General features: G+C 42.3%; 5 protein-coding genes across 9 annotated transcripts; 1 reads left to right on the top strand and 4 right to left on the bottom strand.

Annotated features, from left to right (window-relative positions):
- Positions 1–37,262: 37,262 nt before the first annotated feature.
- Positions 37,263–55,844, bottom strand: GATA3 (GATA binding protein 3). 3 transcript variants are annotated; one of them, XM_054399691.1, is made up of 5 exons: positions 55,598–55,844; positions 52,439–52,978; positions 49,411–49,556; positions 43,720–43,845; positions 37,263–37,547 (listed from the first exon to the last, which is right to left on the bottom strand). In XM_054399691.1, the coding sequence occupies exons 1-5, from the start codon at positions 55,842–55,844 to the stop codon at positions 37,263–37,265; spliced, it is 1,344 nt and encodes a 447-aa protein (XP_054255666.1). The 3 variants fall into 3 exon arrangements, with proteins under 3 accessions (XP_054255666.1, XP_054255667.1, XP_054255665.1); XM_054399692.1 differs by having other exon boundaries at positions 52,439–52,975; positions 55,604–55,844; XM_054399690.1 differs by having other exon boundaries at positions 49,411–49,553; positions 52,439–52,975; positions 55,604–55,844.
- Positions 55,845–91,875: 36,031 nt separating this feature from the next.
- Positions 91,876–216,343, bottom strand: TAF3 (TATA-box binding protein associated factor 3). The gene is made up of 7 exons (XM_054399669.1): positions 216,178–216,343; positions 204,147–204,389; positions 121,154–122,973; positions 115,682–115,764; positions 96,717–96,972; positions 92,734–92,840; positions 91,876–91,990 (listed from the first exon to the last, which is right to left on the bottom strand). The coding sequence occupies exons 1-7, from the start codon at positions 216,341–216,343 to the stop codon at positions 91,876–91,878; spliced, it is 2,790 nt and encodes a 929-aa protein (XP_054255644.1).
- Positions 216,344–220,151: 3,808 nt separating this feature from the next.
- ATP5F1C (ATP synthase F1 subunit gamma) lies at positions 220,152–228,702 on the bottom strand. 3 transcript variants are annotated; one of them, XM_054399486.1, is made up of 9 exons: positions 228,628–228,702; positions 227,788–227,822; positions 226,736–226,867; positions 225,140–225,344; positions 224,541–224,684; positions 223,611–223,675; positions 222,924–223,079; positions 221,654–221,750; positions 220,152–220,294 (listed from the first exon to the last, which is right to left on the bottom strand). In XM_054399486.1, the coding sequence occupies exons 1-9, from the start codon at positions 228,669–228,671 to the stop codon at positions 220,291–220,293; spliced, it is 882 nt and encodes a 293-aa protein (XP_054255461.1). In that variant the 5' UTR covers positions 228,672–228,702; the 3' UTR covers positions 220,152–220,290. The 3 variants fall into 3 exon arrangements, with proteins under 3 accessions (XP_054255461.1, XP_054255460.1, XP_054255462.1); XM_054399485.1 differs by lacking the exon at positions 220,152–220,294 and adding an exon at positions 220,377–220,840; XM_054399487.1 differs by lacking the exon at positions 220,152–220,294 and having other exon boundaries at positions 221,650–221,750.
- A 141-nt stretch (positions 228,703–228,843) lies between these two features.
- KIN (Kin17 DNA and RNA binding protein) lies at positions 228,844–246,226 on the top strand. Its single transcript, XM_054399667.1, has 13 exons — positions 228,844–228,957; positions 231,276–231,370; positions 232,238–232,281; positions 233,059–233,181; positions 234,138–234,319; positions 235,683–235,731; positions 236,052–236,109; positions 239,548–239,671; positions 240,131–240,181; positions 240,862–240,930; positions 243,168–243,267; positions 244,634–244,734; positions 246,164–246,226. The coding sequence occupies exons 1-13, from the start codon at positions 228,844–228,846 to the stop codon at positions 246,224–246,226; spliced, it is 1,173 nt and encodes a 390-aa protein (XP_054255642.1).
- Positions 246,227–250,119: 3,893 nt separating this feature from the next.
- On the bottom strand, positions 250,120–282,551 carry ITIH2 (inter-alpha-trypsin inhibitor heavy chain 2). Its single transcript, XM_054399661.1, has 21 exons — positions 282,468–282,551; positions 280,783–280,857; positions 275,204–275,239; positions 274,317–274,489; positions 273,510–273,614; positions 273,055–273,217; positions 271,687–271,794; positions 269,783–269,911; positions 269,025–269,141; positions 266,964–267,132; positions 265,277–265,402; positions 264,245–264,426; positions 262,553–262,738; positions 260,838–260,977; positions 260,145–260,317; positions 257,024–257,158; positions 254,307–254,420; positions 252,979–253,177; positions 252,161–252,333; positions 251,377–251,488; positions 250,120–250,378 (listed from the first exon to the last, which is right to left on the bottom strand). Exons 1-21 carry the CDS (start codon positions 282,549–282,551, stop codon positions 250,231–250,233), a joined length of 2,847 nt encoding a protein of 948 aa, XP_054255636.1. The 3' UTR covers positions 250,120–250,230.
- Positions 282,552–288,358: the final 5,807 nt, after the last annotated feature.

The following is a 288,358-nucleotide window of genomic DNA, read 5'->3' as shown; positions in this document are numbered from 1 at the left end:
AGTTCCAACCTGATATTTAATCATTATAGTGTTCAGGGCTCCTTTGGATAATTACTGGAGGTATTAATCGAGCCCAAACTGAAACATTAGTTGTTTTGAATCTCTGAAAGTGGCCTGCGAGGGCTTACATAAGAAGCATTTGCACTGGCCATAGATCATTTGTAGCACTGCTCTGTCATGCTGACATGTGAAACACCATTGTGCCATCCACCTGGCTTTGGGACTTGCTCATGCAAGGCTGTTGGAAGTAAGATGCTTAATACACAGGAGATCTGAACAGAATATTTCTGCAGACATTTTCCTCCAGGATTCCAAGAAGCAGTAAAGCTGGAAACATGAGGGAGAAAAAACAGCATATGAGAAGTTGGAAGACCCAAGTTGTTACATGACCTTGTATTCAACAAGGTAAAATACCATTGTGCCAAGTATTAATCTAAACCTTATAATTAGGCATCACTGAGCCTTGTGTTCTCCTCCATCACAAGTAAAAGCTCTGCTCCACTCTGCAATGGAGGATGGCACCTGTACTGACCCTACTGATTCTCACCTGAGCAGGAGCTTGTGATGGGCCCAGAGGGATGGTTCAGATTCCTTTTCAGGGGAAAGAGAGTCCTACATTGAGGTCCATGGTCAAAACACTACCCAGAAACACTGCCAAACTGTCAGATAACTGCATCAAGAAACCTGTGACTTCCCTTGACCAGGACTGGTAAGTGGACACTTCACTACCCAGCTTCCTGTTAGCCAGGAACTGGGTATTTTGGGTGGATACCTACAGAAAACTAAATGGTAACTTTGGGCATCCTCCTCCCACTATGCTGGAGCAGCTCAGCCAAATAAGCCCCTTTTATCAAAGAAACATAAAATAGTTTGGGTTGAAAGGGACCTTCAAAGGTCATCTAGTCAACGCTCCCTGCAGTGAGCAGGAACATCTTCAACTAGATCAGGTTGCTGTGAGTCTTGAACATCCTGATCTTGAACGTTTCCAAGAATAGAGCTTCTACCACCTCTCTGGACAACCTGTGGCAGTGTTTCACTACTTTCATCGCAAAAAATGTCTTCCTTAGATCAAGCCTAAATCTCTCATTTAGTTTAAAAACATCACCCTTGTCCTATAGCAACAGGGCCTCATAAAAAACCTGTCCCCACTTTTCTTATAGGCCCCTTTAAGTACTGAAAGGCCACAAGGAGATCTCCAAGTTTTTAGCAGAGTTTATGCTGTAAGTCACCCAGGTGAGCCACTTGTTCAAGCATCCCCAGCAGACTTCCAAAAGCCAAGCCAAATCCCAGCACACCCAAACCTGTAATGGGTCTGCTTCCATCTGACTGCCCAGTTAACATCCTCCTGCTGCCTCCTTAATTATAATATTTTTATTTTATCTAACCCCAATTGTAACAGTTGGTGAGTCACTGAGCTCCATAACAAGACGATCAGGACACATTTCATATTACACTGCAGTTTTCATTCCAGGGCGTGGGCTGAAGGCGTTGTTTATTTATTTTAATTTGGTTCGGTTTGGGGTTTTCTCACATGTGATGGAGTACAGAGATTTAAGCAGGGGGTAGAAGGGTGGAAGGGGTAAAAAACAAAAACAACCTCAATCCATCTGGATCAATTAAATCGTGTTGAAAAGTTTTCAACCCCAGGGTTGCCTGAGGTAGGTCTAATAGTCACACTCTTTGGCATTTAATGAAAATGCTAATGATTTCTCCTTTGGAATATATTTCCACTTCTAGTTTGGACAAGATGCATCTCTCCTCCAATCAATTCCACAAGTGCTTTTTTTTTTTCCTTCCCCATTTTTGCGCGTGCCCCTTCAGGGCAAATTAAGAAATTATTGCCTCTACCCAGAGAGCAGCCTTATGTTTCACGTCACAGGGGTGGGGAGGAAAAATCTTTGCATGGGAGCAACAATCCTATTTATGCCTGACTTGTGTAGGAAAAAATGGCGTCAAGCTGTTCTCACCCTGGTTCTCTAGGGAAAGTTGCAGGCACAAGCCTTAGCTGGTGAAAATCATCATTGAGCCAACAGATATGGCTTTATATCTTTTTCAGATGCTGAAGACCTCACTTACAAGGCTCAATTTTTTGGTTAGTAGTTCATTGTGGCAAGAATAAGAGTGAGAAAGAGAAAGAGGGATGATCAAATATAGGATAAGATTTATCTCCTCCAATTTGTAAGGGATTGGAACAGATATTAGTTCTTCAGGTTCATCCCTGCACTGTGGAGAGAGATAGATTCATCCCATTGCAAATTAGGCATGGAATTTTTGATGGCTGAAATACAATGGCTGAAATGAAGGTACTGCAAAGGAATCTGCAAAGGAAATTTAAAGAAATCACAAAAGTTTCCAGTAAAGGATGTGAATATTGCACATAGGCTTAGAGGCAAGAAGGCTAATGGGAAATAGAGGCCAGGAGCAGGAAATGCCTCTTGAAATTGTTTAGTTCCCCTTGAGTGGGCATCAAACTCTCTACAGAAATCTGATGGAAAAGGCACCAATAATCATTAGCTTTGCCTATACTGGTGTACTAATTGAGGCCAGGGCATGTGATTGTCCTACTGTTAACTGAGTCCCCATCAAATTTGTTCCTGTGCCAGGCATCATCAGGCATCCCATGGGACCACTCTTTTTTGATGACAAAGTTGATTTTGTGTTTAGATGTTCCATGCCCTGCTTTGCCTTTAGGATCAGAGGATGAGCCACAGAGACACAAAGTCTGATTGTGAATATTTTTAAGGGATCTATCAAGTCCTGGGTTGAAGGAGACGATCCAAGAAATGAAGGCTGGCATCAGCAATAAGTCAGACTTTGGAACACCTTTAGCAGCAACTAATAATTAAAGACATGGATGTAAATGAAAATTGCAATAACAGCCAGCATGTTTTCTGACAAAGATAGATCATTCTTAACTGACCTGATAGTTTGCTTTGATAAGATCACTGATTTTCTAATGAAAGGAAATGCAGTAGATCTAATCTCTCTGGACTTCAGAAAAGCATTTGTTATGGTACCTCATGGGATATTATTAAGCAGTAGAGAATGGAAATTAGGAGAAGAATTTTAGGATGGAAGAGAGAGTAACTACAGAGGAAAAGACAATAGATGCTGTTGCTAGAGGAATTACCAAGATGGAAGGAAGTTATGACTGTAGTTCTTCAGAAATCAGTTTGAGGAGTGATTTTATTTAATATTTTGTCAAATGTCCTTGTCACAAGAAGTGAAGCAGTGTTATTAAAATTTGCTGCTAAGAGAAACTCAGAAGTCACTGCTGTCAATGCCTAGGGACATAGAATTATCATATAAGATGAACTGTATATCCTTGAACTGCAGGTTCGGTGCTGAAGGAGTCATATACCTCACCTAACTCCAGCTACATTGAACATGTAGTCCCAAGTAGCTGGCTAAATTCCTGTTATACACAAGTAAAGGCATAAATGGATAAATCGGCCTCTGAGAGTGTCTTTTTTAGACACTTACAGCAGGAGATGATACCTATTTTCTCTTCTCTGTCCGTAGAGGAACTATATACAATTATCCTATGCTACAAAACAACCCTGCAGCCATTCAAGGTGGATGCTGGATGGTTGCATTAATAGATTAGGTACTAATGAGTGTTTTTGAAGCTGTTTCATTTTTAAAAGTCTGAAAAGTGGGATACACGGATCAGAAGAGAACCTGTGGCACAACTGTCAAAAACATATATTACAAAGTATTTCTAATAAGAAACATCTCTTTTGATCTGCACAAAACACACTGAGGATAACCTCCAAAGCACGAGAACAATTCCAGGGTAGAGAACTAGCTGTGCATATTTAGGAGACATGAACTCAAACCACAAAGCTGAAGTACTGGGATGTATCAACAAATGGTGAACCCATGTCATGGGAAGAGAATATGTGTCTTGGTTTGTTCAACTGAACATAATGAAGACTGAGATGACAGCACTGATTTCTATAAACACATTGCAGGAGTAAATAGGGAGAAGATAGATCTATTTAGATTAAAGACATAATGGGCATTAAAAAAAGGCATAAAATCAAATTAAATAAGCACAAGCTGGTGGAAAAAAGACTGAGGTGAAGGATCTGAACAGCTTCAAGTTAGTGTAATGGGAACAAAAAGACACAGACAAGGAATTTCCTTCTCCATGAACCCTTTTCAGTTCGTGGAAGAGATTAGAAGTAAAAAGAGATACAATTTAGAGACTCAGGAGGTGAGACTATATGAGTGAAGGATTTACAAGTCTATATGAGAGAAGGATTTACAAGTCTATATGAGAGAAAGAACAAGTAAACTTTCTTTCTGAAGAGAGAAAACCTGTCTGGTAGGCTGTACCAAAAACTGTATGGTTGTCCTTTTAGCACCTGGTACTTCCTTTTTCTCACTAGGCTGCTGGTGCTTCACTTGTAACAATACCCTAATTGAATAGCACATTGACAGATTTGCATGCCGCAGTCCTCCTGTTTCTGACTTCTTTGTTGCATTTGTGCACACCTAAGCCTGGAGAAAAAGAGAAAGAAAAAAGAAAAGAAAAGAAAGGGAAAAAAAAACCAAGTAACTAGCAGAAGAAACAAAACAAACATAGGTACACGCAGCACTTCCAAATTGGTCTTGAAAGCAAACAATAGTAGGAAGGGATAACTGCCACTCTCAGGGCTCTCAGATGATCGGGTCAGTGAAGCAGACACAGGAAAAGGGATTTCGAGAAACAAATAATACCTGTGCCTGAAATGGGAGCTTTGCTGTAAAGAGAAAAGAAACATACGCTCTTCAGCTGGAGTAGATTTCTTATGTTGCTCAGAAGTAACTGCCTAATCTTCAGTGTAAAGGATCAGTGTTGTATTAACCGTTCTGTATCAGTTTCCCTTCCAAGTCCCCTGCCTGAGCCATTGGGTTATTTCATTTCTGACAGGCAGCACAAACAGGAGACTAGGGTAACTCAAGTCCTTGACATCCATCTGTGCTTCCTAGGGACACACATATATATATATATATATATACACTGTCAGGGCTGGATGTGGCTGAACAGCATTGGTCAGGATCTGGGACAGGTGGTGACAGTGGACTGACAAATGCAAGTCCCTAGTTTTCACAGGGTTCCATATTAGTTCGGTGTTCTTGCTACGATCTTTCACATCCTGCTCCTTCTCTGTCAGTTGATCTTGGCCAGAAGGGAATCATGCAGTCCTAGCATCCTTCTCACTTTTCTTACTGAGAGTAGAAAGTCCTGTGGGAACACAGGACCCAAAGAAACTCTGTGAGAGCCCAGATTATTAAAGCACAGGCAAAAGGTGTGCTCTGCAAGTAGTTTTAACAAATTTTGGGTCCATCATTGTTCTCTCTGTTCTCATGTGGTCTTGTTTATGCTTAAGCCAGCATTCCAAAACAGGCACTGCCAGGTTCTTCATCATGACAGCTACAGAGTTGGCTCTTATGTATCCATTCCTAACTGAAAAAAAAAAAAAAAAAGGCATTTGCCCACAGGGGAAGAAAGAGGTGAGCTACTGTCTGAGTTCTTCTCTGTACCACCCTCTACCTCACATCGCTTCAGAGCCAACATATACAAAGTTTCCTTTACCTTCAACCTACGTACCTGAATGCAGTCCCACTCCCAGCTATTCCCTTCCTGCAGTTGTTTGCCCACTTCTCAATTCTATTTCAGCTGTATATGGCCTGGATCCAGTAAAGAGGAAAGATCTCCCAGCACCAATGCTGTTGTTTGCAGTAGACCTGGATCCTCTCAATAGAGGAGTGTTCTCAGTCGACAGACTGAGGCTCAGAGTTGAATGTCAAGAGACTTACCTGGAACTAGAGTTGGGAATTATCCCCAAACCCTACATTTAAACAGAATAACGTCAGGAGAATCTGGGCCTCCTTTGATCTTTATAGCATCAGCCCCTCTCTCTCCAAACTCAAAGCAGAGCAGATTGTGACTTGCCATCCTGGCCCAAATGAACATCAAGATAGATGCTAAAGACTTCTTTGTTCCTTGAATGTCAACTCTAAGTGTGAGTCATTGTGGCTTCAGGAAGGAGGGAACCTCTCAGACAAGGTCTTTCTGAGGGAGAGATGAAAATTGATAGCTGTTGCAGAAGATCCAGTTTTAAAGATATGAAGCTAGACTCTCAAGGGCATTTGTCTCCGATTGATTCCTAAGTTATAATGACTGAATCTGCAAAGAATTAATTTCAAGGGAACCTGAACACTTTGTTTCATCTTGTTGCAGTGTTTAGTAAAACGAAATATCCATAAGTTGCCTAGATAACAGCTTAAAGCTCACTTGTACTCTTCATCTCCTGGTGAGTGGCCCTTTTCTCCACAACCAGATCCACTCTTATGGGTTGCAAGGTGTGATTGTTTGCCTCTGAGTACAGTTTCACGTCTTTTTCTCATTAAGTGAATTCAATGGGATTTCTTACATGAGGGTGGAGTAACTTAACAATGAACAACTTGGCAAAACTGGGCTTTATATAATTACTTGAGGATTTGGCCCAACGTACAGGTACAACATGAGATGTATCTCATGATCTTTCACTTGCGTAACCTTCTTCCTCTTCTTGTTTATTGTCATCCCTTGCTGGGTTAGTTCCTTGGGGCAGAGACCTTTTATTTAATTAGTCTGGAAAGGGCCTGGCACACTTACAGAGCCATATTAATAATGAGAAACAGTTCTAACCTACCCACAAGAAGATCTGAGCTTCCTCACAAGATATGTGACAGGGTACAATCACAGTGATCAGTCACACTGTGATCCAATAGGGCTCACCTTGGATTGTCTCGGGTGGGAAACTTGTCACCAATATGTCCCCAGGCTTTTTCTCCTCTTATGTTAGGAGGAATGTCATTATGATAGATCACCTGCTGATTAGATTTACCTCAAATAAGAAACTAATAAGTGTTTCTTCCAGCCTCTGGAACTCCCTTTCTAAGACATTAGAAGAGGGAAAAAATAGCAAGTGGACAGCAAGTATCATGGAGCTTGTCTCCAAGTGTTTTTTATCCGGTGGTTGACTTACTTCTAATACAGTAGCACTAAGATTACAACACAATCTCCCTCATTAATCATAGAAATGAAATAACAGAGATGAAAGAAAGAAAAAGAAAGAGAAAAAGAGAAAGAAAAAAAGGGAAGGGAAAGGGAAAGGGGAAGGGGAAGGGGAAGGGGAAAGGGAAGGGAGAAGGGGAAGGGGAAAGGGAAAGGGGAAGGGGAAGTGAAAGGGAAAGGGAAAGGGAAAGGAAAGGGAAAGGGGAAAGGGAAAGGGTCCCGGGTCCAGGGCCCGGGCAACGAGGTCCCGGTGCCCTGTGCACGTGGTCCCGTGCCCTTTGCCCGTTGGCCCCCTGGCCCTGTCCCGGTCCCTGTCCCCGTGTCCCCCTGGCCCTGGGCCCTTTCCCTGTGCCCGTTTCCCTGGCCCGTGTCCCTGTCCCGGTTCCCTTGTCCCTGTCCCGTGCCCGTTCCCCTGGTCCCGTTCCCTTTGCCCTTTCCCCTGTGCCCTGTCCCTCCTCGCCTCTCCTCTCCTCGCCTCTCCTCTCCCTCTCCTCCCCTCCTCGCCCTCCTCTCCTCTCCTCTCCTCTCCTCCCTCTCCTCTCCTCTCCTCTCCTCGCCTCTCCCTCCCTCCCCTCGCCCTCCCTCTCCTCGCCCTCTCCTCTCCTCCCTCCCTCCCCCCTCCCTCCCTCCCCCTCGCCCTCCATCCCCGTCTCCCCACAACCTCCATTACAGTACCCCAAACAAATCATGCCCCCGCGCCCGCCGCCCACGGTAGCAAATCAGCACGTGTCCTGCCAGGCCAACAACTGATTAACCTGTCCGTACCACCCGATAAGTTCACCACCCAAACATTTCCTGCACGGATTCTCCCATGTGTAACGAGGGCAGACCTCACATTGCTGCCTTTCTTTCAACAGAGTCTCCAGCTCCAGTCAGTTGCCTGTTTTCTGGCAGCTTCCAGGAGCTGCATATCTTTAAATCTCTAGCCGTGCTTCAAATGTGAGTGAATTTGGCTAATGGCTTCCAAAGTTACCAGGCGGACAGACACGCAGACATGCACACACATCCCAGAACAGAGAGTGATTTTATGAACCAAATCTCCATTGGAAAAGATGGCTACCAGGACCAGCACAGCCAGCTCCCCTCCTTGCTCACACCCCAGGTGTGAAGCACTGGTCTTCACCCACGTTGAAGATCAGACTTTGCAAAGAACCCAGGAACAGGCAGCCCAACAGCTTTCATTTAGCCCGCGTGTCATGTCTTGCCAAAAGCAGCATGCTTTCCTTTGTCACCACTTCAGGAAGTGTCTAGCTTAAATCAAGAGGTGTCAGTAACTTTCCCTTTTTGTCCCATCCAACAAAGCCAGCATGGTAAAACAGAACTGGAAGAGCACGCTACGTGTGTGGCTTTTTGCTGTTTATACAGCACAGCCTGAATTCCAGAAGCCATGTTTTGGAGACTTTCTGTTCTCAACCCTGAGAAATGTAGGCACCTCCAGAAAGCAATTCAGATGTTACTTGGAATAAATACAGGCTCCTCAGTTAGAGGCCAGAAGGAAAGATGATCCATCTCAGAATGTGGGGCTTCTTTTCTTTTTTATTAAGCTGAAAAGGGCCCCAAAGTCATTAAACCTTGCCATCTTCTTCAGTTCACCTGGTTCTTTTGATAGGTCCCAAAGTGTGGATGTCAGCTTTTATCATAGACTGAAGACAATCTGAATAGCCACAAAACTGCTCTGGGAATGAAAAAGAAAGGGTAAAAGAAGAAAAACAAAGAAAGGGGAGAAAAAAGAAAGGAAAAAGAAAGAAAGAGAGAAAAACAATGTACACTAAAATATTCCATATGCTCTTATGGTGGGTTGCCCTCGGCACAGAAAGAAAGATTGTAACCAGGCAGAATCTGATAAGACAGAATGCAACTGCTAGCTACTAGGCAACCACCAAAAAAAGAGAAGAAAAAGGACAGAATCAGCATACACACAAGAAATAAAAAGGTAGAAGAGGGAGGTGAAGCTGAGCTTCTGTGCATAAAATATCGCTATTCATGGAGGAGCAGATGTTAATAAAACTTTGCAAGGGTTTCCAAGTGAGGCTGTGAATGACGCTGCAGTTTGGAGGCCGCACCAGGATGCTTGCTGCAGTCTGGCTGGTTGGTTTTCTTTCCCTTTTTGTTGCATGGTGGAGAAACACACACTAACCGCATAATCACAGGACACCCTCCTTCTCTCTCTCTTTGTAGGTCTCATCTCATTGTCAAGCCTTGTCATTATTAGAGGCCTTGATCCTGCAATATGAAGCACACACGAGGTGGCTGGTTCTCACACGGTGAGCTGCTCTTCACAAGGAAAGCAATTTATGTCAGGATGCCAAAGAAGGGTGTTGTGTTGCAAAGATTTGGACCAAGGTCTGCAAAGCTAGTTTTGTTCCCCAATTTATGGGTTCCCAATAATATCTGTGGATGCTAGCACATAATTAGAAGTTAAACTCTGGTGGATCTAGACCTGAAATCAGCAAGTACAGTTGCTGTTTCCTAGCACAAAAGATCTGATTGCTGATTCGACACGATACTGCAATGAATATTAATGTTAATAATAATAATGATGCAGTTGATCTAAGCTTGCAGCTCTGGTTCAAGCAGACTTCCTGCTGAAATTAGCCAGGCTTCCATGCATCCTGAGAAAGTGCGTCTCCTCACAAAATGGAAATGTGATCCTGCAGTCCTACCCCATGGTAGCAGTCAGACCCAGGAACAGAGCCAAACAGCTCAGCAAGATGAGCCTGTGCAAGGGCCATTTTACATAAAGGAGGAGTAATCATGGAAACACGGCTCTCTGGATTTGAACCAAGCCCCTGAGTCACAGAGCAGGACCCCCCTGTTGTAGTTTCGGTAGAAACACAGAGCAACATGGGAACATGGCCTCCTGAAATAGTCAAAGGGCAAAATCCCTTATTCTGGGGTTTTTAAGGCAAGTTCTTTCACACCAACGTGCTGTTTGGCTTTGAGCAAATCACTTTACTTGCTTGAGTTTGGTTTGTTTGTTTTTTTTTTTTAAATTAGTACTGAAATTGGGTTTCGACACATTTTTCCTCACAGGGGTGTTGGGAGGCTGAGTTAATAAATGCTTGCCAAGCAGCAGGAGATTCTCAGATGAATCTCACTTCCCCTGGATGTGTACCATGCTCATTGTGGCCGTGTCTGAACGCTTACACATGTGTAATTAAGAAGGACCATGATAACAGAAAGTGCAAAGCGTTGCTCCTTTCTCACTGCATAATCATGTCTTGGAGGTGGGTGGCCCAAGAGGGAAGCATTGCATCAGGTGCAACAGGGCTTACTGCTGAGGTATGTTCTGAGAACAGTTGGATTTTTGCCTTTCAAGAAATTGGGGATAGGTATAACCTTCAGATTTTTCACTATATGCTAATTAAGCCTTCCCTGGGCATTCAGCTATTCCCTCCAGCTCCTGCTTGCTTTCTGTGCAGAAACCTCTACAAGCCTACACAAGCACCCATCATCTTTCATTATAATTTACCTGCAAAATCCACACGCTCCTCCTTTTATGTAAAAAAAAAACAACCAAAAAAAAAAAAAAACCAGCAACCACACACAAAAATACCAAACCTAAGATATAAAAAACATAGTGAAAGCGAGTGAAATAATCTGCTGCCTACAAATCAGGTTTGGGATGGTAGGAATTAGACCTCCCACATCACATTAGCTAGGCGGGCTGTCCCTTCCCCTTAGCCTGCAGTGGAATTCCCATTCCTACCACCGTGGTGGAAGCCAGCCCTGGCCCGGTGTCTGCATACCACCCCTCCTGTAGCTGCAGCATGTTAACTTCAGGATTAAAAAATCAAGGGAGGGGAAATGATTGTGAACTAATAGCCATCTCTTGTTGTGTGTGGTATAGGCAGGTCACATGGAAGAATCCCACCTTGATCAGAGGAGAGGTAATATGCCTTCCCAATCTATTGTCACCAAGAGATCTCAATTGAAGTAACGTGTTAGAAAGAGGGAAAAGGCAGACTGGATCAGGCAGGCTGACAAGTCAGGGTTGGTATGTTCCCAGCCTTAAACATACTGCATAGTCCTCACTTTTCCGTGATAACTGCTCCACTGCCCATAAACTCAGAGTAAAGGCCCTTTCTGACATGTAGATTCAGCCTGAGCTCAACTTTGTCTCATCACTAGTCGTTACAATACATAGCAATGGTATTCTGTTATCTCATTGCTGGTGGTTCCATATTTCATATTTCCAAAGATAACTCTGCAGTCATGTAGACAGCTCTGTTATCACATCACACTTGCAAAGAGGAGATACCTCCTAGTCAACTGGTGCAATTCAAGTCCATGATGACCTCTCAGATGTGAAGGCCTCACATGGCCCAGTGGCTATCCCAATGTTGGGAGGAACACTATAATGTTCTTGCTATCTGGGTGTTACTCCCCTTTCCCCTCGCCTCACTCTGCTAACCAAGATGGTCTCCATCACAATGGCTCCCATCAGCACTCCACGAACTCATACTCCAGCCTCCCCAAGGAAGAGAGGAAGGAGGAGGAGAAGGAGGAGGACCACAAGCAGAGCCAGCACTCCAGGTTCCACCATCTGCAGAATTGAGGGCTTGAAAATACTGACTCAAGTCAGTGGGTGCCAACTCACCAAAGCCTGTACCGCACCCTCTCTTTTTGGCATATCTGAAGCAACACTGAGGAGGTTCAAAATGAGCACTGTACAATCATTGAGATCTACAAAAGGCTTTGCAAGACTCTGTTAAACTGGGTGCTGCAGCAAGAGTTTGGGGAAGACAGGAGTTGGCAGGGTGTTTTTGGAGAGAATGCAGTAGGATCTCAGATATTTGGGCATTTTGCTCACTGAGGCTAGAAGGACAGACAGACAGCAGTCATGGCCACAAGCACTCATTGCCTCCTACATATTCATCCACCACAGATACAGCTTAGCAACAAAGCTCTGAAGTGAGTATTTGATGGTAAAGCCCGTTAACTCCCCAATATTCCCACTTCAAATACTCCCCAAAATATACAAATACATGTATTACACAATAAGGGTCAGCAGTAGGTTTCTTGCTGGGATCTGGCCTTGCGGGAAGGAAGACTTCACAAAGGGGAGCAGAAGCACCTAAAGTAGGACAAACAATTCAGTTTTAGAGATGGAGTGGGATACAGGAGACAGGCATTGAAGAAATAATCTAAACAAATTTAGACTCCGTGAGCAAATCAAGGCCTCACCTCAATAAGAAACAGGCCAGGCAGAACATAGATTCCCTTCCAGAACCATGAAGGTTTTTCCTATGGACTTGAGGGGGATAATGTGCTACAAAAGGTGCTTCAACTCTACTGAGCCCTGTTGTGTTCATTACTGCAGTAGTGAATCAGAAACAATGACAACACGGATATCGATATAACATATTAATGTCTTCCCGTTTGGTTTTTCCCACTGCACATGTTCTCATCACAGTGAGAAGGACACTAGTCCACCACCACATCCAGCAGTAAAACAAGCAAGTGGACAGGCCACCTCTTCTTGGGAGCTCCAGGGCAGAGAGAATATACAGAACCTGAATGTGTAGCAAGTCACAGAAATGGAAGACACTTGTGTCTCTTGGATATGCTGGGTCTGCAAGAGCAAAGATACCTGTTAGATTCTTTTGCATAGCTAATAAATTTGGTAAATATGATTATGAGGAGTCAACTCACATCCACATTTATAGCTCATATGTCATTGGTCCTCATTGGATATTCCATACAGTAGAAGGCCAGAGGGCTGCTAATGCCCAGTGGAAAAGCAACAACTCCAGCCGTCTAGGTTCATGAACCCCTTTGGTAGCTGCATATTTTTCCCTTGTGGTTTGCCAGCAAAGGAGATACATTCTCAGCTATTCCCAGCTATAAAACAATTGGCAGTTCTCTGATATATTGAATGCCTCACACGTGATGCTTTCAGTTATCCAAAAAATCAGATTGCTATTTTCTATAATGGGTAATGGCTGTTTGCCCAAGGGGCAACTTGTGATCTCATGAGCTTGCCATTTAACTGAGAAGTAATTGGTGGTTTAGGGATACTCTGAAGTCTTGTGTTTTTCCTTGGAGACATCAGACAAGACAAGAGAAATTATTTCTAATGGTGAGCATATTAATCACAGGAAGAGGAGGTTTTAAGAACTGCTGACAAATATCAGCCCATAAGGGGTTTAGATAAACCTGTCTTCAGACATATCAAGGTCAGAGTGCGGGACTGACTTCCTTCACCCCTGAAGATTCTTCCCAAGCTATTTACTACATTTGCTACTTTTTCTTGCTTCCATTCTGCTCTTTACAAGCCCAAGTACCACTTCTTTCTGGAGGTATTCTGATACCTTTCACTAGCACAGGAATGATCATGACCAACAATCCCCCACTCAGTGGCGTCAGCCAAAAGCAAGCTAAAATCAGGTAGCAGAGGCGATACCCTTCATAGACACTCAGCTCAGTGACTGGAGCAGCTCACACAACCTCTGTCTGGAAACGTTTCTGAACCACCCAAGACCTCATCCACAGGGACCAGTTTGCTGCAGTCTCATGCCACCAAGCTATACTCTTTAAAGACATAATCAGACTCCTGAGAAGAAGCCTTGACTGTACAGTTTTGCTACAACCCCTAACACACCTGCTAAGGCAGCTATCACCCGGCTGTGTGCTATCAAAAGTGCAATAACACGGCTGTATCCTGCTAAAGCTCCAGGGGAAAGCTTGAACAGAAAAGCCTTCATAGTCTTAAGGCAAGGAAAATATTATTGCACTTTCACAAAGCAGCTTCCCTTCCTCCAGAACAACCACCTCAGGTCTTTCATCTCAGAGGGCTCTTGGCATTTATTATTTTAGAGCTTTTTCGCGTTGAGGAACTATTATTTTTGTTCTTGCTTTGAGATCAGTCTTTATTGTTAGCTAAATATATCAAATTGGTGGAGAAAGCAGCAAATGCCTAGCAAGAGTGTATTTCATCCAACCATCTGATCTTGAGGATCCCAGGTATTTATTCAACATGGAAAACCTACTCAGATGGATTTATATATATATATACACACACACACATGCACATATATATGCATATATCATAGCTATGTGTACATTCACATGACAGCTAATATCAAGTGTCTCTATCTGCTGATGGAGATGATCACGTTTCTTGAATACAGACTTAAAGGCTGTCTCTTTCTCAGGTACAAAGAGGTAGAGTCTCAGTGTCTTCCACTGATTTAATTTCCCTCAGGAAATTTAAGTTTTGTCAGCAAGAGTGACAAGCACTTCACTGGGAAAGGAAAGGAAATGAGATTGTGTTCCCATCTGCCTCACTCTGCTTCTTCAGCAAAACTTCTCTGCCAAACTTTGGCAAGGCTGACATGGATGGTGAATCCTTAGCAATTAATAATCCCAGGTATCTGGGAGACCTGAGAAGTTCTGCACACATTGCTGGATATATCATCACTTCTGGAGCATTCCTTAGTGCCAGATAGCTCCCTGCTGCCTTTTAAATGCAAGGGCTGTGGTTTCATGGTAGCAGATGAATATTTGTTTTTTATTCACCCTTTGATCAAGACCAACTCCACTAGCAGCCAGTGGGCTATTCCCTTTTGGATCTGACCTATTTTGAGTTCTGGTTTCTGCAGTAACTATCCATGCATGCTTTAAGGCATGTTTTTGTTTCACATCTATCTATTCACATAACAAATTAGCACAGTCTAGTCTTATGCAAATTGGAGATTCGATTTCCTTGTGTACATTGAAACTCTTCCTCTGCCTTTACCAGCCAATGCACAGCTACTGTTCTTTCCCTGTTAGAAAGGGTTTTCATTATTAGCTGCAGGCTGTAGAAGTTAATACGTGTGAGTACAATCCAAGTAATCTAAGCATGTGTTGTACTATATACGGAGAGTAAAACATGGGGACAACAGAGAGAGAAGGGGTATGGGGGGGGAAGATTTGGGATCAGATTCATCCTCTTTTGCATGACAGAAAGCAAAAATAAACAGGAAATAAAAAACTTAAAATGTGATAGTTTGAGAGGAGAGTGTAAAACTAATTACCTGCACTAAGCTCAGACACAAAATGGCAACTCACCTCAGAGACTCCTTTAAGGAGACGTGGAGAGTACCTCTCACATGTGAGAGCAGAGTATGGGGAAAACAAGATGTCATTTCCTTTCATAAGCGCCTAGAGATCATAGAATCAGGGACTCATTTAGGTTGGAAAAGACCTTTAAAGTCATAGAATCCTATCATAAACTGTCAAATAATCCAGCCATAAACACTACCAAGTCCCACTAAATCATGGCCCTTAGTGCCACATTTACTTGTGCCACAAAGCTCATGGCTCAGATTTCTAGGCAAAAAAACAAAAAAAACCAAAAATATTTATGATGTCCACAGAAGGCCGGGAGAGGGTAGAAATGGGAAAAATCAAGAAAACTTGAAGGAGTCAGGAGAGAGAGATTGCAAGAAGAGAATCCCACAGCAGACAATGAAGTAGATCCTACAGACCCTAAACCTCAGCTTCAAACTCTGACCTGATGTCTCACCTGAAGTCTGACCTGAAACTGTCAGAGCTATTTTCTGATGTTTTCACTTGATTTCAGTCAAGCTAAACTGGGTCCAGATTTCCGTGCAACATTAATTTTGTCAGAGGAATTGTAATGTGTCCTTTGCCAGCATAGTTAAAATGCCATAATAGATGCTATTCTGATGTCAGCCATCAAAACAGGTAGATAGATTAACTGACAGATAGACAGAAAGAGTTTAAAATAAGACAGACATATACAGAGAGAAAATGAGAGAGATGGATAGATAGATGAGCAGGAAGAACTGGGAATATAAAAGATTATATAGATAAATAGGCAGGTCTTGGCATAAAGCACTTGCATCAAGGTGCAGTTGGCAGGCCTGATTTAATGCATCATTTGTTCAAAGTGCTCATCTCCCTCCCTCTAAGTAAAATGAAGTTGTTTGCTATGTGTTACAGAACAAATCTGTGTGTGGGCTCCCTCAGGGTCATAGGATTGCATGAGGTGACAGGCCTGATCCTGCCAAGTTCCCAGTACCCCCACCCCCCTCTGAAATGCAGGGTGAAGAGATGATGCCCAGATCAGCACCTGAAATGCTGAACGTCCCAGTAGCCCTGGCCAGTGCTGGAAGGAGTGCCAGGGCACGAGGAAGAAGGAAGGAGGGTGGATTATGACTTACCCACATCATCTCATAACCTGCCTCAAGATGTATTTAAATTATAAATAAGTAGTAAGATTCTTTCTGTCAACACATTTCAATTTAGGACTCTGGGTTTGGCAAACAGTTTCACAAGAAAGCTCCTTACAATACTCTGGGTGGTGTGAACACAGAGGACTCATGGCCACTCTTCTGCATCACAGAGCACCTTTTCCAATTTCACCTGAGAAATACTTCTTGTAATTTGTTTAAACTTTGAGGCTCTCAGGAGGCTGCCTACCCTTGATTTTCATTAAAAGCAACTATACATTGTTTCTGTGCTGCATTAAACTCCCGCATAAATGCGTTTTGTCAATCTAATACCACAGCCCGATGCAATGTTTTAACAAAGCTTTATGCAAAGCTTGGAGCTGGGTGAAAGAAACAATGCAAATAAAAGACTATAATTCTCCTATTAAATAATCTTATTTTATTTTCCTTGAGTCCTCCATCGTCAGTCACTACCTGCTGGCCCACCTCTGCTCTGTTTCAAGGTAGGGGTAAAATTCACCTTGATTTCAATGACAGCAAACATTTTTGCAGCCTCAGTAGGGACTTGACTAGTGACAGGGCTCAACTGTAAGATTAATTTAGGAGGGAAGATTTTATTTATCCCTATTTACATCCGTGAGCCAGGATCATTCTCGACTGCCCATAACAAAGATTCAATTTTTACACTTAGGATGGTGAAGCTGAGTGAAAGTTTCAGCTCATGGGAGAAGCCTCAACTCCAAACCTGTTCATGAAGAATCAGAGCCATCCCCATCTGCAGAGCCATCTGCAGAAATGTGCTGGAAACCTAACCAGAGCAATCGGCCCTTTGTGGTATTTCAGCACATCCTGCTTCTTGTCCTACCTTGGAGGAGTGAAAATGAAAATATGAATATACTTTTCAAAACCTCAACATAGTTTTGGTGCAAGGGTGGGGAAGGCAGACTTGTGGTTTTGTTTGCATTGCACATCCACAGAAAGTTCAGGGTTTTGTTTTTTATTTTATTTTTTCACTTTTGCATCCATGTGTGATTAGTGTTTGTGAACTGTCCCATACAAGGCAACACTAGGGCTTGGAACATGTCATTTATCCACAAAAGACAATCATTTCATAGCCAAATTTGCTTAGTTGTTGCAGCAGTTGTGAGCTTGTCTACTTCACAGGGACAGATAATCCCAGCAACAACACAGAATCGCCTACCACAGTTTGAGGAAGAAACACTCCAAGAACATTAGGTTTTCTCCATGCTTGGAAAGCTGATGGTCCCGATATCTCCAACCAGGTCACATAAAATCCTGTATTCATTTTATGGTAAGAGCTTTTTTTCCCTCGGCCCTTTGTGACAATGTTTAATTAACAAATGCTCAGACCTGAGGAAAGATGTGAGAGACTGGAGATGTTTGAGGTGTATCACCAAAAGTATTTTCAAAGAGGTCTCCAGTGGTGATTCACTTCAGTGAGTTACTGCATTTTCCAGCAGCGTGGCCAAGCATAATAACTGCGGAGGAAAAAAGAATGTTACAGAGTCAAAGCAAGGCAAAGTGGGAAGTTTGAAGCTTTTCATTCGGTTTTAATGAAACAAACAAACAAAAAAGATTGAGTCAGCCAAAACATTTTTTTCATCTGAAAATAAAATGCTGAGTATCATTTGGAAGTCATTTAAAACTTTTATTTTTCTTATCTTTTTTTTTTTTTTTATTTAGGTCAGTCCTTCAAGGAATATACCTTTTGGAAATGAAAACTGCAAAAAAGCTTCAGTTAAAAAATAAAATAAAATAAAGTTGTTATTTCTATAAAGGAAACGTTTTACCCTAAAAATATCTACATGTCATGATTTTTAAACACCTCCCTTATTTATTTTGGTCATAAATTTCTTCAGGAAATTCAAGCAGTGTTTTGGTCCCTGGTAAAAATGTACTATTTATTAAAAATACATACATCCCACATCATACAGTATAAAATGCTAATTACTCATTACTAGAAGCTGAATTTAATAATTAAGTATGAGACAAGTGTTCCAAAACATCACCGGTACTCTGAAAAAAATAACCAGCAAGTAACAAACTCTGTATCAAACCAGTCCACAACTAGAGTGGATTTCATGACCATTATCCTGAGGAAAGGGCTCACAGATAGCGTGATGTTCACAGGCAGAAATTCAGGATCACCACTAAGCTGGTAAAAGTCTACAGTAGTATTCACACACCAAAAATAATGGTTCCATGTCAAGAAAAAGGTGACAACTGATGACCTTCACATTGTCCTTTATTGTCCTCATAGCAGAAAGTTTGGAAATGTAAGCCAAAAAAAAAATCACACCTCCCATGGCCATTTGGACATTTCTCCTAAACGAAGCAGCTCTCACCTTAGTATCTGGGTATTTGTCTACTTAAAAGCATGATGACAGGTAAGGGAAATATTGGAGTGTTGCAGGGGTTTTAACTTCTTGAAATACCTGGGGGCAAATTTTACTTGTCCAGCTTATGAATAATACTATTAAAAATATTTTTTTTAAACAGAAAATGCTGTTACTATAAACATGCTGCACAAGGTTTACTCCTACAACAGGCTTTGGAGTACTTTTGGCTAGAATGGCCACGTGTGTGTGTGTCATGTTGGATGTTGGATATTTTGCCCCTAGGCTAAGGGGCACAACCCACGTATTTCTGCATGTGCTGAAGCGCAGTTACCCTGACCACCCTATCAGCCTATCTCATTATCACCACCTCCATCTGCCTATATATTTTATCTCATCCTTCTCTATTTATTTATATTGCCATGATATCTGAGATCCTGCCTACACTCAGATGCCAACATCTAGAGCTGCTGTGCTGCACGGGAGGGGAAGGCGTGAGGAGCGGGTGCAAGGCTCAGCCTCGCCAGACATAGTTGTATAACAAGGGCAGATTTAAAGCACCATCTTGCTTCTACAAAGTGTAAAATCTGTGTGGGTTTGCCTTTGGTTTGTTTTTTGGGGTTTTTTTTTTTTGTTTGTTTGTTTGTTTGTTTTTTGGGTTTTGGGGGGGTTTTGTTTGGTTTTTTACTTTGGCTCAGGGGTTGCCTTTGGTTTGTTTTTTGGTTTTGTTTTGTTTTTTGGGTTTTGGGGGGGGTTTGTTTGGTTTTTTACTTTGGCTCAGGGGTTGTTTTTCTGCAAGGTGATTGTGTGGGGAGGTGCAAAAAAGTATGCAACTCCCTTCCAAACAAGCTCAGAAATATTAATTTTTTTTAATAATAATAATTTTTTTCTCTCTGATGTTTCTTTTTCAAACATTCATTCCCCAGACGTGTGCTTTGCTCATCTCTGCGTGCTAAACACAGAAAAGCAACGACTAATTGTGGTTTTCCTGAGGATGCTGAAACATCTAAAATGAATACAAGCTGGAGGTCAGTGTCCTGGAAGTGTCAGCTTTCTTGCTCGGAGGAAGCTGGTGTGAGTGGTAGCTCGTGAATCACGCTCCCAAGGCCATATACCTGAGATTCTCAAATTCTGCCTGAAGGAGGGGAGAAACGTGGCTCAAACACTATTTATCACCCCTGTCTTTCAACAGCACTAGCAGAGTCATCCAACATCTGCAGCACTCAGAGACTCTCGTCCCTGTTTGCAAAGAAGGTCATGCAGAGGTAACTGAGCATTGCTGCACTTAACCATTTCTTTTGACCCGATGGATTGTTTCCCCTTAAATCAAACTGTGAGCACAGCCTGGATGGGTTTCCATGACAAATATTTTGTGCCAGTCTCTCTAGAAATGGGAGATAAAAGGCAACATGAGAAAATTATTTTGGTGGGCTCTCTGCTGGGGTTTTCATGGCAGGAACACCCAGCTCCATGCTGGCAAAGTCTTTGCTACTAGCAAAAATTAAAATGAAATTACAATGTCAGCATTATTCTTAGTACAGCATGTTTGATTCATGCCGTATCTTACTTGTAAGACCCAGATGACCTTACAAATATCAGAGAGTTATACCCCACATCAAGTAGGTGGAGGTATTAATAGTAGTAGATCAAACATAACTAAGATATTAGAGTGGGATTTACACCCCTGTGTTCCTGGATTATAGAAGAGCAGCTGAAGGACTTGTGAAAATACACATCTTGACACACTCTCTTTCCCCACCAGTACCCAATGCCTTGGAAGAATCCAATGCATCACCATGCCTCAGCAGCCTTTCAAAAATCTGTCCTAACAATTAAGACAATGTTCAGTCTATGAACTCACCAAGACGTCTACCTGTCAGGATGAGCCTTCTGTAACCATTTTAGATTAGTTCCCTGTACTGCACACAACTGTTCCTGAGTCTCTCTGTTAGATAAGCAACTAGGAAAAACAATGAGATTCTGAGGGAGAGGGAGAGGGAGGGAGAGGGAGAGGGAGAGGGAGAGGGAGAGGAGAGGGAGAGGGAGAGGGAGAGGGAGAGGGAGAGGGAGAGGGAGAGGGAGAGGGAGAGGGAGAGGGAGAGGGAGAGGGAGAGGGAGAGGGAGAGGGAGAGGGAGAGGGATCTTCTACAACTATTTGACAGTTAAACTGATAACTATGTAGTTGAAAGTCTTTAGATTTGTATGTCAAAAAAAGAAGTCCATCTCTTCACTCTGTGTGTGTGTGTACACATACTGTTTTTACATGGCGTCATTATTATTGTTCATCATCCTGCTTGGACAGAAATGTGCAATCCCTTCCATGAATACTGGTCAATGTGTCACTCACAGATAAAATAAAGCTTTTTTTACATTGGATATCTCTATAATGTGTCTAAAGAAAGCATTAAAATGTCACAATCCCTGTTAATGATGGGATTTATGAAGTCAGGCCATGTTGGCCTAGCTTGGTTATTGATCAAGAACAGAGCAGATTAAGCCCATGAATGATTTGGGGAAAGAAATTTACCCTTTATTAGAAGATGAAGAAGGGTTCTATTCAGAAATTGAACAAAAAAAAAATTAAGGCAAGATACCATTCATTTTTATTTTTGTGGTGAATTTGTTTTTTAATTATTTGCAGGCCAAGCCAAAATATTTTGATCAGCTTGACCCTCTAAATTTTATGATAAATAACATCAGTGACTTTTTTCTTGGGTTTGTTTTTTTTTTTTTCAAGGTAAGTTAGATTTTTATGACGAGTAGCTTTTAAAAAAGTAAAAATCAGAACATCTTGTTTTGGAAACTTTGAATGCAAGTACATTTCTAAAAGAGAAACATTTTGAAAATGTTGACATTATTAATTTGAGAGTGAATTTCCCCACAGCTTTTTTCAGTCACCTTCAAGCCCAGTCTTTAAAATGAGTCTCCACCCCTTTCACATGCTACTTTTTAGTAAATCTGAGAGAAATACCCAGATGCAGGGAGACTACAAAATTGTTTGCAACCTGGCTTCTGTGAGAAGAAATCGGTACGGTGCGGTAATCTAACACATATTTAGTAGCCAAAATTATTCTTTTCATTACTGATCTCTAACTTTTTAAGGCTGGCTACTGAAATAACCCACTGCTTTCTGCACAGTCCTGATTTGTAGGTTAGCATGCCTGTAATTTAGAAGATCTATCAGGACTTTATCCTCAGAAAACAGTATTTCTCAGACAGTGCATCACCTCACTCCTGCCATGGCAAAGTACTGTAATGACAAGGAGGTGGATTGTAAAAGGGGTTTTGGCACTTCTGGGGTCACTAATTGGAGTTGGATGGGGTTTATACTGATATGGCAACCACTTCATTCTTTTCTTTCAGCTGCAAAGCTTTTAACATCACACTCAGAAATGTATTGTTATTCTTGCATAATGATGGAGATACAACATTTTGCATCTCAAATGCTTTCACAATGTTTGATGACATGAGGCTAATTATCCTCATTTTTCAGATGTACAAAAAGATGAGAACCTAACAATTTATGGTAATAGGCATCGGAGCCCAAACCTCTCTTCCACCATCCCAGATAAAGTCTTGAAAGCTAATGTGGGCAAGGAAAAAAAAAATGTATGTAATTAATTAAGGGTCACTTCATAGATTTGTGTCTGCCATAATTTTGTAACTGGTTAAATGCACAAGTTAATTTAGGACTCAGGAGTTCTGTCTTGATTTTAGTGTTTTAATGGTGCTTTAACAGTGAAATTACACTCCCTTAAGATGTATGAAGTATTAATGCTATGTAGCTGAGAATCAAAGTATTTATGTTTGTTTATTTACTTATACAATGGTATTTCCAGCTCCTTTAACATCATTGCTGTGTCTGGGTGCCCTCCAAATGCATGCTCAGATGTTAGATAAGATAAATGTTAAAATCATTTGTGTCTATAATTATCACTGCTGCTGCCAGAAGCCCTTTTCATACCATGTCTAAGACCAGAAAGAAAAATGTGATTCGTGTATATTAGCTGGCCATAATAAAGTTAAGGAAGAGCCATTGCAGTATCAAGTGCAACACTGACATACAAACATAGTTGCCTGGATCTGGAATTGCTTGTATCTTGGGGACTTTGCTACGATGTCATTTTAGGAGAAGGTTTTTAGGTAAGAAGTGATACAGACTTCCTTCCTACCCTGCATACTATATTCCTTGCAAAATTTGTTGCTATCAAGTAGTGCCTGACCACTTTTAAACCACCCAGAAAATCTTTTGTGCAAAGGCTGAAGACCAGCAAAATCACCCCTACCCTTGCACCAGGACAAGTTTTGCAAATTTTGCACTGATGCCTGGGATGGGATTTAACTCTTCTACATCCAGGTACTGCCAAAGCCTGTGTCTTCAGTAGAGCTACTCAGTGAAAAGAAATGGACACTTCCAGGATGTGTCTGACATCCTGATTGTCTGAAATATGCATGAGATTAAAACCTTAGAAGTGCCTTTTCTAACTACTTATGGTTGAGAAGCTCCAAACAACTGCATCTATGTAAATGTGTTCTCTGTAGGATCAAAAATTTTCTGGGAAGAAGCTCAAGCCTGAAAGAGCAGTCAGACATTGGAACACGTTGCCCAGAGAGAAGGTTGAGTCAGCATCCCCAGATGTGTGCAAGAGATGTGTGGACATGGCACTTCAGGGCGTGATATGATGACCATGGTGGTCTTAGGTTGACAGTTACACTTGATGATCTTCGAGATCTTTTCCAACTGAGAGAGTTCTATGATAGTTGGCTAGATATACCAGAAAAGGGCATTTCTCATGCTGGATATTTATCCTAGGCTAAGGATCTAACTCCAAGCATGGGGAGGTGGAAGATCATGCAAAGTTCACCAGGTAACACAACAAACAGTAAGAAACTTGTCATAGAAGACCTCAGAGAAAATTCATTTATTTTCTGTATCTACAGTGAGTCACTGACCAGCTCCTACAGATACTGATGTAGATTTTGAAGATCAGAGGACACAAAACACATGTTATTTCACAGCAACAGCAGTATTGGTCTTGGATATTGTTTACAAAGAGAGCTCCTATTTCACACGCTTGACTGGTGAGTATAATTCCTGATGTAACTTCATCCTTTGGATTAATTCCAGCCTTCATTTCCCTTGGGGGCAAAGATGGACTTTTATTGACCACCTAAAAAAGTAAAAGGCTCAGCCCAAAAACTGACCCCATTATAAATAAGGTGTAACTCCACCTTCTTTGGTTAAAATTCCTTGGTTATAAGAGATACATAAACAAACAAAAAAAAAAAAAAAGAAAGTAGTGTGAGATTAAATTGGGCAACCTCTTTTCCATCTCTTTTTTTAATTGCTTGAAGACAATGTGCTGCGAACATTGTGAAGGAACCCAACAGCCCTCACTGAATAACAACTGAGTGTGGTCAAGATTACATACCAGGTTTGAATCTCCTCCAGGGGGTTTCTTTTTGAAAAGCCTCACACTGCAGGGCAGGCACTGGCATTTATTGATCATCTCTGACAGGTTGTCTGTTCCTTTGAGGACCAAGAATGGCTGACAGCCCAGGAAATCTAACACCCAACCCCCACTCAGGGCTTATCCAAAGATGACAAATAAGGCAGGAGGGTTTCAATCAGCACCAATGACTCCGGAGATGGAACTCAAGGAAAAGAACAAGGCATTCTCAGAAGCAACATCTTCCAGAAGACCAGGATCTGAATTGATTCACATTTCTGAATCAGCTGCTGAATCAGTCCTGCTGCATTTATCTGCTACAAGCTGCCTCTGTTTTGTTAGACACAAGAAGCAAGGCTAACAAATCTTTACTCAGGGCAAAGGCTAGAGACCATGGGAAAACCTTGAGGTTGGAATATCTAAGACAAGGGAGCAGACTCAGAAATGAATGAGCAGGCACTTGAGTGCAAGGTCTTTTAAAAAGAGTTCATGCATCTTTAAACATGAAAAGTATGTCTTTTATTTCATAGAAGGGACACAAACTATTTTTCAGGTCAGCCTCATAAATTATATCTGTGGATGCTCATCCACCTGACATTCTGATATGCTGAAATATTTTCCTGGTTTGAGTTAGAACAGAACTAATTCTGTTTGGTGATTTTGCTTTTCAACTCAGTCTATTCTCAGTAACTGCACCTTCTGAAATTAACAGAAGTGATAACGCTCAACGCTTCCATTTAACATCAAGGATTGGTGAGCAGACCAAGGCCACTGTTAAATCTTGTCTACTAAGTTGAGGGTGCAGAGTAAAGGCTGCACCTGCAGGGAGGAATGGACAGAACAAGTGACCCTAAGCTGACCAACAAGGTGTTCCATTCCACATGCATCATACTCAGTCACAAGGGGATCACAAGGGTCAAGTTCTTCTTTCTCTTCAGTGGTGGGCATCCAAGGAGGACTCTGCTCTGCTTCCGATCCAAATCCAGGAGTTATTGAATCCATGAGTTCCAGAACCCAGTTCCTGAGTCTGGTTCCCATCTGTCCCTAAGTTCAGTCTAGGATTTTATCAGTGATGTCAGTGACTAACTCCCATCAGAAGAGGCTGGGTTCAGTTTCAGTTTTTTATATATTTGTGTATATTTCATTAAAGTAATTTTAATCTTTTAGTTCATGTGTGTCTCCCTCATTCTTTTTCTGTTCCCCTTTAGGAACGAAGAGGGGTTAACAGAGAACATCTTTCACTCTTTTTGGCTGACTCAGCCCCAACTCTTGACATGTGCTAGAGCAGGCCTGTGAGTCTGCCACACATCTCCCTGCTCCTGATCCATTCCTGCAGCTAGGGTGGGCAAAAATATCTCTACATCCAGAAGCTATGAAAAGGACACATAGGTAATTCACCATCTAGGCGATGCAATCCATCCATGTTCTTAAGCCCTAGATCCACCGATCTGAAAAATAGTCAAAGATTACATTTAAAATTTATTACAGAACTATCGAAAAACACCTAAAAATCTTTGATTGCTCTACAACAGCAGGAATATGTTTATCTTGATTGATCTCAGCACTTACCAAAATCAATATAATTCTGCAGGCATGATGGATGTTTTCCCTTCCCTGACACTGGATTCTCATTGGCTACAGACTTCTCACTGCCTTAAAGGAAAAACAGTTTATGTTCCTAACCCAGCAGGAGATTTATGGTGGAGGAAAGAAAAAAATTTGGCTATCTAATGGCCTGAAGGAACAACTTAGTCAAAGGAAGCCAGTAATTCCTGGGAGTGAGCAGAGAATGAAACTTGACAATTGATTTTAGCAATACTGGAATGAAGACCTGAGCCTCAAGATTTTAAGGCAGGTTTAGAGTTATTCACTCTACACACACAAAGATGAATGACACCAGGTCAGAGATGTGGACCAAGTAGACTAGAGGGAATGAGAAGAAAATTTGGTGAAAACACAGGATTTCCTCATCTCTCCAAACATCATAAATCACATCTGAGCTGCTAACACACTCTATCATAATCCATCATACTCAAGTAAATCAAACCAGCCTGAGGTCTTCAAGAAGCCAGGAGGCATGAAGACATACCATGACATATCTAAGACACTGCTGAAGTCAGAACATGGGTGTTGTCCACTCTAAGGGCAAGAGCTAAGAGAAGGGACATTTTGAAACACGATTCAGAGCAGAGATACTCAATTTGATGCTCAGGGTTTGTGCAATAAAGCCTCAAATTAATATTCCTATGAGCTGATAAGGAGAGATGTTCTTACCAGACCCTGCAGCCAGCTTTTACATCCACTGATGCATAAGGACAACTCTGTAGAGCAAACATAACAGCCATTGCTGTGAGACATCCTTCATGGATGAGGTTGTTGAGTCTGGAGAAAAGGAGGCAGAGCAGACACCTTGTTGCTCTCTACAACTACTTGAAAGGAGGCTGGAGTGAGAAGGGGTTCAGCCTCTTCTTGGTGGCAAGCAACAGGACCAGAGGAAATGTATACAAGCTGTGCCAGAGGAGGTTTAGGCTGGATATTAGGAAATATTTATTCACTGAAAGAGTTACCAAACGTTGGAATGATCTGCCCAGGGCAGTGGTGAAGTCACCATTCCTGGAGGTGTTTAAAATACATACAGCCTGGTGCTTAGGGACATGATTTACTGTTGACTCTTCAGCGCTGGGTTGAAGATTGGACTGGATGATCTTAAAGGTCTCTTCCAACCAAGTATACTCTGTGTGATACACAACAGGGACAGATAAACATGACCAAATCCATAGGCTTTTACCTTCCTCTCCCATGACCCTTTTGGAAAAGGTCTACTAAATACAAAGGTTGACAGGCACACATGCAAGCATAATTCTTTTTTGATGTGCAGGACTTCTTAAGAAAGCCACCCTACGGAAGTGAATAGACAACAATGTACAAATTATAGAACATGCAGTATAAAATTTCTTATAGAAAGGTTATCAGTGTCTGACAAACTTAATCAGGTTTTCATAAAGGAAAACATCCTGCCTGCTATTAATGGAAAGACCCTGGGTGACTGTTCAGAAATCCATCATAGGTTCAGTCCCTCCTTCCCCATTTTTGGTGTTCCCATGGGTCCTTTCCAATTCCTACTTGAGGATTCTCCTCTTTCCAGGCTCAGCACAATTTTATATTCCCCTCAACTTCCTGACCCATATTGGCACTCTAAAAAAGTCTATTATGAAGCAGCTGCAATCAAGAATCATAGTTCAGGACCTGTGTCTATTCATTACTGTTTCCTCAGAGTCCCTAAATATAGTTTAAAATTTATCACAGAATCTATAAATCTGCTCCAGTGTGACTCTGCAGGAAACAAATTCATCAACGATCATTTCTGCATGCATGCAGAAAAGGGATGACCTTTTGCAGCTAGCTTGAGTGGGAGAACTTGACCTCTTGCAGAGAAGATGACTCTGGTCTCCTGGCCATGGGCAGTCTTAGCATGTGGGAGAAGAAACCAAGAGTCTCAAGAATCCTTGGCCAAGATCCTTCAACCCCTTCCTGCATTCACAGCAGTTCATACTGCTTTCTTCTGACTTCTTAATTCTTCAGCATGATCACAGCTGAAAGAGGAAGCTCTTCTATGACAGGTGACTATTACTAAGGAGTGCACTTAAGAGCAGGTCTGGAGGTGAAGGATTGGATCCTAACCTGGAATAAAGCAACACAGGTCTGTGGACAGCAGTACTCCTTGCAGCCAATGGGACCACCTTGATTTATGCACTGGGTGATTTTTGTGGCTTAGTAAGGAAAGAGTTTGCCAGTCAAGTGGCGTAAGAAGATTAATGTGGTTTTAATACAGAAATAGTTAAGTAAATGATTGCACTATAATATTGCAATACAGTACTAATTGGGAACTAAAGCAGTTTGTGGGCTAAGCCTAAATACACATGGAGAGGGTCAGCTAATTATCTATCTTAGCACAAACACCACCAGCCTGTGAGGTTCACAAAGGAGCTTTCCCTGGGCATTTCAGTCACTTCTGTCTTCCCAGAGGATGGGTTTTCATTAATTATTTCAGTGCCTCTGGAGACAACAGTAACCCAGAGTGGAAATGTAAAAGGACAGGTTAAATAACCAGGTGTTTTGTACCTTAAGGAAAAAAAATGAGTTGAGCTTCAGGTCAAAGCCTTAATTTAAACTTATAACAAGGAAAATATACTTCTAAGACAGAATAATCCAACATCCACCCAGGAGTCTGCATAGCCTCAGGGAACTATGTGAAACATATATATTTGCTATACATGTGTGTTGTGCCTTCATTTCTGTAGAGCTGCAGCTTAGATATCCACACAGGCACACACAGAACATCACATAACCAATGAAGACAGACATGGACATCAGGTGCCTCTGTTCAGAGAAACTGGAAGAAGTACTTATGCATATGAATGACACACATGCACTTCCTTTGCTGACAGGGTAAAAAGTCCACACCACCAAGAAATCCATACCTGGACACAGATTCTTACAGAACAATGAAGCCCAAAAAATGCTGCATTTTTTAAACAGTGTGAAGATAAAAAAAAAAATACACTGAAATGTGGAGGAACACCAGATTGAATTATTCACCCACCCTCCCACCACTGTTTATTCTACATATGGCAGTCACACCAACTTCCTTGGCCTCATTCACAACACAGAAAGGACAATTACCCTTCAAGAGTAGTAGATCCATATTTTGCTTACTCCTCATGCCTGCCTTCCTGCAGATCTGCAGAAGGTGGTAGTTTTTCTGTGGTGATCATCAACCTGCATCCAAAGACTTCACAGGTGATGGATTTATCTTCACAACATATCTTTGATGAGAGAAAGAGTTATCTGTTCTTCAGGTTTGGTGATGGAAGGAGGTGAAAGAACTTAAGCACTGAATTTGCAGTTCAGGTTGAGAAACTCCTTATTTCTTTTAACTAGTTTGCTAGTCTGCAAGATTAAGGCCTCTGCCTTAAGATACCACTGCAAGCACTGAACTTTTTCAAAGCAGACTTCAGAGTATGACCTAAAGCAATGATCACACCATTAGTGGCTGCCCCCATCTGACAAGACTGGATTGAGCTTCCTGATGCCATATAGAACCACTATGAAAGAGGTAGAGATAAACATGATGTAGTTAAAACTTAGTTAAGAGGAGCTTTTACATAAGAATTTCTGGTCTGTTATCCCAAACATCCCCCAAGCTCTGAAGAAAAAGACAGGTTTCTTCTAGTCTTCTCATCATTCATCCAGATTTGTCTCCAGACTACAACTAGTCCTGAGTAAATCAGGAGTCTCTATGTCCAAAACAGAGTATGACAACATGTGGTTTATGGCAAGGTGTGCATTAGAATCATAGAATGGTTTGGGTAGGAAGGGACCTTTTAAGGCCATCTAGTTCAACCTCCCCTGTAGTCAGCAGGGACAACTTCAACTAGATCCATTCTAATCAAGGAATCACAGAATGCATTGGGTTGGAAAGGACCCTGAAAGATCATCTTGACCAAGCCCCCTGCAATGAGCAGGGACATCTCCAACTAGATCAGGAAACCATCCTGCATGACCCCAGGTAAAAAAATCTCATCACCTTAAGGTGGAACTACTGGAAATCACTTCAAAAGCACACAGAATCACAGAATGTTTGGGGTTGGAAAGACCTCCAGAGATCATCTAGTCCAACCTCCTGCCAAAGGCCCCAGAGAAGGAGCCTGTTCAGTGCTCTGTCACAGTGACCATAAAGAAGTCTCCTCATGCTGAGGTAAGACCTCCTATGTTCCATCTTATACCTTTTGTTCCTTGTCCTGTCACTGGGCACCACCAAAAAGAGACTGGCACTTTCATCTTGACACCCACCCCTCAGATATGATAAGCTGCTAATCTGAACCTAGATGTAGGTCTAGATGTATCTTAAGACAACTCACAATTTGAATGCAGAGGAGAAAAATAAGAGTTCTGCAGAAAGTAATTACAGCATTTCTCATTTTTTTTTTAAACTATGAAGCATTGAGCTTGGTCTTAAAAATCCTAATCTTAAAAATATTCCTTCAGTATCACATGTGTCTGTGTGTGCACATCTGTACTGACACAGGACCAGTGCAGCTAAGTTAACTAATGCAGATAAATCAAGGTGATAACACTGAAATTAACACTTCAAATCATAGAATGTTTGAGGTTGAAAGAGACCATTAAAAGTCATCCAATCCAACTCCTCTGCAATAATCAAGGACACCATAATATATCACCAGAGTTGAAAGTGGCCTCTAAAGGTCATGTAGTTTAACCCCCCTGCTGCCTCCCCCCACCACCCCCTTCATTTTCCCAAAGCAGCTCCTGCTCCCTCTGTACCATCCTCCACCCTGCCTAAATAGCTCCTGCTCCACCACCACCATTATTGCACCCACCCCAAAGCCGAGGGAAAGACCCTCAACCAGCCAAGATACCACACATAGCAGCTCAGCCCCAAAAAGGAGGCCCAGCCAGCACACATGGATAACATTAGAGAGGAAAACAACCTTCTTCCTAACTGACCAGGGGGCCACCAGGCCCCCCAGCCTTTTGTCCCCCATCACCAATCACCCAGTGCACACCATGAGGACTCACCAGTGATGAGAGAAGGATCCTCAGCCCAGATGGGCTCAGCTGGGGACTTCTGCCTTTCCTGGGGACAATTAAAAAGGGGAGTGGGTGGGGAGGGCAAAGTGGCCACACCTGGGGTGGGAGGAGACTCCAAGAGAGCCCAGGTGCTCTGGGATTTGGGAGGAAAAAGGGGGAAAATGAGGAGTTGGGTGTAAAATGGACAGACTGTGAAACCAGTGTTATTGAGAAAGAATCAAGAATCAAGAATCAAGAAGGTTGGAAGAGACCTCAAGGATCATCGAGTCCAACCTGTCACCCTACACCTCATGACTATCTAAACCATGGCACCAAGTGCCACGTCCAATCCCCTCTTGAACACCTCCAGGGATGGTGACTCCACCACCTCCCTGGGCAGCACATTCCAATGGCCAACCACTCTCTCTGTGAAGAACTTTCTCCTCACCTCCAGCCTAAACCTCCCCTGGTGCAGCTTGAGACTGTGTCCTCTTGTTCTGGTGCTGGTTGCCTGGGAGAAGAGACCAAACCCCTCCTGGCTACAACCTCCCTTCAGGTAGTTGTAGACAGCAATGAGGTCTCCCCTGAGCCTTCTCTTCTCCAGGCTAAACAGTCCCAGCTCCCTCAGCCTCTCCTCATAGGGCTTGTGCTCAAGGCCTCTCCCCAGCCTCGTTGCCCTTCTCTGGACATGCTCCAGCAATTCAACATCTTTCCTAACCTGAGGGGCCCAGAACTGGACACAGTACTCAAGGTGTGGCCTAACCAGTGCTGTGTACAGGGGTACAATGACCTCCCTGCTCCTGCTGGCCAAACTATGCCTGATGCAGGCCAGGATGCCATTGGCTCTCTTGGCCACCTGGGCACGGATATTAAAATAATATTCAAATATAAATTAGAGACTTTTAGTGATTGCTAGATCCTTAATATGGTTAGTTTCAGGATGTTCCACTACTCTTGGGTATTAGATAACTTATTGACAAACCCAAACATGGTTTTAAGAGGCCAATATTAAGTTTAATAAACAAAAAATACCCACATACCTTCTGCTAAGGTAATTGTATAGCTTATTATCTCAGTAAAATCTCTATCTCTACCCAGAGATCTCCTAGCATTCTTTCCTGCTTTCCTCTGTGTGGGTATACTTTGCTCCTGGGCACAGAGAAGGTGATCCTTGAACACTGAGAAGGTGATCCTTGAGTCGTCACAAAGCAGGGCAACAGACTACTGACCTTATGCCTGCTCCTTCCCTGCATGCATCTCCAGGGTTTTGGATTGAAGGGCTGCTTGGGCACAAAGTTCAGAGATTGCTGGATTTGATCATGACAGTGGATAGCTGCATGGATACACTCCAAAGGATTTCAGAGGATCTCCCTCTGCTCATCTGGACCAGAAAGTGGTTCTTGCCCTCTGCTCTGATGAGATCTGATCTGTAGTGTTGCATCCAGCTCAGGAGTCCTCAGCACAGGAAAGACATGCAGCTGTTGGAGAAGATCTAGAGGAGGCCACAAAAACAATCAGAGGACTGGAACACCTCTGCAATGAGGACAGAGAGCGACAGTTGGGGTTGTTCATCCTGGAGAAAAGAAGGCTCCACAGACACCTCACTCTGCCCTTTCAGTACTTAAAAGGGGCCTATAAGAAAGATGGGTTCAGACTTTTTAGCAGGACATGTTGTGAGAGGACAAAGGGTGATGGTTTTAAACCAAAAGATGGGAGATTCACATTAGATAGAAGGAAGAAATTTCTCATAATGAAGTTGCTGACACAGTGTCACAGGTTGCCCAGAGATGGGGATCATTCCCCATGGAATAGAATCATTCCATGTCAGGTTGGACAGGACTCTGAGAAACCTGCTGTAGCTGAAGATGTCCCTGCTCACTGCAGGGGGGGATTGGACTAGATGACTTTAAAGGTCTCTTCCAATCCATACCATTCTATGATTCTCTGATCTTTAACTAGAACAGGTTGTTCTGTCCAATTAGACCTTAAATATTTCCAGGGAGGGGGCATCTACCACTTCCTTGGGCAACCTGGGCCAGTGTTTCATACCCTCATTGTAAAAAAATTCTCCTTAAATCTGGCATAAATCTTCCTTCCTTTAGTTTAAAACCATCACCCCTTGTCCTGCTAAAAAGAGTGTCCCCATCTTTTCTGTAGGCCCCTGTAAGTACTGAAATGCCACAGTAAGTTCTCTCCAGAGCCTTGTCTTCTCCGGGCTGAACAACCCTAACTCTCTCAGCTATTCTTCACAGCAAAAGGGTTCCAGCCCTTGGATCATTTTTGTGATCCCTCTCTGGAACCACTTCAACAGGTTCATATCTTTTTTGTGCTGAAGACTCCAGAGCTTGATCCAACACTCCAAGTGAGGTCCCACCAGAGTAGACTAGACCAGCAGAAGCACGTCCCCTGACCTTCTGGCCGTGCTGCTTTTGATGCAGACCAGGACACAGTTGGTCTTCTGGACTGCAAGTAGATGTTGCCAGCTCATGTCCAGCTTTTCATTCACCAATACCTCCAAGTTATTTTCTGCTGGGCTGTTCTCAATCCCTTCTCCCCCATCCTGTACTGATAGTAGGAGTTGCCCCAACCCAATTGCTGGATCTTGTACTTGGCCTTGTTGAACCTCATGAGATTCACACAGGCCCACTTCTCAAGCTTGTCCAGATCCCTCTGGATGGATTTAACTCTTACTCCTTAGGAGTCATTCCGCTGATATGAATGGACTTTTGCTTGGATCATAAGTAAAATGTAAGTTATCAGACCATAGATAATCAAAGTGGAGACATGACTCAGAGAACTTTCCTGCTCCAACCTGCCCAGCCTCAGCTCTTCCCTGTAATTTCAGAAGTGAAGAAAGGCAGAGTTGTCATTCCCAAGATGTTTGCTAAATACTACAGGTTCTCAGACTTTCCTGCAAAGCAGATTTTTCTCATGTGCTAAAGGGTTGGAAAGGACCCTGAAAAGGAAAGAAACAAACAAATAAAAACTAACAAACAAAAAAAACACAAAACAAACAAAAAAAGAAACCATCAAGCAAACAAACGAAACAATGCAAACAAAAAAAGATAATATAACAAAGACCACCAAATAAACAAAATCCTTGAATACTTCAAAATTCTGGAATATTTGTTCTGGGAGAATTTAAAAAAAATTAAAAATAACTGAGAAAGTGGTATACCACTTATGTTAATTTGTTATTTTAGCATCTCGAGCAGTCGGCAGGGGGTACATAATGTGAGAGATCCTATTCATCATGCTCCTGACATCAGAATATAAGAGATGTAAGAACAGTCTGGACAAACTGTGTATGTTTCCTTCAGTATTGCAGACAGAGTGTCTCCATTTGTGTCCTTTTTTGGATGCTCATTCTCTCAGTTGGCCCCAATCCTGCTTCATTTCAATCAATGCTTTTAAGACCTATGAAACAACGTAAGAAGGAAATTGCAAGAAGAAGGTGTTTCCAATTTAAGGGGAAAAAAATTTGTTAGAGCAAGAAATTCAGGGACCAGCTCCCTCTCTAAAGCAATTGGAATTGTGTACAATTGGAATTGTGTGAATCCTCCTCTGGTTTTCACCATTGCTGAGGTTCTGGAATCAATGTCTTAGTTCAACTGCAATGTGTTGATGAGTGCAAGGAGGGAAAGGTTGCAGCATCACAAATTAAAAAATAATAATCTTTCAAGCTTAATATCAGCAGAGATGATTATTTCCTTTGATTAGTCAGGTTAATTGAAAATAGCTTTATAGTTCTCAGATGATTAATTAGGGGCCAATAAGATCTCTGTTTGCATCTCAGTAATTCTTCACCCTGTTTTATTTCAACATTGAGTCTTTATGCTTAAAATATTCATTGAGAAAGCAGAAGGGTGATTAACGTAAGAATTTAAATGTGTGCCATTTGTTCTGACTTCTTTTTTTACACACTTTTGTCAACAGAATAAAAAGGAAAGAAAATACAACATCACAAAACGATTATTGCCTGTTCCACTTACATCTGCTAAATCCTCCTTTACTGTAGATATGGTTTATCCAGGTTAATTTCAAAACAAGGGAGAAAAAGCCCAAATAAAGGTCAATCCTCTTTCTCTCCTACCCCATTCCCAAATCAAATGGCTGTTTGACCTCTGTATAATCATCTTGAAAGTTTCAAAGTGGTCTTTATTACATGAAAGTTCTTTACTCATGTAAGCCATCCCGCAGAAGAAGATTAGACCACACCACAGTTACCCTCTTCAGTTATCACTCAAGAGAAAGTGGGTTCAAAATAGCATCTGACAGATATGGTGATATTTTTCCACCCACTTGGCACTGAAAGGCAGGAGTACACCTATTTCTAGGTGAAAGTTATTTCATTCTGCACCAAAATAATTATAATGATAACAATAGTTCATTTTCAGGTCACATTTGCTGAGATTTTACATTTAGGGGTTGGACTTTTTGTTTGGGGTTTTTAAAGCATTTTCTCACAGCCTTGGCAACCTCTGTCTTATCACACCGTACTTAAATCTTCAACAAATGGAGTGGGATGATAAGAAGTTTAACTCTTTCTTTGGAAAGCAATGCCCAACCCTTATGATGGTCTAAAGAAGCTGGAAGAGTAAATACTGAAGACAAAAAGGAGGACCAATTCCTAAGGATTAAACCATCAGAAATAAAATTATAAAAGACAAATTTTGCTATTAACAGTCATAACATTGATGAAAATGGCATTATTCAAAGAAAACTCCTGCAGCAAGGGGTTCACTGATGGCTTTTATATTTCTGGGAACTGTCCTCTGCCTACCATCAAATCCAGCCTTTTATAAAAGGTTCTGCCCATTCCTCCACGCACAGGCACAGTGTCTGGTCTGTTTTAATTTTACATCAAGATCTCAACTGTAGATCACCAGATTATACCACTGAGATCCCAACAGGGCACAGCAGAAAATGCTTTTCCAGCTCCAATCCGAAGTCTCAGCCTTTGTCCTATTACTGATCAAAAACTAGCCAGGATCATAAGCACCCTTTGCAATTATCCCAGTCCCAAACCATCCTCAACATAACTTTGCCACCATGGTGACCTTGATGGACTGACCCCTAAAGGGACCCATTCCACACGAGAAACCAGCGTCAGGTGGGAGCAGCAGCTGGGCTGTAGTTCAAGGGAGCACACACAGGACAGTGGGGTTACACTAACATGCAGTCCATTTATTTCTGAGAGGTTTTTTTACTTTGTTCTGTGTTTGTGGTTTGCTTTTTTTCTTTAATCAAGCCACTGCAAACACTGCTTTGGCTGTCAGCATGAGCTCAGAGACACGTATTCCCATACCGGTGGTATCTATGTAATAAATACCATCAAAACTAATTTAAACAAAAGAAAAAAAGAAAGACTCCTTTTCCCACCCCCAAGCACAAAACACTTTTAAGTCAACAGAATTTAATCTAGTTTATTCTCAAAAAAAAAAAAAAAAAGAAAGGAGGAAAAAAATACGAAAACAAAACAACAACAACAAAAAAAAGCAGGTCTTATCACTAGCAGTAAATAAATTTGTACAACCATTCAGTCCGTATAATAGGATGAAATAAATCTACATCTTTCTTATTTTGGTGCATTGAATTATACATACAAACAACAATTACAGGAACTTGTTCACAATGCATATAGACCTGGAGAATGGCTATCTGACAACCCCTCGTTGGCAATGTCCGCATGTTAACACTGATTGCCCGACACCATTGGTACTTCCTATGTAAAAAGGCCCGTTGGCCAGAAATGAATGATCTTCCTACAGGTTTTCTTTATTTACTTATTTATTCAGTTAGTTAGTTAGTTAATGCATCATCAAAACTGTTCTAGCCAGCCCCCTCCCCGGAAACAAAGGAAAAAAAAAAAAAACAAAAAAAAACCAAAATAAAAACCAAAAACCAACAACAAGAGAAAAAAGGAGAAAAAAACAACTAAAAAAAAAGGAGAAGACATGACTGGCAGTTGGTCCATTTGTTTGTAAGACCGCGTTTCCTCTTGGTCTGCATTGTTTGATCTTCTGGTTTTTAAATTGTCCTCCTGTCCTCTTTTTTTTTTTTTTTCCTTTTCCTTTGAAAAAAAAACAAAACCAAAACAACTCTCGGAGTCCTTCATGCCTTTTTTTCTTTACAGCTCTCCAGATGCAATAAAGTCTTCCTCAAATGTACAGTATTTCTTACAATATAAGTTATATGCAATGTTCAGCGGTTCTTTTTTTTTTTTAATCATTTTTTCACAGCACTAGAGATCCTGTCCAATAGGGAATGCAAGTTCTGAATGGCTTATTCACAAATGGTATCCAGATTCAGTGGGTAAGAATACATAGACGCCATAGTGAGTTCCTTTAAAAAGTGGCAAACATCACTTTTTTAAAACTTTTTTTTTACCTTTTTGTCCTTTTTTGTCTTTTTTTTTCTTTTTTGTGATTTTTGTAGTTTTTTTCTGAGTTTTTTTTTTCTCTCTTACGCCTTCAAATAATTTTTTGTTTTTGTTTTTTTTATTCTTTTTTCTTTACCCCCTCCCATTTGATTTGGGACATCAGGCCCATAACCACACGCCTGCAAAAATGCAAGTATATAAAGTAAATCTCATTTTGAGACTGTAAGCATTCAGCAGGGGAGTCTCTCACTAACCCATGGCAGTGACCATACTGGAAGGATGGTGAGGTCCAAAGGAGAGGCTGGATGGAGGATGCATCGGAGTCGGTGTAGTCAACATGTGGCTGGAGTGACTGAAAGGTGAAATGTGGCTGATGGAGGACATGTGTCTGGAGAGGGCAGCAGGGTTAAAAGAGCTGCTCTTGGGAAAGTCTTCAAGGTTGTCATGGACCTTTTTGCACTTTTTGGATTTGCTAGACATTTTTCGGTTTCTGGTCTGAATTCCTTCTTTCTTCATAGTCAGGGGTCTGTTAATCTAAACAAAAATCAATTATTTTTTTTTTGTGCTTCCATCCCTTCTCCCCAGATCACCATAGGATTCATGTACCCCATGCCCAGACAGCCCTGGGGATGCATCCAGGACCAGCATCTCCCCTTCCTCCCCTCACACAGCTACACAACCTCTCCCTCTCCATCCCTAAATTCAGATCCCGGCAGAAAATCCCAAATGCATTTGAATTTTATGAAGATGACAGAAAATTGCTGGCAGAGCCTCACAGGAGCAAATCGTGCCCAAATATCTCACAGATATGAAAACTTCTAGCTATCTGCATATTAGGTAATTACATCATGTTCAGGAAAGAAACCAATCATTATCACCTTGAAATACTTCCTGCAGACATCGTCTCACCCCAGGGCTTCCTGACTGCTCTGAAACCATTAATGGCAAAAGCTGCTGGGATTTCAGTGCTACAAGGGTTCCCAAACTTTCACAGTGGCATTAGGAAGCTGGGCAAACTCTTTCACAAAAGCAACAAACATTTGTCTTGCTTTTCTTCTTTGGAAAGATTTTGCTCTGACCCTCTTCAAATTTAGTTTAGCAGATACAGTTTTATTTCTAAAGCCTTCCAGGCTTTTTTGGAGGTTCTGAAACAGGTGTCTGTGCTGCCCAGCAGACCATTTTTTCCTTTCACACAGACTTCTCTATGTGAAATCTAAGCATTATATTTTTCTGCATGTATATAAGCAGCTGCAACAACGAACCATACACTCATCAGAGCTGGGAAAGAGTAGGAAAAGGTCTGCCAACATTCCTGCAAGAAATTCCTATTGCTGCACAGAGTCAGCATCACAACATTAGCACAGGTGCCATGAAAATCTCAAAGACTACACTTGGGAGGGGATTTATGCATTTAATATCCCTAAACGTCCTTTAAAATGGACCTGGGAACCTACAGGGAGAATTAAGCACGTCTTGCACTGGCTCCTCTGTAGAATTTCACCCACAGGAGAGCCCAGCAAACCCCCCAGGTCTGAAGACCATTTTTCATAATAAAAGAGAGCACACAGCATTGCTGATGGGCACTCTGCAAAACGGGGAGGAAAGGAAGTAAAAAAAGAAACTGCTTTCCCTCAGTAAGTACTATCTCAGCCCTGGTGAAGGACAACAAAAAGAGGTTTTTGCAAGGGTCCTGAACATATCTTCGTCCATAAGATCTTAAATCAGTGCAAGGGACAAAGCACTCTCTTCTTCCAGATCACAATAGGGTTTCACCCCCTGCTCATCAGCTCGTGTGTCCCCACAGCACGGATATCATTCCCAGATTTCTCTCCCCAGAGAGGAAGGAATAAAATGTTTCCCTGATATATGTGCAGATGGAGGCTTGAGGATAGGAAGGACCAGGCTCATCAGCTCTGTTTAGGCATCCTAAAGTTTGTCATCCCAGTCTGAATTAGTGACTTTATGCTCTCCATACCAGCACTCATGGGAAACTTCACCTTGTCCTAAAAAATGTGTGAATAAAAGGCCAATTCCTCTACCTCTGGACAAAGGGAACTGGAGGGAGCAGGCCTGCTTGATAACAGTAAAAAGGAGGAATCTGCCTATGTGCAGCCCAACAACAGCCCCGGGGCAGCAACAAGCAAAAACCTCAAATGTCATAGGCTTTCAGTACAACATCAGCCATCTCCCTGGTTTCCTATCCTCTGAGGGAACAGTGATACATACAAAAGGAAGGAAGACCCTTTGCTCCAGCTGAATATCTGGGGTGAGAAATCCTTGTCTGGCCTGTTTTAAGTTAGACAGCAAGGGCATGCCAGGAGGCAGCCCCAAGTGAGCTCCACCAGTAGTCAGTGATGCTGAAGAACACCTAGAAATCCCAAACCCAGATGAGTCCAGCTCAGATTCAGGAAGGCACACACCAGCCCTGGCCTCTCTAGCTCCCAGTGATGATTTGTATCATGACACTGAGTCTGAGGGACAGCCAGAACTGATTTCCATGTGAAGCAGCAAAGGTGCAGGCACAGGATCTGGTGGTGGCAACAGCCTAATGTTGGAACTGGGACTGTACTGACTCTTAGACCAGGCACAGGGGTCCTGACCTGTGCAGCATGTTGTCATGTCCTGCAGGACAATAAGCGCTTCCTCAAGCAATGTCTCTCATGTTTCACTCCATCACTAGGAACAGATTAGCCCAGACCATGATTTGATGTGAAAGATGGGAATATCACTTTTGCTCAGGATGGTGACAAAGTCATGGCCAGACCCACAACTGTAGCCAGAGATAGCATCCAAGCTGTTAGCTGGACACGGCATCCTATTGTACATTAACTCATCCTCCTGGTAGGTATCTGATCAAAGTGCCAAACATATAGGACTAGGATAAATATCAGGAGGAGTGAGACCTGCACAGTCACAAGAGCAAGCTGGAAATTTTTTCCAGTGACTTGAAAGGCCAGTCACAGCAAAGTTGAAATGGTCCCCAAACATCAAAGCCATGGACCCATCTCTGTTTCTGGGGTAGAGAAATAAAAGACCCAGAGGGAAGACCCTCTCCATGAAAATTCATTGTGATAAAAATAACAAACACATGCTAAATTAAAACTGAACCAGCCCCATGCATGTATATGCATGTATATGTAATTGCAGATGGAGCAAATTAATTATGGGCAGGAATTATGCTCTTTGTTTTATCACATGCAAAATATCAGCTGCTCTGCTCTGGGAATGCAGAGCCCTGCTTTAGGATATTGGGAAGCAGGCCTTTTCTGAGGACTTTTACCAAAACAATGGCACCTCACTCATTTGTATGGGAAAAGGCCAGTCTGTTGTGCACCTCCAGCAAGGTACACTCCCATCAGTCACTGAGGCAAGTGAAGCCTCATCCCACTGATAAAAAGGACTGAAATAACAAGGACGAGAACCTTACATTCAACAGATCAAATCCAGGGGATAGTCTTAAACATTGTAGGTCTGATCTTGCTCTGACTGAAGACAATGGGATTTTGCCGTTGACCTCAATAAGGTCCTGTCACTGAAGCGGATTTATCCTTCAGGCATAGTCATTACAATGTTGGGTTAATCTTCCAGGCTAGCTGTATCTTAGAAAGCACTCTGGGATGCCACAGGATGAAAGGTACCGTATCAGTGTGAAATATTAGCCATTGTTAATACTGGTGTTAATGGAGCCAGCTCTTGTTGAAGTCAGTAGGAGCAGTGCCAGCAGCTTCACTAAACGCACCCCAAGACTATTATGATTATTGCTCGTATGCTCCTGACAAATGGGTTTGCTTAAGCTGTGGGAATCAGCGGTAAAACAAACTGATATAGCCCCATGAGAAAAATAGCCCCATGAAAAAGCAGCCTGCGGTTGTTTACTGCCATCATTCCTCATGTGGACTGAAAAAATGGGTAAGTTTCATCGTCAAATCAGTCTATTAAAAATACTTTAATGATCTAAAGGTCCAAGGAATAAAAAGTGATCAAACCCGAAGAAAAGACAAAACAGAGGGAGAGAGTCAAAAAGAAGCCAAGAATTTGGTACAACCTAGCCTGAAACAAGGTGAAAGCATCTTCCAAGAAGCCCAAGAGCTTCTGCCAGTACATTGGCACATCTGTGCAGAACCACTCAGCTGTTTGGGAAGGACATGCTACTGTGAGCCTCTCTATTTCTGAAACCTCCCCTGACAGAGAACTGATGTAGGTAAGATACACAAAGGGAGCAGGACCACAGCCTACACACACAACTCTCACACTTCAACAGGCCAGACCGATTTTCACCAGACAAGAAACTTCTGTCCACATGCAATCACTAGATTTCCTCCCTGCCTTGAGTCATTTAAAGGATGATGCTTGTGCCATTCACCAGGCAGTCAGCACAGCTCCAGAGTCCTGCCTCCCAGCAGCCAAAAAGACAAGGCATCTCCATGAAGCTACCACCACCTTACCACTGATCACAAAACCCCCACACCTCTTTAGTTTCTGAAGTACAATGTGGCCTTTACAGTCACAGCTTCTGAAGCACAACATGGCCTTTACAGTTACAGGCTGCAGAATATTCCAGTGCTCTACATCTTTAAAGCTGAGGGTGATACGTTTAAAAACTCTCAGCTGTGATGTTGCCCATTCCTCACCACAGTAATAAGCATCATCTTAAAAAACTAAAAACAAAATAATCTACCCACTCATAGCCAGATTTTGGTATCCTTGCCCAGTTATATTGCTACACACAGCATCCCAGTCCTCTAGGGGCTTTTTTTTAAGCAGGTCCCATTAATGGAGTTGCTCATAGGGCAAGATACTACTTGACTTTGGTAAGTAGCTGTGCTGAGCTTTTAAGCAACTGTCAGTGTCTTTGATGAATAGGAAAATGGTTCCAATGTGCTAAAGGCCTGCCCCATGTCACAAATTTCACTGCTGGATTGGAGTTTCCCTAAATGGTGAATCTAGAGGTCAACCCAGGCCAACTAGGTTCACAATTTAAGTGTGAAAAAGAAAAGAATGTGCTTTTGCATGTTCATTTCTGGAGAGCCCCAGCACCCAGGCACCTTAGAAGAAATTCCTCCAGGAAGATGTCTACAATGCAGGTAGACAGACCTGAACTCATCATCCTGCCAGCTTTTGCAGTCACTGGGAGAAAATGCACCATCTTCAAGAGTACAAGTCATCTTATCCAAACACAAGCATCTCCATCAGGTCCAACAAATGGCACCTGAGAAGAGCCTGTTTTCTTCAAAGGGCTCTGCTGGGGTACAGGGCAAACAGCTCAGGCATAGATCTCTTTAGAAGTCTTCCAAGCTACATGATTTAAGTCCTAACACTGGTGGCTACCAGGCCAAAATGAAAACATTGCACAAGCAAAGACTCCTCCAGTGAAGCTTGCTGACCTTGCTCCTGTCTTGCCATGGCAATAGCAAACAGAGTATTTTCTTGTGATATCCTAGGAGATTTCACTCCATGTTCAATTCCTTTGTTTGCAGTGATCACACTGAAAGTTTGATGACAAGCTTGCTTGCTACATAGGACTAAAAACATGCAGAGATGCCTGCCCACTAAAGGGTAAACACACTTTCTTTTTTCCCAGGAGAGATGCCTCTCACAAAACAGGTGAAAAATTAGCCTGGTTGTTGCTTTTTTTTTTTTTCCCCTGCTTAATCCAAACTTGTTTACTCATCCCAAGAAACCAAAGAGCCTGAAATAACAAATGGGAAGAACTCAAGCACCACAAGGGTTGGGTGCCCCATGAAACCAGATCTGTCTTTGATGTGTTTGCATGGTCGGACATGAGGGCAAAACATAGTCCAAGACGTCTAAAGGCAAACGTAAAGCAAATGACCAGTAGGAAAAAAAAGTTATATCAAAGCAGAGAAATTGAAAATCTTTTCCCCCTTCTGACATAACAATTATTCTAATGCCACATGTGGAATGGGAGTAACAGGAGTAGCCTTAAGACTCCTTTATTAGCAGTATTAGTCAGCAAAAGACTTTTCAGATCCCTTTAGCTCTTTGCCCGGGGCACATATCACTGATTCCTGCAAGCAAACTATGCATGGAGATGTCAGATAAAATCTGCCAGCCATTTTGTTTCATTTTTCCTTCCCTTCATTTTATTTTTCCTTCCCTTCCATGACAGATGCCTTAAAATTCACATCACAGGTTGAGCAGATTCTGCAACTCACTAACTAAATCAAGTCCTTTTTGGTTTAGGAACCATTTGCGTCAACCAGGGCAAACACAAGACCTAAATAAATCATCCTTGGGGACTGGTGGAGCAACAGGATGAAGGCAGCCACAAACCCAAGAAATATCTAAATAGTTGCTGGCACATTTTGCCTTTTTTCCAGAGTCTGCATTTGCTGGAGGAACCAAGCTACACATACAAGGGGTATCAGCTTGCAGGACAGCATGCTGTCTTTTCCAACACACTGAGCCAAATCAGCAGTAGATAATGTCTCTCTGTGTTGATCCACTCCTCCTTTCTTGGCTCAGGCATGGGAGAGTTCTAACATTACCTGTGGACAACCCTGGCTTATAACTCCCCAAGTTGGACTGGCAACATTTGAGGGGATACCAACACATCTCTCCAATCCCCAAGGTCCCCTGAGTTCTCAGCATGACCCAAGACTGGAAACCCTTAGGCTGAGGAAGCATTTGTGCCATGGAGCACCAAAACTGAGGCCCCGTTCTGGAATGTAGCAGTCACACTTACATTGTGCAGCTTGTAGTAGAGCCCGCAGGCGTTACAGACCGGATCGCCGTTGGCATTTCTCCTCCACAGGGTGGTAGTGGTGGTCTGACAGTTTGCGCAGGACGTGCCCGCCCTCCTGGCTGCAGACTGTGAGAAGGAGGGGGAGAGACAGGGGAAGAGAAGAAGATGGTGGGGGAGGGGGCAGGGGAGAAATTAAAAAAAAAAAATTAAGTCAGCAAAATTTTTGAGGAAGAAAACATCAACCCTGCAGGACTGATGCCCATCGTCAGAGGCCTCCAGATACTGGCTTGTGAGAACAAATAATAATTCTGAAAAAAATCCCCAAGGTACTTTAATCCCAAATTATATACAAACTGAATCAAGTGCCAAAGGGCATCCTAAAAGTGAGTGCTAAACCTCTGATAGAACTCATCAAAATTAGCAGCGTTGGCACAGCCCATTCCAGAGGGGAAAGTATTATTTAAATGCCAACAAGTCTTTCCATCTTAATTCTCTCAGACCCCCCAGGGGTCTAATTCTGCAGGCAAGGCCTGAACCAACAATTGCTGGAGTCAATGGCATGAGTCACACTGGCTCCAGCAAGCTCAGGGTGAGACTGAGGCTGAGCATGGTGGGCAGCTGCTCGCCGGGTCCAACCGCAAGCACAGCCTGGTCCCGTCAATTCAGCTCAGCTTCAAAGGATACAGGCTCCAGATCGGAAATAACACTGTGGCAAGGAGTGAGAATCCCAACTTTTTAATTACACCCTTCTGCAGCCTAAACCTTCATGTTTATTTAAGGATTGGTAATGAGCCCGAAAGAAGAATTTACCATTTCATAAACAGGGAGGAACAAGAAAAAGAAGTCTACATGTCAAGGTGTATAAAGAAGATTTTTTGTTAGCTGCAATAATGAGTTAACAAAGCCAAATTTAGCAAAGTCGCTCCCCTTTCAGATTCATGAATCCATGCTCATCATATAAAAACTGTAACTTGAGCAAACAAATTGCCCTTCTGCCACTGAAGGAGGAAAAGGGGGTTTGCAAACTTGTATGCTTGTTTGCATGTGTGTAATTGCCTACAGCTCCCAAAAAAAAAAAAAAAAAAAAGACCTTTGGGTGCCAGTCCTATCTCTTCTCCATCAATATGACACAGTCCCTGAGCTCTGATTTCATCGCAATGCTTTTGCTTTCAGTGGGACTGCTCATGTGCTTAAAGTTAAAACATGTGCTTAAGCGATTTGCCAGATCATAGCAATGCTTGGCACCTTGCAGAACTGAGCCTTTAATGCTCTCTTTTGTGCTCTTACTGTTTCAAATTTACCCCTCACCCCACACAGCCGCACACTGTAGCACATCCAACATTTTAGAAAGAAAAAAAAAAAAGAAAAAGAAAAAGAAAAAGAAATACCACATCTTTGGACACCATACAACAAACCCCAAATGCAAACATGGACACTGGCACAGCGCTACTGCTAATACCAGCTCCTGTTAGGTCATGTTGCATTTTTAATCATAATTGAATGTGGCGTAGGTGGAGAGAGGATGGGTTGGTTTTGTTTTAGATAGAGTAGGATTTTTTTTTCCCTTTTAATTAGACAAAAAGGACTGTCTGAAAAAATAAATAATATGATGCTCAGGAGCACTAGGAAGCATCACAGAAAGCCTGATCTGACAGCAAGGGGCTCTCACTGGCTGCCCATGGGGACAGTTCCATTTTGCCTGGCCATAAACCACATCCATGCCAATGGCAAGAAGGGTCTAGAAATGGCGTATGGGTCTTTGGTTGCAAAAATCCCAGTGCAGTCAGGAGAACCTGAAGCAACCCACCATGGAAAACCTTCACAAATGTGCACGCATGCCTTGCTCCTGTCCTTCTCCAGATCATGCCACAGCTTCAAATTTGGTTCTCATCAAATTCACCAGGGTAATATGAGAGCTTCAAACACAGCACAGACACAACTTCTTGGAGAGCCATGCTCTCGTCAAGACTTGGGGGACAAGTCTGCAGGTCCTTCCTTTCTGGCTCCCACTAGACAGTACACATGGCTCAAAGCCTGGATTGAGTTTTTCAGTGGCAACGTTGCCCTTATCAGACCCAAAAATCAAGCCTAAGGAAATTTCTAAAAACCAGTGATTTTTGACTCAGCCCACACAGGGGAAACATCCCCTTTGAAGATATTTGGGGTTTCTACACAGCCCTCGCTATAATTTCTCTCACGGTAAGCGTGTTTAAAAGTTACTACCTTGCTACCTTCTAACAAACTCTGCCACTAAATAAACTAATAAATCACAACATCTACTGTGTTCTATACAACCTTTTCCATCTGCCGTGTTTTCCCTACAAAAACTGAGCACCGTTAGCTGAATATTTTAAACTCTGTGTTCTTTGGGTCCCAGACTGTGCCTTTTATGCCGTAGCAGCTTATTCTGGAGACACCAGCAGTGGGCAGGAAACAATGAATAATAATGCTATCATAACAGCTCCTAGCAATGGCATCCACTGATGCTACTCACCGACCTGAACTCATCCATGTAAGTCATGGGATGACTAAGAGGGTGCTCCATATCATCTGTAGAACCAGACCTTGTGGCCCAGTTGCATGTGAGCAAGGGCATAAACTTCAAAATCACTAGCAGTGATGAGAAGGTGAAATTGAGGACGGTGCAGAAGGAACCAAGCACTGATAAAGATGTTTAATTGCAGGGCATTTTCAGTGTCTGGATTTACACAGGGTATCCACAAAGCTGCAAGCATCATCTTCCTACAATAAGGCACGTGCATGGGCTTTCTGAGAAACTGGATATAATCCTGGCACGGCTGGGCACAGAAACGGAGAGCTCTGCAACCACATGGGAAGAGAAGAAAATCCAAAGGATTCTTTTCTCTCAGAATATCAGTGACAGGGCTGCCACTGGCTTCAAAAAAGGGCAAGAATAGTCTCCAGGAGGGCTCCAGACCTTATAAGAAGAGCAGTGACACGGTACTACCTGCCTGTTCCTAATGCCCTGCCAATATCTCACAATCTTCCATCTTCTCCCCAAAGCAAACCTGAGTCCCCTTAACCAGCAAGGCTCCATCCATCTCCACTAAAGGAAGCCCTTACAAAGACACATATTGAATTTAATGAGGCTAGGGCTAGATTCTCAGTATGTAAGGATTTGCCCTCTCTCTCCAACCCATCAGAGCCCTGTCATTAGTTTCAGTGTGCCTGGGATCTGAGCCTACAAAACCAGCCCAAGGTGATACAGGGAACCTTTGGCAGAGGGAGAGGAGTGTGCACTGGATCCCCACCCTCAGTCCCCATCCACATGCTGCCTTCCCCAGCTCACTCACCTTCACAAGTCACGAAAGCTACAGACATGCTCACACATCTGCTCACATGAAATGCAAACACTGGCCAAGTTATAGTGCCTTCTAATTGGTTGGTTGAATGGTCGGCTGGATCTTGGGGGTTTTGTTTGGTTTGGGTTGGGTTTTTTGTGGAGTTCAGCAAGGGAAACAAACATGGATGCAAAAAGCACTAGAAATCTTTCTCTTGTTTTTTACCCCAGACAGTGCTGGGGGGAAAAAATATTAAATATATATATACATATATATATATTTATATATATATATATATACACACACATACACACACACACATATGAAATCCCCATTTAGCAAAAGCCACATTCAAAGAAACTTTTTGTAACTGAAAACTTTAACTAAAATGCCCAAGACTGGAGTGATTATGCAAGACAAGGTCTCTCTTTACTTTTTTTCCTTTCCTTCTCTTTCTTTTTTTTTTTTTTTTCACCCAAGAATGACCTTTTACAATGTATTTATTTATGCAGTTCATTTTACATGTGCTGGGCTGAGGGTGACTCGGGACATTCTTTCGTGGTTCCATCAGACACCTTTTGAAAGCTCTCCCCCCCTTTCCTAGCCGCTTTCCTATTCTGCCTCCCCCTCCACTTGTTTGGATACGCTCAAGCTCCTGTGTGTTTGGGCTGGGGAAGCAGAGCTGTTGTTTAGGAGTTATCTCCAGGGCTCAGATATCCGGCAGCTTTTTCCTAGGAAGTTAACTTTACATATAAAGAGAGAACAAGGAGAAAGGAAAAAAAAAAAAACAACAACAACAACAAAAACCAAACCATGGGTATGTGTTTAACACAGAAGGGCCAGGGGAAGGAGAAGAGAATAAGAGAGCTGCCCCTGCTGCACAAAAAAAAAAAAAAACCTAACTTAAATCCCAGCCTGTACTTCCCTCCCTAGAAAGCTTTTCCTTTTTTCTAACAAGGCTATGAAAGATGAGGGAGACCAATGTTTTCCTATGTGGGGAAAAGCCCATATAGGAAGGCATGGAGAGGTTTTGCTCACGGGAAGTTTGGGGTAGAGGAGCAAACCCACATCTTCCCCAAAATGAGCACAGTCAGAGAGAACTGAAGCTCCTGTCTCTTGCAGTGAACCCCTCCTGGGGCTGTATCCTGTAAATATTTCCCAGCGCCAATGAGAATAACATCAGTTCAATCTTGTGGACATCCCACAGGTGAGGAAGATGAATCCACATCTAAGAATTATCAGACCAAGACCACGAGCACCTTCATGGGTAACACAAGGCCAGTGAATAACCCTCCTCCCATCTGCAGGATCCAGCCATACCAGACACAAGCCTCGTGCAACCAACTGGATCCATCCATCAGCTCAGAAATTCCGTGAAGAACAACTTTCCCTCCACTTTTTGAGCAACTCCCAGGAGCCCATCCATGTCTTTAATCCTAACAAAACCAATTGTGCCTCGATTCAAAACAGTCAATAATTTCCCAAGCAGGGAACATAACTTTTTCCCCCACTTGATATCATTTTTCCCCTTGTGGTTTGCCTGACTATTTGCCAAATCTGCTTCAACACATTTATTTGCCAGGCCTTTTTGTGGCTTGCAGGGAAATTCAGAAATGGATGGCTGGGGATTTTGTAATGTGTTGCTTATACATAGTAAAGTCGTGAGAATTCCAACTATTATTTCAAATATTTACCTGCACATTTCATCTTCCTTCAACTTCTGTGGCCCTGGGCATGCACTCAGCTTTGCCCACTCACTGGGTTTTGTCATTCCCTTGTGTCCTCACTCGCACTGACTCAAAGGGGAATGACACAATTTGATATCCATACGGCTCACCTATGAATGACCATACCACATTCAAGCGGCACCAGGACCACCAGCCAAGCACTTTGCAGGTCTAAGGTCTGTCTGATGTCCCAGTGACACCCAGTAATTGGCTTGGGTTCACCTTCCACAACAGTGCCAGCTAAGGGGGATGGAGGTACACTTGGGAAAGGGAAGACAGCAGTATGGAGAGCCCTGAAAAAAATCCTTGGTCACTATGAAATTATCAATCTGTCCTGTGCCCCTGTAAAGATCCACTGTCCTTTGGTCACCATCCAGAAACACTGTGAAGAGCTATCTGTCCCATGGAGACCTGGGAGAAAACATAGCTCTGCTTTGCAGGAAGACCTGGATTTTTTTTTTTTTTAACCAGCTTTGCAGTTTGCCAAAGGGCCAGAAAACTGAGGCACACAGCAGCTGGGAGCATCTCTCCAAGCATGCCTCTTCTCAGCCCTTTGATGCAGCGGGAGCAGAATTTGGAGCTGGCTGAGCTTTCTTGTCCATCCCAAACTACAGTCAAGAAGCAGAAGAAGGAAAAGAAAGAACCAAAAGAAGGAGACTCACCAGTCTTCTCTTGGGCTTGATCAGAGGTCGGTTCTGCCCGTTCATTTTGTGATAGAGTCCACAGGCGTTACACAAATAGTGCCCGGTACCATCTCTTCTCCACAGAGGGGTTGAGGTAGCCCCACAATTTACACACTCCCTGCCTTCTGGAAACAAGACAGCACATAGTTCACTTAGGGAAAGCAGAGGTAACAGGGGCTGGGAAAAGCCCACACACACCAAAAATCTCCAATCCCCTGGGAGACCCAGCAATACCAGACCCTGCCAGCCCTCTCCAAGCAAGGGTCCAAGGCCATGGCTGAGCAACATGGCTGGCACAGGCTGGGGAGATTCTGGTGGGACCAGATCCTTTCCCTCTCTCTAACACCATTCTGCAGGCAGCATCAGGCCTGTGTCCCACCAGTAAGAAAGAGGGATGGTGTCAATGGCAACCCAGGCACCGTGGTGGCTTGAGAGGCACCTTGGGGAAGCTCTCACTTCTCCCACAGGTTCCCCCTTTGATAGGGGTGCTGACAATTCCCTCTCACCTCTGGATTAAGGGAATATACAGCCCTCCATACCCCACACTGCCATATAGACCAGACAAACTTTGGCAGGCTTTGCAGGGAGCCTCCAACCCTCTCCATCCCAAGATGGAGGGGTACCGAATTTAAGTCAATACCACCCTTTCTGATGTGTATGAGGACACCAGGGTCACTCCTTGAGCACTGTCCCAGCTCTCAGGGTGGTGCCATGAGCTAGGGGCTGCCATGCCTTTGGCATTGGGTCAAACCACAGCAAGGACCCCCAAAATAATCAAACAACCAAAACACCTTCCCAGCCTCAGTCAATACACAACCACATTGACACTATCTACTATTGATTAATTTGCCATTAAGCTGCCACCACCCAACTTGTGCAAACTTCTCTGGCTTCTACATCTCATCCACAGCTTGATGGTCCATTCCTGATATTTGAAACCCCAGAGAGCCCTGAAACTGCTTGAGCCCTGATCAAGCAATCCTTTTCCTCCTTTTCAGTACATCTCTATCCTCTCCCAAGCTATTAGGGGGGTCATCTCACTCAGCCCACCATCTCTGAGCCTGGAGGAGGGAATTGTGGGAGGGAATGTGAACATGCCTCTCAGATACTTTCAGGAGGTTGAGTGTTTTTTTGTTGGGTGTTTGCTTCATCATTTTGTTGGGTATTTTTCTTGCGCCTAATGACACTCCTAGCCCATTTGAGAGCAGCAAAAGGCCTCAGTCGACCAGAGCAGAGCTAACTCAGCCCAGATCTGGTTCCCTGCTGCCCCAGCACTCGAGTAAGAGGCATCCGCACCCTAACCACAAACGGCAACCGTTCTTCCAGAACCTTTTCACTAAACCCTCTCACACCCTTCAACACCAAAAAAAAAAAAAAAAGAAAGAAAAATAGACATTTGCAGCCCTTTCTCCCTCTTTCATCCTGCAAAAACACCCCCTTCCTCCTTTTCCTCCACCACTACCCCTCTTTGTCTTGCAAGCTTCCCAGCTTGTAAAAATCAACTTTAAAAAAAAAAAAAAGTGCTGCTGTTGGGGCTGGTTTTTCACGAACCACAGATGTGTCTCTCGAAAGTAAAGTAACAGAAAGTGGCAAAAGGAAAACAAGAGGCAGGGTGAGGGGGGGTGGGCAAGCCGGTTTGAAAATACCGCGCAGTCGGTGCCCGGGCGGGAGCTGCGGCAGCCGGGGGGGAGCACAGTCACAGCCCGGCTTGTACCGGGACCGAGAATAAACCGATCCCTACCACGACACGGCACCCGGTCAGTCCCGGAGCAAGGCGGGGAGCGGCTCCTGTTAATACCTCGGTCGTTTTGTTCCCCTCCGGTTAAACAGGGGCAAGCCGCTCCGGGGCTAGTTGAGTCTCTGTCCCTCTCTTTTGTTTTACTCCATCTCTCTCCCTCCTGCTTTCATGTACAAAACATACAGGTCTGGGGTTTTTTGTCACTCTAACCGCATCCGGACTCTATTAAAGTTCCTGGCGCTGGATAAACAATGCAACTGTCGCGTGCAGCAGTCTGAAAATAATTGGATTAGCTCAAACATATCAGCTAAATAGAGACAGTCCCTGCTCAGACAGACAGAGTAAATGTCACCCTGGAAAAACCCTGAAAACTGATCTCATTCATGCCAGGCAACCCTGCAGCAGCCTCCTCGGAAAGAGGAGGGGGAAAGAGCAGAAAAAAGAAAAAAAAAATAGAAGTCTTTTGACTAATCGCCCTTTGCACATACATACACAAAACACACATCCCTCGCCTCACACTCTACCCTTCGCTGCACACAAACATCCAGACCCGCAGCCTTCAGCCTCCGGGAGCCGGAGCCGCGCAACTCCCACCCCTTGCTCCGCGAGGTGCGCACGGCTCCGGGCCCCCCTCCCGGAGCGGTGTGACCAAGAGAATGCGTTTAGGGTCTTGCATTAGAGGTGAACAAAGACCCTGCACGATGCTGGATGGGGCTGGGGGCTATGTAGGCGAGCTCCCCGGCCGGGGCACACACACCAGAGCCTCAGGGAAAACCCTCCGCGCACCTCTGGGTGTCGCATGGGAAGAGCGAGGCGGAGGGCAGGCGAGGGAAGTTGGCCGGGATTTGGTACCACTATTAAAATACAGAAGAGATACACTAATGCTGCGGTTCCCTCGGTTTCACTTCCTCCTTAGGTACCGCAGCTGAGCGCACCTTAGGTGCTTGGCATAACCGCTCCCGGGGGGATTTGGGCTCCTTGGATGGTGTGCTTGGGGTTGGACCCTCAACCGGGGTTGCACCCTCACGGTGGGTTGGACAAGGTGGGAGGTTTGGATAAAAGGTCATCAGGACAACCTGTAGAGAAGGTAAAGTCGCGTCTGTGTGTCCCTGGGGGTTTCAGACCCTGCTGCTTTCATCACACGGATGTTTGTGCGCATCCCTTTGTGCGCAGAGAGGAGAAGAGGGCACGGCCCGATCCCTTTGCTCCCCGTTTTCTCCCATAGCTTACTCTCTCGAGCAGTGGAGATGAAGAAGCCAAAAGCCCTACCTGTGCTTGACCGTGCTTTCGGTCGCGATTTACACCCAAACCCAGTCGGCGATCCTCCTAAGAGGCTACTGGGGGGGAAAAGTCCAGAGCCATATTCTGGGACATACGGTGGGTAGGTAGTGATGGGGTGATGAGCAGAGGAGGTGGCTCCTCCTAAAGAGGCCATGCTGCTCCGAGAGTGAGAGGACTCCAACTTCATGGTATCAGCCAAGGACACCTGGTATTTGATGCATTCCTTCTCGTCCTGCCGGGTGGAGCCGGTGGAGCCGGGGGTGGAAATGGACGGATCCGGGGACACATCTTTAGGAGGGGTCGGTGGGAAGGTGAAAAGGTGCGGGCTCGAGTGACCGGCAGATAAAGTGGAAGTGGAGGCGGGTGGGTAGACGGAAAGTGGTCCCGGTGAGCTGTGATGGATGGAAGTCTTGGAGAAAGGGCTGAGGTTCCAAGGGGAAGCGCTGTGGTGGCTGCTCAGCGCCTTGCTCCCGTCCAGCCAGGGCAGCGAGCCGTGCAGCAGCGGTGGCCGGCACACCTGGCTCCCTGCTCGGAGAAAGCACAGCGAAACCCCTGTTACACTCCGTTCGCCACTCTGGCAAGCCCCCAGAGGGGAGTACCAGGCTGTACTCCCTCTTCTCTTCTTCCCAAAGGGCTCGGCGTGCCGTGGGAGCAAGACAAAATACATCCAATGCAAGCCCCCACTCCCCTTTACGAATTAAAATTTGAAGGATGTAATGCTCCGAGGTAGCAGCCCGGATACATCTCAGAAGTTGGTCTCCGGGTCGGCCCCGCCATGAGCAAGGATGTCAGCCCTGGGACACGGGATCTGGCGAGTCCAGCTGCACTCTTTCCTTTTTTTCAGACAATTTCATGCAGACTTTGACGCTAAAATCCTATGTGAAATTGCCAAGCCCCGACTGCAGAATTTATTTATTTATTTATTTATTAGCTAGAAAATAATTTCTGGAAGGCAACCGTAAGCTACAAACCCTAGGAATAATCTGGCCAAACGAAGAAGACCAGAAGATGCCCACAGATTTGACAATAACTTCTCCATCAAAGCTGTTATAGTTTGCAAACTGCCCAATTAATCTTTTTTTGTGGTTGTTCTCCCACGAGGCTGAACGTAAATGTTAGATGGCTTTTTGGTGATGATGCGGCACATGCAGAGAGCACCAACTGCCTCAAAAGTAACTCTCCATCCCCTTCTTATGACAAAAGACCCTTCACTTGTGTTTGAAAATACAGACCTGGACTTTGCCACAAAACCCAATTGATTTACCCAGTCTTTTTTTTCCCCCCTGTGGTTATAAATGTACTTAAGGGATGGTACCTAATATTTTAAATTAACTTCTTGCTAAAAAAAAAAAAAAAAAAAAATCCAAAGCTGAAAAACAGCTATTCAACTGGAAGAGAGGAAGTTTGTGCCTGCTAATAAAGCCCTGGAAAGGCAGTGACATCTAGAGAGCTTTAACCTCTGTAGGTATTGTGATCTGTGTGTATAGCTGGCTAAACAGACAGAAGGAGAGATGCAAACACAGATCTATGGAGGCACAGGTAGTTGAAGAGCTGGTGCAGGGTGGACTTGTATCTTTGCATAGGAGCTTGTGTGTCTAGAAAACCTCTACGCCTGTTTTCAGTGTGCATTTATGAACAATACTGAAAGTAACTGCTCTAAAGGAAGGGAAGGTGGGTTATACGAATAGAAAGGGTCAACATTCATTATCTTCTCCAGGAAGTAGCATAGTAAATAATATTCAAGCTAGATCAGAGAGACCGCATTTCCACTTTCTGCTGATATATTGGGGCAAAAAATGAAAAGAAAAGAAAAGAAAGGAAGGACAAAGGCTGCTGATCCCTAGAAATAATTGTTTTAAAGGGACTAATGGCAGAACAATGCAGTTACTGAGCGGAGCCTAATGCAGACTTGCACTCAACAAGTAGCTGAAGGCTGGGAGCAGCCCCCTAAACCCAGCTCGGCTCCAGCTCCACTCGCTTATCCCACACTCTTCTCCTTGATGTTGGGGTCATTTCTACAGCAAACCTCGGATATTTAGATTTCAGCACAGAGGTCACTGTCTGGCTTGAAAAATCAGCACCAGCTTTTTTCCCTCCTTTTTTAAAAATTGTTCTCTTTTCACTAGTTTTAATCATACAGGAAAGCTCCATCTATAAAAACTGGATCTATCCAATTCTTCAGCAAATATGACCCATTCCTCCATGGACTTGGGCCCCATCGACCCCAGGTATTCCACCTCCTTCCTAAAGACTGTGACTCAGGAACAAAATTCATACTGTGGATCATTAACTTCCTTCAAGACCCTCAGGAAAACACACTACGTCTGATATCTAATTACACCTATTTTCCTTTATTCCTTATTTTTAACACACGCCGTGGTGCTGTTCTGCGTGTGGATGTGCAAAACTTTTCAACCCCAGCATAACAAGCTCACCAAGTGAGAATGAAAATAGCCCAAGCGTGAGGACAGCAGAGTCATTTTCACACCCCTGCTCTCCAGTTTGCTTTTCTTCTGCAGAGCAGTTTAATCGTACAAAAATTGAACACCGTATTGAAAATCCTGTTAACCTAATTAAAGGGATGGAGAGGGAAACTAAAGGGAAAGAGAGGGAACGAGGAAGAAAGCAAGATAAAGATGAAAGGGAAAGAAAAATAAAGAAGAGCAAGAGAAAAGGGGGAAGAGCAGCGATAAGAGAGAGGGGAGAGATAAGAGAGGTGAGAGAGATGGAGAGAAATAAGTAGAAAGAAAGAAAAATAGAAAGAGTAAGGGAAAAAAGGGAAAGAAGGAAAAATAAAGAAAGCGAAAAAGAAAGAAAAATATATTAAAAACAAGAAAGCAAGAAAGCAAACAAGAAAGAAAAAGAAATGAAGGCAGCCTTGATTTTGATGTATTTCCAGTAATGAAGGGAGCCTGGATTTTGATGTATTTTCAGTAAACCAACCCCAAAATCCACCCGTGACGTAGTTTCCCCGCCGGCAGGAGAGGGTCTGCCCGATGGCAGTCTGGCCGGCGGGACTCGGGGCAGCTTGAAGCCTCCCGGACCCGGGCCAGGCCCGGGGCCGGAGACGAGGCCGGCGCCGGAGCCGGAGCCGGGGCCGGGGCTGCCCCAGGGTCACGCTGGAGGAGCAGGGCTCTCAGCGGGGGCACTCACCGTGGTGGGCCGTGGGGTATCTCTGCACGGTGGCTCTCACGGAGTTGCCGTAATAGGGTGGGACGGGGTTGCCTTGTCCGTCGATATTAAAAAGTACATCCACTTCCTCGGCGAGAGGATACTGCGTTGGGTCCATGTAGGTATGGCCAAGCGTGGGGTGATGCGAGTCCGGGTGCTGCCCATTGAGCACAGCGGGGTGGTGGTGGCTCACCCACCGCGGCTGGTCCGTAGAGACCTCCATTTTCCGCGCTCGCTGCTCCGCAGCTGCTCTTCCTCCTCCTCCTCCTCAGTAAAGCGCGGAGGGCTTGAGATTAGAGGGGGAGACGGTGCTGAAGTTCTGTCTGCAAGGGTGAGGGAGTGCTCGGAGAGTTTGAGGATGGGTTTGTTTGGTTTAAAGTGGAGGGAGGGGGGTATGATGATAAACGATCGATTTAAAAAAGAATAAAAAAGAAGGAAAAATCTAATAATAAAAAGGCGGTGGGGGGGAAAGGGGAAACAAACAAATTCAGAGGAAAAAATTCTACAAAGCGAGATTCCGTCGGTATCTTCCGCTGTTTTGCAGATGTTTCTCTTCTTTGATCACCTGTAACGAGAAAGAGGAAAGAGAAGAAGCAGAGAGAGAGAGAGAGAGAGAGAGAGAGGCAGAGAGAGAAATGTGCTTGAGAAGTTCTGAACTTTAGCACCTGACTTTTTAGGCAGGAGAAAACCCATCCCATTCCTCGGCAGCCATCCCTAGGAAGCGCCTGCTCTGCCCTGGACCCACCTCTCTTCCCCAGCGCCTCTTTCTCTTTCGCTCTCTCCCCGGCTCGGAGCGGAGCCGAGCTGCTCTACCCGCGTTCCTGCCGCCTCTGCTATCGCTCTTGATTTTTTAACTCTTTAGCTTTTTTTTTTCCTTGTCGTCGCGATTGTTTGTTTAGTATTTGCTCCAATTGCACCTGAGAAGCTCCAGTGGCTTAAGCCGGCGAGAACTTGTGCCATTTACTGCTCTGCAGCCTACTTTGATTGCTCATTAATTATTATACAACCAAGAAAGGGGGGAAGAAGGGGGACAACAGAACAGGGGAGGAAAAAATCTGGGAAAGGGGGTAAAGCGATGGGGAAGAAGGTGGGAATGAAGGGAAGGAGCGAGGGGGAAAAGGAGAGGGGTCAGGGGAAGAAGAAGAAAAAAGGGGGGGGGGAGGGGGAAGGAAAAAAAAAAAACAAAAGAGCGACAAGTTGCTAAAGAAATTCTGCACAAACCTTGGTGAAGAAGCAGTATGAGACCCAGGAGGGATGAAGCTGAAAGTGCTTGATCAGATCAGATTGTGCTCGCTTGCTCACCCTATTTTTCTCCCTACTTTTTTTCTCCCTCTCTCTGTTGGTTTTCGGTGGGTTTTTTCTCTTTTTTCTTTTTTTTTTTCTTTTTTTTTTTTACAGGGAAGGCATTCTTTCTGAAAGGAGCAGGATGGCGCCAGCCGGCTCAGTGCTTACAGACAGCTGTGGCGAGACGCAACTTAAGGAGGTTCCAGTGTCATAAGCCTGGGGGAGGCGGAGCCTGTCCCCGCCTGAGGAGGGGACCGCCGGGGCACACCGGCCGCCTCCGCGCTGCCCCCGCCACGCACCCGCGGGAACCCCCTTCTTCCAACTTTCAATCTTCCTTTCCCTTCCCTTCCCCCCTCTTCCCTCCCCTCCCCCCCCCCCCGCCCTTTTTTTTTTTTTTTTTAATTTTCCCTTTTTAAGGGGGAAAATAAGTTTTCCCTCTGACCGGAAAACTCTTCAGGAGACGGTCAGTGGAGGAGACGGGTTCGGTTCATCCTTCCCACAGCCCGGGACGATGCCAAGAGGAACCAGAGACCCCCAGGAGCAAGACTGGGCCGAGCCGGGGATATGCCGGCAGGTGCAAGACCCAGTCTGGGGGGCTGGCTACCTGAAATAATGCTGCCTCTTCTCCTACACTGCCTACTTTAGAGCTCCTACGTCTCACAAAGGATGGAATTGTTGATAGTTTTAAGGATATAAGCGCACAGAAACGGCAGCCTTTGGAAATAATACGATTTGGGGGTGATTTAGGGTGTTTTCTTTTCCCCCTCCCATTTCCACTTGGAGGTCCCAGTGGTGGGCGAGTTGAGACGGGGAGGCCGCGAGGTGCTGAGGGTAGGGGCAGAGGGAAGCTCTCCGGCCGCCGTGGGGCTGTTGCGGGGAGGGAAGTGACACCCTCGGGCGCCCCGGCCTCGCCGACCCCCTGCGGGCTCCGCTCCCGCAGCACCGCCCGCCGCCCAGCGGGGGCCGCCGCCGCCGCGCTGCAGCCAATGGGGGGCGAGAAGGAACCGGGTCGCCGGCCTCTGGAGGCGCTGATTGGCTGTCCGCCCGCGCCCCGACGGCCGGGCCGGCCGCTGCCTTGAGCCAGGGCATCCCCTAGCGGCCCCGCCGGCAGCGCGGCACCGCCCGGGCACGGCACGACTCGGAACAACTTGGAATGGCTTGGCCCTGGTCTCCCCACAGCGGGGTACTGGCCAGAGAATAGCCTGGGACTGGGGAACGGGGGTGAATGGCTGCAGGAGAGCGGGGAAAAAGGGAGAAGAACGCGCAAAAGACGGAATAGGCAAAACAGGGGGAAAAAAAAGGAGTAAAGAGAAAAAAAGAAGAGGAAAAAAAGAAGAAAAGAGGGGAAAAAAGACGAAAACGATGAGAAGAGAAGAGAAGAGAAGAGAAGAGAAGAGAAGAGAAGAGAAGAGAAGAGAAGAGAAGAGAAGAGAAGAGAAGAGAAGAGAAGAGAAGAGAAGAGAAGAGAAGAGAAGAGAAGAGAAGAGAAGAGAAGAGAAGAGAAGAGAAGAGAAAAAAGGGGAAAAAAAAAAACAGAAGGAAAAAAATTAAAACCCCCAACCAGAACAAGTCACTCACTTTGCTGTCAGCCTTTGCTGTCTCCTCTCACTCCGAGGAAAGAGCGAATACCCGGGTGCGAGAGGAAGAACTCTCAGGAGGTTGTTTGTTTTTTGTTTTTTTTTTGTTTTTTTTTTGTTTTTGTTTTTGTTTTTGTTTTTTTTTTTTTTGGGGGGCGGGCCCAGTTAATTAAAACCCGGGGCTTCACAGCGGCTGCTGCTCCGTTGCCCGCTCCGGGGCGGGCTCCGAGGCCAGCGCCGTTCCCCGGGGCGGCAGGGCCGGGCTTGGGTTCAATCTGCCGCCAGGAAATGCCTCCTGACCGCTGCGATTCGAGCCGCTCAGATCAGCTCCTCGACGGGGTGCGGAGAAGCTGAGCCTCGAGACAGATGCTCCCGGTCCTTGCACCCATTTTAAGCCTCCAGTGCGGCCCATCAGCCCCTGGGCGTGGGGACGGAGCAGCACCGCAAAGGTTTCACGCTTCTCGATGGGGGTGTACGTAAATATATTTATTTTATTTTAAAAAAGAAGCCCTCCAGCGCAAGTATAAAATGCAAGCAGCCAGCCGTGCATTGGGATCTGTGCAGCCCAACCGTGGGGAAGAACCGGGGAACCGGGCCCGACTGGGAGCACCGGAACGGGCGGACAAGCTGGGATGTGGGTGGCAGGTCCGATCATCCCCTCCCAGGACTGTCTCAGGGACAGGGCTCGGCGCTGCCCCTCGCTCTCCAGCCCCGCCGACGCCAATGGGGCCGAGAGCCGAGCTCCACTGCCCCTGGTGGGGAACCGGGCACCGCTCCCGGCAGCGCATTAGGAGGACGGGAAAAGGAGGGAGATACCAGGGGAGAGCATGCTCCTGGCCCTCCACGAGCCCAGGGCTTTAACTCGCTCCGGGAAAGCTCGTGTTTTCTCTCCACCACAGTTAAAAGCCCGCAGCTTGGATTTGTTTTCAGTGTGCTGTCACGTTCCCCCATACCAGTTACTGGGGTGCACTACGGGGGGAACCAGCGTGACCGCCTCTCCTGATGCGCTTGCCGGGATGTTCCGCCGGGTTCCTCTGCACCGAGCGGCCCCGCGGCTGCTCTCCTGGACGCCCCGAAGGTAAGGGGCTTGTCTCAGCACCGCACAGGTTCCTTGCCCACCACTCTTCCTTTTTGGGGAGAGATTTATTTGAGAGGAGGAGGACAACAGAGGACCATAGTTTGCAAGTCATTTATATGCAGGCGAGAGAACAAACTTTCCGCCGTCCTTCCCCTCCCCAAATTTAAGCATTGTAGAGACGTGAGAGTGAAGTATCTTCCCGGGACTTGTCCTTGTATTCCTGCTCCCAAAATTTCCCCAGACACCAAGTACACCCTACATCTGGATAGAGAGGACTTAGTGCTACCTGGGATCTTTGGGCAGGTGAGTTGATGTTCCCAACTGCCCTCCCGCGGTTACAGCCCTGGGACCTACAGCCGTGGGATTACAGGAGGGAAATTTCCATCCAGAGGTCGCAAAATTGCCAAACCATCGAGAAAACGTGACTTTCCTCCTGTTCTGGGAGTAGGGGGAAACCACTTCCCTTCAGCTGTTTGGAGGGCACGGAATGTTTAATGTAATTAAAAGAAAAAATATATTATATTAAAATATTTTAAATTAAATTAAAATAAAGTAAAACAAATAGCTACACTAAGTCTGATCAGTGACAAGAGGAGGAAGAAATGGGAACAACCCGGAGGGCCCCGTCCTGCCCCGACGGGAGGCGATAAGGGGTGGCACGGCAAGACCGTGTATATTGCCAGCCCCTCGCAATCACAGCCCAAAATGCAGGAGGAAGACACTCCTCTTCAGAAAAAGGAAAAAAAAAAGGAAAAAAAAAGAGAGAGAAAGAGAAAAGGGCGGGGGGGGGGGGGGGAGGAACCCCAAACCCATCTCTTTTCCCCTCTCCTCGGATTCATCTCAGATCTCCGGAGGGTTTGTGAGAAGCGCTGGCCTTGACCGTCGTTTTCCCAGGCTGTGGCTGCAGATCCATCACCTCGCCCCCTCCCCGCTCCGGCAGCCCCCAGCAGGGTTTCCAGTGACAGCTCGGCGTTAATAGGAGCCCATTGTTGGAGCAATTAGCCGCAAGCCCGCCACCAGCCGTCAGATAAGGCTCGGGGGCTCGGGGGTTAATTCTGCCGGGGGATGGATGGGGGAGTCCAGGATTCCTCCTAGCTAGGGGAGGGATTGGGGTGGGGGGTGGGGGAAATGGGGTTAGTTCTGGTGCTAAAAGGTCAGGAAACGCTTTTGACAAAAGTCATTGAAAGTCCCCAAAAGGGGAAAATTCAAAAAACAAGAAATACCAACAACAAAAAAAATCCAAACTCAGCGAGATGGGGCCGTTACCCAGCCTAGCCCTCCCCTAAAAATGAGGAGTCAAAGGACATTTAAATTGCACACCCCATCCTTCCCTTCTCTTTCTCCTACTAAAATAGATACAGAGGAGATTTTGTGGGGGGCCGGGACCCAGGGCCACCCGCTGCCGTCATCCCCATCAGTGCCCACCGCTGGGCACCTCGGGGCGGAGATACCCCCAACATCTCCTCCCCCCTCTTCCTTTAGCCCCCTTTTAGACGACAATCGACTGAAAGCGGATTAAATTACGTTTGCCGGGCTGTTGGATGGGTTTTTTTAACAGGGTACCAGAATAGTACAGGTAAAGCTGTACAAACAGCCGGGAGCGACGAATAGGAGGGTTATGGAGAGGACACGGCCCAGGGCAGAGCTCCCAAGATTTTAATTTTTTTTTTTTTTCCCCTCTATACAGCAACTTTTGGAGAGAGAAGAAGCCGCCTTCAGCCGGGCCGGGACAGCCCCTTCTCGGGGCACAGAGTTTGCCAGGCCCCGGGGACAGCCCCCGGCGTAAGGGTGACTGGGCCCAGGTAATGCTGCTGAGATAATCTCGGGTTAAACAAAGGCGGAGAGTAAAAGGAATACTGTGTTTTCTCTTTTTTTCCTGTTGTTTTTGTTGTTTCCCCTTGATGGACCAGGCAGAAATTCTGATCTGTTCCCCCAAGACCACTACCTTCTAACCCCCCTTCTCTCTTTATCAGTAAAATGACAATCAGCATCCTTCCACCCAGGAAATAATAATAATAATAATAATAATAATAATAATAATAATAATAATAATAATAATAATAATAATAATAATAATAATAATAATAATAATAATAATAATAATAGACCCTAGGCTGGTATTTTCCTGTCTCCCCTTTCTCATTCATACGAGCCTTCTTCTCCACTTCGAAACCAGCCACATGGGTGTTCTTTTATTTTTTCCTTTACTTTTTTTTTTTAATATATGCACATCTATTTCCATTATCTTCTAATAATTTATTTATTTCTCCTTCGTGAAGATCGCGAGGAAACATCAATACCCCCACAGAAAGAAGCGCCGGGCCATGCAAATTCAGAGAGAACAAATCAACGTGTTATTACACCGGGTCCAATTTATTTCTCCCTTTGTGCACCATCCCCCAATCCCCCCAGATATGCACACTTTTTCTTTCTCAGCGCAAATGATGATATTTGATGAAAGGAGGCTGGGGGGGGGGGGGGGGGGGGGCGGGAAAGGGAGGGGAGGGGAGGGAGGAAAGGGAAAACCCCTGTCCTGCCGAAGAGAAGAAATTCGAAAAATTAAAATGGAGAGGAGAGAAACCGGGACTTTTCTTTCCCCACCTCCCCCCCAAACCCCCCTTCTTTGAAGCTGTGAGGAGGGCGACTGCCCCGGGACACTGCAAGAGTCAAAAAAAAAAAAAAAAAAAAAAAAAAAGAATACAAAAAGAAGTCTGAGAAAGATCAAAAACCGGCTCCACGAGTCCCAGAGGCGACCTCTCCCCGCTCCACATCCCCCAAACTCCGTGGAGAGGAGCCTGGTGGAGGCGGGGGGAGGGGTGGGGGGGCAAGGGGTGAATAGTGTCACCCCTCTGTCGGTACCCCGTCCTGTTCCAGGATGGAAGGCAGAGCCCAGCTCCTTGCCCTCCTTTCTTCCTTTCTTCCCTCCGCAGTACGGCCCTGTTTCAACCTCAACCCGGTAAGTCCTTTTTCTCCCTTCCCTTCCCCTTTCTCAGACATCAAATTGGCTCAAAAAGGGGTTTTTCTTCTCTCTTTTTCTCCCCTTTCTCCTCCCTCTCCAAGCTACCCGCACCCCCTGTTTCCGCCGGGGAATTGGGCATCGCTCTGCCTGTAGGAACGAGCGGGCAAGGAAAGGTTTTTTACCAGATAAATTAATAAATTAAGAGAAGGAAAAAAAAATCCTCCTGAACAGTCACTCTGAATTAAGGCAAGGTTAATGAAATGCACATTAGCAAAAAGAAAAGGCGGGGGGTGGGGGGTGGGGGGGGGGGGAGGGGGAAGAAGGGGGTGACTCGTTTATTTCGTGTTTCTCGGCTTCACTTTCTCGCCCAGGACCCTTTCGGAGCGTTGAATTTGAAGCCAAGGAGAAGTGGGATTTAAACCCGAACCCCCCCGTTTTCCTTTCACCCCAAGCAGAAGATGAAGCTGCCGTCAGATTTAATGACTTTTTGTTGGCTTGGGTTCTTGGTGGGTTTTATTGTTTTTTGTGGTGGTTTTTTTTGTGTTTTGTTGGGGTTTTTTTTTGGGGGGAGGGTTTGGTTTTGTTTTTTGGGGGAGGGGAGAAGGGGGGTGTTGTGTTTTTTGTTGGTGTTTGTTGGTGGGTTTTGTTGTTTGTTTTGTTTGTTTGTTTTCAAATGCAGAAATTGCCCTGGGACTTAGATAAAGCAGAGAACACAAATCGCCGGGCGGCTGGCGTGGGAAGAGGCGGCGGAATTAACACCAGTTTCCTTGGCGAGGGGCAGGGGCATATCCCTACCTCCCGGGATTAAAATCGGAGCAGTTTATTCCTGGAAGCGTCTGACTGTCGCGAGTTTAGAGCTGTCCTTGCATCCCCAGCATCCCCGAAAATAAACCTGCTATGCCCACTACTCTCTCACCCCCCGGGTGTGACACGGCTGCTTCACACAGTGGCACAAACGTGGGGCTTACACTTACTGTCCCAGGCTCCCGGATAGTAGCTGGGGTGATGGGCAAAATTTGTGCTAATTCGTTCTAAAGAGGGAACTATCTCATTCCAAATTTCCCTGACGTGCCCATATGGGCAACTCTGAGAAGCTGTTCCCCCTCCAGTCACCGTCGGCTCTACAGAAAACAAAAATCGCCAAAACATCCCCGGGAGAAGGAAGCGCTTTGTCCCAGCCGGGAGCAAAAGGCCGGGAGGGAAGAAACTTCCCTCTCCCTCTGTTCCTTCCCGAAAGGCCATTTCTCATTTCCCGTGCCCCCAGGGCTGCCGGAACCCTCTTTGTCCCCTCTGCTCAGGTGGTCGGAGATGCCAGCCTTGGTGTGCCCGGGGAAGGGGGCACCAGTGTCCGCCCAACAGAGGCAGCCGCTGCTCCAGCTCCGCAGAGCCCCGTCCCTCTGCGGGGTGGCCCATAAATAACGGAAGAAATGAGCTGGGCCGGTATTATTAATCGCATTAAAACCTGTCATCCAGAGCCCTCTGCCACTGTATGGACACCTGAAGGTAGGAGTTGCTGAGATGGATGGATGGATGGATGGATGGATGGATGGATGGATGGATGGATGGATGGATGGATGGATGGACGGATAGATAGATAGATAGATAGATAGATAGATAGATAGATAGATAGATAGATAGATAGATAGATAGATAGATAGATAGATAAATGTAATCCCCTTTCTGTTTTGAAGACACTCAGTGATAGCTAACGTGCGTTTCTGGACAGCCCGAGCCGTTTTACTTCCTGAAATATTCCCCTCCCAGTCCGAGGGGTGGAAAAAATTCCTACATGGAGTGAAGGATGTGAGAGAGCTAAATCCAGGGATTTAGCAAGGAGAGAGAAGAAACTCTTCTTTCGTCTTACAGCACCGAAGCCCAGGACGGTCCTGCCAGACCTCCGGAACTCCCGGGGTGCAGCGGGAAGAGACCGGGAGCCGCTGGGAAGGTGCTGGGTCGGGACCCAAGTGGAGCCAAGCCCCTCCTCGTCTTAACCTGCTTTAGTGGCCCACCGCCCTTCTGCGGCTAGGGTAGCTGTGGTTTGGGTTTACAAGGTATAACAATAGGAATATCTGCGGAGCCGAATATCGCCTTCATTAGCTTCTAATGTAAGCGTAATATGCTTGTTGCGTGTTAAATACTATATATATTTTAACATATATATACATAGTGCTAAATATATAGTGTATAGACCGACCTGCCTTAATCAAATCAACATCGGTGAGTATCATCCGTAGGAACAGCACAGAAACAGATGCTCCCCGCAGACACGGGCCCCCGCCCGCCAGCACGGACATAGCTGTGCGCAGACATAGAAGGAATACGCGTACGAGGTACTGTGTATACCAATCTATATGTACGTAGGTACGCGGCCAGGCACGGAAAGGCCCCGATCCCCTGCATAAATATACATCGTCTCCCGTTCTAAGATTAATATTTCTTATCTCAGATATGACAGTGCCGTGTCCTATCTCCCATCCCTGACCATTCCTGCCTCACTCCTTCGACCCTGACTCCTTTAACCAGGGGTAAAACAAATTATTTCTCATTCGCTTCCAAAATTCCTGTTCCCTCCTGAGCCGGGGGGTGCCTTTCCCCAAGGTCACCGGGAAAACCCAATTCCCACCCACCCCAAACAATAAGAGGGGGAGATCGGGTTGAGTTTCAAGAAAGTGGGTGCTGCCCTTTGAGCCGAGCTACCCATCCATCCTAATTCCCTCCACGTGGAGGAGTAAAAGGAAGGAGGTGAAGGAAATTAAAAAAAAAATAATTAAAAAAAAGGAAAGAAGAAGAAGAAGACTGGTGGAAGAGGGGAACACATACAGACTCCCAAACCGGCGTGTTCACTGACCTGGGCAGATGCTTTTTATTCGGTCCCGTTCCGCTGGAGCTCTCAGGGCAGGAGTGCGGGAGAAGCGGAGCGGCTGCTGGCATGTCGCAAGCTCCCACCGAGGGGGAAAACCTGGGGGAGCTGCATCCTCTAACCGCCCACCCTTGCCCTCCTCCTCCTCGGGGCTGGGCTGAAGATCAGAGCTCTTCCGGGTTGGGAAAGGGCAGAGAAAAGAGTGAGAGAAATATGATGGGCTATTTCTTTACACACCCATCCCGGGAATCACATGGGGCGGGAAGGTGGAGGAGGTGGAGGGGCGGGGGGACAGGGGCAGGGCCGGGGGAGGGGAGCGGGGACGCGCCAGGTACTGGGGCTTGCAGAGGTGTGAGCGCGATGTAACCCGTCCCGGGAGCAACTGTAACTGCCGTAAGCTGCAACGCCTGGGAAGAGAGAGAGAGAATAATTAATCTTATGATCATCCAAATAACGCCGGGGCTCGCTCCGCTTGCATCGAAAGCTTTCGAGGAAACGCGGTGACAAGAGCTACCAGGGGCTGCTGCTTTTCCTCTCTCTTTCCTCCTCCTCCTCGGGAGGGACTTTTATTCACCCTATTTTCCTTTATTTTTTTATATTTCGTTATCTTTAATGTTTATGTATGCCTGTGTAAGGCTCCAGGTTTTGGGCAGAAATAAAAAATATAATTCCACACACATCCCCTGGCACACCGAGAGCACGGAGGGACACACACTTGTCTCTGTCTCTCCTGTGTCGTCCGCAGCCCCCTTCATCGGGATGAGGAAGGCTCCTGACTGCGAGCAGGAGTGAGGAATCTCTGCGGGTAGACACCGACCATGGGGGTCGGTCCCAGCATAGGGGGCTGTCCGTCATCCCAGGGTTTGTCCGTCGTGCCCCCACCCCGCCACTATCTATGCTCCCAAAGCTGGACGGGCTTGTACCCAGGGCCAATCTCAATGAGGAGTGAACGAGGAGAGCTGCAGCCCCCTGCCCTCTTCCCAATCCCTCCTCCCTAAGGTGACATGGGGGCTTTTCGAGGTCTGAGAAGTGAACGGAAGATAAAAGACACCCCCGCCCCAAACTGCTGTAGGGCCGGAGGAGAAGCGGGCTGTGGTCGTGCCGCAGGCTGCGAGGGATGCCCCAGATCTTGCACGGATGAGGAGATGCAGGGTCACACTGTGTGTGATTCTCCACGTTCACCTCTTCCACTCGTGTCAGTCCCCAAAACCTCAGTGTGCCCCCTCTACCTTTATCTACCCCGTGGTTTGGTGTTTTTTTTTTTTAATTGTTATTATTATTCAGATGATTGCTCATTTCTGCAAAGCCCCCGCACCCGCGGAACGGAGGATTCCTGTCAGCAAAGCCGGACAAGACCTCCCCCCAAGGAGGACCAACCGGGGGCGGAGGGGGTCTTCGCCACATAAACCCGTCCCAGGGCTTCCATCGGAGTGGGTAGCTACTTTCATGGGTAGGAGAAGTGGGGAGGAGGGAGAAATGGGGAAAAGGGAGAGAAACGACACCCCTCTCCCCCCCCCCCCATTTAACATCAAATCCTATATCCACGTCCGGATATGCTCCCACGGGATTAAACCAGAACGCTTTTATTCCCGTAGCTAAATAAATTGCCTTCAGCAGTCTTCAGACCCCACCAGTGGGAGACTCACGAGTGCTGGAGGGGATGCAGAGCCACCCTCCCCGGCTCGTCTCTGCGGTACCCGGCAGAGATCCCTGCGCATCGCGGCGGCACTGAGTCCCGGTGTTTCAGAAACGAAGGTGAAAATTGATCACTTAGGGGGGGAAAAAAAAAAAAAAAAATATATATATATATATATATATTAATGTTCCTGGAGGGATATTGTGGGTTTTTTTTCTGCTGACGCTGGGGCTTCGCTATCTCCTCTTCTAGAGTGACTCTGTGAGGTGAAAGGTAACGCGATCGCCTCCCAATTCTATCTTTAGAAAACACATTCAATTAAGATAATAACTTAAAGCTCATTAGAGCTGCGAAGGAGCCTTCCCGCCGCCAAATCCCGATGGAAACCGCTCAGGAACCCCAACAGCGAGGGAAGGCGGGTTCAGCCAATCACCCCTAGCCAAGAAAATAGGGCTTTTGCTGAGGAAAGGCTTCAGAAAATGAATATTTTGAAGCCAGAGGCTTGCGCGTTTTCACTGAGCAGAGTGAAGAGGACGAGGCTAAATCCCTGAAGGATATGGGGTTAAAAAAAAAAAAAAAAAAAAAAAAAAAAAAGGGCAAACAGCTAAAGTCACTCAGGGTGTGTGTTCCGCATCACCAGGCAGGGAAAATTCCTGGGAAATTTGCTCGCCACGAATTCTGCTCCCTAAAATCGAGCTGCAAAGAAGGAGGCGAAATCAATGTGAAAGAAGATGTTGTCGGATCCCTCCCAAATTGCTCAGAAAATAAATAAATCACTATTCTTTTTTTTTTTTTAAAGGGGGAGGGAATTGGATCTGGGATGTCTGAGTACATCGTGAAAGTGATGAGATGAAAAATTAAGAATCCTCCTGGAAAAAAACCGCTTGGGAAACCCATGGAGATGGAATCCCTGCACTATTGTCTCTGTTCCCCCGGATGGGACTTGATGGGGTGGAGGGAGAGAATTTGGGCATAGGCGCAGGCGCATCCACACTCATAACAGCCCCCCACCCCCTTTCATTCACCCTGCACCGTGAAGTTCGTTTCCATCTATGATGGCTGGCTACCCAGAGGTTAAACATAACTAATGAGGCTTTAAATGGCACCCGGGGTTTATCATAAATATCACAGACCTTCGCAGATGCCTGCAGTTTAGGTCCGAATATACATTAAAAGCGAGAGTCAAGTAGCCAGAGGTAATTTATTTAAATACATAAATACATGTAGGTATGCATATACACACACACACACACATATACACACATACACACTTTTCCTCCCTACATGTGGAATATGTGTATAAACTGTGTACATCTATCCATATACACATAGAGTGTATCTATCTATATATATATGTATACATACATACTCACACACGTGGAATATATATATGGTGTCTGTGTGTGCAGAGATTCCATATATATGGCATATTATATATACATATGGAATATATGGGAATTTTCCTTGTGTTTTCCACCCTGCTGGGGAAGTCTATGATTCTCCCAGCACGCGTGCCTAATCCTACTTCTTGCTCTCCTTCTGGCACACATCTGGACGCTCACACATCGAAATAAATACCTCTGCACACATATACATCGATTTCAGCTCCACTTGAGCCCAGATTTGCAGCTGGACCCTCTCTATATGTAATCTATAGGTTACGGTTAGTGATAACCGTTCCAGCGGCTGTGGAGAGGAGGTAAAGATGTTTTATTCGCTGGAATTAAACTGCATTGTCTGTTGGGGAAAGAAAATGCACTCTTCTGTGCCCCCACTCTGCAGAAAAGTTGTCAATAATCAATAATTCCTCACTCCCCGTCTGTCAAAACACCGTCTCAGACATAGCTGATTTTTAATACCACGGCCACAATCTTAATTTCCAAGGCCGGGGAGGAAGCCCCCTTCGCCTTGATACCCCCCTCCTGCCCTTTCCCCCCCTCCCCCCCCCCCCAAATCAGCCGATTTGGCATTGATCCTGCGCTTTGTGTGCGCGGAGTCTATTCGCTTTAAAACGATTTCCATTAAATACAGCCTCCTACATTGGTAGAATCGACCTAACGACTTTGTGTGAACGGTGGGGAGGGAGAAGAGGGCTTGGGGTGGGGGAGGAACATGGGAAATTAAAATAACCCCCTCCATGCACATGCACACTCCATCCACATCTTCCATTCCCCCACATCAGGGGACTTGGAAATCAAGTCGAAGCCAAACAAACAGCCTCAGTTGCAAATTTCTCCCCATTACAGCCAAGGTGCAAAAATATATTTATACAAATATATGAAGCACGTGGAAGAGGGGAATTTTAATTAAATCTCACTGCAGCTCTAACAACATCCAAGTGATATTTCATTCGGAGCCCGCCTCTCGCTTGTGTTTTGTAGCGTTTTCTTGCCTCTGACTTTTTTTCTTTCTTTTTTTTTTTTTTTTTAAATATTAGACGAGGTGCAGAATTATAAATGACTCTTCCCTTATCTGTGCTGCTCACATATCCAGGATCAGAGGAGCTGATTAAGAAAGAAGTCAGAGGCAACGTTGGATTCATAATGATTTGGAATAATGAATCCTTATCTCTGCTTTCCAGATTATCACCCTTTCAGCTCCCAATGTTTTGTTACATGGGATAATTTATTGCATCTAATACATCACAATGAATCTGATGGCGGAAAGCGATGGGCAACGCTGGGAAAGAAAAAAAAAAAAGAAAAAAATAGACACCACAAACCAAGTCAAAACCGGGGGTACTTATTTTAGGTTAGTTTTATGCTGGGGGCAGTGAAACTAAATTTTTCCCCCTTATTTTTTTTTTTAAACGGGGAAAATATAAGGTAAATCTGATAATAATAATAATAATAAATAATAATAATAATAAAAAGAAATTAGGGGGGAAGGAGGCGCTTTAATTAGTGTGTCACTTTCACACCGAAATTAAGAATATTGATCGGAGCTTCTCCTCTCGCTGGCTGCGAGATCCTAATTTTACATGATTTATTTTTTATTTAAGGGGGAGACAATGCATCATAAACATCGAATAAAGCATGGAGCAGGCTTACGATAAAACACAATTTGCATCTCTTTCTCCTTCCCTCCCGAGCCCCCCCTATTTTTTAAAGGTAGGGCTGCCAATAATGTTCAATTTTTCTCCCCGCCCCGTTGCTGAATAAATACATGGAGAGCAAAAATCGATAAGATTTCTGCTAACAGTCTCTCTCCCTCTGTCTCTGACTCCTTTTCTTCTCTTTTCTTTTCTTTCCTTTTTTTTTTTTTTTTTTCCTTTTTTAAGGCATTTCTCATAAACTGGAGAAACTCCGAGGGTTGCTTTGCATGCAAATGAACGTTGCGCTGTATTTCTGGCTGCAGAAATGAAAAAGGAGGGGGGGCGTGCGGGGCGTTCACCTGAAATTATTGATATTCCCGTGCCTGAGGAGAGGAAGATGTGTTGATATTTTGCTGGATTTGAATGGATTCGTTTGAATCCTGGAAGGGAAGCAGCAGCCGAGCTCTCCCTCCTCACCTGCACAGGCAAAAAGATGCATTTCAAACAGTTCCTGTGGCAAATAACCCTCTTTAGGGATGGGGGGGAAGGGATGGGTAAGGGAGGGAGAGATTCCCATGGCAATAACAACCGAGCTCCGAAGTTCATCTCGATTGAAACACAGAGTGGGTTAGATTCTGTAATGGCTTAACCCATCCCGCAAAAACCTGAACAAGGGGCTGGGAGATGGTCCTGCCCGGTGTTAGACCATCCCGCCACTTCATGTCTTGGACAGCACCGGAGCCTAAAATCCTCGTCATGGTCAATTTGCAGCGTCTCGTTTGCTGGTTGTTTTGGGGGTCTTTTTTTCTTTTTTTCTTTTTCCTTTTTTCTTTTTAATTTATTTTCGCATGGGCATTCCTGCCGTTAAAATTTCTGGGTACGGGTACTGGCAGCCGTGTTCTCTCTTGGTTTAAGTTTCCCTGGCTCCCTCACATCCCTTCTTGGTTCTCACAGCACAGAGATGGTGTTTAATCATTAACCAGGTCTAGCACGGTCTTTTTTTTCCAGGAAGCGGGAGACGCTTCTGAAAGGAGGTTGAAAAATAACTTGCTTTTTCCCCTTTGCCTAAAGGGAAAGGCTTCTATATGGGGTCTTGAGGGGGGGAGGGTATCTTCCCTCACCACAACCCACCCGTGTCCGTGTTGCAAATGTCCGTCTTCTTGCTTATAGGTTCATCATTTTATGTGCGGTGGTTCACAAATCCCATCCAAACGGTAATCTCGGCTTCCTTATTCTTCCTCCGCCCTATGTTCCGTGCAATATTTGTCAAGGAATTTCAAGTATCAATTATAACCGCGATTTCTGATCCCCTCAATTTGAAGTGTAGATGATTTGATAGGAATATACATATATATATATATATATATAATACTGCATCTCCCTCAGATGAATTTATTGGACCACGTCCCACCCTCAGCTGAACATTCAATATGCCAGCATTATCTCCGCACTTAAACTCGCTTTCTCCATTTTTGTGCCAAGATAAATTTGCATAATATTTGCAGTTGTAATTAGCTGATGAACATCTCCCAGCCTTCCCCTTTGTTTTCCGCGCGTTTGGTCTTCAATTGATGCCACTTTTGATCTTTATTATTACAGTATCCCGATGAAGTATTTTATATCTTATCTGCAGCGCATGAAAGTCACACAGAAAGGGAGCGAGGCGGGGGAAAACAACAAAAAATGGGGAGAAAGGAGAGGGAGGAAAAGGCTCCGAACGGAGCTGAACTAATCAGAGTTTCCAAAGGTTGCTTCAGATGCCTGAATGCGCACTTGCGGGGCAAACGAATAGGAATTAAAGCCATTTAAAAGAATAAGGGGCTTGCTCAGGTGAGGTACCGCCAGCATCTCTGCAACATCCGACAAGGGTACTGGGGACTCTGGGGCTGGGGACAAGGGATACCGGGAGTGTGTCCTCCAGCTCCGAGCTTGGGGACCTCGCGGGGAGGCACCACACGGACTTTTAGGGATTATAGCACCGAAGTTGGTTGGGTTTTGTTTGTTTGTTTGTGGTTTCTTTTGGTGGTGATTTTTTGTTTGTTTGTTTGGGGGTTTTGTTTGTTTGTTTTTTTAGATGCTTTTCTTGAATCAGGAGCAGCCCGTGCTGGACGCCAGGTACCCCCGAGCCCCCCCTCCCGGAGCATCTCGAATGAGCAGCCCCTACCGCCTCCCGCCCACCCCCCCACTTCCCCCTACCCCCCCCCCACCCCGGGTCACCTCCGCTTGCAGAGCCAGGAGTAAAGGATGTTATCACGTCGGGAGGGTTATTAAACCGCTAATGAATGAGTGTCTGTGAGACTCTGGACAGGCTGGAGAGACTGTGGGAGGGGGGCCTGGGGGGAGAGGAGGCAGAAAGGCTCGATCTTCATGCCAATCTCTGGAACAAATAGCTAACATTTAACGTTTACACCCTGCTTGGCGACGAACTGGCGCTCCACGGACCCCTGATCCAGGCTAAAATGTCCAGAAAGCCTTTGGAGAGAACAAGTTCCTAGCTATCAGGTTCTTCTGATCTCTCTCCTCCTTTCATAGGGCTTTGGTTTCAGGCTGGACTTGTCCAATGTCTGCTTTACCGCTGCGCGCTCCTAAATGAGTGTCAAGGAGGCGAATATCAAATAGCAGAGAGGTCAAGGCGATTTGGTTAACCGTTGGCTGGGCTGATGGCTTTAAACTTGTGTGGGAGGCTGGGGACATGGCAGGGGGGAGGGAAGGAAAGGGGGGAAGGAGTGGGAGTGGAGGGGAAATAAACCCGAGAGAAAGGAAATCAAGAAGGGGGAGGAAGGAAGAGGATAGGGGTGTGGAGATGGTGAGCCCCAAAAAGCAAGGTAAAGGGTTTCATGATGATGGAGGGCTATGGAAACCCTTGATGAAGGGTTTACTCCTGGATAGGCTGGGGGGTGTCCCTGTCCATCGTGGGTGGGGAGAATTTGGGCAATGTGTGTATTTTGGTGGCATCTATGTTTGGGCTTGCACATAATTGCTCCTGTGTGTTTTAGATGGGAAGCTTCAGGGTGAGGGTGGGTGCACTCCAGATGAATGGGTGCAGCCACAGGGTTTTGAAGACACAAGGGGGGGATTTTGTAGCATGTGGGTGGAGGGGCCACATGGTGCTTGTGTGCAGGGGAAAACCCCAAAATGCATCTGAGAGGGTGTGTTTGTGCAAAGGGTGCATGAGGGCAGGGCTGGCCTGGGGAGAGGAGCTAATGGGTGTCTGTGGTCCTGGGGGTGATGCAGGTGATGTGTGTTGTCACAAGGGCTGTAAGGCTGGTTAGGGAGAGGCCATATGTATGGGTCTGTGCATTAGGATGAGAGAAGGATGTATGGGAGTGTTTCCCTGTGGTGATGGAGATATGGCAGGATGAGGGCAGGAGCATGTATGGAACGTATGAGGGGGGTTGTAAAGCAACCGTAGCTGTAGGTTTAGTGTGAGGTGTGAATCTAGTGTGGGTGTAGGATGAGCTATGCAGAGCTATCCTACTGTGGGTGCAATGGGCTCGTGCTGTGGAAAGGAGCAGGTGGGAGTGGGATGTGCTGGGTGCTGAGCACAGGGAGAATCTTGGACTGTGGAGAGATGGTTGATCCAGCAATGCTTTGGGGGGAAAATCCCATCTTCAAGTGCTCTTGCACTTCCTGGAATGGTGGGTGGGCTGGGTGGCTCAGCAAGCAGCAAAGAAACCAGAGAGAAATTTTACTTCCCCTGTAGTAATCACCTGCTTTAAAGAAAAAAAAAAATGAGAGAGAGAGAATTTCCTGGAAGAGAAAGTTTTCTATTACTGAAGTGGCCAATGAACAGAACAAATACTCAAGGCCTTTGCCAGCCACACTCCTCAACTCCAAAACCGCACAAGCCCTCCCTTCCCAGCAATCACCTTTTGCTCCTGACATTAGCAGAAAACTCACTCTGGTCCCAGGTAATGTAAAGCTCCTCAGCTGAATCAAGGCAAACAATCGCCATAGGAAATGTGTGCACAGCTACACACGGCTGAACAGCACCGGGGGCTGTAACTACCAGAGAGTTTGCAATAGCTAAAACCAAGAGGGAGTTAATCGTGACTTCAGTTTCCATGCCCTTGACCTACAAGTTGCAGAGCTGAGAAGTGCAACGCTGACAGGAGATATTCAGGTGAAGCCACTGAAGCCCTCAGTCTAAAGCTATAGTATCCATATTGCCCTGGCTTTTGCAGGAACCATTTCCTTCTGCTCTCCATTTTGGAGGTGCATGAAGGACTTCAGGGGGTTCACCCACTGGGCTGTCTTGAAGGAAGAAGAGATGCCATTGGGGACAGTTAAATGAAATCTGGTGAGGACAGGAGAGAGGATGATCAAATTTCAGGATTATTATTTTGAGATTTTTCTTTTTATTCATATGGTTTGCATTTGCTTGGATGCTTGGGGCAGCATGGAGCCCAGTGAGCATGTGGCCATGCATCCTATGGGCATCACAAAGGTGTGTCCCCATGGAAAGGTGCCTCTTGTGTGTGTCTGGACATGAACATATAGGTTGTGTGTGTGCAGGGGGTGCTTGTGTGTGTGCACACTAGTTTTCACAGATACCTTGCGCTATATATATAAAAATATATATGCTATTCCATATGCTATTTATACATATATAAATATATATTCCACATGAGGCCAGGAGCTATACATCTCTCCATCATGCCTGCATACATCCACATACATACACCCACTAAGGTTGCGTTTCCGGAGACATTCTCAAATAGAGCAGTGTAATTTCTCCGCTGATTTTGATTGACATGCTGTCCCTGGGATCATGTGTTAATCCCTTCTTCACTCAAGCCTTTTCATAACTCATTTCTCTCTGCTAGATGGAGACTCTGATGGTTACCGAGGCAACGATGATAGCACTAAGCCATTTCCCTCTCTGCACGGAGACCATTATTCCGCATGCATAGGCCATTTGCAACAAAGGTCGCCACAAAGTCATCCACAACACAGCACACGTTTATTAAACTTTTATTCTTTTTTCCCCTCCCCCTAACAGAGAAACTAGCCAGCACGTGTGCAATCTCTCTTCCCTCCCCCCCCCCCCTTTTTTTTTTTTTTGAGGTCTTTGCAATATAGGTAACAATAACTGTAGCAGACATTATTGTATCCAAACTGTATATCATACAGATCTGGGGCTTAGAGTTCCTAGTCCAGAAAGATCATGCTTAGATGGTCAGGTTTTGCACCAATGATTTCTATTTGTATTGTGTTCTACTATCAAATAGTAACTTTAATAGCAGTTGCAGGAATAAAACAGCCAACAGCAACCATATGAGAGCAATGTGAGGTGAATAGCCCACATGGAGGTTTGCCCTGCAAGACCAAGCACCTCCCCAAACCGAGTAAGTAAATAACCACCAGCAGCAACCACCCCCTCACCAGAGTGGTTTTGAGTTAAGTTCAGTTTCTACCTCGTTCCTTAGCAAGGCTTCCTGGCTCTGGGTGTAAGCTGTAGGGGGTCCTTCTTGTGGTGTCAGGAGCTGGTTCAAGGGTGTTAAAAGCTCCAGTTGTAAGAGGACAAAGGGTTAATGCAATGCTGGCAAGGGTCTCACAAACCTGAGGTGCTCATTCCCCACCAGCCAGGCTTTGCCCATATGGGGCCACGCTGCTGGATTTGATTTCAGCCCCATCCTTTGCCTCTAGAGACCGAATGTGATGCGTCGCTGTGGGATGGCTTTTAGCAAGCAGCCCTTTCCCACTGGATGTCTTTTTGCGGATTTGTGAATTTAGCACTGAAGCCAACCTCAACAAATGTCCGCATTTGGTATCTGCTGGCCACCAGCCCCACCACCTCTCACCTCCCCACCTGGAATCATGAGTTCGCGGCCTAAAGATTTTTATCACCTCTTTCTGGCTCTGTTTTAATACAGCTAAATATCTCTGGAGGTCTACATTTCCAAACGTGCCAGGACAGAGACCACCACCCTGCTGCAATGGATCTTGCAGCTGTGATGTCAGATGGCAGCAGAGTTGGGTGAGGGCTGGGTGGCTGCTCGAACAGTCCTGCGGCACCAGGGTTGCTGCAGATGTGAAAGAGGAGGAGAAGATGGCCCACAGTGATAAGCTCCCAGGAAATTTCTATGGTGCCTCCTACTCTTCTCTGTCCAGACAGCTCCAGCACTGCTCTGGGATCTTATCTCTCTCTGTATTGCCTCCCTCCTACATTGTCCTGCTCAGCTTGGTGCAAAACACGCTCCTAATTGTACTGGCCTGGCCCAAAGCTCTGATCCCATCTGCACTCTCCGACTCCCGTCACTGACTTCACTGGTTTTATCATCTATATTGTTTAAATGTTTGATGCTGTCTCTTCAAAACCAGGCAGAGGTCAGCCCAGCCCCACCTCCTTTATTGTTTCTCCCTTTATTGTATTTTGGGAATTAAAAAAATAAATTATTTGACAGCCCTTAAACATTCAGCTTCTTCTCTTGGGTACACAAAGCCACTGAAATGACTGGGAAGTCCATGTGAGTCCAGCCCCTGAAAGTGCATGATGGAAGTCTTGAGCTTGGAGATCCACCTACAGGAAAACATCTCCCAAGAGCAAACCATCACTTGGAGACAGCCGCAATGGTTTCCAAACCAGGCTGCTTGCTTGTTTACAAAGTTTCTGTTTTGCAAGATATTAAAATAATTGGAGACAAACAGGAATTGGGGTTAAACCTCCCAATCTGCCACTTATCAGAAGAATCACTTTCCCACTGCAATGCAACCCCTGTGGAGGAGGTTGAAACACCATTGGTCAACCTGGCACACAGGAGCCTAGTTTATGGTGCTGATTTAGCAGAAGTGTTTGAAGAAAGCACCTGCCCTGGATCTTTGGTGCTTGTTGTCCAAGTCCTGTCACATCCACCCCTTTGAGCTGGTGGATAGCAAGAGTGAGGCTTGCTCTGCTAGTGTGAGGAATACAGTGGGGGAACCCAAGAGGAGCTGAATCTGCAGGCAAGGTCTTGCTGTCAGGAGGACGCATCGTCTCATGGCACTTTCCATTCTATTCTCAAACCACGTCCAGTCTTTCCAAATAAAATCCTATTCCCTTTTCCCCCATTGCCTGTACCATCTACCCCCCTGGCTGCTGTTCCACTGCTCCTTCTGTGGAAAGTCTCCAGCCTGACTGGCTTGATATTAAAAAAAAAAGAGTGGAAAAATGTATCTATCATTAGTTCTGCTCATAACGAGCTCCCTCAGCTCCTGCAGGGATGCTTGAGGCTGGGAAACCTACAGGGATATTTACTTGTGATGCAGCCCTGGGATGGTGCTGGGAATTTTGAGCGAAGCGTGGCAGGTATTTCCAAGCCCCCTGCACTAATTGATGGGCTCTCTATATATCATGCCAGATAAAGGGCTCTTGTGCAGTAAATGCTGATGTTTAGAACATCCTGATAGTGTTTTGTTAACAAGAAGATAACGGGAGAGCAAGATACGTTTGTTTAGCTGCCTATAGATAAACCCAACACAGTCTTTGTTAAGTTTTCATGACTGATGGCAGGTTCTAAATGCGATAAATAATACCCCAGGTCCTGATTGGAGCTACTGTAGCACAAATTAAAACCCACAGCACTGACCTGTGAGGGTGATGGAGGGGTCAAAGGTTACAGGAGTGAAGACCTGGGATTATTTTTGGGCAGCGATTCCTTGTTTCTCAACTAAAAGCAGTCTGCTAAGGCTTTCCCAACATTGCTGCAAAGTGGTACCCACCAGAAAAGCAAGGGATGGAAAGGATGTTGTCAATAAGGATTTTGTGGCAGCAGAAAGACAGAGGGGCTGAAAAATTCATGAGGAGAGGTTGGCAGCAGGTAACCTCAGTCTAAAACCAGCAGTGACCTTCTCTCTAGGGCTCTTCACTAGAATGCAATGCCTCATACAACGCTACAGGCTTGGGGAGGAGTGGCTGGAAAGCACCCTGATGGAAAAGAACCTAGGGATATTGGCTGATAGTCAACTGAATATGAGCCAGGTAGCCAAGAAAACCAACAGCATCCTGGCCTGTATCAGCAATATGTGGCCAGCAGGACTAGAAAAGTGCTTGTCCCCCTGTACTTGACACTGGTGAGGCTATGCTTTGAGTACCATGTTCACTCTGGGGCCCTCACCACAAGGACATTGAGGTGCGGGAGTACTTCCAAAGAAGAGCAACGAAGTTGGTGAAGGATCTAGAGAACAAGGGTTATGAGGCCCATGTGAGGAAACTGGGATTGTTTAACCCGGAGAAAAGGAGGCTCAGGGAAGATCTTCTTGCTCTCTGCAACTGCCTGAAAGGAGGTTGTAGTGAGGTGGAAGGTGGTCTCTTCTCCTTGCTAACAAGTGATAGAACAAGAGAAAACAGCCTCCACTTGCACCAGGAGAGATTTAGGCTGGACATTAGGAAATATGTCTTCCACAAAAGGGCTGTCAAGCCCTGGAACAGGCTTCCCAGGGAAGTGGTGGAGTCGCTGTTCCTGAAGGGATTTAAAAGACCTGCAGATGTAGTAATGAAGAACACGATTTGTTAGTGCACCTGGCAGTGCTGGGCTAATGCTTGGATTTGATGACCTCAAGGATCTCTTCAAAACTACAAAGATTCTATGATTCTAAGAGTCTTTGGAAATGGAGAGTGAGCAAGGCTTCATCGCACAATCAGTGTCTTGCAAATCCCGAGCATCCTTCTTTCCTCCACCCCAGGAAGACACTGAGTCAAGGCAGCATCCTGCTCCCTCCCAGGTTTGCCTTCTTCAGGGTGCTTATTAACATTTCTTTCCAAACAACCTGCTAATTGCAAGGTGAGTTGCTGTCAGCCCTCTTACAAAAGCACAGAATTGTTATTCAGAGGTGAGGTGGTGGCCCTGGCCCTGAGTCATGGGAGGAGAAGAGGGTCCTTGAGGTCTGGCCACGACGCTTCCTGGTGATGTCCCAAGGGTGTCCCCACAGATGTGCCAGCCTGTGAGGCCAGGGTTTATGTTAAGATGGTGACAAATTAGCAGCAGGAGTAGAGTTGCTCAACAGAGGCTCTCCAAAGCCTACAGCTGCTATACCTGTCATGGTTTAGAAGTTAGGCCATCAAACGATCCAACTCCTCTCAGCTTCTGAAAAGAATTATAATTACACTACCTTCAGCACCATCTTCCCTGAGAAAGCACTAATTTTCTCCCACTTTTTTTTGTTCTCAAGTCACTTTCTGTTTGAGTCTTTTAGGAGAGGAGGTTGCAGGAGTTGGATCAGGGTGATGCTAAAAGCATACATGACCCTTCAGTGCCTTCTTGGTGCATCTCACCAATCAAGGGGATGAAGAGCTCCCTTGGATCTCTGGTGTAGAGCCTCTGGGATGCTGGGAGTCTCATATCTTTTTCTGATGGAGGTGAAACCATAAAGTGGCCACAGCACCCCCAAACTGGTGCTGTCTTTGTGCATGAGAGCCTGATGCCTGGCCCAACATCAGGTTTTGGCTCCCTAGGAACTAGAAATGAGGAGCTCCTGAATTCAAGTCCTAATTTCCACTTAAGAAAGTTGTCACTGAGAGATGAAATAGGCCATTGGGGAGGTTGTGCAGTTTGAGTTTTGTTTTTCTATCCCAACTGCTCATACCTATATATGATGGGGATTTTTAATACTTTCAAGGAGATACAAAAGGCTGGAAAAGAAAGCACTGATCTGGTGTCAAAAATTATTTACCTTAACACCTGCAATGGTTCCACTTCTGCCCAAGGTGATATCAAGAACTCCTTATTTCTGCTCCCACTTCATTCACATCCCCCATCCAGTGCTGGGGCCATGCCAACCCCCCCAGACAAGAATGATCTGATATTCACCCAGCATTTTGCATCCCAGGGGTTCCTCATAAGCACTGCACATGGGGACTCCCACACAAAGGACAAATAGTGTTGATGCAATGCTGCTCTGGTTGAGCAATTCAGCCTGCAGGAGATGACCAGGAGCTTCTGACCAATGTCAGAAGAAAGAAATGAGTGATTAAGCAAATTCTGGAGTTTTTTTCCCCTCTTCTTAATTTTTTTCTGGTCATCAATATCAATAGCTAGACCATATCCATTCCCATCCTCTGACCAGATCCATTTCAGCAAGGGCAGATGCAGGATTTTGCTGGAGGTCATACAATCATGGAATGGTTTGGATTGGAAGGGTCTTTTAAAGATCATCTAGTCCAACCCCACTGCAATGAGCAGGGACATTGTCAACTACATCAGGTTGCTCAGAGCCTCATCCAAACTGACCTCAAATGTTTCCATGTATGGGGCATCCTGTGCTTGTGTCTCACCAGTCTCATTGCAAAAAATTTCTCATCTAAATCTCCCCTCTTTTAGTTTAAAACCATCACCCTTTGTTCTGTTGCAAGAGGCCCTGCTAAAAAGATTGTCCCTATCTTCCTGGTAGGCCCCTTTAAGTAATTGTTGGTGGCAAAAGGTCTACTCAGAGCCTCTTCTCCAGGCTGAACAACCACAACTCCCTCAGTCCTTCCTCCCATGAGAGGCTCCCCAGGTCCCTGAAACTCCTGGAATATATGCTCTAAGAACAGATTAATTTCCAGCTATGGGTCCTCCCCAAGCAGAAATACTGAAAGAGAAGGGAGACTTTGTACTCAAGGCTGGACTCTACACACTTAAACACTCAAAGCTTGAAAATTTATGGGTGGGGTAGCAACTTTTTTCCATAACTGGCTGGGAAGATCCCAAAACTCCATTCCACAACCATCTGCATTGCAGGATTTACACTGGGCTCCTGAGTGAGTGCATGGTCCCAGCATCAGAGCTGGCTAAGAGTGGTGAATGAAAAACTGGTGGGTCTTCCTGAGAAAACTTTGAACAGGCATCCAAAAATCAAATGTGTTTTCTTCTAATTAGGAGGGTTTGTTATATATCATGCTGATCTACAGAACAAACCACATGCCAGTTATTGTTGGTACGAGCACAACAATTCTGACTGTGGAAAAAAAATATTTCCTGGCCTGTAGGACACAAAAAGTACTAAAGGCATTTTAATGACACTTTAGTTAATCTCTAGGCACAGGTTAAACAGAGAATATCTAAAAAGGTGTGTATGTGTGTAGGGGGGGGGCGGTAATAACAAAAGTTAGGACTCAAATCAAAAGGTGTTCCAGTACCTTGCAAAAGTTATTAAATATAATTATATTAAAATATCCCCATGCACAAGAAATGGCAAAACTGGGACAAAGATTGTGAGCAAATCTCAGTAAATCAAGGCTTACAAAAAGTGTACCAAAAGAATGTGATTATCATACGAATAAAACCAAACCCAAATAAATTCAGAGTTAAGGTAAGACTTAAAAAAAAAAGAAATCCAAAGAAGCTGGGTGTGGAAAATTGCAGTGGAGGCAGCTGAACCACCTCAACTTGAAGGTGTCATGCAATAACCTAAAGAAAAAAACAAGCGAGGATTTAGAAACACATTATCCTGACCTGGGACCACAGAAATGGAAATGTCTTTCTCAGATGTCTGTTGGCTTACAGAGCTTATCACAACCAATTGGGAGAGTCTCATTTCCAGTTTGCTTACCAGACTACAGTCCTGCCTATGTGTACATCTGTGACAGAGCAACTGGGCTCTCTCCAGAGATGTGTGTTTTGGTTCAAGAAGAAATGAACCTGATTTTATGCACTTTCTGGCCAATTCTTACAAGTGTTTTGTTGAGCTCACCTTGGTTTGAATACCAGTTGTGGCTGGGAGGTGCATCAAGCAGTCTCGAGGGAACCCCACATCCAGACATCTCATGCCTTTGGTTTGGAAGGACCTTGCAGAGGGATGCATTCTTCTGCATGTCTATTACAGGGAGATCTTGGCAGCTGAGATTCACTTTCAGAATAAAACCTCACCATAAGCTGGTATCCCCAGTGACAGGTTCATATAAAGGTGCCTGGAAAAGTACCTGGAGAGATCCCAAAGATAAAGGAGACTCAAAAGTGTATTTTGCAACGATGTCACTATTAAAACAAAGATTAGCTGCTAGAGGAGACCTCTAGCCTGGAAAGCGGAAGAAAGTTTCCCTTCTTGTATCATCAGGACATTCTTTTCTGCAGATACTGACTCTCTTGGTCTCAGATGGCTCCACACCAGACTCTTCATCTTGAAGGCAAGGGGAGCTGGGAGCTCAGCAGTGCCCTTTCCCATCTTGGCTTTGCCCCTGACGTGCTCTGTGACCTGGCACAAATCACTTCACCGCCCTGCTTTGGTTTCGCTGTTTGTGATGCCAACAGAAAACAGAGCAGTCCTTGTTCACAGAAAGTGAGTGACGTTAGCCTGGCCCCATGATTTCTCCAAGCACATCTGATGGGAACTACCATGAGTCCTTAAGCCAATAAACTAATGCCCACATTGAAGAGAGATCTGGTTTTGCTACCCTCTCCCAAGAGATTGTTGGGGACATCCACTCACCTTGCCCAAACACATGCAAGTGTAGGAATAGCATGGTGGGATGTGTTACATCATGATGGCAAAATCTGACTAGATGTCTGAGGAGGTCCCCTTAAATTCACATAAAGAGTGATCAATAGTGTTCCCTGGATGTGGAATCTGTTGCCAACAGGAAAGAAGCAGGGTGGTGTCTGCAAAGGTCTGATCTCCAGAAGCTTCTATGGTCCTGGACACCAGAAGCATGGAAGGTGTTTCTTCAGGAGATGACAAGAGGTGTTTGTCTTGCACAAAGAGGAAACATGCAGTATCAGACAAGTAAAAGTCAGGGACCATTGCAAGCAGCTGGACACTTCTGCTTGAGATAAGGGTAACTCAGAAAGGTGATAAACAACTAAATTCCTAAGTCATTGCAGAAAACTGGAGTAACTTGGAGAAGACAATGCCAAGAGCACACTCAGCTCTGAAACTATTTTGCAATGTCTGCATCCAAGGCTGGATTCATACCAAAATTCCCAGTGATATTATTTGGTAAGTGTTAACTCCATGACCAATGAACATGGTCTAGAGGAGAGAAGAAAAACAAAGACATGATGCAGTTCTGCAGCTGTTTAAGCTTGGCTTTGGTAAACAGAGCTGGTATAATACTCATTGGAGCCTCAGGCACAGGCTAAGGCACTGCTTCCTCCCTCCAACCACCTGTACACTGGATGACTGGTACAGCTTGGCCTAGTGGGAGCCTGGCAATTAGTCTGGTCCCCCTGTGTCTCCCCACCACTGTCCTTCCCTGAGACCAAACCGGCATGTTTGGTTCTGCTCATAAACACAACTGGACCATCAACCCAGGCCAACTGAGGAGTTGGGTGGGAACATTTTCCAGCGAGCTGGTGGAGGGTAGCTTTGCCAACATGGGCACCTGGGTGTGGGAAGAATGTTGGCAGGGCGATGAACTCATTAAGGTGGAGCTCTGTCACCACCTCTCGAAGGAATCTGAGATGAGTCCATCATACCACTGTACCCTTGTGCAAGCGAGTGTAGGAAGGATCAGTCACTGGAGCTCCACACTCCCCTGCTCTACACACTGAAGTCAATGCCACCTGGAGAAATAGGAGCCCTTTCCATGTAAGCAAACTGATCCTGCTGCTATCAAGTGACTCATTAGCACCTTACAAAACTTAAGTAGACCATAGTGTCGCTCTCTAGTAGTGGGAGATTCTTGGCTTGAAAGGAGGATTTGATACCTGCCAAAAGCTCACCTTGAACCTCACCATCATTAGGAATAACAGATCTGTCTTTGGGCATCCAAGAAGTTGCAAAGTTATATCCTTGAAGAATTATGTTTTCCAAAGGTCCTGGGCACACAGATGAGCTGGACTTGCACTGGGTAAACAATAAACTCCGAAGCCTGCAAGGCAGATGATGAGGAGCAAAGGTAGAATCAAGCTGTTCCTATGCTGGGCAGATGCAGCTGCTAAAACTGTATGTGTTCTCTTGTAGTTTGCAACTTTTCACCTTCATCCCTTTTCCCATCAAAGGCCATCAAAGAAATAAAAATATTCCATGATGACTAAATTCATTAGAGAAAAATGAATCTCATTTTCTATATTCACAGAAGCCATACTAAGGAAAATGAGTCCTTGCCCTTAGTGCCCCAAAAGAGTCTGTGTTTGGCTGGACATGGAGAAGAGACTCAAACCACTGGAGAGGTTACTGCCATGTATACAGAGGACAGCTGAAACGTTGCCAACAGCAATAAGGATCATGTAGGAATTACCTGTTTCTCCTGCAATTTTATTACCACAATAATGAAGAGGAAAAGGCACCGTGAGGTCCTGAGCACTGGTTTTATCCTGTAGCCGTGCTGCCTTGTGTGCTGTGGGTGGAAAAACGAATGCACCTCACATTTACTTCTTTCAAGGTATATATGTTTTAGCAGCTGCTAATCTGGAGGCTACACAGAAAGGACAAATTTGCCATCAGTTGCCTTCAATGTGCTGTTTCTGACTACATTTTTGTTGTCTGTGGCCCAGGTGCATTCTTGCTTGAAGGAGAAGGTGCATATGTTGTCTTCAAAATGGCTAAATAGACATCTTAAACACATCTGAATTGGAATCACTGTGACTTGGGAGCACAGGGCAAAAAATAGTCCATCCTTCTGGCCTTCATAGGCCACATAGACAGACACAGAGAGCCAAATGGAGCAGGATCAGCTTCCAAAGGAGTTGGTAGGCAGGATATACTTTTCCCAACTCTAAGGGACACAAGGGTTTTGCAAAGTAAATCCCTTGTGATCTGAGTAAAATCAGAAAATAGATTCTGAATAAAGGTCAAGCAGAGGTACTGCAGTGGTTGCTTGTGCTCATGGCTTTGCCATGTTTGCTATGAAAGCCCCAGGAAGACTTAAAACCCCATCCTGGACAGGACATATGTACGACACCTGAAGTTCAGGTTCACTCAGTTTGAAAGACATTTCTCCATTGTAAGCTATCCACCAAGCCAGAGCATCTTCAAGGGACTGCTGCAGATTCAGCTCAAGACTTTGTCATGGTTATCTTTCCTAAGCGTCACCTCGTGTTTGATAGCTATGACACCTTCAGTAGGATTCTCAGCACAAAGCTGGTGAACATCCTTGTTTTGGGATTTTTTTTTTTTTTTTTTACCAGGACAAAGCAATCCTGAAACCAAAGAAATTAAGCATTTTACCAGTGGCAACTGGAGAGGGCTGAAAGGAAGTGCTTCCTCCTGAGCCATGGTACTGCAAATCCAGCTTTTTAGAAAGCAGGTGGCACAAAAAGCCAATGGTTAGGCTGGGTTATTAGATACTGAGGCCAAGGCCTGGATTTTGGGCTTCACTGTGCATCTGTTTTAGCTGAAAGTACAGAGAGCAACTGCATCACTTCATCCTCAGCACCTCAACACATGCCAGCTCCAAGCACTAACTTAGACATTTCATAGCCCAGAGAAGGCAGCTATTGTATGAATTACAAGAGCCATATTTTGATGTCCCTGAAGTAATTTTAAGCAAGAAGCTGTTTCTCAGACAGACGCCACCAGCTATCACTGGAAGCATAAAAGATCTAGTAGCAAAACAAGGTCTCAGCGTCAGCCCAGATAGACTCCTTCCACAGAAAAGCTCAAAATCAGCCAGTGAAATTCATGAAATCCAACATGGATTTGTGTTGGAAAAATTGTTGGAAGGCAGTCAACTAAAATCTGCAAAGCTAAAGGGTCTGCCTGATTCAAAATTGCAGTAGATGGTTCCCAGCTCCTAACACGAGAACACAAGTGCAGAAGTGTAGAGAAAGGTTCATTTGAGGATCAGGCTCAAGGACAGCCCCAATGCTGGGGAAGCTTCTCATGGCTCTGCAGTTTCATCCACCCCATGTGAAGGGTATTGTTCAAGTTATTGAACTTGTGGGAAGGGCTGGGCTTTACAAGCTTCACATCACCTGAGTCGAAGGCTGAAGCAGAGCTGCCAGGGCAGGAAATGTTATCCTCCTCCTGCGAATGGAAACTGGGACACGCACCAATCCTGCCCCCAAATGCACCAGTAAAGCCACCACAGAGCTGAGAGCTATGCCCAGCTTTCCTGACAACAAGATGGTGTTTCTCCCTTTGAATGCATGCAAGGGTTAGTATGTGGACCGCAGGATGAAACAATTGCACACTATTCTTTGACCCTAATTCCTAATTTGTTTCTGTATAAGAGAAAAAAACCAAACAACAAAAAACAACCAACCACCAAAAAAGAGTCATTATTAAAATCTGAATGCCAAATTAAAAAAAAAAAAAACAAAAACACCCACCCAGCAAATAGTGCCCAGTCCCACCCTTGGGGAGGAATCAGTTTGAAGGAAGATGACTGAAGGTCTCCTGCACATAGCTGAGCAGCAGCAGCACTGGAGGCCCCAGGTGACACCAGCGTGTTGGGCTGGTGACACTCCATCACACTTGTCATTAGTCCCACAGTAAGCAAATGACAGGCACAGTAAGTTGTCAAACTCACACTGGCTTAGGGAGGAACTGACAGGCAAGAATTTCTAATTTATAAACCAAATTCCTACTCCTGACAGGTGATGAAACCTACAGTTTGGAAATGTGTTTTAAGTCTTATTCTCCCTCACTCTCTTCTTTTAATCATCTGATTATTTTCTGTTTAGTTTTATAAATCTGTTTCAAAGCCCTTATGGAAATGCTCACATTCTGAGGACTTTTTCCTTGTGTTGTAAAAAATGCATGGAAGATCCACCACCTATCTTGGGTTTACTGCAGTTTGCTTTTGAAAAATATTGGCCTCTGTGGTCATAGCTCAAGGCAGCAATATTCCACCAAATCTCAGCGATCTGCACCTGCTTCGTGCTGCCATGTTTGAAAGCCAGTCTCCACCTGTGCAAGGCAGCCAATAGCTGCTGTGATGCTGTGGTTTCAGAACTGGTTGCTACTAATCAGAATTAATGGTCAGGGTCTGTGGAACAAACAAGGACTAGAAGGAAACTTGTGGGGAGAATGTCAAGGGGGGGAGCAGGCAAAGTGGGCATGGTAGACTCTAGGTCTCTATTCTCTCCCTCTGGAGAACATCAAAGGATTTAATGCAAAAGGACGCTCCATAAGAATGAAGGGCTGTTGGAAGGGACATTTAAAGGTCATCTAGCCCAACCCCCCTGCAGTCAGCAGGGACATCTTCAACTAGATCAGGTTGCTCAGAGCCCTGTCCAGCCTGACCTGAAATGTTTCCAGGGATGGGGCTTCTATCACCACTCTCGGCAACCTGTGCAGTGTTTCTCCACCCTCAGTGTAAAAACATTTCTTCCTTAGATTGAATCTAAATCTCCCCTCTTTTAGTTTAAAACCATCAACCCTTGTTCTGTGGCAATGGGGCCTGCTTTATAGGACAAGAGGAAATGGCTTTGAGTTGCACTAGAGGAGGTTTAGGTTGGACACTGGGAAAAATTTCTTCTCTGAAAGTGTTGTGAAGCCCTGGAACAGGTGGCCCAGGGAAGTGGTGGAGTCCCCATCCCTGGAGGGATTTCAAAGACATGTAGAAGTAATGAGACATTTTAGTGGTAGACTTGGCAGTGCCAGATAAATGGTTGGACTCAATTATCGTAATTTTTTTTTCCAACCTAAACAATTGAGATTCTATACAAAATCTGTCCTCCCTTCACCCAACACAAACCTTACTGAGGTTGAAACTCCACCTTTGAGGGAAGGCACAGTGCTATCAGCTGCCATAGCTCACGTTTAAAGGCTTCTGCCCACATCAGCCAGGTAAGAGCTGTTTGCTGGCCGTAAATCTCTCCTTACAGCCTCCTCTGCCATACAGCACACATAGATTAATAGTAGCTTTCTACTTTTTAGGTTACAGCTGATCCAAAAGTCCCCAGAAAAAAGGGAGACTTTCCTAAGTAGCATGACTGACAAGTCTGCGAAGAGGGAGTTTATTCAGAGCATTATCTAATTCATTCCCCGGTGGAGGAAACTCATCTACTTTTGAGACTTAAAACTTCTAAAGAAAACTGCTATGATCTAAAGAGATTGGCCATAAAACTATTTGTATTGAAAACTTAGCCAGCATGCCTTTAGTGAACTTCATTCATTAACATTCTTCCTGGCAAGGTTTCCATATCTCAGCATTCATTTTATACTTTAATTTGGTTAGTAGGTCTTTGTTTAATCGTCCTATTGAAAGCAGAACAAAGAAGGTTTAGGTGATACAGTGAAGTAATACACTATATTTTATCTCTGGAAAGCCCAGACAAAGTCAGCAGGCTCTGATACCCTCCGATTCAGTTTTTTTTTTTTTTTTTTTTTTTATTCCCTTTCTCTTCCAGGACATTTGGAATCACAAATCAGTTGCAGAGCATAAAGATCCTCACTGTATTTAGCTGCGGACACCTTCAGAAGAGAAACACCTTGTCAAGCAGAGAAATGATGCTTTGAGCATGACATACAGCCCTGAAGGAAGATTATCTCAGGAAAAGTGCATCCTCATTACTCCAGGGATGGATGCTCTGCATTTATATCTCTGCCCTCCAATAAAAACCAGTAGTCAAGATATTTTTTCTAGTTCTGAGCTTTCTGCTTACCACCTCACTATTAACATTATAGATTTTTCTGGGTGCAAAACTCATTAACAAGTTGTAATTTTGCCTAATAACTAGCATGAGTGCAGTGAGCACCCAGCACTGTCATTTTCTCCAGCAACCTGCAGGCACAGGCTGCCCTGGAGGAGGATTTGCAGGATGAAATGGATAAAAAAACCCTCCTGTTTCACAATAAACGAGCTGCTCCCCAGCCCTGATGTTGGCCATGCAAGCGGGCAGCTCCTGGGCTGATGTAAACTGACACAGCTCCAACTGACTCCCAACTGACTCCAGATAATCATCTGGTCTCAGAGTAAAGTCAGGATTCAACAAGCTTTTCTCACGGAATAGCTCTTAAGCTCTTTTCTTGAATATTTGCTACCAACACTGGCTGTACTGCTTAGATCCACTGCATGCGGTGCATCAGTGAAGGGGGGGAAATTGTATCTGTCTTCTCTTTTATACCATGGGCAGATGGCAAGTTGACTTCTCCTCAGCAAAAACTCTTTGATTCTTTACTTTCTAAACTTTTAACCAGTTCTACTCCAACAGCCCATGGAAATAGATGTTTTCCAGAGGTAGTACTCTGAGGTAGGAAAACCGTTCAGAGACATCGATGTCCAACACTCCAACCAACCCACAACCCACAACCCACCCTCCATGCCCTCTTCCTCTGGACAGCGGTGTCCAAAACCCAAATCATAAATGGATCCCGAGGAGCACAAATGCCCAACCATAAAATTGAGCAGTGAATCAAGGGAACAGCCCTAACTCTGTCAGAGTTTATGGAGAAGAAACACAACCCATGAAGTTGGGTTGCAAAAACAAACCATCTGGGGAAGCAGCTGGGTTTGCTCAGCATTGGGTGGTACAAGGAAGGTCCATGCTACATGGCTGTTGGCAGGGTAACTATTTTTGGAAGCCAATTATTCTTTCATACCACCGATTCCTGATACACAGCAGTGTAAGTGAAAGGGGAGGCAGGCTCTGCATGGCTACAGACCAAGGCTGGTTTCAAACCAATGACCCGGAGGTGAAGGGCCCCTTCTCCTGTTACTAATCCCGTCAGCCACACAAGCCTGCTGAAAATGATGCTTTGGTTTTACTGCCACAGGGGTCATTTATAAAATCATAAAACCCAGGCTAGGAAACCAACCCGGCAGCAGCCAGGCACAAGCATGCATAGAAATAGCTGAGCAGCCATCGAAATGGCAAAGTTCAGCCCTCCCCATGGCATCTTGAATAATTTAGTTGATTAAATGTGAGAAGTTCTGATTAAGGGAGGGGAGGAGGAAATGGATAAACAACTTACCAAAAGCTAGTTCTTTATTATTGCAACCAGAAATGACCAAAGACTCTGTATTTTGCATGTCTGCACATTACATGTGGAGGAAAACACAAGAATCAGATTTGCAACATCCAACAATTTCAAATAAAACAAAAGAAAAAAAAGACCAGACCCAAGAACTTTCCCAACTGGCAATTAACAGGGACGGAATATAAATGAGGTGGCATTGAACAAAGAAGGTAACAGTGCAGTTTTAATAAACCAATTTCATCCATATCTCCACTGATTTGCAATTTAACAGTTCTGTCAGCAAAGCTTCACTTCCCTAACAAGACTGGTGCTTTTAAAAACATGACTAATTCATTCTCATTAATATCAGTTTGGATGCATCTGAAAAATAACTCTTAATATCTGTGCAACAGGTGAAAGGACCATATTCTCCAACACCAGATGTTTCCTACTATATGGTTTAAAACAGAAATATCCCCAAATTAACCATCAAGGTCTAAATTTGTTTTGGAAACAAAAGGTGTCAATTATTTTCCAGATTTATCCTTATATTTTCTTTAGTTCTGAGACCCATTGCACTACAATACCTAACACTGACTTGCTTGGGTTTATTTATTCTACAATTTCCCTCCTCATTTTCAACAGGGAACACAACTTGCATGCACTTTATTGGTCTTTCCAAGAGGGATACACAAAGCTGAGTAATGCATCTCCTGGCCTCGATGGCATTCTGCATCTCCTCCATCTAAATGTGAGCCCTATGGATTCGGCAAACTCACCCCCACTTCGTTTAAAAAAAAAAAAAAAAAAGAGGAGGAGAAAAGAGAAAAGAAAAAAAAAAGGCTCATTTCCAGCTACAGATGAACACGCTGTAGCTGCCATTAAAAGTGCAGAGCCCCCCTGGCCTAAGCTCTCAATTCATAAGGCATTTAAGCACATGTATAACGAAGTGTGGGAACAGGCTCCTTGAAGGCAATAGGATTACTCACTTCTTAAGAAGTTACCACATGTTCAAGTATCTGAATCGAGGCCTAATTATGGTGCTGGCCAACTTCTCGTGCATGCACCAGTGGGGCAGATCTCACCAATCCCTTAATGCCATAGGGGACAGGCGTATGTTGTGTGTGGGCTTTTTAGTAGCTGCTAGGTTTATATTGTCAGGATAACAGAAATAGAAATCCTAAAAAGCCCTAAAAATAATAATAATAAAAAAAAGGTACTTTATAAATATCAGGTATTTACATGTGTGAAATTTGTTTAATGGGAAGTGTTTTTACACACTAATGAAATGTACAAGCAATGAAAAGGTACACTGACAAAGACTAAAAAACCAAAAAACCCAAAAAAAACAAAGTATAAAATATATTACAGGTCCACCCAAATAAATTCACATGGAAGAAAAAAATCGACACATTAGAAACTTTTTTGTTTTGTTTTGTTTTGTTTAAAAATAGAAGATATATCACAAAAGCTTGAATGTGTTTATTTTATGTTAGTACTAAAAATCAAGGAAAAAAGCTTCATATATTCTCGTCACAAAAATATTTACCAGCCACTTTTTATTTCCACGTTATGATTATCTGGCTCAGCAGGAGTAGAGGCTGAACTGCATCCAGACTAGAGAAATCGTTCCAGAAGGTCTCCTCAGTTTACAACTTACTGCAATTTACATTTTCTCCTCCTCTCTGCACCTTACTGCAAAGGTTCAAGAGGGATTAATAATAAATTGAGAAGGAATAGGACAGATATCTGTATTTACAACATTCATCTTTGCTGCTGCCAAGCCAGAGGAGCGGGAGCGGTACCACAAACTACTGAAGTCTTCATACCGCTCTGTGCAAATTCTCCTCAGTAGGTAAAAGACAGCATTCAGCATGTACCAAAATGCACCCCCTGTGCTCAGATGGTCTGTAAAACGCAACAGCCCCTGACAGAGAGCATCTCCTTGCCCCTGTTTCACTCCAGAGCCGAAACCCCAACAGCCGGTGACAGAGGGTGAGATGCGAGCAGGCTGGATCTCCCCTGCAACAGAATCAGGGCAGAAAGTGCCACGGCAACTGCACGACTTCAGTCTGCTGCAAAGCCCTCAGTGTGCCCTGTGCTTCCTCTTCTTGTGTTTTTTATCTTTCTTTTTGTTGGCACACTTGGAGCAGAACCACTGCATTTCTTCAGGGGGTGCAGTCGTAATCCCAACACAAGGCCTGTGAAGGACAGGAAAATATCATCGTCATCTCAGTGGAGTCACTTTTGTTTCTTACCGAAAGAAATGAAACTTCTCAGTGGGAGAAAGGATCTGGCCTTCGTATTAATACAGCAATTATCTTAATGAATATGGTAATCAAATAGAAATCTATAAACAATTTCAAGACAAAAAACCCCCATATCAGACACTCGGATAAGAACTGTAATTTGAATAGAAAATATCAGTGCATTTTCAGGTATAAAGAGCTAGATTTAAAATGGTTTCAAATGCTTCTTCAACACATCTAAAAAAAAAAAAAAAAGACCTTCTGATTTTATGTAGCTGTTTAAGAAAACAACTAAAAAGTGATTAATTCCCTCCAGCCCTTTTATAAGAGCTGACATTTATATTACAGTTCACACAATGCTTCATAATTTGAACTGTCTGTCTGTGTACACTATGCTCATAATCCTGTAGTTCTCACAAAGTTACCGGCGTCAGCAATATTTCCCAGCAGTTTCAAAAACAAACTCTTATCACCAGTGCCCATTAATTAAAAAGTAACTCTCCCTCACAGCTTAAAATCTGCTTTTTCAAATTCCAGAGAAACAGATAAAAATATCTTCCAGATTATTAAATTTGGCATAGAAAGCTATTCCAATATTCCCAGCATCGTGAACCATAAACAAATAAGAAAGGTTTTAAGTATAGAGCCCAAGTCATCCAGGGAAGGACAGAATGGGATGGATGAGAGCAACTTACCAGTGATACCAATCATCGCAGTCATCACAACCTATCATTGGACTGCCATCATCTGGCTTGTTACAGCCAGGACAGATCCAGATCTTGTTACCCCACTCGTCTCGGATCTGGTGCAAAGAAAAGAGGGAAGTCAGCTGGTTGTCAGTGCTGAGCAGGCAGCAAAACTGACAGTTAAAAAGTTTCTTCCTTATCCAACAAAGCTATTCAGTGGTCATGGTGGTTATTTAGGGAGTCTCTGATGAGAAGACCTCAGTGTTATGTCTTCATTGACTGCCCTATACTGTACACGATGGCAAAAGCATGCATTTTTCTGTATTGTCCTGTAAACCAGTACAGCCAGTTACACCACCCGACCCAAGTGCAGGCATTCACATATAGGAGCCAGGGCTTAAGGACACAATTCCTTCTCTGTCTGCACTATCACAGCTTTTTAAATCCTACCCTGTTAATGGCAAGAAGGAGCAGCAGCAGGCTCCTGTGTATGATAACAGTCTTATATGTATGTAAAACATACAGGGCAGTGTGTGTATACGTTGCTGTATTACTTATTAGCCAAAGTCTTCAACTTCAACAAGCTGATAAGATCAGGATATAAAAAAAGTTGTTACTCAGTAACTTTCCATTCCCCTTATGACATTTCTGTCACAGCACCATTTACTAAAGGGTAAAGGAAAACAAGAAAGGCAGTTCATTTAGCGTGTTAGGCAGCTGCTTACTGGATTTATCATATTCAGAGCTTTATGATTTTTTTTTTCTGTTTATATCATGCTGGACCCATTATTTATATTTTAAAATTTCAAGTGGTTTCTTTAGCAGTTCTGTGGTAAAAACATACATGCAAAATGTCACCAAATCCGCCCGAAGAAGTGCAGTTAACAATAGAGAGTACAAATTGTCCAGGGCATTAACCTGGTTTCATCATCCCTTCATGAAAATTTGCACATTATCACAGAATCTCAAAAACATCAACTGGTTTGTTCTCAGCTTTTGTGCATTTCCACATATCTAAGGCAATAACTTTTTGCTATCTGTACGGCTTTCAAAAATTATATTAAAAAAGTAGTAGATGGAAAAGCCCCAGATGCTCTTAGGTGAAAAAAAACCCCAACAAACAAAAAAACCACTACATGGTGGTCTGTACATCTCTCACCACTTTCTGAAAAATCAATAAGAATGTACCAGAGCTGCAACCAACACATCACTCTTGACTGACTCCTCTTAAAGCCCTGATTTTTTTTTTTTTTGGTGGCTTAAATCTAGAAAATGGAAAGACCAGGAATATTAAACTGGGAACAATCCCCCTCCCAACAGCAATATGGAGTAGTCAGCATCATAGAAGCAACTTGATTTTAAAGCTGATTGATTGCAGTAATAATTCCTATCTATGCATCTATTCTTGCATCTGCAGAGTCATTTTAAGTTGCTAGAGAAGCATCTGGTCCACAGGTAAACTGTGTGTGCCTGATGGGAAAAAGGCTGCTGTCATTTCTGTGGGGTAATGGAGGTGCTGTGCCATGGTGCTGCAGAGAACCAATGCTGCAGGCTATCTTGCTGACAGCTACAGCCCTTTGCAACTTGTTGGAGCAACCTGGCTGCACTCAGACCATCCTCCAGCACAGCCCTGGCACTTGGCAGGCACATCAGGCACCCTAACCAGGTGCTGCCTGCTTTAGGCAGTGCCAGGTGTAGGTGGCACTGCCTCATGTTGTCCCATTAGAAGATGAAGACCCTAACTTTTCCAAACCCTAAGTTTTCAGGGGGATGTCTATCCACAGAATACCTGTCTTAGGCTTTCAGGGGCTTTGGAGAGGGTGGTCTGTATGAGGTAAAACCTCTGCCTGCTTGTTAAACAAGAGCTTGGGCTGCTGAATGAGAATGTTAAAAATATTGCATAACTTCTCATTCCTTAATGAGCCAAGGGTCGTGGAAGGAGGGACAGCATGTGATTGCTGGATGCTATTTTTGTACAGACCTCTGGGAGTTAATGATCAGAGCACACACAGTGGTCTGAGATGCTATCCTACAGGGAGAGCCCACACCATCTTTTATTCTTAAACTAGAATGTCCTTCTGTCCTCCCCTGCAGATGGGAGTTGACCACCTCTGTCACACTGGCTCCAATCTTATCTCCAGAAGAGCTTTCCCGTGCAACTCGGGGAAAGCCATTTCAACATTCTGTGTCCTGCATTCCCTTCATGCAAGAGGATAATAGTTATTAATTATTCCCTCCCTCCCTAACCTTTCTCTCAGATTTTTTGATTTATAAATGTCATCAGGAGTCTCTCTCCCTGTTGGATCCTAATGCAGTAAAGTTCTGGTTTCAACCACAATGCTGTAAAGAAAGAAATAACCTGAAGCCTACAGGTCCTCTGAATTAGGTGCTAAGAGTCTTACCACTAGAAGTATCTGGGCAAAGTTCTAGGTTTTCCATCTTTAAACTAACAGAATCTCTAAATTATTTGCTTTTAATGCTTACTGAAGAAAATGGGATGCAGTACAGTATTTTGGAAATGTTTCTCTCTTAGACTGAATTTCCAGGCTTCTGGATACTACTTTTATATGCAGGAGTGACCCTGCATTTACACCTGCAATACAGAAGGTGAGGAAGTGCATCCTGCACCCCAAAGATATGCACAGCTCTATGAGGTTGTCTGGTGCTGTAACTAACTCAGGAGTGAAATGTAGCAGCTGTTTAAAGAGAGACCAGTAACATGATCCAATAGTGTAGGTCCAGCAGGGAAGAGCATCTTTTCCATTAGAAACAGCAGGGTAGATTTACATGAGGAATCATGATAAAAACAGGAATTAAAAAAAAAAAGACAAAAATCATGGAAATGTTGCAATTAAAGGAGGAAACTCTGTAATAAAAGCAAGCTTTAGGTGTTTTAAATGGATTTTTAAACTGCTATCCACTACAGATAAGCAAGGTGTCACCAACCAAGCTGGAATTTAGCCAGGACAGGGAGGGAAACAACATTGCTGCCATTGTTAATGGTATCTGCTGCTCTTCAATGAGAAACTGAAATTGACCAGAAATGGTCAGGACTTCTATTTTACATTGCATCTAAAGCAGAAATTTTCAGTAGCACAGCAATCCTACCCTCAGGTATGTCACAGTTTTCCAGATGGGAGACTTTTCTAAGAGAAGGAAGATAGGACAAGAGGTAATGGATTTAAACTCAAAAGGGGTAGGTTTAGATTACATAGAGGGAAGAAGTTCTTTGCTGTGAGGGTGGTGAGACACTGGAACAGGTTACCCAGAGATGTTGTGGATGCCCCATCCCTGAAGTGTTCTGGGCCAGTCTGGACGGGTCTTTGAGCAACCTGGTCTGGTGGAAGGTGCCACAACTAGAGGATCTTTAAGATCCCTTCCAACCCAACTTATTGTTAATGTTACCAGACAGAGGCCAAGTTCAGGGTACGTGTCAAACAGACGAACTGAAGACTTAGTGAACTATTTATGCACTTTCTGAGATGCACAAACATTTGCCATTTCTGTATGCTGAGGAACTCAGAAAAGAGATTAGTGGCCTCTACACATTTCAAATGAGGGCTAAGTCAAATTCTTGATGTTGTATGAGGGTTTTGTACTTTACCTGACTGACAGCAAAATCTATGGTGAGTTTGACATTTGAGGTTTCAATTCAGGTGCTTAAGAAAGCATCTATAAAAGCATTTCTACCTCCAAAAATAAATGCTCATGTTCAGTTAGCAGAAAACACCAACTGGGATATAACTGGACTTGTTAGAAGAAACTTAAACACTGAACTGGGATCAAAGAAAATATTCAAAGTAGTAATGATTTGATTAAGTTATTAACCCCCTCAAAACATGTGCATGGAAGCAAGGGCTGGTTAAAGTCAATAGAGAGCAACATCACAAGAGCAGGTACCATCAGTTTGAGATGATGAGCCACCCAGGGGCTTGATGATCTAACAGATGAATGTCACTGGCACTGGGACAAAACAGCAGTGTGTGACTTACCACGTAAGTACTGACGGTCTCAGTCACCACGCTCCTAACCGGAGCTTTGGAGCCTCCTGCCGCAGAGACAGCTGGAGAGAGTGGTGGGATTAGGACTGGTGAGACGGTAGCCTGTGGAGGAGGAGGAGCTGGAGCTGGAGGAGGGGTGACATGAACAGGAGCTGGTACTGGTGATGGTACTGGTGGAGGTGTTTTGGGCCGGCTCACAGGAGTAGCAGGTTTGGCCTCTGGAGCTGGCACCACTTTGCTGATGACTCTGTAGGACCAAAAATGAGAATCATCAGAGCTGATGGGAAAGTAAGCAACAATCAGTCATTGACTAGACACAAAGAAAACACAGTGCAGGTAATTCACCTCACCTTTGAGTCAGAAAAGGGGCTGTTTCAACCCCACACAAGGACTGTTGTCATTGCTACAGCCATATCCACTGGGCAGAATAAAGCAGAGAGCCGTTACAAAGAGAACATTGGGACAGCCTGAACTGCTCTATAGCTTGCTGTCATGTAAATATTCTCTGTGGCTTTACTAAACCTTGTTTCATTAAGTTTTATTACATTAACTCAATTTGTGGGAAATATTAGAAAGGAAAGTTAATCAGCTGTGAACAGCACTGATTTTAATCTTCAAACTGAGAGACGATATCATCCTCTTAAGATCTTGCATTAGGGGGTTCTCCAAATATTTGCTAGTTTGGTATTTCTTTCCCCAAATGTTTATGAAATCAGCAGTGGATCTAGTCAGGACAAATAAATGACTCAGACTATATACTCAGCAGTTAAAACATTGCTACTTACTCGAGTAGCTGAAGTAGACAGGATGTAGCTCTAGTAAATACACAGTATAGAATAATCTTGCCCAGGAAGGGGGATACATAGAGGAACCAACATTTACTAAGGAACGTTGATACACAGTGTTATTGAAGTGCATGCAATTTAACAGACAAGGCAGAAAAAGCCCTTACTGTAAGGCTCTGGATTAGAAACACAAAGAGAAGGAAAAGGATGTTTTAGAAAACAAAATGAAAACCCCTCAAACAAAACACAGGCTAGGTCTATTTGTTTTACCACATTTTGGTAAATCATTTAACTAACTTTTTTATACTTGAATGGCAACTGTGGGAGTGCAACTGGTTTGTGATGGGGCTGTAGGAAGAAAGCGATTTAAAGAAAGGTTAGACATTCCAGAGAGAAGGATATATTAAGAAAAGTGAAAAATGGAGACGTAAGTAGGAAAACCAGGAAGAAAACCAAATTCCAACAATTCCTGAGAACCAGGTAAGTCCAGCTCTACCACCAATGGGAATTTTACACTCAACTTTAGAGTTTACAGTAATTCTGCTATGGTATTCAAAAGGCAGCATCACTATGATGGAAGACACTGTCTGCATTTCAAGTCAACAACCTAAGCCATTATTTGAGAAAGATTTGGAATTATGAAGTATTTAAAGCTTGGCTGAGATAACAATGTTTTTCTCCACAAGGTGTGCCACTTGCACTACTAAACTAGAACCATGGCAGGTTATAGTAAAGTCAGGATTAGTAAAAGGCAACGGAGCCATAGCTTTGCTATTCCTGCCTAACCTGCCAACTGCAGTGCCACAGTGACCTTCTGAGATCTACTGTGAGGGACTAGGGGAAGTTTAGAAACTTAGAGTGGAGCAGGATCTAAAAGGTGCTAGATGACTTTCCACAAGACATTTCACATCAGTTGATGTCCTAGTGATTGCTCGGGCTCTGTATGTGTGTCAGTAAGGTGCTAGACTGCAAGTCGAAGTACAGGACTCCTAATTTGTGTTGTCTGTGACTTGCTGAAGGAAGGAAGTCCTGTTATCAAGCCATCAAAACGCACATCATCAAATCCCCCTTCTTTCTCCTATTACTGGGCTACATCCAAAAACCTCACCAAGAAAGTTTTCTCTTTGGGTCTGGAATGTCTATGATGTGTTGTTTCTGGTTCAACAAAAGTCTTAGCGTGTGGCTCCCTGGGGCTCTTCCCAGGCTGGCCACCCCAACTCAGGTGCTTCTTTTCTGCATTCCTCCTTTCACTTCTTCCACAGAGAGCCCTGGCTCCCAATGCTCAGTGCCTAAGACCTTGGCTCATGGCAATAGTTCCATGGTTTGCAAAGTCACCCTCATGACTTGAGAGCCATTTCTCAACAAAAAAAAACCTTTGCAAGAATAAAATTTTAGCTGTAATAAATGTGAGGAGAGTAACAAACAGCAAAATATTTGACACAGCAAAAGTGATTTGGATGGTTTCAAACATCATTACCCCTTCCTTTCCCATCTCCCTCTCCTGCCCTTTGCAAGTAAACGAAGCCTTGCTATGAGTTCTTTGGTGAGTCAGCCCTCCCCTAGTGCAGACTAGGAAATGTAACAGCAAATAGGATTTTAAACACAACTTTGCAGAACATATAAACAGTTTTGAAGAAGTATTAGCTAGTACAATACGAATAAGAGTGACCATGCTCAGCTAACATATGAAATTAAAACACAGTTTCTTGGTCTAGATAAAGTCAGCTTCTCCTCCTGAATAGGGTCTTCAAAGCCACTCTTGCTAACACCTGTAGAAGCTATGTGGAACAACACATACAAAATCTTCCAAAACTACAAATATTCATTAGCAGGTGACACACACTCATTGATTGTCTGGTTTGCTCCAAGTGTGCAATTAGGACATGTTCAGTATATAGGGCAGGTTGTTTATCTTGATTTTAGAGTTATCAAAGCAGGAGATCGGCATTTCAGAGCACGATTGGGCCTACCACTCCCTTGGGCTAATAAAGTTCAGAGACTTTAGACTCCAGAGTGGAGAAACGTATGGTTTTGTGCTACACCATCAGAGGTGATGGAGTAATCTCAGCAAGAGTGTAATCTCAGCACGTGGTTTAGCCTGTCCTCTGTCCTGAAGAAGGGGCTGCATACATGGCAATATGGAGGTGGGGAGGTATCAAAGAGAACCAGCAGTCCCATGACTAATAATTAATGTTACTTCAGACTTGGAGAGAAACCTCATATCAAAACACTATGTAAATGATGGCGAGATTTATGAGCTCTGTTTTATAGACAGTGAAGCACAGAGCACACTGCAAGTAGGCTGTACTCAACACAGAAAAGCTTCCACCCTCCTGGTACCTAGGTCCCTGCTAGGACGTAAACGCTATATTTGAAATGTCACTTCCTTCTCCACCCCAATCCAAAAACTCTAAAGTTGAGGATGAATAGACTCAGAGTCCTGAGACAAGAATGACATTTTTCTGCAGGCTACTTGCCTGGCAACATATCACAAAACACATTCTACACTAAAAGGTAAAAAAGTCAGTTAAAAGTTGGTTTTGAATCAAAATCATTCCTCCAGAATGAAGTGGTGTGAGAAAACCCCAGGAATAGATGTGGTATTAAGAGCCTTCATAAATCACAAGTAAAGGTTACAACTTCCTTTAAAACAAAACAAAACAGAATTAATGTAAACACTTTGGATGTGATTGTGTCCAACCTAAATTCACTTTGGATTTCTTTTTAAATGCTAGCAGGAATTGTATTTATCACAGAACCTTGGTGCATTTATAATTGAATGCATGTATTGATGCAACACTTCATAGGTGGAATGAATGAAATCCCATTTTCATTATTACACCAGGGCAATCACCTTGTTCACAGCTACAGATCCAAACCCAAAGAGGATGAAAATGAAGTGCCATCTTGCAGGCAAAGTGCAAATTCTACCAAGATTTTAAGTGTCATGGCAGGTCACTTGCTTTATAATCGTCTCTACTCAGTGTGAGCTATATGCTACCTCTGGAGCAAAATGAGGCTCCAAGGTGTGAAATGGCTTCCTATCTTTGGAACTAATTCATTTGATTTCATTCTGAATCTCATGGCTGAAAGCCCCATTGACTGCTTCATATAAACACAGGGAAAAGACATGTGCATCGATAGGAAATGGCTTTTCAAAAATAGGATATGAGCTACAGGGCTGAATGATTGCTACGGCTGATGAGATCCAAAAAAATGCTGTATCGGTACTTTGAAAGGTCTCATAAAAAATCACAGCAATCTTTGTTTCGCAGAGGCAGAGCTCCCATGAAGCCGTTTCTCTGCCCAAAGGAAAAACATTTGTAAAGTTCTACTTCTTTTCTGAACCCATGACCCATTTTTTAAAGCAAGGAACAGGAGCTAAAGGGCTCTTTGTAGGTAGGAAAATGACACCATCAGCTTCACTGACAAAATTAAAACTAGTGCAACTCACTTGGATTATTAAGAGTGATATTTTTTATCTATTAGTATTGATATTCTGTACTTATATAAGCTCCTCAATGCTAGAAAGTTAAGTGGTGTAACCATTTTATTACTGAAAAATCTCACACCTGGAACTGAGAATCATGCATCAAAAAAAAAAAAAAAAAAAAAAAGCCCAACCAAACCAGTATAGTCTAAGATCTATGGGTATGAACATCAAAAACACCTAAGGGAATTAGGAAGATTTCCACATGGTTTAGATTCTTCACAGATTAGAGGTGGTTCTGAACATTTTATTCCATCCCTAGAGGACAATCAGTGAAGTTTAAGCTCCATAATGTAGGTTAATTCCCATACCGCTTTTAGAAAGGGAAATTCAGTTTTTATCTTTTGTGCCCTGATGAATATTTTATTCTGTGCAAACAAGTCACATTGGCAATACAAGCTCCACAAATACCTGCTACAACCAATTTGTGTGTTTGCAGAGTGCCAAAATATATCAAACCTCCAATGGGGATTCTAGTAGTTTTGCAAGACTTCAGAACTTAAACTTGAAATTAAAATATAGAAATATTTTCATATGATAAATTGTCTGCAATGTAGTAAGTCTTCTCTATCAAAGGAAATTATCTTTGAACACCTATTCTGAGATATCATCCATTTTTGTGGACATACAAATGGCACAATTACCATGGAAGTCTGTTGATTTTCAGTGGGACACATAAAATCATAGAATCATAGAATTGTTTTGGTTGGAAAAGACCTCCAAGATCATCGAGTCCTACCATCAGTGTAAGACCACCATGGCCATTAGACCATGTTCTGAACTGCCATGTCCACATGTTTCTTGAACACCTCCAGGGATGGTGCCTCCACCATTTCCCTGTGCAGTCTATTCCAATGCCTGACCAATCTTACAGAAATTTTCCTAGTATCAAATCTGAACCTCCCCTGGCACAACTTCAGGCTGTTTCCTCCTGTTCTATCACCTGATCCTAGGGAGAAGAGATGACATAACCTGAGAGCTCAAAAGTCCATTCTCCATTTCATTACTGTGACGAAAAGTCCTTTCTGGGCAAATGAGTCTAGAGATTTCACAAGTATTGTGTCACCTAACCCCATTCACAAGTTTATTGACCTTCATCTTAAAAATGATTAATCCTTTTATTCCCACCATTACCCTGTTCCAGGACCTCACTGCTCTGGTGGCACAGCAACCTCTCGTAATTTCCAGCCTACATTTACAGGCAATTAAGTCCCATTTGTTTTGTGCCAACGTTGTTCTTTAGCTTAAATTGCTTTCTCCCTCCAAAATGTTTACTTGCCGAGGTATTTGTAGCCAGCAATCATATCCCCTCTTCACATGCCAGACTAAACACACAAAGTTGCTCTCCCCTCCTCTCAAAACAGGGACTTCCCTGTGCTCCCCCTAACAGAGTTCCAAGCCCTACTCAGCACCTGCTTTTCACAATTCATCCTTCTTGGACATAAGCTGCCTTCAAGAATTTAATATAACATTTCAGATGAAATACCAACAAATTCTCATGTGATGACCTGGACACTTCCACTATCTTTCCTAAAATTACCTCTTTTACCTCTTGTAATGCATCTTACAGTCACACTTGTATCATGCTGGCAGCTCTGTAATTCTGTGATCAACTACTGATTCCTCATCCACTCAATGAACCTACCATACCTACCCTATTGATAACACCTAAGATCAGCTCTATACTTCTGGCTGAAGTTTCTACTGATACACTTCAAACGCAAAGCTTTAACTGCAGTTTTTTCATTTACTGCATTAAATATTGTTTCCCCCTTCTATGCAAGGGTATCCGGCTCTTTCCAGACAATCATAAGATCCTCGTTTGTACTGACATGGTCCTTCAACTTTACTACCAACAAAAGACATCCATGTTCTATCCACTTCTGTGACAAAATTTTATATAAAATTATTCAATCAAACCAGTCCTGAAATAGATCCTTGAGTATGTTCACTAGTAACCTCTTTGCTGGTTAGATCAGCTATCACACAACTCTCAGCTGCTATCTTTCTCTGAGCTAGATCCTTAATGCTGAGCAGCTCCTCTGCTAACTTCACCTTTGTCTGCTTCCCTTTTTCTATTTGCTCAGTATCCTTCACAACATTTAATTCAGTTCAACTTCTGCTGAGCCTGACTTCCCTTGAAGACATAACTTCTTGTCTAACAGCTCTTTTCTGCTTATTCTCAAGGTCCTTCTGGAAGAACTTATTCATACAAGGCACTGTGTAGCCATTTTGCTACCAATGCCCCTTTTCCACAGGCAGAAGTCATCATTTTTGAATCCACCATTGTTGGTCTTCAGTCCAGCTGACATTTCTAGATAACTCCTTTCTAGACATTTGCACTCTTGAATTTGAATTAGAGGTTTTCTACTGTTTATTTCTTCATTACTTGAAATGAAACAGTTCTGTCCTTGGCCTTCTCCCTTTTTATCTGCTACACTTGGGGATTTCTCCCAACAGCCACAAACACCTTTCTGTTGACGACTCCTGAATCTCCCTCTTACTATTCAGACTTACATCTCTGCACGGTTCATCACCAGTCTGACAAAACAGAACTGAGCTGGAAGTGTGGCGTCTTGGTATCTTTCATCTTCTTTTCTCTCTCACCATCAATAACAAGCTGTTTAGAGGTTCAATGTAAAAACCACCTGGCATTATCCCCTTTCTGCTGAGCTCTAAACAGCAAACCCAGAAGCTGGTAAAACATGTTTATGCCAACAAACTCTTTGCAAACTTTCTCTTATGTGTTCCTTGTTTTGGGAAACGTTATGGGATGCATGATCTAGAATCTTGTCCGTAAACCAGTCCTACATCTATCCTCCTTTATGGGAACTAGTGTAGAATATGAATTTTGTTAACTACCAGAAAATTATGCCAGCATGGGTTTGGAAACCTCTAAAGCTGTATTTTCCAGCTTGTTATTGAGACATGTTTTTGAAAGAACCAAGTGAGCTTGTCAGTCCTGAACTTGGAGGCTCTGTATAGATAATGATCACTTACTCACAGGACAACTTCGCTTTAGGACCATCTTATTCTTCCGTGTCTATGGATAGCTACTTCTCTACAGCCCTCCTGTCTACATCCAGCTCCTTGGGTCTATAGATTTAGATTGGATGTTAGGAAAAAGTTCTTTACCCTGAGGGTGGTGGAACACTGGAACAGGTTGCCCACAGAGGTAGTTGAGGCCCTATCCCTGGAGATATTTAAGGCCAGACTCAGCAAGGCTCTGAATAACTTGATCTAGTGAGGGATGTCCCTGCTGACTGCAGGAGGGGTTGGACTAGATGACTTTTGGAGGTCCCTTCTAACCCAAACTCTTCTATGATTCTATATAGTCTCCTCACTTTTGTTTAGAACCTTCAATAAGAGACCAAGTAAAAAAGAAGTACCTCTGTCAAAGACCAGAACAAATCAGTACCTTTCTCTTGAAGTCATCTTCTGTGGAGACAAAGGCTATTTTTCAAACAAATATCCATCTGCTGTTCCAATCTTTCACACGTTTGATCAGTTTCTGTTGTGCTTCATAAGGGCAGCTGCTCATGTTCATTTACACAAGCAAATCACTTATGTGTCTAAACCTGTCTGAAGTATTTTAATTCTTTTTTTTTTTAATTGTGGTATACAGTATACTTTTTTTTTTGGTTTTTACTCTTGAGCAATAAGCAGCAAAATCAAAGAATCTTGCAGTAAGCTGTTTTTGTTTTCTAATGACTCAAGCCTTTTTATGGATTCACTTTGGGAGTCATCACCCAATGTGGCCAGCAGCAAAATGAAAATAGTTTGCCACAGCCTACCACCTACCATAAACAGGATGAATAATTAATCAGAGTGGCTTCAGTAATTAAAAAAAAAAAATAAAGAAGAAGAAAAAAAGCTAAGGACTATATCTGAAGTGGGAAATACAACTCATGCTCAAGGAACTAAAAACTCTTCTAAATTACCTCTAGAAATATAAACAAAAATGATGATTTATTTGTTTTGGTAAAAGGAATATGGTATTCACTTTTTTCCCTTTTTTTTTCATGTAAAACCCACTATCCTGCAGCAAGGGAGAGGCTGGGGAACCTCCACTGAAGTGAACAAGACTTTTGGATGGATGCAAGACCACACATGGGGATTTTACTGCAGGATCTCAGCCAATATGTTCCATTAAAAAGGAACAATCGGGAAAAGGATATGAATCATACCTGAGACAATATCTTCATTAAAATACATTCAACATTTAAAAAGACATTGAAAATCAGTCCTCCAGCTCTTATAATTAAAAAAGCCCTACAGAACAAAAAAATGCAGGTATGTGTACACACACACACACATACACAAAGATTTATGAAAGCTGTAAAGATCACTGGAATTTCTTCAGCACACCTCTACAGCCTTGGAGAGGAATAAGATCATTTTTCATTACTCTGCCTGCTCACTTAGGTGGTCCTATTGATCATATCAAAAATGATTTCACCATTACATGCTCTTTTCCACCTTACAGCAAAAGCTGGATCGACACCTAGAGCATTCATTCTGTTCACGCACAGTTAACACTGTATTGCTCTGCTAAGTGCTACACTGGAAAATAATTGGGATACACATTAGTCCTGCAATAAACACAGACTTTCACTGCCTGGACTCTATTGTTTAATGCTCCTGAACAGCAGTTTGCCCATCTACATTTTTCTCCCTGAAGTATCACTTTTTCCCTCCTCTTCAATTCCACCAGAAGTTCTCCTCCAGAGCTTTCTGTTGAATAAGCAACGTCTCGCAGGGTAACCAACACCGCCCACAGCTGTGTCCCACAATAGCCTCATGCTACTTGCATTACGTCTTTTGGAGGATTTGGTCACGCTGCCTTAACTGCTCCAAACACTGCTCTTATTCATAAAAACAGAAGGAGGGGCTTCCAGAAGGATTCCTTTACCTGTTTCCCCACCACAAAACAGTGAAATAAATGGAATGGGTCATGAGCTACTTGGCTGGTAATGCAAACCTACGGCTTGACAAGTCAATAAAAAGCCAATCCTTTCCTCCTCAGCCACACGGAGGGAGCCAAGGCTAGAGGCAAACCATTAAGGGCAATGAGGCTCATGAAGGGCCTGGAGCACATGACCTCCAAGGAGCATCTGAGGGAGCTGAGGTTGTTCAGTCTGGAGAAGAGAAGACTGAGGGGAGACCTCATTGCTCTCTACAACTACCTGAAGGGAGGTTGGAGCGAGGAGGGGGCCAGGCTCTTCTCCTTGATGACAAGCAACAGGACTAGAGGATATTGTTGCAAGCTATGACAGGGAACGTTTAGGAAATATTTCTTCACAGAAAGGGTTATCAAACATTGGAATGGTCTGTTCAGGGTCAGTGGTGGAGTCACCGTCCCTGGAGGTGTTTAAGCAGCATGTGGACCTGATGCTTAGGGACATGGTTTAGTGTTGACCCCTCAGTGCTGGAGTGAGGGTTGGGCTGGATGATCTTTGAGGTCTTTTCCAACCAACTATATTCTGTGATTCTGTGATTTGGATATGCCTACACAGGAGGTTAATGAACCCTATTATTCAGCTACTGTGGGCAAACACTACGTAATCTAAATTATCAAAGTCTGAGCAGCTCTCCACTAAATAGCACCCAAAGTTCAAAAGCTTCATCACACTGTCTTGATTTACCCACACAAGAACAATTCTATTAAATATTAAAGCTATTATAGTCATAGAATGTTTTGGTTTGGAAGAGATCTTCAAAGGTCATTTAGTCCAACTCTTCTGCAGTTAGCAGGGACATCTTCAATTAGAACAGATTCCTCAGAGTCCAGTCCAACCTGACCTTGAATGCTTCCAGGGATGAGTGATCTATCAGGGATGAAGCATCTATCAGGGATGAGGCATTTATCACCTCTCTGGAAAACTTGTGCCACCATTTCACCACCCTCATAATAAAACATTTCTTCCATAGATCTAGTCTCAATCTCTCTCCTTCAGTTTAAAATCATCACCCCTTGTCTTGTCACAACAGGCCCTGCTAGAAAGTCTGTCCTCATCTTTTTTACAGGCCCCTTTAAAGGACTAAAGGCTACAATACGCTCTCCCTGGAGCCTTCTCTCCTCCAGGCTGAACAGCTCTGAATAAGCCTTTTTTTGTAGGGGTGGTGTTCCATCCCTCACATCAGTTTTGTGGCCTTCACTGGACATGCTCCAAAAGGCCTCTGTCTTTCCTGTACTGAGGACTCCAGAGCCGGACATAGTAGTCCAGGTGAAGTCTCACTAGAGCAGAGTAGAGCAGCAGAATCCTCTCCCTTCATCTGCTGTCCATGCTGCTATGGATGCAGCCAGGATGTGGTTGGTCTTCCAGGCTGTGAGCACACATTGCCAGGTCACATCCAGCTTTTCATCCAGCAGTACCCTCAAGTCCTCCTCAAGTGATGCTTTCACTCCCATCACCTCTCAGCTCTCCTTGATACAAAGCAGTCTTAGGGGAAGGTCCTTGCCTAATTTCTTATCTTCAGTTAGGTCAATAAAAGCTGTTGATGGATTGGATAACTTCTCTTCTCCTTCCTTGGTGCCATTACCTATTCAAAGTCTGATCAGGTAGGTGTTTGTGCAGTTTTCCCAAGGAAAATCCATCCTTGGAAAATGTGCACCTCAACTCTTATGTAAATTAAGCTTGTTGCAGATAGAATATGCCATTTAGGTATCTGGATTTGAAGAACATTACCCTATAATAAATTTATCAGTACTCTATATGCAGCAGGTTAGATAATAGTTGTACAGAATTTCAAGAATATGAATCACAGATTCACATAATATTAGGGGTTGAAAGGGATCTCTAGAGATCATCTAGTCCAATTCCCCTGCCAAAGAAGGATCACACAGGGCAAGCCACATGGGAATGCATTCAGGTGGGTTTTGACTGTCTGCAGAGAAGACGACTCCACAACCTCTGTGAGCAGCCTGTTCCAGTGCTCCATCACCCTCATAGTAAAGAAATTTCTTTTCATGTTGAGGTGGAACTTCCTGTGTTCCAGCTTACACCTATTATTTCTTATCCTATTACTGGGCACCTCCAAAAAGAGACTGTCACCTTCATCTTGACACCCACACCTCAGATATTTATAGACATTGATAAGTTTCCCTCTCAGCCTTCTCTTCTCAAGACTGAACAGTCCCAGTTCTCTCAAGTCTTTCTATTCATAAGACAGATATTTGAGTCCCTTAATCATCCCTGTAGCTCTCTGTTGGACTCTCTCCAGTAGATCCCTGTCACTCTTGAATTGGGGAGCCCAAAACTGGACACAGTATTACAGGTGTGGTCTCACAAGGGCAGAACAGAGGGAGAGGGGAACCTCCCTAGACCTGCTAGACACACTTTTCTTGATGCATCCTGGGATATCATTGTCCCTCTTGCCACAAGGGCACATTGCTGTCCAGTGAATAACCTACTGTCCACCAGGACTTCCATGCAGCTGCTTTCCAGCAGGACAGCCCAGTCTGTACAGATGCCTGGTGTTATTCCTCCCCAGATGCAGGACTCTACACTTGTCCTTCATGAGATTTGCCTTTGCCCAGCTCTCCAGCCTGTCCAGATCTCACTGGATGGCAACACAGCCTTCTGGTGTATCAGCCACCCCTCCCAGATGAGTAACAAACTGCTTTACTGCAATTCTGTTGCCCAACTGTGGTTGCACTGAAAATGATGAATTCTTGAGCAAGCAGCAGTGATGAGCTAAACCATGTAAATTTATGGAAAATAAAGTCCTCATAGAGTCCAGCTGTGGTAGGATCATAGCTTCAAAAAGGAGCTGCATTTCTTATGTGCTATGAACACTTTATTGTGATAGAAGTTCTTAGATGGAGGATGACAGTCAGTGTAATCATAGAATCATAGAATTGTTTAGGTTGTAGAAGACCTTTAAGGTCACAGAGTCCTCATAATTAAACCAGAAAGTGACAGGACAGATTCCCCTGTGCTTTTGGTCTGAGAAGTATGCTTCTGGGTCACAAATATTACACAGAGAGGTCACATCTTCTGGTCACAAATTAATTTGGTCTACATTACCATTTGGTTTTGGATACCCTACAAAGGATGTCAGTTTGCTATGCTGGTGGCTTGTGTCGTCACAGAACATTAGGGGTTGGAAAGGACCTTGAATGGTCATCTAGTCCAACCCTCCTCCCAGAGCAGGATCACCTAGCATAGGTGACACAGGAACATGTCAATGCAGGTTTTGAATGTCTCCAAAGGAGACTACACACCCTCTCTGGGCAGCCCATTCCAGTGTTTTGTCACCCTCACAGTGGAAAAGTCTTTCCTTATGTTCACATGAAACCTCCCCTGCTCCAGCTTGCCCCATTGCCTCTTGTCTTATCATTGGACATCATGGAGAAGAGCCTGGCTCCATCTCCCTCGCTCTTCACATATTTATAAACGTGAATGAGGTCTCCTCATTCTCCTCAGGCTCTTCCAAGCTAAAGAGACCCAGCTCCCTCAGCCTTTCCCCATAAGGGAGATGTTCCAGTCCCTTCATCATCTTTGTGGCTCTGAGGATAACATGCAATTCAGTGAGCTTCCAAATGAACATAAGTTGGGTCTTGGACTAGTAACAACCTACCAAATGACAGAAAGCTCAGTCAAATGTCTGGGTAACACACATTTTTCTATCCCCTAATCTTTTGGGATTTTAATTTACAATTCACAGGGCCTTTCATATACACTGATTACAAACACACAGACATACATGTCTGAGCGTGCATGCAATTTGTTTTTGGATAAAGTCACCTATCTGCTCACTTTAAAAATATGCAAGAGAAGCGGCAACATCATTAGAGTGGCAGCTCTACAAGTTAAACACTGTTAAAATACTTTTCTTTCCCTTTCTCATGTTTGGTTTTCCAGGACCCCTGTTGATGGAGAGCTATGATATGATGCAGTAGGAGTCTGGAGCAAAAGCCTGAAATGTTAAGGTAAATTTAGAGACTTGATTTCACAAAAACTATATATCCCGCTTCTAAGTCACAGAAGCATTGAAACAACAACCAGCAACTGGTTCTTTGCTTTGTGGTCTGGCACTAGCGTTAGAAGCCATGTGTCTTTTCCTAAAAACTATGCTTAAATGTGGAATAAATTTCTCTGAAATATCAAAAATTACAGCACATACCTTTGCTGAAGTTTATGTCAACTGTGGTAGTAGCTGTAATGTCAACACCCCATCAAGAAATTTGCTTTTTAAAAACTTATGTGTATGAAAAATAATTGTGCTTAAGAAAATTAATTAGACAAAAAGAAACCATGATGAAAAGAAGTATTAAATTCTACTTATCATTTGCAGTTGACTTTAAATTTAGAAGTGTATACTGACTGCGAGTTTTGTTTTGGTTTGTATTTTTTTACAAGAAGATAGCATCTCTAGTTCCTTCCTATACTAACTTAGTTAGCAATCTACCTTGATAACACTGGAGTGGAAAAGAACTCAGTGAAAAATCCTCCCAACATATCATTCAAATCATATCTAAAAAGGTGGTCATAAATATTTTAGAACCCAAGCAAAACAATAAGAGCTAGGTCCATTAAGGATAAGATCTTTTACAACAAATTAAATAAAACAATTTATTGAAGCCTGGATTTGAGATAAACTAGATTTACTAGCTGACCTTTTATTCATTTAAAGAACAAAATTAGCTCTAATTGCATTAGAATGGAATCCAGTAAATTTCTTCTAATGTGGCATCCATGAAAGTATTGCTGTAATTGTTTACAACTAAGATGGAAATGCTTTGATTAGAATCTACTTTCTTCTTGTTTTACTGTGCAGTTACAACACTTGCAAAAAACCCAAAAAACTGAAGTAAAACAGTTTTGCCAATATGGGTTTATCCATCCTTCAGCAACAGTACATTTCCATGTCCATTCACCTAACATTATTAATAGCTGTCTCTTTTGAACTGATGTGCGTTGTAAGAATATTGCACACCAGACAAGCTCAGATGCAGGTATCACCACTTTGAATTTAAAAGTAATACATACTTGTGTTCACAGAAACAAGAAAGAAGGAGACTTCTCTGCCACTACCATCACTGCTCTGTATGTTGGTCCAAGCAGGAGGAGCCAAGAAGTGAAATGAGAGAATAAACTGTTTGCTACACTGCAAAGGCATTTTCCTCACCACTGCCGCATTACCAGACTAAACTTGTATTGCTGCGGTGCTGTGTTTATGATGGGATGTGAATCTCTACTTCAAGCACCATCAGCCTGACACTTTTTCTTCAGACACCTGAAAGACTTCCCACTGAGATCTGTAAGTACTTCCATTAAAGACAACGTTTTATACGAATTTTCCCCAAGTAAACCACCCTCCAGCTGAATAGGTACTTCTGTACTTCCAAAAGCCTCCAAGAAGCTCTTCTCTCTAATGGAGGGCACTGAAATCATAGAATCACAGAATGATAGAATTATTTTGGTTGGAAAAGACTTCTAAGATCATCTAGTCCAACCATTGACCTAATGCTATTATGGCCACTAAACCATTTTCTGAAGCATCATGTCTACACATTTCTTGAACACCTCCAGGGACAGTGACTCCACCACTTCCTTGGGCAACCTATTCCAATACCTTTTTTTAGTAATTTTTTTTTTCCTAATACCCAATCTAAACCTGGTGCAATGTGAGGCCATTTCCACTCATCCTATCACTTGAAACTAGGGAGAAGAGACTGACTCCCACCTCACTACAATCTCCTTTCAGGTAATTGTAGAGAGCAATGAGGTCTCCCCTCAGCCTCCTTTTCTTCAGGCTAAACAATCCCAGTTCCCTCAGATGCTCATCACAGGTCTTGTTCTCTAGATCCTCTAGATTCTCTAGAACAGCTTTATTGCCCTTCTCTGGACATGCCCTAGCAATTCAATGTCCTACTTGTAGTGAGGGACCCTAAACTGAACATAGTATTCGAGGCGCAGCCTCACCAGTGCTGAGTACAGGGGCACAATCACTGCCCTACTCTTGCTGGCAACATTGTTCCTGATACAGCAAAGACACTGCTGACCTTCTTAGCCACTTGAGCATACTGCTTACTCATGTTCCATGTTCTCATTGCCCCATCTAATTTTGACTCATCAAATTCTATGTATCTCCAAAAACTTTGCTCATACCTTTCCATGTCTGTATTAGCTTGTGTGGCAAGGTTTTGGTAGTGGAGGGGTTACAAGGTTGGCTTCAGTAAGAAGCTGCTAAAAACCTCCCATATGGCTCCAAGATGGGCCCACCAATGGCAAAGGCTGAGCCCATCAGTGACAGAGGTACCACCTCTGAGATAATGTATTTAAGAAGGGGAAAGTTGCTGTGTAACAACAATTGCAGCTGGAGAGCAGAGTGAGAATATATGAGAGAAACAACTCTGCAGGCATCAAAGGTCAGTGAAGGAGGAGAGGGAAAAGGTGCTTCAGGCACTGGAGCACAGATTTGCCTGTAGCCTGTGGAGGTTTGTGGTGAAGGAGATATCCACCTACAGGCCATAGAGAACCCCATGCTGGAGCAGGTGGATGCCCAAATGAGGTTGCGACCCTGTGAGAAGTCTGTGCTGAATCAGGCTCCTGGCAAGACCTGTGGACCCATGAAAAGAAGAGCCTACAGTGGAGCAGGTGTGCTGGCAGAACTTGTGACCCCAGGGGGAAACCATGTTGGAGCAGTTCAAGAAGAATGGCAGCCTGTGGGAAAGGACTTATGCTAGGTAAGTTTGTGGAGAACTGTGTCTTGTGAGACTCCATGCTTCAGCAGGGGAACACTGTGAAGAGTCCTCCCCGTGAAGAACAAGACACAGCACAAACACCATGTGATGAACTGACCACAACCCCCATTCTCTGTCCCCTTGTGCTACTCATTGGGCAGGAGGTAGAGAATTTGGGAGTGAAGTTCAGACTGGGAAGAAGAGAAGAGCAAAGGGAAGGTGTTCTAAGATTTGATGTTATTTCTCATTATGCTACTCTGATTTGATTTGCAATAAATTAAACTAATTTCTCCAAGATGAGTCTGTTTTACCCATGACAGTAATTGATGAGTGATCTCTCCCTGTCCTTATCTTGACTCCTAAGCCTTTCATTATATTTTCTCTCCCCGGTCCAGGTGAGAAGCAGAGCGACAGAGCAGCTTTGGTGGACACCTGGCATATAGCCAGGGTCAACCCACCACAACTGGTGAAGCATGGCATTCTCAAACAATCCCATGTAAATAAACTCCAGAGACATGGTAACTGAGATGTATTATGTCTATATGATAATTAGCAGATATCCAGAACTTCATTACCAACAAAATGAAATATAAATTTAACTTTCTCTTACCATAACACATCACAAAATCTTTTCTTCCTACTTGTTACGAGCTACTTAAAAGGTTGATGACATTACAATTGTCTTTTCAACTAATAACTTTAAATAAAGATATCAGAGGTCCAGGTCACATATACAACTATGCAGTGCTTTGCCTCAGAGCCACACCAGTCCTTTTCATAGTGACCACAGCATGTGAAAATGTAAATATGTTCTGAATTCAGGCTGAATATTAATTGTTGAGGATGAAAGCCAAAGGATTATTAGAGTAGGACAGCTCCACTGCAAGTCCTGCTGCATTAGACTATGGATTGACACACAACACAGAACTGTTCCCAGAGTCATGTGGCACAAATTTCCTCCTGGCCAATCCAAGGCAAAGTTCTTCCTGGATTTTGCCTTGGAAAGCTATGAGAAATACTAAAAGCTATTACAAAGCTCCCTAAAGTCTTGTTTGCCATCAGCTAGAAGGTGCAGATGGATGATGCAGCCATTATACTGGGGCAACTTTAGGGTTCCAGTATGGTGGGCAATGAGGAGATGTTTAAGGTAGAAAAGAGAAACCAGCAAGCAAATAGAGATGGAATGTTAATGATTCAGATCTTGTCTGGTTATGCATGATAAAGCAATCTCAAGGATGAATTTCACTCGGACATGAAGTTCACTTCCTAGGCCCAGTACAGATGCTGCAGAGAGGCACAGCACAACCACTTTTTAGTATTTCCTAACAGCTGCCTCCAGAACATTCCAACCCATGAAGATCTCAATCTTGGTGTTTAATTCTCCCACAAGGTGTTTAGAAACTTTGAACTAAGTCAGCTTTGAGTATCTCCCATCCTGGAGTTGGTGTTTAAACTCTTTCTCAGTTGTAGGTCAAGGTGCCACTAAAGATGCAGAAAGGAAACTGAGATAGAACTGCATTTCCCAAAAGCCTACACACCAAGACGACAGTATCTCTAACCCTCTATAGGCTGGCAGTGATGTATCCACATGATTTGCAGCAAGAAGATGGAGTCTGAAGTTCCTTCTAAAAATGTATATGGGTATGAGAATGACTGGGGTGAGATAAGTTTGAAAGCAAGGCCAACTCTTTGGCAACAAAATATGGCTTCAGAACTTTAATTTAGAAGTTCTACCTTGAAAATATGACTTATTTTTCTCATACTGTCCTTAAAAAAGAGGAATTTAAAAGTATCCTTAGCTCCTCTAGGAGAAAAATAGATGTGTGGGCTTTAAAAGGAGACAATCTGTCCACCTGTGCCCATTTAAATCTGCACACTGAGACAGAAAACTGTTGCGAGAAAGGTAGAGCACAGAAATTTTAGATCACCCTCAAATACTGTGAAAGGAAGAAAACAGAACTGGCTGAAGAGTGGGAAAGAGTCCTAATACTTCAGCAACTTCAAACCAGTAAATGCCACAGATACCTACTGAGAAGGAGTAGGACAGCACAGAAAAAAAACATCAAAATGTCATTTAACTTAGAAAGAAGAAAACTTGGTAACTAGGAGGTTTAGTTCAGAATGGGTATAGAAGAGAAACAACAACATTGTTCTGTAGATGTACTGCAATATTTAACATGATGGATGGAAAGAAAAAAATCTGTTTTGGTGCTCACATTTACCATCAGACATGAAAGTATGTTCTGTGTCACCAATAACATGATCAAAAGCTGATTAAAAGAAATCCTTCAGGTACAACACAGGACCAGCCTAAAAAGCCCAATGACGCATGGTTTCCCCAGCCTCTCCAGCCACCTGTTCACGCTGTGCGATCTCAGGATAGGGATCATCCTATTTATGTTCACACAGTACAAAGTAACTATTATTTGTACAGCAGCACCCAATAATTAGGGAGCTAATGAACCAACACTTAAAATGTGTTAGCTACACTCATGAATAACCATCAACAGTTATAATAAAACAAATGTGCATAAAGGAATTTCAACTGTTATGCTTTAAAACACAAAACAACTGCTAGCTAGAGAGTGTTATGAAACTTAGCTGTAGGTTACACAGGGATAACCATCCATTATGGAAACCTCACTAAATGTCACTGCAGGCATCATAGGAGTCTAGATGGAGTCTGTGCTCCACACCTTTGAAAGGCATGGAATGAGAAACACAGTGGAATGAATAGAAGATGATAGGTCCCACTTGGAAAGGGGAAAGAAGAAAAAGGGCAGATGTCCAAAACATTTCTGCTACTAAGTGTTCTGCTTGATTTTTCATTACAGTGGCCAAAAGGTGTCATAACTGCAAGGATGCCATTTGCCAGTAATCTTTAAGCATTTCCCACAAAAAAAAAAAAAAAGAAAAAAAAGCAATCACAAGCAACAGAGGATAAACTGCAGTCAGCATACACCTCGCAGATGGATTTATTTGTACTTACATTTTGTCTTGGCCTGCACCCACTCTTAATGTCAGACGAGGAATAACCGGTGATGGAGCTGGAACAACTGGTTCTACCTTTATCTGTACAAGGGAACACAATCATCAGTCAAACAGACTCCCAAAATATATTAATTACATGAAAGCATTAATGGAGTTACCCAAACAAAGTATATTGGCTTCATGACATAGACCTACAACAGAGTGATCTCTTCTCTCTCACGCTTTGTGTTGTGGCATGGACAGACAGAGTTTGTTGGGAGCTCCCAGATACAGCAAATCACAAAAACGCATTCTAGACTAAGAAATCACCTTGAAATTTCATTGTATTTGTACTTGCTCATACACTTTGTTAACAAGTCTTCCAGACTTAGTGCTTTTCTTAGAGATACAAAACTCCTCAGTATGTTTCTGAACAATGACATGAAATGCTCTGACCACAGCACTCAAACTTGATAGGTAACCATTGGTGTTTGTACTTTTTGTATTTTTGAGATTTAAATTCAATTATTTCCCAGGTTCATCACAAAAATGTACTGTAATTGTCTTGAATACAAATTAGACACGGAGAAAGCAAATAAACCCCAAGCACCACCACTGAATACTTCATGAAAGTGCTTATCCACACAGGTGTAACAACTACTTTTTTCTAATGTAATTAGGCTGAGGTTTCTAATGGCTATTTTTCAAATGGCCTAGTTTCCATCCTTAGTATCTGGTGGCATTTAGACCACTTGAATATGTCCTTAAGCTCTTTTAACTGGTATCTGGCAGAACTACCAATACCCATTGAGCTAATGCTTTGCACAACCTGCACAGGATCATCTCAGATTTTACGTAAGACATTGTAACGATTCTCCATACATGAAGTTACTCAACTTACATCCCTACATACCAGAAGTTTATATACATTATATATGTATATATGTAAAGAAAGAGATGGAGACTGACCTCATTTTAAGCAAGTACATCATCATATTTAATAGAACAACCACTTAGCTGAATCTGGTCCATGAACTTCAAGAGACAAAAATGTGTACACTAAATGGAAACCCAAGCAACTCTCAGTGGGAGAAATCCATTTTAAAAGGCTTCCATGAATAAAGGGAGGGCAAGCAATCAATTCAAAGCACATAAAGCACTGAAGGAGACAGCAGGCCAAAGTGGGAGGACTCCATTAGGACTTACATTGAGGAATGGTAATGACAAAGTCCCATGCCATGCACCTTGCCCAAAGAATGGAAGCTGCTCATTAGGAGATGTCTGCTCCAGAGAGAGAAGGGCTGCAGCCTGAGGAGTATTTCTGTTTTGACACAGTTAACTATGCTTTTCACTAAAGCTCTCTGTGGATATGTCTTAGCCTACTTCACAGGCCTCCCTCTCAGCTTTTGTTTATATAGCACAATTTTTTGTTGTGTCATTTCCCTGGAGCACTGCAAGAGCGTTTTTCTTCTGGAGCTCCTAATGACTGCAATGATTTCACTGTCACTTTCCACAGGTAAGTCTCTTAACTGCTTTCCTGGCTTCTTAACCTGTAGCATTGTCCACTGGATAGACATGGAATTGAACCCCGGGTGCAGGAAACTCATGAACATGGCTTTGCACAGACTATTTTGCCTCTTTTCTTGATGGTTTCTCCTCCTTCCTACTGCCTCTTTTGAATTCGAAACCTCCTAGGACAAGCACTGCTACTTAGCTTCCAGCACACAGCACAGGAATACACCCATGTCATCTGTCCTTTGTATAAAGGTTCTTTGTGTTATTATTTAAATAATACAAGGATGTTCTAAACAGTGGTGGTGTAGGCTCACCTGGTGGAACAAAAGCACATAAACCATTTCCTTATGGTCAGATATCAACATTGCAGTCTGCTGTGAGAGGAGAACTGGGCTCTGCAACAATCCTAAATCTTATCCCTTGGAACAAGAGGAGAAGTATCTTTCTACATTATGGGTTTGTGTGTAGGGTTTGAATGACTGGAGCAGAAAGAAAATTAAGGAACATTCACAGTTCTATCCTAGTCTTCCTCTGCATTGATGACAGGATTTTAATTCATGAGTAAGGGCAGTTTACTTTGGAGCAGGTCTGGCAAGTCCTGCCCTGATGCAAGGATGGCTCCATTTCTCATGAAGCAGTTCCTCAACTACTTTACTTTACAGCTCAGTGTATTAAGGTTAGCTGAAACTGGGTCAGCAGCTGCTCAGTGAGCTGTTCAGTCACTCCTCCAGCACGCCCAGTAATCTCCATAGTAGAGGTGGGGTGTAACTGCTTTAACGGTCTGCTTTTAATTGGGTACTGCATGCAAGGCAGCACCCCAGCTCAGTGTCTCCTTTTCTGGCTCTGAAGGCAGCACCTCAGCACTTACTGCAAAACACAGAGATGCAGGCAGCGAGTGAAAAAGCTTCTCTTAGTGCCACCACTGAACACTTGCAGCACGCAGCCTTTAGCTCCTGCTTTCTGCCACTGATGCGGAGTGCTGGTTGCTGTTCTGTGTTTTCCAGCAGCTCAGAGTAAAACTTACAGAATCCTAGAATGTTTTGGGTTGGAAGGGACCCTTAAAGGTCATCTAGTCCACCCCTGCCCCTGCAGTGAACAGGGACATCTTTAACTACATCAGATTGTTCAGATTATAGGGAAAACTTGATAAAAAGCCTCAATTCCCCAACAAGATGGGATTCATGATTAGGCAATAACCATAACAATACTAAAACAATGGAAATATAAACAAAAGAGTGACTCAATGGTAAAATACAGCAATACTAGAAATAGAAATCTGATATTTTCTATGGGCATGAGGAGCTGAAACTGCATTCAGCCCACCAAGGCATCTTTCAGGTTGTGCTCATGCTTCTGAAGTGGCTGTGCTGCGGAAGGTTAAAGCATCCAAGCAGTAACTTGATCATTTGCTCTCAGCACACAACTGCTGGCTAAATAAGTAATTGTGTGATCTAAAAGCTAAATTAAGGAAACATGTACTTTTAGGGGTTAAAATGAAAGAGCAGCATTCTGGAGTAATACTGGGAATTGGGGCCAGCAGAAGAGCATTTACAGTGGATTACTAAGCTTCCCAAATCACCAAAGAGGTAAAGTCCAGCAATATAAGACTCCTTTGTAGCTAACTAAAAATACATTGTCAGTGGATTTGTCCAGTTTTATGTATAAGCAATACTTCTTTCACCTGAACTAATACTAGTAGTCATATAAGCCCCTTATTGCCATGTGCTGCATTTTTTTTGCTAATCTTCAAGGATTTAGCTTCTTTGCCACATACCTCAGGGCACCAACTGATAAAGCTCTAACTCTCCATTTTTCCAGGACACCAGCAGTGCGGCCTTGCAAAAAATGAAAATCGCTCAAGAGATTTAAAGGGGAAATTTATTTTTAAAATCCTGACTTGCAGCAAAGAGGTGGATTTAAAAAAAGCTTATCTATCAGGAATCAGTTTAAATTTTAATTCTATCTGGGGACTCTTTCATGCATTCTAGCTTTAAAGTTTATCTTTTGACAGGGACTTTTTGCCAAGGTAATGGGCAGCTTTGTCAATTTAATTTGTCCCAAGTTTTTCTTACAGTTGAACTCCTTCTCCTAATGTATATGTTCAGTCTGTACCAAAGCTTTACCAGTTGTATTTGTTTGTGCATCTGTTATATCACTCTAAAGCAAACTACATAGATTTGCAGAAGAAATGAGACATCTGATGGAAAAAAAACCCAAATAATTAATCTTTATTTTCTATACATACGTATTTATCTTAAAAAAAAATCCCTGTGGAAATGTTTAAAGAAATACTGACAACCCATCTCAGTCATGAGGGGCAGACACAAAATGGGGAATCTATGAAAGCATTGCTGCAGCCTAAAACCAGACATTAAATTAACATGGACAACTGGACCACCACCCTGTCAATCATGAGCTCATCCACAGCAGGCAAATGTTAGTTCTCCAGATCATCCAGATTCTGCACTGGAAAACCTCTACAGAATCATTTAGGTTGGAAAAGACCCTTGTGATCATCAAGTCCAACCATTAATCCTACTCTGCAAAGTTCACCCCTAAACCATATCTCCAAGCACCACATCCAAATGCCCTTTAAACACATCCAGGGTTGGTGACTCAACAACCTCCCTGGGCATCTTGTTCCAATGTCTGACTATGAAAAAAAATTTCCTAATGTCCAGTCTAAACCTACCCTGTTGCAGTGAAACATTTGTCAACTTAAAAAAAAAATCTGTCAGCTTTTGAAATCAGCAGTTTGTTTCAAGTCCAGCAGGTAGCACAACAGGGCAAAGCAGGAAAAAAGGAAAGTGAGGAATGTCTCAAATCTGAGCTTGTATGAACTGAGTATTACACTCCAAGCAGGATGGAAAGGGCATCTTGGTAAAAACAGAACTTAGACAGTGCTTCCTAACACTAAGGATAGAGATTTAGGAAATCCTATATCCAAGGTTATCATACATGGAGACAATCTCTTCCTCTTCTTTTCTTTTTTTTAGTATTAACAATTTAATGCATATTATAAGGTGAAGTGACAAAAAGTTAGAGCACACCCTGAATTAGGGGAGCTGTTTCTAATGGGATTTCAAATCTGATAACATGCAAATATGCTGGTTTCATTTCTTAAATAGGAAATATATTCTCAAGATTAGGTGATATTGGAAAGAAGAAATTATCTTTGGCTGATGGAAATCAGTATGAGTTGCAAGAGTGGGAAGAGCTTGAACCCACTTGAAAACTATCTCTCTCGGGCATAGCACTCAAAAGGAAAGGTGACATTTGAACATTTAGACCATCATTTGAAAACCATTTTCTTACTTTAAACAAAGAGTAACAAGAAAGGGTAGTTGTTCTAAGAGAACAGCTCTTCTGAACATCTGAGATAACTCATGAGTCTGTTCATTTGAAGGCAGTCTGCTCCTCATTTCTGTCCATTTGGTAATTTGCAGTCTTCTACGAGGTTTGGAACAGCAGACTTTTAAAAATGAAATGTAAAGATTCTATGAAAGGTATAGGTATGCTGGCCCTACTAGAGGAAATATACAGAACAAAATCAGTGTGTTGCAATGCTACATCTTCTTCTCTGGAGACTTTCAAAGCCCACCTGGATGTGTTCATGTGAGGCCTAAACTAGGTGATCCTGCTTTGGCAGGGGAGGGGGTTGGACTAGATGATCTCTAGAGATCCCTTCCAACCCCTAATATTCTATGATTCTATGTATTTGCTCTGTGTGCTGTTGCTGACCCTGAGCCTCAGCTTTTCAAGTGAAAAGTGAGCTGAGGAATACCAAAAGGATGATTTCACATTTCAAATTCATAGAACTCTACTTCCATTGCTTTGTCTTCCAAAGAGGTGGGATAATCCCTGAAACTCTTGTGGGGTATTACTCTTAAAAAAAACCCCAAACCTAAGGCAAATACAGGAATCCATGTGCATTTTTCAAGCAAGTATGCCACCTCAACTCATCCAAACAGCTTACCTTCTCATGTTTGTGTTTCTCCTTTTCTTTCTCTTTCTTTTCTCTTTCTTTCCTCTCCTTTTCCTTCTCCTTCTTCTCCTTTTCTTTGTCCTTCTCCCTTTCTTTCTTTTTCTTCTTCTCTTTTTTGTCTTTCTTTTTCTCTTTTGGTTTCTCTTTGTCCTCAAACAGTTTTTCAGGAAGCATTGGAGACAAGGAAGGTAACATGCTGGGAAGCCTCATGGCAGTTGGTGTGCTGAACAAGGGCAAAGGCATTTCTTTGGGAGGTAACACAAGAGGTGCTGCTGGAGCCTTTATCTTATCTTCCTTACTCTTATCTTTAAGTTTCTCTTTGTCTTTCTTATCCTTGTCTTTTTTGCCTTTTTCTTTCTCTTTCTTTTTATCTTTATGTTTTTCTTTCTCTTTTTTGGTATTGCCATCTTTCAACTTAACTTTTGTGTCAGCATCCTCAAAGTCCTTTAGTTTGAATTTATAGGGATCTAGATCATCATCTTTGAGTAGTTCCTTCCACTGAAACTTTGCTTCTTTGCTTCCTTCCTTGTCTTTATCCTTCTCCTTGTTCTTTTCCTTCTCCTTATTCTTCTCTTTGTTTTTCTCTTTATCTTTTTCCTTTTGTTTTTCTTTCTTCTTCATTTTTGTCTTCAGCTCTTTTTTCAATTTCTTTTTCACATCTACTGATGAGGTCAACTTGGTTTTCTCCTCATAAACCTTGATAAGAGGTTCTGGAGTTGGTGGTGAAGCAGAAGGAGAGGAGAAATAAGTGAAGTTTGTGGGTGGGTTGGAGGGTGTCCCCATGTTCGCCTTCCGAATTACCTCATCAATTGAGTCATCCATTGTCCATGAAATGTCTGAACTTGAAGTCCCACCTGAGGGAGGTATTGGAGTTGCTCCTGCCTTATTTGTATTATTGGCAGAAACAGAAGGTTTAGGAGTTGTAGATTCTGAAATAGAAAGTCTTTTAGGACTGGTAAAAATTTCCCCTTCTGACTCAGAACCAGAGGAAAACTCAAAGGGATCTGGTTCTCGCTCCGCACATGCACGAGCAATCACAGCATCGATCGAATCATCAATGGTCTTGTCCATTACTGGTACTTTCTTAGTCTGGTTTTCAATATTTGGCTTGGTGACAGGCTCAGGTGGTGTCTGTACTTGTTTTACTTGAATGTTTTCCTTTCCTATCTTGTCACTTAGTGCAGCCAGAGGGGTTCTGCTTGGTGTTTCAGGCTTGACAGGTGGTGGCTGTGGAACATGAACAGGAACCTTTGGACTTTTGGGACTTTTTGGGCTCTTGGCGCGACCTGGTGACTTTTTTTCTTTGGATCCAGTTTTTGGTGAACGTATGGGACTTCCAGTTACCACTGGTGAGGGCGTAGTTTTAGGTGATTTTGTCTTTTGTCCTGGAGAACTTGTTTTGGACTTTGTTTTGGGTACGAACGACTTTGATTCTAAAGATTTGGGGGCTGGCACTTGCGATTTTGCAATGGGAGCCAACATTGGTGGTTCTGGTGAAGGAGGGGCTAAGTCTGTACTGTCCTGAACATGAACTGGAGAAAGCATGGGTGGGACCTTTTGAGTATTTATTGAGCTAAGAGGCTCACGTGGTTCCAAAGCTCCATCCAAGGTGTCCCCTTTGGAAACAGATAGTTTTGGCCGTTTCACAGGCGGAAATTCCTCAGCATCAGGACTTTCTAATGGTCTCTTGCCCAAGTAGTTCTCGTCATTAATTGCCTCATCCTCTTCCATCTCTCCCTCTTCTTCCAGTGGCACCTGCATGGCCTCTGCAGATGTACCTCCATCAGTAGGCACCTGTTCCTCTTCCTCTTCTGTAACAAAGAACATTATAAAAAAGCATTAGGATAATTAAAAATGTGTTTTACAGAAACAAACAAGCATCGGAGCAAACGTTCACACACATCTCAGCCCATCACTGATAACTGGCCTCCTAACAGGAGACCAGACAACTGGTCTGCTTGGAATGAAAGTGTGGCATCTTCCCTGTTTCACATCAGCCACCATTGCAACTGGCTGGTGCCTTCACTGCAGTGTAATCAATTCCATGAGTAAAGGTGCCAATGATGGCAGACCTTGTGGAGCAGGTCCAAAGTGCCAGTTCTACCTAAAAACATCCTGATCATTTCTTTCTGCAGCTGCTGGGATTATGGTAACACAAACCAGCTTCATTCATTTTAAAGGAAGAGAGACAGGTTGAAGCATTTTTTGACATAACAAAGTGGACTGCAAAGCATACGTGGAAGTAAAAGTCCCTGGAATTAGGTGTCTTGCCTAAATATCACACATTTTGGACTGCAGTCTAACTACTAGGAAACTGTCTTCTCAAATTTGGTTTGTTTTTCCTGAAGGAACACAGTCTGAAGGTTAAAGCAGAGGACTAAGCCCCATTCAACCTGCCAGATTGTCTCTGATAGCATCTTAAGAGCTTGCTGCACATGGACATTATCTGTTACGAATATATGGGAACACCCCAGCACTGTATGTGTGTCTGTTGGTTTGGATCAGGAATATGCCTTTGAAATGCATCTCCCTACCATCCCCACTCACTGTTGTTTTATTTATATCATGAAGGAATCCTGTGCTGGCTTCCTGCTGTAGTGAAACCAAAACAAAAGATGTGTTGCCAGAGGAATACACCTAACATGCCAGGTTGGTGAGTGGGCATTTGGGCTACAAGACCAAAAAGCAGCTTTTGAAAGTAAGATAAACCTCAAACACGCACAGTGTTGACATCAGGCACCAAGTGTTTCAAGCTAGAGTACACACCACCTGTGTGATTGCTCTGTTTTTTTCATTTAATAGCAATTATTTCCTTTTTCCTACATATAACATAATTTTCAGTTCTACACATGTAACACTACAATGCAGAGAAAGGAGAAAAATCAGTTGAGATCTCCCAGCAAATCCGCAGTAGGTTTGAGAAGAGAACCTCTGATTTCCCCAACCACAGCCAAGCACTTTATCCTCTTGGATACACTTCCTCACTTTCAAAATGGAATTATCCAAGCAGGAAAAAGGATTCGTAGACTGGAATAAGAACGTCCACAGCAGTGTTAACTTGACACATTTATATTTGCTGTAATTACATCATTACACCTCTGTCTGTTCACATTCCTGTGTAGACAACCCCATGTCTCTGTTTACCCACCTGCAAAAACGCATGACATTTTGTCTAGCAGGGTTTCTGTGGACAGATATCAAGTGCCCTCGGATTCTCACATGAAATACGTACTAAAAAATATTTATTATGTCAGTGGATAAAACCCAACTTCTTAATGAGCAGGTGGCTTCAAAGAAGCAAGCACTGAGACTTAACAACGTTGCACCATTTCGAGCTTTGTAAGACAGCATTTTTCTGAAATACCTCTTTTTGAGGCGTTTATTTTCAGGTTTTCTCTGCTGGTATTTCTCTACTGTAATGTGTCAATGCTCTGATTTAGGAGAGTTGAGTCAAGAGCCCTGGGCTGCAGCACAAATCTTGCCAGCATCACAAATTAAGTAAAATGAGCTAGCAACTCTGGCTTTTGCCAGGGCCCAGAGGATTTACAGCAGGCAGCCCAGAGAGGAGACTTTGCCTGAGGATAAAGTCTTAGCCTTCCGTGAAAAACAGAAATGTTAGGGAGTTAGGTTTTGCCTGGCTGGGCACTGACATTAAATTTTTTAAACTGCAAAGTTAGAGTATAACTGAGAAATCACTGTGGGCTGAGCCTGCACCTGCTACAGGGGAAAAATAAGATCTGCTTCCAGATCATGGCAGTCATTTCAATCTCTCTTCAAGCTGCTGCAGCAATCAGCTGCCTTCATCTGCTCAAAACTGTTTTGGGGGTGAAGAATTAACATTCATCAGATGTCATACAGCACTGGTTGCTACTGAGCAGTTCCTTCCCAACCCCCTTTAACCTAGTTTGTCACTGAGAGTTTATTTTCATTTACAGTTTTAAAGAGTGATAACATTTAAAACAAACACCATACTTTAAAATCAGGATTCAGAGAAGTCTTCTACTTCGGCTATGTATCCAAAAGTGTATCCAAATCCAAAGATGAGGAAAGACAGGGTTTGATCATGCAGAATTTAGAGATGGCAACATAAACCATTTTAATACAAAAAACCATCGAGATAAAAAGAGTCAATAAAGTGGAAGAGAAACTACAGCAACAGTAAAAAAATACATTTACTAGAAAAACCAGAACAGTTATTTGCTAAAGATTTCTGCCCAGTGTCTACTTAAATACCCTCCCTGTGATACTGTATCTTATGGAAGAGCACTGCAATATTTCATATTTTTGTAACTCCTTCCCATCCCAAGGTGCTTCTCCTGTTTTACCTAAGTGGGATTGCAAAATACCAGCAGCTGCTGGATCAAAGGCAAAAAAACAATTTCAGAAGAGGTTTGGAGAACAGCGGCTGGAATTTTGTACACTAAAAAAAAAGAGCAATGCTTCTTTTTTTTTTAATAAGGCCAAGTAAAGTTTGCAGCGGGTCCACAAAGTTTCTGTGATCTTGTGTGGAGATGCCTGGGAAGGGCAGAGAGGTTAAAGTGCAGTTTGTAGAGGTGAGACTAGAAATCGGGGTGTCTTGGCTCCAGCTTTCATGCACATTCCTGCAAGCCACAAAGACAACTTAGTAAGGAAGCAGAAGCATTACCATCCCTTTTATACGGACTTGGATTCCCCAGAACATCTGGAAAAAATTGCCTGGGTCAGTCCTGAACAATCCAGGGACTAAGGAAGTTCACGAACACTTAACTACTGACACACATTCACCACTTTTCAGACATGCTCAGATGACAATCTGGAATCCTATCGTGGTCAAATGAAACCCAAATTTCTCTTGGAAAAAGGCCACAGTCTGATCCTTGGTGAGGACTGGTTTTCTGCCAGGCAGTGGCTTTGAAAACAGCCACCACAGCTGTGGCCATGGCAGAAAATAATAAAGCAATTTTTTTTGTAGGGGGTTTAATTAGAGAAAGTGAAATCTCTGTCTTGCATTCACAGGCTGGTTTGCCTCCCAAAGGATTCATACCAGAGCAGAACCAAACATAGGAAAAAATCACATTTTAAGGGCTATCTGCTCAATTTGGCAATGAGCATTTAAAACCTTGTGGCCACTTTTTCACCTCTGTCTATCTCATTCACTCCCCGGCACCTCTCGGTGTGCAATCCTTTGTGCTCAGGATTGCTTTTTAACACTCTTTACTGCCATCCCTCCCTATCTCCAGCCACCTTATTAATGATCCCACTCTTGAGTTAGCATCTATAGGTCAAATGGGTATCACCTCAGCCATCTGCCCTAATAACTCTCTCCTGCAACGAAAGGAGACAAAGCTGTTTAGGAGGTTGCTTAAGATAACCGATACATTTTTTGGGGGTGGTTGTTAAGAGAAGTCTGTGATGGATCAATATAAATGCTCACATTGCTAAAGCCATACAGAACAATTGTTTATTATGTCAGCCAGCCCCTGTGTGCAGAGTTCAGGTTCAGATGATGCTCAGGTTACAGGAGGGATGAGTTCAGCTGTTACAGTCCCAAAGGTGATTCTGTCCATGTCTGAAATAAACCTAGCTGATAGCTGTTAGCATGCTATTTATGAGAAAATTGTTGGTTAACACTGTTTTCCTCACAGGAGTGTTTTAGGATGTGTATGCCCACTTAACAAGGCAAGTTCTTTGCTTTCTTGAAAGGTTGATTTTGAAGTTAACAAAGGAATCCAGTTCTCTCTTGATGTGGGTCTGAAGCGTGATTTTGGGCAGGTCACATTGTGCTGTGTTGTGTGCAGGGCCACAAAAATGGTGAGAGGGTTGGAACACTTCTGTGAAGACAGGCTGAGACAGACAGGGCTGCTCAGCCTGAAGGAGAGCAGGAAGACCTTATTGCAGCCTTTCAGTACTTAAGGAGACCTACAAGAAAGATGGTGACAGTTTTTCTAGAAAGGCCTGTTGCAACAGGATGAGGAGTGATGGCTTTAAACTGAAATAAAGAAGCTTTGGACTAGATCTAAGGAAGAATTTTTTTCCCGTAAGGGTTGTGAAAAACTGGCACAGGTTGCCCAGAGAGGTGGTAGATGCTCCATCCCTGGAAACTTTCAAGGTCAGGTTGGATAAGGCTCTGACCAATATGATGTAGTTGAAGATATCTCTGCTGACTGCAGGAGGAGTTGACTAGATGACCTTTAAAGGTCCCTTCCAATCCAAAACATTCTGTGACTCTATGATTCCTATCTGAAAAGTGATGATAATTTCATCTCACAGAGGTGCTGTAAAATCTGTACTTGGTAAGTACATAGGATCCCTATGTACTGCTTAGGATCTCCGGACAGAAAGCATCAGAAACCCAAACACGAGCTATGGGGATCTGTCACCACTTCAAATGCTGTATAATTTCTTAACCTGAACAGTTCAGGCAAGAAACTGAAACACCTACATCTTTTTAAGCAAAAACTATTAAAGAAGCACAACATTTCTTTCTTGGTACACCATGTCCCTGTAGCACATCAGGGACTCCAAACCAAAGGCTTATTGAACATATAACTTCTTAATTTGGTGACGGCTCAGTTTCAGGACAGCAATACTCAACACTTCAGTAATGAACTTCCAAGTTCACAATGATTGAGGGACTGTTTGTCCTTAAAACTGACACAGGGGTACAAAGGAACAGGAATTCTGCCTTTATTGCAGAAAAAGAAGTGCAATCACCCGTACCATGCCACCATGCTCTCCTGGCTGCTTCATTAGAGGAGGCTGCACACGTTGCTCTTTCAACAACAGGTCAGGTGAAAGTGAAGGCAAGAAAAAACAGATGCTGAACTATTCTGACTGAAGTGAAAGACATCTCTGTACAGGCATTCTTCAAGCAAGAAAACCTGTAATTTTTTATATACATATATATAAAAATACATACATAAAATTAAATTTGTCATCATCTTGGTCATTACCAGTACTTGGTAACTTCAGAGACAGATGATGTCCTAGAGAATGTGGCACAGACTGAGCCAGACAAGATTTCTGCTGACCACCTGGGTCTGCCAAAAACTTTCCCTGCCCATTGGTTGGCATTTAATTTAAGCAAAGTTCCAATCTCTCCTCTGGACACTGGATTAATATTCCCCTATGTCACAGGGTGGCAATAGGATAAAAATGATCTAAGGACCATAGACCTGGAGTTCTAAGAATAAGCCAGTATTTCTTAGGTACAAGACAAAGCAGAGTCAAAACACACTGGCCTAAAGCTGGACACCACCTGCTGAAGAAAGTATAACATGATGCTCCCCAAGCAGAAACAATCATAAATTACTATCTGAGAGATCATGATATTTCTGTGAACTGCAATTGGAAAATGCCAACCTCAGTGGTACCCCAGAGATTGTTTTCTCAACTGGAGAGAGGAGGGAAAAGAGGGGAGACCCATGGGGTGCAAGGATATTCTTGCTGTGTAAAGAGTAGAGAGGAAGAGGGAGTAGAGAGGGACACATGGTGGCATAAAAGGAAGACACGACAAAGAAACTTTTTGTGATGAGGGTGATGAAACACTGGCACAGGTTGCCCAGAGTTGTGGCAGAAGCCTCATCTCTGGACATGTTCAAGGTCAGGCTGGACAGGGCTCTGAGCAACTCCATCTAGCAAAACATGTCCCTACTCTCTGTGGGGGGGTTGTACTAAAGGGACCTTTAAAGGTCCCTTCCAACCCCAGTGATTCTGATTCTATGATGTTAGTAACAGAAGCCTCTTACCTCCAGTTCAATGGCTAATGTATTAAATCCACAAAGCTCTGGCAGGTAACAGCTGCTGTGCAAGATTTTGGCATTTGGCATTTGATATTAACTTCAGTATGGCACATAAACAATTAGCAGCTATCAGAGCAAACCCATTAAAGACACAGTTCTGAATGAGCAGATGTTTCCATGCAACTTATACGTGCCTATATTTAACAATTAAATTTCCACAACCATTTTTAACCAGAATTTGAACTTTTTTTTTCTTTAACGGAATCCAAAATGGCCAAATAAAGATCTATCAGTAGATCACGCATTTCTTTCATGCCCAGTTCTGCTCATATGAGATCTTGCTGCACCTTTGCACTGCATGGTACCAAGTGATTAAATATGGAATTTGAAAGAGTTAGGGATTTTAAAGAAAAATAGGCCTCATGAAAGGAAATAATGTGGCAGTGCCAGCACCAAAATCTTCAACCCATCTTTCTTTCCAAGCATAAGCTCCTTGGGACCACATAGATACTGAGCTGAAGGTTTTATACACAACCTCTCAAACACAAGAAAGGAAGTGATCCTTCCCCATCAACATAAGAAATCTTTCAGTGAAAAAAAAAAAAAAGATACCAGAAAACTTCCTGCAGACTTGCAGCATACTTTTTCTACTGTCTAGATAAAGCATGAGATTAAGCCAAATCTATCTTTCGGGAAATCTTACGTCACTATTTCAAGAAGTTAACTTTCCCATCATATCCTAATAAGCAGGGGCTTTGGACTTCTGTTAAAAGTGAAAAGATTACTTCTTATGTCATGATAGGCTTTATGTCTTTACCTTGTTATAACAATGGCCTTTTACCAAAACAAACAGAAAATGTTCTTGTAGTCCATAAAGGAAATGAATGGAAGAGTAACAAAATTCAATCCTGATATCCAACAGGCCAATATCCTGGTAGTCTATCACCAAATGAACATACTAAGATACCTGGAAATACATTTTGAGCTTAAAATGTCAGATTTTATATAGATATATGTGTATGCATATATGCTATATATAAAAAATAATATAGATTTCTCTGCCATATGAACACACTGATCACCAATGCAATTTGTTCACCAGACAGGTGCTACATAAACAGATTTCTCTTTCGCTGTATAAAGGAGATCAACCAACCTATTACCAGACACTGACATCTTCCAATTGACACTTTCTATGGGAAGAGAGCTGGTAAGAGAGCACCATCAAGGAGCTCATCTTCCACTTCTCAAATTTTTCCACTGATGTTGCCAGCAAGTTCATTCCAGCACCTTCTCAGTTATGTTCTAAAATGCAGAAACTACAAATACATTAAAACAAAACAAACCAACCAACCAAACAAAAACCCAAAGAGCTTTGAGGTGTGGCTAGTAATTTTGCATGAATAACTGGAACTTTGTAAAGAGAATCATAAAGGTGCCTGAAGTTAAGCATCCAAACTCATTAGTTGTATTGGAAAAATTTAGCCTAAACGGCTGGGTGGTGACTTTAACCACCACTATTAGCAATGAATGAACTTAGAGATATTTATTAGGATTGAGAGACTTGGTGTACACATTTACCAATCATTCCAAATGCAGTTATTAATCTAAGAAGCTACAAGTCATTGGCACCCCTTCCCTCCAGCCTTACAGACAAAATACATCCACTCATTTTGAAATAGCAATAATCTGGTTGAAGACTCACAAATTTCCAGACCAATTCAGTTACCTTTCCATCCTGCTTCACACTTAGGCATTTCTTGGTATGAAATCAATGAAGAACATTTGACCACCAGCATGAGAACAAGATATCAATAGTTTGCCAGCAACAAACCACAACTATTAAAGCTGCAGTTATACTGCTCCGTGCTGTTTTAAAAAGAAACAGCCCCATCCTTACTTTTGTCCTGCTTCAAATATTTGTGCTGGAGAATGGGGAACTAATCAAGGCTAAAATAGGAAACATTATCTGTTATTTTGAACTCAATTCACCAGTCTGGTCTGTCATGATGTGACTTAATCGTTTGAGATAGAACAAGCCAGAGGAAAGTCCTGCATCTCCTTTCCCGTTTCATCACTTTGCTCCTTCTTCACAGGCAAGTGACTTAACAGGTTAATTCACATAGAAATACCTCTGGGGGTGGAATTAAAAAAAAAAAAAAAAAAAAGCAAGTATTTTTCTGTCTCATTGGCAAAGTAAATAGCTCACCTGAGGCTCATGAAAGCCTAAGAGTGTGGGAAAGATGAGGACAAGATGCATTACTCTCTGAGCATCAGATCTTGGCTGAGGGTATAATGCACAACTTTGGCTTCCCATGCTGCTTGAGGATACTGGACAATGAGATTAACACTTTCAAATACCTACTAGTGGTGGTCCTCATTATAATACTTTTTACAATATGCAATCTTTATGAAGCCAAGCTACCTGGGATTCTTAAAATGACACACCCAGCTTCCTGCTGAAGACAGAAAAACAGCATTGGGAGATTGTTATCAGCTACACTCACCACCTCTCTCTCTGACCTGACAAAAATGCAGTCCTGCATTTGAGCTGCATACAGCAAACAAAAGCCTGTTTCTCTCTAAATACAAAAAGGAAGACTTTATATTGGCTTTGACTTTCTAATAGTGGCTCAACAGTTTTTGCAGGTGACATACATCCATGATTAAATGCATGTGCATAGCGATGTGATGCTAATGTGTCTGGAGAGCTGTTATGCAGACTGTGGATGGAGAGTAAAAACGACCACAGAAGCATTTTTAGGAAGTGATCAAGGAAGAAGGTGTGTGAGAAGCAGACAACTCAGGGCTGTCTTGGCTCACTCACTTTGGTGTTGCTCTGAATTGCCTGTGATTGAGCCTCTTCCTGAAATCTTCAGACCAGAGCATGACATAAAATCACCACTGTTTGATCAAACTGTGCAGCCAGGGACAGAAAACCTCCCTAACAAAATCTGGACAAACCTACCTTCTTTTTTGTTTTCCTTTTTATTCCCTCTGAGTTGTACAGTCTGTAACAGAATTAGGAACTAGCCCCAAAGTACATGTGCAGGTGTAGAGGTTTTCTCTTTAAAGGCACATTTTTTTTTTTTTTACTTCTAAAAAATGAAATTATTAGCAAAGACAAGGTAATTAGGCAGTGACAATTCATAGAGTACAACCAATCAATAACAGAGTACATTAGCAAGACTGACAGAGGTGTGAAGCCAATGGGTTATAAATGCCTCTATACTGACCTGTAAAAATGCAGCATTTCCCTAACATTCGGCACAATAAAAAACTAAAATGCTATATAAGCAAGCCAACCTGAAATGACACCTAGTATTATAAATGGCCTAATCTATATGTTAATACTGTTGTATCACATAACTGCAGCAAGACTAAGATAACAATATGACTTTGGGGTTTCTATGGCTACATCCTGGGCTAACGTGCCTGAAAGGGCTTGCTGCTGACACCACACAAGCTTTCTGAGTGCTTCTCTTTGGTTATTTATGATATGATTTATGATAACGACAACATCTCCTATTTTCTCCCCTCGTCAGATACAATAAATTGCCATCGTTAATCACCGTTCTTGCTTCAGCTATGATTACAATAGTATAATAGGGCCTAGCTATGGTAATACTGTATTTTAAGGCAGTTTCCCCCCGACACCTTTAAAGAAATATGCACAAGTAGATCTTTCTAGCTGATGTCAGTACCTGTAGTATTTTAATAATCTTCCTGGGAATATTTCTGGATGAGAATTCCTGTTACAACTAAGATTTGGCACCACTCCTCTTTACACAGATCAAATTTATGGTCTAAAGACTCAAAATCCACACGGTATTTGCTGTATCTTACAATTCTCCAATATAATACAAGGGGTTTCTAGGTATTTTTCTTGACAAAAGGAAAGCAGACGGTCAGTCTTTACACCTTCATAGCTAATATTCTGGGCTGAGCTTTCCAAACCAAGAAATCACAAATCTTACTAAAACCAAAAACACTGAACCCATATAAACACTTGGAAGGGTTTTACATGTTACAGTCTTGTATAAGAAAATATACTGTTCTACCTGCAATAAAATCCCATGCTAGAAAACCCATACTTTTACAAAACACTTTAGGAAGCAACAGTTTCAAGGTCCAGCCTGACATCATGCTGGGCCATCTCTTTTAAACTGTATTCTTACCCTGAAAGGCCGGAGTAGAGGATCCTTGAGGTCCCTTCCAATGAATCTCCTAGCAGAGGGACAAACATTGGGGTACCTGTACTTCTGCCATATTAGTAACTTTTACCTGACATTGCAGAATTTGTTTGAGTCCTTCACAGATTTGCAGCACATATGCATTTGGATATGTGAATTCAGAAGTGAGAAAATACAGTGATTGATTTACATCTTATTTTGCAACTGAGCTAAAAACTCCCTGAAATATAAGTCATAATTGTCCCATAGACATCACATATTTATTTTATTATATTATTCCAGCCTTTGCCCTTTCTTCTTAAAAGTTCAAAATTTAAACCCTAAAAGATTTGCTTTTTGGTGTAATGCACCTATGGCAGCAGCACTGTGGTTTAGGGCACTGATGCAAGATTTAAGAGTTATATTTCTTCTCCTCAAGAGTCTGAGACAGCAGGTAAGAGCCAGACATGATGGCATGGTGGGGTATTTTGAATTGCATTAATAAGCATGTTTCCATTTATTTTGTTGCTATAAATAGAGAACTTGCCCTTCAACCCAGTGATCATTTGTGACCTGACTCATTACTGGTTTTGTGGCAAAGGTGGAAAGTATGGGAGGGGAAATGGTGGCACAGGGATGATGTTTGATGTGTAAGTGGTAGAAATGGGAACATGAAGACAGTGGTCTCTTATCAAGTGATTAGCTCATCTCAAAGTTCAGAGGATAAACATAGACTCTGCTGTACTAGGTGTGGTACAAAATCCACTTGGAGAGAGAGCATCTCTACCAGACAAGGTCTGCAATCAGCTACAATTACCTGCGTCTGCCTGCAACTCACTTTACTCCCTCAAAAGCAAAGCTGAGCTATTTTGGGTATTAATCTGTTATGTACGCACTCACATGATGGAGCTTCTGCAAAAATGCATTACCAGAAGGAAGCTTTGGCTCAACACAACTTAAAGACTGTCATCACAGGTTTTACAGTGGCCTTCCAGCACCTGAAGGGGCCTACAAGAAAACTGGGGAGGGTCTTTTTGCAAGGGCTTGTAGTAATAGGATGAGAGGGAATGGCTTTAAGCTGGATGAAGGCAGATTTAGACTGGATGTTAAAGAGACACTCTTTACTGTGAGTGTGGTGAGTCACTACAACAGGTTGCCCAAGGAAGTTGTGGATGCTCCCTCCATGGAGGTGTTCAGGGCTAGGTTGCACAGAGCCTTGAGCAACCTCATCTAGTGGAAGGTGTCCTTGCCCATGGCAGGGGGAAAGGGTTGGAACTAGATGACCTGTATGGTCTTTTCCAACCCAAACCATTCTATGATTACTCCTGCTATGCAGGACAAAGGTGCAACTCTGTCATTGTAAAAAGGCTGTGAGTGTTTATATCACCTTCAAATAAATCCTGAGTTCAACAGCTCATCTGGCCATTAATTGCCTTTCCTCTCCTCTTCCTACTGCATGTTACTTGCGATTGCAAGGGCATATTCTAAACCAAACGATAAGCTGCTCAGGGCAAGAGCCATATCTGTATTTACAAAGTGCTTTGGTTACTTCTGGGCACTACAATAAAAAGCAACAATAGAGCATATGGTTAGAGACTTTTCTACCCGCTTGATTGCCTTCATTGGATAAGGAAGAGAAATTAAGTATTTTCTCTGCAATAAAAAATATTTTTTATAAAAGCAAAAAACCTATTTTCAATATGTGAAAGTACAAAAATCTCAACCAGATCCTGTGCTCTAGAATAAATTGAAAAAATTCTGTCTGTGCTGTTAGACAAGCCCCTGATCTGTGCTATTACCCACACTGGCACAAATGAACAAATTAAATAATAAATTGGGGGAAAAAAAAAAAAAGTCCTGCCATTGGCTGGAAACTCCCACTAATTAAAACTGCATTACTACATCTTCAAAGTGAAAGAAACCCTATTTGTTCACTCTCTCTCTTAATACATGTGCACGCACCATACCCAGAAGAGTTTACCAGCTATTCCAGCTGTTGGGAAGAGGTATATCAGCTCAATTCTTTAAGGATACCATCAGCAATAGGAATGCTTTTGCCATCCAGAGCAAACAGTTGCTAACACAGAAACACAAACACAGTTCCAGCTTAGGACTTTTGTCTGGATATCATCCAAAGCCTTCACAAATATGTGCTGACAAGGCACACCCTGGGACTTCTGTGCTCTGAGTTGGCAGTGGTGTGTCTTGGTACATACATGAAACCCCACATTTGCTGGGAAGAATTCTGAGCTACAATACAAAACCCATAACAAATATAATCTTCTTGATCTAGCAGAGAAGGAAATCACTGATGATAAGGTTTTAATAAAGCTTGACAAGCCTCAAAATTAAATTTGCTGAGAAGGGTTCACCCCCGAAACAGATACTTTCCAGTGGTCTTCACAAAAAAAGCCAAGGAAAGGCTTAAAGAGAGGAAAATGTTGACTTTAAGATTTTCTTTTCCTTACAGCTACAAATCCATTTAGTGACTCTCTTTGTCTTCCAGCCTTTCTGCTTTATTTTGTATGGGAGCACACGTGTGTCCCTGGCTCTGACTGTAACCCTGCCCTGCAAAAAGGTGCCCATAGGCAGAGAGAAAACTAATCAGGGCAGTGATCACCTACACAGCAGCACTTTGCTCAGCAGCCATTTGAAACCGGATCGGACAGCCCCATGCTACGGTGGGTTCAAAATGCTGCTGTCAGCACCGCTGGAAAAAAAAGTGCTATGAGAGCACAGGGTGACTGTGCTGAGTAATAATTCTGTGGGCAGCTTCCCACTCCTGCAAGGTGCCCAGCGGAGAAGGCTGCAGGAAAATTTAAACCACATCCAATTTAGAACCTCTGCTTTTTTTTTTTTTTTTTCCTTCCCCAGCAACCTTATAATTTTTCAGGGACAGCTGCTAAAATCTATTGCTTCTTTTCATAGGACCTCATGGATCACAGTAACATCTTCAAATAAATCTTACTTCCAAGGGAGTTCAGAGGCTAAAAGCAGACCAAAGGAGTCTTAGATGCTCTCACCATATAAGCACTTTTTTTTGGGGGACAACTGGAAAGGTCTTTTTCAAAGCCACAGCCACAACACAAACTGTGCTTCTGCTGTTGCTGCAAGCCTTGTAGGACAATTAAGCTAAGCAAAAAAATCCAGAGAACAATAATAAATGAAAGATTCAGGATACCAGGGTCCTGCATGGACTAGGAAAGTCTGTATGGACATGTATGTCCTACATGTACACTAGGAGAGCTGGGCACGAAGGTGAAATGGGCCTCTCACCACAAGAAGGACACTGAGGTGCTGAAGTGTGTCCAAAGAAGGGCAAGGAAGCTGGTGAAGGGTCTAGAGAGCATGCTTTGTGAGGAGCAGCTGAGGGAACTGCGATTGTGTAGCCTGGAAAAAAGGAGACTTGGGGGAGACCTTCTGGCTCTCTACAACTACGTGAAAGGAGGTCGTAGTGAGGTGGGGGTGGGTCTCTTCTGCCAAGTAACAAGTGTTAGGACAAGAATAAACAGCCCCAAGTTGTTACAAGGGAGGTTTAGGTTGGACATTGGGAACAATTTCTTCCTCCAAAGGGTTGCCCAGCCCTGGAACAGGCTGCCCAGGGAAACCGTAGAGTCACATCTCTGAAAGTATTTATAAAGATATATAGATGTGGCACTTTGGGACATGGTTTAGTGGTGGACTTGGCAGTGCTAGCTTAATGGCTGGAATTGATCTCAAAAGTCTTTTCCAACCTAAACGATTCTATGATTCTACAATTTGTGATACACTCCTTTTGGTATCACTTGCAACAGAAAATAACAGAGGATGTTTTTGTGGGAATAGTAGAGAGTTTCACAATGTTGTCTCTGTTTATAAATATTCCACCCCTTTTTCTTAAAATAAAAAATTTCAAGTCCACCAAGGATCTCAACACCAATGCCATGCAATGCTGCACTTTACACTCGACTCATTCTTGAGTATGCAGCAGCCTTCATTTTGATGCAAGGTCTGCCCTAGTGCTCCCAATGACCTTGGCAAAATTCTTACAACACAACAAAAACAGAACCAAAAACACACAAAAAAACCCTTCAGGACCTCAGGCTCTAAAGCTATTTTAGAATTAGCTTTGAATAATTGTCCCACAATAGGAGTTTTCTTGATTAATTGCTTCAGATAAGGCCTCCTTTTCCTTGCTGGCCTCCAGTGACTCCCTCTACTTCCCATAATGACTTTTGTCTCAGTCTCCTGTTCACTGGGAACTGCTATGAGAAAAATCAGAGATATACCAACTCCATTACCTGAGGATTAGCAGGAAGATAACCCTATGTATTCCATTACTGACCATTATTTGAGTAATTATTCAATCAAGTTTAGGCCATGTGAAAGATGCACTAATTGTTTTGCAAAGCCTGCCCAAGCTGTGTATCTGAGGGATGCAACTCATGTCCTGTAACCAAACAAAAATGCTGTGCTGATTGCAAAGGAAAATGAGAAGCGGCTTTGTATCAAACTCTGCTTTAAAAAACAAAAAAGCTTAATTAGGCTTAACTAGGAGTTAAGAATCTATTTTGGTCAAGTTTCTGCACAAGCTGGATTGTATCCACGCCTGATTACAGAAATTTTGCAGGATATTGCTTTTCCATCTGAATTATTTTAAAAAATGGTGCTTGGCTGCTAGTTTTCTAGCAGTTTGAGATAAGCATCCTGAATACAGGGAAAACAGGGATAGTGGAGAAACAAACAAAGAGCCAGGAACCAGCAGACTTAATTTAAACAAGAAACTTGTGCACACACATCAGTCCGAGACTCAGAGGGCTTGATACTCTGATTTGAACTGAATTAATGTCTTTTAGCCAAGTCATATTTATCTTGGGCACAAGGGAGTAATGAAAAAAACCTATGAAAACAAATTTAGTGAAGGAATTGGCTTCAGCAGGCACTTTTACAAAACATTAACTTTCCACTCTGACATTAAAAACAAAAAACCTTCATTTTAGAGTTGTCAGATTCCCATGTAATTTCCACGCAGTTTCATGGACCTGTGACTGGTACACTACCAGGTGACTTCCTGCTGAGAGAGAACCGAAATTGACAGGGACATCAGGTGATGCTCAACAAAGACCCTCAAAAAAGCCACAAGCTAAAGACAGCATTTTCATCTCTATGCATAAAGCATTTTCAGCTGATGCAAGACTAGCTATTTATTTCACAGAACCATAGAATCATTAATGTTGGAAAATACCTCTAAGATCATCACGTCAAACTTCTACCCAACACCTCCATGACCACTAACCATGTCCCAAAGGGCCACATTTACTCATTTTTTGAACGCCTCCAGGGATGGTGACTCCACCACTTCCCTTGATCTTCTTCTTGTTGTCACACTTTCTAAATTTGTGTCCTTGAAACTGCCAAGTAAAATCTACAGCCTTTTAAAGGCCCATCAAACTTTCAGCTCCAGTAGATCTCATGTAATACCTCATAGAAATTATGTTCTAGTTTCCTCACAATTGTAAGTGCCACTCTGGTAGATGGATATAACCAGCTCTTGCTGGCATCTGGAGAGGTAGTTTGGCAATTTTTAACCTAGGTGGTCTTCCATTTCTTGTTTAATGAAGGTAAAAGTTTCCAGAGGGCTTTCCATAAACTCAGATCCTTGCCACTTCAGCCTTCATGAGTTTTGGGGGGTGGAGGGGAGATTTATCTGTGGGAATGAGCACAACTGTTGGTGTTCTTAGGATTGAGGCAGAATGAAGTGTGTTCAGCTGTGGTGCGGGAGCTCCTTCCAAGCTAGGATTAAAGGCAGTGGTAGGAAAGCTTGGGTTTTAATGGATAAATTGTTGCAGAGTATGCTCAGCCAAACACCTCTGCTGATGAACGGGACTTGAAATTTGGTGAGGAGGGGATTATCTTCCTGCCATAGCATGTAATTTTTAAGAACACCTCCCTATTAATCTAGTTACGTGCCAAATAGAAATCATCAGTTTGACCCAAATCCTATTAGCAACAACAACCTGTCATTACCTCCTCTCCCCAAAATGAAATAAGCTCTGGGATGTGCTACAGAGAAACAAACTGAAATGTGGGAGGTTTTTCTGCATTAATTTCTCCCACCTTCCAATTCAAACTGCAAATTCACGGGGCAGGGACCTGAATTCTGTTTGTAAAGCACTGCCTTCAAACACACTGCTGCACAAATAAATCATGAACATATACAATACTGAAGATTTTCTTTCCCATTTCATTGTTTCTTCTTTTTTGTTCTGATTTGCTGTTTTCTCTCATCCTCGTACTTTCTTCCTTTTGTTTGATCTTCACTGGCTGTCCCGTTCAAACCCAGAAAACGCTAGTTTTTCTATATGGGAGTTAGTCTACCTTTTCCTGTTTCTCACTCTAAGCTTTCTGTTTTGGTAGCAGTTAACAGAAAGTTAAAAACTAGAAGAGGGAAAAAAGCACATTTACTTTTCATGTCACTTCGGATATTTTAAAGGTAAGAACAAGAGGGAAGCACACATTTGTTTTTCATGTCACTTGGGAAGGAAACTGGTGGCTAAAGACAAGACTGAATCAAAGGGTAAAGGACAAAAACTATACAGGAAGTGCATGAAACGTGGGACTGTACGAAGCAGTAAGAAGGAGGAGATAGAGGAGTTACACTAAACAAGCATTTCAGGGGAAAAATGAGGATGATGGGACAAATAAGGATGTTTGGACACATTGTTAAAGTAGCTATGGAACAAGCCAGAATGTGAATAGGCAGCAGTTGCTTGCTGGTTTAGTTTCTCCATCAGACAATGCTAAAGCCTTCAAGTTTTGGTCCTCAAACACCTGTTTAGGGAGACTGTCATCACTCTTGAGTTCCTCCATCTCACATCTGTCCCTGCAGATACTGTGGCTTGATTTCTTATGCACATCCAGCAAAAGAAAAATTGCCCTAGGATGCGCTCAGATAAGAAGCTGTTCAGAGGTGATGTATCTCAGCAATTATTAAAAAATAATTACACCTCATATTCTCCTGAAGCATTCATTACTTTCAGAAGGGGTTTAGATATTTAACTTCTAGATACATAACTTTTGTAGATCCTGCTTTATTATTCATGCCATAGTAAAAACTAGAAATAGCTGAAGAATCCCAGTGTGGTCACTATGTTATAGATTGTTTTGCTTGAAATGGTGAATTCATTGTTACTATGCCAAGCCTCAAGAATACATCTGTCTAGCACACTACAACCAGGTTGATTTAACTTAGAATCTCTTGGGCTTTTCTGATTTCTAATACAATGCTCAAGAAGATGACGTAGCTTACAGTGATCAGCAGCTTGGGACATGGGGTATTGACACCATCTAATGCAGACTATTTTAGAATGTGGTTGCATGTTACCCTTGCTTCAAGCACAGTCTTGCTCTGATATTTGTTCCACAGCATCCAGTGGCTGTGCAGCCTCGGGGCAGATCAGTTCAGTGAGCTGAAGAGAAAGCCAAATTCTCTTCTCCCTCCTCCCTGATAAGAGCAACTTTTAGCCTAACCAACTTGTTTATCTAACTCAAAGAAAAGAGGGAGAAATGACCAGCCAGAGATGAGAGCATGCCTGCTCCTCTTGGCAGTCTCCCACAGCTACATTGGATAAACCTTCCACCCAGAACACAGTAGCATTATTTCTTTTTCCTCAATGGGATCTTGACTCAGCAGAGGTCACTCCTTGATTTATATTCTAAATTTAGTTTTGTTTCCCTCTCTTCACACCATATCATTCTCCAAGAGAACCCTTTCTCTCCCTCTCACCAAGAATTGTCACTGCTCCGAGCTCAAAGATAGACAACAGAATTTCAAATAGTCTCTAGAAGTCTCTCTCAAAGATGAAATACCACTGTCATATACAAAAAGGATTTGCCAACACTTTTTTTCCCCCAGGATGCTAAAGAACCTTTAATAAAGAATTTCAGACCCACAAATATTAGAGTTTGTTTCAAGTGCTCCCTAATACCCTGGCAGACATCATATTCTTGTTTTATTTCTGAAATTCTCCCTCCCTCTCCTCCACCATTTCTGAACTAGAGATACAATCACAAAATGCTGGTGTACTTGGTGTACACCCAGGCACTCATTAAGTTCAATCAGAATGACCTCCAGAACTGTGGGTGAAGCAACAAGAAAAATGAAGCTTTGGGATTTTTAATACAGTAACTACTCGCTTCCCTTTGCCATAAATTTTTTATGGGTCTCTAAGATACATCAGCTGCTGTGGGATAAATATCTTGTGCTCTGGCTGTTAAAGGTTTCCTACAAAAATCTAAGATTTACTCAGCTATCTGCACAGAAAGCAGTTTATAAAATCCAGGTGCCTTACACAGAGAAAGAAATCCAACCATAAAATTCGTGAGCAAGAATAAGGACACCTTCTTAATCCTCAGAGCAAGAAAGGTGTTGTTGAGACTTGTATCTATACCTTCTGCAAAGTAGGAAAAAAAAAACACCACCCCCCCACCCCCACCCCACTCCACCCCAAAAAAATCAGTTAGAGTCAAAAGTAAAAATATAAGGAATTGGGAGGAAAAAAAGTCAGCTAATACTTTTAGTCAGGACACCTGAAAATACACTACACCACCATGATTCAGTATTACCCTTATATATCCTAGCCATGCGGAATGACAGAGGGGCCAAAAAATATAATTTATCATAAGCTATATGATTAATAAGCTCTATGACTGCTCAAGAATAGCAGGTATTTAAAGACACAAGATACTTGATACAGGATAAAAGTCTAAATTAATTCTTGCTCAGGAATGATATTTTTGCCAAGCCACTGTTTTGGGAATTTTGTACTAAGATTAGGTATTTCAGGACAAGCTGCTCAAGGGACAAATACAGAAATTCACAGATTTGTCATTCATAGATGACAAAGAATTTGCACAGGCAAACAAAATCAGGGGTCTCACCTTACAAAGGAAAAAAAGAAAAAGGGGGGGCTCTAAAAGGACAAACTATTTATGCATGACCACTGGTGGCAGAATTGAAAATTAGAAGCGTAGAATAAGTCTGGAAAACTAACACCTACGAGTTCACCTTCTGCTTAAGAGAAGGTGTAATCTGGCTAATCAGATATTTTTATACTGTCAGAAAGAAAGAGAATCTGTCACTGCTAGGATTAGGTGAGGTGTCTTAATAAAAAAAGGAAATGGTGTTTGTTTATCTGCAGTATGATCCTGTATCTCTCCTGGGGAGGCGTGAGCTCCTTCTACTGAAACCATTACTATTTTTTTCTGGCAGAAATAATAGTTTAATACTTTAAAATTCATTAGCTACTCTGGTCACTGGGCTATGACTGGTTTGGGAATGACCATCACATGGTGGCTGATGTCCCTTTCAGAAAAGACTGTTCTTAATTTTAAAAGAAATCACAAAAGGGCTGTCAGATCTTAACATCCACTTTTGGTACCACATTCTTCTCTCTGCCTCCACCTGCCGCCCAGTGGGGATTAGGATGGGGAGAGGGCTGAATTATCTCTGGAGAACTATAAAAGATAGAATTGATTTTTGGTAAGAACTCCAAGGAAGTTCTTAATACCACCTTATCTTTGGGAGTAATACAGAAATGCTCCTCTGCTGAGTGAGCGCCTATCTTGGAAGCTATCCGTGCCAATGTTATCTCTACAGAAAAGCAGCTCTGAAGGATAGAAAATAATATATGTTCCCCATTGGTTGAAACAGAGTTGTGTCAAAACTTGTAATACAGAGTTTAAGCTCAACACCAGGTATTTCCATAACTTAGGGGAATTCAACAAGTTCATAGCTGTGATGCCAGTATGGGGCCAAGATAAGATTTGCCCATCTCGCACAATGAAATATAGTCACTGTGATGCTCTTCAGAGCACCTGCACAAACCTGACGGTGTAACAGCATCAGCCTTGCATGTTAATATTTTTCTTGCAGTGTGAATTTGTGAAGCTTCTTTAAAGAAATTTAAAAAATCCATCACATTTAAGTATTTTCTTGATGAAAGGCAGCAAAGTCTAGGTCTATAGTGCTGGTTGACAGCTGGTCAAACATGAGCCAGCAGTGTTGCTCAGGTGGCCAAGAATGCCAAAGGCATTCTGGAACATTGTGGCCAGCAAGTGTAAGGAAGTGATCATGCCCCTGTGCTCAGCACTTGTGAACCTGCACCCTGAATACTGGGTTCAGTTTTCGGCCCCTCACTAAAAGAGTAACATTGAGGTGCTGGAGGTGTCTAGAAAGGGCAACAAAGCCAGTAAAGGGCCTAGAGAACAAGTCTTATGAGGAGTAGCTGAAGAAACTGGGATTGTTTAGTCTGGAGAAGAGGAGGCTGAGGGGAGACCTTATTACTCTATACAACTAAAAGGAGGTTGTAGTGAGGTGGGGGTCAGTCTCTTCACCCTAGTATCAAATGAAAGAATGAGAGGAAATGGTCTCAAATTACACCAGGGGAGGTTTAGATTGGATATTAGGAAAAAATTCTTTACTGAAAGAGTAGTCAGGAATTGAAACAGGCCGCCCAAGGAGGTGGTGAAGTCAGTTTCTGGAGGTGTCCAAAACACATGTAGACATGGCACTTTGGGACATGGTTTAATAGCCATGGTGGTGTTAGGTCAGGGGTTGAACTCAATGATCTTAGAGATCTTTTCCAACCAAAACAGTTCTATAATTCTATAAGGGGAAGTCATCTCTTATTAGACTAGTAAGAAGAGAAGGAAAAAATAGACAGTCTTGGATGCACCAGCTATTTGTCAGTACAGAGGCTTGTGTGCTTCTAAGTTTTTTGGTCTAAAAGGGGATACTACCTCCTCCTACCAACTGTCTGATCCTGAATGCAACATTATCAACACAAATATTGGACTGCCCCACCCCTAATAACTTAGGTCAGTCCTCCCACCCAGCTTCTGAAGCTTGTGATTCAAAAGTTTGTGTTTCTAAGCCAGGCTCATTTAAAAATGCGAGAATCTCTGAATGTTAATTTCTTGACATTCCAGGTTTATCCTTCTGTGTATATAATACTTTCCTCTTAATTTTCAGCCCTTGACAGCTTGCAAGGAGAATACAGACAGAAAAAGCATCTTGCTACTCCTCTAAAGACAATCCTCTGCTGCGGCTGAGCAGTCTCTCCTAAGCAAAAGAATTTTTTGGTCGTTTGCCGAAGCCAATAATTCTGTCCTTTGGACTCCCAGGATTTCTGCTATCTGATGGAATATTTAAGCAGAGACTTCATTCTCCCGTCAGAGTGCCGACAGCTCAGCCACTCCACTCTGGTGTTCAATGAGCTCTTGTGTTCTATTAGAGAAGAAATGCGATTTTCTGCCCAGTTGGAAAATGATACTTCTTCCTAGTGCAGAGATTTGTACCCCACTCTAACCCCTCTAAATAGGTCACAGTCACATTTTCACAATACTACCAATATATCCCTTCAGAAAATGCAAAAGCTTATTGCACCCAGGGCAAAGACTATCTAGAGTAGAATACTGCAAACTGTCTCCTTAGCAAGGGAAAATAAATAAATCAAACTAAGGACCACATTACATCTTTCTATAAAACCTCTTCCTCTGATCTGGTGTATTGGAATAGCCCTCCTGTATCTCTTCCTCTTATCAACTTTCCTATTTCAAGCAGGTTTGAAGGCCCCGCTCTACTAGTGACCAGCTTGGTGGTGCTTGACAAGACACAGCTCTGTGCCTTACTCCCATCCTCTATCAAATGAGGGATTACTGGTATTTTTCCTCAAGTGTTTTGAGCTCTCTGAGTGTACCAGGAAGCCTTATTTATTCCTTTGCCTGCCCCAAATGAAACAAGCTCTGTTGATCCACTGGGCAGGATGTTTCAGCGTTGCTGTTCTACATGGTGCAAGCCTGCCCAAAAAGTGGAGACGTTCCAAAATATTAGGAGTTGAAGTCTAGCAAGAAGTCTTGAGGAAACAAAATCCATGATACATTGTTTAATTTCTTCAGATGTCTTCTGTGCATGCGTTTCTTACACTGTCAGATACAGTAATTAATCACTGGTTAAGGAGCCCCTCAAAAGCACATGCTGTTCCCAGCTACCCTGGTGTAAATCTGGACTAAGATTAAAAGAGCCATGACAGTTAAACCCTCCATGTGAGCGGACTGAAACTTTCAGTGTCAAAATACATTTGAGGCAAAATGAATCAAAACGTGGAGAAAGGGGATGCTCAGAATTGATTTTTCCAACAAGGCGTTTTACAGGCACTCCAAACACAATCTCCACTTCAAACATAAAATAGTCATTGTGCTGATTTGTTACAGTACGACTTGCTAACGTATTTGATTCCACATTATCTCAAACTCCTACTTATCCGAGGTCTCATCTTCTTAATGGAAGGGAATGTACAAAAGCAGAGTACTCACTTTAACACGCAATATATTATCTATACAAATTGGTACTCATTCAACAGACAAACTTAAAAACCAATTAAAAATCAATTATGGTTGGCTATCAATTTGATACTCTGTAGCAGAAAACACCACTTAAAACCTGATAGCTTAAAAAGCCTTTCTACATTTCTTGGCATTACAAAAAATCAGAGCTTGATTATGTGCTAGAACTCAGTAGAAAGCTCCCACGAGAAGAAACTTTGTGCTAGCTGGTTGTGACAGCTGAGACCTTACCAAACAGAAAACAAATACTGTGCTGTAGGCTAGGATATCAATATTATAAAAATGTTTCTTGGCATAGTAGCCTGCTGCTGTGTCAAAAGTAGAGATTTCTGCTGAAGCAACACACTGGGAATCTCAAAGGAAATGGTTTGGAAGCAAATATCACAGGCAACTCTGCACCTAAGACACCAATCTGGCAGTCAGTGAATTTCAACTTTTCTCTTTGCTTTACCACAGCTGCCTATGAGCTAAATTGTCCAAAAAATAATTTCAGATCATTGCCTCAGTTTCCATAATTTTAGAAACTGCAGAACCTACCTGAGAACAGTGAAGGAAGTTCAATATGGGAACAAAATTTGCCAAATATGCATAGGTTCGCATATGTGCAACAATGCAAAGGGCTTTTCCATTCTTACAGACTTTCTGCATTTAACCAGATGCTAGAGGTATTTCTATTTATTTAGATATTTCATGGAATCACAGAATTGCTTCACTTGGAAAAGACCTCTGTGATCATCAAGATCTAACACCACCATAGCCATTAAACCATTTCTGGGTGGTTATAAATAATACTTCCTAAAGCACGTGGGGTTTGCCTTCATAGTTTTAAAGTCAGGGTCATATTCTCAAGAACACTTCAGTAATTTAAGAATCCCAACAGCTTTCAGCAGAAATAGTAATTTTTATTTCTCATCCATTCAGAAGAACCTACCTTAATTTGCCACCTCCTGTAATTAAAATCTGTCAGGAGTTCTATCTTGCAATCAGAATTCTGCAACAAAATGGTAAACCCCACATCTCATTCTACAGCTTTTCATCAGGTGATTTGCCAGATCCCAGTCATATAGCACCAGTGTGCCATTAACAACACAGCACACAGAACAGTTTACCGAATAAAAATTCAGGTCCATGGTACAGTGACAGATACTTGGATGCTACTGGGCAGTTCATTTTATAAACAGAGGCATTTCTCTTGAAAGTTCAATAAGGTTGAAAGCCAAAACAGTGATATGGCATCAGGGATTTATCATCTAATAATAAAAGAGTGTTTGTTCCTCTGGGATCTGCTCCTAACAAGTGGAGTCTCATGCTGAAAGAGCAGGTTCAGTAGGCATGCAGCTTTTCAATTGTATGCTTTATATTAAAGAAAGCAATTTAACTTTTGAGGACAAGAAAATTGTCTTGAAACTCAAGTCCTGCCTAAGCTCAAGGCCAAGCTAGAAAAGAACATATAAAATTATTAAAAAGCCTTCAATTATTACTATAGCTGCAACACTCACAACAGCTATAACTCAGGGTGCCTACACATTTTAATTATAATCCCCATTTTCAGCAGGTTACAGCCTTCCCTATCATGCCAAAATATATCAGGTCTGGGCTGTCAAAGCCTTTAAAATAACATTTAGGACATATTGCTCACTCCAGCTCAAATCATGGGAAAGAAGAACAAAACGAAAGGCAACTGCAGTTCTGCTGCCCCATGGTTGACAGAGCAGAGGTGGAAGCCACTTGAGCAACCTCTGTTAATGGTGCTTTGGATTTTTTTTTGGTGAAAACTAGGTGTGATATCTTTGAATTCAGTTAAAGCACAAAATAATGAAAGTAAGACTATTCATAACTGTAAAAGCATTATGAAACAGAGGGACACCATCCTCCAAGAGCTGTGCTGTGTCAAGCACACATGTAAATTAATCTGCTCTGCTTCCAAAACAACAAATTAAGTTTCCTTCTTAAATAAATCAAGGCTGTAAGATCTTTACATAACTCCTTACCAAGCAAAAGTGAACAAAACTGGACTCAGCAGAAGTGATCCAGGACAGCATCTTCTGAATCTCAATTTCTACTCCTGTACTTCCCTACGTTTGTAAATCCCCTTCCCCATACATGCATGCTTTGACGCAAGGCACAACTCTGGCCATGTACAGAATAGTCCAATCAGAGAGTCTGCAGCCAAAATTAATCTTATGAATGCATTTTTTTCCTTTTAAATATCCAACAAATTTCACATAAACCCATCTTCAGACTGTGATAGAGATGCCTGCTAACTCTCAAAAGACTGGAAGCACTTTGAGTCAAGTTATGTATCTTTGGGTATGAGCCCAGCTGATGATCTGCTGGTTGTGGATGCCCTTACCAGAAGAGAAAAACGAATCTGTTGTCCACTGCTCTACAACAGCATGTGTGGGGAACACTTGGAAAATCAGAGCAGGCTGAACGACTTGCCTTGGCCAAAGCATCTCACTCTGGTTCTTTTCTTTTCCTTGGTCTGCCCAGAAACAAGCAGAGATTTCCTCTGTACAAAGGATGGGCTGCACAGGCATAGTCAGCTTTAAACTGGAAAGCACTGGACAAACTGGGCACACATAGATTGCTTGTACTGCTTCAGCAGTAGGTTAATTCATGTGACACATGCCAATTAATTTTTTTCTGTGCTTCTAAAATGCTCCTCAGGACTCAGAAATATTCAAGGCAAAGTAATAAAGTTGAAGGAGAAAAGAATCACTATGAGGAGAACCTACAAAACTACACATTAATGACTAAATCAGATAGTAGGTGCCTGGATATAAATATCAAGTCAAATTACTACATTGAAGTTTTGTAGATCCAGATTTGCCAAATCAAGTTCCAGAAAATCACTGCTCAGACAGCACAACCTCGCAGGATCATAGAACCACTTTTGGTTGGAAGAGACCTTTAAGGCCTTTTTCTCTTTACAGAATTCTGGTAAGTTAAATATCAATGGTATTGTTCACTTGTGAAGTAAGTTGGGAGTGTAACACACTCGTGCAATGGCATGTTAAGATTCTACGTCCAAGCTCATCACTGGTATTTCCTGATTTTTTTGAACTTAACAAGTATCACCTCAGACATCTCAATATTTAACATAAGAGCAGATCTGAATTTATGATTGTTTTAATAAAGAAGCAGCTCAAAGACCCCAGATACCAGCTGAACTGCATTGTGGTAGGTTCTATCCAGACTTAACCTGGAAAGCCCTCAGTCAGAACAGTTACAGATCAAATATGGAAGACATACCTATGATAAAGGACAGGAAGTATTATTGTAATAACACTGATTTATGGAGGAAGTGACCTACCTAAGGCCACAAAGGAAGTTTGACCCAGATCTTCCCAATCCCAGTCCACTGCACTAACTGCAAACCTGTTCTTCACCTTCTTCCTGAGATGAGGAACTGGCACAGCAGGGCTGATGCTGCCCCATAAGAAATCAGGGTTGCAGTCAGGCAAGGCAACGAAACAGATTTACAGCTGCAGGCAACAATGATAATTTTAAGGATGGGAAAGAGAAAACTTTTGATTGCCTTCTCCCTTTGTCACTTTGTCTCAGTTTTTGTTGTTGTTTTGTTTGGAAAATATAGTTCCAGCAGTCTGGGTGGAATCTCAAATGGCTTTTGAAACAAACACAGGACCTTCCTGGGTGGACTAAGAAATTTTATTCTTATTCAGTACTCAAACTTCACAATTATACTGCCCCTTCTACACTCTCTCTCCAGAAAATTTAGCATATACTGTCGTCCTACCACCCAGCTGCAAGTTCTGTATATGTAATACCCTATTGATTTGCAGGATATGCTGGTGTATAAAGTCCATTTTTAAAGCATTACATCACACCAAGCTGTTAAAACACCCATTTCACAGGTGAAAAAATGGGAAACTGAATGATAAAAGAAGCATGCTTGCTGGATCTGCTGATTCTGTTGACACATACTCAAAAACTTTTGAAGTAAGACTCTTTGTTCATAATAACGAACTTGCAAGATGTGCAGAGAAATATCTTAAAAATGCTTTTAGGAGGATCCACAACACAGAAAACAGTTGCTGCTAAAATAAGTAGTCCAAAAAGTGGCTGAAAAAGATGAAGCTGAAGAACAGTAAAATGGGTCACATTTAGGCTAGCGCAGAGGTAGCCACCCCTCCTTTAACTCTCCTGGATGCTGATAGGGCATTTGTATTTAAAATAAACACTACCAAGATATTTTTGATCAGTCCTAGGGAATTTAATGCAGGCTTAGGTCTTGTTTCATTGGGAAGAGCAATATATTTAAGCTGCTAATGTAAATCATCATTATGATGATTAAAACATTAAGCGCCACAACACCCTTTCAGCAGACACCCACAGCTTGGAAGCTGACAGGTGCCCATGTCAGTTTATTTTTGTCTCCATCTCCCTGAAAGAAAGCAAAAACCTCTCATTTTGGGTTCACACAGGATCAACTGAGAGCCTGTTTTAATTGAGAGGAAGTCAAGCTTTCCTTCAGAGTTACAATGGCTGTGTATTGGTCGATCAGGCAGATTTCTCCCTTGTGTGACTCTTCCGGAAAGCTTCTTTGTGTGTACGCAAGAGCTGGAGAGACTCAGACCTCAAAACTTAATTGCTGGGCCAAGTTTTTCCTTCAGGTCATTTTCAGGTACCTCTAAACTTTCAATTTAAAAAAAAAGTAATAGGTCAAGTCTTCAAATGCAGTACATGTTAAACAGGAGCATTTATAGGGTTACAACTAAAAAAACCCAAGCACGTTTATATAGGGCTGCAAGAGAAAAGCAACTTGAGCTGAAAGAGGTGGGTAGGCAGGGAAGGGACTATATAGGCAGTTTGGGGCAGTTTTTTGCATCATGTGCATATTTTGACTTCTGTTTTTTCTGTCTATCAAATGGTAGCAGGCACAGACTTGACAAGTAAAGCTCATCAGGGATTGAAATCACCACAGAAAAACAATCCTGAAAATACAGGCTTGTTATTCTCTGTTGGAGCAGCTCAATTAGAAGCTGCTGGCATGGAGGAGAAGAAAGGACCACTGAAAAGACCGTGCTTAGGAGCTGAGGGCAAGCAATGCATCTCACTAAATCAGAAAAGCACCAGGATATCCCTCCCATTACCTGTTCATCCAGGGCTGTCGGAGAACAAAACAAGATTAAAAAAATTAAATAAAATTACACCCTGTAAAATCCACAAAGTTTTGCTCTTCCTTCCTTCCTCTCCCACGCCTCTCCCTACAACCTGGTGCCAGGCTCTGTCCAGAGAACAAAACCCAGGTTTCTAATGACTGGTATTTTCAGAGGTGGACCCACTGAAGGCAGGCAGCCACGAGTACTTTCTGTTGGGAATGAAGAGCAGGTGGCTGCCACTATTGTTTTCACCCAGTTACATCCTCCAGCCTGTCATCAGGCATAGAAGAAGCCTTTATGCTGCAGTTGTACTGTCCCATTTCCTGGCTTCTGTCAAGCTTAACAAAACCCAAGTACTAAACACATTTTATGCCTTGGAGTATCAAATGTTCTTTGCTATCACTCGAAATGGAGCTCTGTTCGTTTTCATTATTGCTTCATATGAAAATGTAAGCTCTATTCATATTCCATATTCAAGATGTTTAACCTGGGTTCACTGTATGAAAAGTCAATCATGTGTGCATAAATTCAATATATTTTCCCCATTTATTGCAGTACAACGAATATCTCACAGGGAGCAATGTTTGTGTACTGATTCAAAAATATTATCTCTTTCTTTTGCCCAATTTATTTTGTATTTATTTGAGGTGAGGCAGGTATAGTTGGGTTAAATAAGCTTTATCATTGCTTAGGGTTTATTATGTTTAGCAGAAGAAAGAAAGGCAGCGTGAGTGAAGGAAATAAAAAAATCCATCTCCGAAATCGTGCCAGCAAGTGGGAAGAAACACTTTTGCTGATAAACAGGAAATATTTTATTTCTAAAGTTAACATTCTTAAGTAAAAAAACAAACACTTCAGCTGAATTTGTGGGTTTTAAAACAAACTGTGGAAAACACTAAGGGAACTAAATAGAAACCATCTTTCAAGATGGTAAAACTAGGACAACTGCAGACACTAAGCTATTAAACAAGCCATGACAACCAACACACTCAACAGCCAATTTTAACACCAATTAAACGTATCTGTGATCAACACGTGAAAAAAACAATAGTTTGAGAAATGTCAGTCAAATGATTGTGCAATAGCATAAACCCTTTACATTACTATTTCTATTTCACAAAGTCACACATGCTCCAATTAGTGTCCAGTGTGCTCAAAGCACCCTACTACCTACTAAAAAGCTAAATTAAGAGAATTCTTGCTCCAAAAAATGAGCAGCACAGTCAGTCACTAGAGAAAGCTGGGGCAGAAGGGCAGAAGAATGACTAATTGATGAAACTCATCTCAGAAATCCAGTAAATGTGGGTACCATCCTGCCTGGCTTCAGTTCGAGCTCTGCAAATGCATCAGTTTTGTGCTGGTCATGGGAGTTTTGATCAGGACAGCAGCAGGAGATACTGCTGATAGTAAAATGAAAAAACATAATCAGAAAACATCAGTCTTTGGCCTTTTCCCCACCTCTCCTTTCTGCATGTTTACTCAGTGATTTAAATTAAAGTTCTAAAGGGAGTTTTCCATCTCTGCTGCCCTATGCTGGAAGTGAAAACTGGATTTCAGACCCCTTTTAACATACGAATCGTAAGGTTTCCTTCTGAACAGAAAAAGCAATTTTCCTGTATTTTTTGCACCAGAAAAATATAATCAACTACACACAGAGTTTCATTCCATCCATCTTGCCCATTTTATATTTTTTTTCACCTAAGGGGTAAACTGAGCTCAAATTTTGGAGTACAGATTAACCTGCAACATGCAGTGTCAGCAATCAACAGCCTATAACAGGCACAGGCTTCTTAAACATGCTTTTTTGTGCAAGTGTTATAGGCAGTGTAATACAACACAGAGCATGTGCTAGGGTATAATAAGCACAAATGACTGACATCTGTCAAACTCTTGCCCACCAGGGCATCAACTCTGGGCACAAAGCTGTACTGCAGCAAGTACTGGAAAAACTGGGGTATTAAGGGGTTCAATCAATGTGTGAAAAGTGCTTTGAAGCTGAAGAGTAAGAAGTAAGTGCTAGGTATTGTATCCTGTTTCAGCATATCATTTCAACAGCTGATCGGGATAATGATAAACACAAAATACCTGGAAAAAGGGGCACAGAGGTAAGGAAAAGTAAGATGTTCAGCCCCCAACTTCTACCTGCAAAACACTTGATGTGATCAGGCAACATGCAGCTGCTGTAACAAATTCATGTTGTGGAGAATGGGCACACAGGAAGATCCTGGAAGTGCCAACAAACACTCAAAAAGCACAAAACTTTCCTTTAAGCTACAATCGGCAGCCACACATTTTGCTGAAGTGTGGAGCATTACTGGAACTCAATATTCTTGCAAAGAGAGGTGATCTGGAGAAAGCCCTGCTCTAATTTTTGCCTTCTGTTTAGATTCATACACCAACACCAAGATGTCGATGACTAAATCAACATGAATATTATGCCATCATATTATTTACCTATGGTGGTGGTGGGGAATAGAGTCTTAATGGGGTAAAAGCAAGTAAGAAAAACTCCACTTCAAAGCAAAAACTAATTATGTGTTTTACTAATTACATTTTAAAAAGATACACAGGGCATTACCAACGAACCCTGCAAAACTGAAAACTAACTGTGTCTCAGGCTGCCTTGGCCTGGAAAAGAGCTCCTGAGAATTACCAAGGGATTCCTGCTTCCCGCAAACACAGCACCACTAATATTCTCCAGATTTGCTGGCCCTGCTACGAACCATCTCAAGAAAATGTTTACATTAAAGTCGGGTTCAGCTAGGAGGTCAGCTAACTTTAAGGCTTTAAGAAATCAGCAGCCGTCTTGTCTCCCCGGCAGTGCAGGGGGATGGGGAAAGGGTGGTTTGTTGTTTTTTATTTTAAAGAAAAAAAAAAAAGAAAATCATTAACTAGCTACACAGACAAAACCTCAGTTTTTCACTGTTTTGTTCACTGTCAGTGATGTGAAAGTTTGGGGGCTGATTTATTATTATTTTTTTTATCCCTGTTTTCAGGCATCCATCAATAAATTGTCAGCACATTGCCAAAGTTTCTGCATACTTCCAAGGTGCTTTTAGACTAAGCCACGACGTCTCACATTTTAAACCTATAACGAAAATACCAGGCACTCTCTCACACAATTAGCTGTGATTTTTATCAGGTTTCTGAGTTTGGAACTGCGTGCATACATCAAGTAAACAAGATAAGGAATTTATATCGTATATATGCAGCCTTTACTTCTTAAAAATTGCCTCTATGAATAGTGAGTGGATGCTGGATGATTTTCTGTTTCATTCTGTACCACACAAGGATCAATACAATCTGGTTTCATTCGAGCCAGGCTCCTAAACTTACGTCTTATTGACATTTCGTAACTGATAAATGATAGCAATAAAAGTGTGGCATTCCACAGGAAGAAAGTGAGATTATACTTCACCTAATTGTTTAAAGTAGGAGAAACAGTATTCCCACTTGGAAATAAATGCCTTAAAGGCTTCCACTGGTATAAATGTATTGCAAAGGTCTAACAAGTCTATGCTGAGCAAGAACAGCTGCAAATACAACTATAAAAAGTCATCTTCTTCCCTTTATTTATTTTTTAATAGCTATGTATACATGCAAACATGACAGAAAGGCTTGTAGAAATAACAAAAAAACTCTATGTCTGTGCAAGATACTGGTCTTGTGGGCTCTTAAATGAAATCAGATGCACGTCAGCAAAGAGCATGAAGGCAACTGTTAATATTTGCTTCTACCACAAAATGCGTTCAACAGATCCAGGGTTAGACATAGGGCACAACTTACACCAACTGTCCCACGAGATACAGGGTTGCATTGTGGCTGACTGAATTTTTATTATTGTTTTTTTAATATCCCAGAACCAGTTTCTAACAGCATAGAAACTGAGGGAAAGGAAATACCTGCACCGTGTTCTCGTTCTGTCTCATTAACTTTAAGTTATCTCTGTGCTAAGTGCAACTATTTTACCAAGGAAAAAAGTAGCATGCGTGAGCTACACGGGTGAAAAGAGAGGCAGAAACAGACAAGTAAAATCCATCTTAGAAATAATTTGTGTACAGAAATAATCTGAGTAAGAGACTCAGATTAAGAGACTGAGTTAGCACAAGGAATGGATGCAAAAAACTTTGGGAAAGGAATTGTTACTGTCCATTTATAACTACTGAAGTTAGCCCTTTCTACGGGCTCTGACTCTTTGAGCAACAACTCTTCCTGCTCACTGAATCCCAAAATGATTTCCCAAGCTTTCACTCACTTTGACACAAAGGATACAGGAGACTGTTTAGACTCCTAATAAGTCAGGAGCCATTAGAGCTGCACAGTACTCTTAAACACTGGATGGCGGCAGCCAAGAAAACAATTCCTTGGAGAGGAAAACAGCCAGCATGTGCCCTTATGTAGGAATCACACACTAGATGAAAAGAACTTTCTGGGGCTGGCGTGTGACATGACTGTAAGATGCTCATTGTGCATAGAGGAGCTCCATTTCTCTGGAAAAGGGGCATTTATTTCAGCCACCCAACCTTGCCACCACCTGCTGAAGAACTCAGCACTTGGCAAGTGCTGGTGCTGCTGTCAACTGGTGATGACTAATAAATGTTCATGACATGTTAACTTTGAATCTTCTGAAAGTTATGCAGAAAGTTTTTTTAATTCCATTAGAAATGTTCCTTTTCTTTTCTCCCTTTTCTGCCAGGAAAAGTTGGGCACCCCTTAGGAGTTCCTTAGATGAGCACCATTTTACATCACCTCTAAAGTCCAGTAATCTATAACTATACCATAACAAGGGAGAGAGCACAGCACAGTAATTAACACATCACTACCATATTTCTTCCAATTCAGCAAATTTACAGCAGAAAACAATTCCATGTAACCCAATTTAATTACATTAAAAATTATGCAACTTATTTTATTAAAACAGGATTGATTGCTCTACAAAGAATTTAGATCCAACAATGACCTTCTGTGCTACTGTAAAAGGTGTTCAAAACCCAGGGAACATACAATGAAGCCTCTAAACCAGAAACTAATTAGCTCACTCACAAAATATTAAATCTGTTTCACAAATTATGTAAATCATATAAAAAATGAGGTATAATACCAATGGCAAACTTTATAGTGCCAAAATGGAATAAGCTGTATGTATACCTGCCTTCAAATTAACTAAAGCAATTATACTGTAAAATCATTAGCCCAAGACATAGTTTAAAGTCAAGCTTTAATAACTTAATGCTACATGTATTTTCTAACCACAGAAAAAGCATTACATACATTTACACTTCCCACTAAATTTAGAGGAGGTTATGCTGCATTAAACCAAGGAGGAAAAAAAAAAAGGAAGAAACAAAAAAGAAGGAAACAAGAGGAATGCCAAAAATGTTTACTGAAGAAAACACAAAAGAAAATGAAACCATCATTTCCTCTGGAGTTCTGCTGCCCCATAAAAATGACACATTACTAAGCTTTTGGAAACATTAGGATGTTTATTCTAACTGCCACCACCCAAAAAAAAAAAAATTAAAAAACTCTCCTGATGAGAAAATAAAGCACAAATTTGCACAATCCTGGCAATATTTTAAAATGCCAGTTACGAGGTCTTATGGCTCTGAGTGTCCTGTGGCCTAAATTTCTTACTACATCACATCAGGGTAGGTGGAAGAAACAGCAGCTCACGGTACGAGTGTCTCTGTACTAGAAGGTGCAGTGCTACCCTCTAGATTCTACAGGATGGGCTGAAATGCTTAGTTTTTAGCAGATGTGGAGTGATCAGAGACCCTGGTGCAGAATCCCAGTAGGATTTCCAGCCTGCTTTTCATCCTTATAATTTCTGTGGAAATTGATGCATCCATGTAGGAGTGAAAGGAGTACAACTAAGGCAAGAATAAACAGGTTTTCTTACTCTGCTCAGATGTAAACTTGTTATCACAATTTTCAAAGCACCAAGGTGTGTAAGACAAAGCCCTCCGTGCCATCACGTGGGAGGACAAAGTTTGGGGCTGTGAAACATCCACCTGTTGCCTTTCACAGGAGATGGCTCTACTGTATCTTCATGTAGCCTTATGCAGGTGTGACTTTTGAGCTGCTTTGGTATTCCCTCAGCATAAATACGAGCTATGGAGTGATTTACATCTGAAAATGAGCACACACAAAATACCCATGTAACACTTTTCCTGGCTTGATTAAATATGACTATGTATGCATGTGCATGTACTTAAAGATTACAGTTTAGCTTTAACAAAGAACAACTCAGACATTCTAAAATTTCTTCTAGCTGTTCACAGCCAAGGAGTTATTGTCAAACACTTTTTGGATTGCTACAGGATTTTTTTAATGTAAAAGAAAACAGCTTTTTGTACATCAGCATTAAAGCTTGACATCTCATGAACTAGATGAGCCAAAAATTTGGTTCTCCACACCCCTTCTGAGTATTTGCTGGGGTAATGTACACAGAACCTAAACACTGCTCTAGGAAGGGATGTTGCTCTCCTATAGGGAAGAAACTGCAAAGAATCTTTCAAAAATTGAGTAAGAAAGGTGACAACTTTTCCTCTGTTCCCAGAATATCCATTAATAAAAAAAAGTGATTTTCTGAATTTGTTGAGAGCTTTTAATACTGGAAATCCAATGTGAGACTGAAGAGCAGTGCAGTCAACTGGCCAAAGAGGTACAACAACTACTTTTTTGTGTATACTTACCTATAATCACTAACTCCAATACACACAAAATTCATATTTAGTAGGGGCTGCTATAATACTGGTTTAGTATCACCTTCCGACAAAGAAGAGTACAAAAATGATGAGCATATGCTGGGAAGAAATACTTGGGGTGAGGGAGAGAAAGGAAAGTATTACAGAAGAAAGAAACTGGGAAAATTTGAGCCATATTTGGGCTCACCTGCAGTGAAAATTAATGATGTCCACACAGTCAACTGAGAAAGGAGGACTGCAAGGCAGGATTGATGATTGAATCTTCTAATAAAATGCAGTTGATTGGAAAAAGTATTTCCTTGCCTCAAATTATTCTCACAGTAATCACACTACGATAAAAGTTGTCTCCTAAATATCAACTGGCTCTTGATGTTGCATGACCATCTCCCTCTCTGCAAACAGAATAAATATATTCATCATAATTACAGTCACTGATGGCATGTAAATATTTAATACTGTTTAGTTTTTGTCCTTAAGATGTGTTTTAGAAAGGAAAGTAAATTAAGTTTCTGGAGCTAACTCTGGAACTTACTTACGGAGAATAAGTATGGAAAAGGAGATAGTCAAGGCAAGTCATTTTGTCTGCTTGCCACTCTAAATTTAAGAGAAAAATACTTGCGGGTGCAAAACGCATTTCTAATTTGTCAACATAATTCAAAATTAGATCTTTGTCATCAAAAGAGCTGCAACAAAGCCAGTTCCCTGACAATATTTTATCTATGTCTTTCTGACTTAGTGCTTGAATCTGTGCATGGGCCAAATGTCACAGTACTTGCTAACCACTTAATCTGTTTCCTTTGAAAATCATCATCAAATGCTCATTTCTGTACAGTTAACGGCGTGGTCTTTGTAATGTGTTTTCTTTTTAAAATGTAAATCCAGTGTCTTGGGAAGGTGGGTTTTTAATAAAAAAACCCAACTCCACAAACCTATGAAGTTTCATTCCATGCCTTTAAACAGCAATGTTAAGTATAACACATGAAAGGAAAAAGATGTCACCTGATTTGAAAATTCCTGAGTGTCCTACTTCTCCTTCTACAAACTTCTAAGACACTATGAAATATTTTCTGAAAGAATAAAATTTTAACCTTTGTATCTGTTGCTTCAGCAGCTCATAGCCCCTCTTAACTTTATCTCTGAGAAACAAATATTTTTCAGGGAAAAGAAAGAGAATGAATAAATAGGTCATGAAATATCCTAAAAACAAACAGCGAGAAAAGCATCATTTCAGCTATATCACAGCTCCAATTACTACTTACACCCCATTTTCCTGGGTTAGACTGTATCTTGATCAGTGATATTCCAGCTGGTTTTAGTTGAAAAAGTTTCCATTTCTATTTCTACTAATGGTGCCACTGATAAAGAGGGAGAAATCCATCGCGTCTGCAGCAGAACCGAAACTCCATCGAGGGATATATACTCATATACGTGTCCATGCACTGAAACCATCAAGGAACATATATATTTATGAACCCTTGTCCACACACATAACATCTAGAAATGCAGAAATCTGAATGGGAAAGTAAGAGTGCAAGAAGCATACAAGTATTTAAAAATATGCCAGGGAAAGGACTGTAAATCTTACATCTCAAAATGCAGAAAGTAGGACGCTCCTGCAAAGTTACAGGAGAAACCTCCAGCTTTGCTGTGACACAATATTTAATTCCCACTTCAACATTTTCTAAGAGCACACTGCCTGCAGATACACATGCAACAGCTCGACAAAAAGAAAAGAATATATGCAAGGTTAAGCACCCTCAAGAAATGACTGCTATGGTTCAGCTAATCCTTACACTGTCCCTCTCCCTTGTTTTATTGCTCTTCCAATTTACAGTGAAGTGCAGGTTTAAAAATGCCTCCAGAGAGGTGGCAAGAGCACATTCTCACTCCCTGCATCTGTACAACTTTGGCAGAGGAGCAAGACATGACAAAAAACGTGGTAGCCTGTTTTAAACAACTAGTTTCCCCTTACTAGGCAAGCTGAAAGAGTGATCGAGTTGGTGCTGATCTCTGCTGTGCCCAGGGACTGAAAGCACAGCTGGGGACCTGCAGCCAGAAACCATGAGATGCACCCATGACCCTCAGCATTCCCATTCCAAACAGTGATCCCACCAGGGAGCTCGGCACATCTACCGACAGTCACAACCTGCTCCATCTATAAATTCCCAACATCAGTGTAGAGAAAAAAACCAAAACCGAAACTTGTCTGAGGTTTTGCTTCTCTCTGCTTGTATTGAGGTTCTGGTGTGCTTGCTTATTTCCTTCTTTTTGGGGACGGGACAGAGAGGAAGGCTTGGCCAGTGTTTAGAAATGGTACATAAACTATGAACTATTTTTTTTAAACATTGCTACTACCTTTGTAGAAGACAAAACAGGAGCATGAAGCAAAGACTTGGCTAATAGGAGTAAGCTGGAAAGCCCAATTACTTTGACAGGGTCTTTTTCAAACTCACATTCATCTTCCAAGGAAAGCCTGTCTGGCATTTGAGGATTCAACAAGTTGTAGTGTAACTGGGTACTTGTGTGTTCTTAAAATAAACATTTCTTCTCTTTGCGTGGAAATGTCATCTCTTTCAATTTACATCTCTGGAAACAAAAGCCCCTGGAAAGGTATACAGAAAAAGCTGGAAAAAGCCCATCCTAGTTTGCAAACCTTAAGTAAGATATACAAAGGAAATGAACCTGTGATACTATTGCTGTAACACAAACATTCTCTGTCCAGCACCACATTTAATTCACATTAGGTGCTTTTTTTAATCCCAGGTTCTTCAATTTAGTGATGACAAGCCACATTAAAAATGAAAACTTAAATAGCTGCAGTGCTATACACTGTGTTGCATTTAAGGCCAAAACAGTCTGTGAGATAAAGAAAGATACAGTTTTGGGTTGGTGGGTTTTTTGGTTTGGTGGGGTTTTTTTGTTGTTTTGTTTTTGGGTTTTTTTTGCTATTTGATTAGTATAAATCTTTGTTGGAATAACAAGGTAGGGAGGAAAATAGGGGAGAATTTGCGGTATTTATAAAATTTTCTTTAGACATCAAGTTGTGATAGACAGTACTTTGAATCATCTTCCTAGATGTGTCTGTCTCTCTGCCCAATGGCTTTACAGGGATCTTTGATTCCTATTTGTAATCATTTGTCAAACAATTTCTGTATCTACGTTAGCCTGTATTAGACAGTGTGAATACTCTATGTGTTTAAAGAGGATCCTGAACCAAATCCCTCAACAGGAGCAATTTTTATTTGATTTAAAATAAAGAAACATTTAGGCCTAAATTTCAGAGCTTAAGTCTGCCTTCATATCCAATTAAAAGAAAAGTTAATGAGATTATAGTCAAGCAACATAAGGCCTGAGAATACACTCTGTAGCTGAAATTACTTTGTTCTGGGTTTATTTTTTTGAATTTATTTCAACAGAAAATCTCCTGTACATGCTGCATATCCCCATCTACCCATCCCAAATGTTCTGCGTTCTTCCACAGCCAAAACCAGACTTCCAAAGCCTGCAGAGTTTGGTATACCCAACATCCATATTCACGTTACCAAAGCACATAATTTCATTTGTGGACATTTTATGAACACTGTGGCCAAGCTAAAGCAGCTACCAAAGCCTCCAGCCTGCTCTCCTGCCTTTTCTGTCCTTGTATTTCTACTGCATTGTTTTAATTATAACATTTTCCATTGGATTTCCTCCTGACCAAGGAAAGGACTGACCTGCTATTGATTAGCTGTTCAGTTTATTTGAAAGAGAAATGTGGTATTTGAATGAAGGCCCTGGATACATCTGAACATCTTTACTCATGTACAAGATCACACACTGCTGGGGGTAATTTTTGATGTGCTAGATGCTCCGCAAACATGTTCCTATTACACTGGAAGTGAAGGTCTGGAGGGCTACAGCTTACTACATGAAAAGTTATCATTTGGTGAGGAGGAAAATGCACACCATGAGCAGCCTGTAAACACACAATTGATAATTAGTGAAAAAAAACTTGCCAGAACCTGGGAAAAGCCACTATTTACAACCAGGAAAAAGAAACCATCCCATGCCATAAAAACGCTCATGGAGGTTAAGAACAAGTAAGCACATTCCAAGAGTTCTGCTTCTGCCCTTCAAATACAGTTTGACAGCCTCAAAAATACATTCTGTAATGGTATCTCTACAACACAGCTACACAACTGTATTGCTCTGGCACTAGCCAGACCAAACACAGGGATACTACTCTTGGAGTCAGACTTCTTGGAATTGATTAATGCTTTGTATTGCTACAGAAACCAAACCAAACCAAACATCCCCTGCCCCCCAATTCTATGGTATACACATAGCAAAGATGTTTTTGCCATCATCATTACCAGAGAGGATGCACCTCTGATCTGACTGATGTGGTGAGCAACCACGTCAGAACCATTACATGGGAATCTGTGGCAGCCTATTGCTATAGCAACTGCTGATAACTAAGAACATCAACAAAACTGTTTATCCATCTATTATAACCCTGATTTTGCTTGTTTGGGCTGAGACCTCTGAACAGATGACTGCCAAAATGAAAAATATGTAAACGTTTGTTTTTTTCGTTAAAAACTCTAACACCAATTATTTCAAAATGATCATGATCTTTGAGGTCAGGTAAGAGGCCAGGAATCAAGAAATCTTATGTGCTAATACTCGTTTGGCCACTGATTTGCTACAAAAATTGACCTAAGCTGCTCCAGCAGTGTCTGGGAATGATGCCTGGTATTGCAGCCACAAGTATGATGAATGATACCAGGTACTGAAGTGACAAATATTTATAGGGTGATCTGAAGAGACCCATCATTATATTAATGAATATACCTTCTGACATTGTTTTGCTCTAAGACAAATAAATGCTGATCTCATATATATGGCCAAGGCAGCTTAACAGGCAAGCACACAATTTAGCACTACTAAACACTATGTGCTACTATAAAGAGTTACTGGACCACAAGGTTGGGTTTTGCCTAAAAGACGAACACTCAGCATAGCCTTTTAGAGCCACCATCACTGTACCTCATGGGCACTGCAGTTCAGTGCCCCTTTTCTTCCCCCTCCTTACTGCTCTCTATAAACACAGCTTTCCAAGCAGGCTGTTTGCTCTGGTTTATCAGCACAGCTCAACGAAGAGGCACAGATGAAGAAACTAAAGTCCATTCAGGAAACCTGAGCTAGGAAGAGAAGGCTGACCTAGCAACAACTTCTGTGCAGCATTACAGCATCATTTCCAAATGAAAACTCTGGTTTCTCCTCCCTTGAAATGGATTTTCCGTATCAAAGTTTGGTGAAAATGTCACATTTTCCAGGAAAAAGCCACTGTAACCCCCTCCTGCTTCCTCTCCTATCATCCCACACGTTTTCAAACATTTCAGGCTGCTGCCATTGCAATTGGAACCCAAAAGCACAGTTTCAGAGAAGAGAAGACAGGAAAGAACCGAAGCAGCTAAAGCTCTCAATAACAACTCTGGGGGCAAAAATTACCCTGGTGTTTATATCACATTTTATTTTTTCCCTTTTCTGGGGTACAGGAAAAGGATAAAAAAACTCAAGGACCTTTCTTGCCTTCAGTAAACCTCACATAATGTTGGTGGTTTTAGCATTTAGTTTCCTTAGGAGTGATGAGAAAAACTGTAACTGGTCTTTGCTATCTCCGTATTTTAAAGCTGGTCAGAAAATGGTTTCCTGTGAACAACTCTGCCCTACAGGAAAAAAAAAGTTTTCTGGTTTACCACAAAAAGGCAGTTTTATACAGAAAGTAAAATCCCTCTCAAGGAAAGTATTAGTGCAATTCAGAACCTCATTTTCTGCTAAAGAATAGCTTGCAATTTTTTTTTAGCCAGCTGTTACAGCTAAAACTGTACAGAACTAATCATCATCTACTGCTTCCTGCATTATCAAATCCTGCATCTGATGCCCCAAGATCAAGCTTTTCAGGGCAAAAACTGCCCCTTTGTGTGCATACAAAGCACTCAGAAAAGGCTGTTTGAGTGCTAAGTAAGTTAGGGAACTAATGAAGTTATGGAAATGAAGATCATGAACAATTTCAATTTTTTTTTTTGCTACACAGGGCATCTATTTATGTTCTAAAACTGTACCAGCTATAACTTTAAAGCAAAATATTAAGTTGTTAACATTTTGTCTACAATAGAAGTAGGCTGCCTGACCTGAAACATATACAGAACAGTCAAATTTACACTAACAGTCTTTAAATCCTCACTTTAAATCCTCTGAAGAAACATTTTCTGAAAGGCCAATATAGAATATTAATTTCTGTTTTACTGGCATGCCATGAAAAATAACCACACAGTGTAATCTGATGTATTATCACCTCAGAAGCTAAATGTGGTGTCAAATTTACTGAGCCAATTTAAATCTGTAGGAAGCTGGAACTCTTTTATTATTATTGTCAAGACAGCTCCATTTTGGTGCAGGTTTCGAGTTCTGCAGTGTACTTGAGGCACCTTCACACTGGCCAACAGCAAATCCTTTGGAAGGGAGTCAACAGCAGAGAGAAGATAGCATTTCAGAGGCACCAATTGCCAGGATAAGGAAAGAGAAATGGTTTAAACCCAATGATGTGCTGCTTTCTTTGCCACAACATTTCTGCTTCTCTCTCCCTACACTTTCACTAACTCCCAACATTTCACTAACTCTACTGTTGTCTGGGCAAAACAAGGGACATGATAGCATGGATCATCCCATTAGTGGCTTTTCACATGGATATTCATACATGGATGAAGACAATCACAGAATCACAGAATAGATCTGGTTGGATGAAACCTCTGAGATCATCCAGTCCAACCCTTGACCCAGCACTAAAGGGTCAACACTAAACCACATCCCTAAATGCTAGGTCCAGACACTGCTTAAACACCCCTAAGGATGGTGACTCCACCATTGCCTTGGGCAGACCATTCCAATGTTTGATAACCCTTTCAGTGTACCAAACTACTGATACCACCGTTTATTCCTCAGCAAAGCCCCTGATCTCCTCTCTGCCTCTGAAAGTAGCAAAGCAGAAGACCCCATGTCCAAGTTTAGGTCATTCCTTCAAAAAATCATCTGCAAAATCAACAGTTATCAAACACAACTCCAAAACATCTCAAGACGACAAAATAATTAGTTCTTGTTACAATTGTTACAAAAATGAAGAGGGAATAAATGACTGAATATAGCTCTGCACATTCACTGCTCCAACAACTGCAACCATGACTGGCTATACTGTCAGCCCATGTGAGGCAAACCCCAGTTCTAGTCACTCAAACTTCAGTGGTCACGGCATCACAGCTACCCTGCAGACAGTGGAGCACAGGGAGGGCTCGTTCCTGCCTGCAGCTGCTGGGCACTGCTCTGCTGTTATATTTTAGGACAATAAAACAACTGGAAAGATGTGAATTCTCTTCCAGCTCAATTGTTTGACACCCATGAGGCCAAAGGCCCCTAAAAAGTAAGGCATAAAGCAAAACTATTAAAGCAAAGTCAAGAGGAGCTAGACTCAGACTCCTGTAGACTTCTGAATCAAGAAAACATCCCAAGAGCAGTTTAGCCACAGAGGTGAGAAGCCCTATGATACCACACCAGAGGCAGTTTGAGCAGATAGGGATCTGCTTGGTGACTTATCTGGGAATGAGATACAGACTTGAATCCCAAGTGCGGATCCAAACAGTGGAAGCTATGGATGGAGCAGAGAGCAGTTCTGACTAGTACATCTTTGTCTCACCGAGGTAACAACGTGCTGTGTTACGCAGACCAGCTTTTTGAAACTGTTGACAGCAAAGCTAAAAGACCAAATTTTGAGCCAAAATGCAATTATCAAAGAACAAGGGAACTAAGAATGCTGTGTATCGGTAAGGGGGAAGTGCAGGACCTAGTGTATTTGGGCAAACTCTCACTGCTCCCAAGGAATGGAGCTGACAGCTTCTGATCAGCTCTAATCTTTGAAAGAGCCCTGGTGTTACCTCCAGACTTGCAGCAGGGTCACAACACAGTGGTGGAGAGGAATGGGAGAGGGAGTCTTCAAGGTAGAGGAATCAAGCAAAACAGAAAAAACCCAAAACAGACGTAAGGAGTAATTGACGGAGTCACTGAAGTGGTTTCAGTGAAAGGTGATCACCACCTTCTCCCAGCAGCAGTTTTAATCATCCTTGATGCAATTTCAGTAAAGCAAATTCTATTTAATTTCATTGTGCCTGACTAAGCAATGCAATTCCTACTAGCTGGACACTTTCTAGCCTTCACATCAGGCTTTTGCAACAGCACTCATTCCCTCAAATTTATCAGTGCATTTATCACAGCAGTTCCAAAAGCGCCAGCTCCATGAGGCAGAACCTGGTGCTCAATACTTTATTTGTATTCAGCAGATCGACCTTTGCATTCTGTCCTGGTACGCTGATAATTTCCCCTGTTTCCAAGAGAACTCCAACTGCCCTGCCACGCAATCACTCCCCTGTCTGACGAGCAGAGCACTTTCCTTCACATCAGCTCTGGTGCCTTGCATATTTATACAGCTTTTAGCAGTCCAACCAGCCTCAAGTTTAACCCATAGACAGTTAATTTTGTTCTGCTACGACAAAAATAACAAAATGCAGCTATTTAGATTACTGGATTTAACACCAAATTTTAATGATTCTTTTGAAGAAAAAACCCACAACAATTCAAAAAAGATAATCATAGATGGATTTGAGAATCTCCAGATACAGGATGCACCTGAAAACCCCAAGATGTACCATCTAGCAGCGAGATTTTTACTACTAATCTAAAGGCCATCAGACACTCAATAAAAATCCTCCCTGAAAATCTTTCTCTTGCAATTGTTTCAGTACTTAATCATTTGTTAGCAAAGCACAAGGAAGTTAATGGTGGAAGGAGACTACAAATGATATTCATGTATATAGAAACAGGTAAAGTTCTAAAATAAAATTAATAATGATTCAAGTTCCTGTCATACATCACTCAAAATATATCAGTCATCGTGTCAGCCCACCTTCCCAAAGCCACCATTTCTTAAAGTTCGGGGTTTACACTTGTACCCTTTGCCACCTGCACAGTAGAAAATGTGACCTATGTGGCATAATTCATCTTTAGCTTGGATTGGATCCAGGTCAAAGAGCTCTGTATTTTCAGCCCATTAGTCATGGGAATTAGAAGTATTATACAGTTGCTCTTAATTGGTAGTTCATGCTCAACCACTGCAATCCAGTCTATGATTGCAAAACTAGCTAAATTATATTCTCAATAAACCATCATCCAGCCAACAAAAAACCTGTCCCAAAGCAAACTACATCTCACATGCATAAGTAAAACATAACTAGCTCCACACTCAACGATCATGGGAAAAATGTTGATGACCAGCCACAACTGGCCACTGGAGCAAAGCCCCAGCTCAGTGCCACGTTCCACCCCAGCTCCCTTTCAAAGGAAAGTCGTTCTCAATGCTCGACTGGTCAAACACAACATTAAGCAGCAAGCACTAAAAAGTTAATTGAATGTTTGCCAGGAGACATATGCCCCATTTTTATACTGGATAATTAATTTCTTTGTTTTTATAAGAATTTTAAAGAGTGACCAACATGCACCCTGGGGGTAATGATCTTCATTCAAGGGAGACTTCAGACTTTTTGTGACACAGGACTGACTTGTACTGGGAAACACTCCAAGATTATGCTAATGTAGGTGCTTGCTTTAACATTACACAAACGGTTGGATCTATTTTAACTTAGGCAGCCAGTATTTTTGTACACCCCTCTTAAAAGAAGGCTATTTCAGTTCAAGGATTTAAAAAATACATTTGTTCTTAGGGGTATTTTACAAACAAGGTGACAGAGGCACAGGTGAAGCACTTTGGGCTGGGGGCACATTGGAAAACTATGTATGGCTGTGGAGAAGAGGCTACCTCTACTTTTAGTCCTGTACTACAAAATTACAAGACCTGTCATTTCTCATCTCTCCAAACCCTATTACACACAATAATGGGGCTTTGCTGTTGACAGTGTGAACTACTGATGAAGACAAAACTGCAGTTTTGGGGGTTTAATTTTTTTTCCTTTGGTTACTATCCACCCTGTCAGGATTAATTGTTTTAAAGTATACTCAAACTGTCAAAACAGTGCCATATTTAGAGCCAGGAAGGAAATATGGACTATTAGAACTCTGCAGCACAGGCCAAAGCTTCAATGCATCCAGACTTCTGGTCTGTTACTTTTTTGGAATAAAAATCCAGAATGATCTTTATACCATGACTACGCCTTTGCTGCTTATGATGACATTGATCTAATTTAAAACCTTAACTATTCCTAGAGCACTGCAATCTGTGAGTAACTTTCATTGTTTCTGCAAACAAGTACTTCAAACAGTCAAGCCCCTGTACTAAAGAAAATATTGGTAAGTAAACAAGCAAAATCATGCTCCTTTCCTCAGACTCTCCCTGTGATTACTGCAGGAACTGCTGCTGATTACAGCCGTGATGAAAATACACTGGCTATCTACACAGCATTTAAATTATTTAGGTTCTGTCATTAAACACAACCAATTATGAGAACAACCACAGTAACACCAGCTCTAAAATTTAAGCTTTCATCTGTTTTGTTTAGAAGTTTGTGCAATTTTTGCACTCTAATTTTTGATTACCATCCCAACTGCTATGTCACTTAAAACTATCCCAGTTGTTATAATCATCAAAAAACAGAACCAGGAGAGGAGACTGAAAGATAAACCGGATGATGACAAGAGTTTAGCTCCTAACCTGAACTAGCTCCTGCATGTCTCAACATGCCTCCACTCCAAAACAATCAACAAGCATTCGCTCGGCATTGGCACCTCCAGTAGTCTTACTGCTAGCACTAACTAGAAGATGGTTACATGTCATCCTGGACAAAAAGATGTCAACCTGGACAGGGTAGAGTAGTGGGCTCAAGTGAACCACATGAGGTTTAATAAGGCCAAGTGGAAGATCCTACACTGAGTTGGGACAATCCTCATTATCAACACAGGCTGAAGGACAATGTGATAGACAGCAGCCCTGCGGAAAAAGACTCGGAAGTACTGGTGGACGAAAAGCTGAACATAAATCCACAGTGCACACTTGCAGCCTGGAAGGCAAATTGCATCCACTCTGCTGTGGTGAGACCCCACCTGGAGTTCTGTGTCCAGCTCTGGGGCCCTTAGCACAAGAAGGACATGAACGTGATGGAGTCGGTCCAGTAAAGGGCAACAAAAATGATCAGAGGTCTGGAGCACCTCTCCAATGAAAACAGGAAGAGAGAGTTGGGGTTGCTCAGTTTGGACAAGACAAGGCTCCAAGGAGACCTTGTAGTGGCCATCCAGTACCTGAAGGGTGCCTACAAGAAAGCTGGGGAGGTTTCCAAGAGCATGCAGCACTAGGACAAGGGGCAATGGTTTTAAACTAGAGAAGGGTAGATTTAGATTGGATATTAGGAAAAAGTTCTTTGCTGTGAGGGTAGTGAAACATTGGAGCAGGTTGCCCAGGGAAATGGTGGGTGGAGGCCCCAACCTGGAGCCATTCAAGGTTAGACTTGGTGGGGTTCTAAGCAACCTTATGTAGTTGAAGATGTCCCTGCTTACTGCAAGGGTGTTGGACTAGATGGCCTTTAAAGGTCCTTTTCAATGCAGTGCATACTATGATTCTACATTTAAAGACATTTTTCTTCACTGTCTGAGTACCTGTATGAAAGAAAATTTTAGCTATCCCCATCATAAAAGGCCAACTGGTATAAAGGCGTCTGTTGACAAAGCATCTTGCTACTGCTAGCTGGACCTTCTAACTCCCAGTTGGAATTTTTGTTGACAACAGGAGTGACGTCAGCAAAACAAGTTCTACCATCCAACTCCCTTTGGTCTGCTCACTGTGTAGGTTACCTGCACGCTGGTTTGGAGTGCAATACCTGGGGCATATGCATCCACACTGTCATGAGACCTTCCAGTTTTATCACTCTTGGGATTGTAGTTTTCCTGCTTGAATGAAATTACCCTCAACTTGTACACTACAGCCAGAAGATCTGTGTTGAAGCATACAGTGGTGTTCTACTGGTGAGACCCTGGTGATGGGCATATAGGTCAGTGTATAGGATATTCCTGTATGGAAGCCTGATCTTTCTGTCCTGATAAACATCTGGAAATGTAGCCCACAGTAAGTGCTCTTTCTCAGTCAGCAAACTCAACTGGAGGAGAATTTGCTAGTTCTCCAGGGAGAGCAGCGGGGAGACACTCTACACGGACTGCTGCCTGCAGCTCATGGACATGTCCACATGTCTCAGTTCAAGTAAAGACAGCACCTGCTCCTCCCTCGAGCAGCCCTGTCCAGGTAAAAGCACCTACCAAAAAAACCCGCAAAAACAAACCCAAAAATCTGCAGGTCTTCTGCAAGTGGATGGCAGCAGATTTCGCTTCAAATCTAAGTAAGACAAACTAGAAGGAAAACCTCCTCTCTTCACGCTACCAAAATGACAGAGAAGATACAAACCTAGTAACAAGATTTTTCTGTAGAGCAACAAAAACCTGTACTCTGCCCACTCCCAGATCTCTGTTGACATAATGACTAATGAGAAAATTACTATTTTTTGTGGAAATAGAAACATTTTGATAATGTGCATACACACACACACAAATATCTGAGAGCAGACAAAGCTGTTGTGGTGCTGAGGGGCTCACAGTGGCCCACCAACAGCCCACAACAAGAATTCGCTTTATTCTGAAGGACCTACTGGTGGCATCTGACATCTGAGGTTGGAGTAAGCTCAGGTTTATGTGCTGTTCTCTGTGGTAAAATAAAGCATGTGCATGTGCATCTTTTGATCAAATATGAATTACTTAAATGCAAAAGCTTTCAGAGCTGTAGCCATTCCAGACACTGTTATACCATGCTACTGCACCATAGTTGAGTTTGAGTTGATATTTCACTCTCACTGGCAATTTTCCACTAACAACAAACCCAAGTCTAGTAGATGCAACATTTCAAAATGCATGTAAACTATTTAGATGAGTTCTTTTTATTGACAATCCCAGGGGAATGTAGAGAAAATGATTTGTTTTACCCTCAGAGCTCAAAGCTCTCTTGGGAGGTAATTCAATTGAAATTTCACATTCAGTCTAGCCAGGCAGTGATAAACAGATGCTTAAATTAGCTGCATTACACCATCATCAAATATCTTAAGAGGGGGAAAAAGTTTCCAATAAACAATGGGGGTGGAGGGAGCTTCCCAGTATTTTCAGAAGGAATGTTTTTCATACCTTTGTAAGGCTCCTGCAGTAGCTAGCACTCCTTCAGACACAGAAGCATCTGACAATGTGGGGAACATACACACAAACCTCTGCTGGCATTTCAGAGAGATCTCTCACAGATTAGGCTACCTGCAGCCCCAGCACTTCCTTTATCTACTACACTTAAAAGGCAATTTGTCTTATGGTGTCTACCACACCATGCTACCCCTTCTCCAGTTTTACCATAACCATTTCTCTTTATTTAAGCAAACTGTTGCATAGAACACTCATACAAGGCAGGCAGAAGATGTCACTGGACTGGTGCTGTTGCTGAACAACGCAAACACCTCCCTATGGCCTCCTCTCCATCCCCTGCTTCAACCTCTTGAGCCACCATGCACTCCCTCTCCCCCTCCTTCTTGGTTCTTCCCCACCCTGCAAAGCAGAAAGGAAGCCTGAGCAAGAAAGCCTGTGCCTTGCTCCTGCTCCAAGTGTTGGCTATGAGAAATTTCTCAAAAAATAACTAAATGCTTTGTCTCTGCTGGGGAGGTTCTCCTTGTTACTCCTGAGAAACACCTGAAAGAGCATGAATGATCCACAAGAATACTAAAAATACAAACCCTATACAGTTCTCCCCACTACACTTCGTAATCCAAGAAGCTAATATATATAACAGATGAGGGGAAAAAGCAAATTAGCATTTTCCTAAATGTTACCACTTTTAATTATATTTTTTTAAGTCATATTTTGTGTTTCTCCCTGAACTTTGTGTGCATGTCCATGCAGGAGTGATCCTGGCTTTCACTTCAAACCCCTTCTATTTCTCATGGCTGTGATTGTAACATGCTTTACAAACATCCAGAAGTTTCAAAAATCAGGAGGAACAAAATAATCAAGAGGTTCTAATAATCAAGACTTAATCACAGGATCACAGGATGTTAGGGGTTGGAAGGGACCTCTGGATTTCTTTGAGTCCAACCGCCCTGCCAGAGCAGGGCCGTATAATCTAGCATAGGTCCCACAGGAATGTAATCAGATGGGTCTTAAATGTCTCCAGAGAAGGAGACTCCACAACCTCTCTGGGGAGCCTCTTCCAGTACTCTGCGACCCTTAAGTAAAGTTCTTCCTCATGTGGAGGTGGAACTTCCAGTGCTGTATTTTACATCCATTGCCCCTTGTCCTGTCACAGGGCACAAGTGAGAAGAGGCTGTCCCTTCCTTCCTGACACCCAGTCCTCATGTATTTAAATACATTTATTAGATCCCCTCTCAGTCTTCTCCTCTCCAGACTCAAAAGCCCCAGCTCCCCCAGCCTTTCTTCATGAGGCAGTGCTCCAGTCCCTTAATCATCCTTGTAGCCCTCCGATGGACTCTCTCAAGTAGATCTCTGCCTCTCTTGAACTGGGGAGCCCAGAACTGGATGCAATATTCCACTGCAATATGTCACTGAGGGGTTTTCAGTTATGGAGTTTGGTGCTCACTTGCTGTGTCTCACAGGCTCGCAGCCACCCCTTTGCATCCAATACAAACCAAATGCCCTGAAGCAGAGGGTCAAGTTAGCAGAGGTCAGGCTCTCAAACACTGTGTGCTTTAGGGTTTTTCCTTTGTTTTGCTTCTTTTGAAGTTCACTGTCACTTTTCCTTATCAGTAGTGCTCCTGAGGGTGGCCCTGCCAGCTAAAGCATTTCCCTGCTGCAACAGGCAATGTTAGAGGGGAAGATGAGATTTACAATTCCAAATGTCCTGGACTCCAAGCAAAGCAAGCTGATGAAAAATCTGCTGCTTGTTGTATCATATTTACTTCAACCTTTAGTAGTGATCTCTCTGTCACAAAAAAACCCACATAAATTCATGTACACATTAAACTGATTGGAAGTTCCGTCTGGTTGAACCATCTTTTGCATCATCATGACTGTAAAATCCAAAGTATAAATGGATATTCTTTTCTAACTTGGAAAGCACTAAGTTTTAAGCAAATCCAAATAACAATACTAGGGGAAATTCTTAAAAAGGCTGTCCTTCAGGTCAGCTACCATCTAAACTTTAAAACCACCTTTTGGATCAAGCATTTAGTATATGAAGGAGTAGTATGGAGCAGCACACTGAAAAACGAGGCTAAGAGCTAGCAGTTACATATGGATAGCTGGATTTTGCTGTTACTGATTTAAACATTGCGCCAAAATGTGTGTGCTGGATCAAATAAAACACAAACCATTGTATATAGTTTTTTGGTAAAAACAAGCTACATGTTAGGTGACAATTCATAGCAGATGATATGACCTGGTGTACCAAAACATATTTCTCCTTAAATCACATCACTTCCCATCACAATAGCTCAGGCAAAGTTCTCAACAGCAAGGGAAGTGGAAAGGTAAAAGCTCCTTCCAAACAGAGGCAGCAAAACCATCAGATGACATGTATTTCTCTTCTCTTTCACGCCAAATACTCCAGGAAGGAGCTGTGTTGGAAACTACACGACAGCAGTAAAGTGTGAGCCCAAGCCAGCAGCACAGGGAGCACCAGATCACAGGAAAACCTTGACAAACATAACGACAGACCTAATGCCGCAGTTCAAGTTCGCCTGACCCTTAGACTACCACCAGACCGCAGGCGACGGCGGTGGCGTTTTTCTCTGAAACCCAATGCATCAAAGTTGGTTTTTTTAAGGGGTAGCTGAGTTTCCACTGTCATTTACTTATAGGTTTAAGAACATACAGTGACTGCAGCAGATGAAAAAGTAGCAAGGAAAGGTCTTGAATCGATCTTTCCTTCGTATTCTTGTAACTTCCATCCTCTGTTTAAGCTTTTCTAAACCCTCTGTTTAAGCTTTTCTAAACTAGATGGACTCCAGGTTACTCATCTCTTAAAAAAATAATAATAAACCTCCCCAAACCCACAGTTTTCAGGCACCTAATGCTTTTTAGTGCAAACACTTGCAAACTCCTGGCTTTAAAGAGCTCCAGGAATTAAAATAATGCCATGAAATCAGTCATTTAAATAAAGCAATATTTTAATTGGTTCTGACATTCAGGGACGTTTCTTAGCATTCTGACCTTTCACTCAAGTGTGTTACACTCCAATGAGGAGAACCAGCTATTTATCACTGTCTTTGAAGTTACAAATGAACAGTAGCAAAACTTGCCCCCAAAGAAATAAGGGGGACATTTCCAACTAATCCTATAGAAAACAAGATTCGGCCAGGAGAAGCATAATAAAAATTGCTCAAGAAGACTAAAGTACCACAGAGGAATGCATCTAGGGAAAGGGCTACAAAACTAGAGGCCACTTCAATTATTGTGGTTTCCTTTTGTAGGAGGGTCCAGAAAAAAAATAGAATAATACATAGCTGTTACATGCCAAGCTACATCATATGGCAGTAACAGGGCTGATGATTAGACCTGAAAGGGCAGAACTTGCTAGCCAAAGTTGTGACACAAGCATCTGGTCATATTACATGCCACTTAAAGAAGGAAAAATAAAAAGACAAAGAAAAAAGGGAGAAAAGAAAACCTGTATAGTTATAGAGAAGGTAAAATTCAATTAAGCATTTAATTTCCAAAGACAACATTATAAAAGTGTATCCTTCCCCCACCCCATTCCAAAAGTGTTTCACTAAATTCAGGAAATTTATTGCCAAAAACCTCTAAAATTTATCAAAAACTTGGGAATAATTTGATACAAATGAATAGGACTTGTCACAGATCTATTAAAAAAGTTTGTCTTAAGTCTTTATGATTCAGCACAAGCCTTACTGGGAGAAGTTTGGGAAAATATTTTTTTCTTTGGGCTAGAATATTCTACAACTGTCCTACAAAGGACATTTCATACTTTCTGTGATATACTTGGAATTCACCTATCGCATATAGGGTAACAAACCAAACGCTCTATCAGGATACAGACCCAACAGTACCACACCTGGAGTTACAGATCTTTTGTCATTCCAGCTCCTGCTGACTCCTATTTTCACTTGTGTTAATTACCAAATTCTGAAGAACTTTGTCAGCTTCTGACTCATCCTTTGGCTACCTCCTCCTCCTCCAACCTTCATGTGACATACCTTCCTTAGTGTTGTCTAATTTATAATTTCTCTTGTCATCAGCTCTCTGGAAAACACAGAGCTATCTATATTCACACAGAGCAGTATGAATATTTTAATTTAATTTAATTTAATTTTAGTAGCCCATAAATACAATATTCCAAGTGGTCCACATATATAATACACTACCTCCTTCAGCAAATTACTTCTAGAGCAAATTATCTAACAGACAAATAATGTTTCCATGTTTTCCCAGAGTGAATATATAAATATTTCCTGAGCGCAGTAAATTACCAGAAAATTGGGGCAACAGGGGCAAGAATTCAAGCAACATGTATGAGAGCACAAAGTCTGCAAAGGTCTATCTGACAAAAGCATGAATGCAAACGCACATGTGAAATGCAAGAAGCTCTGTGCAAAGCTTTACATTTTTCCTTTAGCTCTCATTTAAAAGTAAATGTTGTGCTGAAAACTTTTGGTTTCTGCACCTTCTGCTGTTTGTGAAGTCAATTTTTTAAGCAACGGCAAGTTATAATCCCAAATCATTTATCTGCAGTCATAAAAGTATTCCTATAAACTAATTATTATTTCCAGTTTTAATTTATTTTCCAAAACTTTATTTTTTTGAAGCTGTGCAATTCACTTTTTCAATCAAGCACACATAGTTTCACATCAATTAAATACAAGCAGTCCTGAAATTAATAACTGAGCATACAAACCCCTTTACTTCTACTAGCCTATAACTGATGTAACCAGTATCAAGTGAAGAGATGAAAGTCGTCCCCCTCCAGTCACATTTCTACCTTGTTTCTCCCTGCTTTTTGAGTATCACAAGTTGTCCTAGCTATTGAGGCAATACCAATACATTCATTTCACAAATGCAGGATCCATACAGGCACTTTAACCATCTTACTTTATACTTCTTTTACCTGCAGCTGCGTCTAGCATGCTTTTGAAACACGAGAGTAAAATCAACCGTGAAAGAGAAAAAATACAATGCAATTTATTTGTATATCCCATCCACATGACAACGTACCTCCTTTGTCTAATCGAGTTAAAAAAAAAAAAAGAAAAAGAAAAAGGTCAGGGGGTGAGATCTAAAGAGAGGATGGCGCTCAGTGGGACGGAGGAGAGCAGAAAGCTCCCCAGACCGGGGCAACACAAGTGAGATACTGTGGAACCACAGGAAGGGGAAAAGGAGAGACTAGAGGTCAGATCCCGGTGTTTTTACACATCAAACTCGCGCCAAGGCTGGTATTTTGCACAACCAGTTTCAGGCTACAATCCCAGGACACCAAGAGTCGAGGCATGGATTTTAACAAGGCATGGTGCTGTGTTAAGGGAGCCAAGCATCTCGGGATCTGCCCGAGCCTTGCCCTAAAGCGGGATGCAGTTGGGCAGGGGAAACGGGGAGCAAAAAAATGTAAAAGAAAGCAAATAAGGACAAGAAACGGAGAAAATTAAACAGAAGTGCAGTTTGGCTCTTGCTTTCTGGCCTCATAAATCCTTACTAGCAGAAGAGAAGTCAGATGGAACAAAGCATAAATAAAGTATGAGGTGAGTTTTTACCATTTTTCAGGGCAGGGAGAAGGAAAACTAAACAGACTGCACCTCTCCACCCTCATTGAGATGCAAACCACACAAAGGCGAAAAACTCATCTTGATGCACTGGTAGTTACGCATGTAAATTCCAGTGCAGGGAGCAAGATAAGCCTGAAGAATGCAGTTTCTCTCACCAGAAAGATTCAGCTTTGTGTAGAATGCTGTAGTCTAACTACTGTAACCATCAGGACGACTCTGTTTAATATCAACAAAGTGAGCAATGCATTCGCCTCATGCTAAACAAGCAGAAAACCCAGAGCAACCAATTCCCACAACCTAGAAACACCCATACGTGAAACAGCATCCAACTTTGCTTCGCTGCAAAAAAATCCTTTTCTTTCCACTTCAGGCTCTTCTTTCTTCACTGGAGCACCAGAGAGGAGTTTGAAATGAGAGCCCACCTGTGCAGCGCAACGTGAACCTCAAGTCTCCTCTCCTAGTGGAAAATAAAGTTTTATTTTAATAAGACAGGCTTCTGATGTGCCCTTGTAGGAGTCCTGTACGGTAACGCTGAAAGCACCACTTTGCAACCACTTTCTCTTTCCTCTGCCTCAGCTCTAGCTATAGTTATCTTTTTCAAAAATGTATTTTATTTTTTAGTTATTTTGCCAACTACAGAGCATAGAAATCTGCAGACAGCAGTACACTAGTTCAGCTATCTAGATGCAAAATTTTATATTTTAACTATTAACAGCAATTATGAAACGTTTCTTTTGAAAGGCCATAATTAGGGATGACAGACAAACAGTGGATGTGGCAGAAAAAGATAGTACCAGTTCTTTGATAGTACAAAGCAACCCACCAAGGCAGCATGATAGTACTAGTTTCATTCCTTTCGGAGTTCATCAGTTGTGAGCGATTAAATTCTGCCTCATGACTGATAAATGCGTATTTTGATTTGTTTCCCCTTGAAAGCCAAGTACTCTTTATTGGCAGGCTGAATAAAGTGGATTGAAAATGTTCTCTGAGGAAAGAGGTGAAAACTTGTCACCTTTTCTGCAGTGCTCTTTTTCCCCTCACCCTTAGTAGATAAGGGTTTTTCTGAGTCACAGACACCGGATACTTAGGGGTAAATTAACCAAACTAGTCATGTTTTAAAAGGACAATTGTTCTGTTTTTAAAGCTGTCATTTTCTGAATATTTGATTAGGGCTGTGTTACAAAAGATAACTTTTGCAAACAGTTTACTCTTCCCCCCCCTTATTAATTTTACATTAGATTTCGACTCTCTTCCAGCAAACCCCACGGTGACTCCCTGCTCCACAGAGGCTTCCTGACTACAGCGAGCTCTGCAGGATTTCAGCACGGCAGAGTTCAGCTACATCAGCAAACAGGCAGCCAGAAACCTCAGGCCCCAAGATGAAGTGCAGCTAAGCTTGAAAGAAATACAAATATTTAAAGACAGCACGGAGAACTAATAAAAAGAAGGAAAAAAAAATTCAACAAAGCATTTACACGGCATAAAGCTACTAGACTAAAATAAATGTGGCCCTCGTGAATTTGCTATACCAGAAGTTTACGCTTCCCTCAATTTAAAAATTTCAAATAAAGAGACTAAGTACAAAGCCCTGGAGAGAAAAATAGTGGAAAGTAATATAATTATGAGAGCAACATCAGCCATTGCGAGTGATATTGTTATTCTCCATCAAGAAAGCAATAACTTTGATGAATAATCCCCTTAATGAACACCAAGATGGGGTTCTGCCTCCCTAATTAAATTAAATTAGAAGTGTCAGGTATCAAACCTCCATGGTAAAGATGGAGAGAAGCTACACAGCAGCTTCCCAACATGGGAATCAATCCTGATTTTGAATTTCCAAGTATTAAAAATACAAAGAATCAATTGTTGGGTGCTCCAGAGCCAGGAGGGCTAGAAAACATACCTACAGAAGATAGTAATGGAGTATTAGTAAAAGACCCAAAAGTAGGTGACTTGTGGCAAAGGTGTGAACTTGCTCCTTAACTTAGTCCTTACACTCCCATGGCTATGTTGCATGGTTTGAAAGATCAACTACAGAAAACAGAGAAAACAAAATGAGTTCAAGCGAGCCATGCAGTCTTATCAACCAATTATCTGTACCGGATATAAGTCAGATCTTCATTATTACTTTAGTAGGATTTTTTGTGGGTTAATTTTCTCACTCTCTATCTGATGCAACAGAAAAATACAAAGCCCGAAGGAAAATAATCCCTATAATTTGCATTTTTAAATGCCCCTACATAAAATACATATTTAAGTAGATGCATCATAAAGGCTGGAATTATTAAGTTACATAAGTATTTAGAGAGATTATGAAATACTTATTGATTTAACTGCATAAATATGTACCCAGGGAAATTTATATCACAAATGAAACTGGCCTAAGCCACTGTGTCAAAGCCAAAACAAAGACAATTATCTTGTCAATAAAAAATGGAAGGTAAAAGTCAAAAAAACGACACTAAAAATAGAGGAACTTCATAATTATAACAGGTAACTTGGGGATAAGCCTCATAAATCCCTACAGAGATACCCAAGTAAATGGAAAGTAAACACTGATTTTTGATTGTGTCCTAAGAATCTGTTGAGGATTTAGGGGAGGAGGAGCACAAAGCTTCATTCCTGTTAAAAACCATAAAGTTGTGTATTTTTTATTCTCAACTATACCAAACTCTGTAACTGCATAGGCCCCATTACAAACAACCATTTAGGGCATCAGCACTACACTGACAGTCCTACAGGCTTTAAAAATTCACTAAGATCTTGGCAATAAATATTGCCAATGTATTTTACTGTAACTGTATCGATCCTAATGCACTTGACTTATCTATAGAGATAAAACTTATCTTGACCTTGTCGAATACAAACAGTCTGGACTAAAAACCTGCGATAGCCTCTCATGGGGAAAACATACAACAGATAACAGCTACAGAGATGATACAGGAGCAGTACATCAGTATTAATGTTTCAGACAAAACCAGAATTTGCTTGAGTATTAGCCTACCAAGCAGACACTAATAAATAGGAAATTACATGAAAGAAAGCTTTAAAGAACAAACCCGTACACTTAATTAGAGTCTTCGTGGGCACAATATTAGTCCCTTTATAACTCTGGATTGTTACAACCCACTGCACAGCAACATGACCGAGTGTGCTTTGCTTTTTTTTTTTCTTGAGGCAATCTCCTCTCTTAGTGACAGCAAAAGGCAGTTGCATTGCACTGCACTGACAAAAAAAGCAACCCAACCAACTTTTGCCTTTGTTATTCCAAGTTGCTGTTTCCAGCTGCAATCCCAGACAGCGGCATTGGCCTTGAGACGTGGATCCTGCTGCCTGCTGCCGGGCAGTCTCTGGACAGACCCTGAAGAAAGTGGGGCCCTCGGCTCCTCACAGACCCACAAGACCACGAAGGCACCAGATCTGCACCAAGATTAGGCCCTGACCCCAGGATCTCCCCTGCAAGCCCTAGAAGCAAAGAGCCGTACTGATCTGCACCATACACTTTCGTTTCAAACTCTTTAGTGCTCCTTTCCTCCCAACTGCATTTAGTTGACGATAACTTAATTAACATTTTCAGCTACCAAAAAAACCCTAAATAAAATATTCCCCACTATTTCTAAGGCAACAGAGATTTTTGGAGATGTCTTTTGTGGTTGATTTTTAAAGGAATGTAAGAGTATCCTGCCAGTCAGAGGCAGAGTGTATCCCACGATCTTTAATGCAAACTTCTCCAGGTTGTTCCTGTAACTCAAGCAGTTATGGACAAAGAGTCACTTTCTGAAAGAAAACCAGAACATGTTTCTGTAATTAATTCTGTATGTATTTGCCAATTTAAGAGCCAAACGCATCAGAATATTAATAGACTTCTATCTTCCAAATATCTTCTCTTTATAAGCAGTATGAGCATTCTAATGTAATGTGAGCATTACGACTTAAGATCTCTAGCACCCTGGAAAATTATTTCTTTCTGGCACAATGTTTTGTAGCTGGTCTTCATAAATTATAAAAAAATTAGGATGTTTACAGGTGTTTGGACAAGCAAACTATTTCTAGGTCCCAGTAATTACTTTGTATTTGCAGTTAATGAAAAATAACTATGCCTGATCACTCTGTAATTAATACTTCAATATGCTAAACAGCACCAATACGGAAGAATTTCTTGCAAAGATATGGAGGAAAACAAATGGAAGAGGTGAAAAAAAAATCTGCCAAATGAAATCAATAGTTTTCTCACATAATTAAATATTACGGGCTAGCTTATGTATTTTTAACAACCTGCAAGTACTGACAATCAAAAAAAAAAAAATTATAGTACACATTTGGATACAAAAGTAAAATTATTACGGTGCATTAACTCTGCTATTTCCCAAGCTACGAGCAGGAATTTTAAAGGTATCCTATTTACTCTCAGCAACTAAATGAAACTAACTACACAGTCTTATATTTCCACCCTTAAATATTGCTTAGCTTTGAGAGATGGCAATAAAACTTCCTACATTTTGATAGGCAATGGTATTTTGCATTGACTGAAGGCAAATAGAGACAAAAATAATACAATCCACAGCAGTGGCACAAAGAATATGGCTCCATTGCTAATTATACAGGGAACTGAATTTAATTACATGGAGAACATTAAACACTTTCCAAAAAAAAAAAAAAAAAAAAAAAGACGCAAGAAAAAGCTGGGGATGAGACTTTCAAGTGCCTTTAATGCTCCAACAGTGCCCTCTGCTGAGGCATCCAAATAATGCCGAATTACTGCACGAACACCGAACAGGACACAAAAGCTGGCATTGGTATTTTGGGATTGTTTCTGCTTAAAATTAGGCACCTTCACCACCCGAGTGAAGCCAGCTTGCTGCGGGATGAATGGGCCAGCGCAGCACTGGGGCAGGCATCCATTTTTCCATGAGATTGCAAGGAAACTTTTCAAACACATTTACAGTTCCGAGATGTTTAAAAAAAACCAGTGTCTGAGGTCTGAATTATTTCGTTCTCACTCAAAAAATCCATCCAATAAGGATAGTCCCAAAGACTAATTTAGGATCCTGTATTAAGGCACTGGTTTCCTGACGATCCAGCTTGCTTTGCTTTTTGCGTTACAACAGATACAACACGGTGAAACTAGAAACACCTCTGAAAGCAAACAGGCTACAAAATAGTCTAAAACAAATGAAAAAATCTGTTCCATTTCCCAATACATTTTAATAAGAAAATAGATTTCTTTTTCCTGTATGGCAATGACCCTCAAAATACTGCTGCCTGCCTCCTGACAATAAGCCAGCGAACTAAACACCATCTTAAACACCAAGGTTCATATTTTTCAAAATTCCAGTTCCAGGATGCCAAGTCGAAAAGGGAAAGGGGAATGAGAAATGGGAGGCAAAGGATCTTAACGTGACTGTAAAGCGTAGCACATAAATTTCTGAGAGCTCCCACATCATTCCTTTTTTCTTAAAAAACAACAACAAAAAAAAAACAAACAAACAAGAAGAAGAAAAGAAACAAAAGAAGAAAAAAGAAAAATAACCCCTCAAATGGCACCCATTTCCCCCTCCTCATTACAACTGGGATTTTAAAAGAACCAAATAAAAATAAACTCTTCCTGCAGGAGCAGATGTTCCTAATCTAGTTTTGGTGCAATCATTCTGATTTTATGTATTTGTCACAAGCACAATTTCAATGCTAGAAAAAGGGAAGTTCTCAAGACCGGTATCTTGCACACACAAGGTAGGCAGAACACTCTCCTTTACAACCCCTTGGCCTTCTTACCTTAATCTGGGAGAATAAAATGAGCAAAGAGATACTTGGTTCCATTTTAATGTTTTTTTTCTTTTCTTTGACCAAAGTTTTAAGAATTTCAACTAATACAAATGAACCACAGCTTTGAAAGCCTGAGTGTTGCCTTTTCCTCAAATTCACAAGTTATTCAGCAGCTCTCTAGTGATTAACTGGCAAATAGTTTTTATCACCTGCAAAAAAACTACAGCCACAAGCATGTAGATACTTCAGATTAGATAAATGGCCATGAATTGTGTAAGCCTGTTTCCTACCAGCAGCTCCCTCAAACTCAGCTGCTCTCCACAGCCAACAATACATGCCCTGCTTATGCAGAAGAGAAGGTGGATCGTGTGAAGGCTCAAACCCGCATTGGTCTTAGTGACACCTTTTATAAAACTAAGGAGAAATGCTAATCTTCCATTTTAAAAGCAGGACTTCAAAAAACTACCTTGTTCTTGAGAAATCTTACATGAATGTGCTTTAAAAAGACAGAGAACATTCAGTATAAAAAAAAAGGAGGGGAGTTGAAGGGAGGGGTTTTATTTTTTGCACATACTTGATGTATGTGATGACAGTAACTTGTGGAAGACTCCTGAGAAGTGTCAATTTATCAGACACTTGTCTAGATGGCAATGCTGGAGAAGGAGAGTGGGATGGTCACCCAGGCTTTGATATGGACACCATCTTCTGTGATCTCTAATCAAGCATGATGGCTTGAAATCAAGATGGCTTGAAATCAAGATGCTAAAACTAGGTGTGAACCTTCAGGGTTGGGAGAACCTACAGGTGCTGCTAATTTTAAAGAAAGGAGTACTTAGCTATCCTGACAGCCTTTTTATGTATGAAACACTGTTACCAGCCCTGGGCTTTTTGCATCCAGATCTACCTCCTTTTTGCCTCTCTTTTATACCAGCAAACTGGGTATTTTTGGTTAGCTGTGTCCTGAAAATTTATTTGCTTAAACACAGCAGTACAGAAAAGGCTGAAATCAAGAGTGGGTCTTTTTGAGGTGTCAGAGAACTGGTCTCACATCCCACTGATTTAAATTTCAATTCTGCGTTGTGAGTCTAATTTTCACAAACCTATCCTCTTCCTCCTCTGTGCACAGATCACTGCAGGTAAAGCTCCACAGGATATATATTTAAACTCATGCACACCTAAGGTTAAATAGAAATGATAAAATTAGTTTAAGCCACAACAGTGCAATAACAACAACCCCCCACCCCCCATATTAATATTACACCGTCCTTGATATTGCATTATTACCATAAGTTTAGGCTAGACAAAAACATTTAATAACTTGCTTACTCAAAATGCTATGCAAATGATGGAAGATTTACTGTTACTGTTGGATGCTCAAGGTCCATTTGATGTCTGTTTAAACCTGTAGCCTTAATGCAGGATCTGCCTGCTTTTAGGTGGTTTGCTGTTTGCCTTGCTGAAAGGAGTACTAGTTTTGTGGGACAGTTGTGCAATCTAAAATCTCAATCCATTGTCTTCCAGTTGTTTTAGACAGGTAGTGCCAGGAGCGATTAACTGTATTGAGCTATTCGTTTGCATTCCCAAAAGGAGAAGTTTAAATTCAGTGTCCATTTCTAAGAAAACCTAACAGGCAGTGACTCTCACAAGTTCTCTAGCATGTGCTCATCTCTGTCAATAAAACTTAAAAGATGATCACATAGTTTTCTAAGTAATCTTAATAAAAAAGAATTATTATTATGAGAGGTTTGACAGCTCAGTGTATAAAATGCTACAGAGGTCCAGCAAGCAATAAAAGGAAGAAAATGCTTTTTTGCCTTGAAGTGTTGAATTGAGGCTTTTTTCAGTGACTTAGAAGCTAAAAAAGGGAAGATCAGGCCACCTTCTTTTCATATAGAGTTTTTAAGCAAGTACTCAAAACAGTGAGCAAATAATCAAAGAGAATATATATCCCTACTTTAATACAACCCTATCTATTCACTCATCTGAAAACACAGATTTTCAGGAATTCTCCATTTGGGTGCCACAGAATGACACATCAGCCACCCAAATGAATTTGCCACCTGGGGTTTAAGCACTGATAACTTTCTAGAGTTTCCCTTGATCTATGAGCACCTCAGAAAACAAGGCTCTCAGCTATCTCCTTTCTCCAGTATCTACTGCTAGTCACTACAATAAAGAGAAAATGAAGGCTGGAGCTGGCAGAGGGGAGGAAAAGCAAAGCAGGGTAATGCAGGAGTGCATGAAGCCCCCATCCTGATCAGTCCTGCCTGTACAAACCGCAACGCTGTCTTGTGCAGGTTCAAACTGTTTATACAATAAGGGAGCCTACATCAGGGACAAATCTCAACCCCCCCCCCCCCAGACTAGCAAACTTTTTTGTTTGTTTGTTTTTGAATGAGGAGAAAAAAATTGAAACAGTATTTTATTCACAGGTGATCTGTCCAGAGGTTCATATGGAAACAGGGAGGGAGTGTGCAGATGTCAAAGCAAGCTAAAAACAGAGAGTATAAACCCACCTTCCTCTGCCTTCCCAATGGACTTTACTACATTTACGGCACAGATTTCACAGTACACAACAGTAATTTTACAAAGTAGCCTTCCCCAAATCACAAAAATCTTGCCTTCTGCCCTTCTTTAGCACTTGGATATGCTTAGCTTTCTGCTCAATGAAAATGAGCAAGAATGCCTTAAATTTCCGTGTGCTAAGCTAGCAGCATATACAGCCAGCTGCTAATAGCTGGGATGTACTCTGCAGCTTTTGTGATCATTATTTATTATGATGGTGAATTTAGGCTAACATACACAAAGCTATTTTTCTTTTCCCAACAGTAAATTTTTTTAAACCATAGATTCATGCACTGTCTCAAACTTATTTTTTACTGTTACATTTTCCACAATGTGAAAATCAGGGACAGCATTTTAGAACTATCTTAACAGCAGAGTTTTTACATTCAATAAACAAATACAAGAAACATCTTCCAAAACATCCTATCACTACCAAAGCACTAAATGGAGAACTTTATATCTATAGATTGCTTCTATAAAAGTTCATGGAGTTAGCACACTTAAACTTTGGTCAGTGAGAGAAACAAAGCTTTTTGTATGCACATAATGTTAGCCCAAAGAGATGCTTTTAAATTCAGGGATTAAATTATTGAAATGCACTGAAATCTGATCTCTCTCTCCCCTTAAAAGAAAGAAACAAACAAACCAAACCAAACAAAAAACAGCAACAAAAAAACAACCAAAACCAACCAAACCCCCAACCTAAAATGGGACATCTATGGAAAAGGAACAAGAACAGCATTTTATTTACAAGTTAAAAGGTTAGCCAAATTCAGCAAAGAATATAACCCCCAAAATTCTTATTTCAGAGTATAAATAATTTGCATATATAGGCAGAAGATTCTTGCTAAGTAGTGATGGCTGTCAAATAAATCAAAACTAAATCATTATCCTCTGAAAGATTTCTACAAGATGCAGGAAAAAATTCTGAAAGTTGAACAAAGACAGATGAATCATCACAAACAATTTGAGGAAGGGAAACTCAATCTCACTGTGAAAACTTTGCTAAGAGACTAAGAAATTTTTTTCTAAGATGTTCTAAGGGAACATCTTACTTTTTGGTACATTAATATTAATTTTGTACTTGTTTCTTTAGATTTACACACAGTGGCAACAAGCACTGTTAGTAATACAGTCTGCTCATTAGACCAACATACTCACAGCACTGCTGCTCTTCATAAGCAGTGAAAACAGCAGGACAAGATGCTCAATTTAAGAACATGAGCACCAGTGGTGAGAGCAGCCTTTGATGGTCAGATCCAGCTTTTTTGTATTCTTGCCCCCTGTACTGTCTACACTTCAGAAATCTCATCTAGGACATGATAGAAAAGATTAAACAGGCTGCTTCACTGGCAAACTTTTCTTCCCTTTTAGACATCTGCATAAAAGTTTGCTTATAAAAAATAAATTGTTCCTTAAAAAAACCCCAAACCAACCAAAACCTAAACACAGACTAACATACTTCCAGTAAGAATTAATTTTAAGCATTTTAAGTAATTTTTCCTTGTTTCTTCTGTTCCTTGTATCCTCAATATCTCACACTGTGCTTTACTTATCAGGAAATGGGTGAGAGCCTTACTGAAAATGAGGGTAAGGGGATATAAGCCAAGACAAGAACATTTAATAGGAAAAACAACACACACACACACACACATATATATATTTATCTATGTATACATATTTATATATTTTATATATAAGTATATATATATTTTATATATAAGTAGATAAAATAGTAAATCTTCTATTTGATTTTTAAAAATGCAGTTAGCACTGATGTAACAGCAAGATACATTTCAAAATTATTTTCATAAACATTATTTCATAAACACTTGAGTGGTTATGTCTCCTTAAAATTAAAATAATTTTGAAATGTATCTTGCTGTTACATCAGAATTCGGACCCCAGCAGCTATGGAGTTTGGATATAACATCCACCAAACAAATTAACAGTCAAAGACACCTGCACTATCCAGCTATGCAAGGAAAACCATTTTGCTTTTTCAGAAGAACACAAACCAGGGAAAGAAAGGAAAAATCCAGTAAGAAAAGACTGAATATTATTATATATTTATCCTTTAGCAAGAACTCTAGAGAAAACCATTTCCCTGCAAGGGCAGCTGTCAGTTACAGTCACATCTCTGTAACCGCTACCATACACAGCTGGTCCCAAACCCCGAACCAGGGCAAGTTTCCAGGAAGGCAAACAAGGAATGGGCACACAAACTGCAAACATTTTAAGCCTCCCTCTCTCTCTGCACTTTACTCTGACTTTTTTAAACTTGTTGGGCAGTTTCCATTTTCAACTGCTTCTGTTCACATAGTATCTACACATTTATATAATAAATAAATAATAAATATATATAATAAATAAAGTGATGTAGAAGCAAAATACTGTATTTTTATTTGGCTTTTTTTCATCCTGAGCAGTCTCAGTCTGTAACCATCACTGCCAGAGTCCAGAATTGTAAGCAGTCAGTTGGTACCAACCAGTGTGTACCCGAAACCCAAGAAATCTGTACATAGCAGGCAACGTTGCTTTGATACTGAAGCAAAGAGCACCTGGAACATTTTGTCTTGCTGCTTGAGAAAATTCTTGTCTCAAACTATTGTGCTGCCTCTATCAGGAGTTCATTAATTACTAAAGCTGCTTGTTATTACATTTATCTAATGAATATTATCAGTATGTCCAGAATATACATGCACTTCAAAAGAATGACCCTAGCAACTACCACTTCAACCCATAATGGAATTTGGATATATCAAGAAAAAAAAAAAAAACACTACAAGATTAGACCGGGAAAGAAAAAAAAAAGATAACTTGATCAATTTTCAGATTCTTCTGAAAGAACTACAAAAATAATAGATAACTGGAAACTATACTAGAAGCTTTAAAGCTCGGTATCTGACAGTATCACAAAAATCTTACTTGAAAAGTCTTGGACAAAAAATTAAACATGCTGAAAGAATGCAGACAAGCGGAGAGAGCTATCTAGTAAAGGAACCAAAAGAATATAATTTCAGCATGCTCTTCTTGCAGCATGTTCTAAAAACAAAGATGATCCCATTTAATAAAACTTGACAGAAAGTACAGCATTGAAAGCGTGGTGTGAATGTTCACGGCAAACGAGCTGCATAAATAAATTATTATGCTTAGAACAATATTAGCTGATCTTGGCACACAGGAAAAAAAAGTATTCGATGTATTTCAAGAAATCTGCTAATTAATAAGAGAAGCATGGCATACTTAGGAGCGGTAACTACTAGTAAGAGGCATGTACTGGCAGAGAGAAAAGGCAAGGCACATTTAGGTCAGCCTTATTACTACATCCACAACACTGCATGGAAACAGCATAGACCTGGTTTGTCACAACCAGGTTCCATTTCCAGCTGGGAAAATGGCACACAAATTAGAAGGAATTTAGGCAAATGAAAAATTCCAAAATGCAAAGACTGAGGTTTGAGGGGGAAAAAGGATTAAAAAATTCCTAAACATGCCAGTTTAGCAAATAATATGTGTGTAAGAGTTGAGATGGGGAAGAAGAGTATATGAGATTTGCAAAAGCACTAACAGAGAAAACCAAAACTCACTTAGCACTAACAACAGTTTGTCTCTTCAGCCCCTTTTGGTTCCATTCAGAGGCACATCTATACCTCCTCTCTTCGGCATTAAGAGTGAAGCACATTTAAATACAAAGACTGTGAGACACCATCTGATAGCTCTATTGAATCTATTTTATCTCCCTGAATAGTTTAACTATAGCAAATTGATAGTGACACAACAGTGAAGGATATCATGCTATTCCCATTATAAATCATGCCTCAGACACAAGGGGGGGAAAAAATCAACCAGTATCTTTTAGAAATCAACATTTTCTGCAAGGATTCCACTCAGGAGCTGAATTTCTGTGAGAAAGTTGCCCTAAGACTTCAGATGTTTGAGTTCACAGAACTATTTCCTTCCATGTACCTTTTTTCAATTGCAAAATGCAGGCAAGTTATAAAAAAGCTTTTAAATCAAAGTTTATTGAATACATTATGGCACATCATAACTCCAGCTTTTGTTGCATGTGGAGAAGTGTTTAAAAATAGCACAACTTGCAGCTGTCTGAAAACTACATGTTCAATAGCCTTAAGTCATAACTTCTCCCAACTTGAGGCTTGGAACAATGCTGTAAAATTTTTGCACATGTGGTATCTGAGGGGAAAAAAATGATACAGACCTTTTGGGCTTTTACGCCTTGGGATTTGGTCTTTTCCAGCTGAAACAATTCTATGATTTTATGATTTTCTAGCTTACTGTGCTTTCAGTCTGGAAATTCCTCTGAAAATAGTATTTGATAAAATACACTGCTAAAAATACATCAGTGCCCTCAGTGTAGAAGTCTGAACCAACATGATTATTGGATTTGCATTAAGCAGCAAATGAGAGATGATAACTACGGTGAAAACCCACAGCTGTCTTATCAGAAAACATATGATTGAGTTTTAAGATGGAAGAGGATATCTAGAGGACTGACGAAGAAAAAAGCCATTGGAACATGTATTTTCTGTACAATGAGTTTATTAACAGACTTCAAACACTGACTGATTCCCTTGTTTTGCAAGGAGAAAGGACATCTCAGAACCATCTTAAACTGGAGAGTGGTGTATCCAAAAACCTTGCCGAGCTAGGAGAGCTGGTATACTCCTTTAAAACAGCACAGCATCTGGACAGAGGTATTTGCTTCTCAGCTGGGAGAAGCAAATTCCTGCTGTTCCTTGGACGTACCCATCCAGGAACATCGAGCAAAAAGACATGGATGAAGTGCCTGAATAAGGAATCCTTACACAGACATTGTTAAACGTGTGCTTGGCACAAGGGTATTGTGCAAGTTTCGATCCAAAGCATTCTCCTATATTGATGGGACATAAATTCAGTTTGCCAAGTACACCTGGGCTCAGATTCTTCTCAACAGTATGAACTAACCTAACAAGTAAGTCTTGTTAACATGGCTCTGCTGTTTCTAATACCCATGTTAAGGTGCTTAGCATCATCACCATTCTCTGTCATTGCAACAGACCTTAGGCACACACTTCAAGACCTGGCTTACATCTCTTTCACATCATGCATGAAAATCTCCTGTTTCCAAGCTACACAGCAGAACTACACCACTACAAATTTGTGGGAAAGGTAAGGCTCCCTTCAAGACATTATCTCTCTTCCCCCAGCATCACCATGTCCTCAGCACCTCGAACTGATGGAGATGCAACCGGAGACAGAGGTACAACAGGAATGGCGATAATGTGGCTGACAGCTTGATGTGCCCTAACAGCACTGGTTCAACTCAACTGCAAAACATGTTATTCACTACCATAGATGGTGTTTTACCTATTTTCCATTTCCCCAAACTCTACCAACTGCTAGAGCCAGACCACTTTAGCATGTCTTTCCTTCCCCCCCTCCCTGTTTCCCAAGGACACAGATTGCAGACCCCTGGAGCTCATGCTCCAAATTGTGCCAGGTGTATCACCCACTAAGCTCCTGTCCTCTACTAGAAATTACTGCACATTAGCTACCAATACAACCTCCCAGAAATACACCACGACTGCAGTTATCTGATCTTCACTGCTCAAATCCGCCTGAAACATTTAATTTTCATTCCTTGTGCTCTTCTGACTCTTCTCAACTTCCATCATGAAGTTTCCATTCTGAAAGTCAGTGTCTGCTGTAGTAGCAACCACCCTCTCTGGATATAAGCCCCTTTATTTTGTTTTTGAGCAAGAAAGAAGCCAGTAAGCAATTTAAAGTAAACTTAGAAATAAACACATTTAATTTTAATTAATACTAGCCTTTTAGGGATGCTATAATTTTAAAAAAATGCAAATTTTAATGTAATACTTAAAGTATTTCACTTGTGGAATGCATTCTATAGCTAGATAATATGTAGTAATATAAGATGCTACGTGGACTCAGATTAGAGAAAGCCTTGACCTTTCCTATTATTTCCTTTGCGACATGTAACCAAGTTATGCTGTTGTGATTTTAAAAACACATATTTTGCTGTGAATGCTGTAAATGAGACATGCACAGAAAAGGCAACATAAAAGCTGGAGAGAAATTACTTGGGTGTTGCAGAAAAAAAGTTCCAGCCTTGATATTGCATCAGCAGGTATGATATAACTAACATTAAGGATATGATATATATATGATAATATAGCTAACATTAAGGTAATGTACATTCTAGATGTGTACAGTACGAATATGCTCTCAAACAGAAGTGGGGGCAAATAAAACCTTTACAATCTCTGCTTCTATTTCTAACTTTCCTCACATTAAATCAGAAGGTGTGACAACAGCACAGTTAAGGCGCCTCACTTTGTGACAAGAGGAAACCACGCTGAGTATTGCTCTGGATTTTTGCCAGATGTCATTTTTTGTCAACTGTTGTAGTTAGGAATCCAGCTCTCTGCATGAGGAAACAACTTTTTTTTTTCTCTTGCTGTTTCGTACACAAATTGAACTGCCTCAAATACATTCATGTACCATGCTACCTATGACAGGTTCCTGGTTTAACACAGCTTTGGCTCATTACAATGAAAAGGTTACAGCTGCTGAAAGAAATGACTACTTTTCAGAGTCAGAACAATACTAATGCAGCTTTGGCTGTTCAAAAGTAACCCGGACCTTTGTGGGACGCTGGCACACTAAATGCAGGAAAGGAAACAAAGTCACCTAATTCTGGAGATGAGTGTTTAGTGTGTTATCTGATAGCTGGCTGTTCTCTCCCTGTTAATGTGATACTAAGTGGACATGACTTCTTGACGAGATCTCTCACTCTGAAGCTTGCTTGTTCCCTCATCTCACTGCCCTTTCATAAAAGATTATCTAGGAAAGCAAAACTTACATCAATCAATGAAAAGAAACTGCAAAACTGGACATTTAGAGGCAACAGTAATTTTGAGTAGTTTGAACTGCAGTCAAGCCCTGGCAACCAGAAAAAAAACCTACAAAACCACATTTGAGCTTTTCTTCATAAACCCAGCATCTAGAGTATATCCCTCAAGATGCTACCAAACAATGTTAAAAGGTATTAACAGCTTAATGTGAAGATGTGCTGCACTGAGAAACAGATATAAGGCAATTAGACTGCAGCAGAAACCTCCTCCACTATTTAACAATACTGAATGAAACAATTTTCATTTATTTTCACTTAAAAAGAGAGTCAAAGTCCTGTCACTGCATTGATAGGAATGATGTGCACATAATTCTGGGCCTATTGCCTTGAACTAAGGAAAAAGGAGCTGGTTCTTTCAGATGGAATGGCGGTGCACAGAAGTCTCTGGCTCTGACTTCCTTTGCTCTTGATAAAAGCTTGGAGCAGTGAACTCTGAGGAGATTAGCATACACGCACACTAGCTCCAAAAACTTTAGGCAGCATACATGTTCCTTTGAGTCTTGTACATGTGTTGTATATAATGTGCTCTTTTTGATATTAAAAACTAGCTAAGTTGTTCTCAAGCTGGAAAGGGTTTTCCATTTAGATAAGGCCAATAGCTACTGCATAGAAAAAGCACATGTGTAACACTGGAGTCTGAAAGCAGCGTGTCAGCTGGTTTAGTAGGGGCTGATAAGAATGATGCCACTTTACAGAAATCCTACTCTAAGTTATTTAACCCCAACACACATTCTTCTGGTGGCACACACACCACTGCCAGCATCGCCTTCCTACATCACATCTTTCTTGCACAGCAGATTACAATCAGTTGTCCTTCCACCTGGCTATCTGCATCTAGTTACTCTAACATACCTTTTCTATGCATTGACTACTAAAAACACTGCATGGAAGTTATCCACGTTATGCACAAAAGCAGCCCTCACAGAGATGTGAAAGGAAGGAAAGTACTTAGAAAGAAAACTATTTTGAAGGAAATTGTTGAAGGAAACAACATTTCTGTTTGTCTCAGTTTATCCAGGACACAGCACCAGCAGATCAGATGTGGTTCTCCCTTCTGCAAAGACAGATTTGACACCAAGATGGACTCTACTCCCTGTCCTGACTGTGTGTGACAATCTTGCATTTATTTACGTGCATTCGCACACACAGTTCTAACACTAACCTAGAAAACACACAGACACTTCTGGATTTACCCTTAAAAAAGAAGAAAATAGGCTTGCTGCACACGTGTAGTCAACAGCACCCGGCCTCAGCATCACTTCGATTCCTGCTGAAACACAGAAATCTTGGTGCAAGGATGCGGCGGCTGCTCAGCAGCACAGAACAGTGCCGAGTGGTTTCTCCTCCATGAATTTGAAACTGCTCAGGGCATTTAGGCTGGCAGAACTCTATAACCCAACTGGAACCCTGCCAGTGGGGTTAACATGCTCCTCCTGAAAAGTGAGCCACTGAGGCTTTAATCACCACAAGTGGAGAGGGCTTAATTTTTCATCTCATTTGAAATATGCCAGTCTCAATAGCAGACCAAGCTTCTTATAAAATGCCATCTACTAATCACCTACATTTCCTGCTCCATTGGACTTGCTGGGATGCCTCCTGTTACGAGTCCTGCAGCAATTCTGCTTGGCTCTGCCAGTGACCTAGGAAAATCATAGCTCGCTACAACAGGATACAGGACAAATGTCCCCCCCATAGGACATACAAACCACTGAAGAATTCTAACTCAAATTTCTTCTTATATTCTTCACTTCTCACACCAGTGGAAGCATTTTGTCTTTGACCAGGCAGCAGGGCAAGATTTTAACATCCCAGATTTAAACTGACATCACAGCTATATGAAATAAGACATTTCTAAAAGACTAGAAGGTGCAGAAGACACTTCACTCAGCTCTCTGTATAGCAGATACAGACTAAAAAAACATGCAAAGAGCTCAAATTAGTGAGCTCAGGTGAGAAGGAATGTCTATGTGAAGGAAAAACCTCCTAAATAGATGGGCCTTTAATAAAACTGAGGTTAACACTGAGGTTTGAAAGAAATTCGGTAGTTCAGTTTGAATCACCTGAAGTTTTAAATAGATATTATGCATAAACTGTACTCTGTGACAATCAGCTTAAGTGAAGGCTGCACCTTAAGCATTAAGATACTTAAAGATTACTGAACTGTCAATACATGCAATATTTTGATAGACTCTTCAAATGCTACTGTTTTTAAGTGTAACTGAACTACTTAACACGGTAACAATGAAATTCCACCTCGATTTTTTTAGCTCATAACAAGCAATGTGATTTTATATACTTTTTCCCCCTAAGTCCTTAAAACAAGCTAAGGTATGGTGCCAAATGAGGATATCACCAAAATCTACATAGATTTTCACTTGTGAGTCTGAAGCTTCTTGAATAAACCATCCCAATTCAGGTTCAAGGGTAAGTGATTTTAATCCTAGTTTTCAGAATTAAAACATATATAATATATATACGTGTATATATATATACATATGTAAAATCAAAATGTAGTAATATATATGTGCATGTTTTGATCTCATTGGAAGCATTTGTTTGTAGAATGTTTTGTACAAACCCACGCACCAAGAAAAGGTGACCAAATTACAATAAACCTTGCTGATCTGAACATATAAAGCCCATGTTACAGAAAATTAAAACTGCTGTAAGAATGGCAAAAATCCATCAATTCTTTTAAAAATGTAAATGTAAACTAGTTATCTCAGAAATTATAGATGAGCTATCACCTTCAGCAATATTGTGATTTCAGAACAGAAAGAAAGCCTCTTTACTGAATGTGTTAAAGTTTCTCATGCATCCTTGTTTCATATTTAATTTGCAATGGGATACATAGCAGCTGAGCTATGAGAGCTTTTCTGGCTGGTGCCTAACTGCCTGCTGAGACAGGCTTCATGCTTAGGTAGCACACAACTGAGGACTAAATCCTCAGGACTGCACCTCAGCTCCCTTTAAAGTTAATCTGAACACACTGGACTCAAAAGGAAATTAAAAGTGAGTTTCTCTCCTTTCCTATGGCACCAGGACTTCCTGTGTTTTAGTGATTGGTCAAGAACTATTATTTCCTCCACGCTATTCCCAGTTGTGACTGTCAGAGGGAATTAGCCTTGTCCACACACAGAAACAAAATATTTGTTTAAATACGCCTGGAACCAAAATCTCACATGGACAGAAACCTGGAGAAACTTGGAAAATATTAAGATTCAAGTATGCTGTACCTGAACGAACATGCTGCTCTAAACATTCAGAAATGCAAAGTTCATTTGCTGAGATGAATATCCACAAAAATCTATGCAAGATAAGGGGTATTAAAATTATTTGCTCTCCAATTCAGGATGGATTATTTGGCCAATCTGTTAAGATGTACCTCTCAGACGCACAGAATCAGTACCATCCTCCTCCCCTCAGGGAAAAGAGCTCATAACGTTTGAAGAAAAATATGCTTCATCCCAACTGTAAGGATACACATGAAACACAGAGTCTTCCTTGAACACAACTGTTTGGAATGGGAAAGCAGCAGACATCAACAGGGTGAATGTGGAGGGCAAACAAGTTCACCAAAGAAAATAAATTAAGCAGAACGTTGCAGATTGTAAAGTGGCTAGAATAAAGGCCATTTAAGTTGTTATCGGACTGTTTTAAATGCACACATGCAGAGCTGAACTCCAATTTATCTCTCCATATAAAATACCACCTCTGGCAGTGTGGCGTCATCACTTATAACCATGATTGAAACGTTAATCTCAAACCAAGTCAGAGAAATTTGTGACTTACTATGTTACCACCTGAAGACCCTATGTTTTCCAGCCCTGGGCTAAATACAAGCCAGATCCAGCCCTGCTCATTGCTTCTCAAAAACACAGGTATGCTATGGTAGCTTTTGCTTAACCCATCCAAACAACAGACGTTTATACACAGCATGCAAACACAATTACATTTTACCTACTCAACGCAACACACAGCTGTTCAGAGATGCAAACCCCAAATAAAAATACTGTCTTGTAAAGTAATCAGAAAGCCATTAATGCTTCTAATGAGTGCAATTGCAAAAATGAGAGATTCCAAAGACCCCACTCAGTTACAGATGAACTTTAATTACCCAAGCATCTTGCTACATGAACCAGGGTCATGTCTCCAAATGCCTTCTAATTTGAATTCTCCGTGTTACCCATCCAACTTTACATTTCTCAGGCTCTTGCAGAATGAAGTGGAACTGCCTACACACAACCATGAGCTTTCCTTTCCTAATGACTTACCCTCTTACTAATATTCCCTTTAGCAGAGAGTTGGAGAAAACAGGAACACGTAGCAAAGGTAAAGACTGGAAGACTACACTGAAGTTAAGAGCCGTACGGTAAAGTTATAGTGCTTATCTGTGTGTGGCAAAGGACAAATAATTCAAATGAGCTTTCTTAGTCATAATTTTAAAAATCAGAAGGCAGACTCCCTTGGTCTTCACATGGACTCTACCACATATTTGTCTGCAGCAACTTGTAATGAGTGATTCACCTGATTAAGGAGAGAGAGATATGGGTCCTGTAATCCACTAGTGATCTCTGTCTAGACAACGGATTGTTCTGATGCTAAGATCAAGGTTAGGCTCAGCTACAGTTGAAAATGTGCATGTAAACACTCTGAAATGCCTTTTCCTGAATAGCTCCAAGCGTGGGTATTTTTCACAGAAGATGTATGTTTCAGACACTTCAAAAGTGTTTAACTGAAAAAAAAATTACTCTGCAAGTAACTCTTCTCTGCTCTGGATAGCAGTGTTATTCAGAAAAACTACCTGGAGTGCCAACTCCTGAACTCCAGGCATGGAGTTCCCCATGTCCATGTAGATACTACTGCTAATTCATGGCAAGAGGATGCTGGTATGGCTGGAGAAACATAAGGCCACACATCTCAAAATCAGATATAGTGTGAGGTCTCAAAATACGTGTTCTATCTCCACATCATTCCCAAATGATTCTCTCAAATACAGGACAAGATTAAGGCTTGCTCAGGTCTAGAGCCATTTCTTGGAAAGTTTGATGCAAATTCCTGTGCACTGTGGGGTAACAATCAAATTTGTTGTTCTTTCTCCAGTAGCCAAAATATTTTTTATGGACTTCCTAAATGCCAAGAATTGTTAGTAATCACCAACACTTTCATTAAACAAAAACATTTGTGGTGGTAAAAGTCAAAGAGAAAAAAAAAATAAGCAACATCTAATAAGAAGAAAAATAAGAAAGGCTCCTGCATGAAAGAAAAGCACTGAAAAATAACAGTTACAGGGTCAGCCATTACAACAGGCCAGTTGTGCTTCTCTTTTATCCAGCTTTAAGCAGTGGCCCACCCCCTCTCCTAGGGTCCCTAAAAATAGTCACTGAAGCATAAGAAAGTCTGAAATGTTTGAGAACAGTAACACACAGCTATCGGGCGATAACCTAATTTGAAACTTATGCTTTCAAAGGCACAAAGGTGTCTGATGATCCAGATGAAATAAAATCCTCAAGTATAGCAGCTGTAGACAGTGCAGGAAGCAATGGGGGCACTAAACAAAGTCATATATTGTCAGAAAAGGGAAAAACTGATCTGACATGATGAGTCAAGACAAGTGACAAAAGTTTTGCTGAAAAAGGATCAGTAGGAAATTAAAATCATGACAGCCTTTCTGTTGAAAATACACAAGACAATAGAATCCTTTTATCATGGAGTCCCATTTTCTCCTCCAAGTTTTATTATAGCCAGAATGGCAATTTGCACATCACAATGCAGTGAATGACTTTCATTCCCATTCAAAGTAAATAATTCACTACAAAAGGCTGGTTTTTATGAGTCAACTTCTCCACTGCACCATATTTATTTTGAATCCTTAAGAATCACTAACAACTTTTAAGTTATCTAAACAGGTCTGAAAAGCAGAAAAAAAATCTTTGTGGAAACACTTTAAAAGGATCATGTCCCCTTGAAAAAAAAAAGTCATGTTAGCTTCATTTCATTTGCTATATGCAACAAATAAAAATAGATAGCTAAAGAAATTCATTTTCACAGGGCTGAAGTTTTGTAGTTAGTATTACTAAGTCCTTGTTATTACTCTTAAAAAGTCTGGAGCCAGCATCTTTATAAAGTCTGCTTTCTGGTTTGTTTATCCAGATATAGCCAGGTTCTAGATAGTTCATATGTTTTGAAGGACAATGCTTCAAAGAGGATAGATTTAGACTAGATATGAGGAAGAAATTCTTTACAGTAAGGGCGGTGAGACACTGGAACAGATTGCCCAGGGAGGTTGTGGATAACACCTCCCTGGAGGTATTCAAGGCCAGGATGGATGGGGTCTTGGGCAACCTCTGGTCTAGTGGAAGAGGTCCCTGCCAATGCCAGATGATTTGGAACTAGATGATCTTTAAGGTCCCTTCCAACTCAAAATATTCCATGAATCTATGAAAAGACCTCAAACAAACAGAAACATGAAAACCCACTGCAAGGTCTCTCCTAAAACTAACATGAACATTTTTAATCCATTCCCTCCATTCCTTACTTCCAGCTGTCACTATGCTTCTTACAAAAACAGCAAGAGAGGTTTTTATTTTTTCCCCACAAAGACGTGAGTGATTAGGAAAACTTCAGTACCAGTCTCCTATAGACTATAAAATAGTGTATGCCTCCATCTCCAAAGTCTATGGATCCCAGCTATATGATTTGGTTTCTGCCATGGATAAAGTTTTACTACAGCACTTATTACATTGATTTTTTTTTTCTCCCTCCGAATGCTGCAAATTAAATGAAGCTCTTCGGTGAAAGGCTATTTAGCTTGACATTTTGAGCTTTTTTAAAAAAAAAACTTCTTCATTAAATCCTTTCTTACAGTATTTCACTGGAAATTATGCATTCGATTATGATACAACTTCTCCAGAAAAGGCAAAGATACACTTGTCTTCCCAATTACAGCTTTATCAGCACGCTTTCCATAAAAGTTATTTTTCTGTCTAATGGCAAGATTTAAACCAACCACATTTTCTGTACACTTTTTTTGTTCCTGTCTCATATTTTCCTTTTTCTTTGAAATCTGCCTCTCCTATTGGCTCTTTCCCAATGCTTTTCTTCTGTCTGCATCTCAAGCTTGGCTGCCTTTCTCATTTTGTCTGTTTCTCCTGTTGCTTTTCCCTTGCTAGGCTGATGCATACATGAAGTCTCATTCTCACAAAAGCAATCAGCTTCTAACACTCAGCAGACTGCACGGACGGCTAAAGGGTGCTTGCAAATACTCAGCAAGCAGGCACAGTTAGCAGCCAGGAGCAAAGTGTTCGCAGTCTGGCAGGGGTTTAATTCTTCAGACTGGTTCACTACACAGTACCTGCTTGATGATGGGTGGTGGTTTCCTAACCAAGTACACTGAAAAAACTCTGTTGAAAAGATTATTGTTAGTTTTTAATCATCGATGCACCTGCTAGAACGAAGAAGAGTTAGTCTGCAGGGTTAAACTAGATCTGGGAAAGGGCTGAAAGGCTTAAAAACAACAAGAGAGATGTGTGTTATCAAAATGGTAAAGCTGATACCCAGTATCCATTTTAAAGCCCATCTCGTGCTAATTTAGAAAAGGAGTATTGCCTTTGTTTAACCCTTGAGGAAACCAGAGATTGAAATGACACTGGTTTGAGATCCAAGACTTGCTACATTCAGTTCTGGACCACAGCCAAAGAAAGCACTATTGGACTGAGGGGCCACTGACAATTTAAAATTTGATGTATCTAGTGCCTGGAGTTAAGACACTAATGCTTTATACCACCGTGATGCTTCATGTTTTACACAACTACAATTTTAGCATCACTTAGACCCTTGCTATCAGATGCAAAAAATCATGTTATTTTGATTAGCACCTTGCTTCACTCCCATTCCCAACATTCTCATCAATTCAAATGTGATTTTTAGCAACTAACATTGTATGAAAAAAAATAGAAATTTTCCCAGCCAATGTATAACTTGACAGCTGAATTTCTCTGCTTCTTGGTGGCTACAAGCACCCAGGTTTGGTGGGTAACAGGTACGAATATCACATGAACAGCAAAGAGAGAAAAAGGCAATGCTTTGATCTGCCAGGGAAATTAAACACTGATAGAAAAAGCTACAAATAAACTGGAATTTCCTCTGAACTCAATGATCAGAAATACAGTGTCAGTGCTTAACTAGACTTGATGAGGAATGAAAAAGCACAAAACTTAATGCCTAGTAAAAATGATGCTTGTTTCTCGAGCATCTTTAAGGAAAAGGAGTTGAACCTCTGTGAAGCGGGAGTGAAGTGGTATGAAACAGAAGTCAGGAAAAAAGGAAAAAAAAAAAACGTAGCAAGAAATGAGGAGGAAGTTTGACTCTCTACAAGCTACCCCTCTCTCCTCACAAAAATTTTCAGTGAAGGGAAGAAGACTCCCTCATCTTTCTGATGTACTCCCACAGAATCATAGTGTGAGGAATGAAGGTTTAATGCAAATGTAACAGCCTGTGAATGGCATTGCATGAACTAAAGCAACATTTTCTTTGGTCTTCTAGTCAGATAAACCTGTGACTTCCAAAAAGAAAAAAATCAGAAAAAAAACAGCGGTGGTTTGTTTTTCTTTTTTTTTTTTTTTGTTTGTTTCACTTGAGTTTTTGTTGCTGTTGTTGGTTTTGTTCAGTTTTGGTTTTATAATATAGCATTACTGTTATTATTAAAAATGTGGTAATAAAAAGAGGCAGAATGCACAGGTAGAAATTCATTCCAGAATGCTTAAAAATAAGGTTAGCACAGCACATGTAGGAATCACACTTAACTTTTCTTTCTTTTAGTTGTTGAGATTGATACATGTTCTTAAAGCATCAGGACCCAGGGCTCTCAGCATTATCACAAAATTTAATAGAGATTATTATTAGCTGTGGAAAAGTATCTGGGCTTTCTCAACTGGCCTAGTTTCAGCACAGCACTGTTTTGCTTCAAATGCAATCAACAAATTCTATGAAGTTGCTGTATTATTGCATACTCTATGTTCTTTTACTTAAAGCACAAGAAATAAAGCATGACCATCATGTTTTGCAACTAATTTATTTTTTCTCTTTTTTTTTAATCTGTCTTACAAGTTTACCATGACATTTTAGTGACAACAGCGCTAAAATAACTCAAAAAAACAAAAAGGAGACTAATTAAAAATAGGCACACAGCGAACATCATGATACATTGGCATAAAATTATCCCTTCAGTGTCCTTTGTAAAAATAATGCTAAAAAACCCCAACATTTGCCATGGCAATACTGAGTCAGATTGTTTTATAAAACAAATAAATTTTATATGCAGATTCTCACAATGCAAGCATTTGGAATCTGCACCAGATGATTTAGTCAGTGCAAATTATTGAAATGAGGCACAACATATTTAAGGCAAGAAAACATTTTCTGCTTTCTGCGAACAAAACTTGTACCACTGAACCGAACTTCCAACTGATACAAATTACAGATCTTGAAAACCCATTTGCCTTCCTCTTTTTCTCCCACAACTTCAGGAATCATTCAGAGAGCTGTTTCAGCATTTCTTGCTATTGAATACTTAGGAAAGAAATGGCTCCTCTCAGGCTGGACAGGGCTTTGTGCTCTTATCAAATCTTTGGCAATGATAACTAAGACATCCCACAAGCTGCTGGGTAGACTGAATACTCTGAACGGCAATGGTTCTAGAGTAAGTGGAAATAAGAACTTAGTTATATGTGCAAAACTAGAGGACTCTGGAGAAGGAGGTTAGCAACACCTACTGGTCAAGATGCATACTGAACACTAGTTTGGTTTGTTTTTTAAATTAACAGTAAAAATAAAAAAACTTTTTCTTACTGAAGCACCCAGCTAAAATTACCTGTGAAGAGATAATTCTTCTAATGAGATCAACTGATAAAATTTGAAGATATTACCTTGTCCAATAAGCCTTGTTCTGCTCATACCCCTAGACAGCTACATTACTGCTAAAATATATCAGCACAAGTGATTTCTGAATTCTATCAGTAAATAAATATTCATAGAATGTGCTGAACTCTAGGTTTCAATACCAAATTGGAAATAACAAGTCATCCTGATGGTTCCTTTAAGTGACTGAAAGATTTGTATTATACATCATAAAGTGCATGAAGCCTTCCTTCGTTACTGACTAATTATCTTTAGTGCCTACTCAAAGCAACTCAAATATTATGAGCTGCACAATCATAGTGGCAGCATGGGGTTTTTTCCTACTCTATAAAGATCTGAAAAACTATTCAAACAGCTTCTGCAGTTCTTAAATTCTGCAATTCTTGCAACGCCTTCCTTTAATCACCAAAAGTAAATGCTTTTTTTCCAAATTTTATTTGGAGTAACATACAACAGCTTCTTGAACAACCTCACCCCTTCCAAAAAAAAAAAAAAAAAAGTAGGACACAAAATTTACAAAGAGTATTTTCAGAAAACACCTAATTCAACATTAAAATGGTCTCAGCTGTATTTTAAATCAACTATAACAAACCTGCATTCAGCAGCTGTAAGTTAATGCTTGCTTTAAATTTCCATTAAAAAAATATATTGTATTCATTTTTTTGAAGTTGTGTCTATAGGTCCTCTGATACACTAGCCTCAGGCATCAGAAGTTTTCCTGGTTCTCATCCAACTTTGGAAATAATATCTTCTTGCTTCGGGTGTTAAAAGGATTCATACATTATTTATAAGGACTGCTAAAATCTAACTCCTGGATCTAAGTTGCAAGAGAAGGAGTATAAAAAGTTACATACAAAAAAAAGAGCACAACTGTCCCCATTTCAATTTTTAGCCTCTCTTTCTATGTCATGCCAGGCCGAGTCTGCAAGACTCTCATCTCTCACTCCCCCTGTTCAGATACTTTTCAACTGCTGCTTTGAGTCTTGGTGGATTTGATCTTTCTTGCATATTTTTCATGTATGATTTTCAAAGTTAAACCAAAACAAACCCCCAAAGAAACAAACAAAACCCCCAACAACAACAAACAAACAAACCCCCCAAAATGTTGGGTAACTTTTTATCCATCAAAGATGCAGGATTGCTTTGACAGAATGGTGTTTATTTACCTCCTGAAATATCAATCCAAAGGGTTCCAAGAGAGTAGCCAGAAGAGGGTAGTCAAAATCCCTATTCACTTCTCCAATTCTTCTTCCTCTAGACTTTTCTCTTATTAACGCTGTCTACATATACGATATTTACATTTTGTGTCTCTCTTCCTGGTTTAAGAGAGTTCATTGTAACATTTTAAAAACAGCCCTTTTAACAAACTTCACATGGGGGATATTTTAGTATCTCCTTATCAATCCAAGAAAATAGCTTTGCTTTGAACAGCAGTTTCACTTCCTGGGTTATATTAAGGCAGGAGACATTAAAATGCTGTTGATTTTTAAAATAACAATGCAATTAAAGAAAAAAGTGAAACATAAGGGGTTACAGAGCTTCAAAATACTCACCAGCATGAGCAAGTCCTCACATTGTTTCTGGAAATAGCATGTTTGTTCTGAACATGCTTAAAACCATTGCATCCGATGGCCCTTCAGTCACTTCAGATACTTGTTCCTGACTGCAATTGCACTTAGTTTAACAGCAGCACATAGTAACTACATCTATCCAGCTGAACACATGCTTACTACAGCTTAGTAAATCATTGAAAAACTGCCCCATGTGACATTTGCAACAGAATAGCAATGGATTTTGCTGACCCATCAAGATGATGTTGTTTATGTTCAACTTTACACCAGGCAGAACTTTTTACACATATTTCCATGTGCAGATTTTGAAATCTGAGTTCTTAAAAAAGAGGAATAACAGAGCACAATAACCATTCTGTCCCCATGGGGACTATAAATTAAGTACCTTGTGAGGACTGCACATGTTCATTACACTCTTTTGGAAAATAAAGTTTTGTCTGAGATTTTTATATGTGGTCCACAAACTTAAATGCATTTATTTTACCACAAAATATAGTAGTATGATGTTCACTATTTAAAGGGAAGTTAGTCTAGGTCACGTTTCTTGAAGGTCTCACCTAGCAGATTAAAAAAAACACCAACTATATTGCTTTTTCCACTCTCACTGTTAACATTCTCAGGCTAACTGCAGCTTGTACAGTTGGTTTTGCTGTTACAGTGATCCTCAACCCCCTACTATCCACTGGACTTTTACACAAGAAAGGGAAGGAAAGCAGAACAGTGATAAAGAAATTCTAATCAATGTTAGTAAAGACAATTAAAAGCAAGTGCTGTGCCTCTAAATGACTCTTACTTCCTTATTTTTAATCTGAATTAATTTTAATTTGAAGAGTTTTGTGTTCTTGGCTTTTTTTTTTTTGTTGTTGTTGTTAAATTTGTCCAAAGGAAGAAGCAGCAGCTGTTAGGAGCTGGGAACACTGTGTCAGTCTTGTCAGCAGTAAAGACCTTTACCGTTCTGGCAGTACATATAAAAGGGAGGCTATCACATAAATATAATGTGAAGAATTCATTTCAATTGTCATCCAAACCCGTAAAGTTTAGAAGCATTATAGAAACGTGTATTTTGACACCAATTAACCTTTGAGGAAAGTAAAGGAGTGGAAAACCAACAGTACTGCCACAGTACTGCTCCCTGTTTTGAAACCATGCCTATGTGACACCCAGTGAGTCCCTTCTGAACGACTGCTACAGGGCAGCACAACTCCAACTGCTCAAGGATGCGAACAAATATGCAAACACACAGAGACAAAAGCTTAAAGCAAAGGATCGGTTTCGCACCTTCTTGAGAGGAGACAATAGGCGGCATATAATCAGGGATGTACTCCTTCCTTTCTTCTGCATCTTTACTTCCTGGCTGGGGAAACTGCAGGACATTGTTCTTGCTGACAGGAAACGAAGGGATTTGATGTGCAAAAGTGACAGGTTCGATGTTGTGTATGTAATCTTCAAGCTCGTGCAGGTTAACCCCCATAAGCTTGAAGGCATCACCTACATCATCTAAAATTGGATCTGTGCGGCCATCTGCAACAGAAAGAAAACAACAACACAAGCATGACATTTTTGCAAAAATCCAATTAAAAACAATTAACCTCAGGATCTAGGCTTAGAGATTACAATGACACTGCTCACCACTGGTATGGGAGATTCCTGCCCAACAGCTCTGCTGTTCAATGGGTGCTACAGCATTCTGGGGTGAGAACATGCTGTCATTGAGGAGTGTTTTGTTTCCAGCCATATCACTGTGTTTCAATGCATACCATTAAAGAACTGCACCTCGAAAAGCACATCAAGCAAAACCAAGGGAGCAGCAACAGGCAGCTTTAACTTGCAACAGTCAGGAACACCGTGAAACACCACTTTAAAAAGTTTTCAGTTTCTTATGTAAATTCAAATGAATGAAAGAAGCCCTCAGAAAATGTCTTTTTTTACCAGGACATAACAGACAAAACATTATTTTTTAATCTAGAAAAAAATTAATTTCATCTTGTTGTATTAACTGAGGTTTACGGGTAGCAAAAAATCCAAACCAAACCAAACCAACAAAAAAAAAGGTATCTCATGTATCTCTTGATAACAGAAATACTTCACATAGTATCTTTCAAACAGATGAAATCTACAGGCTTGATAAACTATGAGTCACTTTACCTACCGGATAGATATACCTCCCGGATGAAATACAGGCATATTAAGTAGTGGTCTGATGAGAAGGGAATATTTCACACTAAACTTCAGGGGCTGATTTCCTGAGGTGCAATTCAAGTTTGACTCTCCTGGCAAATTTTTCTTTTCCCTATGAAAGGTATGGTGAAACCTTCCCAAATCTTTATTTACCATGACGTCCAAGAAAAGAGTCCAAGAGAGGATGCAGTTTGTTCTACAGATGTAATTTGGCTGAAAGATTTAAACTGTAGAGCACAGAAGTCTTCCAAGTGACTTGGTTTCCCTGGCCTGACAGAGGGAAATCCCTCCAAAGGCCTCTGGAGGGACAACTAGGCACCTGGTTTTGATAGTTGCAGCACCACTTGGATTCTCATCTTATCTTTTCACAGTAATAACATAGAAAAAAGGATGCCTTAAACCCCAAACATGATTTTTTTTTTAATTCAATAAAACTATACTGAATTATTAAAACTCTGTATAGTTGGCTTATGAAGATATTATATCCTTACATGATGATAAGCTGTGATTTATTTTAAAATGTCATTATGGAAAACCAGCCCGTGCCTATTGAAGGAACACAATCGCTATTGTGAAGTACCAGCTTTGGAGGATGGGGTGGGGGGGTGCTCTTTTGTTTGTCCTTTAACCTAATCTCTTCATGGTTTATCTTGAAGCCGACGCAGTCGAGCAGGCTGGTTCTCACATCACTGGATGAATTCAAACCCCCGGCCAATTTATGCCTGCAGGTACATTTAGAAAACAAGAATTTTGTTCTAGAATTTCTTTTCTTAGTCTTGCAGTGAAGATAAGGATAATACTCAGATTATGGTTTTGATTCGCAGCTCTGCAACACTGGCCTCTTGTCTAACTCTGGGCAAGTTGCTCATGTTTTAATTCTCTACAGCTAAAAGGAGATCAGACCAAGGCAGTGTCTCTTTTGCCCATCTGTATTTAGAATGTGAACCCCATATGACAAGAACTATCTCAGATTTTGTGTCTGTATATCTAGGACCAGTACAACACCAGTTTCTTCTGCAAGTACTAGGGATAGAAATGCGGAGACTTGCATAAACATAACTAAAGGAGGATATCACTAATCTGCTGTAGGTATGAGATTCATGTAGTTATTAGGCAGACAGAAGAGTGCTTTCTCATTTTAAAAAAAAATTCAAATTTAGATAACTTACATAGCTAAGAAATTTTGCATTGCCATTTCTAGTTGCTCTTCAGAGTACAAACTTGTGGAATCATTTTCTAAGGTGTCAACACTTAACAGGTACAATTTGGACAGGTGTTTAAAAAGAAAACTTGGGGGAAAAGTTTCAACAAGGCCAGCAGGAGAGAGCATTTATTCCCCAGACACTCCTGGAATCACTGGTTGTGCTCTCCCCGGGATGAGGGGGATTCACACCACTTATTCCCAGGTGAGCATTGCCTAGATCTGGAATATATCGACAGGCATGGACACACACTGCTCATATCCAGATGTTCTTGGAAGAAAACCTGTGTGCACAGGCAGGAAAAATGCTGCTAAAAGTTTCCCAGCTTGACAACGCAGGGCACAGGACTGCCATATGCACCACGTTCACCCCATTACTAGGGCTGCACGAATGCGTTTTGAGTACCTTGCTTGGCGTGTGCCTTTTGACACTAGCACTATTCTGTACTCAGGGTGAAAGTTTAATCCAGTTTGTCACTATGACAGAAAAAGGTCCTTTTCTAGAGCTGCACACGAGCTTTTTAACCTCCAAGAAAGTGTACCAACATGATTAGCCAGTGATAAATGGTAAAAAGGACTTTGTTCTACAGGTGCTTACCAAGAACACGTGGCAAAGAAGCAACTACAACGTGTAATTGAAGTGTGAAAATATTTAAGCAACCATAAAATAAAAATCTAAAACCATTTCTGTGTGTTAGAAAGCCAAGTTCAATAGGTAATTAAAAAAAAAACTGAAGAAGGTTCAATTTTTCTGTATTTTGGACATTTGTCTCTAAAGAGACATTGCCAAATTAGAAAACATTAAAAACTACAATAATTTAAACTTGCCACTGTCAGACTGATGAGTTAACCTCTTCTTTTCAAGACAGAGTCCTCAGTGGTAAAAGCGTACAAAAAAATTTCATTTGTGTTTAAATCAAAACCGTTATCGACTGGAAATATACACAGCACAAAAATGCATTAAATGTAATTTCAAGTGATTAATCAAATAAAGGCATTATGCCTTTTTTTTAATGGGTTTAGGATTCCTCTTCTTTCTCTGATTTCATAAAAATTTACTAAAAGAGCAGAAGTTGGACACATGAAAGAGAATGCTGACAAACACGTAGCACAGCTCTCCTGGTCTTTCATTTAGTTTCAGGCCTTTTTCTGTTACTAAACTACGTTAAAAAAAAAAGTTTAATTTATGCATATTGAACTTCTCAATATTCTTCAGATAGCTGTGGTACCCTCAGTCTAGAAATTCAGATGCTGAAGCCTCCTGGTGAAATAATTAATCCAATGTCACACAGCACATCAGTGCCAGATCACAAACAGCTTTGGTGCTTTTGGATTCCAGCTTCTTGTTCTTTTCTGTGCCACACCACTTCAAACAGCATCTGTCACCCAAGATGGGGAAGAGATAGAAGGAGATGGGAATAGTTCATCCACCAAGTTACAACTCTTCTCTTTACCCCACAAACAGCGAACTAAGAAAATACCTTTCTAACAAGCTTTTAAGCTGTACTATCTCCCTGAATAGAAATCGTGCTCTGAAGCTGATGTAACTGCAGCAACCAGAAGAACTAAATTAAGACAATTCCATGACAAACCAGCTCACCCACAGAAACCTGTGGGAATAGCCCTGCAGTTAATGATACTCTCAGCTTCCCTAACGCATGGAGATGAACACTGGGTGAGGGGAAGTTTGCACACAAAAATGGATCCCCCAAAAAACTACAATTCTGAAATTATGAGGAAATCCACACAGAGCTGGTTTCTTCGGTGGAAAGCTGTCCAGCCCTCCACCCTGTTGCTCAGCATCACCTGCAGGTAGAGTTAGCTGCACAGAAGGAAAATCAAATCAAACAGAACAAGGGCAGTGCCCTAACGCCCCTTCAAGCAATAAAAGCTGGCTTTTGGTTTGTGCAGAACAGGAATTTCTACTTGCTACTAAAGACTAGTTATTCTTGTGACATCTCAGGAATTCCTCCTGCAAACAAGCTGAATAACTCCCATGTCATCCACAAAAAAAAAAAAAAAAAAAAAAGAAAAAAAGAAACACAGACAGAAAAAGGGGATAGAGTGGGTGGGAGTTAGGGAAAAGGTATCTTCCTTTCCTCAATTCAGTTTCAGGAATAGCCCGTTTACTTTTGTCAAACTCATCCCTCCAGCTCCTCCTTCCCGGCCCAAAGTTGATGTGAATCAGTGAAAATGTAACAAGTGAGTAAGTACAGAACAGAAAAAAGAGCTTTTAGTTTCATGTCAGTTTTTTTTAAAGGGAGCAACTGCAGCTCTGCAATAAACACATTGAGAAAAATTAATGAGTCACTACCCATGCAACATGTACAGTTGGTTATAAATAGCTCAGCATTCACCCCCAGGTCTGATATAAAAAAGATTTTATTTAAATTTCATTTTAACCAGCAAATTATCAGGTAGAGCTCATCAATGTTTTCATTACAGACTCTGTCACGGATTCCTTGTGCTCCAGCACACAACAAAACCCTGTCACACATTAAATACCTGTGTATCTACACTGAACAGTTATTCCAGGATAACTGTCAAGGAGACAACACATTGCTTCCACCCAGCATCACCAAGAACAGTCAGAAGCACACACAGAAGACTATTTAGTAGGGATATATCCCTTACTTGAGGGCACTTAAGTGGGGAAAAAGGGTCTTAATATAGTTACCAGACAGGCAAATGCTTTTCTTGTTATTGCTGCTCAGAGTCCGCTTCTTTTACCAGTAACCTCATAAATGTCAAGTAAAAAACCAAATTGTCCTTCTTTATTGGTAGCCAGCAAGAAGTTAATTAGCTTGAAAACATCAACATTTAAGGTTATCAGGACATAAAGAAGTACAATTCTTATAACAAATGTTATGGGCTCTGGATAGGTACTTGTTACAAGAGTCATTCAGCATCAGTACAGGAAATCAGCTCATTTAAATTGATCAAAATCTAACACTTTGATAGAGATAATTATTACATACTGGTAAGAGTGAAGTAATTAAAAAAAGAAAAATGAAAAATATACAAAGTAAATTTGACATTTAATTAGAAAGAAATAAAAACTTGGTTGATGTCAGGTCAATTGTCTCCTCTGTGGTAATTCCCAATGAAAACATTGGTCTGCTGTTTGCATTCTCCAAAGCAGAGATTTGCTACAAGGAAGTTAAATTTTCCTTTATAGAAGATTCTGCAGTGACACTGGAGCAGATTCTGAGGCAGGTGGCTCTTGGCAAAGCATTCTGCAAGACCTGTCATTCTTCCTTCTAATTGTGATCTGGTACCCAATAGATGAGGACATGCCTTTTTAATAGAAATTAAGTTGCATTATTAATATCAAATTTAATATACTATTTATATTTAAGATGTTGTGTGTGAATATATATATATATGATATATATGTATATATACACATATATGCACACACACATATATATGTATACATGTATTTTAAAACCCCTTAGATTTAGGCAGTCCCTGTGATGGGCAGGGAGTTTGACTCGATTATCCAGCAATGTGCTCATGGCCACAAATGCAAATGGTATCCAGGGGTGCATTAAGGAGAGTGTGACCTGCATGTTGAGGGAAGTTCTTTACCCCTCTGCCCCAGAAAGGCCACACCTGGAGTACTGTGCCCAGTTCTGGGCTCCCCAGTTAGAGAGAGACAGAGATATACTGGAGAGAGTCCAGCAGAGGGCTACAAAGATGATGAGGGGACTGGAGCATTTCTCTGGTGAGGAAAGGCTGACAGACCTGGAACTGTTTAGATAGAAGAGCAGACTGAGAGGGGATCTTATCAATGCTATCAATATCTAAAGGGCAGGGGTCAAAAGGACAAGCCCTTTTCAGTGGTACCAGTGACAGGACAAGGGACAACCAGCACAAATACATGAAGTTCCATTCGAACAGGAGGAAATGTTTCTTTCCTGTGAGGGTGATGGAACACTGGAAAGAGACTGCTCCGAGAGACTGTGGAGTCTCCTTCCCTAGGGACTTTCAAAATCCACCTGGGTGCAACCTGCTATCGAGGGCCCTGCTTTCGCAAGAGGCTGGACTAAACGGTCCCCAGAGATCTGTTCCAACCTCTGCCATGCTCTGATTCTGCAACTCTTATGCGTCCCTTCCATCTTCAGACATTCTATGTATCTGTTTACATTAAAATAATCTTCAAACCAGTAGTCACATAATATGAAACTAAAACTCAACTGTTAAACCTCATTTCCTCACTGTACAGAAATTTAAGCAGAAAAAAATAAAGCCACAGCATATCCAAGCTCGACACTGAAAATTTGAGGAGTGATGAAAAACCCACTTCTAGATCCAACACACCTCAAAAGTTCATTGTCTAGTTTATTATGCTTCAGTTTTAGCAGCAGATAATCTAATTTTGTCCACCTAGGTACTCTTAGTGATTACAGTTAGGTAGCCTCTACCTGGTTGCTTTTTAAAGCAATGCAATTAAGAAATCAGGCTTTTGGGAGCGTAAATCATAACTGCTTCTCATCCCTCCCATGAATTCACAGAATCAAGGAATCACAGAATGGTTCGTGTTGGAAGTGACTTTAAAGATCATTTAGTTCCAACCACCCTGCCATGGGCAGAGACATCTTCTATGAGATAAGAGGTTGTCCAGGCCTCATCCAACCTGGCCTTGAACACCTCCATGAAGGGGACATCCATGACCTCCCTGGGCAACCTGTTCCAGGTGTCTCACCACCCTTACTGTAAATAATTGTACTACCTACATAAAAATACTGGGAACTGAACTTTCTTATTGGACGTGCTAGGTCAGGAGGTGAAACATGATGTATCCTGCATGTCTATAACCAACCTTCCCAGCAGATACTGGGCTATCTTCACTGGACAGTGTTAAAAAAAAAAACAAAACCAACACATACAAGAAAATCTGGAGCAGTTAACCCAAAGCACCAGCTGTGCAACCACCTCTATCCAGCCCTGTGAAATGTGAGTGCAAAACTAGGTGGCACATAAGAGAACACTTTCCTTTTCACCTCTGCTTAAAACAAACAGCAACAATGTAGAACTCTGCTCTCAGAAACCACACAGTCAGTCTGTTTTGTACTTCAACACTTTAATTACACACTCCACCAGTGTTTTTTAAATTCTAGGATAAAAACATCTGTGAAGTGTAGAGCATATTGAATAGGCTTTCTCTTAGAAGCTGTCCACAAATTTAAACAGCATAATGTGCTGCACTTTAACAGGAAAACCTTATTCTTTCCCCTGTAAGTTCAGTCTCTCCTCCACCCTCAACACTGCATTCAGAAGCATTTCACAGCATCAAAAACATCTCAAGCCCATTTTGCAAATCCTTTTGCCTTCTCTTTGCAGCCACAGAAGCTCCCATCAACTACAGCTACTGCAAATGCAAAGAAACAACAGTAGAAAAGTAATGAAAATCTTAAATGCAGCTCTCCTAATGGGATGTAACAGCTGGAACAAAGATCTAACACAGCTGGGAAAGCCATAATTTTCTTTTGCAACTAAGAAAAATAACTGAAGAGCAATGCCATGCTTTTCAGAGCAATACCACACTGTCTCAGTTACGTCAGAATAAATCCATTCAGTTTTGAATACAAAGATTATGTCCTTCCAGCTGACAACCCTGCTAACTCAAACCCCACTGGTTTGACTCCGAGATAACACACTGACAATAAAGATGCTACAATTGGAATTTAATTAATTCTGCTTATGCAAAACCATGGCAAAATTCAGCTCATTCATCCAGAGCTGGATTTGTTCAGTAACTTATTTTAGGAGCAAAAGGAAACAATTCTGAGAAAGCAGGGAGACAGCAGCAGAGTATTAAGATGTCTTTTACAAACCTTTTACAGAAATAAATACAGGAATCATTTTAAGAGAGGTAATATGAGAAATACCATATCACTGGCATGAAAACAACATATTTCCCTTCTCCTTTACAAAAGGAAAATAAATAAATAAATAAATAAAATAAAATACTGTGATAATTCATTCTCCACTCAATGAGGGAGAATGAAGCAAGAGAGTGATACCTTAGTTCTGTGCGCTTCCTATTCCTTAAGCACCAAAAGGAAAAGGTTACATTTTTGCTATCTGTGCTTTTCCTTACAAACATTGCTTACCTGTGGCAGAGCCAGTTGAACTCAAGGGGCAACACTGCTCAACAACTCATCTAGTGCACAGGCAATGATCCAGTTACAAAAGCACCTCCCCAAAATTTGTATTGACCTTTGCATTGAAGGACAGGTCCAAGCCAGCCTTCGTTAGCCTCTTTTTCACCCCATAATCCAGTTCTCCCTACCTCTCTATTTTATCCTCTTGAATCTCTTTACAGATCATTTCTGGTTGGACTGACATACAGACTTGAGAGATGCAGCAGCTGTATTGTTGCTGCTGGTTTAATATTGCACAGATCCATTTCCAGACTGACCATTCACAGCTTCATGTCCAAATCTGCTGAAAGCTTTTATGAGGAAACCTATTCCACTCAGAACTCCAAGAGCTGGCAGCAGTATCTCTAAGTCCCCACCTAAGCTGACCTTCTCCTCACTTAGCACTTCAGGTGAGCAGTCACATTTATCCACCCCAGCTCCAGTGCTTACTTCCTCTAAAAGCCTTCCCTGCTGCCAGACCCAAATGCAGCAGCTCTGACCTCTGCCCCAGGGGCTCTCCAGGACTTCCTCCTCCACAAGCATACACAAACATGCAGAGCAGGAGCAACTTACAACCCCACAACTCTCCAGCATGCCAAAGGAAGGAAAAACATGTCCCTCTCAGCACAGGAGGCACAAGCAGCTTACACTCATTCCTACAGGGCACCCTCATTCCCCCTCACCTCTCCACTAGGTACAACTCTCTTTGTCCCCCTTTCATCACGCAGCAGTGGCAGCCCCATCTCTGTACACATACCAGTGCTGTCCTCTCCAGCATGTTACACCCTCCTTGTCCCACACAGAAACACAGTACAATAGAAGCTGGAAGGGACCTCTGGAGACCATCTAGTCTGACCCCCTTGCTGAAGAAGGGTCACCTAGAGCAGGTTGCCCAGAATCACAATGCCTAGGTGAGTTTGGAATCTCTTCAGCGGAGATTCCACAACCTTCCAGGGTCTTCCAGTGCTCTGTTACCCTTACAGGAAAGAAGCTTTTCCTCCTGTTCAGATAGAGCTTTCTGTGTTCCAGTTTGCAGCTGTTGCCCCTTGTTCTGTCACGGGGCACCACTGAAAGAAGTCTGTCCCCATCTTCTTGACACCCATCCATGAGTTATTGGTCAGCATTGGTAAGATCCCATCTCAGTCTTCTCCAGAACAGATAGTGACAGGTCTCTCAGCCTTTCCTCAACAGAGAGATGTTCCAGTCCCCTCATCATCTTCATAGCCCTCCACTGAACTCTCTCCAGTAGCTCCTTGTCTCTCTTGAACTAGGGAACCCAGAACTAGGCACAGTACTCCGGAGTGGCCTCACGAGGGCCTCACTGGTCACACTCTTCTTAATGCACCCCAAGACAAATGACAGCAAAGGCTTTCACACACACAGATTCACAACCTTCCAACCATGCCAGAAGCCTGAGTTCCACATTCCACTGAGCTCCAGTGGCCCCATATTCAGGCCTTGCAACAATCCTGACATCTTCATTCTCCCCATGTACCACCAACCCCACACCCTTCCTGACCCAAGACATTTTTAGCCTCTTCTTGACATTCCCACAGCCAGTAGACCCCTACCACCCTGTCATCCCTCCCAGCCAGCAATACAGGCTCAGTGAGCAATCGGTTATCCTTCTCTCTTATACCCCATATTCTGCAGGTGACCAGCCAGTCATCTATCCCTCTCAGTACCTCCACTGAAGGTTCTGTAGGGACACAGACAACCCTGAGGGACACATGACTTCACTTTCTGTCTCACTCTCAGACCAAGCAGTGATACTTGTTGTCCCTTCTCCATCCTGTCCACACACTCCATGCTGCAGTATGACCCAGCCAGCAGCCCTCATATTGACTCTCACACCTCTCTTCTTTCTTTTCTCCTAACTGATCTAAACTCACTCCTCCTTCAATGCCCCCACCCCAGCACAGCCTCACCTCAAATTCACCAAGGCCCTGGACATCCTGCCCTCCACCATTACACCCAGCTCCTTCTGCAATTGCCATTGCAATGGCAACTCTGGCAAACTCCAGTCCCTTACATATACAGCCAAACCTTTTCCACTGTATCCACACAAGGACACTCACACCTCATGACACATGCACTGAAACTATCTCCAGCCCCATCCTTCCTGTTCTTTACACACATACTCCACACTTCCCACATGCAGCCCCATCACCCTCCCATGTCCTTGTGCCACAGCTCCAACTCCCCCCCCAAAAAACACTGTAATGTATTCCCCTCTTCACATGCTGCAGCCCCACATCGCCCCCACATTCCCAGCCCCACAGTACCGTCACTTTCCTCTCTAGACACACACCTCAGCCTCATGTACGTGGCCCCATATATATCCCCAGCCTCACATACATGGCCTCATGCTGCCCTGGTACAGGGCCAATCCCTGACCACCCCCATACAAGTGCATCCCTGACACCAGGCACCACAGCTGCACATCATCCCTATACATCTCTGATCCAAGGACCTCCAGATACATACTAAACCCAGAACACTCCAGACCCAAGATAGCATTTCTAGTCACATCTCTTCCTATCCATGCGGATGACTCCACTTACCCCAGGCACACCTCTCAGACCCCATGCACTGCAGCTCCATCTCTTCACTACTTCCATGCACTTCAAACACATACATTACATCCCCAGATGTGGCGTTAACACCACCCACTTCCTCATCCCATACACCTAGACCAAATCTTTGGCCCTACGGCTTCAGCACTTCCCCTTGTACCCATATTCTGTACCCCCACATATACATCTCCACCACATAAGCTCCTCAGCATTCCCTGAGATGGGATGGCCCAGAGATGAGTTAGGACAACACAGCAGCATCTCACCCAGCAAGAGAGCTGGCTGCTCCTCCTTCCCTACCAGCACACCCTTCTTCCCAGACCCAGAACACTACAGCCCCAGCATAAGGGCGAAAAACCTCATCTCCACTCCTGTACACAGACAACTTACCAGCCTGCATGCTATAGCCAGAGAAATGGGGGCAACAGCATCCATCTCCCCACACTCCAGACCCACTGCCTTAGAGTTCTGTTTCCCTTAAGTCCACAGCCCCAAGTCCTCGCCCATGCCCACAGGCCAAACCTGCTGCCCCACAGCTCACCACCTCTCCTTCACACTACGACCCTTGTGCATCAGTAGTGCCCCACAGCTTCCACTCTCATCCTCTCAGGCCCTACACTGCTCCACTGCCCAGCTCCCCTTGATCTTCCCCTAGCAGGAGTACCCCACAGCACCTACCACTGCCCCACAGCCTGAGCCCCCTAAGCCCCTTCAGGTCCTCACCTCGCTGCCACAGACTACTTCCCAAAGCTCTCTCACCACAGAGCTGGCCCACAGACCACCTCCTCATGCCTCCACAACACTGCCCCATACCCTGTGGTCTTTCTCATTCTCACACCTCGCACCCACTGCCCCCCAGTACTGCTCAAAGCCGATTTCCCTAAGCTCTCCTGCACTGCCCCAGAGCCCACGTCTCCATGACAACCCCCTGCAAAGCATCTTCACTGCCCTCCCCATATGTCCACAACCTTCCTCCCCACAGACACTCCTTCCCACGGCCTACAACACTGCCTCAAAGCTTCCCCTCATAGAATGGCCGAGGCTGACAGGAGCTTACGGAGGTCACTTGGTCCACATCCCTGATCAAGCTGAGCCACCCACAGCCGGCTTCCCAGGACCGTGTCCAGACGGCAACGACTGCGTCCTTTCTCACAGCCCTTCTCCCCACAGCACTGTTCCCAAACCCCGGCCCAGCTTGCACTCACAGAGCTCGCAGTAGCGGTGGCAGCCCCGGCCCAGCCCCTGCAGGTACCGCTGCAGCACGTCGGTGAGGAGGTCGCAGGCCGAGACCTGTACGGAGTCCCAACCCAGCGCCTGGCAAATCTGCGCCACCGACACCCGCAGCAGCCACCGCGAGTAGGTCTCGCACATGCCGGCTCGGCTCGGCGCAGTGCCGCCCGGGCCCGCCGCCCGCCCTGGGCCGGGAGGGCTGAGGGAGGCTCACGCACAGCCCGCCGCCGCCGCCATCTTGGCGCCGCGCCGCCGCACCTCCCCTCCGCCCGCGCCAGGCCGCACCGCTCCAGCACTGAGAGTATCGAGCGGGGCCCTTCGCAAGCGCATCGAGCGCTCGGCCGTCGGCAGGGCGGCCGGGGCGGAGGGGTTATGACGGCCGGCGGGTTTTGGCGCCGAGTTCAAATTCTCCCACAACCCCCAAAATCGAGGTTATTTACAGGAAAAGCTGGTGTCACCACCCGCTTGGAGCGCTGGAAACTGGCGGGCTCTGGTCCAGGCTTTCCCAGAGGCGAGGAACCGCGGCTGCTCCCCTACCTCCGCAGGCCCAAATTAATCGAGCAGGGGCTGTATCCGTGAAGTGCTGAACCAGGACCCCGGCCCATTGTTTAAAGAACCAGCAATGCCGTGTGTTAGCAAGAACTCTCGGCCAAAACAGTTTATTTGAATCTCTATTTGATTATTTTTAATTAATTTTCCCCCTTGTCAGCCCTCTGCAGCCGTTGCTGTCACTGGGTTTTCCCTCCACTGCCAGACCTAACAGCTTGTACCCACAGACATCAAATGTTTACAGTGTCAGACCTTGACATGAAATCTTTAGTTTTGGGTGAAGCCCTTCAATTACTCTTCGTGGTAATCCTGGCAGCTGGTCACTTTTTGGTTTGGAAATAGCAATTTCAAGCTGTCAGGCCCAACTCTGTCATTCCATTCCATGGCCATGCCATGTCACGTATGGACAACACTGCATCAGCAACCTCCTGTGCTCAGGTGGAAGCTGCAGAGTCAGGCCTGTGCCGTGAGGAATAGGAATTCAAGAAATGGGAGAAGAAATTTAAGTGTAGCAGAATCCTTTGAGTGTGAAGAGACTCTTCAAGGACACGGGAAATAACCTGATTTAAGATGCTTTAAACCAAAATCACCTTAAATGCCAGATAACCTACAGAGGATTTTTCCTCTTTGCAGAAAAAAAAAAAAAAAGCTACTTTGCTGCATTTTTCTCCTTTATTATATCAACAATTCCTCCAGAGCTAAGAAAAAGAAGACTTATAAATGTCTTTTGCAACTGCAGGTTTTTGCATGTGGTGGAACCACAAAAGAAAAAAAATATTTTTAAGAAACAGTGTGAACCAAATATAATTTTTGGATATTTTGAGGAGTAAAACTTTCCAAGGTGACCTCTGTAAACAGATGAATAACTAATTACATATAAGGCAAAGACTGGGTGAGCAGTAGAAACATCAGCTTTGGCAAGAAATGTAGCAAAACTGGCAACAATGAAGAAACAGTGTTTATATTTTTTCAGGAAAAAAACCCCAACAAGCGGGGAAAGGATTAAATTGGTGGCAAAAAGGAATATCCAGAAACAAAAATAACGGTTCCTGAGGGGTGTAGGAGGTAGAATGAGGAGCAACAGAGTAGTTGTCAGTCAGCAGACACCTGGATGGCGAGACCCAAAGAGTGTTGAAGAATGGAGTTAGATCCAGTTGGTGACCAGTCACAGAACAGTATTTGGGCATGTTCTTCGTATCTTTACCAAGGATCTGGCCTGAGGCGATTGTGTGCAGTATCAGTAAATTTGCAGGCAGCACCAAATTAGGCAGGATTGTTGATCTACTTGAGGAAAGGGAGGCTCTGCAGAGGGATTTGGACAGTCTGGACTAGTGGTATGAGGCCAACAGTATGAGGCTTAACAAAGCACTTAGGTCACAACAACCCTATGCAATGCTCCATGCTTGGGAAGTGGCTGGAAAGCTGCCTGTCAGAAAAGGACCTGGAAGTGCTGCTTGACAGCTGAAGATGATCCTGCAGTGTGCTCAGGTGGCCAACAGCATCCTGACCTGTATCAGGAATAGTGCATCCAGCAGGACTAGGGAAGTGATTGTCCCCCTGTACCCTGGTGGGGATGCATGTCAAATACTGCATCCAGCTTTGGACACCTTACTACAAGGACACTGAGGTGCTGAGGCAGGTCCAGAGAGCAAGTCCTATGAGGAACAGCTGAGGGCACTGTGATTGTTTAGCCTGGAGAAAAGGTGGCTCAGGAGAGACCTCACTCTCTATAACTACCTGAAAGAAGGTTGTAGTGAGGTGGGTGTTGGTCACTTCTCCCAGGTAACAGGATGAGAGGAAACAGACTCAGGCTGCACTAGGGGAGTTTTAGGCTAGACATAAGAAAATTTTCTTCCTTGAAAGGGTTGTCAAGCCCTGGAACAGGCTGCCCAGGGAAGTGTTTGATCCCACCATCCCTGAAAGTATTTAAAAGCTGTGTAAATGTGGTGCTTAGCAACACAGCTTAGTGGTGACCTGGTAGTGCTGGGTTAATGGTTGGACATGAGGATCTTGAGGTCTTTTCCAACTTCAGTGATTCTCTAAGAAGGGAAGACTGCAGGTTTGCCAGTTGCAGAAAAGATTTCCTTGCTTAGCCAAAAGGAATTGAAGGACACATTGCGTAGGAGCCAAAGAAGGAAGAGTCAGATGTGCTGGGAACATCAGGAACCCTGATGAACCTCACTGGCTTGGCACAAAACCTCAAACACTGTGGAAAAGCTTTGGCAGTAGGGGAATGCACCTTGGCTTAAAAGTCCTAAAGTCAGGACTTGGTGGGAAATGCAACAGAAAGACAGCAGTAGCCCTAAATTCCTCCTTAATGGGGATGCAGTTTCACATGGGAGAAAACAGAGAGTGGGTACATTAACAGAGGAAAGGGGGAACATAAATCTCCAGAATTGCCTCAAAAGATGGAAGTTGTATAAGCCAAGGGGCTCTCAACTGTAACTGTGAGTGAACTACAGTCTAATATCTTTCTGGGCTTGCACTTTCAAAGCAATGTTTCTCCCATTTGCGTAGAAAAGAAAACCAGACAAAACATGATTTTACAGGAGTTCTAAATAAAATCCTAAATAAGAATGACAGGCTTCAGATTTTGAGAACTGGGAACTGCACAGATCAGGGACTGCTCCAGTCACAGTATCCAATGGCTTTTTTGTCTTCCCATTTCTTTAGCACTCCTTGAACTCAACCACTCCAACCAGTGAACAGTAGCAGCATCAGAACTGTAGTTCCTTAAAATAAGTCGTTAGAAGCACTTTCTAACCATGTAACAAATCTTCTCCAGGACAGTCTCTCATCTCCCTGATCCCACCTCAGGTTGTGAAACTGCTTCCTTTAACCGTGTGCACTGCAGGGTACCATCAACACCTCACTTCATTACCCAAACAGTTTGCCTCTAAGGAAACACTAGTTTAAGCTGAGCACTTGATTTCTTAGCTCCATCTCAGCTGGAGAGGGTGGCTGCTTATGCCTGTCCTCATGTCACACTCACAGATGCCTTGAAGCTCAAGGCTATTTACAGTCTTTTCAGCTTTCTTCTGCAAACCCTTTGCCTGTTTCCATCACATACATCACCAAGCTCTTCATGGCTCTCGTTTTGTCTGCCAGAGTGTCAGCTACTTCCATGGTTACACCACACCATAACTTTTCTTCTTTACACTTTTGCTATGCTCTTTATTTTTTACATTTTATCCTTTCTCACACTCCTGAGCACTTTCAAATGCAAGGAGAAGATAGCCAACCTCTTCTACTCTTCAAATGAAGCAACACTCCCTTCTATGTTGTGTGTGCCAAATAAATGACAAAATGCACAGAACACCCTTGTAAAAGGTTGTTTTGAAGAGTAACCAAGTCACACCCAGCCACTCAGACACCAAGAGCATTTGCTCCATGGTAATACCAAGAACATTTGTTTCATGTTGGTGGTTTATTGTAAGAATTTACAGATTTCTGGGGCTTTACCACTTCTTCACAAAATAATAGAGCTGTGTTAACAGAGACACAGGCAGGTTAAACCACATGCTCAGCAGAGCTCCTCTTCACCTGTAAGGAAAATTGAAGAAAAACGTTTTAAATAAAATAATCAAAAGGATTTTAATTGTCTCTGCCAATTTAAATACTTCAAGTCACAAATATTCCTTACCCCCTCCTGCCAAAGTCTATTTTTCCTTTAAGGTTTGAATTTTGGATATGCCTATTTAGCTACAGAAATCTCTCTAGGTAGAAGATCTTATACAGAAACATTTTGAAGTCATTGCATAAGGTCAGGACACTATAAAAATGTAAAGATAACAGCAAATGAATTCAATAACACATAAACACAGAAAATCCTGTCAAATGCGGATGGACACTTGTATGGATGTATTTTGATTACAATTACTGAAGGATTTCTTGTTCAGACCAATTCGAACTAGCAATGAACAGTTTCCCAGCTCTTTGGGAAGGGAAGTTTGACCAACAACACTGAATTCTGACTTCCTCACTTGAGGTTGAGATTTTCTGTGTTAATTCCTTTAAAAACACAATCTAGTTTCTATTTGTAACTTTACCTCTCCTGGATTTGGTTGAATCGCTTTTTCCGATTAATCCCTGGTTATGGTATTATGAGAAAAAACAGAACAAGCAGGTTAGGAAGCAACTCATGCAAAAAAGGCAAAATAATGCACATATTTATGACCATGGATGCATTGTGAGGAGCACAATGCAGCATCTTCCTGCCATATGGTTGGTCTTCTAGGCATTATGTAACCACACAGGATATTAACACATGTATTTGCATCTGAAAATAGCACAAATCTTCAACTGTTAGACATAACCCACATCAGATACATGCAGTTACAAACTGTGGTCTAAGCCGACACATTTGTACCCTGTAGGACACACCTTCACTAAACTTCTCATGGAAATCAGCAAAATACTCAACTTAGAAGCAAAACACACATTCAGTAGCAACAGAGTCTGAAATTCTCTCCTCTTTCTGACCGCATCCCCAAATTCTCAGCTTCTGAATACCACCACCAGGCTGACTGACCCAAAAGCATGTCAGTCACCTGAGATGCTTTCCCCTACCCAACACTACTGGGCTTTCAGCAGAATAGGAGGAACCCAGGTAGAAAGAAGAAGGGGGAAACTCACTTGGAAGACAAAAAGGAGGAAAACCACCCCCTGTTCAGGCAAGGGTGTGTGTTGAAGCTAAAGATCCATTTTAGCTTTTTAACTTTATCTAGCCACCAAGAAAGACCACCAAATTTCATGCTTGTTAGTAGAACTGTGCAAGCTCATGAGCTTGGGAGTCATGCCACGGACTGTCCCAACCTTCCCTGCTAACTTGAGTGAAGCAGAATGCACAAGCGTTACACCACTTTGCAGCAACCCCTGTTTTGCATCTGAGCAGGTACTCACAGAGCAGCAGCACCAGAGATGATCTCAATAAGCTCCTTGGTGATGACGGCTTGACGGGTACGGTTGAATGTTAAGGTCAATTTGTCAATCATCTCAGCTACAAAAAGAAATTAAGGTTGGAATTAAACATATATAAGCACTCAAATACAGACAAAGTATTCACCAAGCTGTGTGGTGCAGTTGACACACTGGAGGGAAGGGATGCCATCCATGGGGACCTTCACTGGCTCAAGAGGTGGGTCAGTGTCAGCCTCATGAAGTTTAACAAAGCCAAGTGCAAGGTCCCGTACCTAGGCAATCCCAAGTGCAAATACAGGCTGGGAGGAGAATGGGTGGAGAGCAGTCCCGAGTAGGACTTGGGGTGCTGGTGGATGAGAACCTCAGTATGAGCTGGCAATGTGTGCTTACAGCCCAGAGGGTCAACCAAATCCTGGGCTGCATCAAAAGCAGTGTGTCCAGCAAGTTGGCGGAGGTGATTCTGCCCTGCGGTCATGAGACCGCACCTAGAGTACTGTGTCCAGCTTTGGGGCCCCTAACACAAGTATACAGATCTGTTAGACTGGGTCCAGAGGAGGGCCAAAAGGTGATTAGAGGGCTGGAGCACCGCTCCTATAAAGACAGGCTGAGAGTGTTGGTGTTGTTCAGCCTGGAGAAGGATCAGGGAAGACTTTAGTGCAGCCTTCTGGTACTCGAAGGGACGCTAAAGGAGAGCTGGAGTGGGACTTTTTACAAAGGACAAGGGGTAATAGCTTCAAACTGGAAGAAGCTAGATTTAAATTAGACATTAGGAATAAATTTTTCACTATGAGGGTGGTGAGGCCCTGGAACAGGTTGCCCAGAGAAGTTGTGAAGGTTCCAACCATGGAAACCTTCAAAGCAAGGTGGAATGGGGCCTTATGTAACCTGGTCTAGTAGGAGGTGTCCCTGTTTAATAAATCTAAGCAGATGATCAGGACTCTTAGGCACTTCTGATTTTTCAGCCCCCTACAGATAACACTGCTAGCAGACACTCTAAAAACCTGGTGATTTGGCTTGAAGCATCAGCATTAGACATTTGAAAAACAGCTGACAGACCAGTAAATGCCACGGTATGACATAGCTTATTTTAACTCAATGCAAGTATGATTTGCTTTTAAACGCAGAGGGCATCACCTCTTCTCTAAATGGAATTAAGAGAGTAACCAGCTCATTTTTCATTATTTTGCAAAGGCAAGTTAGTACTTCCATGCAAAGCTACCGAAGCTCCAGGAAGCTCACAGTGCAGACTTACAAGCATTCTTGCTAGCGTTGTCCATAGCGGTCATCCTAGCACTCTGCTCGCTGGTGGTGGATTCTTTCAGGGAGTAGTACAGAATATTTGCTAGTGTGAATTCCTGGTAGTTTCTCAGCACATCAGCATCAATATCATCATAGATACTCAGGCTTTCTGTAAAACAGGAGAGAGTGGACTTGAAGAAGACCTGTTTCTCTCCTTGAGTACAGAGGATCTCTGTCCTATATGTTCTTCCATAACAAAATTTTAAGTAGCAGAGAGCCTAAGTATTTTCTATCTTTTCATTCAATTTTAACAATAGGAAAATCAGATTCTGACCAAGGTCAAACACATTATTGGTGTATTGGGAAGTTTGATCTTCCCATACGGTGCTGTAGAACTATTCTGGAGGGTTTTCACTGCGTAGTGCAAAATGACTCAATACCCAGGCTGTTAAGGGCTCAAAACACTGTAACTGATGAAATTTTGCATATGCTTAATTCTTGTTTGAGAGACAATCTCAAACCAAGATTAGTTCAACTATTCTTTTTAACCTCCTTGCCCCGCAGCACCTTGATAGGTCAGCCTTGGATTGCCAAGATAAAACAATCCATTAAACTTACACTACACACATGATGCCCCCACATTCCGAGTTCTTATTAAGGGATTTATCACTTAACTGCTGGTTGCTAATTCACTGCTTACCAGATCCAGCAACTGTTTCAAGGGAGAAGATGGGTTTCTCATCAGTCTTGTAGGAGATGACAGACCTGTATAAAAACAGTGTAACAGGTTTAGTTGAACTAAAGAGTTTAAATTGAGTGCTTAAGATAAAATTAGAACAGACAAGTTGTGGCATTCCAATTCCACAAAAGAAATCCATGTTTTCTGATAATCCTGATGAAGACATTTCAGACACCATGTGCATATAAACATGTACTGATTAGATACACCAGCATCCACTCAAGTCAAAAGAGAACTCCATTCACAGTTATTACAAAAGGCCACAAAAACAATCTGAGGGCTGGAGCACCTCTCCTACAAGGACAGGCTGAGAGAGTTGGGATTGTTCAGCCTGGAGAAGAGAAGGCTCCAGACTGAGTTTACCGCAGTCTTAAAGTACTTAAACGGGTCTGTAAGGAAGATGGGACAATTATTTTAGCAGGGGCTGTTGCAACAGGGCAAGGGGTGATGGTTTTAAACTAAGAGGGCAGATTCAGACTATACCTAAGCAAGCAATTTTTCACATTGAGGGTGATGAAACACTGCCCCAGGTTGCCCAGACAGGTCCTAGAAGCCCCATCCCCGTCAACATTCCAGGTCAGGCTGGACAGGGCTCTGAGCAACCTGATCTAGTTGAATATGTCCCTGCTGATTACAGGAGCATTGGACTAGATGAGCTTTCACAGCTCCTTCCAATCCAAAGAATTCTATGATTCTAGTGAGAAAAACCTCAAACGACTCTTCACACAAAACAAAATGCCCTTGCTTCTCATGAAATAAAGTAAATGGGACAATTCAGTCAATTTTCATATTATTTCATATTTCATAGAAATTTCATACTTCATTGGGCAAACACGCTCCTTGAAGCCTCCTACACAGTATTTTCCCTGTGCAGTTTCTGCTGACTCTTACCTGAACCGATTGTAGATGACAGAGCCTTCATCAAATTCATACCCAGAGTTTAACAACTCTAAGGCAATGACTGAAGCATCTCCAAAGCTTGGAGGTCTCCGTCCCACTTCTTTGAATGTCAGCAGGAAATAATTGCTATGTGTCCTGCAGTAATATCGAAACTGTGTTAGAACAAGTAGATGCTCTAAAGCACAACTACGGGGCAGCAAGAGGCAACAAGTTCAGTAACTTACGCTGGTTCAGAGCCAAGCATTTTGCTGAATTTGATTCTGACATATATTTTGACTTTTGTTTTAAATTAAATTATTATGATAGCCACAGGATACACGCATACGCTTGTAGCGGTATCAGTGTTGTTAACTTTTCAAACCTTTATTCCAAAAATATAATGGCATATAGTGGTTTCACTAACATGCAGATGATCAAAAGCCATCTTAGCATGCCTGCAAGTTTAGGGTTTGTTTTTGTTTAATTTTTTTTTTTTAAAGGGACACAAAAATGCAATTGTCTGTGAAGGCCATGTAGATCTGCAAGAAGTCTTGAAATTTATACCACAGAAAAAAGCCAAAGCCAGCAAACCACGCCCTTTTCCTGTTTACCTCTGAAGCAGGCCTCTGATCTTGTCACCTACTCCAACCACCATAACCTCTTTTCCTGCATTTGTGAGGTTAGTAATCTCATTCTTCAAGGTTTTAGCAACAGATGTATGGATAGCACCACACAGACCTCGGTCAGAGGACACACCAATAAGGAGATGCTTCTTCTTATCCTCAGGTGCCTTTATTTCTGCTTTTTCATACAGAGCTTAAAAAAAAAAAAAAAAAAAAAAAGTTATTCAAGGGTGCCCGGAAACAAATCACAGGGTTTGGAAGGGACCTTTAAAGCTTATCTAGTCCACTCTCCCCTACAGTCTGCAAGGACACCTTCAACTAGGTTGCTCAGAGTCTCACCCAACCTGACCTGAAATGTTTCCTGGGATGTGGCTTCTACCACCTCTCTGGGCAACCTAGGCCAGTATCTCACCAACCTTGCTGTAAAAAAATTTTTCTTAGATCGAGTTTAAATCTCCCCTCTTTCAGTTTAAAACCATCAGCCCTTGTCCTGTCACAAGAGGGCCAGATAAAGAGTCCCTCCTTGGAGCCTTCTCTTCTCCAGGCTGAACAACCCCAACCCTCTCAGCCTGTCCTCAGCAGCAGAGGCATTCCATCCCTCTTTTTACTATTGTGGCCATCCTCTGGACCTGCTCCAACATGTTCATGTCCTTCTTGTGCTGAGCACTCCAGAGCTGGACACAATCCCACAGGTGAGGGATTTCACCAAAGCAGAGGGAAAGAATCACCACCCTTGACCTGCTGCCCATGCTGCTTTTGATGCAGCCCAAGTTACAGTTGGCTTCTGGGCTGTGAGTGTGTTGTGTCCAGCTTCTCATGCACTACCACTACATCCTCCACAGGGCTGCTTTCAATCCCTTCATCCCGTAGCTTTTATTGACTCTGGGAACTGCTCCAACCCAAGTAAGTGCAGGACCTCGCCCTTGGCCTTGCTGAACCTGAGGTTCACATGGGCCTGCTTCTCAAGCTTGTCTAGGTCATACCAAATAAAATGTATCAAAATACCTTTAAAGTATTCTAACTAAAATAATTCCTAGAGGGGTTCCAAATCACAGGCTTCTGATTTTTTTTTTCTGAATTTTGTGAATTTTATCTCTTTCAAAATCAGTCTGCACATGATCTGACCAGAGATGACAAAGAAACACTTCCAAGGCCTGCCACACCTCTGATCAGGTATCATACAATGTGCTGTTACTCAGTTACGTTCACTCTCCAAGTCCACTGGCTCAAGTGCATGTGCAGCCAAGTGTTAGCAATAAGGTTTGGCAGTAGCTGTAGGTACTACAGAGATAGGAGCCAACTCCACTGAGAGATAGAAGCAGGCCAGAAATTCTGAGTTATGATCCTTTTATGGCTAAAAACCCCCAAAGTTGAAGATGTAAAATCAGAAATGATGACTTCCGCACTAGAACTCGTAACAATCATCATCTATAAATTCACAAGGAACAATCAAGCTGGTCTAGAGCTGCAGATTTGTTTGGAAGAAAATTACCAAAAGCTTAAAAAAGTCTAGGCATCTTATGACCACCATGAAAGCCTTCCTCGTCTGTTTCCTCATCGCACAGCACAAGATCCTTCTCTCACCCAGTGCTCCTGTTCCATAGATTCTTGCAGGTTTCAGCTCCCTCTCAGCTCTAGCATATTTTGCTGCAGAAACCATCTTCATGGACTTGGTAATTTTCTGGATGTTCTTGATGGACTTCAAGCGCCTGGTAACTACAAGGTTAACAGTTGAAGGTCATGGGCTTTACTCAGAATAAAGACATTAAAACAAGCAACAAAACACTAGCAACAGCCATGAAAAAATACCTTGCCAAGTTCCTCAAAGAAGAAAATAAATAATGCACAAATAAACTTCCTAAAAGACCTTAGCATTTACAGTAGGAAGGCAGTAAGGGTAATAATCCGACTAACCCAAATGCCTCTTCACAATAGATGTGTTTTTTTCCTTCAGACATAACATTTATTTAATGTTTAGCCCAACATAATATATTTCTACTGTTTCCTTCCACTTCTACCTGTTTCACAAGTATATCATTTGAGGTATAGTGTCATCTCTTCCCAGATGACAAGGAGAGAAAACAAACAAAAGAACTCATAGTGTGAAGACACAGAATAAACTTCCTCCTCTATTTAGACTGTGGAAAAGATTCATGCAAATACTGGTGGGAAAAGAGAACAGGTGCTCCACAGACAAGCACAACTCCAAAGCAATATCCCTGTAGAAGAACCTGCAAGGAATGGCTTAAAGAAGCATTACCAAAGTGGTACCATTCAGTCAACCTTTTTTTCACCAACACTGGACAAATACACAGAGAAATAAACATAACAGAACATAGAATAATTCTTAAAGGTGAACAAAAAAATAACTGTTTTTAGTATTATGATAGTCATTTTGGAGACAGGAGTAAGATCACAGTGGACTGCTGAAATGACATCTGAATTAGTGCTAAAACTATTTTAAGCAAAGCCTTTTCTAAAAGACACTTGTTCAATACAAGAAATGCTAGAGGCTCATACAGCAGTGTCATGGTGTGTCGTGATCAGTTTAGTCAACAGTGGCTAACTCAAATTATAACATATGGTTTCCCTGCAACACTTTCCCTCTCTCAAAGGCAAACAAAACCAGTACTTACTGTCCTTTAGAGTTGCCATATTCCTTACTTGGCCCCTAAAAATTGAATGCAGGAGAAATTAGACTAGTTCACCAGTTCCCTAGCAAACCAGCACCTATCAAAGACAGGTCCCATTCAGAGGGATGAAAATTGAATTGCTGTGGCTGGGACAAGCCACTCTAAACCACGCCTTGTATCAAGACCTTCCTCCCTTCTCCTAAGACACCATGTATCATTTAATAAATTACTCCCTGCCTTAGATAACGGCACAAGGCAAACGAAGGCTTGACAGCAGGGCATCGGAAGGGCCCAACTTCCAAAGAAAGTGCAACTGTTCTATAAAAACGACTGAAAAGACGCAGAGGTGGCCACGCCGTCTCCTGACAAGAGCAGAGTCTCCTTGCAAGGTCTGTCGCCTGCGAAGCCGTCCTTTTCATTTCTCCTGCCTCGCCCATTCACCCTATCGGCCTCTTCCCAACGAGCTCACGTCTCCCCCTCGCCCCCCATTCACAGAATGGCTGCTAAGAGGACGGGGCCTCTGTCAGCAGCAGGTCACCGCCGGGGGCAGACGCCCCGGGGAGGCCGTTTGCTCTCAACGTCAGGGTCACCGCTCCTGCGGCCACACCGCAGCCCACAGCATCTCGGGGGCTGACTCTAGCGGCGGCCCCGCCACCCCCGGGCGTCTCACGGCTGAGGGGAGCGTTGCCTCTTCAGCCCCAAGGGGCTCGCCCCTGACGCCCCGCCACCCCGCGGGGCCACCCCGCTACCCCGCGGGGCCGCCCCACCGCTTGTCCCCCAGCACCGGAACGCATCCCCTCATCCCTACAGGACTCTTCTCGGCCCGTGTCCCCCCCCCGTTACCATTGCGGCTGGTAAAGCGCGACAGCAGCCCCCCGGGCGAACATGGCGGCGCCTCCACCACAGCCCCGCTGAAGGTCAGCGCGCCCGCACCGCGCTTGCGCGCAGCCGGGAAGGGCGGGGGCGGGAATTGATTCCGGGGTGCAGGCGGGCACATCCGCGTGGGGGCAGGGACAGAGACGGGGGCCCGGCTAGGGCTGGACGGTCAGCGTCGCTGCTATGGGGAAGTCAGATTTCCTCAGCCCCAAGGCCATCGCCAACCGCATCAAGTCCAAGGGACTGCAGAAGCTGCGCTGGTACTGCCAGATGTGCCAGAAGCAGTGCCGCGATGAGGTGAGACCAGCCCGGGTGGTGACCGGGCCTGTGGCGGGGCAGCGCGGCGGGCCCCGACCCATCGGCGGGACTAGTAGTCCTCCATGGGGGCACGGAGGGATCCGGCCCCTTGCTGGGGAACCCCAGACCCCTTGAGGAGGTCATGTCTTTTGGGAATACACAGAGGGCGTCAGACCTCCTAGGTAAGGGTTCTCAGTCCCCTTGTGGATCTCCGATCCCTCTTGTGAACGTCCCCAGTGCCGTTGAGGGTGACACGAAGTTGGCTTCTATCGCCCTTGTGGGATTCTCAGATTCTCTTGGGGAGAACTGCCATAACCATAGAGGGTATGTGGCCTCATAACCTGGTAGAGTTCCCCAGTGCCCTGAGGGGTGGAGGTACAGGACTGGCTCAGGTTCCCTTTGAAGGTGTCCCCAGTCGCCTTAGCAGGGATCTGATAGCACCTGTGCAAATGCGATCTCACTTGGTGGGAGTACAAGGAGCCCCTACTCTTTAGGGGAACGTTGGAGAAGGTCCTTATTTTCTTGTGGAGGGCTGCAGTCCTTCTTGTATGGGCTATGGTCCCGTTGGGATCAGACTGGTGGGACCTAGGGAGTCCCCATTTGTGAGGAGATCCCGTTGGCATCCCTGATCCTCCAGGGGAGAAATTGTCATCTACTTTGGAGAAAGTGTGCTGGTGCTGATAAATCTTTGGGGGTGTTCAAATTGACTGATCAACCCAGGGTGAGAGGGAGCATAGGGTGGCCCCAAAATCACTGGAAGGTTCAGTCCCTCAGATACACCTTGGAAGGCTGATGGGGTTAAAAATTAGGTGGTTCCCATCCACCTTAGAGTTGAGGGCAGCCTTGATTTATGATTTCTCTTGGGAACAGGATGGTTGCAGCAACCTAATGTGATACGCCTAACATGATACGCACCTGGAGCACTGTGAAGTCTCTTTTTGTAATGTCACAGAATGGCTTAGGTTGAAAAGGACCTCTAATGCTCATCTAATCCAATTCCCCTACAGTCAGCAAGGACATCTTCAACTAGATTGAGTTGCTTGCAGTTTCATCCAACCTGCACTGAAATGTTTCTAGGGATGGGACATCTACCATCTCTCTGGGCAACTTGTGCTGATGTTTCCACACTGTAAAAAAAAAGAAAATCTTCCATATATTTAGTCTAAATCTCTTTTAGTTTAAAACCATCACCCCATCTCCTGTTGCAACAGGCCCTACTGAAAACACTGTCCCCACAAGGCTTCTTCTCCAGGCTGAACAACCCCAGCTCTCTCAGCCTGTCCGTACAGCAGAAGTGTTGTAGGCCTCTCATAATTTTTGTGGACTCCTCTGAACCCACTCCAACAGGTCCACATCTTTCTTGTATTGAGTTCTCCCTTCTGATTCTGAGTTTCTTCCCTTCTTGTTGTGTTACGAAGACATACCTTTTCTCTGAAGCCTCCCCATTTTTTTACACTTTTCTATTCACTTCAACCTAGATGCCTGTGGGATGTTAGTGTCCTCTTCTTCCTGATTTCCATCAGAGCTGTACTGTAAAAGTACCTTCCCTTGGCCTAACTATGCTTTTAGTTTTTCATTCTCTGGAAATAGCCTCTTCAATATACTTTAGAGAAGGAAAGCCTCTTATGCACATTTAATTGTGTCATTCTCCAGCCATTTCTGTTCCCCTCTTCCTCTCACCCAAGGAAGTTCAAATCCTGTTCTCTTCCCAGTAGCTACAAGCAAAACCAGCTCCTTTCCTTACAACCTTTGTAAGGGGGATGTGACTTCTTTGTAATAAAATTTGCTGTAGATCTAATTGTATTGTGATGAAAAAGCATGCATTATATTAGATAAAAAAATGTCAGAGTGCTTTTTTTGAGGAGCTTTGATGACTTCAACCCTGTGCAAGAACTGGACAAATGATCACACCTTGAGCCGTTCAAAGACACCATCCCTTTCATACATGTTTGGTGCCAGTGTTTGTCATGTAAGGAAGCAGCAGATATTTCCAGTGCTGTTGCACAAGCAGCTGAATGGGACTGAGTGGTGCCATATCTAACCCATTCCATGAGGGACAAAGAGGACTGCTGGAATGTCCTGGCTCATAACCCCTTTCACAATTTGTGTGGAGGCTTTTGGCTTCAGGAAGAGTTTTGCTTCTAGCTTGCCTGGTCAGGAGGAACAACCACCCCTGTAGGCTACAGCTGAGTTAAGGTGTTTTCTGTGAAGCCTCCCAGAGATTTCACTTATAATATGCTATTTTTAATACTCTTCAGCTCAGTGACATTTTGCAAATTGAGACAAGGTCAGACAAAGTATTTATTTTTATTTTATAGAATGGCTTCAAATGTCATTGTATGTCTGAGTCCCACCAGAGGCAATTGCTGCTGGCTTCTGAAAACCCTCAGCAGTTCATGGATTATTTTTCTGAGTAAGTTTGCTGTGTGTTCTTACCTAGCTCTTCATTCTTGTGTCAGCAGGACCCCTAAGGCCCAGTCATGTCCCACTGAAGACACTTTATTCTGATACATTTTAGAGTTAGCTCTTTTTCTGATAGCAGTTTGAAAATTTAGGTGATGTTACTTTTGAATATATGTAAGAGGTTTCAGAGATCCATGATATTTAACCAAATCTGACAGTTTTATTCCATGTCTGAGACCTGTTTTAGGTTGATCTGTTACAAAGTATGTCACCCTTCCACCGTAGTTAAGTGATTGCCACACATGCAGAGTAACAAAGAGCAAGGCGACCCATTACAGAGAGATGTCAGGGGTGTGACTAAATTTCCCAAGTTACCCTTAGTCCTTTGTCCAGATGCCCTACATGACAGCTAGGTTGATTTGAGCTGTCTTCAGCATGAGTCTGAAACAAAGCTTTATAGTCAAGCCCATAAATTAGCAGTGAGATGAGTGATCAACCTAGCCCATCTACCACAGCTGCCCTTTGTCGTGCCCTGGGCTTTGTGTCAGTCAGACTGGGAAGAGACCTGGTAATGAAATACCAGCAATTAGTGGGAAGTATTTAGATTTCATTCTTTCCATTTTTCCCCTTTGAAAGGGGTATTATCCTTCCAAAGACTGAACTTGAGTGTGCACGTGCCATACTGTGGTTCTTTTTGCCTGTCTACTGCATTTAATGCTGCTTTGCTGAAAAAGGGAAATGAATTTCTGAATTCTGTCCTGCTCAGTTCAAAATAATACTCATGTTTACATGACAGATATTTAATTGCTAGTGACAGTAAAAAATGACTTTGTAATTGTTGAAGTCTTACTAAAATACTTTCTTTTTGTCCCCTAAGGGAATTCCGAAATGATTTCCTAGAACTGCTCAGGAGGCGATTTGGTAAATATTTTACTGTTTGCTTGTTTGTTTATTTTTAATCATAGAATCATGGAGTCATTTAGGTTGGAAAAGACCTTTAAGATCATTGAGTCCAACCATTAATCTGACGCTACCAAGTCCACCGCTAAAGCATATCTGTAAGCACCACATCTTCACAGCTTTTAAATACCTTTGGGGATGGTGGTTCAACCACTTCCCTGATCAGCCTGTTCCAGGGCTTGACAACCCTTTCAGGGAAGAAATTGTTCCTAATGTCCAGCCTAAACCTCCCTTGGCATAACCTGAGGCTGTTTCCTCTTGCCCTACCACTGGTTACTTGGGAGAAAAGACCAACACCCACCTCACTACAACCTTTCAGGTAGTTGTAGAGAGCAAGAAAGTTTCCCCTGAGCCTCCTTTTCTCCAGGGTAAACATCCCCAGTTCCCACAGCCACTTCTCATAGGACCCTTCATTGCTTTTCTCGGGACCCACTCCAGCAGCTCAATATCCTTCTCATAGTTGGAGGCTCAAAACTGAACCCAGTATTCAAGGTGTGACCTCACCAAGGCCAAGTAGAGGGGGACAATCTCTGCCCTGGTCCTGCTAACCACACTATTCCCGATACAGGCTCCTGGCCTTATTGGCCACCTTAGCACACTGCTGGTTCATATTCAGCGGGCTGTCAACCAACACCTCCAAGTTTCTTTTCCACCAGGCAGCTTTTAATGCCTTCTGTTAGTTCAGTGCAAGAAGTTTGGGTTGCTTTCTCCTAGATCCCATATCGTTCTGTATTTCAGGAACCAAGAGAGTGCACAATAATATCGTGTACAACGAGTATATCAGTCATCGTGAACACATCCACATGAATGCTACACAGTGGGAGACACTGACTGATTTCACTAAATGGCTGGGGAGAGAAGGTAAATGTAGTTGCTCAGGGGTGGGAAGTTTTAAAATCATTGGGTAATTGCATTGCTGATAAGTGATCAGTAAACATTTATGTTACTTGTCCCATCTCCTTTTTGGTTCTCCACCCCCTCTACCCATATATATGTTAACAGATGCCCACACATATTTTTGTGCTAACCCTTAGGTTTGCTTATGAAAAATGTCAGAAGTTTGAGATAAAAGCATCAGTCATGAACCTTTCCTTTTTTCACTATTGGTCTGTATTTACTGGAGGAATTGCAAAATTCTAAATTGACTTCTGACAGTTGCCATTTAAAAATCAAAACCGATGACTGAACATTTCTTACGGTTACAGAATCCCTCCATATTTAAGGTGATCACAAGCAAGCAGTTGTGTTCATTCCTCACCTAGTGAAAGGGTTAAAGCTTGAGATCTGCAGTGTTGTGTTCAGTGGGAGGAAGAGAGATTAAATGGGGCTGTGGTATGACAGAAAGTTTACTTTGGCTCTGATTGCATGTGTCCTACAGGATACATTTGGAAGTCACATAGTGTTTGAAAATTCACTCTAGTGAGAGTTAGTAACAATAACTTAGCATAGTAAAGTTTCCTTTAGTGTGATGCTATTAGTGTTGTTTGTATATGTTAGATTTCTGGGGTTTATCTTGTGAAAACAGTGGGAAGGAAACATTTTTTTTCCAATAAGGGAAGTATTTTAAAACACTCTGTCTGCTATATTACATATTCTGGCCTGTTTCCAAGTAGGAACCTGTTAGCCGAAAGGCAGAAATAGATACTAAGGACTCTACTGACTAAAATCAATTTTGCCACATTAGTAAGGGGTACATTGCCTCTCATAAAGTGTCTGTAGTGTTATAGTGAATATGAACTGTGAAAATGATCTTAATATTTTTTTATCTCTTGCTTGCTTTTGTGAGTATTAATCTTTGTGCTGCACCAACTTTGCAGGTCTTTGCAAGGTTGATGAGACTCCCAAGGGCTGGTACATTCAGTATATTGATAGAGACCCAGAGACTATCCGCAGGCAACAAGAACAAGAGAGGAAGAAGAAACAAGATCTTGATGATGAAGAAAAGACTGCTAAATTCATTGAACAGCAAGTTAGAAGAGGCTTGGAGGGAAAAGAACTGGTGAGGAAAATCACCTTCTTCTCAGAACTCCTCTGGGTTAAGTTAACGGCAAATTTTATGCTGCTGGTACTCTTGCACTGGTAATTCCTTCGTACTCAGAAGGTGATGAGTAAGCTTCATGCTTCAGGTTACAAGCTCATCTGCTTCAGACTGAGGAACAATGGGCATATTTGGCCCCATTGCTGTTCCCTAAGCCACAAGGAATAGTCTCCCAGATACCTTAACTACCTTGTTTCTCTTGAAACTGCAACCTGTCACCTTTCTTTGACTAAGCAACTTGCTGGTGTTTTCTACAACTGATGAACATGAAAATCCTCTACAATTTCAAGTGCAAAATAAAGAAAGCACAAAATCAATAAAAGAAAGCACAGGTTTCTGCTCATTTTAGATTTGATGTAATTCTGAAATCAAGTAGAATTGTGCCCTGTGGCCCCAGTGTCTGATCCTGGACATTTCAGACTTTGATTTGGCCTGTCTTCTTCCATACATGAATCACCACAGCAGTTCAGTTATGTTCTGAATTTTCTGTTTCACGGTTAGCTTAGATTATATCCTGTTCTGGAGGAAAGCTTAGAGTTATTTGTACCTGGCTTTAGTACTAAAGGAGTAATAACTACTGCTTTTCAAGTGATTAGCGGTTTAAAAATTACTTTTGAATTTAGGAATGCAGAGTGAGCTACAGTAACCAGAATGGCATGCCTTCATTTATAGTATTTCACAACTTCTAGAGCTGCAAATATCAAGTACTTTGTGCAGTGGGGAAGCTGAGATAACCAGGGGTGGGCTGACATAATCAAATTCACATAGTGAAAAGTTTTATTTGGCTGGTGCTGGTGTGTGATTTGGAATCTGTTTATCTGAAGTCATTCCATGGCTTCCATACACGTTGCCTGGAACTGGAACCTCCCATTTGATCCTGGGTATTGATAGGTACCATTTAAATGCTGTAGTAAACAGTTACCTTTTTTCTTAATTTAAAGCTAATTGAAATTTAAATGGTCTGAGCTTTCAATGCTAAGAGTTTGGAATGATTCCAGAATTTCCATCTTTGGTTATCAGTCTTTCTAGAAACCAGTCTGATCATGCTGGTTCAAATGGAAGGCCACTTTCATGCTGGAATCAAGCAAGTTTAGACACTGGCTCTGCAGAGACTTAATTAGAGAATTTTGCACGGGAGCCTGTAATGAGATAATGTTTTCAATTTATAATCTTCTTACAAATCAAGCCAAGCAGAATATTACAGTTAGTTGTGATAATCTCACAGTGGTCTGTAAAACTGAGCTAATCAATGATCACCAAAATATGATACCTTGGCTCAGCTTTCTGTCTGACTCATGAAATGTGTTTTGTGTTCTTTTTGCAGGAACAGCCAGTCTATACTGAACTGAACAGAGAAAATGAAGAAGAAAAAGGTAACTAGGTTTTGATATGTGTCATTTTCTAGAACCTTTTGAAGCTGATTTTGTGATTAAAATGAGATGAGTGCTGAGGCCCACTCAGTGCCTCATGAAGTGCTTTGAGACCAGTGATAAAGAGCTCTGGGATATGAAGATACAGAATATTCTTTCTTATAATGTTTAACGTAATTTATTGTAAAAGCTGAACCAAATCATAGATTAATAAAGTTTCAAAATTATGATCTTGTTCCATTTGCAGATTAAAAATATTGTAACATCCTTCCATGCAGTTTGATTTAAAGATAGAAATAGAGTAATGTCTTTTTATTTTTTAGTTGCATTTAATTTAAACAAAGGAGCAAGTACTTCAATAGCAGCATCTTCCAAAACAAGGTGAGAAAAGAATTTAAGGGCAACCCTTACTGTTGCAAAGCACTTGAATGACAATGGTATTTGTGTGGGTAGGAAGGTATATCTTGTCCTGAAATATTTGTAGTCTAATATCCTGTAATGTTATTCAGGAGGGGATAATGAGTAACTTCGTGGTTTCTTTTGTATTTAAAATGAATGAATGGGAGTATCTTAAATGAATACTGTGAAGAGCCTTGTTGAACTCACTGTGGTTTGTAGCAGATGCCCATAGTGTAACAGGCAGTTAGAGGTTCCTCTGAGTAGATTCTGTTATGTGAAAAGGCAGAGAAGCGATCCAGCCAAAGCATTTGAATTGAATGCCATTTAGTCCCATCTGCCTTCAATGAATGAATATCATGACTTGCTAATTTTGGTTCCTAAAAGGTTTGATTGCCTTGTCTAATTGGAGGTAATACTTTCTCTGATCATCGTTTAAGCAGCTAAATCCACTTGATGTAAATCTTTCTAAAGCTCCCAAATTTAACTGTCATTATGTAACCATGAGCAATGCAGGACCAAAGGGATCAATAATGTAAACAGTACTGAGTATAGCAGCCTGTGAAGCTGTTTGATGAGCAGCACATCTTTTCATGGGGGGCAATGTTGTAATTAAATTTATTGCAGGTAAAACGAAAGCTTTCCTCTCATCACAAGCTCAGCTCTCAGATAAGGTATCTGATGGGAGATATGCCAGGCAGAAAATGAAACAATAAAGTAGTTCTTTGCAATAATAGATACTGATTTCAGGCTTTGAGGAAAACTTGTAAATTATCCCCAAGCATTGAGCTGTGCTTAAGATGAGTCTGAAACTTAGTTCAGACCCTCACTTGAGTAGTTTTGGTGAGGAGTACTTAAGGTGCTTACTAAAATTTGGCTGAATGTGAAATCGTGTATCAAGTAGTCTAATTTTTCCATAGCACCTGAGATACACTCATCTGTAAGCTTTGTAGTGGTTGTGTAGAAGCAAAATTACTTCAGAGTTGTTTAATGGAAACTGCTTACCTCTGTCAGTGTAAAGGTGTGTTCTGTAGCTGGTGGCTGTTGCTGGGAGTCAGTTGAATTCAACCTGCTGTTCAGCACTCCAATGCAGCGTGCAGTAGGACTTTATGGTTTTCCATCATCAGTGATCACAGCACAAGCTACAGAAACCTGGCACTTGTATCTCCTGAGTGGGGTGCAGAAACAGGACCAGGAGATCGTAGGTAGTGGATGGCAGAGTTCTGAGGGCATGAGTATACTGCTAGTATACAGCAGAGATGGAGTTGGAGCCTTACTGAGAAGGGGAGTGAGAGGACAGGTGTTAGGGGTGAGGTGTGCTTCCCTTGAACATCTGTGTTGCTGACATGAAACTGAGATACGAGCCCAGAATCTGATGCTGATTGCCCTTGAGCAGACTGGGAACTCTGGGCTTACTTTTTTCCCTCAAGAATTTAAATCCTCAAATCCCTACTTAACTCACTCAGTGGACAAGATTAGAATTACTTCTAATTAAGAAGTGAGCAGAATCTGCACTCAAGGTCACTGCCTCTTGTCTGCAGTACTGCAAGTGTACCAGCATAAAGTCTTGTCCATGCACTTATCAGCCCCCCTTGTGCAGTTATACACAGTTTCCAGCCTTACAGTCCCAAAGGAAAATCCTCCAAAACCTGTTTGCTGTGATGGTTAGGACCTTGTCTAGAATTTCCCAGATAAATATAGTTGTAGCCAGTTTACACCAGTTGCTTTCATGTTGGTACAGGTGTTCAACATAAGCAGTTCTTTTTCCCCCTGATGTTTGCTTTCTCAGACGGTGTATTTGTAGAGGACAGTTTTAGCCTCTCAACCTGGACTGTGCTGTACCAGAGGCCTGCACAGTATGGGCCTCATCTCCCCATTCCCCTGATCTGCTGAATAGCCCTTCCTTGTCCTTGCTCTAGTTTCAGCTAATCTTGAACAGAGAAGCTGATTGAATTTGTGCATGCTGCAAGTGAAATGCTGCCATACAAGGCATTAATTAGTGCTTGTCTGTCTTGATGCTTCCCAGGATTGCTTTTGACTCTTTCATGACTGGGCCACACTGGTAGCTGTCATCTATGATATAGCCTGGCCCCTTTCTGCTTTTGTTGTTCTTAAACAACTTTCAGTAGACAGAAGCTAATCAGAGTAAACTTTCAAAAGTGTGTGAGCTTGCTGTTGAGTGGGGTTTAAAACATGGTTTTCAAGATAAATCAGTTCTGTTTTCATGGCCATTTCTTTCTTGTGTCCTCCATACCAATGGCATGCCTGAACAGCGTTGGTGGTCTCTCAATCTTTTCTCTCAGGGTCCTTAATGAATATATGAAATAAGATCTCTTTTAGTGTTGACACCCGGGAATCCTTTAGTAACCTCACAGCTAGATATTTCCTTTTTAAATACAGGTACTACAGTTTTTATGTGTTAATTACCTGTTCCTCTTTATGAGATGTTGTTTGAAGTACTGTCTATTTGATTTATGATTTAATGTGCTATTTTTTCTAGAACTCTGCTATGCAGATTATCCAAACTTCCTCTGAAATACAGTTTTTCTCTCAATTTTGCTTCTGCCATTTCTGTATCTTCATTCTCGTTACATGTCTTCCCTGTGATGGTATATCCAACATCCTCACCACAGGCAGAACGTGGGATTTGTTGTAAGGCCATATTAATATTACCTTGCTGTCCACCTCACAGCAGCCCTCTTCATCTTACTGGATGAGATAACACCTACTTTTTTTTTTTTAATACTACATCGCAGTATCTTTTATCAAAATGGTTTAACTCAAGTGGCCTTCAGACAGTTCTCACTTTCCTTAGGTGTTCCCTGATCCCCAATATGTAACTTTTTGTGCTGATCTTTTCTGTTGTAGCTCGTGGGCTGTTTGCCTGTTATGAATATGATTGTGAAGATAGAGTTTATTTGCTGTGTGTGAAGCCATTGTGTGCAGATTCCCAAGTATTTTTTCCCTCTGATGGACAGTTTTAAGTATCTTTTTCTGGGAGGAGTTCTAGATGTCTACTGTGTTCGAGAGTTGCTCTGTCCAGATGGCTTCTCTAAAGCTGCCAGTTTGTCCTTTCACGTTTGAAAACCTTATTTGCAGACCTGCTTTTGTCTTCTTTGTTGAACTCAAGTCCCTGATCAGCACTTTGCTTTTGCACTGGTGAGCTGATCATTAGGTTATTTTCATTCTGCTGGACTGCTAGCAGCAAACATCACTGGACATGGATTTTACACCTCAAGGAGATCAGTGCTAGTTGCCAAATGCAATCCTAGAGAAGGAGGCATGCAGGGCCTGGAAGGTGACTTGCACAACTGAAATTAATAGAGCTGTAGCAGGCCTTTCTGCACAGCCAGCTCTTCAGATGCAGCTTGGTAGAGGAAACAATGTAAGATCTTCTGTGAAACTACCATCTTACTCTTCCAGCAGTGTCCTTGGACCAAATGCATTGAAGATGGTGGAAGGGGCAGTTAAAAGAAAAGAATCAGCTCATAGCTCTGGTCAGTCCAAAGAGAAAAAGAAGAAATCTGCACTGGATGAGATTATGGAGGTAATAATCATGCAGAATCTATGTCTTTGTAACCCCATGTCCGCTTTACCAGGGTATCCTTTTGAAGTGATCTCAGACCTTCAGTTCATGTGGAATTCAGACTTTTATATCTTATCAGGCAAAATTATTTCACTTCCTCATTAAAACTGGTTTCTACTGCTCATCTGTGCCTATTCCCCAGACACAGAGATGTTGGAAGTAAAGGAAAATAACAGATTTTGGAACAGAAGAAAATATCTAGAAACACTCAACAAAAAACAAATAGGAATCTCCATCAGTTTAGCATGAATTCATGAATCTCATCAGATTGATTTTTATGCAGCAAGCACACTCTGACTCAACCTTATTTATGTGGAGTTTTTTAATTGTTTTGTTCATCACTGTGGGCCTGGAGAATGGGTTCAGCTTTTCGAAGTTGTGGAAGGTGGAAATAGATGTCAATTATTTATTGTTCTATAGCTTGAAGAGGAGAAGAAAAGAACATCTCGAAGAGACTACTGGTTGCAGCCTGTAAGTGTCTTGAAAATGTTCCTATTATACCAGATGCAGCCAGTTCTGCATCTCTAAAGCTGCTGTTGAATTGTGCAAAGATCCAAAAGCAGATTCCAAACTAAATTCACACACATTTTCCAAACTGCCAAATGTGACATACTACTGTGTTTGGGAGATATTACTCCTTTGGTTGAGCATGATCTGCAGTCTGAAGCATCTTACCTCAGATGGGATGGAAATCCCTAAGAGATTGTACTGTGAGTCTTGGCAAGTCATGTTTAAATCATGGTATTACAGCCCTCTCCACGTAGAGGTTAACTCACACAGAGATGTGTAAGTCAACACAGCCTTTGAACTGAGAGCGCACACCTCGGCTTTTACTTTTTGACTGGACTTCTAGATCAAGATATCCTGCCCATGACCCATTGTGAGCTGTCACATCATGTCCTGAATTCAAGTATAACTGTATTTGCAAACCACAAAAACAGTCTGGAGAGGTGCTATGTTGAGGCAATAATTTGAGAATAAAGAGAAATAAAGATAAAAGCTGAGTCTTTACTCTGTGCTGCATTCATTCCTTCCCTGTGCTGTTCAGCCTGTGGCTGCAGTCAGAGTGACCAGAGTGACCATTTAGTTTAAACTGTGTTGCTGTTTGTGTATTTTGGCGGTTTATTTTTATTTTTTTCTTCATCTTCCAGGAAATTGTTGTAAAAATTGTGACAAAAAAGCTTGGGGACAAGTATCACAAGAAGAAAGGAGTTGTTAAGGTAAAGTTTGCAGCAGGAAGCATGTGGCATTGGTTGGGCTTTTCTGCTGTCAGATGACTTCTGAAGTTCTATTTCATTATATGATATATTCAACCTTAAGTCAACACTGGCAGGACCTGAAACACCACCTTAACTGTACTGGGACTTCATATGGGCAGGAGGTGGATCTCTGAGTTGGTTTGATGTCCTTTACTTGGTGATCTTTTCTTAAGCACTGTTTTGTCCTGCATGTTGTGTCCGTGTTAACACATCCATCTTGGAGAGCAGTCATTTTGTCACAGTATCACAGTATATCAGAGGTTGGAAGGGACCTTAAGGGATCATCGGGTCCAAGCCCCCTGCCAGAGCAGGATCACTTAAGGTAGTCTGCACAGGAATGCATCCCGGTGGGTCTTGAAAGTCTCCAGTGAAGGAGACTCCACAACCCCCCTGGGCAGCCTGTTCCAGTGCTCTGTCACCCTCACTGTAAAGAAGTTTCTCCTCATGTTGAGGTGAAATCTTCTATGTTCAAGTTTGAATCCATTGTTCCTTGTGTTATTACTGTGAACCACTGAAAAGAGCCTGGCCCCCTCCCTCTTGACGCTCACCCTTCAGATATTTATAGACATTTATGAGATCCCTTCTCAGTCTTCTCCAGACTAAACAGCCCCAGGGGTCTCAGTTTCTCTTCATAGGGGAGATGCTCGAGTCCCCTAATCATCCTCGTCAATGTGATATGACCAAGAGCAGTGCGAACGTGTTTTAATCTCAGACTGGTCAGTTTTGCACTGATACTTAAGGAGGCTTAGGGGATATCTTGTCACTCTCTACAACTCCCTGAAAGGAGGTTGGAGTGAGGTGGGGGAGTTGTTCTCTCCTCCCAAGTAACAGGACAAGGAAATGGCATCAAGTTGCATCAGTGGAGGTTTTGATTGGACATTATGAAAAATGTCTTTACTGAAAGGGTTGTCCAGCACTAACAGGCTGCCCGGGTAAGTGGAGTCACCATCCCTGGAGGTGTTTAAAAGATCTGTAGATGTGGTGCAGAGGGATGTGGTTAGCAGCAGACTTGCTAGTGTTAAGTTAATGATTGGACATGATGATCTTGATGGTCTTTTCCAGCCTAGATGATTCTATGATTTAAGCAGCGTTTGAACAAGGTCCCATTTGCATATGAAATTTTCAGGCTGTTAACCTTGCTCTGTTGTTTGGAAGTGCTTTGTTTTATCCACTGCCAGTGAAATGATGTACCAGGTAGTCTAGGGCTGAATAGTCTGGCAAGAGTGCCAAAGACAACACCCAAATGTGTTTTGAATAATCGACAGGAGTGTATAGGGCTCAAAATCACAGCTTTTTTGGTAGATGTGTGGAAAGGTTTATGAGTCCCAATGGGTGCCTTCCACTGAGCTCTGTATATGACAGGTGGAACATGGTTTATGCTAGGTGCATAAACTCAGTCACATTTCACCTCACTGAGAGGAAGTATTGCAGTTGCCACCATGTGGTTTCCAGCCAGCTTAGTTAGCCTCCCATGAGGGAAAGAAACCTCTAATTTACTCTCCATCTTTGAAAGAATAGCTAAAGTAGCTGACCTGAAGGTTGACAGAGCTTTCAGACAAGGCTGAGATACCTGGGGCTGTCTAGCCTGGAAAAGAGAAAGCTCCAGGAAGATCTTAATGTGGCCTTTCAGTACCTAAAGTGAGCCTTTAAGAAAGGTTGGGTAGAACTGTTGATCAGGGAGTATAGTGATAGGACAAGGAGTAATGGTTTCAAACAGAAAAAAAAGTAGGTTTAGATTTGATATTAGGAAGAAATTCTGTACTGTGAGAGTGGTGAAACACAGATTGCCCAGAGAGGCATTAGATAGCCTGGGCCTGGAAACATTCCAGGTCAGGTTGTTTGGGACTCTGAGCAGCCTGACCTAGATGCCCATGCTGATTGCAGTGGTGTTAAAATAAATGACCTTTAAAGGTCCCTTCCAACCCAAATCATTCTATGATTCTATGAAAATTAGTGGTCTCATAGACCAGTCATTGATGTTCAAGAGGAACTCTTTTTATCTGGCCTCAATGTCAGAGTGTGGCCAGTCAGCAGTTTGTGAAAGCTAGATGCCTTTAGGACAGCTCTGAAGTCCTTGCTGCTTCTGAAAGTGTAGAAGGACCCATTGTTTTGAGTTTATTAATGTAAAGGTAGAAAAATAAATGTAAATGCAGAAAAATGCTTTTATTTTTCTGCTTGACCTCTCCCATTCACAACAGGAAGTGATTGACAAATACACAGCGGTGGTGAAGATGATTGATTCTGGAGACAAACTGAAGCTTGATCAGACGCACCTGGAAACTGTAATACCTGCTCCAGGTATGGTGGTTTGGTTCATTTTCAGCTTAGGCTGTCACTGCAAAACTTATGTTTCAGTTCTTTTAAACTGTAATTCATCCACTCGAAAATATCCTAAGAGCCACCTTGCTCTTGAGAGAGCCTTTCATAAGCTACTCTGATCATTTATCAAATATCTCTGGTTACTTTCTAGGGAATTCTTACATTGCTTCTGCTTTCAGTCTTCACAGTCCCTTCTTCTCATAAGAATTAGGTTCTTTTCTGTAAAGACACAAGTGCTTTAGGAATCAGTTCATTTGACCAGATGAAAGCATCTCTCTTCAGCTGCCAGAAAGCATTTCAGAGCCCTGCAGAGCTCTTGGACGTATTTATGCTGTTTCTTCCTTCCAAAGTCATGCCTTGAATAGCTGTGGGCACTTGGCAAAGCTTACTTCATCTCCTGTTTGGTTCTTTGGCTGATGGTACACACTAATGTGTGTGTGCAGCATCTTACCAGCAGTTCAGGAAACAGGATAGCAGTAAGCAGAAAAATGTCAGTGTAGGAGGAAACAGGATGTAGGATTTATTTTTTAAGTAAACCTGATACATTCTGCATTTCTGAGCTGGTAAAGAGCTAGCTGATGGTGTCTGTGAGTGCTCTTTGGTACTTGTAGGTGAGCTCTGCCTGTGTTTGCACTAGGACTAATGTCCTAAGGGACTGCCTGTGTGAGACAAAAGGCAAAATCAAAGTGTACTGACCCATTAGCACAGGGAATGGGATGTGGGAGAAACAGCTTTGGCTTCTTTTTGCCCCTCTACTCTGCTCTGGTGAGGCCCTATCTAGAGTACTGTGTCCAGCATTAGAGTCCTCATGACAGGAAAGCCATTGACCTGTGGGAGTGGCAGAGGCAGCCACAAAAACGATCAGAGGGCTGGAATTCCTCTGCTGTGAGGACAGGCTGAGAGAGTTGGGGCTGTTCAGCCTGGAATAGAGAAGGCTCTGGGGAGGCAGCCTTCTAGTACATAAAGAGGGCCTGTAAGAGAGATGGGCATAGTCTTTCTAGCAGGGCCTGTTGTAGCAAGAAGACTAGTGATGGTTTTAAACTACAAGGGGGGGAATTATGCTAGATCTAAGGAAGACATTTTTTACAATGAGGGTGGTGAAACACTGGCTTGGGTTGCTCAGTGAGGTGGTAGAAGCCCTATCCCTGAAAACATTCCAGGTCAGGTTGGGTAAGGCTCTATGCAACTGGGTCTAGTTGAAGATGTCCTTGCTCTCTGTGGGGAGGTTGTGCTGGATGACCATTAGAAGTCCCTTCCAATGCAAGCCATTCTGTGACCCTATGAGTCTATGATTCTTTCCCTGGTGCTCTGTCATTGGTTTCTGTTTTCTTGTTTCTCATTTCAGGCAAGAAAGTGATGGTATTAAATGGTGGTTACCGGGGGAATGAAGGCATCTTGGAATCTATCAATGAGAAGAAGTTTTCAGCGACAATAACCATTGACTCTGTAAGTATCAAACATTGCAGGATCTCATTCGTGTGGAGTGCTTTTCATCAGGACTTTGGAGAACTTTCACAAATGGTGTCATTAATCTTACAGGTGGGATAGGGCAAGCAAAATGTATGGTCGCCCCATACCTATTCCCAACCAGCAGGAACACAGCCACATATTCTCCATTGCTGACTAAGGCTCTGCTGTCTGCCTTTAAAAAGATGCCAGGATGCTGAATTTAGCAAGTTTTGAGCTTGAAAGAGACCTGCAAAATATTTTGTGTGTTTGTTTTGAAGGTGGCTGCTGTTGTACTGTTTTGTGGGAAGGTAAAAATGTGAAGTATGCAAGGAGGTGAATTTTCTCCTGCCTTTTCCAGACCGAATGTTAGGCTTTATGTGTTTATTTGTTGTCTTGTTCATGGTTAACGATTCTGTTTGGGATTTTGTTTCGGGGTTTGTTTGGGTTTTTTATGTGCTGCTTTTCTTTGGGCTAAAATCAGGCTACATCATTATGTCTGTGTTGTTTCTTGCTGCTTTGTTCTCCTCTGTAAAACCAATCTTTAAACTCATTGATACAGCAGAGAGGGTGCTGGCTCAAGGTCAGATTTCTTAAACATAGCTTGTAGGAGAGAGGCCCTGTTAGTATCCCATTCAAAGAAGGGCTGCAGAAACTCAGTCTATATTTGATTCTGGAGAATTTGCTTGAGAATATGCAGATGTCAGGAGGAGTTTTGGTTGAAGCTAAGGAGATAATGTTGTTCTTGGAAAGCAAGGGTGTCTTTCCTCTAGTTCTGATGCTTGCAGGTATTAGGATTTCCCTGTCCTGCAAGAACTCTGAGTCTATAACTTAAAAATGGGTGAAGATACTCCTGGAAAGCAGTGAAGTCTGTGAGAATTTTCTTACTGATTGTAGAGTGACCAGGATTTTTATATTTAATTTTGAATACAAATTTCTTTTATCTTTTACTACTTCTTAGTTCACAGTGAATCCATTCAAACCATCCATTTATGTTTGACCCCAAATTGCAAGGACTTCAACTAACACAAAAAGCATTAAAATGAAAAGATTTCTGGGACAGTGTTGAGGCACTGTCATAGCTGGAAAATAGTGAAACAGAAAATACTGTGTTGTGAGCAACTCCCAAACCTGCAGTTTTTGGAATGCATTCTGCTGTGCATCCCCTGTACAGTTCCATGTGTGGCTTTTAGACAGAGGACTTGAAGAGCAAAGCAGTTGGTGTGCTTTTAATGTTTCCAGCACTGCGTAAAAATGCAACTGCCTGTGATTTCCAGTGAGTTCACTTTGGCTGTGCTTCTGGAATGGTGTCCAAGTGCGGTGAGATTTCATACAGCCCCTTTAGGTACCTCACTTTGAGCTCCTAGTTAGAAATTCAACAAACAAACAAGTTTATATTTTGATCTTCTTCTACCGTGTTATTCTCCAGGGGCCTTTAAAAGGACGCCGAGTTGAAGATATCCAGTATGAAGACATTTCCAAACTTGCCTGAGGCATTGATTGTGGATCAGAGAAGATTTTGATTCCCAAAAACACCTTTCTGGCATCTTGCAAGCAGACACACGACTCTACCATGTCAGAGTTTTAAGTGTGTGTGTGTATATTTGTAATGTATATAGAGATTAACCACAAGCGAACTGGGTTTATTTAAAGATCACTGTGGATTTGTTACATAAAATGTTTGTGGAAGTTTTATCCATGGAGATATTTCCTGTGATTATGTATCAAAGTCATGTTATAATATTTGGTTCAGTTGCCTTTTGTAAAACACAGAGGAGAGCTGCAAGCTGGAGTATTTTACTTAATGAAGTACGGTAGCAGGTCCCTAAGAGAGAGAATTGCCTACAAAGAGCTGCTTCAGGCAGGCAGCCTGTGCTGGAGCCAGTGGAGCCTAAACAACACACTTCTCAATCTGCAGCCAAAATTGAGTTCTGGCTACAAGAACAAGGGAATGGATTAGGAGAATAGCAGGGAGGTGCTGCAAGTGTTTGTCCTCCTGGCTGTTGTGGGGCTGGTCTTGTTTATTAAGTGCTCTTACCAACTTGGTTTTGGTTAGCACACTGGCGATAGTAGAATGCAGGTCATCACTTCCACCATCTTATTTGTCAGGGTTCCTTATAATACTGATACGTGATTTGTATTCATATGTAGTTCAAGATGGGTGTTACCTGAGGGTTTTTTTAGGGGGCCAGCCATGGCATGTGCAGGTACAAGTTGCTGTTTTGATTTATAGAGCCTTTTCTTTTGTTCATGCATCCAGGTTTGCTCTGCCACACAAGTAATATTGCTCATGCAAAGTGATGTAGCATTGCTCTTCTATTTGCTAAAGAATATCACATTTTGTACGATGTTTAATTTCTAAAGCAGTTCAGGAATAAACCTGCAGCTTTCTTAGGCTGGTGTCTGTCTTCTCAGGCTTGATAGGGCTCTGAGTAACCTGACCTACTTGGCAGTGTCCCTGCTTACTGCAGGGGAATTGGACTAGACGACCTTTAAAGGTTCCTTCCAACCCAAACCATTCTATAATTTGATGATTCTATGATTCTCAGCCTTTTAAACAAATGGGGGTCTGTTGGATTATATGCACCAGAGCTCAGCAGTACGCAGCTGCTGTGCTGCCTCATTTGTGTAAAGGAACCATAGAAGTTGTCCTAGGCAATGCAAACTATCACCTGATGGTCTAGTCTGCACCTGGCCAGGTTGTGTACCTCTGGAGAAAAGAAAACCAATAGCCCACATACCATTCAGAGAAGATCTCAGCTGAGAGTTGAAGAGGGCAGGATGCTCTTGTGATTCACACCAGTTGCATTGCACTTTAAAAATTCAAGGTCACTGGAAGCAAAAGTTGGTGTTTGTTGTCCCTTTGCCTCAAAGGTTCCCTGTCTTGGTGATTTGTGGTTTCCAGGGGACCCCTGCAGGAAAACTGAAAGACTGCAGAGATTTAGTGAACCCTCTGTATTTCAGTAGCCTGGAATAACCTCACACAGGACATCAAACAGCTTTCTGGGGATCCCAGATGTAAATGGAAGGCAATGATGCAGTAACTAACAATGAAAAGTTATGAGGAAGAGAACTGGAGACAGAAGACACACTTGTCTATGAATCCAGGCTGTTTGTGCAAGCTGGGACATGTAAACAGCTCTACCCTTTCCCAAAGAACAGGTACTGAGTGAGAAGAGGTATGTAGGAGAGTCATGAGGGTAAGTGAAAGAACAGCTTCTGTATCACTGGAGATAATTACACCAAATAGTCTGGTGCCTGAAAGAGTGGATGTAATACATGTGTTAAGTAAAAAATTTGTGGAAAAGACCAGAGAATGGTTATTCGCTGCGTGTGTTCACCCACAAGCTAGGAAACAGTCAGTGGGGTTACTGGACTGCGGGATTTAAAGATCCTCTCTTGCAGGTTTTTCCTCCCCAGACAGAGCCTTGTTAAATTGGGGATGCTGCAGGATGTTGTGGAGGCCAAAGCTAATCAACGAGAGCAAAGCAGTAGTGAATGGTTTATAGGGAAGTTGCTTTTGTGTTTCTGAGAGTTAATTTGAACAGGCACTTAAAACAGATTGATCCTCTCACTTCTGACATCATGGCTGCAGGGAAGATCATGTACCAACCTTTAGTTTGTAAGTGAAGGAGACTCAAGTTCAGAAAGGCAAATAGCTTACTTGAGCCCCCTTCCTAGATTAGGGCTGCTGAGAAGAGCCTGGCTAAAACTTTTTTCTAAGGTTGCTGGAAAGTAGAGTTTTAAATCACAGAAAGGTAGGGATTAGAAGGAGCATCTGTAGATCATCTAGTCCAACCACTCTGCTAAAGCAGAGTCACAGGCTCATGTCCAGGTGGGTTTTGAATCTCTCTAGAGAAGGGGACTCTACAACTTCTCTGGGCAGCCTCTTCCAGTGTGCTGTCACCCTCACAGGAAAGAATTTTTTTTTCTCATGTACAGATGGAACTTCCTGTGTTCTAGTTTGTGCCCATTACTCCTTGTCCAGTCACTGGGCACCACTGAGGAGAGTCTGGCCCCATCCTCATAACCCCTGCCCTTTAGATGTTGATAAGATCCCCTCTAAATCTTGTCTTCTCCAGGCTGAACAGCCTGAGATCTCTCAGTCTCTCCTGCTAAGAGATACTCTGTAGGTACCTACACAGACATACTTATTTCACAACTGATCTCATTAATTGCTGAACAGTCTTGAAGAGTGTGGTGTCTTTTGGGAGCTAATCCTTGGAAGGGAAGTTTTTCTTAGTGGTGATCTCTGTATAGTCTGAATGCTTCTGGCTTTCCAAGAATTGTATCTGTGTGCAAATTCCACTGTGGTGTTGACATCTTCCCAAAAATCAGGCTGGAGGCTGTCTCAGACTCGGATAATTATTTTTCCTGCCATACTGCAGTATCAGCTCTTTCAAGGACATTCCTCACCACTAATTAACCCATCCTTAAAAACTGGAGACTCTTTGTGGTACCCATTGTGAGGCTCATATTCCTCTTCTGTTAAATTTCCTTTGTATAGAATTACAGAAATGCTGAGGTTGGAAGAGACCTTTGAGATCATCAAGTCCAACTGTTTGCTTAGAGCTCACCCCTACTGCTACTATCACTAAACCACATCCCTCAGCACCACATCCATGCATCGTTTAAATACCTCCAGGGATGGTGACTCCACCACCTCGCTGGGCAGCCTGTTCCAGTGCTTGATGATCCTTTCTGTGAATAAACTTTTCCTAATATCCAACCTGAACCTCCCTTGACACAACTTGATGCCATTTCCGCTTGTCTTTGCATGTGAGAAGAAACCAACCCCCACCTCACTCCAGCCTCCTTTGACGTTGTTGCAGAAACTGGTAAGGTCTCCCTTGAGCCTCCTTTTCTCCAGGCTAAACAACCCCTGTTCCCTCAGCCATTCCTCATAAGACTTGTATTCAAGGCCCTTCGCCAGCTTCGTTGCTCTTCTTTGGTCACTTTCCAGCACCTCAATATCCTTCTTACAGTGAGAGGCCCAAAGCTGACCCCAGTATATGAGGTGTGGCCTCAGCAGGGACTCTATGCACACCCTCATTTATGCCCAGGCCAGCAGTGTGTGATATCTTCCGTACAGCCTGAAAGGAAAGCAAAGATCTGAGTATTAAATCTGGTTCTGTTACCCACACTGTAGGAGCCATTGCAAATCTGCTATGAAATGCACATGACAAAATAGCTGAAATGTTTAATGAACTTCACATAACATCAATTCAATCAGATGCAGGACGTGCTAGCTACCTGCTTGCAGCCCAGCATGGCCCTTTATTACAGATTTCAGAAAAAGCAATTCCCTAGGAACATTGTTTTGGCCAGAAAGGGAACATTGCTTGAAACACTGGTCCTTTATAGGCAAATGGTGATTAGGTCACCTTCAGCTTACTTGGCTTGATAACCTGGCAGACACCCTTTGGAAGAGGTGTTTGGGCATGAAGGAGCAGATAAATTTTTTTTTGGTCATAAACTGGCTTCATGTTGGAGCCTTCAGGGTTTCTTCAGAAAGCTGTAGAGGTGGGGGACGAGGTAATCTTTGTAGTGGCCATCTATGAAACCCTTCCCACTGTTGTGCACAAACCAGCACTGCACGTCAGTCCCAAGCATGCGGTCTGTCCTGTAGTCCTTCTGCAATCCCCTGTGAGGAAAAGGCCACCCAAAATGAAGGTCATAGCATGACAGGTAGACATCAATAATCATAGAATCACAGAATGATTTGGGTTGGAAGGGACCTTAAAGATCATCTAGTTCCAGCCTCACTGTGGTGGGCAGCAATACCTTCCAGGCTGGTTTAAAACAACGTCCAACCTGACCTTGAACACTTCCATGGATGGGGCATCCACAGCCTCTCTGGGCAACCTGTTCCAGGGTCTCACCACCCTCACAGTGAAGAATTTGTTCCTAACTCAAGTCTACCCTCTTTTAATTTAAAGCCATTACCCCTTAGCCTATCACTACAGTCTCCCAACAAAGCATCCCTCCCCATCTTTCCTATAGGCCCTCTCTAATACTCAAAGTCTACTATAAGGTCTCCCAGAGCCTTCTTTTCTCCAGGCTGAAAAATCTCAGTTCTCTCAACCTATCCTTAGAGGGGAGGTGCTCCAGCCCTCTGATTATCTTTGTGACTTCCTCTGGACTTGTTTTAACAGGTCCATGTCCTTCTCATGTTGGTGGCCCCAGAACTGAACACAATACTCTAGGTAGGTCTCATGAGAGGAGTAGAGGGGCAGAATCATCTCCCTCAACCTGATGGTCACACTTCTTTTGATGCAGCCCAGTGTGGTAGGTTGAAATTTCCTTCCCACATTAACCACACCAGACTAGCTCAGTTCAGAAGCAAATGAGGCTGTGAAAAATTTTAAAGGCATAGCCCTAAAACCATCACATCCAGGATATGATCCTGCTCATTCATGGTGCTGCTCTGCTAAAGCTATAAGGACAGAACTGTTCATCCATAAACAAGAGAACCCAACCTGTCCCTAGCGTTTCAGCAACAGCTAAAGCTGGTTTATTAGTAGCAGGCAAACAGAAATTCCTTCCCCCCCTCAGATCCTTAAGAGTTAATAAGCTCAGTCATTGACATCATCAAAAAGAAGTCAGATGTAGAAAGAGAGAAATAAAGCTCATTATTCTTACTTGGTAACAGTAAGTTTGTTGCCTTTCACTTCCATGGTGGCTTGTGGTTTCTCTGGAGCTTGCCCAGGTCTTTGGTGGTGGATATACACTTCTGGTTCAGATGCAAACTGACCTGATCAAAGATAGGTTTAAAGCTCTTTGGATGTTCTAACCTTTGAGGTAAGCTGCTCCTGGGCTCTTTTGGAAAAAAAAATCAAACTAGCCACTAGCAGGCAAACCCCTCCTTCATGGATCACAGGGCACTCTGTCTACAGCTCTATCAACTCACCCACACTGGGAGGGTAAAAAGTTCTGCTCTTGAGCCAGCAAGCTTCTTCTAAGCAAGCAGACTGGAGCTGCAAAGGGAAAACAACCTCTGCTGCCCAGGATTCCCACATCTTGAAAGAGTGGGTCCAGGGCTGGGAGGGCTGATTTTCCCTTGCCTTTTTTTCATAACATTGCCACAAAAGGGCCAGAACTCTTCTCAGAAAGAAGGTCTGAAGGGTCAATTCCAGTCATTTATTTTCAACCCACAGCAGATTAGCTCTGTCATAGTGTTACCAAGTCTAGTCAGGCCTGTTTTGAAACTACTCTCCAGCTGGGATGAAGAACAATCTCCTGGTCCTTGGTGTTCTACAGTGTCCTTGTGGCTTCCAGGACATGACAGGCATCTCCCCTGTTTTCTGTTTGAATCGTTTTCACATTTTGCATACCAGGACACAGCCAGCAAGCAATTCACTCAAAGATCTAGCAAAAACCCTTTCTAATGCTCTACCATTCCCACCACCCAACCCACAGCCCTCACCTATCAGCCCGTGGGCTTCAGGAGAGAACTGGTTCTCGGGGGGAATGTAGATTCCCAGGAAGTCAACATTAACTGGGTGATTCTTCCACACACGGTGCAGCAAAACCATGAAGGACATCTGCTCAGCCACGGTGATAGTAACATTGTTTTCCTTCTTCACAGATAGGAGAAGCCTGGCAGAGATGAAACAAAGAAGGGCTCAGTTCAGCTGCCCACACAAACTCTCAAGCTCCCTGATATGCTCTCAGGCTTCCAAAACAACTGGATGGGTCTGGCATATATATGACAGAGGATCTATCAGAAACCCACAGCTGTGGGAGTAGTAACCAGAAGTCTGGCCTAATAGGACAGACATTTCAGTCATGTTCAGGAAAACAAATCTTGCCCTACAAATTTAAGCTCTTGCTTCAATGAATGGAGATTTTGGAAATGATCCCATTGCATAAGCAGGTGTCTGGTGCTGTTGGCTGTCCACCATGGCTGCTAGCTGTTTATCTGTATGTGATTGTCTCCTGGATGTTGTGAGTCATGTTAGGAACCATGAAGGTATCTCAAACAACATTAGGTGCTTCTGTTTAGGCAACTGAATCCTGGTGTTGGATAATGCAGTCAACAGTAGGGACAGGAATTTTGCTCTTCCTACTTGTGTCTGGCCAGCTGAGTTGCTATCTTGATGCTGCTGACTAATTTCATTATCTATGAGAGCTCAGACATGTAGCTAAGATTCGTGTGCCCATGCATGGGCTCCCACCCATAGCTGGGCTGGTCCAATGCAGATGTGTTTCCATAAGGCAAATAACAAATGCTCAGTAACTTACTGTTTCCGAATGATGTGGCCCGTGTCAGACCAGGTCAGCGTGATGCTGTAGGATCCATCTTTCAGTGTTATAGTTTCTGTGGTAATCTCTACTTTCAGACCTTTACTTTTGAAATAAAACCCAATTCTGCCAAAGTATGTGTTGAGTTTCTCGTTCTCAACTTTCTTGCCCCCAACAAGCTGCCCATTAACCACAACTCCTGCAAAGAGCAGAGAAGCAGATGTTACCCACATCTTGGAGCGCCACCTAGAGACTTGGACTTCAATGAGGAGTACCATGGGGGCAGTAGAAACAGGGACTCCTCTGACCCCCTGTTTTACTCATTTTTGCCAGCCAAAAGAAGATAACAAGTTTTTTAGTCACCTCCGGATGCTACTGTTCACCCCTCAGCATATTAATCTGGTAGGAACTGATGTTGAGTCTTGCTGGTAACATGAGCTGCTTCATAAGCTTTGTGAAAGGCATGAGGTGGATGGGTAGTGGTAAATGATACCATGATTACAGGCCAGCTTAACCTTAACTCCAAATACTTACTGCTTCTCACATATATTCCAGAAGTTAAAGAGATGCTGCTAGGTAAAACCCTATAAGAAGAGGCTAATTCCCTCTGATTCGTTTGAGAGCACAGCCACAGAGTTTTTCTGCTTGCCACCAGGGATGCATCCAGTTTAAATTATCTTTGTCTCTATCTTCCACTTTCTTCTTTTAAAGTACAAATGAGAGAGGAGAATCCTCACCTATCATGGAGATTTACTCGTAACTGTGCAAGTTATTCCTAATAGCTCAGTCCTATTCTGAATTTCACCTCATGCCTTCTTTCTTACAGACCCCCTTTAAGTACTGAAAGGTTGCAAGAAGGTCTCTCTGTATCCTTCTGTTCCCCATGGTGAACAACCTCAACTATCTCATTCTTTCCTCATAGCAGAGATGTTTCTAGAGTAATTTTTGTGGCCCTTTTCTGGACCTGCTCCAACGCGTTCACTTCTTGGAGATGTGTCAGGCTCCATCTTTACCTTCTGTTGATTGTAGGCAGCAATAAGATTCACTGTAGATGTTCTTAAGATTGACCAAACACAGCTCACAGCTGCTTCTTGTATGCCCTGCACTCCAGCTGCACCTTGGTGGCCACCACTGAATTTAATCCAGTTTGTCACCAGCTTTCCTGTACTGACAAGCCTCAAACTGGACACAGTGCTCCAGATGGGGAGAGAACTAAGCAGTTCTCTCAATCTTCTCCCTATAGGAGATTTCCCTGCTCCCTGTAAGCACCTTTTGGACCTGAGAGAAGAAAAGTTTGCTGTATAGTAAACCATGTTTTATTCCTTTACCAGTGCCAGGATCAGAAACCAAGTTTAGGATCTTTCCAGGGTCTGAGTTGATATTAAAGCAGATGTTCTTTTGACTCTTGGGCAGGTATATGATGAAATGTGGGTCATTGTCAACTGGAACATAGAAAAGAAACACGTGTGAGAAGCAGGCCAGTACCTGCCCTAGAGGTAAGCAACACAGACTAAGACACTTTCCTCACACTTTCTTCAGAGGATTTTGAAGCACATTTTGAGGCTCCTCAAAGTAGGACAAGGGCCTTTTCCACTCCTGCAGTAGCTATGGTAGTTCTTGGATGCTGCTTACAAAATCCCCTCAGACACTTTCTTCTCATGTACTTCCTCTGTTTAAGGAAAGGATGTGACATAATTGACTTGAGGAGCTCTCCTAAGAATAGTTAACTACTGATTTAGCTGGTCAGCTTCTGGTTAAGATGCCGTAGGCTCAACCTGGACTTCTAAAAGCTAAGCTTTATTCTTTGTGATGGAAACTAGCCTCCAGGTAGGACCAAAGACCTATCTGGACATCACACAGAGAACATATCTATAGGCCTAGATCTAGGAAAGGATGTAAGGCATAGAAAGCAGGACATGGATGAAACCTCTGTTCATAACTAATATCCACCCTGGCTGTTGCCTGTTCTTAAAAGTGACAGATTCCCAAGGCATCACTCTCTCAGACACTTTACAGGTCCATACCACCATAGTGATGTTGGGTAAAGATACATCCTGCATACCAATTCCCCTGAGGAATACAATCCAGGATTTTTCTCACAGTGTTTAGCACCCTGGTGGGATTTGGCCTCTTTGAAAGTTATATGTTCCTTAAGATTTTCCTCTAATGAGACAAACACCTGCTCCTATCACTGAAGACGGCTATCTCCGTCTTTAAGCGCAAAGCACTGCTCATCTCTTGCTGTTTTGGTGGTGGTTGCATCTCCCTGGCAACACTGAGAGTCATGCCCATATTCAGTATTGCCCCTGGGGACAGCCAGGCCAGTTTTTCCATTCATTCACTGGTGTACTTCATCTTTTGGAAGGGTTTGACTCTTTCCATGCACAACACAAATCCCTTAATCAGCAATGTCTTCACAGGAAATGGTAGGGTAGATACCTTCCAACATGGGGAAGGAGCTTTTGAATGTACTGAATCTTTTGAATGTCTAGAATCTCTGGATTATAGGCATTAACAATTTTTCTTTATTCTCATCAGCTGCTTGATATTCCTCGATTTTATGCTAGTGACTGTTCAGATCAACATTTCCAGGAACAAAAAAAATTTCCAGCGCAGAATACATGTGTAAGGTGGACAGGTAGCTTTACCTTGCTCACTTTCTTTTCCCAGAAGTTTCTTAACTAGCTAAAGTCTTAGATTCACCCTTGAGCTATTCTGAGAAGGAGTTTGATAGCTCTTTGTTTGATAGCTACATAAATACACACACCCACACACAGGCAGACTCCCAGAGTTATTGTAGTTCCACCAGTTTTATAGGTGATGGTTCTCACAGCTGGCTTATTTAAGTAGGCACTAAACTGTGGCAAAGGCCTGAGCATTAACTGGATCCATCAGTCATCAGAGCAGTCAGAGATTTTTATCTAACACAGAGCATTCATCTGTCATTTGCACTGGCAGTAACTTTACATTAACTTTGCTGCTACAGAGAAGCTGAATATAAACTCAGTGAGCAACCTCAGAGAAGCACACAGCTGAAGATGGGGCCACTGGGATCCTGTTAGAATCATAGAATATTTTGGGTTGGAAAGGACTGTCAATGGTCATCTAGTCCAACGCCCCTGCAGTGAGCAGGGACATCTATAACTCTATCACATTTAGCTCATTTCTGGAGCTAAACTACAGTGGTTGCTCTATCACTTCATGATCCCTCCCCATCAGAGAAGGGGGAATCAGGAAAAGGAGAGAAGACTCACCGGTTGAAATGAAAACAGATTAATAAAATAGCCAATGTCCATACAAGATACACTCAGTTATACTCTGCTCAGCAAAAGTGCAGCAGTCACAATATCCATGAGGGTTTTCCTCCAAAGCAGGAAGAGAAGCAGCATGAGGAGGAGCGATAAGCTCTAGCAGAAGGTTCTAGCACTCACCTGAACACATTCCTGTGCAACCCAATCTAGACAAACCTGCTTTAGCAGGAGGATTGGACTAGATCATCTCTAACAGTAGTCCCTACCGTTCTATGATTCCATGCGATTCCTCTTTCCTCAGCAAACTTCCTCTATATACTGTGGTGCTCATGGTCTGGGGTACACCTGTAGCTAACTCCAGTCAGCTGTCCTGGCTGACCCAGAACTGCTAATGGCCTGCAGCCCATGGCTAGTCTGGGATTCTGTCTCAGCATAACCAGGACAATTACATTGCTCAGGGCCCTGTGCAATCTGATCTTGAGTATTTCCAGGGACGGGGCACCTACCACCACTGTGGACAACCTGTTTCATCATCCTTGTGGTAAAAATGTCTTCCTTAGATCTAGTCTAAATCTCCCTCTTGTTTTCAGTTTAAAACCATCACCCCTTGTTATGACAGGCCCTGCTAAAAAGTCTGTCACCATTTTTTCTTACAGACCCCCTTTAGCATCTTGTCACAGAAGCTGAAATTCCCATAGCACCCAATAACTTTGTTTTTATCACCTTTATTAGTTTATTAGGTGATGAGTGTTGCTGTCTGGTGTTTCTTTGTAAAGAAATATTGTAGCTTTTACCTCTGTTAATGCTCAGAGAGGACACAGGAGGACTCCTTTGCTCGGGCATGTAGCTGACTGGTACAGCTGTGACATTGGCCCAGGGTGGGATACCTCTGTTATTATTAGGTGCATTTGGAGTTAATCCCAGAGTACCTGTTAAATGACAGTCAGAATGATGTTTTTGTTAGTGCTGGCATATTTAGTGGTGTAATTGTTAAAGCAATGCAGCAGATCAGAGCCTGATGTCTTTATACCAATGCAGAGCAGTCACAGCACCATTTAAAACAGACAGACTTGTACAATGAAGCTAGGATGGATTCACTCCAACATCTCCACCAGAGGAATATGACTTACCAGGGCTGTTGGTGATGAAAAACACAGCCTGACTTTTAAAATCTTAGCCATGTGAACAGGCCTACTTTAGGAAAGCCCCCAATGCAAGGGCTTAAGTGTTTTGCCAAAAAAAAAAAAAAAAAAAAGAATTAAAAAGATTTAGTACATGGTGAAAGCTTTACTGACTTGGGTCCTGAGTTTGAGGTGCCTGAGAAAAGACAGAATTCTTTCTGCATGCCCTAGGATGACTTATATGGATAAAGGTTGCAAATTAGTGAAATTATTTAATATAATAGCCCTCAATGTGTTCTCTTCTGCTAGAGGTCTTTCTGCCATGACAGAAGCAAGGGAAAGTAATGTGTCCTGTCTCTCCCACTTTGTTGATAAAGCAAAACAATCTTAAACAAACCATGAACATTGGTTTGCTTTAATATGTTGGCCTGAAAATGACAGAGCTGGAGCAGGGCACATGTTCGTATCTGCTGGCCCTGCTCTGAATAGGACTAAAGGAAAAAGAAGGAGCTGGGGAGCAAGAGCAGGACAGAAGATAGGGCAACCACATCTTCCAAATCTCTGCCAGCATCTTTTTTCTTGAACTTCTAATTAAGAACATTGCCTGTTTTCACTCAGGCAGTGTAATTTCTTTTGACAGTTATATGTGAAGGCCACACAGATGGTAGAGGAATTAAAAACTAGATAGAGACCTTTGAGTTTCTGGGTCATATTAAAGTCACAGTCATGCATGAAGAAACTCTCCCATGCACAGTCCAGTTTAGCAGTAAGTCTGTCAGACAGAAGGACAACTAGACAAGCCTTTGACAAGTGAGTGATTTCAGTGGCAGAGACAGTCTCTGTCTATGAAGACAAAACTGCATGGCTCTGACAGGAGTTGTGTAAAGACAGACAGAAACATCTATTTCAGGTTACTCTTTCCAAACCTTGTATATGAAAAGTTTTGGTACAGACCATGTGTTGCACAATCCTAAGCACAGATTTACTTTGATATTATTTTTACAAGCTCTGCCCTTTGCCAAGGTTCAAGAGTCATGTCCCACTGTCCCAGAAATTCACAATGCCTTGAATTCAATTTCAGTGCTATTAAGTTTTGACTATTTCATCAAACTCAAAGACACAAGAACCTATATTGAAATAACTTAAATTCACTGTGTCATCTCAATCAATATAATTATGGTCTGAATTAGTCAGAGGGTGCCCTGTATAGTGAATTTGTTACACATGAATGCAATAGATGCTATTTCTGTGCTGGACTCTTTGGCAGTTGGGAGTTGCAGTATGCAGTATAAATAACATTTATTTTCTCTTTGGTTCTCAGCTGCAGACTTTACAGTTGAGAAGAGGAACAAATGAATCTAGAGATATTAGTTGACAGACACAGGAACCTTGTTTCCTTGAGTCAGCATGAGGGCATGTGCATAGATATCCAGGAGCATGAGAACTGGGCATGCAGGATGTGCTGTGAGCATCAGTAAAGTCACAATTATTTCCCGTGTGAGATGGCAGGTAGATGACATTCTCTGTTGATGTCAGGTAGGTTGCTTCTTTCCTTCACAACCAATTGGAAAATGTCCCATTTATTAATAGGTTTTAAATCACTAGCTTCAGTTCAAGGAACTGATCTTTTACTTTAAGTGCTTCCATTACATTGCACTGTCAGTGTTTTCCTGACAGCAGGAGTTGTGTTTTTATTGCTTGGTGGCTGTGGAAGGTGCAAAATACCTGCTGTCAAGTTTCAACAGAAGCACCTACAGTTGCTTCAAGTTGGAAGGGACCTTTAAAGTTCCTCTAGTGCAATATATTGTAATGAACAGGGATGTCTTCAACTCAGAGTCCCTTCCAACCTAATCTTGAATGTTTCTAGGGATGTGGTACCTACCACCTCTCTGGACAAGCTGTGCCAGTGTTTCATCTGCCTTATTATAAAGAAATTCTTCCTTCTATACAGTGTAAATCTCCCCTCTTTTAGTTTAAAACCATCACCCCTTGTACTGTTGTAACAGGCACTGCAAGAAAATCTTGTCCCCATCTTTCTTACAGGCTCCCTTTAGAAAGACGGTCTGTGTGGGGATGACTTTGGATATTTGAAGCACTCACAGATTTCAACAGCTATTGCTTTAAGACTGACTATACCATGTAATGACAGAACATCATCTGCCTCATCTGGCTGGGCATAAGTTGCTGTCACAAGGACCTTAGAACATGTACAGAAGTAATGGATTTAAATCTAGAAGTTTACTTAATGATGGACTCTGTAGTTACAAGTCAGATTCCATATGAGCTTGTGGCTGATTGATGACAATTTTAGGAATCTTCCAAGGCTTAAAAGGGGTGATAAAATATGATTTAGTCCATTCTACAGCTCCAGTGCAGGGAACTAGACACATCTGTCCCAGTAGTCATAGAATCATAGAATCACAGAATGGTTTGGGTTGGAAGGGACCATAAAGATCATCCAGTTCCAAGCCCACCTTTCTCTAGACCAGACTGCTCAAGGCCCTGCCCAACCTAGCTGAAGAAGATGTTCAGCCTGTGACTTTGTAGACTCATTGGAAACTTCATCATTGCAATGTTGGCACATTCATTCAATCCTCATTGAAGGCTCCAAAGAGCACTTGTGTTAAGAGGATGCTCTCAAACTGCCTGAAGATTTGGTCAGCTTTCACTGAAAGAAAATACAGACTGTCCTGTAAGCACAAACTCCTGGAGTGAACAGTGAATGGAGCTGTTCATCCAACACAAACAGAACAAAGCCAAAATGAGAGGTAGAGCAATGGACAGAAGCACTGACCTGAGCAGCAGCCCTTTCTGGGGTCTTTGGGCTGGTCTGCCAGCATTATCTCATCCTTTTCAGCGTTTTCTATCAGCATAGCTGTGAAGGGGGTAACAATATGATGGTCAAGAGACATCTGTAGGATGGATTTAGTGATGTTCCTCTTCAAAGCTGCAGTGGGGGCTGTGTTTCTGGGTGGAAAATGAAACAGAAGACATGATTAGCAGCTCTACAGGGCAGGTCCAATGAGAATACCTCCAGAGAGTGATCGAAGAGCCAAAGTGGTAAGAGTTGCAAGAAGGAAAGGCTAAGGGTGTGTGGAAATGTACTCTCCATGAGACAGACTGTTTTTGGCTTCTATGGACTTTGACCTGGACTCAAAGAAACTCAGTCCAACTCCTGGTTTCAGCAGGATACCTTTCTTCCTCAGAGGGGATTCATGCTGAAACATTCCATCGCTTTTACTCATGCTCCTATTCATTTAATTCAGCCCCACAGTCAGGTCTGTTTGATCCCTATTCCTTTAATTAACTGCTCTCAAAGTCTGTTAGTGAGTGCTAAAAAGAGGAGAAATGTGGCTGAAGAGACCACCTACCTTTATTTTTATTTACCATCTGAAACCCTGAGGGCAGCCTCATGGCTGTAGTCTCAGAGAGAACCAGGTTGCTCTCTATCTTCTTCCATCCCTTTCCAGATCCCATTTCTTCTCACCTTTCTGCCAGCATCTGGTTGACAGTCAGATAGGCCCACAGCTTCTTAGTGAATTCAGGATCTGCATATCTGTCTTTCTTCATGAAGCCATCCAGTTCTTCAACATCTCGCAGGGTTTCCATTACAAGCTCTGCATTTGCCTATGAGATAAAGATAATGGACATCAAAAGATAAAGATAATGGAGGATGAGACAAGAGAAGGACTTCTCATCTTATCATGGTTGGCATTAAGCCTTTCTAGCTCTGCTCATGGCTGCTCCTAGTTTAGAAAGCCCCAGCACTGTTGGCCTACCTGCTATGGGGAAGAGAGATGTAGCAAGAAGGTCTTCCATTAAAGATACTTCTGTGACAGTAGATTAAAATAGGTAAAGGAGCTGCCAGGAGTTGCTAAAGAGGCTCCACATACCAAAAGAATGGGCTCTTATCAGACCTCTGCTGTTCTCCCCTTGGGATTTTTCACTGAGGAAATTCCAACTTCTGCTGAGGAATGGGAACCAAATTCTAATTTCTCCCAAAGACCCTTGGACTGCAGTGTTTGATATTTTTTTTCCAGTGACTAACAAATGGCAACTTCTAAGCCGTGTAAGAGTGCAGATATTTTAGTTCCTCCTCAGAAAGAAGAATCTGGGTGTAGTATTCCCACCCAATCCCACTCCACCTAAAAGAGCAGCAGTGAAAACACAGGGAAAGTGTCATCACACATACCACAAGGCAAAGAGTAAAAGAACTGTGCTAGGACTTGACACACAGTAGATCCATCAGCTTGAGCTTCCCAGCAATGGAAGGTTCAGCCATAAAAGGAGCTACCTTAGAGGATCTCCCCTGTACTTCACAAAGCATGAAGGAGGACTCAATATCCTTAGCCTGGTTTGCAATTGAATTTTGTGTGGTACATTTATTAGAAGGAAGTTCCTCTGGCAAGCTACAGTGTGAAGGTAGTGACTATTTGTGTCTGCACTTGAAGCTAGTGTGAAACACTGTTTGTCCAAGTCCACTATGACTTTCCTTACACTCCCACTGAGAACTCAAGTGGATAGAATACTTTGCTGGAAATTGTACTCACGAGTTGTGGCAGTTTAGGCTGGGTGCCCCCTGCCACTGCTGCATGAGACACACCTCTGGTGTCCTGGGTGCCCGCCCAATAGGGGTGGACACAGGAAACGGCGTATTTCTACCCATAAATCCTGCACCCTATAAAGCCATCTGCAGAGTCATTCTCTTCCTCTTTCTTCCCTCTCTGCTCCCATGGGAGATGTCCTCTCTTATCGGGTAATGCCGGGGGGGTATCTCAGGCCTCTTAGGCCTGACTAGGCCTAATGCCAGGAGGAGAATGGGGGGGGGGGAGGGCAGTCTCAGACCTGGCCAGCCTGAGACTTGCCTAGCAGTGGGAGGGGGAGGGAAGGAAGAGCCCTGAGGGATTGGGTAGACCCTCAGGTGGGAAGAGGGAAGGATTGGGAAACCTCTGGGTACTATGTAAGGAACTCTGTATGCTTTGGGATGTTCTTTTCCACTATGCTTTGTAGTTTGTAGTTTTTCTGTATTTTCACCAATCGCTTTTCCATTTAAACTTTCCATCACTCTCCAATCCGTTTGCGTGTGTCATTCTTTTGTCCCTTTCGGGGCAAGAGATGTTCTGGCTGGCCTCAAACCAGCACACGAGAGAATGAACCACCCCAAACCCCAGGAGCAGGTATCCTAGGAACAACTTTACTCACTGCTGTCGCTGTGACAATGCTTTCCAAGTGCTGCAGGTTTTCTGTGTCGACCTTCCCAGCCACTACTATCTCTGAGCCACCAAAGTAGTTGTGGAAGCTGCTCTGTGTGACATCTGACACTGACTCCTGTGGGTAGTTGAACTGGATCTTCTTCAAGAGTGGGGTGGAGACCTGGTTGTAGAAATTCTGAGATAGAAGGAGACAGAGAAGTGAGTCTGTTGTACCTGAATCAAACTTACCTACATGTGCCATTCTTACTGAAAAGACAGCAGATGACAAAACCTGGAGCCCTAATGGGCAAGTGGGATGTTCCTTGTTCCAGACAATGCAGACTTTATACTTAGACCTTAGTATACTTATAAAGGGATACAGCAAGAAGACCTTGTTCAAGTCCTGTAGAAGTCAAAGAATGTCTGGCATCTAACTGTTGGCTTCCATCCTTTGAGTACAATGGGGGCTGTGTTGTTCCTAGATCTAAAGGCTTGAGCACAAGCATATATGGGCCTGAACTGGTTGTCAGGTTGGTCAGCTCTTGGCTAGTGTGTCAGACACACAACTGCTTCCCACCCAGTTCCTGGCAAACCCTGACCTTTTCTCACTTGTATTTGCTTTTGCCCTTTTCTGACCTTCTTGTACCTGGCTGATGAGAACTGGAATGTGTGCACAGCTGGGCTTAACTTACGGGACCAGAGGGAGAAAACAAGTACCAATATGGTGCTATGGATGGAGGCTATCTCATACTGATGGGGTGCACTCTTGCAGCTGCTCTGCTTGGCAGAGCACCATGTGATGTGTTCTGGCATATCTCTGTGTCCTGTCACACACCTGTGCCAGGAAATAGTAAGTGTGAGAAGTCTGCATGAGTGATCATAGAATCATAGAGTGTTTTCGGTTGGAAGGGACCCTCAGAAGTCATCTAGTCCAACGTCCATGCAGTGAGCAGGGACATCTTCAACTAGATCAGGTTGCTCAGATCACCAAACAAACTGACCCTGAATGTTTCCAGGGATGGGGCTTTTACCACCTCTCTGCACAATCTGTATCAGGCTCTCACTACCCTCATTGTAAAAAATTTCTTCCTTAGAGCTAGTCTAAACTTCCCCTTTTTTTAGTTTAAAACTTTCACCCTTTTCTTGTTGCTAAAGGTCTGTCCTCGGCTTTCTTATAGACCCTTTTTAAGTACTGAAAGGCCAAAATAAGGTCTCTCCAGAACTAGAATGCAAGAGTTTGTTCATCAGCAATTGCTGCTCACAGATTTGGACTCAGAATCTCTTAGAATTCTACTTTTCCTTACCCTAGCAAACTGTGGATTATTATTTAGCATTTATATCTAGCTGGCCTTTTGTTAGCCCTAAAAGGGCCTGAGGTAAAAATCCAGGCCTTAATTTTAATTCAGAAAATCTTCTTTTCTGATTAGGACTGTTTTAGAGAAGATTAATTCTACACAGAGCAGTGAAGTATGTTTTATACATACTAAAAAAATTGTATCTAGGAGCACTTCATCTAATACATTTGTCATCTTGAAAGGCTTTTCAGAAGAAAGAACACTTTTTTGTGACACACTCCCCCTCCAACCCTATCCCCCCACACACTATTTACCTACAGGAATTCTGTTGTTGGTAGTGGAATTACCCAGCTCCACAGCTGTAAACTGAACTGGACATTTTCAGAGGCAATGGGCCAGAAACACACCTTCATTTGGGCAGAAGTTTCCTGATTTCCAAAAATCCTCTGGGCCATGCCACGGTTGTCAGTCGCGATTCTCTGCAGGAAATCGTAATCGACATCAAACCCAATCCCAAGGCAGAAGAGAGAGAATTCATCCTTTATGCTCTGCTTCACGTTCTTCTGGATCGTCGTCAGCTTTAGCTCACCTTGGAGACACACAAAGGGTGACATCCATCTGAGCAACAGAGGAATTCTCCATCAGGATAAGTGCATTCTCTCTTCGTACAAGAGAAATCTAGACCACTAGCTCAGATGCCAAATCTCCCTTTTGCAGTGCTTACAGTGACATTGAGCTTCACCTGGATGGAGATTAACAAATTTTTTCCACTGAAGATGAATCCTTTGAACTCTTTTTTTTTCTTGGTATCTGACACATATTCTTAGTGTATCTAGGGCTCTTATTAAATTCCCGGGGAGACTGCAATTATAACACATCTAGATTTCTCTTGGAATTGTGGCTTCAAGCTCCTTGCAGAGTAAGACATCCCCATAAAGATTTTACTATGCTTCTCATGCTTAAGGTGTTCTCTGCCACCACTGGCACAGACTTTCTTTTGGGATTTATTTTTAATGGCAGCATCTTCTGGGCTGGTATCTTGCAGTAAGAGGTTGCTTTTGACCTGTACCAAAACCAATCCAAATTAATTGGTTTTCTACTTCATTTGCCTGATTTTGATGTTATACTTGGGACTGCATAGATCTAAGGTCATGGGAAGAGGAAATTTTTTTCTAAGGCTGTTGTGATTACCTCTCCTACAGGACTTGTGCACCTCTGTAATTACAAGAAGCATTTAACTTGAGTAGCACAATCTGCTCATCTTTTGAAAGCTTCTGTGCAAAGCCCCGTGATACCTACAGGACTTGGCAAAAGAGGAGCCCAGGTGCTGGAAGAAAAGGGAAAAGAATTTTTTAAACTTACTGTCAAAGTGTCTATGTGTTGCATGCTTTTCTTAGGCTAATCCCTTTGGCCTTTCTCATCCAAAGCAGGTTCCTTACCTACTGTTGGGTCTCCATCAGACACAAATACGATCATGGAGACTGAATTAGGGTCCAACATGCCTAAGTTTTGGGCCTCGTTCAGGATGAATGTGGCTCGGAGAAGAGCTTCGTTGATATTTGTGCCTGTCAAAGACACAATGAAGAAAGCAAATTTGATTCTTGTTGAGTCTCTGTAGAATCCAGATCAGTTCTGAGATACTAGTAGAATTAAGCATGGACAAGACCTAAGATCAAGGCAGCAAAATCCCTCTCTGTGATGCTTACAGTACATCTACTTGCATTCTGCTTCCCTTTCTCATCCCAGGTTATCATGTTTGTATGGCCTTCCCATCCTCCCTCCAGTGGGACCATTTGTGGTGTTGGGAACTACTTGCTGTGGGGAGCAGCAGTGGCTTTGCAGGCAGATGACTGAATGAGAACATGAAGAAACTTTCTGCAATTGCCTGCTCCTTGGACACTGGGTTGGAAAAGAAGAGGTGTATGTTTACTGAGCCTGTCTAAATGTTTGGCTTGTGGCAGAAAAGGGACAGAGTAAGAAATTAGTATGAGAGGAACAGGAGAAGTCAGGAAATAGGTATTTTCTTTGTCAAGAAAGGAAAAAAAAGTTTACTCCAGAGACAGAATAATAAAATGCTGCAACTGTCCTTGCTGGATGGAATCAGGTCTGTCTGGATGGGAGCTTATCTGTCAATTCTTTTGCGGTAACAAAATCAGGTTTATGAGGCACTCAGGTCCAGTATGATTTCCTAATCCCAACACTCTGATGATCTTGGATAAGTCTTTAACTTCATGCTGATTCTACTTTACATGTTGCTAGTGAAAGCTTCTGTAAATAAAGGTGCTACAGTGCCAGAAAGCTCACGTTGGGGAAAGCATCTACGCACCATCATTGTACAAACAACTGAAGAGCTGAACCAGAACAGAGCTTCAGAGAGCAATAGACTGAAATGACCATGAGCCCCTTCTGTACAAATTAGCTCAGGCACAAACATTTGAAGCACCCAAAGTGCTGTAAGGCTGAAAAAGGCAATTGTTGTTTACCAGACAGGGAGTAAAGGCAGAAAAGGGATAAAGAATTTTGCCCAAAGTGGCATTTAGTAGATCATAGGATCATAGAATGCATTGGGTTGGAAATGACCCTTGAAACTCATGTTGTCCAAGCCCCCTGAAGAGAGCAGGGACATCTTTGACTAGATCAGATAGTTCAGAGCCTCCTCATTTGACTTGGAATTCTCCAAGTATGGGAACTCCACCATCTCTTTAGGCAACCTGTTCCAGTATCTTACTACCCTTACTGTAATGGTGATCATGTTGTAGTCTACAATCTACAGCCAGAGGAGACCCTGGAGTCAGGCTGCTTATGATCTGCTAGACAAATGAATGAGACAACCTTGGTCTTTCAAGGATATTTGGGATCTATGAGGTGGGAGAGCCTATAGATTAAAGGTATCTGTTCTATGACCTACGTTCTATCTGTTGTATCTTATTCAGTAGAAGGAAATCCATTCCATCTCCTAACACAATAAACTAGAATCCTTGCTCTCCTTTAGCCCTAGAGCATGCTTTTCCCATCTTGGGACTCAAACGTTTTGTTAGGAATACCCTACCAATTTGAAGGTTGTCTGAAGTACCCATTCCTGTGATATCCCACTTCCATGAGCACCTTGCAATCAAACCCTCATACCCCCATTGGGATGGATTGCCTGGATGTACTTCTTAGCGTCTTCAACCTGCGCTGGGGTGGCTGAGACTAGATTATCTCTCCAGCATCGGACATTGTGGTTGAAGTCGATAAGGGAGAACTGATCAGCAGCACGGAGCTCACTCAATATTGCCTTCATGGCCTCAATGGTCTGAGAAGAAGAAAAGAGGAGTTTATGCTTCCTTTTGCTGGAAACATCTTCTTAACTTGTGACTGTGGGCAAACAGATGCCTCTGATGAATAACAACGTTATCGCTGCAATCCAAAATAGCACTGCTCTCCAAAATAGCACTGCTATCCAGATCACTCTTTTTTTCCACTTCTTGCAGGAAGTTGAACTTCTCACCAATGATACAGAAAAAATGCAATCAGCAAGAACAAACCCATGTAACTCAACCCGTCCTTGCTTAACTCCTGCTAACACAAAGTGAGCTGAGAGAGAAGCAGCTTGTGAGACATTGTGGTTTAGGAGAGAGGAATTGCTCGTAGCAGCTCAGGAGACAGCTCTGTCATGCAGTATCTATTTGAAGGTGAATGATTTATGCAAGTGACTATTAGCTTGTATTCTGGTTCTGCAGCACTGAATTCATAGAATCATAAAACATTGTGAGTTGGAAGGGACCTTTAAAGGTCACGTGGTTCAACACTACTGCAGTAAGCAGGGACATCAGTTCACTCAGAGCCTGTGCAACCTGACCTGGAGTGTTTCCAGTGATAGAGGCATCTGCCGTCTCTCTAGGCAACCTGTGCCAGTGTCTCATCACCCTCATTGTTCCTGCTCACTGCAGCGGGGTTGGACAAGGTGACCTTTGAGCATCCCTTCCAACCTGATGCATTCTATGATTTTGTGATTGTAAGTAATTCTTTCTTATATCTAATCTGAATCTCCCCTCTTTTAGTTTAAAACCCTCAGTCCTTGTCTTGTCACAACAGGTCCTGATAAAAAGTCTGTTCCCATCTTTCTTATTAGACCCCTTTAAGTAATGATAGGCCAAAATAAGGTCTCCCTGGAGCTTTGTCTTTTCCAGGCTGAACAACCCTAACTCTCTCAGCCTGTCCTCATAGCAAAGGGGTTCCAGCCCTTGGATCATTTTTTGTGGCCACACTCTGGGCATGTGCTCCAAAGTCCTCAGCATGTCTTTTCTGTGCTGAGGACTCCAGAGCTGGACACAGCACTGCAGGTGGGGACTCACCAGAGTGGAGTTCAGGTGTAGAAACCTCTCCCTTGACCTGCTGGCCATACTTTTCCCAAGGAAAAAAATCTGACAAGCCTTACTATATATATTGCTCTGAAGCAAATTCAAAAACACCCAGATCATTCCTAACTAGTGTTTATCTAGTCAGTACTTAAAACCATTCAGTGACACATGATCTGTAGTCTCCTGAACACCCCTCCCAACACTTCAAAGTTTTTCATGATATATAATATAGATGTGTCCTGTAAATCCATCTGATTCCATCTTATTCTACCCTGGGTGGTCATAAATGTCAGTTGATGAGTTTCCTTTTAGAACAGTTGTTCACATATTTGGAGGCTGCTTATATCTCTCCAAATCTTTTCTTCTGCAGAATAAAATAATTTTTTTTGACAGTTTTTTCACTCCATGGATTATGCTGTCCAAACAATTCCTTCAGATCTTCAGTGGGCTGTCGACAATTTGTCCCCAGCTTTTTGAAAGCAAGGAAGTATTATCCCCACTGAGACTTCCCCAGGATTCAATAGAGGAGATGAGAGAAAAAGGAGATCAGAGCTTTTGCAAAGTGTTTTGTGATCTTTCAATTAAAATTTTAAATTAGAGTTACAATCCATATTCTGATGGAATCACCTCTCCCTTACAACATAGAAAGAGCATTACAAATAAAGAGTAAAAAAATAATTAAGTCTTTGATTCACCAAATATTCTCCTAAATTCAATGAGACTGTTGATGGAGTAAAGTGTAAAGATCTAGATTCATAATTTTGAGCTCCAGTTTGCTGCAGAATTGGCACATGTCAATAGTTGGCAGGAGGTTAATTTTGCAATAGAGGTCAAAAACACTTACTTGTTTCATTTTCAGTCCCCACATTGAGCCACTGACATCTATAACAAATAAAATGTTTTTGGGCAGAGGATCAAGATTTTCTGGAGCAAAGAAGTGAATAAAATAGCCATTAAAAATCTGCAAAAGAAAAGAAAAAATTCACAATGAGATGAGCTATAGAGGAGAGGTTAGAAAATTCAAGACAATAGCAGAGCAGAAAATGTTAGTCCTCTTTATGGGCCAATCCTAACTCTCAGCCCTGCACATCTCTGTAGCTTTACACCATTTATACTCCATAGTCTTTACTTTTTATCAGGGAAAGCAGAGCCTGGCTCTCAGACAACTGCCATGCTCTAGCATAGGGAGGAATGAAAACATTTTTGAAAAAGACTGCTATGCCTGTCATAATTCAACCCCATAACTCTGCCTCATGTTAACATAAAAATAGTGATGTTCTGGTTGTCTCCTTCTGAGGTATTGGTACAACATCCAATCACTCTGTCCTCTGATTCCACATTAAATCACCACAGTGCTGTAAGGTATAAAAGACATTGTATTTTGGACAAGACAGGATTCTACTCCTGACTATATGTAGGACCATGTCTTAGTCATAAATTAAGTAAATCCATTCTGCCCACTTGAAATCTCTCTGTTCTCTCAATTGGATACAGAGCTCTTTCTCATGCTTATTCTCCTGAAGTTTATTTAGCACAGTTTGCTTAATGACAGTAATTCTTGTATTCACCAGTCTCTTGTCCCAGTTAAACTGCAACCTTTACCTCCAATTCTCCACCAGTGGTTTCTCTGTTCACGTCATATTGCACCACAAAATTTCCATCCACTGCTGTAGAGGAGCACTTGGGGCACTTTCGTTGTTGAGTCATTGTTGGCTTGAAAGAAATATGAGCCTTGAAATGAGAAGTGAGCATCAGTTAATCAGATATGTGAAAGGTGGATCACTAAAACAAAGAGTTCATCTGTTCATGAAATATCTTATTTCACTGAACACTTTTCTTATTTCTTCATTTGTACTCTTAGTTTAAGCAGAAAATTAACTTTGTCACTTCAAAAGAAGAACAGCACTAAGGTCTGCCTGGATATGTTGGTTCAGTAGTAGCAACTGTGACACAAATAAGATGACCCATCTACAACACAAAATATTTCAATGAGAACTGTGCAAGCCATTTCTAGCAAATAATATGTTGGCTTTTAAAAACATTTTCCTGGGAGAAATTATCCACCATTTTATCAACATTTTTAATAGCTTTTTAACTTATATTTTCCCAAACAAAGGAGACCTCAAAATTTGGCTGTAAATTGAGTACTAGGAACCACTTCCATTAGTTATGTGATGGGTTTTGCAGCCTTAATGACATTATTTCTGTACTTTGAGTGGATAACTTGAAATTTCCTGAGAAGATAAGACATAATATGTATATTCACACACTACCTCTGAAATCACAGAATCTCAGAATATTGAGGATTGAAAGGGACCTCTGAGGATAATCTAGTCCAATTGCCCTGCTAAAACAGGTTCACATAGAGTAGGTGGCCCAGGAACATATCTGGGCAGGTTTTAAATCTCTCCGAAGGAGACTCCACAATCCCTCTGGGCAGCCTGTTCCAGTGTTCTGTCACCCCAGGAAAGTTTTTTCCTCATGTTCAGATGGAACCTCTTGTGTTCTAGTTTGTGCCTATTACTCCTTGTCCTGTCACTGGGCACCACTGAAAAGAGCCTGGCCCAATCCTCTTGACATCTGCTCTTTAGATATTGATAAACCTTGATAAGATCCCTTCTCAATCTTGTCTTCTCCAGGCTACATAGCCTCAGGTCTCTCAACCTTTCCTTGTAAGAGAGGTGCTCCAGTCCCCTAATCATCTGCGTAGCCCGCCACTGGACTCTCTCCAGTAGTTGCCTTTGTCTCTTGAACTAAGGAGAGCAGAACTGGACACAAGATTCCAGATTAAGCTGGAGCAGGGTAGATTTAGGTTAGATATAAAGGAGATGTTCTTCTTCTTTACAATGAGATGTGGCCTCACTGGAGCAGAGTAGAAGGAGAGAACCTCCTCCCCTGACATCTTGGCCACACTCTTCTAATTTGTTAAACTAAGAATGTGGATGAATGAGACATAAAATTGAGCCTATCAAGAAAACAATACCTGTATTAGATGTCTATGTAAGAGTGAGAAAAGTTGTATCCTCCTTGACTCACTGCTTGAAGTTTCTTGAGGAAAAATCCTCTGCTGTCAGAGGGTTTGCCAAACCCAAGAGCTATGCTGGAGAAAGCTAGTGTTAAGGAGGACAGTCTTAAAATAAGTCCCTGTGCAGATGCTTTCAGTTGAAACAGAGACTGTGAAGTTACTCCAGGATGGTTATCCCACTTGATATTCATCACTTGCCTTTTTCACATCCACAGCAATCTCAGTGAATTGCTCTTCTGGTATTTCAAACTAAGAGCTTTGGGCAAAGATGGATGGGCAACACCCTGTGTCTGAGCTGCTGTCACTGTAGCAGGTGAGCACCTTCTGCATACATTTAGCTGTCAATAATGAAAACACCAAAATCTTTTTGGTTTTCCATGTTTTTGCATGATTCCAGCAGGTATGAAAATCTTGCCATGACTGCATGGCAACAAGTGTGAACACTGAAGATTTCATGATATTTCCACTCCGTGACCATTACCTTTTTCTCTCCCTTGGAGATGGTGGGGATTCCATCAAAGTGATCTCCAAGTGAATTAGGAACGTGGACGTAACGAAGTCCTTGTGGCTCAATAATGCGGACATCCACCTAAAGGCAGGAAGGGAGCACATTTAGTATGGATGGCAGTGTTGGACCAGGATCTTATGAACCTCCACAGGCAAACTTCACTTAGGGGATGGGCTGCCCTTGAGAATGCTCCAGCAGAGCTAGTCTCATTTGCATGGAGATTCCTGCAATGCTGAAAACAGACCATGGTGAAAAGGTTAAAAAAAAAAGAGAGAGAACTGGGTGGAAAGAATAATTTCTCCTCTCTCTCTCTCTCTCTCTCACCTTCTGGGGCTCAGGATTGGAGTCAAAGGTGATACCATCATTTGTGCTGAAAGCAATATGAAGTGACTCTGCCTCAGCACTGCATTGGATTAGGAGGTCTGGAGGAACACCTGGTGATGAGTTCTATCCCTCTCTACTTATGCTTTGGACAGCATAGAGAGTAGTCTTTTGTTTGGATTTATAAAACAAAGGTTTTTATCCTGTCAGCCTGAGATAAGGCCTTTTCCTGGTTATGTTTCTCAATATTCAGTAAAGCTACCAGGGGCAGGACATGGTGCCCTTTTCAGTAGTACTAACTCAGGCCTTTGGAGAGCTTGAAGTATATTACAGCCTGCACCAAGGAAATGTGAGCAGCGAACTTTCTTATTCATCTTGTGCTGAAGCCGTGGAAAGCTGAAGAAATGGAAAGCTGAAGACAACATTTGTGAAACAGGAATATAAGAATGGTCAAATAGAAATGTCCAGTTAGCCCTATATCTTGTGTCTGTTGACAGATGAGAGAGGATGTCTTTGGATCAATGTAAGAAAGAGAGTAAGAATAAGACAAATCTTCCGGCAAATGTTGTGGAGGGACTGTCATTCAGAGACCATCTGTTCTCATAGGACACTATCTCATGAAGCTAGGATTACTGTGAAAAGCACTATTTCAAATAAACCACCAATATTGTTTATTTTCCTTTAGTCAAGGCAAGTTTACACAAGGGTACATATAGGACAAATCTTGTTTGCCCAAGTGGTTTTGAAGTGAGTCAGTCATGATTCAGGAGGTGCTCAACTGTGTTAGTATGAGAAGAGGCAGGATACATTTTCTCCTCACTCATGTAGCTACATAACTCCTGGTTTGAAGTGTTTTGTGCTGATCTACACAGTGACTTTGAGGCTATTTGTATCAACACCTATGAAAAGAAGGATCTGTAAATGAAGTGTCCTGCTGTGGGGGCTGGTAGGAACCTTGTCTAGTTTCTCAGTGAGGATTCAGCTATGGGATGCTGTCTACACACACCAGCTTTGCTTTACCTCCAGGTGTTTTGCCAAGCGTCCTGGCTTCACAGAAATGAGGTGCTCATAGGAGCTCAGTTTCCTTCGAATCATTTCATGGTAGTGAAGTTCAAACTGGATCCTCATCCCTGGAGGCACGTTCACTTCTGTTTTGAAGTTTTCCATATCCAAAGCATTGCTCCTGAAAAGGTTTTTTTTTGAGAAAATACAAGAAAAAAAGTGTGTGTGTGTGGTGTCTTTGCATTTTGGTTTAAAACCACAGGCTACACCAGTTGTCTGTTAGCACAGTACATTTCATCAAGCTGAAATCAGAAATACAATTAAGTCCTAGGCAATCAAACATCAAAGCTGTTCTAAGTAAGCAACCCACTTTTCTTGCTAGGCATGCCTCCTCATCTATCTCCTCCAGGGATGGGTCACTTCAGTTCTCCTGTGAATACTTAGGCAATACCCATATGCCAAAATCTTGGTACCTTACTATTCCAGCAGCTTTGCCTTTGGCTTTTGCTTGAGAGTACATTTTTCTGGCTTCAGATTTTTCCCGAATTTGGCTTGTAAATGTTATCCCATTGATATCCCTAGGAAAGAGAAACCCAGTCAGTTTGCAAAAGAAACAGCTTCACAATCAATGACTGTTTCTTCACTTTAGAAAAACATCAGTGAAACCTAAGCTGGTGGGAAATGAAATAATAAGGCTCTTGTTTGACCCAAAAGTAATGAAGTCTGGTTTCTACTAGATCTGTATCTTTTCTCCCTACCTGCTTTTTTATTTCAGATAAACAACACTCTTTACTCTGAGGAGGATCACCTCTCCTCCACTTCCTTCACACTTTCCCCATTCTTTGGGAAGGGCAGGCAGTTACTGGTGTCATGGCTGTTTTGGAACATGCATCAGGATATGTATTCTAGCCAGCAAGCTGCCTGCTGCCACTCTGAATAGATATTGAAGCACGCTACTTTCTTTCTGTTCAGTGAGAGCTCTAATTTGGGTCTCTCTCTGTCCTTTGGTCTGCTGCCAACCTGCACAAGACAGGTAGGAGCTTGGTCTATTTGAGTCTTCTGTCCTTTAGTCAAGTTGTGTTGATGTTGGCCATTGGCCCAGTTGGAGAGGAAGAGATGGACAGACAGTATGATGACATGAGGCTTTTTAATTTGAGGAAGCCTGCCAAAATTACACTGAACCTGGAAAACAATAAGAGGTGTTTTGCTTTTACAGATATTTCCCTCCCACCACAATGAACCCTGCCAATGCACAAGGCTGATGTCTACCCACTACTTACATGGTAAAGTTGTCAATAAAAGCTCCTTTGGGGACCTGCACATCAAACACTATGTGTTGGGGTCTGTTTGCGTTATTCACCATTTTGGCTTGGATCATTGTGTTGGCCAACCGTGATGTTATAGTGGATTGAACTTTGTAGCTGTAAAGACCTATCTTGTCATCATCCTCCACCTGTAATGGACAAAATTATAAATTTAGGTCACAGCTAGACAATGTGCAACATCAATCCCTTTTATACTCTCAGTGCCTTTTTTTTCCCAACTGCTCTTCCTTACGATATGGCAGCTAGATGTAACATGAACTCAAGTCCAGGACACCTCCATATTTTACCTGGCAATTTTGGCAGGATATTCATGTCAATATAGTTCACTATAACACTTCAGCTGAGGGTGGGAATTTATTAAGCTGGAATATTTTCCTTGCTTTTGACCATGCAACCAGTCCTTGGAACGACTTTGTTGGTGCAATCCAGAATAGAAGGAAGGGTCCACAGTAATCCTCAACATCATATACTGAGGAGAGAGACTACATTTTCAATAAAAACCCTAAATAAAGGAGACTTGAAGCATTGGTATGGATCTAAATTTGTAAATGGTTAAAGTATGGCAGTGGGAGAAGGGTATGAAACTGGCGTGTTAAGACATTGGCTCTGTCTAGTCACTTCTGATGCTTATTTCTTCATATTTACCATACTCTTCTCCCTCCAAGAGCTGCTGTATAAACTGCATTGTGCAAACAGTGCTCTGTTTAAAGAAAATGGGCAATACCCAACCAGCATAAAAACAAGGAACTGAACAAACAAAAGGATTGATTTTTTAAAAAAATGGTTAACTAGAAAATCATTTGGTTCAGTATTATTTTCCACAGAGGAAGAAAAATACTCACCAGGTCTCCAACATATCCCCAGTCGGATGTGCTTCGCTGGAAAAGAAACAAGGATAATGTATTTCAGCAAAGCTAAAAGCACAGATTGTAGTGTTTACAGACAGGGATCAGAGAGTGGTAACATCCAAAAGCTATTTTGCAAGATGATGAGAAATGGTTTGAGTTCTTATGCATAGTGTGCATATTCCTTTTGTCTTATTTTTTATACACAAGGTGTTGGAGCACATGATCTCCCAGCTGTGGCTTAGAGGCTATCAGAAACAGAAGGACTGGAATCTTCCTGTGTTTTTCATTTGTTACAGAAAACAGTCTCTTCTAGAACAAAAACATTCCTTCTGAAAGCAAAACATGTTGGCAAAAAGTCATGCTCAGAAACCCTAGCTTTTAACAGAAAAATCATCATTTTGTTTTTTCTGGGAAAACCTCAAATCCCAGACCTTACAAATTCTTTTAGTTTTCATCTACACTATAGAATTTGTGTATATTATTGTGCAAATGCATGTATAAAACCCCCCTTTGTGTCATGGTTATTACATTTATATGTACAAGTAAAATCAGTTCTGCTTACAGGAGTTGAAACTGCTCCTAAATTTTTGGGTTTCCCCCCTTGTCCTACGAGTAGTTCTATTTGGAAATTTCTGTGAAGAGGTGGTGACATCTTGTGGCCATTTGAGTACTTCTAATTCCCTGTATTCCTTGACTCATCTGCTTCCAGGGGAAGATCAAACTGTTTAATGCAGGTATCTGCTTTGGTGTTATCATCACAGCCAGGTAAGCTCAGCTTTTCGTAGTCAAAGGAATGGTGCCTTTCATCTGAAAATAGACCCTCTCATTTGGTTGAATGACTCCTGTCCTAAATGGAATCAGCTGATTATAGCAGTGAGTAGCCAGTGCCACTGGCAGTGCCCAAGGTTACCACCCTGACATTCATAGGGGTCTCCAGGGATTCATGAGACTCTTCTAGATCCATACATGTAGGCGACTGAAGTCACTTAAGTCAACTCTGCTGCTGATGAGCAGGAACTTAGGAAGACTACTTCAGGTCACAAAACCATTGAATGGCTTGGTTTGGAAGAGATCTTAAAGGTCATCTAGTTCCAACACCCCTGCCATGGGCAGGGCAGCTTCAACTAGATGAAGTTGCTCAAAGTCACATGCAACCTGGCCTTGAGCACTTCCAGGAATGGAGCATCCACAACCTCTTTAGACAACCTGTTCCAGTGCCTCACCACTGATGACTAAATTAAAAAAATGTACCCAAACATCTCCTCTCAGGTTTCAGTAGCACATGATTCCAAGAGGATCCAAAATCACAGAAGATGCTCATGAAAACTGTATTAGTCATGTAGTGCATATAAGGCTTGCTCCATAGTTACTAAGTTCATCTGAAGATAATTGGTATAATGTTACTAGGAAAATCTTGGGCTACATAAGAGGTGAAACATGTCCTAGCAAGATCATATTAATGAGATTAATTTAAGGATCCTTTAAAGCCAGGGAGAGACTGCAGGATTTCTATATAGGCTCAGACCAGAATTTCAGGATCTGAACGTTTACAGCTCTCTAGAGACCCTCTGCAAAGCTTGATGGACTGATCCTTCCTCAGTCCAACAAGCATCATTGTACAGTGACCTGGATCCTCTACATCTGATAAGGAACCAGACCATGAAGAATGGCTGTTGTCCCCACACATATGCTTGGCATAAGAAGCACCACCAGAGTCAATACAAATTAAGATGAAACCATCTTCAACTGAGATTAATTTAATTTCGAAAAGATGAAGACTAAGACCTTAGTACAGAGGGTTTTTTTTTTTTTCTTATGGTACTTTTCTGGCTCTCAGGAGACATTAAGATTCCTGACTCACATTACAAATGGTGCTTAAAGCTTTCAAGATGCCCAGGTTTCCTTCCTGTTTGTTTTTGTAAGCGTGGAGAAGAAGGGAGAAGCCCTGATGGAAATGTGAGCTTATCACTTGCACATGTAGTGACTCACACTGTTGTTGTTAAAGGTCAGACATAGAGTGGGCCAACCACCCTCCTAGGATCTCAAAGATTGCTCTCAAAGAGAGGGCAACCACTCCAACAGGTCAGAAGGACAAAGCTGTAGGTAGCTATCCTTCAGATTTGAGCACTGCTGTGATTACTGAGAACATGAGGTTTGTAGCAACTCCTGTGGCACATGCGAATTCCGTTATTTCTGGCATGAGGGCTCATGGCTGATCCTTGCCGTTAAACCACATCCAGATCTGGTGATGACTGCACTGCACAGAAAAAGTATCTTGTGAAACATCTAATGTGTGGCAGATGGTTAATTAGGGTGGAAACCACACATGCCTCAGGAATCGTTTAAGGATCTGGTCTTGACAGATTCTGGGCCCTATCTTCAGGTACTGAGACCCATCTTCTTCCCACATCTGGGCAACCATTTCTCCATAATCTTTGTTCAAATCACTGTGTATGAATGTTGCAACTACTATGCAGTCTACCATCAAGAAAAAATGGAGTACTTCAAGCTAACTTTTCCTGGCTCCTCCTGTCGCGTCCATGGAGGAGGGATGCCTTACTTATTACAAGAGATTGCATGTTTTACATCTCTGTGGAATGCCTACTTTGCCTTTGCTTTCAAGTTGCATTTCACAGGCTGTTTCTGAGGTGTGAATTAATAAAACAAGAAAACCAGATTCAGATACATTATATCTAGTGCAAAGGAAATTACTTTTCACCGGGGCACAAAAAAGGTGGAAAAGCAGATGCCCAGCATGAGAAACCAGAAAGAAGAGGAGATCTATCTGTCCTTCAGTTGTTTGAGGGGCTGTTTCCTTATAAATTCACATGTATTCATGCAAGTCTTTTCCTAAGCAGATTTTAACATGCTGCAGTCTCATTGCAACCTCTTCAGACTCCTTACACCGAGGTGCAAGAAGAGCAACTTCAAAACTAAGGTTTGGCAGAATTTTTCTTCACAGTGTTGTAGATGGATCCTGGTCTTTCTGATTGCATTTATACCCTGGGAACTCGAGGGTCCTCCAGGCAGCTCATCTCACCCTCTCTCTCCTTCCATGTTTCCTTTCTGTACTGGAAAGAAAAGCAGGTAGGCAGAGCAACGAGGAAAAAGCTCCATCTGGCTCTGCACAGCCAGAGATCAGGACCAGGACTGGGGGACATGCTACAGGACATCCCGCCTCATGGTTTAAACAGAAGCTCTGTTATCTGTCTCCAAAACAGAGATAACAACAGTGCACCACTATATTGAGGTTCACAAGGTTACCTGCATTCCAGCCCATGAGGCCCTCTGTTTCTGTGGTCTCGAGGACCATTCCATACCTGAGACACAGTATTTTTGGAATTACTCAGGAGCAGGTGTTTTTCACCAGAAAAAATGAAAATAAAATTGACCTAGAAAACAATTGTTTCTATTTAGAGATAATCAGTCAGGTCTGCAGAGGAGCTCTGTTGTCTTGTTGCCAGTGGGCTAGTGATCTTACTGTAGAAAAAATAGTGCTAAAACAGTAACTTGGAAGACATCCTTCATCTAGTGATCTACAGTCAGTGACTTTATGCCTGCTGTGGGCCAAGAACTACTGTCTCAAGATGTTTCAGCTACTTCAGTTTATGTCCTTTATTAATATTTTATTGTGACTCAACTGCATAAAAGTAACTCATCCTATAGCTGAGATCTTTGTTCTACTGGCTTGCAAACATTCATTTGGTAGGTAAAGGATGGGAGATAATATAAGGGAATACAAGGAATAAGTGGTATAATTAAACCACTGGTAGAGTTGTACATTACTACATGTGTACATCTATTCTACTCTGTATCCAGAAAGTTGGGGAACTCAAACATAATACATATGGCGCCAATACAGACATGTTGGAAGGAAATGATGGCCAGAAGAAGTGCAGCTAGGGAGCATTTCTGGTTACATCAGGATTAAATTATTTATATATGTGGACATGGCACCTCAGAACATGGTTTAGTGGCCATTGTGCTGTTAGGTTGATAGTTGGACTCTATGATGTTAGAGGTCTTTTCCAACCAAAATAGTTCTATGATTCTATGAACACTCTATAGGCAATCACTTATTTACATTCTGTCTGAAGCCCCTTTCAAAAAGTCTTGGGATAAAGAAGAATCATGTTTGCCTGTGCTTAACTTCAAAGGTGCTGGGAAATCCAACTTTATTCAAGAGGATCTTTTGCTTTCACTATATTGAAGAAGCTGAAGAAAGGCAGCACAAGAGCTTTGTGAAAGACAAGATCCACTCTGATCATGCCTGAGGTTCAATAAGGTTGAATACGGACTTCTGCACTTGGGTTACAACAATCCCATACAGTGCTACAGGATTGGGGAAGCGTTGCTGGAAAACTGCCCGATGGGAAAGGGGCTGGGAGTGTTTGTTAACAGCTGGCTGAACATGAGCTCAGGTGCTCAGGTGGCCAGGAAGGCAAACAGCATCCTGGTTTGTACCAGAAACAGTGTAGCCAACAGGACTAGAGAAGTGATTTCCCCCTTTTACTAGACATTGGGTTCAGTTTTGAGCCCTTCACTACAAGAAGGATATTGTGGTGCTGAAGTATGTCAAGACAAGGGCAAACAAGTTGGTGAAAGATCCAGAACACAAGCCTTATGAGAAGCAGATGAGGAAACTGGGGTTATTTAGTCTGGAGAAAAGGGTGCTCAGAGGAGACCTTCCTACTGTCTACAACTACCTGAAAGGTGGTTGTACCAAGCAGAGGTTGGTCTCTTCTTCCAGGTGTCAATTCATAGGACAAGAGGAAACATCCTCAGGCTGCATCAGGGGAGGTTTAAATTGGACGTTAGTTAAAATTTCTTTACCAAAAGTTGTCAACCTCTGGAACAGGCTGCCCAGGGAAGGGGTGGAGTCACCATCCCTGAGGGATTTAAAAGAAGTGTAAATATGGAGCTTAGAGATATGTTTTAGTGGTGGTCTTGTTAGTGCTGGATTAAATGTTGGATCTTGAAGTTCTTTTCCAACCTAAATGAGTCTGTGATTTCTTTCATGCAGTGCAATAAAAGTTAATACCTTCAAACAACTGATTTCACGATGATTAATTGCTACTGTGTAAAATGCAAGAAAATTCCTGCAATGATTTTCTGAATGTTCCTGTTTCAGAATCCAACAGACCTGCAAGCCAACAGCATATTAGAAATACATTTTCTTCCCTGGTCTCAGACTCCACCAGTTCATTGCCTGTGTGACACTTTTCACCTGAGTTAAATATGAATCAATGGGGGTTTTCCCACACATGAAGTTAGACAGACAAGTATCTCCATTGTTTGGCATCTATATTATGGCACTTTGGGAGAGCAGATAGAGAATAAAATCTTGTTGTGCTGGGTACTGCATAAGGGATAGTAGCAGTTTTTATCCTGACAAAAGATATGAAAATCTCAATGCATATAAGGCCCTGCTGGTTCCACCTGCTTGCACACTTATTACCCTTGACATGGAGGAAGCCACTTGAAGAGAGCTTCCTTCTTCTTTTTTTACCTTTTTTTTGGTGTGTGTGCATGTGTGTGTGTCTGTGTGTGTGAAGCATTTCTAGGTACTGTACCTGGTGCCTACTATTTCTCATCTTGGAGCTTGAAGGGAATCCATCAATTTCTAGGTCAATCAGGTCTTGCACATCCTAGAGGAGAAAGGATGAAAGAAAGAGGTGTTGCTGCTGCCTTACTGCTTGATTTATAATTTGATTGTTGATTACCACTCTGATAGAGTTTCAAAGGGAATTTACTTCCTCTTGGTGCAAATGAGGAGCAGAGACACAAACCATCTCAAAACGAAAATGCTGCATCGCCACTCCTTCAGTTTCCCTCTGTGGCCAGCTAGCTCTAAGTACTCTTATAAGATCATGACCTTTACCACTATTTTACAAGCTTTCCTTCTGAAACAAGGAGTAATATTTAACACATTGAAATGACCATAAAGAGAAAGAGGCAGATTATCATCAGGATGAGTTTAGCCCTGGTAACCACAGCACAAATAGCAATCTCCCTTAAACCAGAAATTCAGAGAACTTCTGCTCAAACAGTAGAAATTACATCTGGTTTCTACTAATACACTTGAGAACTAAGCTTGTCCCATTGACAGCAAAGGAACATCAGATCTTTTTCAGGTGCAAAGCTGCTGTGATACAATTAGAAGTATGGTTCTTACAACACAGCAGTGCTCTGAATTAAATTTGGTCCAAAGTTCAATTTATGGCAATAAAGGTGTTAAGTACATGAGTTGCTTTCCAACTTACATAGAATCACAGAATGGTTTGGATTGGAAAGGACTTCCAAAGGTCATTTAGTCTAACCATACACAAAAAAAAGTTACACAAAATGAACGTAAATTGTTTAAGCACATTGATGATAAATTGATATTGTATCTATGGTTAGAAAGGACCACAGGCCTGGAATATTTTTCCTGGAAATAACAAAATCGTGTAAAAATCTCACTGTGTCGTGATATGTGCTGTAGGAAGAAAGAACAGAAGACTATCCCTGCTCTCTAATTCTTTTTTTGCTCATTTTGCAAAGGAAGAGAAAGCTTCACACCATCCCTGCTGACTTCAGAGAAATATTGCAATATAGAAGTGTGGGAATTGGTGCAGGCACCCAAATCTAAGTTCACCTGAGTTTAGGGGTTTAAATTAGGACTCATCTTCAGACTCAGAGCTAAAATTATACTTAATTTCATCACTGTGTTATCCTAAATAATAACCTTTTTACAGATTATCTCATCCATCTGCTGAGGAATGTACAGTCAATTGAATCTTAACTCCATACTTGAATTCCTCTTAACAAAACCCTTAGTCCATATGAAGCTTTGCTGAAGTTCATAGTGGTCCATACAGGAGACCCCATGCACAAAAATATCCAGATGCTGTTTCTGCTTATTCCAGGCAAACAGGATATAAAATACTCTGAAGGTCTGAACACAGAAGCCCACTTGAATATTTAAAGGCTAAACCAAAAAAAGGTAAAGTTGAGGTGAAAATATGAATCCTGCTGGAAAAGAAGCTTGGAATTATGCCCATACTATCCCAAGTTTAAAAATACTAAGAAAGCAACAATACAAATGAGAGGTTAAAAGCAATTATCAGAGCAATCTCATTTACAGCTAAAAGTAGAAGAGAATTCATGAGAGCTATTCAGAGCTATGAAGCAATGACCCAACAAAGCCAGCTGCAGCTTTGCTACTGACTTCAGTAGCAAAGGAAGGGATACCTAGGCCCTGTCTTGAAATACTCACTTCTGGGATTTCATCGATAACAAGATCAAAGCTTCCTACTCCAGAAATGAAGAACAAAATCAGGAAGCAGGTCAGATGCTTCATTTTCCTCCTGCTTGTCTCCTGAGAACAGCCCACATAGGTACTAGACACAAGATCTTCCCTTCTCTGAGACAAGTTCAAGGAAACAGCTCAGGTTTACGCAGTATTTTGAACAAAGTTTTGAAATGCTGACTTTGTTTAGGCCATAGGTAAATATTTGCCTTGCAACGTAAGTCTGAGCTGTGGTGCCTGAGCAAGGGTTATCCAAATAGTGTCTTCACTCACCTCTGCCCTTGATAACAGCTCAGGCTTGGATAGGCTCTCTGCTTGCTTTTGTAGCTTCCCGTGATGTTTGACTAATTTCCTGCTAGGCACAGACCTTGGAGTAACCAAAACTACAAAAGATCAAAGCAAGAACTCACTCCTAGCTTGTTTGTTTATAATAAAGGAGGTGAAGGCTGGTTCTCAGAGGGGTGGAGGCAGCAACACTGTTTCTCCAGGGGCACTCCCATCCAGCCATTGCATAGGGCTTGGTAGGGACCTTTGGGTTTGATCCTGACCCACACAAATACCCTTTTTTTTTCAGGCTGGTTGGGAAAGGATCATGGCTGGTGGTGAGGTAGTTCTAAGTTTTCAAAGTTAGTTGTGTAAAAACATCTGATCATACTTTAAAATGCATGTTGTACAGCAGCTTTTGAAACTGTTTTGGTCTCCCTGTCTTGTTGGGTACTTCAAGAGGTGGGATAAAGTAAGCTAGCAAAGAAAAATGGGAGAAATAAAGGAAAAAGCAGGGTTTTGGCAAAAGGAGCTGGTGTCCCTTTCACTCTTCCGGGAAGAATCAAAAAGGCAGATATGTCAGCAACCTGAATGGAAAAGACTGAACTATGTGAACCCAGGGACAAAAGAGCAGACAAAATTTGATTTGATTTGATTTGATTTGTTTCTATTCGATTAGATTCCATTCCATTCCATTCCATTCCATTCCATTCCATTCCATATTAAATATATTATCTTATCTTACTCTATGCCATGCTACATTTTGATGTTTTAGCAAGAGATTTCTGCAGCACTAGTTTGATGTTGCACATCCTTCCTCCATCTTTTCAACAGATTGTTTCTTAGACTGAGACCTGAAAGTACATTCAGAGGTTCACAACGAACACAAGCAGGATTGTCACCTTTTGGCTCACTGCTGTGTAAGAGCTGCCAAAGATTCTTAGAAAAGGACACAAGAATTGCAGCCAGCACATCCAGAGACTCTCCTAGTCTCCAGCTACATGTATCTATGATAGATCCTGATCAGGAGATGGTTTCCAATAATTTAACAGTCTTTAGTTAATTTATTTTCCAAATGCCTATCATCTCCTCTGAAGAGACTGGATTAAAAAAAATCAGCATTCATAGGATGCTCTGAGAAGTTGCACACCTTAACTATACACAGAAGAAACCACATCCATTTGGTCACTTTGAACCTGTCACTTGATGGTTCCATACACTATTTCACAGATGTTATGATGGAAGAGGCATTAAATAATTAGTCCTGATTTGCTGTCTCTTAACAATCTTTTGGGCAGTCCTGGATCTTGAACGTGGAGATGACATAGCTTTGGATTTTCTAGAAAGCTTAGGAGCCTGTAAGCTGTATCCAAAGAGTACACAGCCTTCACAACACTCCAGGTCATCCTCTGTGTTGAATATCCCTGTGCAGGTGGGAAAAAGTGATGTGCACAGAAGAAAGGAAGAGAAAGAAAGGGGAATGGGAAGGATGGGAGCAAGGTTTTTCAATAATCATAGAATTGCAGAATCACTTAGATTGGAAAGCGCCCTTAAGATCAAGTCCAGCCATAAACCTAGCACTAGCAAGTCTACCACTAAATCATGTCACTAAGTGCCGCATCTACACATCTTTTAAATACTTCCACAGATGGTGATTTCACCACTTCCGTGGGCAGTCTGTTCTAATGTTTGATAACCCTTCAGTGAAGAAATTTTTCCTGATATTTATTCTAAACTTCCCTGGCACATCTTGAGGACACTTCCTCTTCGCCTGTGGTTTGTTAACTGGGAGAACAGACCTGCCTCCACCTTGCTACAGTCTTCTTTTGGGTAGTTCTAGAGTGTTAAGTTCTCACTTCAGCCTGCTTTTTTCCAGGCTAAACAACTCCAGTCACTCCTCATAAGACTTGTGGTTTAGATCCTTCACCAGCTTTGCTCCTTTCCTTTGGACATGCTTCAGCACCCCAATCTCTTTCTTGTAGTAAGTGGCCCCAAACTGAACCCAGTATTCAAGATGTGGCTTCATCAGTGTCAAGTACAGGAGGATGATCCCTGCTCTAGTCCTGCTGGCCACAATTTCTGATGCAACCCACAATGCTGTTGGCCTTCTTGGCCACCTGGGCACGCTACTGACTCATATTCAGCCAGCTATTAAGTGAAGTATCATAATGACAGGTAGGATTGCCCTTTCTTATATATATTCTTATATTATATCTTATATCTTATATAAGATCTCCCCTTTTAGTCAATGGATATAAATCAATTTTTTTTTTTCTGACCATGTGGCACCTGACACTAATGACCTGCCACACCATAGAATGGAATGAATTCTGCCCTTGTTTGGTCCAGTTTGTGCCATATACAATATAAGGATTCCAGTCAGAGAGCTCAGAGGAAGGCATGAACTCTGGGGAGATCTGTGCTTCATCAAAAGAATCCTACATGCTGGAGTATGCTGCTCTGCATTTATCACCATTGTAAAATATTCCAGTAGAGAGGAATCTCAGCATCAAGATCCCAAGCATGCTGCTTCAAACAGGAGGCTGTCTGAGAGCTCTGTGTTACATAAAACATCCAGGCTGGCTTTAAATCATGTAGTGAAGGGACTGACAATCTAACCATATACCTTGGACTCTGTATTTACTCAGCCTCTTAGATAGATTTTGCTCAGTACTATCCTGTAGCCTGTAACCCTCAAAGTATTTAAGTTCGCTATGCCTTCATGAGTGGGATCAGAGCTATGGCTATGACAGGAAGAGCAGACCTGGGTCACTCAGTCTCTCCTTTTGGTGGTATCTACTATAGGGTTGCATTTTCTGTTCAAGCTGAGTTCTGTTCACACATATTCCCCTAGTTCACAGTGACCAGTCCTTTCTCAGAAACGTAATGCTTAAGGTATCTGGGACTCTAGACTGGGAAGCTATCACTGCTGCTCTGAACACATGAAAATGTCTCTTTAGAAAATAATTTAATTTAAAAATTGATTTTGTAACCACTCATATCAGTCCTCTTATAACCACCAAACTCTGTTGTTTTTTTTTTTTTTTTCCCATACAAATAAGGAGATTGGGAAATCAGTGTGACCACTAGAGGGCATGAACTACTCAACTATGCTGCGCAAGAGTGTTAAAAATGATGACATTTCACAAGGAGAAGGTGCAGAAAATATATGGGAGGACCAAGGGCTGGGGATACTCACAGCCCTACCGTTTGCTATCAGGTTGTGCGAACTTCCCCAGAATTTCATGAAGAGGGCAGGCTCTTGGTAAGGTGTTTTCTGGCATGTGGCCATTGGGCTGTTTCATGAGTTGTTCTCTCATGGCTGGGATTCCTCTGAAAGGAAGTTTTCATGCACTGTCTTCCCTGAAGCACTTGGAGTTATTGCTGGAGAGAGTCTGTCCCACTTAATAATTAAATGGTGCTAACTTAGTTTTCAGCTGGGGAGAAACACTCTCATTTCTGTCTTTTATGAGACAGCTTCCCCTTCCCATATTGAATTTCTTATCTGAAAATAGAGACAGAGGCAGACATCCCCAGCATCAAGGCCATTTGGCAGAGACTTTGGGCATATTTTATCAGAACAACACCAGATTTTGAAGTTCTGAAATGCTCTGCTGGTCCATTGTGAATGCAACAACAGAGAGATCAGCAGCCTGTGGGACCCCAGAAAAGACCTTTCAGGAACACAGGTCCCATGCAGATGTTTCAGAGGAGAATTATTAGGTTAAGGAAATATTTAATGTAATTCCCTGAACTTCACTGTAATTAATTGAACCTCTGGACATTTATCTATGTCTATGTATCCCTTCGAGACTCTTGCCATTTTTTGATCAAATTCCTGGCTTTGAATGCCAGAAAGGTCTACTCATTGTTAGTGCTTTGGGTAGATTTGGTTCCTGATTCAGATACTTCTAGTTGAGCATTTAATGTACATGCCTCTGCATGAGATGGAAGTCTGCTATCCCATTCTTCTACCTAAAGGAAGAGAGGACTGGAAACCTTTATGAATTCATGAAGCTATAACCAATGTTATGACCAAAGGCAGCTCTGATCTTGTTCCCTCAGCTGCAGTCCCTCTGCTTTTGATCATTTTCTTCAACATCAAGACTTCCTACAGGGTTTATTTAGATGGTATGGTGAAGATGAGGAAGACTAGTCCTACGCATGAGCATTGCATAGAAAAACAGAGTGATGCAGATGTGTGAAGACAGAGCACCACCAAGGAGCATATGTTTATGTGTCAGTACAGAGATTCCTTGACACAACATGATCTGTTCCATGCAAAACGTGTGTGGAAGCTCAGCTGTCAGATCATGCCTCTCTCCAATGTTTCTGCTCATGCTGGCCGCAGGCATGCCAGGCAATTTAATTTGCAGAGCTCCCACCCAGAGAACAGCTGCTCATCTTGCTAAGTCAGCAAAAGTCATCACCAAACATGTCTAATGTGAACACACCTGAGTAACTGCTTATCTTGCTCTCCAATGGTATCCTCAGAACAGTGTCTGAAGATAGGAAATCCTATTCCAAGGAGAAGGAAGAGGAGATAATGTGAGCAATTAAGACCCCAGGCTTAATTGTCACTCACCACACCTAATTGCACCTGAACCGTGTTCAAAAACACCTCGGTCTTATTTAGCTACGTGCTGTGTCCTTATGTTCCCTTGCTGAGGAAAGCATGAGCAGAAATATTTGGTCCTAATCACATTGAGAAGGGCAGTGCTTTTCCCAGCTCATTCTTCATGTTTGTTGGTTATAGTCAACCTGTTTTAGGCTCCTGCTTTGTTCTGAATATCGTCCTTTTGCCAGATGTGCTTAGAATCTGCTTTATTGGAATATCTTTGCATCGCCTCACTGTTTTGGTTTGCTCTGGCCCTCATTTTCTCACCTGTGCAATGAAAGAAGCAGAGTGGCTGGAGAAACAAGCAGAATACTGATCAGGAGGCAAAGACTGCTAGCCAATGAGATCTGGATGTTTTTCCAAATACCTTCTGACTATCCAGTGCTTATTTCAAATTCATAAACAGAAACAACCATTACCTCTAGGGTTAGCGGGATAGTTCTGACTTTCTGACAGGGATGTCTTGGTCTCCTCTAGATTTTCCAAAATATTAGAAAAATCATCCCATATGCATTGTTTTAAATGGGCATTGATTGCATTTCTAAGTAAATGCTGCAAGTATTTCATTAATCTATGTTCCCTGATTAGCGAAATATGGACTGGGCAGGTTGAGGAGCAGTCCACACTCATGTGAAGGCTGCATGGGAGGCTGCAGCCCTACTTCTCATTCTACTCCAGTGCACTTTTATGTGTGAACTAAACAAGACATGCAGAAGCTGAAACAAACTGGATCCTGATGAAAAATAATTCAAATTTTCTCTGTGTCGTTAAAGCAGCTCTCAGCCTGAACCATTGTTTGGAAGTATTTCTTGATTCCCAGCTGAGTCTTTGTGGCATCTTCCATTTCGTTTTGCAATGGTAAGGAGATGAAGATAAATCCTCAGCTATCTTCTGGCAAGGGTCAGAGCAGCAAAGCAACCATTTGGGGTGTTTCTGGGGCCCTAAAGCATTCTGCTCCAGCTTCCCTTCATCTTTC

This window comes from Indicator indicator, chromosome 3 (assembly GCF_027791375.1).
Source record: "Indicator indicator isolate 239-I01 chromosome 3, UM_Iind_1.1, whole genome shotgun sequence".
NCBI lineage: Eukaryota > Metazoa > Chordata > Aves > Piciformes > Indicatoridae > Indicator > Indicator indicator.
The sequence above is the reverse complement of the archived record's forward strand: the minus strand, read 5'-3'. Positions and strand labels throughout refer to the sequence as shown.

Bases quoted from the DNA above. Each gene is read 5' to 3' on its own strand.
- ITIH2 (XM_054399661.1), bottom strand. From the start codon at position 282,551: ATGAAGCATCTGACCTGCTTCCTGATTTTGTTCTTCATTTCTGGAGTA. The intron at 267,133-269,024 runs GTAAGTGTTTTT...TCTTCTTCTCAG, and splicing joins GGGGACTGAAAATGAAACAA to ACCATTGAGGCCATGAAGGC. The intron at 253,178-254,306 runs GTAAAGGAATAA...TGCTCTTTGCAG, and splicing joins GGTTTCTGATCCTGGCACTG to GAGTTGTGGTTAATGGGCAG.
- GATA3 (XM_054399691.1), bottom strand. From the start codon at position 55,844: ATGGAGGTCTCTACGGACCAGCCGCGGTGGGTGAGCCACCACCACCCC. The intron at 52,979-55,597 runs GCCCCCGCTGAG...GCTTTCTCCGAG, and splicing joins CACGGCCCACCACGGTGAGT to CAGGGAGCCAGGTGTGCCGG. The intron at 43,846-49,410 runs GTGAGTCTCCTT...TCCTTCTCACAG, and splicing joins TCAAGCCCAAGAGAAGACTG to TCTGCAGCCAGGAGGGCGGG.
- ATP5F1C (XM_054399485.1), bottom strand. From the start codon at position 228,671: ATGTTCGCCCGGGGGGCTGCTGTCGCGCTTTACCAGCCGCAATG. The intron at 224,685-225,139 runs GTAAACAGGAAA...ATATTACTGCAG, and splicing joins ATCAGAGGCCTGCTTCAGAG to GACACATAGCAATTATTTCC. The intron at 223,676-224,540 runs GTAAGAGTCAGC...GTTTTTATACAG, and splicing joins GTCATCTACAATCGGTTCAG to GTCTGTCATCTCCTACAAGA.
- KIN (XM_054399667.1), top strand. From the start codon at position 228,844: ATGGGGAAGTCAGATTTCCTCAGCCCCAAGGCCATCGCCAACCGCATC. The intron at 233,182-234,137 runs GTAAATGTAGTT...CCAACTTTGCAG, and splicing joins TAAATGGCTGGGGAGAGAAG to GTCTTTGCAAGGTTGATGAG. The intron at 243,268-244,633 runs GTATGGTGGTTT...TTCTCATTTCAG, and splicing joins AACTGTAATACCTGCTCCAG to GCAAGAAAGTGATGGTATTA.
- TAF3 (XM_054399669.1), bottom strand. From the start codon at position 216,343: ATGTGCGAGACCTACTCGCGGTGGCTGCTGCGGGTGTCGGTGGCGCAG. The intron at 115,765-121,153 runs GTAAGCTGTTTG...TCCCTTGTACAG, and splicing joins AGAAACACAAACATGAGAAG to ATAAAGGTAGAACCAGTTGT. The intron at 92,841-96,716 runs GTAAGTCACACA...TCTTTGCACCAG, and splicing joins AGACCGTCAGTACTTACGTG to ATCCGAGACGAGTGGGGTAA.